The sequence below is a fragment of the Monodelphis domestica genome, chromosome 4 (assembly GCF_027887165.1).
Source record: "Monodelphis domestica isolate mMonDom1 chromosome 4, mMonDom1.pri, whole genome shotgun sequence".
Classification (NCBI taxonomy): domain Eukaryota; kingdom Metazoa; phylum Chordata; class Mammalia; order Didelphimorphia; family Didelphidae; genus Monodelphis; species Monodelphis domestica.
Window position 1 is genome coordinate 428,133,258 of NC_077230.1, and position 288,358 is coordinate 428,421,615.

A 288,358-nucleotide genomic window follows, 5' to 3' on the forward strand; every position below is an offset into this window, starting at 1 on the left:
TGAATTGGATTATTCCTCCCTCTTTAGGTCAGTTTCAAAGCACATAAGCGATGAGTAATTCCTATCTCCACCCTCTTTACCCTTCCAGTGTATCGATGTTCTCTCCCCTCCTGCCATGAGCTTCTTTGTGACATATAAATTTACCCCATTTGTTTCTTTCCTTGTTTCTTTTAGTATTAACCTCTTTTTTTAGGTCTGGTTGTATACACACACACACACACACACACGTATATGTATTTATGCATGCATATATCTATATACCTATTGTGTCTTGTCCTTTCATCCTATACAGTTTGTCACAGTTTCCTCTAAGTGTAATTCTACTAGCTGCCCAGGTGATAGCAACAGTTTTTAAGAGTTACCAATGACCTCTCTTTCTTATAGGGATACATATAATTTTAACTTATTGAGTCTCTTAAACATGTTTTTCTTCTTTTTTTGTTTTTCTTTTCCCCCTCTTTTTAATTAGCTTTTGATGATTCTCTTGAGTTCTATGTTTGGACATAAAATTTTCTGTTCAGGTCTGATCTTTTCTTTACAAATGATTGGAATTCCTCTATTGTGTTGAATGACCATACTTTCTGCTGTTAGAATATAGTCAGTTTTGATGGGTATTTGATTCTTGGTTGTAGACCTAGTTCCAGAGTTCCTTGCTTTCCAGAATATCATATTCCATGCCTTTCAGTCCTTCAGTGTGGATGTAGCCAGATCTTGTGTTATCCACACTGTGTATCCATTGTATCTGAATGGCGTCATCTTGGCAGCTTGTAATATCTTTTCTTTGGTCTGATAGTTTTTAAATTTGGCTATAACATTCCTGGGTGTTATCAGTTGGGGATTAAATACAGGAGGTGATCTGTGGATTCTTTCAGTCTCCACTTTCCCCTCTTGTTCTAGGATATTGTGACAGTTTTCCTGAATAATTTCCTGTAGTATTATGTCCAGGCTTTTTCTTTTGTCATGGTCTTCTGGTAGACCAATGATTCTTAAATTATCTCTTCTCAAACGATTTTCTAAATTGTCTGTTTTGTGAATGAGAGGCTTCATATTTTCCTCAATTTTTTCATTCTTTTTTTTAGTTTTATAGTGTCCTGTTTCCTTGTGAGGTCACTTAATTCCAGTTGTTGTATTCTGATTCTTAAAGACTGAATTTCATCCCTGGCTTTTTGGTCCTCCTTTTCCTTCTGATCTGATTTTCTTTGAAGGTCTTCTTTCATCCTCTTTACCTTGTCTTTCTTCTCCTTTGTCCCATCTTTCATCTTCTTTGCCTCATCTTTCATCTCCTTTGCCTCATTTTCCAGCTGGTTGATTTTGGCTTTCAAGACACTATTTTCTCATTTTAGTTCAAGTGCCTCTGTTTCCAGATGACTTATCTTAATTTTTAAGTTATTTTCCCAGTTGTCTTCAGCTTCTTTTGATTTTGTTTTGAATTCTTCCACAGCCTGTATCCAATTCACTGGGATTTCTGATTTATCGTTTGCTGTTCTCTCCCCCTCTGTTCCATTTGCTGAGTAGAAGCTGTCTATTGTAGTTTCTTTCTTCTTTATCTGTTGTTTACTGAAATTCACCCCTTCTTTACTCCCCATATTTGTCTGTGCTCTTACTCCTCTCATTTTTTTTTTGGTTTTGGGGGCTTCTGTCAGTCTCCCCTCTTGGAGCTTTAATAAGAGATCTCTCAGTGTAGCCTCTGGTGGGGTTTGAGCTTCCCTGACCTCTGGAGGCTTTTGATTGCATTAAAGTCCAGCAGTCAATGAGGATGGATATGGAGCTTGGGTTTCCCTGAACTCTGGAGTCTTTTGATGAGATTAAGTTCAGCTTAGTTGGGCTGGGTGTGCTCTGAGTCCAAAACTTCCTGGAAGGCTGGAGCAAATATGGAGGATCTCCACCTCTCTGACAAGGCTGCCAGGTCTATGCTCCCCCTCTAGCTCCTTCCCCGACACCTGTGTTGGACACTCTGAACTTGGCACAGCTCTGCTTGCAAGTTATGCCTTTCAGACCAGCACCTTTGACCAACCAGAAGTTCCTGCTGCCATTGGAATCTCAGCACTCTGGGTGGGTGGGCGGATGGGTCCTGGGACCTTCCTTCAGTCTTCCCCTTAACCCTGAGTGTTCTCAGAATCTGGCTTTATGGGGGAGGGGGGGTTCCTTTTGAATTAAGTCTAGCAGGATGGTTCCTTGGCTCAGACTTGTTGTTAAGTTTGATTTTCAATCCCCTGGGAGCATTCAGTTTGTGATCCATTAGGAAGGGTATTCAGAGGTCTGAACTTCTGCTCCTTCGAGGCCTCCATATTACATCCCCAACCTTTTTCTTGAGGATAACCTTGTGTGCTACATAAAATAAATGTTAATTATCCCTGCTTTGATAATGTTGCAGTCTTTCTTTCTTACAACTCTTTAGCAGCCCCCTATTGTGACTCAGTAGAAGTCCCAGGCATTTTTCTAATATGTAGTTCCCTCAATTGATCTTCAGAGACTCCAGACTCCTCACCAATCTGGCTGAACATTCCCCAGTTCACTGTTGCCACTTGTAAATAGTCATCTAGAACCAAATACAATAATCCAAGTGCCATCTGATAGTACAGAAGGGCATCTTTCTCCTTATTCTTGGAAATGGACATGCTTCTCTTAAGACTGCATTGGTTGGGGTAGTTGTTTAGCTCAGTGCATTAAGAGCCAGGCCTAGAGATCAGAGGTTCTGGGATGAAATCTGACCTCAAATAATTCAAAGATATATAACCCTAGGCCACTCATTTAACCTCCATTGCACAGTATGGATTCTAAGGCTAAAAGGGAAGGGTTAAAAAAAGTATGCATTATGCTTTTTCAACTACCCTGTTACCTTTCCCACTTATAATAAGTTTGTGGATCTCTCAATAATCCCCAACATCTCTTTATGCAATCCAAATTGGCATTAATAGTCTGTCTCCAATTTCCCCTTTTTTAAATCAACCATACCCCATTACTTCAACTCTTTTCTATGGCATAGGTACCAGTCACTGTCCCATCGAGGCCGATGCTTTTTTGTGTTTTGGACTTTTTCTACTCAAGGATAGGACCTGATATCAATCCCCAATGACATTCATCTTATCACATTATGTCTACTGTGCCAGCATCCTAAACTACTTCTGCATCCTACCTGTTGCAACAATCCCTATCCTGCCAATTTTCTCATTATTTCTTTTTTTCTTTCCAGTTTCAAAATTATGCCTTCTGCTTGTCTGTAGAATTAGTAGAACATTAATGGTCATGATTTACAAAACTCTTTACAGATATTATTTCATTTGATCCAAGTCACTCATAGAAACATTGAACAGAATGAGTTCAAGAAAAGAAACTTCAGAAGATTTATCTGAACTGATACAGAATGAAGTGAGTAGAACCAAGAGATAATATATACAATACCAACATTGTTCTGAAGGCAAACAACTTGGAAACCCATGGGACCTCTCATCACTGCACTGACCAACCAGGACTGCAGAAGACCCATGATGAAATAACTTACTCACTTTCTACAAAAAGCTATAGACTTCCTATGAAATCAGCTGCCTCTCTTCAGAAATGGGATGGACTGAGGGTGGATGTTGCAACACATATTTTTTGAGCTCTGAAATTAGTTTTCCTTGATTGTCCATGCGGCATCATACATGTATTTTAATCTTGAAACAATTATTAATATGTAAATATTGCAACTTATGTGCTCATGTACCGGATTCATAGGCTTATTAGTCTTGATCATTGCATTTAATAGGTACTGTATTAATTCTGACTACTCTCCAAATCTACAGTCCAAAAATAAGAAGAATTCCCGGGTAAGCTGCCATAGGGTCCTAGTTCACACCTTGTCTGACCAGATTCCATACCAGGTCACATGTTTGAATAAACCCCTCCTATTTGATCTTGTGGTAGTCAGTTGAACCAATGTTAAGTCTTGTGCCTTGTAAAATGATCATTAGCTACCTCCATTCCCCATTCCTTGATCCTCCAATAAAAGATTGAGGACATATATAGTTCACTCTCTCTTTCTCTCTACCACCATCAGAGGAGCACACAGGCTGGATCCCAAGCTCTTGAAGCCTTGTCTCTGAGTCTCTCTTCCTTTGTTCTATTTCCTCTTTCTCTATATCCCCTTCACCCATTTTCTCTCAGTTTCTAACTCTCCTTCTCAGGTGTCCACCTAGAAATATATTAATTTGTGGCTACAGGCAGACACAACTCATCTCTGTCCCAAAGATTTTAGTTTTCATTACTGGTAGAAGGCAGAAGGGTGACAGAAAATAGATTTTAGTTAATTGGAAAAAAATAAATTAAGAAAAAGCTCTTTTCAACCACGGGAGTCAAATACATAGCCTGCAACATTCTCAGGTGCTGCATGAACCAGGGGAAAAGGTAATTGGAAAATAGTTAACAAAAGAAAATGACAAACAGATAATTATATGATCATTTAAAATGTGTGCTTTCATCATCCTCATGTACAGATTGAGGCCAATAAAAAATCATTCCACCTCTAAAGTATATCCTGTTGGTGTCTGACTTCCCCAAGGTCACTTCCCCACTTCACAATTCTATCTCTCCCCCCTGCTCTCCATTCAGAACATTCCTAGAGGCAGGGACAGGAAGTTGGGATACCCCTAAGGTTTGTAACAATAAAACTACATGAAATAAAAGGAAACTAAGGCCAGAGATGATCTCTCTATGGTCCTGCTGTACATTAATGTGATTATGGGAATGGAGGGTCTGTCATCTGTACATAGGAAAGTCAGACCAGTGAATTAATTGGGCAGCAGGAATTCTACAGTGGATCCAGCTACTGAATGCTAAAGCCAATAGATCAGAACCAGGCTTCACAAGAGACTTGCTTCCATGTGACATTTAATGCCACAAAGAGGAAAATATATGTCCAATGGTGAATCTCTTTGTGTGAAAGGAGACAAAGTTTATATCTTCCTTTCCATCTCCAGAATTTCCCTACCAAGGGGAATCAAGGCCAGCCCCATTGCATGACCATAGCTTATACTCCAACCAAGACTAGAAATATTCCGTGGTTCCACAGCACCAAGGGAAAGGGATTGAAGGAAAGAGTATTGGGCAGTCATTGAACCTGCGGTCCTAGAATTTGGGAGATGAAGAAGGTTGTATATCACGAGGACAGAAGAGAATAATACAATATCAATAACAAGGATGATGAAGACAACTCACATGCTTTTTATACCTACCATATAAAAAGGACCTTTACTCATAGAATGCTATTATATACAGAGAAAATGTAATTCATTTTTCCAGATAAAGAAACTGAGGCCTCAAAAGGAGGAGTCATTTACTACACAGAGAGTAGACAGAAAAAAAAGGATTCTATCCATGTTTTATGATTCTGAGCTCAGGGCTCTTTCTAACACAATGCACTGTGCCATGGGACCGGGGGGGGGGGGGAGAGAGTCACTTTTGTCTATTTCTGTCATGCCAGGGAAAGAGAGAGCCCCACACAAAGTTGGGGGCCCAATCCAGATACTCACCATAGATTATAATATTCTTGGTTGCAGTACGCGTCAAACCAGTGAATGAGTTAGATGCAGTACAGGTATAAGTGCCAGCATCACTCAGGGATGCAATAATAGAAAATGTGGCTGAGTTGCTGACTGGTTGTCCATTGTGTAACCAAGTGAATTGTGCTGCAGGGTTAGAATCAGCAACACAGCTCAAGGTAATATTTGCCCCAGTAGGGTACTCATCGGGGGAATGTACAATTGTGGCGATATCTGGGCCATCTGGAAGAAAGAGAAGGATTCCATATTGAGATTATGGCAGAAATAAGGGGGCATCTCCTAGTCTGTAACCCATCACCAAGGACCACTGTGTCTCCCTGATCCTCCTTTGAGCTGGGAAATTCACAACTCATCTTCTACTTTTCCAGTGTGGATCTGAACTTGGAAGATCTTAGGGCTTTCTCCAGTTCAGCACCCTGGATGGCCACCCTCCACCAGAACACATGACAAGGCCAATTTGGGCTCCCTAAAGATGAAAGGGGTTGGGAGCCTCAGAGCCTAGCTCTTTAGCTCTCTGAGGAGGGATGGAATTAGCCTGGCCTCTAGGAACACACCACCAAGCTATAAGCAGGCACCATATAGGAAGAACAAATTTACTCACAGGCAACATCCAGTGTGAATGGATCACTCCTATTGCGATAAAATGGGTTCTCGATTTCACACACATAGGGCCCTTTGTTAATGCTTCTTGTGAGACTGCTGAGAGTGAGTGTCCTCCTATCTGGTGACAGCTGTATCCTGCGACCAGCTGGGGCAACTCCGTTTATGAACCACTTGTAAGCGTGAATTTGACCTGTAGCATTGCAGGTCAATGAGACGTCTTTGGTCTCCACTGCAGTATTGTTGGAGGTGAGAATGGTAGGTTTGGACAGTGGTGCTGTGCAGAGAATAGACAGAAAATGACTGTGTTGGTTCTTTTTCTTACCTTATAACCAAATAAGTGGTTTGGAAGTGGCCTGTTTAAGACCTTGGCAAGGCAGGAGGCCAGAGACCAAAAACCTGTGATTTCAATGGCAAGGACACCCCTTTCTCTGGTGCAGATCACAACTCCTCCAGGCCTTAGGAAAAGTTCAGCTTCAGTTCCTGTGGCTGACAAAGACATTCACATGGAGCCCAAGCCCCGGGTGCTCAGTCTTTCTGGGCTGAGGCAAGTAGGACTGGGGATGACAGACCCCAGACAGAAAAATCTGGGGAGATTTAATTGCATCTATCCAGGAATTCACTGAAGCACTATCACTATTAGAACAACTTGAAGAAGAACCTGAAAAGATTCAAGTTGTAACTTCTATGTGTGACATACCCACAGATATACCACAAGGGGTGTTTGCAAAATATCAAAATGATATGAGTTAGATTAAATCTATTACTCCTGTTAGGATTGAGGTCAGGGAAGGAATACCATCTAAGATACCACAATACAAATTGAGTAGAGAAGCGAGAGAAGAGATAACACCTATCATAAATAGTTTGCTTGAGCAAGGTATATTGAGACCTATGGTATCTAAATACATTTACCCAATATTAGCTATTAAAAAGAATAAGCCAAATGAAGATGGAACTCCTGCCTGGAGATTTGTGATGGATTTAAGGGCTGTGAATAATTTTATATGAAAAAAAAACACACTATAACACCATCTCCAGACAATATCACAACTCAAATACCTGCAGAGTCTAGGTGGTACACAGTGTTGGACCTGAGCAACACTTGCTTCACTATACTATTGCACCTTGATTCTCAAAATATTTTTGCTTTCCAATGGAGACAAACCCAGCTGTGCTATGCAAGATTAGTGCAAGGATGTTGCGAGTCTGCTTCAATATTTTGTCAACTGTTGCAGAGAGATCTAGCTACCATAAATTTCAAACATAGCAGATTGATACACTATGTGGATGATTTGTTGCTAGCATCTCCTGACCCTAAAACATGTTTGGAAGATTCAAAGAAATAATTGATAGAACCTTATAAGAGGGGACATAAAGTTTCTAAAAAGAAGATTCAATGGGTCCTACCAACAGTTGAATATTTAGGATTAGTCCTGGAGGGGGACACCAGGAAAATATCTAATAAAAGGAGGGCAGACATACAGAAGCTAGGCACCCCTAGAACTAAGAAAGAACTTAAGAGATTTTCTGGCGGTTGCTGGTTTCTCAAGGCAGTACATAGTAGGATATTCTCATATTTCCAAGTGCTTGATTGATATGACAAAGAAAGATATTAAAGAACCATTGCAATTAAATAAAGAACATTTACATGCTTTGTCACAGTTGAGAGGAGCTATTTTATCAGTTCCAATTTTGGGAATACTTGATTATATGAAAGAATTCCACTTGTATGTCCATGAAGCAAAAGGTGTTGCTTCTGGAATATTAGCACAGTATTTTGGGTTAAATCTGAGGGCTATTGCATTTTACAGTCCTATCCTTGACACGGTTGCACAAGGAATGGTTCATTGCCTCAGGAGCTTAGTAGCTACAGCTCTAATGGTCAAGAAGTCATATGATATAGTACTAGGATGTAAATTGCATGTGTATTCCGCACATCAAATTGAAAAACTGTTATGGTCGCAGAATATGCATTCATTCACCGATGCAAGAATATCCCAGTATGAAGTCATTTTGTTAGGCAATTATAACATCACAATTCATAGATATGCACCATCGAACCCAGAATCTCTGATCCCTGATTTGCCAATGGATGGAGAAGTATTGCATGATTGGGATCAGATAGTGGAACTAATGCATAGGCCAAATGAATGCCTTAAAGATACACCTCTTATGGATCCAGAAATAGAGTTATACATGGATGAATCCTCTTATGTTCATGATGGGAGAAAATTCACAGGGGCAGCAGTTGTTGACAATGACAAAACTCTTTGGCATGCATCACTGCCAAGCCATGTCGGCGCTTAGGGAGGATCATGGCCCTAGAATTAGCTAGAGGGAAAAGAGTTAATATTTTTCTGGATTCACAATATGCTTTCTCCACGGTGCATTGGTCATCATACATATGGTAAAACAGAGGGCATAAAACTTCAGCTGGGAAACCAATTGCATATCGCAATCTGATAGATCATATCATAAGTGCTGTAGACTTTCCTAAAGAGGTGGCCATAATCCATTTTAAGGCACACACTCATGGAAGGACAGAATACCCCTAGGTAATGACTGAGCAGGCACAACATCAAAGTACGCTGCTAGGTTCGATCCTCACCATGTGCTGAATTTCTCTCTGATCAAAAGGCAGGATCTCACTGAAGCCTAGGATGGAGAAGAGATGCAGTCATGGAAAGAGCAGCTAGGTACTAAACTAATCAAGGGTGTCTGGATTGCTCAAGGGGGTAAACCTATTCTCCCTAAAAAGTTATATCAACATCTATGCACTGTAAGTCATGCAGAAGGACATTATGGAGTGCAAGGGATTCCGGATACCATAAAGAGATATTGGACAGCACCAGGAATTACAAAAAATACCATTAGAACTTGTCAGGCATGTGAAACATGCAAGAGATATAATCAAGGACATTTTAAGAGTGCTGCATTGGGAAGCAGACCACTCAGCTATATGCTTTTTCAGTGTATTCAAATTGATTATATCAACATGCCTAGAGACAAGGGAAACAAATATGCATTGGTGATTATGGATAAATTGACTAGATGGGTTGAGGCATGTCCATCCAAGAAAAGTGACACTGCTACGGTAGTGAGATTTCTATTAAAGGAGATTATACCTAGACATGGCATTCCTGATACCATAGATTCGGACAAGGGGTCTCACTTTACTTCCCAGATTCTAAAAGTAATCTACAAGAATTTAGGGATTAAGTGCAATTACCATTCAGTATATTGACCCCAAGGTTCCAGGCAGGTCAAGCGTATGAACAAAGAACTGAAAACATAAATAGGCAAACTCTGTTCAGAAACACATTTAAAATGGACAGATGTTTTGCCTCTTGATTTGTTCAATATTAGAACCAGGCTTAGGACTGACCTGCATTATATCACCTTTTGAAATGCTACATGGTCAGCCACTTTGGCATGGTAGGACAGTAAGACCACCTTACTTGTCCATCTTAAGAGGGGAATGTGTTCTTCATGAATACTTAAAGCAGATACAACGTAGGATTGAAGAACTAAGGAAACTGGGTTTGCTTGGGCAAAGAATACCACTAGATTTTTCATTGCATGAGATAAAACCAGGTGATAAGGTATATGTCAAGAACCTTAATAGAGAATCTCCTACAGAATCAAGATGGATCAGACCAACTAAGGTCATAATGACAATCCCAACATCTATAAAGGTTGATCAAAGAGATCCATAGTTCCATACTTCACATGTGAAATTGCATCACACCCATAATGTTGATTAGCTCTGGGAATATAATCAATAAGCAATGACCGTCCCTACTGACAACACATGAAAGGACATGACTACTTGCCACCAGAATACAGACAAGAGAGTCCTACATATGTTAACATGATTAAGTGATAGCACCCCTGGAGCAAATGCGGCCTGTGTTGCAGCCAAAAGAATAGCATTAGAAGCCTTAGAAAAAGCCTCGATATATTTCTATACAAAGTCTCTGCCAAGAACTAAGTACAGTAAACATTCAATAAATCTTCTAGTGAAAAGTGAAAGAACAAGAATTAGCAAACTTGAAATCACTATTTTTAACAAAATCCTGAGAACCTATGCATAATGGTCACACCCATCTGTGAAAAAACATATGTAGACCTTACTTGCTTTTCACGAAGATATACATATGCAAAGCTTACCTCCATGCACGAAGAGAATACATGTAAATCTTACCTGCAGACATAAAGATTGATAAATTCTGACAAACATTCATGAAGATTTCAACTTACTTCCATGCAAATATACTTTTCACTCTTATTTGCACACACATAAAAATGTCACATGCATACCTGTTTGTGGTTTGTTCGTGTGTTCTGGGTTCCTGATTGATTATTCCAGTGGATCCTGATTTGAAGACCACATCTTCAATCAAGACTGGAAGATGGCAACTGGCATGCAGACCAGACAGAGGACCAGAGAGTAAGAAATATTTTATGCAAACATCGTTAAAGGACATGGTAGGACTTTGGAACTTTGGAATTTTGGAACTTTTGATCATGAGGGTATGTAAGAATGCATAATACATGTTACCTCACATATATGCACATATATGCACACATCCTACATAGAATACACTTTAGTAAGATATCTCATAGAATGGGTAAGTACAAAACATGCATAGTGGCATAACAAAAGACACATTGATACAAATTTCTGTGGAAAATTCAAAGATTTCTTTTCTGTATGAGTTTGCACAGAAATATAGTATGATGTACATATGTCAATGTGTATGGATCCTATGTACACATGTAAATTACTATTGACTAATGAGCTAACTTTATTTGAGTAATTTATTAATATTCTAACTACTAACATTAGTGACAGCCTAGTGAATTTGTTTAAGTCTTAGGAAAGTAGACATAGAAGTTCTGAAGTATAGAATTTACATTGCATTATGATTGTAGGTTAGCATTTGTTAATGATAGTAAACTTTTCTTGGTGACTGTATAGACATTAGGAATTAGGACATTTGCATATTCTTAATGTTAGTGAAATTGTTGGATTGATTTGACAAATGTTACAGGATTTGTTATGTGAAACTATATTCATGTAAATCCCTTACCTAAACCATTTTCCTATACGATTCTTAGCTTAACATCTATGTAGATAGAATAGTTAAGTTAGGATTTTTTTATCTGGGGGTGGCTAAGGGAATGCTTAAGATAGCACAGGGTGAAGAATAGATAGATAGAATTAATAAGTGTAAGTATCATTGAAAAATGCAAGTTGATTTTTTTGGAGAATAAAAGGGGGGATTGTGGAAGAGGCATGAAGAAAGAGAGGATTTGCAGGACAAGCCAAACATGCAGATCAAACTGGGGACATGATCTGCAAAATCAAGGTGAAGATTCCAAAAGGAATGTTCCCAGGAGGAGGCAGTTGGGAGCCTGGACAGAGGAGAGAAACTGGGACTTTGGGGTTCTCTCTGGGAGTGACTGACCAAGAGAGAAATCTCTTCTCTGGATTCCTGATCAAGAGAGCCTGGCTTTTCCTGACAGGCAGAGAGAAAGACCTTTGTGGTTTTTTGAAAGAGTCTGGACTTGAATTACTCAAGCAGAGATTATCTGACTGGAGAAGGAAGATTTAACAGTTATCTTCCATCTCTCTGGCTGTAGCCAGAGTGTCACAATTGTGACTAGACTGACATTTCCTAAACCCTTCTTAATTCTCCTTGTAGGTTAGGGACAAACTTCATCCCTCTCACCTCAATCCACATTCTGTTTGTTACCAATAAACCCTTTACCTGAGAAAAGAAGAGTAAAGAATATTTCTCTGAAATCGCATAGTTCCCCTGGGTTACTTAGAAGGTGGCTGACTAAGACCAGGGGAGTGGAAAGGGTAGCGGGAGGGCTTCAGGTGGAAGACTGGGAGGTGAAGGGTGGAGAGTAGAAAATAGTTTGATTTATTAGCCTTTAGTGATCTTTAGGCAGCTCCAGAGTAATCCCCTCTAGCAGTATCTATCTCTCTAGCCTTATCTCTCATCTATCTCCATTATAACTAGGCAACCTCAGGTGTCCCCTTGTAGCAGCTCTCTAGTCACAAGCCAGAATATCCAGTTACCACAACCAGAAATATTTACACAGATTATCTCTTATATTACAAAATGGACTGGTGGGGAGGGAAGCAGTATAAGGGATGGAGAGGGTTGGGAGGTAGTTTTAAAAGACTTCAAAAAATAAGGAGGGAAATAAGAAGGGATGGGGTAGAAAGGGTAGTGAAATAAGGGTGGAAACTAGGAGGGCTGATTAAAAGTAGATTATAGAAGGAAATAGTGAACGAAGAAAATGCAGAACTACAAGTAGAAAGCAAAATGTTGGGAAATACATATCTGGTAATCATAACTCTGAATGTGAATGGAATGAACAAATCCATAAAACACAAGCAAATAGTAGAGTGGATTAGAATCCAAAACCCTACCATATGCTGTCTACAAGAAACACACATGAGGAAGATAGATACGCATAGGGTGAAAGTAAGAGGATGGAGCCAAATCTATTGGGCATCAACTGATAAAAAGAAGGCAGGAGTCGCAATCATGATATCTGACAAAGCCAAAGCAAAAATAAATCTAGTTAAAAGAGATAGGGAAGGTAATTACATCCAGATGAAAGGCAGTATAGACAACGAGGAAATATCAGTACTCAACATATATGCACCAAATGGCATAGTATCCAAATTTCTAAAGCAGAAACTAGTGGAGCTCAAGGATGAAATAGATAGGAAAACTATACTAGTGGGAGACCTGAACCTTCCTCTATCTGAACTAGATAAATCAAAACAAAAAATAAATGAGAAAGAGGTAAGAAAAGTGAATGAAATCCTAGAAAAATTAGAGTTAGTAGACATGTGGAGAAAAATAAATGGGGGCAAAAAGGAATACACATTCTTTTCAGCAGCACATGATACATTCACAAACATTGACTATGTATTAGGGCACAAAAACATTGCAAACAAGTACAAAAGAGCAGAAATAATAAATGCAACCTTCTCAGATCACAATGCAATGAAAATAATAATTAGTAAGGGTACATGGAGAGGTAAATCAAAAATTAATTGGAAATTAAACAATACGAGTCTCCAAAACTGGTTAGTCAAAGAACAAATCATAGAAACAATTAATTTCATTGAAGAAAATGACAATGATGAGACATCCTTTCAAAACCTATGGGATGCAGCCAAAGCAGTACTCAGGGGGAAATTTATATCCTTGAGTTCATATATTAACAAATTAGGGAGGGCAGAGGTCAATGAATTGGGCATGCAAATTAAAAAAAACTAGAAAGTGAACAAATTAAAAATCCTCAGATGAAGACTAAATTAGAGATCCTAAAAATCAAAGGAGAAATTAGTAAAATTGAAAGTCAAAGAACTGTTGATTTAATAAATAAGACTAGAAGCTGATACTTTGAAAAAACAAAATACACAAAGTACTAGACCATCTAATTTAAAAAAGGAAAGAAGAAAACCAAATTGACAGCATCCAAGATGAAAAGGGAGACCTCACCTCTAATGAAGAGGAAATTAAGGCAATCATTAAAAGAATCATTATGCCCAATTATATGGCAGCAAATGTGGCAATCTAGGTGAAATGGATGAATACTTAGAAAAATATAAATTACCTAGACTAACAGAGGAAGAAATTGGTTACCTAGACAACCCCACATCAGAAAAATATTGAACAAGCCATCAAATAATTTCCTAAGTAAAATCCCCAGGTCCAGAAGGATTCACAAATGAATTCTATCAAACATTCAAAAAACAACGTATCCCAATATTATACAAACTATTTGGCAGAATAAGCAAAGAAGGAGTTCTACCAAATTCATTTTACGACACAAATATGGTACTGATCCCAAAACCAGGCAGGTCAAAAACAGAGAAAGAAACATATAGATGAATCTCGCTAATGAATATAGATGCAAAACTCTTAAATAGGATCCTAGCAAAAATACTCCATCCAGTCATCACAAGGGTTATTCACTATGACCAGGTAGGATTCATACCAGGAATGCAAGAATGGTTCAATATTAGGAAAATATGAATCTTAAAACTGCTCAGACTCTACCTTGGAACATTTGGTTAAGGCTATTCCCCATTTAAAAATGGAGGTACTTGATCAGGAATGTACTGGGAATTTTAACATTACTCCACCCATACTTAGGCATACTTTAGGGGAAGATAAAGTTGTAAAACTCCTTACTGGAACAATGAAAAAGTCCCTAATTCATACTTACAGTGAGTCCAAAACCTTAAGCTAGGTCTATTTTTAGATCTAATACAAAAAGGTACTAAGTTCCTATAAAGGTTAAATTAATCAGTAAAAGGTCAAGCAACTTACAAAAGGAAAGCATAACAAAAGAGGTGTGAAGATTTAGTCTACTCAGAGAAGATGATAACAAAAGAATATGTGAATTAAGAATGGTAAGTCCTGTGGAAAGCATCTACTGTGATTAGTAGATGTGAAAATTTAGGGGAGCTGACATAAGAGAAATTTTTCTTTAAAAGGAGATGGTTCTCTCAACTTAGGAGTTAGTTGGATCTCAGACTCGTTGGAGTAGCTCGGTCTCTGAACTTAGTTGGAATCTTGCTTGGAACAAAATCTTGTGGTGAGTGGATAAAAGACTGACTTAGTTTTCTCTCTAAAAGAGAAAGGCCGAGGCCATTTGGCCTAGGCCCTAGGCCTTTTCCTACTATTTCCTCTTACTCTGTTTCTCCTTTCCCTTAATTCCTTCATTCATTTTAATTAAAATCTCTATAAAACCCAATTGACTTGGGTATTTTATATTTGGGGTTTTTCCCATGGCAACAACTTATTTTTGATATAAAATCAAGACACTAAAATTATTTCTACAGTTTTGGCAATTCACAGTCTTGAACCCACATTTTCATGGTAACAAAAACCATCCACATAACTGACCACGTTAACAAGCAAACCAATAAAAATCACATGGTTATCTCAAAAGATGCAGAAAAAGCCTTTGATAAAATACAGCACCCATTTCTATTGAAAACACTAGAAAGTATAGGATAGAAGGGCCTTTCCTAAAAATAAAAAACATTATAGATCTAAAATCATCAGCAACATCATCTGCAATGGAGATAAACTAGAAGCATTCCCAATAAGATCAGGAGTGAAACATGGATGCCCATTATCACTTCTATTATTTAACATTATACTAGAAACACTAACAGTAGCAATTAGAGAAGAAAAAGAAATTGAAGGTATTAAAATTGGCAATGAGGAGACCAAGCTATCACTCTTTGCAGATGATATGATGGTCTACCTTAAGTATCCTAGAGAATCAACCAAAAACCTAGTTGAAATAATCAACAACTTTACCAAAGTTGCAGGATACAAAATAAACCCACATAAGTCATCAACATTTCTCTATATATCTCCAACACATCTCAGCAGCAAGAATTAGAAAGAGAAATACCATTTAAAATCACCTTAGACAATATAAAATACTTAGGAATCTATCTGCTGAGATAAACACAGGAACTTTATGAACACAACTAAAACACACTCTCCACACAATTAAAAATAGATCTAAACAATTGGAAAATCATTGGTTGCTCATGGGTAGGATAAGCTAACATAATCAAAATGACAATTCTGCCCAAATTAATTTACTTATTTAGTTCCATACCCAAAAAAAATTTTTACTGAGTTAGAAAAAAAAACATAAAATTCATTTGGAAGAACAAAAGATCAAAGATATCCAGGGAAATCATGAAAAAAAAAATGCAAAGAAAGGAGCACTTGCAGTCGTAGATCTAAAACTATATTATAAAGCAGGGGTCATCAAAACAAGTTGGTACTGGCTAAGAGACAGAAAGTAGGATCAATGGAATAGACTAGGGGTAAATGACCTCAGCAAGACAGTCTATGATAAGTCCAAAAGTCCCAGTTTTGGGGACCAAAACCCACTATTTGATAAAAAACTGCTGGCAAAATTGGAAGACTGTATGGGAGAGATTAGGTTTAGATCAACATCTCACAGTCTACACCAAGGTAAACTCAGAATGGGTGAATGACCTGAATATAAAGAAGGAAACTATAAGTAAATTAGGTGCACACAGAATAGTATATTTGTCAGATTTTTGGGAAAGGAAAGACTTTAAAACCAAGTAAGAGCTAGAAAAAAATCACAAAATGTAAAATCAATAATTTTGATTACATCAAGTTAAAAAGTTTTTGTACAAACAAAACTTATGCATCCAAAATTATAATGGAAGCAACAAATTGGGAAAAAATCTTCATTACAAAAACCTCTGACAAAGGACTAATTACTCAAATTTATAAAGAGCTAAATCAATTGTACAAAAAATCAAGCCATTCTCCAATTGATAAATGGGCAAGGAACATGAGTAAGCATCTTCCATATGAAGAAATCAAAACTATTATTAAGCACATGAAAAAGTTTTCTATATCACTTACAATCAGAGAAATGCAAATCAAAACAACTCTGAGTTATCAACTCACACCTAGCAGATTGGCTCATATGACAGCAAAGCAAAGTAATGAATGCTGGTGGGGGTGTGGCAAAGTTGGGGCATTAATGCATTGCTGATGGAGTTGTGAATTGATCCAACCATTCTAGAGGGCAATTTGGAACTATGCCCAAAGGGCATTAAAGAACAGTCAGCAGTGATTCTGAACAACTTGGAGGAATCTACGAGAAAAAAACACTATCCACATTCAGAGGAAACACTATGGGAGTAAAAACACCCAAGAAAAACAACTGCTTGAATACATGGGATGAAGGGATATGGTTGGGGATGTAGACTCTAAATTAACATCCTTGTGCAAACAACAACATGGAAATAGGTTCTGATCAAGGACACAACTAAGACCCAATGAAATTGCACATCAGCTGTGGGAAGGGTAGGTAGAGGGGAGGGAGGGAAATAAAGAGATTATTGTAACCAAAAAAAAATTAAATTAATAAAAAAAGAAACGATAAACAAGGGGCAGCTGGGTAGCTCAGTGCATTGAGAACTAGGACTAGAGATGGGAGGTCCTGGGTTCAAATCTGGAAGAAATATACACAGTAACAGCAATATTGTACAAGGATCATCTGTGAAAACTTGGCTACTCTCAGTAATGTAATAATCTGGGACAATCCTGAAAGATTTATGACAGGGAATGTTATCCACTTCCAGAGAAAAAAACTATTGGAGTTTCCTTTCATATTAGTATATTTGTGGTTTTATTTTGGAATTTGGTTACGTATAAATGTGCTCTTACTACAATGTCCCAAATGGAGTGTTTTGTACAACAATAAAAATACAAAAGAAAAATTAAGGAAAAAAGAATTAGTAGAACATTAATGGTTATGATTTACCAAGCTCTTTACAGATATTATTCCATTTGATCCCAAGTCATTCAAAGAAACACTGAACAGAATGAGTTCAAAAACAGAAACTTCAGATTTCTCTGAATTAATGCAGAATGAAGTGAGTAGAACCAAGAGGGTGATTTATACAATAACTACAGTGTTCCGAAGTCAAAGAACTTTGAAAAACTTGGGACCTCTGATCAATGCAGTGGCTAACAAGGATTGCAGAAAACCCATGATAATGGGTTACTCACTTCCTACAAAAACCTACAGACTTCCTATGAAATCAGCTGCCTCACTTCAGAAATGGGATGCAGTCAGGGTGTATGTTGCAACAGATATTTTTTGAGCATCAGAATTTGTTTTCCTTGATTGTCAATGTGGCATCATAGGTGTATTTTAATCTTGAAACAATTATTAATATATCAATAGTGCAACCTATATTCTTATATACCAGATTCATGGGCAAGTAGTTCTTGATCATTGTATTTAATAGGTACTGGATTAATTCTGACCACTCTCCAAATCTACAGTCCAAAAGTCAGAAGAATTCCTGGGTAGGCTGCCACAGGGTCCTGGTTCCCCCCTTGTCAGACCAGATTCCATACCAGGTCACATGTTTGAATAAACTCCTCCTCCTTGATCTAATGGTTGTCAGTTAAGCCAATATTAACTCTTATGCCATGTTACATGATCATTAGCTACCTCCCATTCCCCATTCCTTGATCCTCCAATAAAAGATTGAGGAAATATGTAGTTTACTCTTTCTCTCTCTCTACTAGAATCAGAGGAGCACACATTAAGGCTTTTTAAGCACTGTCTCTGAGTCTTTCTTCTTTTATTATATTCCCTCTTTCTCTATATCCCCTTCACCCATTTTCCCTCAGTTCCTAACTCTCTTTCTCAGGTGTCCACCTAGGAATAGATTAATTCATGGCTACAGGCAGGCACAACTCATACCTGTCCCAAAGATTTTAGTTTTCATTAGTGGTAGAAGGTAGAAGGGGGACAGAAAATAGATTTTAGTTAATTGGAAAAAAAAATAAATTAAGAAAAAGATCTTTTCAACCACAGGTGTCAAATACATAGCCTGCAACATTCCCAGGTCCTGCATGAACCAGGGGAAAAGGTAATTGGAAAATAGTTAACAAAAGAAAATGACAAACAGATAATTATATGATATTTTAAAATGTGAGCTTTAGGCATCCTCATGTACAGATTGAGGCGAATAAAAAATCATCCCTCCTCTAAAGTATATGCTGTTGGTGTCTGACTTCCCCAAGGTCACTTCCCCACTTCACAATTCTATCTCTCCCCGCTGCTCTCCATTCAGAACATCCCCATAGTCTAGGAGAGGAAGTTGGGATACCCCTAAGGTTTGTAACAATAAAATTGCATGAAATAAAAGGAAACTAAGGCCAGAGATGATCTCTCTATGAACCTGCTGCCCATTAGTGTGATTATGAGACTGAAGGTTTTGTCATCGATACATAGGAAAGTCAGACCAGTGAATTAATTGGGCATCATGAATTCTACTGTGGACCCAGTTACTGGAGGCTAAAGCCAATCATCCCTTTACATGGATAAGAATCAGGTTTCATAGCAGCCATACTTTCATGTGACTTTTTATGCCACAAAGAGGAAAAATATAGGTGCAATGGTGAATCTCTGTGTGTGAAAGGAGACAAAGTTTACATCCTCCTTTCCATCTCCAGAATATCCCTGCCAAACAGGATCAAGGCCAGCCCTGTTGCATGACCATAGCTTATACTCCAACCAAGAATTAAAAACATTCTGTGGGTCCATAGCACCAAGGGAAAGGGATGGAAGGAAAGATTATGGAGCAGTCATTGAACCTGCAGTCCTAGAAGTTGGGAGAAAAAGAAGGTTGTATGCTACTAGGACAGAAGAGAATAATACAATATCAATAACAAGGATGATGATGACAATTCACATGTTTTTGTGCCTAACATGTAAAAAGTACTTTCCCCACATAAAATCCTATTATATACAGAGCAAATATTATGCACTTTTCCAGATGAAGAAGCTGAGGATGTGAAAGGAGGAGACACACTTACCACACAGATAATAGACAGAGGAGGAATGATTAAATCCAAGTTTCATGATTCTGAGTAGAAGGTTCCTTCTACCACAATGCAATGTGCCATGGGACCACGGAGGCAGAATGTCACTTATGTCTATTTCTCTCCATGTCTATTTCTGCCAGGGAAAGAGAGAGCCCAACACAAAGTTGGGGGCCCAATCAAGCTACTCACCATAGATCATAAGAGTCTTGTTTGCAGTGCGCGTCAAGCCAGTAAATGAGTTAGTTGCAATACAGGTATAGTTTCCGATAACATTCAGGGATGTAATAATAGAAAATGAGGCTGAGTTGCTGACAGGTTGTCCATTCTGTAACCAAGTGAATTGTGCTGGTGGGTTAGAATCAGCAACACAGCTCAAGGTAACATTTATCCCCGTTGCAAACTGATCGCTTATATGGTCAATTGTGGCAAAATCTGGGCCATCTGGGGGAAAAAGAAGGATTCCATATTTAGATTATGGCAGAAAAGAAGGGCATCTCCTAGTCTGTAACCCATCACCAGGGACCACTGTGATGCTCCTTTGAGCTGGGAAATTCACAGCTCCTCCTCTACTTTTACAGTTTGGATCTGAACTTGGAAGATCTTAGGGCTTTCTCCAGTTCAGCACCCTGGATGGCCACCCTCCACCAGAACACATGACAAGGCCAATCTGGGCTCCCTAAAGATGAAGGGTTTTGGGAAAATCAGAGCCTAGCTCTTTAGTTCTCAGAGAAGGGACTGAATTAGCCTGGCCTCTGGGAACACACCACCAGTCTATAAGCATGCAACATATAGGAAGAAGCAATATACTTACAGGCAACATCCAGTGTGAATGGATCACTCCTATTGCTATAAAATGGATTCCGGATTTCACACTCATATGGCCCTTTGTTATCTCTTCTTGTGAGCCTGCTGAGAGTGAGTGTCCTCTTATCTGGCGACAGCTGTATCCTGCTACCAGCTGTGGCAACTCTGTTTATTAACCACTGGTAAGTGTGAATTTGACCTGTAGCCTGGCATGTCAATGAGAAGTCCTTGGTCTCCACTGCAGTAATGTTGGAGGTGACAATGGTAGGTTTGGACAGTGGCGCTGCGCAGAGAATAGACAGAAAATGACTGTGTTGGTTCTTTTTCTTACCTTATAACCAAATAAGTGGTTTGGAAGTGGCCTGTCTAAGACCTTGGCAGGCTGGAGGCCAGACACCAAGAACCTGTGATTTCAATAGCAAAGCTCCCCCCTTTCTCTGGTGCAGATCTCATCTCCTCCAGGCCTTAGGAAAAGTTCAGCTTCAGTTCCTGTGACTGACAAAGACATTCACATGGGGTCCAAGCCCCGGGTGCTCAGTCTTTCTGGGCTGAGGCAAGCAGGACTGGGGATGACAGACCCCTTCATCCAGCACCTGGGCTTGGATTTGAGGCCTTTATAGCTTGGCAGAACCACCAAGAGTTTATGATTCCTTGGCCTGGGCTTTCGGAAGCCAGTGTTCCTTACCTTGACAGCTTGATAAGGATATTGGGAGAGGTTGGTGTGGATAGACTAGGGACAGGCCACAGGGAGACTGTGCTCAGAAAGGGAAACATTACTTTAATTCTGAAGAGAAAAGAAAAGGAAAGGCAGAGAGTGGAAATAGATCAGTTAGTATCAGGGAACAAAAGGAAGAGCCTCAGGCTGGGAGTCAGGTCAGACCTGGTTCAAGTCTGGAGATTTCAAACCCACAATAACATCTCTGGTGCCTAGGACATGATTTGTCCACAGGAAGTAGTGCCTACCCTTTACAGAAGATTCTGGAATTCCCTGCTTTGGCCTCTCCCTTTTCCTTAGGTGTTTCCTACCCTATAAGATAAGAATGAGAATGTTGAAGGTGATCTTCAAGCTCAGATATGGTTTTATGCTGGGAATCTAAACTAATGGGGAATAATTTTCCCAGAGTCTTCATGGCCCAAGGAGAGCCCTTTCCTTATCTCTAGTTGGAAGTAAGGCCTTGCCACTGAGAGAGATATGTATGCCAGAGCAATCTCTGGGGCACATGCATGAGGATCGTCAGGCCTCTGTCCTGGGTCATCCATGGCCAGCTGTCTTAAAAATAATTTCCAAATTGATAGTCATAAGTTAGAAATATTTCAGCTTCCTTGACCTTTCTCCTTGTTATTTTGGTAGAGCTTGCACTCCATCCCTGGGTCTCCATTGGGAAGTTTAATGTGAGGAAGAGTGAGCCTCCCATTTGTATCCAGTAAAGCCAAGTGACACTGGCCAGGACAGTGACAAATCTGAGGTCAGCTAGCTACCTTTTGTAGTGGGGGGAGAATATGAAGGAACAGTGAGCATTCTCCTGGGCATGAAGGCCATGGTAGGACTTTTTGGAAGGTGTTTTGGCAGCATCAATGGATACAGTGCCTGACATGACATAGTGACTAGTGGTAGCCTAAGTGGGAGAAAGACCTATGTTCAAATTCTGTCTCAAAATGTTACTGGCTGTGTGTCTTACTAGCAAGTCCCTATCTGTGTCTCAGTCTCCTGATCTGTTAAATGGGTAAAATAATCTCTCAGTCCTAGTGTTATTGGACCAAATGAGAACATATATAGAAGTTCTGTATAAATCCTGAAAATAGCCCAAACAACGGTTCAGAGGAAGGAAAGTACAGAGTGTGAGTCTGAGTACCAAATGTAGACTCATGCTGTCTGAGCACACAATGCATGGCCAGAAGTATCTGAAAGGCCTGATGCCCTTTTGTGAATGGCTAAGGTTTAATGACAGACCAAGAACACTCAAGGATAGTCTGTAGGCAATAGAGAGTCATGAGCAGAGAAGAGACTAGAGCACACACATATTTAATTGAAGGACCAATTGAGGGCACTAGAGATGCTTAGCCCAAAGAAGAGAAGACTTGAGTGGGAGAGGAGACGTGTCTCCATGGATGGTGGAGTTATAATGGGTTCTGTGCCCCTGCCAGGGGATGTTCAGTGGCTTACATTGATCAGGCGGGGACTATTTTCCTTTCTCTTTACAGCAACATTCAGGTACCCTTTTATCTCTTGTCTATCACAGAACAACCCTTTTTTTAACCCTTACCTTCTGCATTAGAATCAATACTATGTATTGTTTCCAGAGCAAAAGGGCCAGGCAATGGGGGTTAAGTAACTAGCTCAAGGTCACAGAGCCAAAGAGGATCCAGTTTTAATGGACTTGACTCCCTGATCATTTCTCTTCCAAAAATGATTTGGGATGCCTTGGGGAACTAACTGAGCAGGATTCCTGGCCTGACTCTGCAACAGTGCTGAGACCCATAAACAGGTCCACATCCAACACAATCCCTTCATGGGTGAGGATGGACTCCAACATTTGCCCCTCTATCATCAGATGCAAATCAGGCTGGCTCAATCATCCCTGGCCTCAGATATTCCTCTCTTGCTATTGGTCTCCTTCTGTCCACTAGGTGGAACTACCAGGTGTGACAAGGAAATCACTTTTAAAAGACTGATATATATTAATTTAAGGTCGCCAAGGAATTCAGCTATGTAATTCCTTAATGAAAACTTGTCAGTTGTCAACCTTTTATGGAGTTTTAATTACAAACAGGAGGAAGAAAGGAATTAGAGATAGAGAGATAGAGGGAGAGAGAAAGGGGAGAGAAGGGAATAGGGCTTGAATACCCCTTCTGTTTAGGCTGGGCCAACAGGCCCAAGCCCTTAGATAGCTGGGGCAATGAAAGGAGATCAGTCCCTATTACTCACGTGACCAAATATGGAGAAACAGTCTCCAGGGCCCCCACCTTCAGCTTCCTTCAGTGCAAGCTTCTCAGAGCACACTGCAACCACTCAGACAAACTCCTCAATCACCCCCAGTCTTCAGATCCTCCTATCCTTCAGGAAAACCCTCCAAGTTCCCTCCCCTCAGTCCCCACATCTCCCAATCACCTGTCCATCAATTTCCCTGTGCCAATGGAGGCTCTAGCTTAACCCAGGACCACCCAGAGGTCTCTGGCCTTTGCACATGTCTGTTGAAGGTCATATTTTCAAATAATTAAATCTTTGATACTTTGCTACAGCCCTTTCTAAATCCTGTTAACCTGAGGAGGATAGAGATTGGAATAATTAAATTTTGATCTAGGCTGCAGCCCTTACTCAATCCTGTTAGGACTGAATAGGGTGGAGATTGATTCCAAGTATCTCCATTGTATCAATTCTAAAATCAATCATGACTCAAAGAAATTCCTGTTCTATGCTTTAAGCATAGGTCAAAGTCCTTTCCATTGTTCAGCAAAAGGTTTCTGTCCTAAAGTAATCTTAAGAAGGGAAGAGGAGGAAACTCCCATGCCAATGGGGTTCACATTCCAATAGCCAAGACCCACTATCAATAGGGAATTTTTCAAGTATGAAATTTCCCAATGGTGAAATTTCCAACATTTATAAGTCTAAGAAATTTTGAGGTTTACACAGGACAGGAAGAACTCTGGCTCAAAAAAAGTTTCAGAGTAGCAGTTGACACCTAATGTGATCTAGGGCATCTTAACCTCTCTAGGGCTGTCTGTGGATACAACTGACTTCAGTTCCCTGGAAAGATCAGGAAATGTCCAATTAAACAGAAAATCCTGAAAATCCAAAGAGAATTTAATAAAATCAAAAGAAAAAATGCAGAATTAAATAAATCTAGGATCTGTTTTTTTCTTTTTTTAATAAAAATACAACTAAATAGATGACCCATTGGTTAATTTCATTAAAGAAAGAGGAAAACATAATTACCAAAAGCAAAAATGAAAAGGATGAATGAGTTAGCAATGAAGTTGAAATTAAGGAAATTCTGAGCAATTATTTTGAGCAATTATGTACCAGCCATAACTCAGAAACAAAGAGTCATTGAAGGGTTACATCTAAAAAGCAAATCGGGAAAGGCTTTACAAAGTTATAATTGTGGATTGTCTTATGGCTCAATTAATATGGAAAGGCATAGAATATGTGGTTTCAGGTTTAGGATGGTATCCTCATGAAATCTGGGTACCCATTGCTAAAGATATACTACAGAAATATTTAGTCTTTACTATTAGCATACCCCATTACTATTACCACCTACACTCCACAAGGTTAATTTTATTTTTTGTCCCAACATCCTGTTGTTTTTCCTAGTGTTCTAAGAGATCTTCCAGTATCAGGACCTAATGTTTATGTTGATGCGAATGCTAGTTATAAGGCAGGAGTATACAAGGAAGGTAGCTACCTGTCATTTTTACCACTCCTTTTTCTTCTACCCAACAAAATGAATTAACAGCTGTTTTGCTAGAATTTTGGTTATTTCAGGAGCCTTTCGACCTCATAATGGACTTTAAATATGTTTTTCAGTCTTTGCAAGGTGTAGAACAAGCTGTCATCAGATCTACTCAAAGCAATGTACAAATGTTATTCTGTAAATTACAAACTGTCATATGACAAAGGACACATCCAGTGTATGCCATGCATGTACGCAGTCATACCAATTTACCTGGACCTATTTTTAAAGGAAATGATATCATAGATCAAGCTTTGATTGCTCAATGTTATCTAACTGATATGCAATTAGCTGAGGAATCCATCATAGATTTCACCAAAATAGTACTGCTTTAGGCCAAATGTTGCAACTCACTAAAGATCAAGCCAGGAGTATTGTGAAAAAGTGTCCTAATTGTGTTCCAAACCATCCCCCAATGTATATTGGTGTGAATCCCAGAGGCTTAAGTAGTACAGATATAAGGCAAATGGATGTGACTCACAAACCGTCCTTTGGACGACTTAAATATATCCATGTCACTGTGGATACTTATTCAGGGTTTTTATGGGCTTACTTTTCAGATGCCTGGTCCCCCCAGAACATTTAAAACAGATAATGGACCTGCTTATACTTCCAAACAACTTTTTCTTTTTTGTAAAACTTGGGATATTCAACACCTCACAGGTATCCCATACATTCCACAAGGACAAGCTATTGTGGTGCATAGTAATCAAATACTAAAAATGTTTCTTTTAAAACAAAAAGGGGGAGACAGCACCCCACATCAACGATCGGCAATAACTGTATATACTATAAATAATTTGATCTTTACTTCCAATAATATATCCAGAGCTGAAAATGTTTTCTCTGCATTTTCTTATGAACGAAATTGAGGTACCACTACTCCTGTATTCCCTGCTACAGAAGAAAAATTTGTCATATGGAAAGATGATGATCAATCCTGGCAAGGACCTCACCCAGTGGTCCTGCAAGGCCAAGGCTTTGTTTGTGGCTCCACAGGTAAAGACAGTGTATGGCTCCCTTCCTGCTGAGTTCAAGAGACTGACTGACCATAAAGAGAAGGACGAGAAGAGGACTCCGGAAGCCTCACAAGGAGACTCGACTACGTCTCAATAAGATACTGACTCTTCTACTTCTATTCCAGAATTTAAGTACAGCTCCTGGAATAAAGAGATGGGTTTTTTGGGAACAACCACCTTGGGTAGAGTATGTCGGCATGGGACACACTTTACCGTAAGTCATCTTATATACAAAAACTAATTCTGATATTCCTGGCATTTACCATTTTGAGAGACAAGCTAAGGACAATAATCAGGCCAATAATTGTTTGTGTCTTTCAATTGGACTGGACTAGTTGAGGCACCCCCAGTGTGCCTCACACGAGACCATCCTGAATGCCTGCCCCTCAGATCTCTGCAGGCGCATTATTATGGTCATCCTGACCTGTCAGACTCTTTCTGGATAGGATCTTATCGTGTAGACAAAGGGGTAAAATATAAAGGGTACAGCCAACTGCAATATTTAGTTTGGCTAGGGGAATCTTGTGATGGTACTTGGGGACAAGAAATACCTATTTGTCCTTCTGTGATGGAATATGAACAAAGAGACACTGTTAATATGTTTCCTCCCTTGCTATTGTGTAGATCTAAAAGGGCGCCATGTATTCATTGGAAAAATATGATTTGCGTATCTTGGCATAACGACACAAGGTGTATTGGAAAGAAACTGGATTCTTATAAATTTCATCATAGTTTTATAGGAGGATACAGCTTGCCTTTGTGGGTGATGCCCCCAGAGCTAATTGGTTACGTTCTGCTAATTTCATACAGATTTTGATTGATTATGGAAAGACAGCCCTGGCATTGGATAAAGTAAATATGTATCACTATGTTAATGTTTCTAATAATGGAAAAGTCCAAAAACCAGTAAATACAAGTGTTACATTAGACATTCAGACTTGCCTAACAGGGGGATATACTTTTATACTTACAGTAAATAATCATCCTGAAGCTGAACATTACTGAAATAACAAGCAAAAGAGTTAGATATTTGAATATTGGAATGTAACCTGTAGCATCTGTAGGGTCAGTTACTGTGTAGGATCACAGGTGGATGGGCCTGTCTTAATCATTAAGTGACCACGCATGGCCCTTTTTGCCACTGAACATAAAGATTCATGGTATGGTAGCCCAGGGGATCAAATTCTTTATGTATTACAACAAAAAATAAGACCACAACATAAACGATGTATTACTTGTATTGCATTAGGCATAGTAGCATTAGTTTCTTCATTGGCTTCTACTATAATAGATTCTGTATCTTTAGCACAATCAGTATCTAACTTACATTCTCTGGAGAATGACGCCAATCATTTGAAAGCATTGGCTACAAATGTAACCTCAGCATTAGAAAGAGAAAAAGAAATTGATACAAGTTTTTACAAAAGTATTATGATGTTACAGAAAAATATGACTGATCTAACAAATGAAGTAGAATGTGTCATTGAAAACACACATGAAATGTGATTATAGATATACTGCATTTTGCTTACTATATAAGAGTAAATAATGACACAAAAACATTGGAAAAAAATTAAATTACAATTACAGGAATTATGGGACCATGAAAACATCACCAAATATATTAACAATCTCAGTATATTAATTCAGAATATTGATTCATTCTTTCAGGAGGATCTCTAACCACAGCATATCGCAGATTCTTTGTATAATTGGATTGAAACATAAAAAGGATTGTTTTCCTCCTTATTTCATGATATGACTCTTCTTGTAGTTGGTGCACTTGTGATTTTGTTTATCTGCTTATGCTTGCCTTGTTTGCTAAAAGCTTTAATTACTAGTTTTGCTGAATTGCAAAAAAAACTATTAATGGGATCCTGTACCAAAAGGAATTTGATGTCTTAAAAATAAATGGGGAATTGCAGTGAACCTTCCAGGAACCCATGAGAAAAAATTCCTCTTCCCAGGTGTTTGACACAAACTATTCCTGCTGAGTACACCAAAACATAGAAATCTCAGTTCAAGGCTGCATAAACAATTCCAAGATCTCCTGAGAACGGGTTAACTCCCCTGTTCACATTCTGGGGAGGATTGGGGAGAATAGATTGTTTCTCTTGAGGAGAACTTTAAATCTTGCGTGCTGCATACAATAAACGTTCATTATCCCTGCTTTGATAATGTTGCAGTCTCTCTTTCTTGAAACTTTTTAGCAGTCCCCTATTGCAACTCCTTAGAAGTCCCAGGCAGTTTTCTAATACGCAGTTCCCTCAATTGATCTTCAGAGACTCCAGACCCCTCACCAATCTGGCTGAACATTCCCCAGTTCACTGTTGCCACTTGTTAATTGTGTCATCTAGAACCAAATACAATAATCCAAGTGCCATCTGATTGTACAGAAGGACAGCTATCTCCTTATTCTTCGAAGTGGACATGCTTCTCTTAAGACTGCATTGGTGGTTGGGGTAGTTGTGTAGCTCAGTGGATTGAGAGCCAGGCCTAGAGAGCAGAAGTTCTGGGATCAAATCTGACCTCAAATAATTCAAAGATATATGACCTTGGGCCACTCATTTAACCTCCATTGCACAGCATGGATTCTAATGCTAATAGGGAAGGATTAAAAAAAGTATACATTATGTTTTTTCAACTACCCTGTTACCTTCCCACTGATAATAAGTTTGTGGATCTCTCAATCATCCCCAACATCTCTTTATGCAATCCAACATGGCATTAATAGTCTGTATCCAATTTCTCTCTTTTTTTTTTTTAGTTTTTAGTTTTTAAACATTACTTTATTTGGTCATTTTCATACATTATTCATTGGAATCAGAGATCATTTTCTTTTCCTCACCTCCCCTTCCACCAACCCTCCCCAAGTCAACGTGTGATTCCACTGGGTATCACATGTGCCCTTGCTCCGAACCCTATTCCTTGCTGTTGGTATTTGCATTAGGGTGCTCATTTAGCATTTCTCCCCAATCATATCCCCTCAACAACTGTAGTCAAGCAGTTGCCTTTCCTCCGTGTTTTTACTCCCACACTTTGTCTTCTGCCTAAGGATACCGTTTTTTCTCATAGATCCCTGCAGATTGTTCAGGGACATTGCATTACCATTAATGGAGAAATCCATTACATTCAATTGTGCCACAGTGTCTCAGTCTCTGTGTACAATGTTCTCCTGGCTCTGCTCCTATCACTCTGCATCACTTCCTGGAGGTCGTTCCAGTCTCCATGGAATTCCTGCACTTTATTATTCCTTTTAGCACAATAGTATTCCATCACTAACATATACCACAATTTGTTTAGCCGTTCCCCAATTGAAGAGCATCCCCTCATTTTCCATTTTTTTTGCCAGCACAAAGAGCACAGCTATGAATATTCTTGTACATGTCTTTTTCCTTATTTGGGGTACAAACCCAGAAGTGCTATAGCGGGATCAAAGGGCAGACAATCTTTTAGTGCCCTTTGGACATAGTTCCAAATTACATTCCAGAATGGTTGGATCAGTTCACAGCCCCACCAGCAATGCATTAATGTCCCAAATTTTGCGACATCCCCTCCAGCATTCATTACTTTCCTTTGCTGTCATGTTGGCCAATCTGCTAGGTGTAAGGTGATACCTCAGAGTTGTTTTGATTTACATCTCTCTGATTATAAGAGATTTAGAACAATTTTTCACGTGCTTATGAATAGTTTTGATTTCTTTAACTGAAAATTGCCGATTCATGTCCCTTGCCCATTTTTCAATTGGATAATGGCTTGACTTTTTCTACAATTGGTTTAGCTCTTTATAAATTTGAGTAATTAGACCTTTGTCAGAGCTTTATGTTATGAAGATTGTTTCCCAATTTGTTGCTTCTCTTCTAATTTTAGTTACATTGGTTTTGTTTGTACAAAATCTTTTTAATTTGATTTAGTCAAAAGTATTTGTTTTACATTTTGTGACTATTTATAAGTCTTGCTTGGTTTTAAAATCTTTCCCTTCTCAAAGATTTGACATGTATACCATTCTGTGTTCACCTAATTTACTAATAGTTTCCTTCTTTATATTCAAGTCATTCACCCATTCTGAATTTATCTTGGTGTAGGGTGTGATTTGTTGATCCAAACCTAATCTTACCCACACTGTCTTCTAATTTCCCCAGCAGTTTTTATCAAATAGTGGATTTTTGTCCCAAAAACAGGGGTCTTTGGGTTTGTCATAGACTGTCTTGCTGAGGTCATTTACCCCAAGTCTATTCCACTGATACTCCTTTCTGTCTCTTAGCCAGTACCAAATTGTTTTGATGACCACTGCTTTGTAATATAGTTTGAGATTGGGGACGGCAAGGCCACTTTCCTATGTATTTTTTTTTCATTATTTCCCTGGATATCCTTGATCCTTTGTTCTTCCAAATGAACTTTGTTATGGTTTTCTCTAATTCGGTAAAAAAAGTTTTTTGGAAGTTCCATGGGTATGGCACTAAATAGATAGATACGTTTGGATAGGATGATCATTTTTATTATGTTAGCCCATCCCACCTATGAGCAATCAATGTTTTTCCAATTGTTTAGATCTAGTTTTAATGGTGTGGAGAGTGTTTCGTAGTTGTGTTCATATAGTTCCCGTGTTTGTCTCGGGAGATAGATTCCTAAGTATTTTATATTGTCTAGAGTGATTTTAAATGAAATTTCTCTTTCTAATTCTTGCTGTTGAGATGTGTTGAAAAGATATAGAAATGCTGATGACTTATGTGGGTTTATTTTGTATCCTGAAACTTTGGTAAAGTTGTTGATTATTTCCACTAGCTTTTTAGTTGATTCTCTAGGATACTTTAAATAGACCGTCATATCATTTGCAAAGAGTGACAGCTTGGTATCCTCATTGCCAATTTTAATACCTTCAATTTCTTTTTCTTCTCTAATTGCTACTGCTAGTGTTTCTAGTACAATATTAAATAATAAAGGTGATAATGGGCATCCTTGTTTGACTCCTGATCTTATTGGGAAGGCTTCGAGTTTATCCCCATTACAGATGACGTTTGCTGAAGGTTTTAGATATGTACAGTTTATTATTTTTATGAAAGGCCCTTCTATTCCTATACTTTCTGGTGTTTTCAATAGGAATGGGTGCTGAATTTTATCAAAGGCTTGTTTTCTGCATCTTTTGAGATAATCATGTGATTTTTGTTGGTTTGCTTCTTAATATGATCAATTATGTAGATGGTTTTCCTAATATTGAACCATTCTTGCATTCCTGGTATGAATTCTACCTGTAGTAGCTAACCCTTGTGATGACTTGCTGGAGTCTTTTTGCTAGTATCCTATTTAATATTTTTGCATCTATATTCATTAGGGAGATTGGCCTATAATTTTCTTTCTCTGTTTTTAACCTGCTTGGCTTTGGGATCAGTACCATGTTTGTGGCGTAAAAAGAACTTGGTAGAACCCCTTCTTGGCTTATTCTGTAAAATACTTTGTATAACATTGGGATTAGTTGTTCTTTGAATGTTTGATAGAATTCATTTGTGAATCCATCTGGACCTGGGGATTTTTTCTTAGGGAGTTCTTTGATGGCTTTTTCAATTTCTTTTTCTGATATGGGGTTGTTTAGGTAATTTATTTCTTCTTCTTTTAGTCTAGGCAATTTATATTTTTCTAAGTATTCATCCATATCACCTAGATTGCCATATTTTTGCCATATAATTGGGCATAGTAGTTTTTCATGATTACCTTAATTTCCTCTTCATTAGAGGTGAGGTCTGCCTTTTCATCTTGGATACTGTCAATTTCTTTTTTTCTTTCCTTTTTTTAATTAGACTGATTAGTACTTTGTCTATTTTATTTGTTTTTTTTTCAATGTACCAGCTTCTAGTCTTATTTATTAAATCAATAGTTCTTTGGCTTTCAATTTTATTGATTTCTCCTTTGATTTTTAGGATCTCTAATTTAGTCTTCTTCTGAGGATTTTTAATTTGTTCAATTTCTAGTTTTTTAATTTGCATGTCCAATTCATTGACCTCTGTCCTTCTTAATTTGTTATATATAAACTCAAGGATATAAATTTCCCCCTGAGTACTGCTTTGGCTGCATCCCATAGGTTTTGAAAGGATGTCTCACCAATGTCTTTTTCTTCAATGAAGTTATTAATTGTTTGTATGATTTGTTCTTTAACTAGCTGGTTTTGGAGAATCATATTGTATAATTTCCAATTAATTTTTGGTTTACATCTCCATGTACCCTTAGTAATTTTTATTTTCATTGCATTGTGGTCTGAGAAGTTTGCATTTATTATTTCTACCCTTTTGCATTTGTTTGCAATGTTTTTGTGCCCTAATACATAGTCAATTTTTGTGAGTGTACGATGTGCTGCTGAAAATAAGGTGTATTCCTTTTTGTCCCTATTTATTTTTCTCCACATGTCTACTAACTCTAATTTTTCTAAGATTTCATTCGCTTCTATCACCTCTTTCTTATTTATTTTTTGGTTTGATTTATCTAGTACAGATAGAGGAAGGTTCAGGTCTCCCACTAATATACTTTTTCTATCTATTTCATCCTTGAGCTCCTCTAGTTCCTCCTTTAGAAATTTGGATACTATGCCATTTGGTGCATACATGTTGAGTACAAATATTTCCTTGTTGTCTATACTGCCTTTTATCAGGATGTAATTACCTTCCCTATCTCTTTTAACTAGATTTATTTTTACTTTGGCTTTGTCAGATATCATGATTGTGACTCCTGCCTTCTTTTTATCAGTAGATGCCCAATAGATTTGGACCATCCTCTAACTTTCACCCTATGCGTATCTATCTTCCTCATGTGTGTTTCTTGCAGACAGCATATGTTAGGGTTTTGGATTCTAATCCACTCTGCTATCCACTTGCATTTTCTGGGTGAATTCATTCCATTCACATTCAGAGTTATGATTACTAGCTGTGTATTTCCCAGTATTTTGATTTCTACTCCTGGTCCTGTCTTTTCTTCTTTCACTATTTCCTTCTACACTAATGTTTATTTATAATCAGTCCCCATAGTTACCACCCTTATTTTACTTCCCTTTCTACCCCCCTTCCCTTTTTATCCCCCCCCTTATTTTCCCCTGTAATCTTTTTATAAATTTCCCCCTCACCCTCTCCCTCCCTTGTATTTCTTTCCCTCACCACCAGTCCACTTTTTACCCTTCTATTTCCATATAGGGTGCAAATCTAGTCTCTGCCTCAATGAATTGGATTATTCTTCCCTCTTTAGGTCAGTTTCAAAGCACATAAGTGGTGAGTAATTCCTATCTCCACCCTCTTTACCCTTCCAGTGTATCGATGTTCTCTCCCCTCCTGCCATGAGCTTCTTTGTGACATATAAATTTACCCCCATTTGTTTCTTTTCCTGTTTCTTTTAGTATTAACCTCTTTTTTTTAGGTCTGGTTGTATACACACACACACACACGTATATGTATTTATGCATGCATATATCTATATACCTATTGTGTCTTGTCCTTTCATCCTATACAGTTTGTCACTGTTCCCTCTAAGTGTAATTCTACTAGCTGCCCAGGTGATAGCAACAGTTTTTAAGAGTTACCAATGACCTCTCTTTCTTATAGGGATACATATAATTTTAACTTATTGAGTCTCTTAAACATGTTTTTCTTCTTTTTTTTGTTTTTCTTTTCCCCCTCTTTTTTAATTACCTTTTGATGATTCTCTTGAGTTCTATGCTTGGACATAAAATTTTCTGTTCAGGTCTGATCTTTTCTTTACAAATGCTTGGAATTCTTCTATTGTGTTGAATGACCATACTTTCCGCTGTAAGAATATAGTCAGTTTTGATGGGTATTTGATTCTTGGTTGTAGACCTAGTTCCAGAGTTCTTTGCTTTCCAGAATATCATATTCCATGCCTTTCAGTCCTTCAGTGTGGATGTAACCAGATCTTGTGTTATCCTCACTGTGTTTCCATTGTACCTGAATGGCATCATCTTTACAGCTTGTAATATCTTTTCTTTAGTCTGATTGATAGTTTTTAAATTTGGCTATAACATTCCTGGGTGTTATCAGTTTGGGATTAAATACAGGAGGTGATCTGTGGATTCTTTCAGTCTCCACTTTCCCCTCTTGTTCTAGGATATTGTGACAGTTTTCCTGAATAATTTCCTGTAGTATTATGTCCAGGCTTTTTCTTTTCTCATGGTCTTCTGGTAGACCAATGATTCTTAAATTATCTCTTCTCAAACGATTTTCTAAATTGTCTGTTTTGTGAATGAGAGGCTTCATATTTTCCTCAATTTTTTCATTCTTTTTGTTTAGTTTTATAGTGTCCTGTTGCCTTGTGAGGTCACTTAAATCCAGTTGTTGTATTCTGATTCTTAAAGACTGAATTTCATCCCTGGCTTTTTGGTCCTCCTTTTCCTTCTGATCTGATTTTCTTTGAAGGTCTTCTTTCATCCTCTTTACCTTGTCTTTCTTCTCCTTTGTCCCATCTTTCATCTTCTTTGCCTCATCTTTCATCTCCTTTGCCTCATTTTCCAGCTGGTTGATTTTGGCTTTCAAGACACTATTTTCTCATTTTAGTTCAAGTGCCTCTGTTTCCAGATGACTTATCTTAATTTTTAAGTTATTTTCCCAGTTGTCTTCAGCTTCTTTTGATTTTGTTTTGAATTCTTCCACAGCCTGTATCCAATTCACTGGGATTTCTGATTTATCGTTTGCTGATCTCTCCCCCTCTGTTCCATTTGCTGAGTAGAAGCTGTCTATTGTAGTTTCTTTCTTCTTTATCTGTTGTTTGCTGAAATTCACCCCTTCTTTACTCCCCATATTTGTCTGTGCTCTTACTCCTCTCATTTTTTTTTTGGTTTTGGGGGCTTCAGTCAGTCTCCCCTCTTGGAGCTTTAATAGGAGATCTCTCAGTGTAGCCTCTGGTGGGGTTTGAGCTTCCCTGACCTCTGGAGGCTTTTGATTGCATTAAAGTCCAGCAGTCAATGAGGATGGATATGGAGCTTGGGTTTCCCTGAACTCTGGAGTCTTTTGATGAGATTAAGTTCAGCTTAGTTGGGATGGGTGTGCTCTGAGTCCAAAACTTCCTGGAGGGCTGGAGCAAATATGGAGGATCTCCACCACTCTGACAAGGCTGCCAGGTCTATGCTCCCTCTCTAGCTCCTTCCCCGACATCTGTGTTGGACACTCTGAACTTGGCACAGCTCTGCTTGCAAGTTATGCCTTTCAGACCAGCACCTTTGACCACCCAGAAGTTCCCACTGCCATTGGAATCTCAGCACTCTGGGTGGGTGGGGGGATGGGTCCTGGGACCTTCCTTCAGTCTTCCCCTTAACCCTGAGTGTTCTCTGATTCTGGCTTTATGGGGGGAGGGGGGTGTACCTTTTGAATTAAGTCCAGCAGGATGGTTCCTTGGCTCAGACTTGTTGTTAAGTTTGATTTTCAATCCCCTGGGAGCATTCAGTTTGTGATCCATTAGGAAGGGTATTCAGAGGTCTGAACTTCTGCTCCTTCGAGGCCTCCATATTACATCCCCAACCTTTTTCTTGAGGATAACCTTGTGTGCTACATAAAATAAATGTTAATTATCCCTGCTTTGATAATGTTGCAGTCTTTCTTTCTTACAACTCTTTAGCAGCCCCCTATTGTGACTCAGTAGAAGTCCCAGGCATTTTTCTAATATGTAGTTCCCTCAATTGATCTTCAGAGACTCCAGACTCCTCACCAATCTGGCTGAACATTCCCCAGTTCACTGTTGCCACTTGTAAATAGTCATCTAGAACCAAATACAATAATCCAAGTGCCATCTGATAGTACAGAAGGGCATCTTTCTCCTTATTCTTGGAAATGGACATGCTTCTCTTAAGACTGCATTGGTGGTTGTGGTAGTTGTGTAGCTCAGTGGATTAAGAGCCAGGCCTAGAGATCAGAGGTTCTGGGATGAAATCTGACCTCAAATAATTCAAAGATATATAACCCTAGGCCACTCATTTAACCTCCATTGCACAGTATGGATTCTAAGGCTAAAAGGGAAGGGTTAAAAAAAGTATGCATTATGCTTTTTCAACTACCCTGTTACCTTTCCCACTTATAATAAGTTTGTGGATCTCTCAATAATCCCCAACATCTCTTTATGCAATCCAAATTGGCATTAATAGTCTGTCTCCAATTTCCCCTTTTTTAAATCAACCATACCCCATTACTTCAACTCTTTTCTATGGCATAGGTACCAGTCACTGTCCCATCGAGGCCGATGCTTTTTTGTGTTTTGGACTTTTTCTACTCAAGGATAGGACCTGATATCAATCCCCAATGACATTCATCTTATCACATTATGTCTACTGTGCCAGCATCCTAAACTACTTCTGCATCCTACCTGTTGCAACAATCCCTATCCTGCCAATTTTCTCATTATTTCTTTTTTTCTTTCCAGTTTCAAAATTATGCCTTCTGCTTGTCTGTAGAATTAGTAGAACATTAATGGTCATGATTTACAAAACTCTTTACAGATATTATTTCATTTGATCCAAGTCACTCATAGAAACATTGAACAGAATGAGTTCAAGAAAAGAAACTTCAGAAGATTTATCTGAACTGATACAGAATGAAGTGAGTAGAACCAAGAGATAATATATACAATACCCACATTGTTCTGAAGGCAAACAACTTGGAAACCCATGGGACCTCTCATCACTGCACTGACCAACCAGGACTGCAGAAGACCCATGATGAAATAAGTTACTCAGTTTCTACAAAAAGCTATAGACTTCCTATGAAATCAGCTGCCTCTCTTCAGAAATGGGATGGACTGAGGGTGTATGTTGCAACACATATTTTTTGAGCTCTGAAATTAGTTTTCCTTGATTGTCCATGCGGCATCATACATGTATTTTAATCTTGAAACAATTATTAATATGTAAATATTGCAACTTATGTGCTCATGTACCGGATTCATAGGCTTATTAGTCTTGATCATTGCATTTAATAGGTACTGTATTAATTCTGACTACTCTCCAAATCTACAGTCCAAAAATAAGAAGAATTCCCAGGTAAGCTGCCATAGGGTCCTAGTTCACACCTTGTCTGACCAGATTCCATACCAGGTCACATGTTTGAATAAACCCCTCCTATTTGATCTTGTGGTAGTCAGTTGAACCAATGTTAAGTCTTGTGCCTTGTAAAATGATCATTAGCTACCTCCATTCCCCATTCCTTGATCCTCCAATAAAAGATTGAGGACATATAGTTCACTCTCTCTTTCTCTCTACCACCATCAGAGGAGCACACAGGCTGGATCCCAAGCTCTTGAAGCCTTGTCTCTGAGTCTCTCTTCCTTTGTTCTATTTCCTCTTTCTCTATATCCCCTTCACCCATTTTCTCTCAGTTTCTAACTCTCCTTCTCAGGTGTCCACCTAGGAATATATTAATTTGTGGCTACAGGCAGGCACAACTCATACCTGTCCCAAAGATTTTAGTTTTCATTACTGGTAGAAGGTAGAAGGGGGACGGAAAATAGATTTTAGTTAATTGGAAAGAAATAAATTAAGAAAAAGCTCTTTTCAACCATGGGTGTCAAATACATAGCCTGCAACATTCTCAGGTGCTGTATGAACCAGGGGAAAAGGTAATTGGAAAATAGTTAACAAAAGAAAATGACAAACAGATAATTATATGATCATTTAAAATGTGTGCTTTCATCATCCCCATGTACAGATTGAGGCCAATAAAAAATCATTCCAGCTCTAAAGTATATCCTGTTGGTGTCTGACTTCCCCAAGGTCACTTCCCCACTTCACAATTCTATCTCTCCCCCCTGCTCTCCATTCAGAACATTCCTAGAGGCAGGGACAGGAAGTTGGGATACCCCTAAGTTTTGTAACAATAAAACTACATGAAATAAAAGGAAACTAAGGCCAGAGATGATCTCTCTCTGGTCCTGCTGTACATTAATGTGATTATGGGAATGGAGGGTCTGTCATCTGTACATAGGAAAGTCAGACCAGTGAATTAATTGGGCAGCAGGAATTCTACAGTGGATCCAGCTACTGAATGCTAAAGGCAATAGATCAGAACCAGGCCTCACAAGAGACATGCTTCCATGTGGCATTTAATGCCACAAAGAGGAAAATATATGTCCAATGGTGAATCTCTTTGTGTGAAAGGAGACAAAGTTTATATCTTCCTTTCCATCTCCAGAATTTCCCTACCAAGGGGAATCAAGGCCAGCCCCATTGCATGACCATAGCTTATACTCAACCAAGACTAGAAATATTCCGTGGTTCCACAGCACCAAGGGAAAGGGATTGAAGGAAAGAGTATTGGGCAGTCATTGAACCTGCGGTCCTAGAATTTGGGAGATGAAGAAGGTTGTATATCACTAGGACAGAAGAGAATAATACAATATCAATAACAAGGATGATGAAGACAACTCACATGCTTTTTATACCTACCATATAAAAAGGACCTTTACTCATAGAATGCTATTATATACAGAGAAAATGTAATTCATTTTTCCAGATAAAGAAACTGAGGCCTCAAAAGGAGGAGTCATTTACTACACAGAGAGTAGACAGAAAAGAAAGGATTCTATCCAAGTTTTATGATTCTGAGCTCAGGGCTCTTTCTACCACAATGCACTGTGCCATGGGACCAGGGGGGGTGGGGAGAGTGTCACTTTTGTCTATTTCTGTCATGCCAGGGAAAGAGAGAGCCCCACACAAAGTTGGGGGCCCAATCCAGATACTCACCATAGATTATAATATTCTTGGTTGCAGTACGCGTCAAACCAGTGAATGAGTTAGATGCAGTACAGGTATAAGTGCCAGCATCACTCAGGGATGCAATAATAGAAAATGTGGCTGAGTTGCTGACTGGTTGTCCATTGTGTAACCAAGTGAATTGTGCTGCTGGGTTAGAATCAGCAACACAGCTCAAGGTAATATTTGCCCCAGGAGGGTACTCATCGGCTGAATGTACAATTGTGGCGATATCTGGGCCATCTGGAAGAAAGAGAAGGATTCCATATTGAGATTATGGCAGAAATAAGGGGGCATCTCCTAGTCTGTAACCCATCACCAAGAACCACTGTGTCTCCCTGATCCTCCTTTGAGCTGGGAAATTCACAACTCATCTTCTACTTTTCCAGTGTGGATCTGAACTTGGAAGATCTTAGGGCTTTCTCCAGTTCAGCACCCTGGCTGGCCACCCTCAACCAGAACACATGGCAAGGCCAATTTGGGCTCCCTAAAGATGAAGGGGGTTAGGAACCTCAGAGCCTACCTCTTTAGCTCTCAGAGAAGGGACTGAATTAGCCTGGGCCTCTGGGAACACACCAGCAGGCTATAAGATGGCACCATATAGGAAGAAGCAATATACTCACAGGTAACATTCAGTGTGAATGGATTACTCCTATTCCGAAACAATGGGTTCTCGATTTCACACACATAGGGCCCTTTGTTTTCCGTTCTTCTGAGACTGCGGATAGTGAGTGTCCTCTTATCCGGCGACAGCTGTATCCTGCTACCAGCTGGGGCAAGTCCATTTATGAACCACCGGTAAGCGTGAATTTGACCCGTAGCATTGCATGTCATTGAGAAGTTCTTGGTCTCCACTGCAGTATTGTTGGAGGTGATGATGGTAGGTTTGGACAGTGGTGCTGTGCAGGGAATAGACAGAAAATGACTGTATTCGTACTTTTTCTTATCTTATAACCATATAAGTGGTTTGGAAGTGGCCTGTCTAAGACCTTGGCAAGGCTGGGGGCCAGAGACTAAAAACCTGTGATTTCAAAGGCAAAGACACCCCTTTCTATGGTGCAGATCTCATCTCCTCCAGTCCTTAAGAAAAGTTCTTCTTCAGTTCTGTGACTGACAAAGACATTCACATGGAGTCCAAGCCCCTGGTGCTCAGTCTTTTTGGTCTGAGGCAAGCTGGTCTGGGGATGATAGACCACTTCATCCAGCACCTGGGCTTGTATTTGAGGCCTTTCTAACTTGGCAGAACCACCAAGAGTTTATGATTCCTTGGCCTGGACTTCCAGAAGCCAGGGTTCCTTACCTTGACAGCTTAATAAGGATATTGGGAGCCGGTGGTGTGGATAGACTAAAGTCAGGCCATGGGGAGATTGTGCTCAGAAAGGGAAACATTACTTTAACTCTGTCGAGGAAAGAAAAGGAAAGGCAGAGAGTGGGAATAGATCAGTTCTTATCAGGATACAAAAGGATGAGCCTCTGGCTGGGAGTCAGGTGAGACCTGTTTCAAGTCTGGATATATTGAACCCACAATAGCATCTCTAGAGCATAGGACATGATTTGCCCCCAGGATGTCCATACCCTTTACAGAAGATTCTAGAATTCCCTACTTTGGGATCTTTACTTTCCTTTGGTGTTTCCTGCCCTACAGGATGAGAATGAGAATGTTGAAGGTGATCTTCAAGCTCAGATGAGGTTTTATGCTGGGAATCTAAGCTAATGGGGACTAAATTTCCCTGAGCCTTTATGGTCCAAGGAGAGACCTTTCCTGATCTCTAGTTGGAAGTTAAAATACCTCACTGAGAGAGGTATGTGTTGTAATAATTAAAGGAGTTTGGCATAAACTGTTACAGATAAAAGAGTGGTTGCCTTAAACTGTGACCTCAAAGATATGTTTTCAAATCAAAAATATAGTGGTCACCCGGGAAAAATTCCCACATATTAAATATAACCAAGTCAGCTGGGTTTTATGGAGATTTTAATTAATACAAATAAGGAATTAATGAAAGAGAGAGAATAAGAGGAAACAATGAGAAAAGAGATAGGCCAGCTTAGGCCAGCCTAGGCTTTTAAGCCTTAAGAGAGAGATCAGTCAGTCTTTTATCACTCATGTAAAAAATAGACTCAAATACAGGACTACAATCCCCACGAGCCTTTGCTCCACTTCCCCAGAATGCCTTGTAATCTCACCTGGGCCGAGATCGAGAAGGGATTTAAGCTGATTCAAAAGCTTTTGAGGGGGGCTTGGGGCTTTTGGACTTCCGTTTTGCAGCAGGAGCGTCTCTTGCGTGATGTGAGGTTATTTTGTCTAGGCTTCTGGCCTAGGCACATGTTTCTTACTTGTATATTCTTTAACCTTTAATCCTTTAATAAACCTCTAAAAAATATAATACTTCTTGCAGAGAGAAACTAATTTCTACCTGCCTCAGTCTCCCCATCTCCCCTAAATTTTAATCTTTACACTCACCACAAGATTTGTCCCAAGCAAGACTCTAGTGTTCAGAGAGATACCAGTTCACCTTTGGCCAGCTCAATCTCCATCTAAGTTCAGCCACCAAGCCTTTCCCATTCATCTTTGGCCATATGAAACCTCTTCAGAGAGAGGTCCTCAGAGAGAGTTTTTCTCTCAGCTTCTGATTTCCTTTTAAAGAGAATTTTCTCCTATGTCACCTCCCCTAAGTTCTCACATCTACCAATCACAGTAGACATTTTCCAAAGGACAAACCATTCTTAATTCACACCTGAGTAGACTAAAACCTCATACCTCTTTTGTTAAGGCTTGTCCCTTACAAGTTGGCAAGTTGCCTGACCTTCATAGGTACTTAGCACCTTCCTAAAAATGGACTTAGCTTAAGGCTTTTGTTTCACTATAAGTATGAGTTAAGTACTTATTTATTGTTCAGTAAAGAGTTTACAACTTTATCTTCCTCTAAAATATGCTTAAGTATGGGTGGAGTAGAGTTCTCACATTCCTGACTAAGTCCCTTCATTGTTAAAATGGGGAATGGTCTTAACCAAGTGTTATGAAGTAGGGTCTGAGAATTTTTAAGATTCACAGTGTGCCAGAGCAATCCCTGGGGCACATCCAGGATCATCAACAGGCTTCCTTCCTGGGTCATCCATGGCCAGCTGTCTTAAAATTAATTTCCAATTTTACAGGTATAAGTGAGAAATATTTCAGCTTCCTTGACCTTTCTCCTTGTTATTTTGGTAGAGCTTGCACTCCATCCCTGGGTCTCCACTGGGAAGTTTAAGGTGAGGTAGAATGAGCCTCCCATTTGTATCCAGTAAAGCCAAGTGAGACTGACCAGGACAGTGACAAATCTGAGGTCAGCTTGCCACCTTTTGTAGTGGGGGGAGAATATGAAGAAACAGTGAGCATGCTCCTGAGCATGAAGGTCATGGTAGGACTTTTTGGAAGGTGTTTTGGCAGCATCAATGGATCCAGTGACTGACATGACATAGTGACTAGTGTTGGACTAAGAGTGAGAAAGACCTGAGTTCAAATTCTGTCTCAAAATGTTACTGGTTGTGCGACTTACTAGCAAGTCCCTATCTGTGTCTCAGTCTCCTGATTTGTTAAATGGGTAAAATAATCTCTCCCTCTTAGTGTTGTTGGATGAAATGAGACCATATATAAAAGCTGTGTATAAATCCCAAGAAGAGCCCAAACAAAGGTTCAGAGGAAGGAAAGTCAGAGTGTGAGACTGGGTACCAAATGTAGACTCAGGCTGTCTGAGCACACAATGCATGGCCAGAAGTATCTGTAATGCCTGCTGCCATTTTGTGAAGGGCTAAGGTTTAATGCCAGAACAAGAACACTCAAGGATAGTCTGTGGGCAATAGAGAGTCATAGAGAAGAGACATGAGCACACACATATTTTATTGAAGGGCCAATTAAGGGCACTAGAGATGCTTAGCCCAAAGAAGAAAAGACTTGAGGAGGAGGGGAGACATGTCTCCAAAGACTGGTCAAGTTATAATGGGTTTGATGCCCCTGCCAGGGGATGCTCAGTGGTTACATTGATCAGGGAGGGACTATTTCCTAATGTGTCAGTATCTTTTCTCCTTACAGCAACATTCTGGTACCCTTTTATCTCTTGTCTATCACAGAACAACTCTTTTTTTTAAAACCCTTACCTCCTGCATTAGAATCAATACTCTGTATTGTTTCCAAGGCAGAAGGGCCAGGCAATGGGGGTTAAGTAACTAGCTCAAGGTCACACAGCTAAGAAGTGTCTGAGGCAAGATTTGAACCCAAGATTTCCTGATCCACAGCCAGGCTCTCAATTCGCTGAGTTACCCAGCTGCCCCTGCAGATCAGCTCTTCAGAGGAGGTAATGGCTTCTTTTTCAGAAGGGGCAGGGATTATCATTGGAATCCTGGTGACTAATTGAGAACTCTACTATATTTTGTTAGAAAGATAGGCGAGTAGGATTGTGTGGCCTCTGACTCTTATTTCTCCTAGTCTGCCTCCAGAAATGTGGGAGAAAAATGAAGATGATTCCTCTATTTCTTGACCTTCTCTAGGCCCCTGGTCTCCCTCCCTTCCCCAAGCTTGCCTTTCACACAATATTTACTGATATGGATCTCATTGTTCTTTTCAGGGTTATTCATTGTACCTCTTTTTTTCCCAACTTCTTTCTCAAGCAAAAAGTCTTTACTTTTCTGTTTTTAGAAGATGTGGTAGACCTAGATTGATGTAGCCCCAAAATTAAGGAAATAAGATTTAAGAAGACAGAGCCGAAAAGAATGGAGAGGCAGCAAAGGGATCAGGGATAGGGTAGTCTAGAGATAAAGAGAGATGGAGGAGAGTTTTCAGCAAGCTGTATCTCAAGGAAACTGGTCTATGGGTTTTCCTTGACTACACAGGCCAAACAGCAAACAGTTTTAATGGACTTGACTCCCTTCTCATTTCTCTTCCAAAAATGATTTGGGATGCTTTGCAAAACTGATCTGAAGAGGATTCCTGGACTGACTCTGCAACAGTTATGAGACGCATAAACAGGCTCACATCCAACCCAATCCTTTCTTGGGTGAGGAAGGGCTCCAACATTTGCCCCTCTATAATCAGATGGAAATCAGGCTGGCTCAATCATCCCTGGCCTCAGATATTCCTCTCTTGCTATTGGTCTCCTTCTGTCCACTAGGTGGAACTACCAGTACAGGAAGGACTCATTAGTACAAAAAGTTTCAGAGTAGCAGTTGACACATAATGTGATCTAGGGCATCTTAAACTCTCTAGGGCTGTCTCTGGATACAACTGACTTCAGTTCCCTGGAAAGATCAGGAAATGTCCAATTAAACAGGAAATCTTGAAAATCAAAAAGAGAGTTTAATAAAATCAAAAGAAAATAAAAAACAGAATTAAATAATACTAGGATCTGGTTTTTAAAATATAAATACAATTAAATAGATGAAGCATTGGTTAATTTGATTAAAGATAGAAGAAAACATTATAACCAATAGCAAAAATGAAAAGGATGAATGAGTTAGCAATGAAGTTGAAATTAAGGAAATTTTGAGCACTTATTTTGAGCAATCATGTGCCAGCAAAATTGAAATGTAAGTAAAATAGATGAATACTTACAAAAAAGATTAATTGCTCAGATTAACAGAATTATAAATAGAATATTTAAACAACTCAATCTTAGAAAAAGACATTGAAGAAACCACAAATGAGTTCTCTATGAAAAAGTCCCCAGGATCAGATTGATATACCAGTGAATTACCACACTGAAGGAACAATGAATCTCAATGCTATTTAAACAATCTTAAAAATCTAGGCAATGAGGGCTATGGGGTGATCAGTAGATAGCAGGGCCTAGATTCAGGAGGACCAGGGTTCACATCTGGCCTCAGATACTTTGGATGTGTGACCACGGGCATGTCATTATCCCCCTTTTTCTAGCCTTTACTTCTCAACTTACTTTGAACCAATACTCAGAATTGATTCCAAGATGGAAGGGAAGAATTTTCAAAAATAGGTAAAGAAAGAATCCCACCAAATTCCTTTTGTGATCCAAATATATTTTTGATACCAAAGCCAGTGAAAGCAAAAACAGAAAAAGAATTGGAATACTTAAATAACCCTGTATTAGAAATAGAAATTGAACAAGGCATCACAAATGTCCCTAAGAAAAAATCCACAGGGCCTGATGGTTCTATAAGTGTGTTATATCAAACATACAACGAACAACTAATCCCAATATTATACAAAATATTTGATGTAATAAACAAACAGGGAGTTGTACCAAATTCCATTTATGACACAATTATGGTACTGATTCCAAAGCCAGGCACATCAAAAACAGAGAAAGAAAACTATAGACTAATCTCCTTCATGGACATAGATGCAAAGGTCTTAAATAGAATACTAGCAAAAAGACTCCAGCAACTGATCCTGAGGGTTATTCATTATGATCAGTTGGGATTCATACCAGATTAATATTAGGAAAATCATCCACATAATTGACCATATCAACAAGCAAACCAACAAAAATCACATGATTATCACAACAGATGCAGAAAAAGCCTTTGACTAAATACAACACTCATTCCAACTGAAAGCACTAGAAAGTATAGGAATAGAAGGGCCTTTCCTAAAAATAATAAACAGTATATATCTAAAACCATTAGCCAACATCATCTGCAATGGAGATAAACTAGATGTATTCCCAATAAGAGCACAAGTGAAATAAGGATGCCCATTATCACCTCTACTATTTAACATTGTACTAGAAACACTAGCAGTAGCAATTAGAGAAGAAAAAGACATTGAAGGCATTAAAATAGGCAATGAGGAGATCAAGCTATCTCTCTTTGCAGATGATATGATGGTCTACTTAAAGTATCATAGAGAATCAATTAAAAGGCTAGTGGGAATAATCAACCATTTTACCCAAGTTACATGATACAAAATAAACCCACATATGTTATCAGCATTTCTATATATTTCCAATACATCTCAACAGCAAGAATAAGAAAGAGAAATTCCATTTAAAATCACCCTACACAATATAAAATATGTAGGAATCTATCTGCCAAAGCAAACACAAGAACTATATGAACACAACTACAAAACAATTACCACAAAATTAAAACTAGATCTAAATAATTGGAAGAACATTAACTGCTCATGAGTAGGATGAGTTAACATAATAAAAATGACAATCCTACCCAAACTTATTTAGTGCCATACCCATGGAACTACCCAAAGTTGCTTATTGAAGTAGAAAAAACATCACAAAGTTCGTTTGGAAGAACCAAAGATCAAGGATATCCAGGGAAATAATGAAAAAAAAAAATGTGGAGGAAGATGTCCTAGAAGTAGCAGATCTCAAACAATACTATAAATCAGGGGTCATCAAAGCAAAATGGTACTGGCTAAGAGACAGAAAGGAGAATCAGTGGAATAGACTTGGGGTAAGGGACCTCAGCAAGACTGTCTATGATAAACCCAAAGATCCCAGCTTTGAGGACCAAAATCCATTTTTTGACAAAAATGGCTGGGAAAATTGGAAGACAATATGGGAGTGATTGGGTGTGGATCAACATCTCAAACCATAAACAAGAAAATTCAGAATGGGTGAATGACATGAATGTTAAAAGAAGGAAAATATAAGTAAATTAGGTGAACACAAAATAGTATGTATATATCAGATCTTTGGGAAAGCAAAGATTTTAAGACAAAGCAAGAGTTAGAAAGAATCACAAATGGAAAGTAAATAATTTTTATTATATTATACTAAAAAGGTTTTGTGCCAACAAAACCAATGTAACCAAAATTAGAATGGAAGCAACAAATTGGGGGAATAAATCTTCATAACAAAATCCTCTGACAAAGATCTAATTACACAAATTTATAAAGAGCTAAATAAGTTGTACAAAAAAACCATGCCATTCTCCAATTGATCAATGGGCAAGGGACATGAATAGGCAATTTTCATATAAAAAATAAAAACTATTAATAAACACAGGAAAAAAAGTGTTCTAAATCTCTTATAATCAGAGAGATGCAAATCAAAACAACTCTGAGGTATCACCTCACACCTAGCAGATTGGCTAACATGCCAGCAAAGGAAAGTAATGAATGTTGCAGGGGATGTGGCAAAATTGGAACATTAATGCCCTGCTGGTGGTGTTGTGAATTGATCCAACTGTTCTGGAGGTCAATTTGGAAATATGCAGAAAGGACACTAAAAAACAGTCAGCCCTTTGATCCAGCCATAACACTGCTGGGTTTATACCCCAAAGAGATAATATGGAAAAAAAAAATTTGTACAAGAATATTCATAGCTGCACTCTTTGTGGTGGCAAAAAATTTGAAAATGAGGGGATGCCCTTCAATTGGGGAATGGCTGAAAAAATTGTGGTATATGTTGATGATGGAATACTATTGTGATCAAAGGAATAATACACTGGAGGAATTCAATGGGAACTGGAATGACCTCCAGGAATTGATGCAGAGTGAAAGGAGCAGAAGCAGGAGAACATTTTACACAGAGACTGATACACTGTGGTACAATCAAATGTAATAGACTTCTCCATTAGTTCCAAATGCAGTGATCCTGATCAACTCGGAGGGATCTATGAGGAAGAAAACTATCCATATTCGAAGGAAAAACTGTGGGAGCAGAAACACAGAAGAAAAAGAATTGTTTCTTTACATTGATGGAAGGGGATATGATTGGGCATGTAGACTCTAAATGATCACCCTAGTGCAAACATCAACAATATGGGAATAGGTTCTGATTAAGAACACATATAAAACACAGTGAAATTGCATTTCAGCTACAGGAAGGGGTGGAGGAAGTAGAAAGAGGGAAAGGATATGATTCTTGTAACCAAGAAATAATGTTCTAAATTGACTATATAAAATTTAAAATATAACTCCATGAAATATTTCAGTAGCTATAAGACTTAAATCCTAAATATTTACATTCGCCACACTCAAGTTATGTTTTACTCCAGAACTGGCTACAAATCATGTTTGTAAATATTATGTAGAAAAATATAAAAACATGTTTGAATGGAAATAATTTCCATATGGTGCTATTTCGTTAAGTTAAATAAAGCAACTTTTTTTAAAAGATAAAAAAAATAGACAAGAGGAGAGTTAATCCTATCTTTCACAAGAGACTGATGACTTAGCTATCCTGATCAATACATTGATCTAAGACATTTTCAAAGGATTTATGATGAAGAAATATACTCTCTACCTCCAGAGAAAGATCTGATGGTGTCTAAATGTTGTATAAACAATACTTCTTTCAATTTCTTTTTTCTTGGCTTTTGTGTTGTTGTTACAAAGTGGATAATATGTACATATGTTTTACATAATTTCATATGTACAAAGGACATCACATTTTTTGTCTTCACAATGGGTCAGGACCAGGTAGGAGGGTGGGAATGCAAAATTTTAAAAAACTGTTATAAGTAAAAATATAAAGAATTTGGAGTTTGGAAGGAAGTTTGAGATTTCCATTCCATTGAGGTCCTGGGATAAATTGGCAAATAGAATCATCTACCTACAATCTTGCAAAAGGTTTAAGATACAGGGTCCTAATTTTTTGTAGTTGCCTTTATTGAATAGTTGGAGGCATTGCCCAGAAGAACAAAAAAGGCAGAAAGTTATAAAAGCCCTTCTTAATGAGGTAATTCCTAAGATTGGATATCCCAGATCACATAATCAAAATGATAATGGTCCTGGCATCACATCACAGATTATTCTCATGATTGCTAATGCTTTGTGCTTAACCAACAACCTTCATTACACCTGGCAAGCTCAGTACACAATCAACCCTGTTTGCTTCAGTTTTCTCATCAGTAAAATAAGCTGAAGAAGGGAATAACAAAACACTTCATAACTTTTGGTAAGAAACACCAAATAGGGTCATGAAGACACAGACATGTCCGAAATAACTGAACAACAATTTTTCCTTTTCTGAAAGGGAAATTTTGTGATTCTGAACAATACTGGCTGTCTCAGTCATTTTCTTCCTTTGGTTCCTCTAGTTTGGGACATACTCCTGGAAGGGGGGCAGGGACTGAGTCATTTTCCTGTATCTCAAGTCCATAGCCTAGGGACTTTTTGCTGAGAAAGTGGGTGAAAAATATTGTGGGATAGAGGTGAATGGCCAGTTGTGGCCCAGGTCAGTTAGATGAATGAATGAATGAATGAATGAATGAATGCATGCATGCATGCATGCATGTACCAGTGGACTGATAAGAATAGGATTAGTAATGTGGGAGATGGGGAAGGAGGGAGGAGGGCTTGGCATTCATCCAGTACTACATATCAGCCTTATCATTCAAATGAAGATAATGCTTGTGCTTTGGAACTGTATTTTAATTTAAAACCAAGATTTTGATTTTTGTTCTAGAAAAGATCTTCAATAAGAAGCTTGCTAACTCCTAAATCCAGGGAATGAACTGTTGCAGAAAGATGCAAAAACATACATTATTACATCAAGAAGATCAAGAATGAACTTTGGATATGGTTGATTGAACTAAAATTTAATTGAACATTTATTGTAAATGTACACATTTATGACAAAAGGGACTGCCCCTAATTTGGCTTTCTGTCATTGTGCCTAGCAAAACATTGGTTTTGCTTTCTTTCTTTCTATTTCCTCCCTTACTACTCTAATTTCCTCTCAGAAAATTGAATATTGTATATATCTATAGTTAGATGTGCATTTAGGACTACAAGATGATTATGTTAAATGATCAATGGGGAGACTAGTCACCCAGTGATCATCAGGGGGGATTGTGAATCTTAAAAATTCTCAGACCCTACTTCAGAACACTTGGTTAAGACCATTCCCCATTTTAAACAATGAAGGGACTTAGATCAGGAAGTGGGAACTCTACTTCACCCATACTTAAGCATGCCTTAGGGGAAGATAAAGTTGTAAACTCCTTGCTGAACAATGAAAAGTACTTAACCCATTCTTATAGTAAGGCAAAAACCCTTAAGCTGTGCCTATTTTTAGATCTAATTCAAAAAGGTGCTAAATACCTATAAAGGTCAAACAACTTGTAAACTTGCAAGGAGCAAAGAGGTGAGAACTTACTCAGGTGTGAATTACTCAAAGTTTAGTCTACTCAGGTGTGAATTAAGAATGGTCTGTCCTTTTTAAATCGTCTACAGTGATTAGTAGTTGTAAGAACATAGGGGAGGTGACATAGAAGAAAATTCGCTTTTAAAAGGAGCTCAGAAAGGGCTCTGGGGAAATTCAGCTGGAAGGAATCAGCTGGAGAGATTGAACTGGGAAAGGCTGAATGGTGGCTGAACTTGATTGAGCTAGCTGAAGCTGAACTGTTGTCTCTCTGAACACTAAAATCTTGCTTTGGACAGATCTTGTGGTGAGTTGATAAAAGACTGACTGATCTCTCTTAAGGTTAGCCTAAGCTGGCCTAGCCTTTTTCTCATTATTTCCTTTCTCTCTCTCTCTCTCTCTCTCTCTCTCTCTCTCTCTCTCTCTCTCTCTCTCTCTCCCTTTCTTTAATTCCTCATTTGTATTAATTAAACTCTCTATAAAACCCAGCTGACTTGGGTATATTTCATATATGGGAATTTTTCCCTGGCGACCACTTTATATTTGATTTAAATCAAGACACTGTAACTGAAACCATATTTTCTGCGGTCACAATTTAAGCCAACCACTCTTTTAACTGCCACAGTTTATACCAGACCACTCTTTTAACTGTTACAGAACACAATGAGATGCTATATTGCTTAGTAGACTTTAAAATGCTGGGCATCTGGAAACTCTTGTAATTAGTATCATTTCATTTCTCTGTGCATAGAAGATTACTCAGTTTAGGTCAATTCCCTGGGGGTAAGGGATAAAGCTGATCTCAATAGGTGAGCCATTGAAGTGGGAATGACCAGGAGAACCAGAGGGGAAGCAGTTAGAAACCAACAGGGGAAGAGCCAAGATGGCAGCATAGCAGGAGCTTCTCTGAATCTCCTTCTAACCAATCATTACAAAGCATCTCAAGGGGGCAGCTGGGTAGCTCAGTGAATTGAGAGCCATGCCTAGAGACGGGAGGTCCTAGGTTCAAATCTGGCCTCAGACACTTCCCAGCTGTGTGACCCTGGGCAAGTCACTTGACCCCCATTGCCTAGCCCTTACCACTCTTCTGCCTTGGAGCCAATACACAGTATTGACTCCAAGACGGAAGGTAAGGGTAAAAAAAAACAAAAAACAAAGCATCTCAAAAGGACAAAAATCAGAACCAGAGAAATAAAGGCACTCTCCCACTGGTCACAGTGTGAAAGGTAGGCAGTGAGTGAGGATTCCTATGCCATAAAGAAAAGAAACTGCTCAAATCAAAGCACTAGTTGACCACACTTTCCCCCACATCAAATACTGAACCACAGTTAATGCCAGGGCCAGGAGAATTTCCAAAGTCTCAGGGGAAGACTGAGAGCACCACAGAATACCCCTGAGGGCTGTGGCTGGCCTTGGCAGTGAGACTCAAAGCTAAATAACACAGTCCTTGCAGCAGGGGAAGCAAAGGGGCAGCCAAAAGGGTAGCCAAAGCAGAGTTGAGGATGATGAACTTAGTGCAAAACCCATGTTGCAGTTGAAAATACATGAAGCAACAGCTGAGGAAGATAGCCTTAGGAAAAAATGCTTTGAAGCAGGAACTACACATAAAAAAAAAAACAACAGAGATCTACCTGCCCTCATTCAATCCTCAGAAAGGGAACGAAAGATACTCACAAGGCAAAGCCCTTGAGACAGAAGCTAAGAAACCAATGACCACCAACATGCAAGAATACCAATCCTAAAGGGGCAAAAGGAGTTAACAAAAAAAACCATCTTGACCCTGGAAAAATTTTTATGGAGAAAAAGAGCAAATGTAGAATATCTGTCTTGTAAAGTGGGTAGAGGAAGTGCACATCATCCTCTTCCTCATTTCTTGCTCTGGGGCCCAGGGGTCTCACATTAAAAAAAATCCCTTAAATTCTGTTTTAGAATATATATTAAATATTGTTTCTAAAGCAGAATAGCATAAGGGCTTGGGATTTGGGGGTAAGTGGAATGCCCAGGGTAACAGAGATACAAAGTGACTAAGGACAGATTTGAAGCTAGGTCCTTCTGACTCCAGGCCTGTCCCCTCTATTCACTGAGCCCTTTCATCTTGTTGTGAGAAAAAGAGAAACCATTAAAAGGAGAAAGCTGTGGGAGAGACCTGAGAACTAGAGAATTACCACCATTCTCGGAAGGAAATGCTTCCTCAGTGTTCCAATTCCTGCATGATCCAGCAACTTTAGCACTAGATGACTGGCATGGAGAGGTGCCTTATTAGTCTATTTCAGACTTCTCCTAATTCATAAACTCTTCATGTGTTTCTGATTTCTCTTTATTGAGATTCCTTAGTAGCAGGAAAACTCACCAAAGGAAGACACCCACATCTCACATACAGTGCCAAAAACAAGGTGGTGAAGTATGGGTGAGAATATGACTCCTGGGAAACAAGTCCTCTTCTGCAAGTCTGACTTGGCCAGATTGGGCTGGATGGCTCTTGCCACTCTGTGGCTCAGAATAGGGCAAGGCTTTCTCTCTAGGACTGGGAGGGAAGAATCTCAGGTGCCTTTCATAAGTTAGGTAAAGGAGGAACCTGGCCCTTGGAAGTCCATGCCTCCAAATTTGGAAAAGATACAGAAATGGAGACTTCCGGTTAAGATGGCGGCTTAGAGAAAGCTCAAGTTCAGATCTCCGGAAAAACCTTCCCAACCGATCTCAAACTATAAGCTCCTAAGGCGCCGAAATTCAAAACGATCAACAGCACAGACCCTGGGAACCCTCCTCCTGGACCTGGACCCGGTTCAAAAGGTACGGCTCCCCTCAAAAGCCAGAACCCGAGATCCCTCGGACCTCAGGGGTAGGAGCGCAGAGTCCAAGGCAGAAGCCGCAGCCCTGCCGGCTGGGCTCAGAGAGCAGAACCCTCAGGGCCTTCTACAGTCCCGGTGAAAGTTACTGCCTGGGGCTTCCGCTGCAGAGAGCTGGTCAAAACAACAGCAACCCTCAGGGCGGGCAAGACAGCCTCACGGGCTGGATCCTGCTATCCAAGTCTCAGTGAAAGTCCTTGCTCTCGGAGCTTGGGTTAGCTGCAGCCCATCCCCCCGCAGGCCGACGAAACAGCCTCACTGCCAGCAATTCTGAAGGCAACTTCCTGAAAGCAACTTGGTCCGACCCTTCCATTCCAGTTCCAGTGAGGCATATTCAGTTTAACCCAGGGAAAGTCATAGAACCATCTGCCCAGGACTAAAGCCTCTGAACACCAGACAGAGACAAGAAAAGCCAATCCTCCACATTCAGAGATGGAAAACTCCACAGAAGCACAGAAGCCCCAAAATACCAAGAAAAATAAGAAGAAAGGGGCGACTTTGGACACATTCTATGGAGCCAAAATACAAAATACAGAGCAGATAGAAGATAATATAAAAGAAAATGCTCCAAAACCTTCCAAAGGAAATGGAAACTCTCCACAAACCTATGAAGAATTTGAATCAGAAATGACCAAAAAGATGGAAGCCTTCTGGGAGGAAAAGTTGGAAATAATGCAAAAGAAATTCACGCATCTACAAAACCAGTTTGACCAAACTGTAAAAGAAAACCAGGCTTTAAAGGCCAGAATCAGGCAGCTGGAAGACAACGATCGTGTAAAAGAGCAAGAATCAATAAAGCAAAGCCAAAATACCAAGAAATTAGAAGAGAACATAAAATATCTCACCGACAAGGTGATAGATCTGGAAAATAGGGGGAGAAGGGATAATTTAAGAATAATTGGACTCCCAGAAAAGCCAGAAATAAACACCAAACTGGACATGGTGATACAAGATATAATCAAAGAAAATTGCCCAGAGATTCTAGAACAAGGGGGCAATACAGCCACTGACAGAGCTCACAGAACACCTTCTACACTAAACCCCCAAAAGACAACTCCCAGGAATGTAATTGCCAAATTCCAAAGCTATCAAACAAAAGAAAAAATCCTACAGGAAACCAGAAAAAGACAATTTAGATATAAAGGAATGCCAATCAGGGTCACACAAGACCTTGCAAGTTGTACTCTGAATGATCGTAAGGCATGGAACATGATCTTCAGAAAGGCAAGAGAGCTGGGTCTCCAACCAAGAATCAGCTACCCAGCAAAACTGACTACATACTTCCAAGGGAAAGTATGGGCATTCAACAAAATAGAAGACTTCCAACTTTTTGCAAAGAAAAGACCAGAGCTCTGTGGAAAGTTTGATACCGAAAATCAAAGAGCAAGGAATACCTGAAAAGGTAAATATTAAGGAAAGGGGAAAATGTTATCTTCTTCTTTTACTCAAACTCTCTTCTATAAGGACTACATTTATATCAACCTATGTATACTAATATGTGGGGAAAATGTAATGTATAAATAGGGAGTAAAGAAAGACCAAATAGAATAATCATTCTCACACAAAGATTCATATGGGAAGGGGAGGGGAAGAAAACTCCTATAAGAAGGAGAGGAAGAGAGGGGGGGGGGGATTTACTTAAACCTCAATCTCAGGGAAATCAACTCTGAGAGGGAAAAATATCCAGATCCATTGGGATCTTGAATTCTATCTTACCCAACAAGGGTAAGGAGAAGGGAAAACCAAGGGGGGGAGGGGGAGAGAGAGAACAAAAAGGGAGGGAAAGAGAGGGGGGAAGGGGAGGGAACAAAAAGGGAGGGACTAAAAAGGGAAACATCAAGGGAGGGGACAAGGGGGACTGTTTCAAAGTAAATCACTGGACTAAAAGGTAGAGCCGAAGAAGAATAGGTTAGAATTAGGGAAGGCAATCAAAATGCCAGGGAGTCCACAAATGACAATCATAACTTTGAACGTGAATGGGATGAACTCACCCATAAAACGTAGACGAATAGCAGAATGGATTAGAATCCAAAACCCTACCATATGTTGTCTTCAAGAAACACACATGAGGCGGGTTGACACCCACAAGGTCAGAATTAAAGGATGGAGTAAGACCTTCTGGGCTTCAACTGATAGAAAGAAGGCAGGAGTGGTAATCATGATATCCGATAAAGCCAATGCAAAAATAGACCTGATCAAAAGGGATAGGGAAGGTAATTATATTTTGTTAAAAGGGACTATAGACAATGAGGAAATATCATTAATCAATATGTATGCACCAAATAATATAGCACCCAAATTTCTAATGGAGAAACTAGGAGAATTGAAGGAAGAAATAGACAATAAAACCATACTAGTGGGAGACTTAAACCAACCATTATCAAATTTAGATAAATCAAATCAAAAAATAAATAAGAAAGAGGTAAAAGAAGTGAATGAAATCTTAGAAAAATTAGAATTAATAGACATATGGAGAAAAATAAATAGGGATAAAGAGGAATACACCTTCTTCTCAGCACCACATGGCACATTCACAAAAATTGACCATACATTAGGTCACAGAAACATAGCACACAAATGCAGAAAAGCAGAAATAATGAATGCAGCCTTCTCAGATCACAAGGCAATAAAAATAATGATTAGTAATGGTACATGGAAAACCAAATCTAAAACCAATTGGAAATTAAACAATATGATACTCCAAAACCATTTAGTTAAAGAAGAAATCAGAGAAACAATTAATAATTTCATCGAGGAAAATGACAATGGCGAAACATCCTTTCAAACCTTTTGGGATGCAGCCAAAGCAGTAATCAGAGGTAAATTCATATCCCTGAATGCTTATATTAACAAACAAGGGAGAGCAGAGATCAATCAATTGGAAATGCAAATGAAAAAACTGGAAAGCGATCAAATTAAAAACCCCCAGCAGAAAACCAAATTAGAAATCCTAAAAATTAAGGGGGAAATTAATAAAATCGAAAGTGATAGAACTATTGATTTAATAAATGAGACAAGAAGCTGGTACTTTGAAAAAACAAACAAAATAGACAAGGTACTGGTCAATCTAATTAAAAAAAGGAAGGAAGAAAAGCAAATTCACAGCATTAAAGATGAAAAGGGGGACAGCACCTCTGATGAAGAGGAAATTAAGGCAATCATTAGAAATTACTTTGCCCAATTATATGGCAATAAATACACCAATTTAGGAGAAATGGATGAATATATACAAAAATACAAACTGCCTAGAATAACAGAAGAGGAAATAGAATTCCTAAATAATCCCATATCAGAAATTGAAATCCAAAAAGCCATCAAAGAACTTCCTAAGAAAAAATCCCCAGGGCCTGATGGATTCACCTGTGAATTCTATCAAACATTCAGAGAACAGTTAATCCCAATACTACACAAACTATTTGACATAATAAGCAAAGAGGGAGTTCTACCAAACTCCTTTTACGACACAAACATGGTACTGATTCCAAAACCAGGCAGGTCAAAAACAGAGAAAGAAAACTATAGGCCAATCTCCCAAATGAATATAGATGCAAAAATCTTAAATAGGATACTAGCAAAAAGACTCCAGCAAGTGATCAGAAGGATCATTCACCATGATCAAGTAGGATTCATACCAGGGATGCAGGGCTGGTTCAACATTAGGAAAACCATCCACATCATTGACCACATCAACAAGCAAACTAGCAAGAACCACATGATTATCTCAATAGATGCAGAAAAAGCCTTTGATAAAATACAACACCCATTCCTATTAAAAACACTAGAAAGCATAGGAATAGAAGGGTCATTCCTAAAAATAATAAACAGTATATATCTAAAACCAACAGCTAATATCATCTGCAATGGGGATAAACTAGATGCATTCCCAATAAGATCAGGAGTGAAACAAGGATGCCCATTATCACCTCTACTATTTGACATTGTACTAGAAACACTAGCAGTAGCAATTAGAGAAGGTAAAGGAATTGAAGGCATCAAAATAGGCAAGGAGGAGACCAAGTTATCACTCTTTGCGGATGACATGATGGTCTACTTAAAGAATCATAGATATTCAACCAAAAAGCTAATTGAAATAATCAACAACTTTAGCAAAGTTGCAGGATACAAAATAAACCCACATAAATCATCAGCTTTTCTATATATCTCCAACACAGCTCAGCAGCAAGAACTAGAAAGAGAAATCCCATTCAAAATCACCTTAGACAAAATAAAATACCTAGGAATCTATCTCCCAAGACAAACACAGGAACTATATGAACACAACTACAAAACACTCACCACACAACTAAAACTAGACTTGAACAAATGGAAAAACATTAACTGCTCATGGATAGGACGAGCCAATATAATAAAAATGACCATCCTACCCAAACTTATTTATCTATTTAGTGCCATACCCATTGAACTACCAAAATACTTCTTCACTGATTTAGAAAAAACTATAACAAAGTTCATTTGGAAGAACAAAAGATCAAGGATATCCAGGGAAATAATGAAAAAAAAACACACATGATGGGGGCCTTGCAGTCCCTGACCTAAAACTATATTACAAAGCAGCAGTCATCAAAACAATTTGGTACTGGCTAAGAAACAGAAAGGAAGATCAGTGGAATAGACTGGGGGAAAGCGACCTCAGCAAGACAGTATACGATAAACCCAAAGATCCCAGCTTTTGGGACAAAAATCCACTATTCGATAAAAACTGCTGGGAAAATTGGAAGACAGTGTGGGAGAGACTAGGAATAGATCAACACCTCACACCCTACACCAAGATAAATTCAAAATGGGTGAGTGACTTAAACATAAAGAAGGAAACCATAAGTAAATTGGGTAAACATAGAATAGTATACATGTCAGACCTTTGGGAGGGGAAAGGCTTTAAAACCAAGCAAGATATAGAAAGAATCACAAAATGTAAAATAAATAATTTTGACTACATCAAACTAAAAAAGCTTTTGTACAAACAAAACCAATATAACTAAAATCAGAAGGGAAACAACAAATTGGGAAAAAATCTTCATAGAAACCTCTGACAAAGGTTTAATTACTCATATTTATAATGAGCTAAATCAATTGTACAAAAAATCAAGCCATTCTCCAATTGATAAATGGGCAAGGGAAATGGATAGGCAGTTCTCAGATAAAGAAATCAAAACTATTAACAAGCACATGAAGAAGTGTTCTACATCTCTTATAATCAGAGAGATGCAAATCAAAACAACTCTGAGGTATCACCTCACACCTAGCAGATTGGCTAACATAACAGCAAAGGAAAGTAATGAATGCTGGAGGGGATGTGGCAAAATAGGGACATTAATTCATTGCTGGTGGAGCTGTGAAATGATCCAACCATTCTGGAGGGCAATTTGGAACTATGCCCAAATGGTGCTAAAAGAATATCTACCCTTTGACCCAGCCATAGCACTGCTGGGTCTGTACCCCAAAGAGATAATGGACACAAAGACTTGTACAAAAATATTCATAGCTGCGCTCTTTGTGGTGGCCCAAAACTGGAAAACGAGGGGATGCCCATCAATTGGGGAATGGCTGAACAAACTGTGGTATATGTTGGTGATGGAATACTATTGTGCTAAAAGGAATAATAAAGTGGAGAAGTTCCATGGAGAATGGAACAACCTCCAGGAAGTGATGCAGAGCGAGAGGAGCAGAACCAGGAGAACATTGTACACAGAGACTAATACACTGTGGTATAATCGAACGTAATGGACTTCTCCATTAGTGGCGGTGTAATGTCCCTGAACAACTTGAAGGGATCCAGGAGAAAAAAACACCATTCATAAGGAAAGGATAAACTATGGGAGTGGAAACGCCGAGAAAAAGCAACTGCCTGAATACAGAGGTTGAGGGGACATGACAGAGGATGGACTCTAAATGAACACTCTAATGCAAATACTATCAACAAAGCAATGGGTTCAAATCAAGAAAACATCTAATGCCCAGTGGACTTACGCGTTGGCTATGGGGGGTGGGGGGGGGGAGGAAAAGAAAATTATCTATGTCTTTAACGAATAAGGCTTGGAAATGATCAAATAAAATATATTTAAAAAAAAAAAAGATACAGAAATGGAGATTGGAGAAGTCTTTCAGAACAAAGGGGCCACTAGGAGAACCCACTGGTGGCTAACTCTGTTGGTTCTTAAATTTATTTGCAGGGATTGGATACTAACGATTTGTACTTTGTAAGGACATGGTAGTTGTCCCTGAATAAGTATCAGATATGATTTGACTAAGGTCTCAATCAGAGCAATTGAGTTACTTGAGAAAGAAGGGATACTTAGAGAAGAGTTGTCTTTGGAGCTTCTTAAAATATAAGATTACTTCCCAGGCACCAGGGTTTCTTTCCCCCTCCCTCATCAAGCCTCATCACTGACATGCAACTACCTCAAAGTTAGTCCTTCAGCCATATACACTATTATTCTCCTACTCAGCTAGCCTATGGAGTGTTGGATCTTTCTCAGTAGTCTTTTTCCTACACTAGGTTATGTAATATTTTAATTTGAGAAATTGTTTGGAGCTGTAGTAGTAGTAGTAGTAGTAGTAGTAGTAGTAGTAGTAGTAGTAGTAGTAGTAGTAGTAGTAGTAGTAGTAGTTGTTGTTGTTGTTGTTGTAGTTGTAGTAGTAGTAGTAGTATTGGTAAAGAGAGGGGAAAATGGAAGAAAGGTCAAGAGATATTAGTGTTAAAAGGAATTTCCCTCCAGATTATGTGTTTTTGTTTGATATCATCAATCACTGACCTGTAGGTCATTTATCATTGAGATTGACTGGTATTGAGAAACCCTCAGAGAAAGGAAGTTGAAACCAAGGAGAAGGGAAACTGATCCGACAGAAACTGCCCCCTTGTTAATCCAAGGAATTGCTCCTGCTCTTCTCTCTCTCTCTCTCTCTCTCTCTCTCTCTCTCTCTCTCTCTCTCTCTCTCTCTCTCTCTCTCTCTCTCTCTCTCTCTCTCTCTCTTTCCAGTTTGACATGTACTATCATTTTGTTCAGTCTCTTTACATTTAACTCTTCCTAAACTATTCTTAAGTAAGTTATTATAGTTTATTTAGATTGGCTAAAATACACCAAGATGTTGACCAGAACCAGTAATCAAGACTGATCAAAGCTACAACCGCACTGCAGAAAACTTTGGATTGGTGAGAAATGGTTAAGTATTGGGGGAGGGAAGCAAGCTGAACTTTTGCTTTTTTCCCCAAATAGAGCCAGGTTTGGGGATTAAGCTCTAATTAATGATTAAATTACAGCTAGGAAATATTGTGGATGGAGTCTGGAGTCAAAAAACTCATCTTTCTGAGTTCAAATCTGGTCTCAGACACTCAATAGATGTGTGACCCTGGGAAAGTCACTTCACCATCTTTGCCTCAGTTTTCTCATCTGTAAAATGAGCTAGACAAGGAGTGCAAACCCCTCCAGCATCTCTGCTAAGAAATGGAGTCAGGAAGAGTTGTACATGACTCTATAATTACTTGTTAACAATTTCTCCTCACACATAAGGGTTTTGCTTTCCATCATCATTTGCCTCTATGATTCTAGTTCAGCCCTCTGTGGCCACACAGAACACTTCTAAATCCTCTTCCACGTAAGAGTCCAGAATATTGCTATCAGGCCTCTCCCCAAAGCTTTCTATTCCTTTTTCTAATATGTAGTTCCTCAATTGATCTTCAGAGACTCCCAAACCCTCAGCAATCTGGCTGAACACTCCCCAGTTCACTGTTGCCCCTTGTAAAATGTGTCATCTAGAACCAAATACAATAGTAAAAGTGCCATCTGATAGTAAAGAAGGGCAGCTATCTCCTTATTCTTGGAAATGGACATGCTTCTCTTAAGACGGCATTAGTGGTTGGGATAGTTGTGTAGCTCAGTGGATTGAGAGCCAGGCCTAGAGATCAGAGGTTCTGGGATCAAATCTGACCTCAAATAATTCCTAGCTATATGACCCTGGGCCACTCACTTAACTTCCATTGCATAGTATTGATCCTACGTCTGATAGGTAAGGGTTAAAATAAAGTTTGCATTATGTTTTTTCAACTACTCTATTACCTTTCCTACAGATAATAACTTTGTGGTTCTCTCAATCATCCCCAAGATCTCTTTATGAAATCTAACTTGGCATTAATGATCTGTATCCAATTTCCCCTTTTTTTAAATCAACCATGCCCCATTAATTTAACTTTTTTCTATGACATGTATACTAGTAACTGCCCATCGAGGTCGATTTTTTTTTTGTGATTTTGACATTTTGTATTCCAGGATAGGACCTGATATCAATTCCCAATAATATTCATATTATCACATTCCACCTACTGTACCAGCTTCCTGAACTACTTCTACATCCTATCTGTTTTTACCATCCCTATCATGCCAATTTTTTCTTTCTCTATATTTTCCTTCCAGGTCCAAAATTATGCTTTCTGCTTGTCTACAGAATTACTAGAACATTAATGGTCACCATTTACTAAGGTCTTTAAAGATATTATTTCATTTGAGCCAAGTCACTCATAGGAACATTGAACAGAATGAGTTCAAGAACAGAAACTTCAGAAGATTTGTCTGAACTGATGCAGAATGAAGTGAGTAGAACAAGAAGGTAATTTATACAATAACGATAGTGTTGTGAAGTCAAAGAACTTTGAAAAACTTGGGACCTCTGATCAATGCAGTGGCTGACAAGGACTGCAGAAGACCCATGATAATAAGTTACTCACTTCCTACAAAAAGCTACAGACTTGCTATGAAATCAGCTGCCTCAATTCAGAAATAGGATGGACTCAGGCTGTAAGTTGCAACAGATATTTATTGAGATTGAGAATTACTTTACCTTGATATGTCCACATGAGTATTTTAATCTTGAAAGAATTACTAATATATTAATATTGCAACCTATGTGCTCAGGTATCATATTCACAGATATATTAGTTCTTGATCATTGTATTTAATAGGTACTCTATTAATTTTGACTACTCTTCAAATCTACATCCCAAAGGTCAGAAGAATTCCTGGGTAGGCTGCCACATTGTCCTAGTTCCCACCTTGCCAGACCAGATTCCATACAAGGTCATATGCTGAGTTAATCTACTCCTCTTTGATCTTGTAGTTGTCAGGTGAGCCGATATTAAGTCTTATGCCATGTCACATGAACATTAGCTACCTCCCATTCCCCATTGCTTGATCCTCCAGTAAAAGATTGAGGAAATATGTAGTTCACTCTCTCTCTCTCTCTCTCTCCCATCATCAGAGGAGCACACAGGCTGGATCCCAAGCTCTTTAATTCCTGGCTCTGAGTCTTTCTTCCTTTATTATATTCCCTCTTTCTCTATATCCCCTTTACCCATTTTTCCTCAGTTTCTAACTCTCCTTTTCAGGTGTCCAACTAAGAATATATTAATTTGTGGCTATAGGCAGACACAACCCATACATGTCCCAAACATATTCTTTTTCATTAGTGGTAGAAGGTAGAAGGGGAACAGAAAATAGATTGTGATTAATTGGAAAAAGTAAATTAAGAAAAAGTTCCTTTCAAACACAGGTGTCAAATACATAGACTGCAACATTGCCAGGTGCTGCCTGAACCAGGTCAAAAGGTAATTGGGAAATAGTTGTAGCAGTCCACCCCTAGCTATGGGCAAGGGGAACAGTCGGTATGTACAGATTGCCTTAGAAGAGAGCATGCTCAGTCTTGAGCATGCTAAGTATTGCACATGGCTGGGAAAGCCTCTGACCCTTGACCCCAGCTTCCCCCAGGTTAAGTGGGAACACAGGTTTATTTGTGCTCACCTGGTTAAGAGAAACCACACCTATACCTTGTCATTACCAATGATCATCATCCCTGTGTACTGTGTATATTTGCATATCAAAGATTATATATAGCCCAGCAAGCTCTGCCTCTCTCTCTCTCTTTCAAGCTAGCTGATGGCTGTCCTGGCAGGACTTGGCCTCTGGCCAAGCTCCATCTTTAAATCTTCTCTATCTCTCTTTCATCTCTCTGACCTGTGTGGGATTAAATGTGGATCTCTGGACTGGTAAAAGCCTTTGGAAGGGTCCTTTGATCAGAGCTTAGCTGTGGCTCATGGAAAATTAATAAAGACTCATTCCTGCCACCTCATATCTCTAATTTGACTCCGTCATCCCCCTTGTGGTATCTAAAACTTCTATCCTATCTCTATCTTCCTACCTTAAAGCTTCTCTCCCCTCTGAGGAAGCTTTAATAGTTAACCAAAAAAAAAAGATACACAGATAATTATATGCTAAATTAAAATGTGTGCTTTAAGCATCCTTATGTACAGATTTAGCCCAATAAAAAGTCATCCCTCCTGTAAAGTATATGCTGTTGGTATCTGACTTTCCAGAGGTCACTTCCACACATCAATATTCCATTTCTCCCCCTGCTCTCCATTCAGAATATACCCAGAGTCAGGGACAGGAAGCTGGGATACCCCTAAGAATTATAACAATAAAGCTGCATGAAATAAAAGGAAACTAAGGCCAGAGATGACCTCTCTATGGTCCTGCTGCCATTAGTGTGATTATGGGAATGGAGGGTCTGTCATCTGTACATAGGAAAGTCAGACCAGTGAATTAATTGGGCAGCAGGAATTCTACAGTGGAAACAGTTACTGGAGGCTAAAGTCAATAGATCAGAATCAGGTTAAATAACTGACATGCTTCCATGTGGCATTTTATGCTACAAAAAGGAAAAATATAGAAGCAATGGTGAATCCCTATGTGTGAAAGCAGACAAAGTTTACATTCTCCTTTCCATCTCCAGAATTTCCCTGCCAAAGAGGACCAAGACCAGCCCCATTGCATGACCAGAGCTTATACTCCAACCAAGACTAGAAATATTCTGTGGTTTCACAGCACCAAGGGAAAGGGACTGAAGGAAAGAGTATGGGGCAGTCATTGAAACTGCAGTCCTAGAAGGTGGGACACAAAGAAGGTTGTATGTCACTGGGACAGAAGAGAATAATACAATATCAATAACAAAGATGATGACGACAATTAACGTTTTTATTTTGTGTCTACCATGTAAAAAGGACTTTCTCCACCTAAAATCCTATTATACACAGAACAAATATTATTCATTTTTCCAGATGAAGAAACTTAGGCTATGAAAGGAGGAGTCATTTACTGCACAGATAGTAGACAGAAAAGAAAGAATTCAATCTACGTTTCATGATTCTGAGCTCAGGGCTCTTTCTACCACAATGCACTGTGTCATGGGACCAGGCAGAATATCTTATGTCTATTTTTCTCATACCAGGGAAAGAGAAAGCCCAACACAAAGTTGGTGGCCCAATCCAGATACTCACCATAGATTATAATATTCTTGGTTGCGGTGCGCGTCATGCCAGTGAATGAGTTAGATGCAGTACAGGTATAGGTTCCAGCATGATTCAGGGATGCAATAACAGAAAATGTGGCTAAGTTGCTGACAGATTGTCCATTCTGTAACCAAGTGAATTGTGCTGGTGGGTTAGAATCAGCTACACAGCTCAAGGTAATATTTGCCCCAGTAGGGTACACATCAGGTGAACGGACAATTGTGGCGATATCTGGGCCATCTGGAGGAAAGAGGAGGATTCCATATTGAGATTAAGGTAGAAAGAAGGGCATCTCCTAGTCTGTAACCCATCACCAGGGACCACTATGTCTCCCTGATCGTCCCTTGAGCTGAGAAATTCACAGCTGGTCCTATTTGAGTTTGGATCTGAACTTGGAAGATCTTAGGGCTTTCTCCAGTTCAGCACCCTGGCTGTCCACCCTCAACCAGAACACATGGCAAGGCCAATCTGGGCTCCCTAAAGATGAAGGGGGTTGGGAACCTCAGAGCCTACCTCTTTAGCTCTCTGAGAAGGGACTGAATTAGCCTGGCCTCTGGGAACACACCACCAGACTATAAGCAGGCACCATATAGGAAGAAGCAATATACTCACAGGTAACATTCAGTGGGAATGGATCACTCCTATTCTGAAACAATGGGTTCTCGATTTCACACACATAGGGCCCTTTGTTTTCCCTTCTTGTGAGCCTGCGGAGAGTGAGTATCCTCTTATCCGGGGACAGCTGTATCCTGCTACCAACTGGGGCAAGTCCATTTATGAACCACCGGTAAGCATGAATTTGACCCATAGCATTGCATGTCATTGAGAAGTCCTTGGTCTCCACTGCAGTATTGTTGGAGGTGATGATGGTAGGTTTGGACAGTGGCGCTGTGCAGGGAATAGACAGAAAATGACTGTATTCGTACTTTTTCTTATCTTATAACCAAATAAGTGGTTTGGAAGTGGCCTGTCTAAGACCTTGGCAAGGCTGAGGGCCAGAGACCAAGAACCTGTGATTTCAAAGGCAAAGACAAAGACCCCCCTTTCTCTGGTGCAGATCTCAACTCCTCCAGGCCTTAGGAAAGTTCAGCTTCAGTTCCTGTGGCTGACAAAGACATTCACATGGAGCCCAAGCCCTGGGTTCTCAGTCTTGCTGGGCTGAGGCAAGCTGGATGTAAACCTTAAAATTTCCCAGACCCTACATTATAAGATTGGATTAAGACCATTCCCCATTTGGGCAGTGAACTCTACTTAAAGCAGGAATGTGAGAATTCTACTATACCTACTTGGGTCTGCCCTAGGGGAAGATAAAGTTGTAAACTCTTTTCTGAACAATGATAAGTACTTAAACCCATACTTTTCTTAAGCTAAGTACCTATAAAGGTCAAGCAACTTGTGAATTTACAAGGAACAAAGAACTGGAAAACTTACTCAGAGCTTTCCTGATGTTAATTACTCAAAAATCCACACCTTCTTAGGTGTGGACTAAGAATGGGTGGTCCTTTAGAAACATCTACAGTGATTGGTAGATGTAAGGACTTAGGGGAGGTGACAGAGGAGATTTTGTCCTTAAAAATATGAGCTCAGAGAAGAACAAGAGGAGGAGGATCTGGTTTCTGATTCTCATTCTGAAGGAGAGCTCCTTGAGGAGCTCCTCTGAGGGGCTCTGTCCCTCTGGGGTAGGAGCTCTGGAGGCTCTTGAGAGAGGCCCTTTGAAACAATCTCTGTCTGGAACACTCTTTGAGAAAGCAGCTGAGATGCTGCTGGCCTGGTGTCATTAGAAATACTTACTTAGACAGATCTTATGGGGAGTTATAAAAAACTGCCTGATTTCTCTTTTAAGACTCAGGTCTAGGCCATATTGGCTTTGAGACCCTTCATACTTATTCCTTTTTTACTCTCTCTCTCTTTCTTTGATTACAAATTGTATTGTTAATTAAAATCTTTATAAAACCCAATTGACTTGGGTATTTGAATAATTGGGAATATTTCCCTGGCAACCACCTTATATTTGATTTTAAAACCCAAGACACTGTAGTGAAACATATTTCTCCGGTCAAATTTACTCACCCTCTCTTATATCTATCACAATTTATATCTTCCACTATTTTAATCACTACAATTTAAAACCTCAACCATTTTAAATCTCACATGGACTGGGGATGACAGACTACTTCATCCAACACCTGTACTTGGATTTGAGGCCTTTCTAGTTTGGCAGAACTACCAAGAGTTTATGATTCCTTAGCCTGGACTTCCAGAAGCCAGGATTCCTTACCTTGACATCTTCTTAAGAATATTGGGAGAAACTGGAGAAGATAGACTAGGGACAGGCCATGGGGAAATTGTGCTCAGAAAGGGAAACTTACTTTAACTCTTAAGAGGAAAGAAGAGGAAAGGAAGAGAGAGGGAATAGATCAGTTCTTATCAGGATACGAAAGGATGAGTCTCTGGCTGGGAGTCAGGTGAGACCTGGTTCAAGGCTGGAGATTTCAAACCCACAATAACATCTCTCCTGCCTAGGACTGTGTTTTGCCACCCCAGGAGGCAGTTCATACCCATTTACTGGATTCTGGAATTCCCTGCTTTGGGCTCTTCTCTTTCCTTAGGTGTTTCCTACCCTACAAGATGAGAATGAGAATGTTGAAGGTGATCTTCAAGCTCAGATGAGGTTTTATGCTGGGAATCTAAGCTAATGGGGACTAATCTTCCCTGAGCCTTCATGACCCAAGGGGAGCCCTTTCCTTATCTCTAGTTAGCAGGTAGGCCTTGCCACTGAGAGAGGTGTGTGTACCAGAGTAAAGCCTGGGGCACATCCAGGAGCATTGACAGGCTTCTGTCCTGTGTCATCCATGGCCAGCTGTCTTAAAATTAATTTCCAAATTGACATTCATAAGTTAAAAATATTTCAGCTTCCTTGACCTTTCACCTTGTTATTTTGTTAGAGCTTGCACTCCATCCCAGGGTCTTGGTTGGGAAGTTTAAGGAGAGGAAGAATGAGCCTCCCATTTGTATCCAGTAAAGCCAAGTGAGACTGGCCGGGAAGGTGACAAATCTGAGGTCAGCTAGCCACCTTTTGTAGTGGGGGGAGAATATGAAGAAACAGTGAGCATGTTCCTGGGCATGAAGGTCATGGTAGGACTTTTTGGAAGGTGTTTTGGCAGCATCAATGGATCCAGTGACTGACATGACATAGTGACTAGTGTTGGACTAAGAGTGAGAAAGATCTATATTCAAATTCTGTCTCAAAATGTTACTGGCTGTGTGTGTTACTAGCAAGTCCCTATCTGTGTCTCAGTCTCCTGATTTGTTAAATGGGTAAAATAATTTCTCCCTCCTGGTGTTGTTGGATGAAATGAGACCATATATAAAAGCTCTGTATAAATCCTGAGAATAGGCCAAACAAATGTTCAGAGGAAGGAAAGTACATAGTGTGAGTCTGGGTACCAAAGGCAGACCCAGGCTGTCTGAGCACACAATGCATGGCCAGAAGTATCTGAAAGGTCTGATGCCCTTTTGTGAAGGGAGCCAGACCAAGAACACTCAAGGATAGTCTGTAGGCAGTAGGGAGTCATGAGCAGAGAAGAGACATGAGCACACACATGTGTATTTGAAAGACCAATTGAGGGCACTAGAGATGCTTAGCCCAAAGAAGAAAAGACTTGAGGGGGAGGGGAGACATGTCTCCAAAGACTGGTCAAGTTATAATGAGTTTGATGGCCCTGCCAGGGGATGCTCAGTGGTTACATTGATCAGGGAGGGACTATTTCCTAATGTGTCAGTATCTTTTCTCCTTACAGCAACATTCTGGTACCCTTTTATCTCTTGTCTATCACAGAACAACTCTTTTTTTTTAAACCCTTACCTCCTGCATTAGAATCAATACTATGTATTGTTTCCAAGGCAGAAGGGCCAAGCAATGGGGGTTAAGTAACTAGCTCAAGGTCACACAGCTAAGAAATGTCTGAGGCAAGATTTGAACCCAAGACTTCCTGTTCCACGGCCATGCTCTCAATCCACTGAGATACCCAGCTGCCCCCACAGATCAACTCTTCAGAGGAGGTAATGGCTTCTTTTTCAGAAGGGGCAGGGATTATGATTGGAATCTTGGTGATTCTGATTGGGAACTCTACTATTTTTTTGTTAGAAAGATGGGAGAGTAGGATTCTGTGGCCCCGGACTCTCCTCTCTCGTAGTCTCCCTCCCATAATGTGGGAGAGAAATCAAGATGATTCCTCAATTTCTTGACCTTCTCTAAGGCCCTAGTCTCCCCTCCCTGGCCCAAACATGCCTTTCACACAGTATTTACTGCTGTGGATCTCATTGTTCTTTTCAGAGTTATTAATTGTTCCTCCTTTTTTTTTCAACTTCTTTCTCTAGGAAACAGTTTTTACTTCTCTGTTTTTAGAAGAGTTGCTAGACCTAGAGTATGTAACCCACAAAATTAAGGAAATAAGATCTAAGAAGACAGAGCAAGAAAAAATGGAGAGGCAGCAAAGGGAACAGGGAGAGGGTAGGCTAGAGAAAAAGAGAGATGGAGGAGAGCTGTCAGCAGGCTGCATCTCAAGGTAATAGCTCCAGAGGCTTTCCTTGACTACACAGACCAAACAGGATTCAGTTTTAATGGACTTGACTCCCTGCTCATTTCATTCCAAAAATTATTTGGGATGCCTTGGAGAACTGAACTGAACAGGATTTCTGGACTGACTCTGCAACAATGCCAAGACCTATAAACAGGCTTGCTGGGAGCCATCAGGCCAGGACTCCTTGACAGAGGCACGTGTGTTACTAAGGAGGCCACAGTGTGGCCCTTGGGAAGATGTGATTGTCCCCTCAGCCCCCATTTGCATGACCTCTTAATTGACATGATTTTTATTTCCCCTGGTCTGAAAAGGAATAATGCCAGAGCAAAACACCTGTACTCTAATTCTCTAAAACATCACTGAAAGATCAGACCCTCAAACCCAATCCCAAAAGACTATCATGTGTTAAACTTTACTTAGGTACATAATCCCCAGTAAAACCACAGCTACAGGCCAAGCCCAAAAACTTTTCACTCACAGAAACCTATTCTCATGAAGCCAGCACACAAATCAATCATAGAGACCCATACAATAAGTACAAGTTCATCAAGCTTCAATATGCCTCAGTGACTGGATTACACAAACCAGTAAGTCACCAGTGGGAAACTCCCTAGTAAGAACCCTGAGAAATGACCAGTCTGATATGAAATCTGAATTATGTTTCCAGTACCCCTCAACCTCAATGATATGATTGTTGAATTGTCTTTTAAGAACTGTTGATAATTATCGTATTTCGTTAAAAGCAATAAGTAATTTTCCTTGATTGTTTGTAAGCTTAAAACTTCTCACAGGGTAATGAGAAAATTAAGCCACCTGTGATGAAATCATTTATCTTGTATGCTGTCTGTAATCACAATATATGAATATAGAATGTTAATCAAGTGATTTGTTAAAAGTTAATGTATCACTTTTCCAATTATCTCTCTTTGAACATGTGTGTTAGCTAATGTATCTATGTGCAAAGAAAATGGGCATAAAAATAAACACCAAGCCTGGGGATGGCAGAGCAGCTATCAGATGCAAAGCAATCCCATGGCCGCAATGATTAAGCTGTCTTCCATTTGTTATTTTGACTGATCCTTTGCCACCTGTCGGGAACCCCTGGAGTCTCGAGTGAGGCTGGACCTTGCCTGTGGCATTTCTGGTGCTGGAACAGGACCATTCCTGTCAAGTTAAATCCCCTTCCCCAAACCCTAAAAGTTTTGAATGGATCAGGTTCCCCGCCCCGAAGAGGTCCCAGGCCCCCCATGGACAGAGCAAGGTTTGTGGGGGGGATTAATCCAGGGCTCCCAATATAAGAGGAGCCGTTCATAACAGGTTAAGGTAGGAGAAGAAAAGGGCTGCCATGGGACACAGTGAATTGAAAGAAAGAAAATTTTTCACTGAAATAATTAAACACAGTTTTCAGAAAAGTGGAATAAAGGAGAGAAAAATAAGCAAGTCACAGCTGATTAATTCTTGGAGTTTATTCAAAATTGCGGTCTGTGGTTCCGTAATGTAAGGATGGTAGATTTAGACACAGAAGAAAAAGTTAGCCCAGAATTAAAATCTTATAACATCCCCATCGGCTAGACAACCACCAGTAACCCCTCCATCTGAGGAAAGGAGGAGTGGATGGTCAGGAATGAGGGGTCCCCCTCATCCTCCAACTCCATGACCCCCAGATTCTCGACTCTAGCAGAGAAAAGCCCATTTTTCAATCCCTTGTCACCTGCCTTTTCAAATGTTTACACTTAAGGCTCATAGAGCCAAAACCTTTTTTCACCTCTAACAGTTTTAAAGGGACAGTACTTTGGAAACAACAAGATGGACTTTTTCATTTCTTCTTCCTTTTTCTTTCTTCCTCAAGATCTTGAGTAAACACCTTAACTCTTAAAAGCATGCTTCCCTAATATGTGTTTAATGTTTATTATGTGTGACTTGATGCGTGTCTGCATCCTAAGTTTTGTGTTCGCATTTTCCCTAATTGGCCATTTACAAAAAAGTACTTCAAAGTCCTCCGCCGAAAAGAAATAATTTATGTTCCATAAATCTTCTTTCATTTTGTTTTAGAAAGGGCCCATTCAGAAAAAAAAGAGAGAAAGAATGATTTGTAACCTACAAAGGGGACTTTTATCCCCCAAACTGGCTCTTCTCTTAGATTTGATATTAAAGATCTATATAGGCAACCTTGGAAAACTGCTAATTAGTCTGAAAATGTACTGTGATGAGTGGAATTTTATGGTGATGATTGTGTCTCAGTTAGAAGTGAAATGTTAGCTAAATTCAATTCTGTTCAAGCCAGAGGTCTGTTTATCAACACTAGAACCAATAAGAGATAGTGATTGAAATAAGTTCAGAACTGGTTGAAGGTAATTAATAGACAGCTTGACACCAAGAGGAATTTTCCTTTCTAAAAGACAAAAAACCATAATGGATGCTTACTAAAACATAAGATATTTATATGTCAAATTCAGTCACTCAACAGTTATAGTGGAGAACTTTTTTCTAAGAATTAAATGTTGAATTTCAAAATGAGATATCCTTCAAAGACAGCAACATGTTAGCATTGAGATTGTAGAAGTTCAGAACTGGTAATTAGCATATGTGAATTTGCATAGTTGATAAGTATGTGATGTATGGCTAATGTTAGAAGATGTAAACAATGTTATACTTGATAGGGAATATATGTGCTATGAATAAGAAGAAACATATCTATTCAAATGTAATTTGTTATGATGTCATAATAGATGAATACAAAATATGTATGAAATTGTGCTGTGAAGAAAATTAATTTTTATGCAGATTATGTATAGTGCAATTGGCAAAAGAAATTTGACCAGTTCGGAAATCAAATAAGATTCATTATTAGGCTATTAAGTCTAGGTAAAAGGTAGTCGCCTCTCCCATACTTATAGTAAGAGTAATAGGGACAAAAACTAAATGTTTTATTCTGCATGGAGCAAAAGTATGAAAGGAAAACTGGAATCTTAAGGAAACATTGTTAGAGAACTTTAAACAAAGTCAATTTGGAAGTTGTTAAGTTTTTCATTAATATACTGAGAGAGATTTAATATCAAGGTTTTAAAAACATGTAACTAAAGCGTTAAAAAAGGATTGGAAAGAAAGGAAAAATCTTCACAGACTACAAGTGCAGTCAAGCAGTTACTGTCCTAAAACATTCCAAAAGTAATTTATCCCCTTCCTCAGGTACAGAAAGGAGAACAAAAGTGCTTGTAATCATTTTATATTTATATTAAGGGACCAATAAAACAAAATATTTTAAACAGATACAAGTTTTCAGCTACCTTATTTAAACTACAGAGATATAATTTGAAAAACTTGAGAGGTTGGCTGATAGCTGGAATAAATCTTGATCTGATAATAAGATATATTACAACTAAGACTTAAAGAAGCAACAGGTGTTTTAAGAGTTTATTTGAGTTGCCTAAATATTATAATCTCTATAAACTACTATTAAGTAAAAATATGAGTTTTTCTAGAAGCAGACAGAAATAAAAGGTTTTTTTAATTCAAACTGCACAATGCTGGCTAGGTAATACAACTGCAAATGTCCAAACTACAAATCCAGAATCCTAAAGAAGCTCAGATTAGAAAACATAACTTCCTTTTAATAATGAAAATTGATATATTACAGTTAGCTAAACAAAAATAAAAATGCAATGATTTATGAATAGTTGGATTAACTGGATCCCAGCACAGGCACACATCCAACCCAATCCCTTCATGGGTGAGGATGAGTTCCAACATTTGCCCCTCTATAATCAGATGTAAATCAGGCTGGCTCAATCATCCCTGGCCTCAGATTTTCCTCTCTTGCTGTCTCCTTCTGTCCACTAAGTGGAACTACCAGGACAGGAAGGACTCTGGATCATTACTACAAAATGTTTCAGAGTAGCAGTCTATGTTTCTGTAGCAGTCAGAGAGAGAGAGGGAGAGAGAGAGAGAAGGGAATGGGGCTTAAATACCCCCTCTGTTTAGGCTGGGCCAAAAGGCCCAAGCCCTTAGTTAGCTGAGGCAAAGAAAAGAGATCAGTCCCTATCACTCATGTGACCAAAATGGAGAAACAGTCTCAGGGGCCTCCACCTCCAGCTTCCTTCAGAGCAACCTTCTCAGAGCACAACCTCTCAGAGCAAAACCTCTCCAACCACCCTAGTTCTCAGACCCCGCTATCTTTAAGGAAACCATCCAAGTTCCCTCCCCTCAGTTCTCACATCTACCAATCACTGTCCATGTCTTCCCTGTGCCAATGGTGGCTCTAGCTTAACCCAGGACTGCCCAGAGGTCTGCGGCTTTGCACATGTCTGTTGAAGGTCATAATCTCAAATAATTAAATCTTGATCCTTTGCTGCAGCCCTTCCTAAATCCTGTTACCCTGAGTAGGGTGGAGATTGGAAGTTCCAAGACCTGGTTTTGTCATTCCAAGTATCTCTATTGTATAAATTCTAAAATCAATCATGACTCAAAGAACTTCCTGTTCTATGCTTAAGCATAGATCAAAGCCCTTTCCATTGTTTAGCAAAAGGTTTCTGTCCTAAGGTAGTCTTAAGTAGGGAGGAGAAGGATCCTCCCTACCTAAAGTTGGAAATGGGGAAATTTCCAACATTCATAAGTCTAAGAAATTTTAAGGTTTACAATCCTCAGTTTTTGTAGATACCTTTATTGAGTAGGTAGAAGCTCTGCCCAGAAGAACAGAAAAAGGCGGGAAGTAACAAAAGCTCTTCTTAATGAAGTAATTCCTAGGGTGGGCCATCCCACATCACATCATCAAAACGATAATGGTCCTGGCTTCACATCACTATTATTGTCATGATTGTTAATGCTTTGGGCATAACCTACAAGCTTCATTGCACCTGGCATCCCTAGAACTCAATCAACCCTGTTTGCTTCAGTATTCTCATCTATAAAATAAGCTGGAGAAAGAAATAACAAAGCACTTCAGAACTTTTGTCAAGAAACACCAAATAGGGTCATGAAAACACAGACACATCTGAAATAACTGAACAAATTTTCCTTTTCTGAAAGGGAAATTTAGTGATTCTGAACCATACTGTCTGTCTCAGTCAAATTTGCCTCCTCTTGTTTGGAACATACTCCTGGAGGGGGGCAGGGACTGAGTCATTTTTCTGTATCTCTAGTCCAGAGCCTAGGGACTTTGTCCTGAGCAAGTGGGTAAAAAATATTGTGGAGAGGTGAATGGCCTCTGTGGCCCAGGTCAGTTAGATGAATGAATGAATGCAAAATAAGAATAGGATCAATAATGTGAGAGGTGGGGAAAGGAGGAGGCTTGGTGTTTGTCTAGTGCTACTTATCAGCATCAGTTTCCTTACCATTCAAATAAAGATGCTTGTGCTTTGGAACACAATGAGATGCTATATTGCTTAGTAGACTTTAAAGTGCTGGGTATCTGGAAACTCTTGTAATTAGTATCATCTCATTTATCTATGTCTAGAAGATTACTCAGTTTGGATCAATAGATTCCCTGGGGGTAAGGGATAAAGCTGATCTCAATAGGTGAGCCATTGAAGTGGGAATGACCAGGGGAACCATAGGGGGGAGCAGTTAGAAACCAACAGGGGAAGAGCCAAGATGGCAGCATAGCAGGAGCTTCTCTCAATATCCTTCTAACCAATCATTACAAAGCATCTCAAAAGGACAGAAATCAGAACCAAAGGAGTAAAGGGCCTCGCCTACTGGACACAGTGTGAAAGGTAGGCAGTGAGTGTGGATTCCTATGCCATAAGGGAGAGAAACTGCTCAAATCAAAGCACTAGTTGACCACATCTTCTCCCACAACAACTACTGATCCACAGTCAATGCCAGGGCCAGGAAAATCTCCAAAGTCTCAGGGGATGACTGAAAGCACCACAGAATACCCCTGAGGGCTGTGCCTGGCCTTGGCAGTGAGACTCAAAGCTGAATAACACAGTCCTTGCAGCAGGGGCAGCAAAAGGGCAGCCAAAAGGGCAGCCAAAGCAGAGTTGAGGATGATGAACTTAGTGCAAAACCCATGTTGCAGTTGAAAATCCAAGAGGCAACCACTGAGGAGGATAACCTTAGGACAAAATGCTTTGAAGCAGGAACTACACATAAAAAAAACCATCAGAGATTTACCTACCCTCACTCAGTCCTCTGAAAGGGAAGGACAGATAGTCCCAAGGCAAAGCCCTTGAGGCAGGAGCTTAGAGAACAATGACCACCAACATGCAAGAATCCTAATCCTCCAAGGGCAAAAGGTGTAAAGAACATCCAAAAAAAAACCCTCTTGACCCTGGAAATTTTTGAAGGAGTAAAAGAGCAAATGTAGAATGTCTGTCTTGTAAAGTGGGTACAGGGAGTGCACATCATTGTCTTCCTCATTTCTTGCTCTGGGGCCCAGGATTCTCATATTAAAAAGAAACAAACAATCCCTTAAATTCTGATATAGAATATATATTAAATATTGGTTCTAAAGTAGAAGAGTATATAAGGGCTTGGGAATTGGTGGTAAGTGACATGACCAGGGTAACATATATAGGTAGTGAATTAGGACAGATTTGAAGCCAGGACCTCCTCACTTCAGTCCTGGCCCTTCTATTCACTGAGCCCTTTCATCTTGTTGCTAAGAAAAGAGAAAGCAGGAAAAGGAGAAAGCTGTGGGAGAGACCTGAGAACTGGAGAGTTACCAGCATCCTCAGAAGGAAATGCTTCCTCAGTGTTCCAATTCCTGCTTGATCCAGCAACTTTAGCACTAGATGACTGGCATGAGAGGTGCCTTATTAATCTATTTCAGATTTCCCCCAATTCATAAAGTCTTCCTGTGTTTCTGATTTCTCTTTAACAAGATTCCTTAGTAGCTGTTTCTAGTCAAGGAAAAGGGAATGAGGATTCCAGAACTTCCACAGGAAAGCTCACCAAGGGAAGACACCCACATCTCACAAACAATGCCAAAAACAAGAGGGGGGGAAGTATGGGTGAGAATATGACTCCTGGGAAACAAATCCTCTTCTGCGAGTCTGAATTGGCCAGGTTGGGATGGATGGCTCTTGCCACTCTGTGGCTCAGAATAGGGCAAGGCTTTCTCTCTTTCTAGGACTGGGAAGGAAGACTCCCAGGTCCCTTTAGTAAGTTAGGTAAAGGGGGAACCTGACCCTTGGAGGTCCATGGCTCCAAAGGGGAAAAGGCACAGAAATGGAGACTGAAGGAGTCTTTTAGAGCAATGAGGCCACTAGGAGAACCCACTGGTGGATAACTCTGTTGGTCCCTGAATTTATTTGCAGGGATTGGATACTGAGGATGTGTGCTCTGTAAGATTATGGTAGTTGACCCTGAATAAATATCAGACATGATTTGACAGAGGTCTCAATCAGAGCAACTGAGCTCCTTGAGAAAGAAGGGATACTTAAGAGAACAGTTAAAAGTCTTGTCTTTAGAGCTTCTTAAATTTCAAGATTTCTTCGCAGGCACCAGGGTTTCTTTCCCCCTCCCTTATTATCAAGCCTCATCACTGACATGCAACTACCTCAAAGTTAGTCCTTCAGCCATATACACTATTATTCTTCTACTCAGCTAGCCTATGGAGTGGTGGATCTTTCTCAGGAGTCTTTTTCCACACTTAGTTTATCATTAGGTTGTGCAACATTTTAAATTATGAGATTGTTTGGAGTTTGATAATTTCATTAAATGACTGTAGAAGCAATAGTAGTAGTAGTAAGTAGTAGTAGTAGTAGTAGTAGTAGTAGTAGTAGTAGTAGTAGTAGTAGTAGTATTGGTAAAGAGAAGGGAAAATGGGAGAAAGGTAAAGAGACACTTAGTGTTAAAAGGAATTTTCCCTCCAGATTATGTGTGTTTCTTGGATATCATCAATCAATGACCTGTAAGTTATTTACCATTGAAATGTCCAGGTATTGACAAACCCTCAGAGAAAGGAAGTTGAAACCAAGGAGAGGGGAAACTGATCCCACAGAAACTGCCCACTTGGGTGTTGCCAGGCAAACTGAGGAACTATTATTGGTTCTTTAGATGTGATTGGGGAGAGCTAGTGGGTGGAGAAAGCTACTTATAAGGTTAGACCGAGGAACTGCTGCTGCTCTTCTTTCTCTCTCTCACTCTCTCTTTATTTCTTTCTCTCTCTCTCTCTCTTACTCCCTACCCACCCATCCCCCTCTCCCTCTCTCCCTCTCTCTACATTTCCCTACCTTTCCTATCACTACTCTGATATAATAAAGCTACTCAAGATACTACCAGCATCATAATTTAATTTTAATTGTTGCCCTCTGGTGACCATAAAATTTTGACATGTAGTTTCATTTTGTTCAGTTTCTTTACATTTTACTCTCCCTAAACTATTCTTAAGTGTTAGTAGTTGATTTAGACAGGCTAAATACACCAAGATGTTGACCAGAACCTGTAATCAAGACTGATCAAAGTTACAACCTCACTGCAGAAAACTTTGGATTGGTGAGAAATGATTAAGTATTTGGGGAAGGAAGCAAGCTTACTTTTTGCTTTTTCTCCCAAATAGAGCCAGGTTTGGGGATTAAGTGCTAATTAATGATTAAATGACAGCTAGGAGATATTGTGGATGGAGACTGGAGTCAGGAAACTCATCTTTCTGAGTTCAAATCTGGTCTCAGACACTCAATAGATGTGTGACCCTGGGAAAGTCACTTCACCCTGTTTGCCTCAGTTTCCTCATCTGTGAAATGAGTTGGACATTGAACTGGCAAAACCCTCCAGGATCTCTGCTAAGAAATGGAGTCAGGAAGAGTTGTACATGACTCTATAATTACTTGTTAACAATTTCTCCTCACACATAAGGGTTTTGCTTTCCATCATCATTTGCCTCTATGATTCTAGTTCAGCCCTCTGAGGCCACACAGAACACTTCTAAATCCTCTTCCACATAAGAGTCTAGAATATTGCTATCAGGCCTCTCCCCAAAGCTTTCTATTCCTTTTTCAAATATGTAGTTCCCTCAATTGATCTTCAGAGACTCCAGATCCCTCACCAATCTGGATGAACTTTCCCCAGTTCACTGTAGCCCCTTCTAAATTGTGTCTTCTAGAACCAAATACAATAATCCAAGTGCCATCTGATAGTACAGAAGGACAGTTATCTCCTTATTCTTGGAAGTGGACATGCTTCTCTTAAGACTGCATTAGTGGTTGGGTAGTTGTGTAGCTCAGTGGATTGAGAGCCAGCCCTAGAGATCAGAGGTTCTGGGATCAAATCTGACCTCAAATAATTCCCAGCTATATGACCCTGGGCCACTCACTTAACATCCATTGCACAGTATGAATTCTATGGCTAATAAGTAAGGGTTAAAAAAAGTTTGCATGATGTTTTTTCAACTGCCCTGTTACCTTTCCAAATGATAATGAGTTTGTGGATCTCTCAATCATCCCCAAGGTCTCTTTATGCAATCCAACATGGCATTAATAGTTTGTCTCCAATTTCCCCTTTTTTAAATCAACCATCCCCCATTAATTTAACTTTTTTCTGTGGCATTTGTACCAGTCACTGCCCCATGGAGGCCAGTGATTTTTTCTGATTTGGACTTTTTTATTCCAGGATAAGACCTGATATCAATCCCCAATAGTATTCATCTTATCACATTCCATCTTCTGTGCCAGCTTCCTGAGCTACTTCTGCATCCTATCTGCTTTTGCCATCCCTATCTTTCCAATTTTTCTTTTTCTCTTTTCCTTCCAGTTACAAAATTATGCTTTCTGCTTGTCTGTATAATCAGTCGAACAATAATGGTCACCATTTACAAAGCTCTTTTCATATGTTATTTCATTTGATCCAAGTCACTCATAGGGACAGTTCTGTTTCACGAACAGAAACTTCAGAAGATTTGTATGAACTGATGCAAAATGAAGTGAGTAGAACCAAGAGAGTAATTTATTCAATAACAACAATGTTGTAAAGGCAAACAACTTTGAAAAATTTGGATCTTCTGATCAATGCAGTGGCTAACAAGGATTGCAGAAGACCCATGATAATAAGTTACTCACTTTCTACAAAAAACTACGGACTCCCTATGAAATCAGCTGCCTCCCTTCAGAAATAGGATGCAACAGGGTGTAAGTTGCAACAGATATTTTTTAAGCTTGGGAAATAGATTTCCTTGATTGTCCATGTGACATTATAGGTGTATTTTAATCTTGAAACAGTTACTAATGTATTAATATTGCAACATATGAGCTCATGTACGGGATTCATAGGCATAGTAGTTCTTGATCATTGTATTTAATAGGTACTCTATTAATTCTGACCACTCTTCAAATCTACAGTCCAAAGGTCAGAAGAATTCCTGGATAGGCTGCCACAGGGTCCTAGTTTCCACCTTGTCAGACCAGATTCTATACCAGTTCACATGCTTAATTAACCTCTTCCTCTTTGATCTTGTGGTTGTCAGATGAGCCAATGTTAAGTCTTATGCCTTGTCACATGAACATTAGCCACCTCCCATTCCCCATTGCTTAATCCTCCAATAAAAGATTGAGGAAATATGTAGTTCACTGTCTCTCTCTCTCTACCACCATCAGAGGAGCACACAGGCTGGATCCCATTAAGGCTCTTTAAGCTGTTTCTCTGAGTCTTTCTTCCTTTATTATATTCCCTCTTTCTCTATATCCCCTTCACCCATTTTCCCTCACTTTCTAACTCTCCTTCTCAGGTGTCCAACTAAGAATATATTAATTTGTGGCTTCAGGCATGCACAACCCATACTTATCCCAAACATATTCTTTTTCATTAGTGGTAGACGGTAGAAGGGGAACAGAAAATAGATTTTGGCTAATTGGAAAAAATTAAATTTACAAAAGCTCTTTTCAATCACAGGTGTCAAATACATAGCCTGCAACATTGCCAGGTGCTGCCTGAACCAAGTGAAAAGGCAATTGGGAAATAGTTAACAAAAGAAAATAACACACAGATAATTATTTGCTAAATTAAAATATGTGCTTTAAGCATCCTCATGTACAGATTGAGGTCAATAAAAAGTCATCCCTCCTCTTAAGTATATGCTTTTGGTGTCTGACTTTCCCAAGGTCACTTCCCCACTTCACAATTCAATCTCTCCCCCTGCTCTCCATTCAGAACATCCCCAGAGTCAGCACAGGAAGTTGAGATACCTCTAAGATTTGTAACAATAAAATTGCATGAAATAAAAGGAAACTAAGGCCAGAGATGATCTCTCTATGGATCTCTATGGATCTCTCTATTGCCCATTAGTGTGATTATGGGAGTGGATGGTCTGTCATCTGGACATAGGAAAGTCAGACCAGTGAATTAATTGGGCAGCAGGAATTCTACTGTGGACCCAATTACTGGATGCTAAAGCCAATAGATGAGAACCATGTTTCATAACAGACATGCTTCCATGTGGCATTTTATGCCACAAAGAGGAAAAATATGGGTGCAATAGTGAATCTCAGTGTGTGAAAGGAGACAAAGTTTATATCCTCCTTTCCATCTCCAAAATTTCCCTGCCAAAGTGGATCAAGGCCAGCCCCATTGCATAATCAGATCTTATACTCCAACCAAGACTGGAAACAGTCTGTGGGTCCACAGCACCAAGAGAAAGGGACTGAAGGAAAGAGTATGGGGCAGTCACTGAACCTGAATTCCTAGAAGATGGGAGACAAAGAAGGTTGTATGTCACTGGGACAGAAGAGAATAGTACAATATCAATAACAAGGATGATGATGGCAACTCCCATGTTTTTTGTGCCTATGATTTAAAATGGAATTTCTCCACATAGAATCCTATTATATACAGATCAAATATTATTTAATTTTCCAGATGAAGAAACTGAGGCTAGGAAAGGAGGAGACACACTTATTAAACAGATAGTAGACAGAAAAGGAAGGATTTGAAGGAGGTCAGAACAACCTCCCTCTGGGGGCCAGGAATAAACTTTTGCCCAAGTCAGCACAACTGTTCCATCGGCTAAGCAGACACTCCCTGTATTGTGAACCACCCCCCCCCCAGCCAGCTGCAACTGCCAAATCACGACATCCTCTTGTTCAACATTTCATGCTAGCCCCCTGTACTATTAAAGGTGTTACCCTAGCCAAGCCAGCATGGCTCTTTCTTTGGAGCAGCCCTAATGGGTTAGTTTCATTAAAGATGTACCCTTGCTTACTTTCATTATCTCCATGTCTCCATTCTTGGGGGATTTTCTCGAACCCAATATTTGGTGCATTAGCTGAGAATCCTTCACGAATAGACTACCAGAACAGGGACACTAGTGTTGTGGGACTGTGACTGATGGGTAACTGATCATGGAAATAGGACATATGACTAAGTGGCCCAGATAGTCTCACTCCCTCTGGCTATATAGAGGGGGACTAAACCAAGCCCAATTCCATTAAATTGTCAGGTTCCACCTTTGTGTGAGTGTGGACTGGCTTAGTATGCAGTTCCTGTGTCCTGTGAAGGACTAGGCCAGAAAGGCTGGGAAGCAATTGGGTGATGAATGTTTGAGTTTGTATTACTGACAGGAATTTTTGTCTGTGATGCCCGGATGATTTCTGCCTGAAATACCAGGGAGCCAGAAAATCCTTGTTTGTTGTTTTTGCCCAGAATACAGAGGGTTAGACTCCCTCTGCCAAGTATGGAACTAGGGCACCAAGGTGGGACCTCCATTACAGGGGTTGAAGTCCCCTGGGTTTTCGAGCCCATCTGTGAAAATGGCAATCACACAAAGATTAGGTTTATAGTTTGACTCAAACCTCCCTGAACTGCCAAACTGGGTCTATTTGGTCAGACAATTGGCTATAGACAAATCTGAAAACCTCATCATTTCTTTTTCAAGGCATTACTCTGTTACTTTGTTCTTTGTCTCATTATTTTTGTCTTATGTGTTTTCATGCCCCCAGAAATGGTGGTCCAGGTTCCCTCTCCTCCCCTATCCCTAGTTTTAACTCATTGGCCTGATTTTAAAGTCAAGGCTCACAGTTTCTATGTGGGGGTAAAAAGGACTAGACTCCAAACCTTTTGTAAATCAGAGTAGCCCTCTTTCAGTGTCAGATGGCCCAAAGGAAGAATCTGGAATAAAGAAGTTGTGAGTGCTGTCCGCTCCCAGGTCTTGGATCCGAGTCCTAATGGCCACCTCAATCAAATGCCCGATATCCCGACCTGGCAGGACCTGGTCTTGTATCTCCGTGCTTAGATATGTCCCCTGGAGTTGGCCACCAACCCCTCTAACATCATGGTGGCCAAGGCACTGACACCAATACCTCCTCTGTCGCCCCTTTCAGGATCACAACCCCCAGACCCCCATTACCCCCACCCCCATACGTCCCTGGGTTTTCTCTCTTCTTCGTCCCACTCTCCAGCTATTGGCGTAGAACTCTTGGTCAGCAGGAAAGGAGTTAAGCCAAAAACCCAGTGGAGCAATGGGCTGGCCCCCTGCCATGTCCTTTCTGCTCCACTGACACTCAGAGGAGCCCTTCCCCAGCCCCAGGTGTAACCCACTCAGAGCCAGATGGGCTAGAAGGTGGGGCCTGGGTTGGGTGGGCTGGAATGGAAGGACAAGTCCATGACCTGTGTGGTTTTTAGGACAATCAATGGGGGTTTGGGGTTTCTGCCTGGGAAAATACTTGCTATTCCTAGGGGTTGGTGAGCCCAGAGAGGAAGGGTAACAAGTTTGACCTGTGTGTGTTGCTGTAGATCCCCGGGCTTTCCCCTCCCCTTCCTCCCAATACCAATGAGGCCAGGGCTGTGCAGTGGGAGGCATCTCCACCGCCTGCACCACCTACCCCCCCCTCCTGCACATCAGACAAGGGGATGAGGCAGGCCCATTTCCCCTAACCCCCCTTCTTCCACAATGGCCCTCCCCATCCAAACGGTCGGGCCAATGGTTCCGGGGTTTTTTTGGTTTTTTGTTTTGTTTTGTTTTGTTTTATCTGTATTGGCTCATGTTAAATAGCTGAGCGCCATCAGGAAAAAAATGAGGAAATTTGCTTCTTGATACCCTAAATTCTAACACCAGGTAGCAATTGGACATACTTTACAAGAAAGAGGGCATAATATGGATAGAAGTCCCTTACTCTTTGCTTGGATTTTAAGGCAAGGGCCCACCGAGAAATCCAGACAGAGATGATAGGGAAAACAGACTACCTGGAAGCTATCAGTTCACTGATCAGATCTGCCTCCTTCCTCTGTATTGTGGTAACTGTATGTCAGTTAAATGTGAAATGTTAGCCAGATTTTCTTGAGCACAAAAACATTCATGGTTAGAGGTTTGTTTTGTTAGATCTTGCAATGCATAATGGTTTCAATGAATTTGAGAATTCTCTAAATGTGTTTGATAGCCAGCCCATCACAGAGAGGGAATGTTTTATTCTATAAGGACAGAAATTGTACTGGCTACTTTATATATGTAAAAGTCATCCAGAAAAAAAAGTTGATATGTTACTCTAGAATTTAAACTTGGGATTTTTCATTTTTAATGTATGTCCTGTCAGAACTAGGAAGAAGAAATCATATGACACACAAGAAGTTTTTTAAGTGGTTAATCTGTGCATAGGATTTAATAATACAAGTACTAAGAATTTGGTATTTTGCAAAAGAGGGAATTTCTAAACAGTGTTGTCTTTGACTAAGGTTTGTTAATTGTTTTTTTTTTAACATTATTTTATTTGGTCATTTTCAGACATTATTAATTAATTAGATACAAAGATCATTTTCTTATTTTCTTTACTTCCCCACCACCACCACCCCTCCCATTGGCGATGCGTGATTCCTCTGGGTATCACATGTATCCTTGATCCGAGCTCATTTCCATGTTATTGGTTTTTGCATTAGGGTGTTCATTTAGAGTCTTTCCTCAATCATATCCCCTCCATCCCTGTGGTCAAGTTGGTACCTTTCCTCAATGTTTTTACTCCCACCATTTGTCCTCTGCTAGAGGGTAGTGTTTTTTCTCCTTGATCCCTGCAGGTTGTTCAGGGACATTGCATTGACACTAATGGAAAAGTCCATTACATTCCATTGTACCACAGTGTATCAGTCTCTGTGTACAATGTTCTGGTTCTTCTCTTCTCACTCTGCATCACTTCCTGGAGGTTATTCCAATCTCCATGGAATTCCTCCACTTTATTATTCCTTTTAGCACAATAGTATTCTATCACCAACATATACCATAATTTGTTCAGCCATTCCCCAATTGAAGGGCATCCCCACATTTTCCAATTTTTTGTGACCATAAAGAGTGCAGCTATGAATATTCTTGTACAAGTCTTTTTACTTATTATCTCTTTGGGATACAAACCCAATAGTGCTATGGCTGAATCAAAGGGCAGACAGTCTTTTATCACCCTTTGGACATAGTTCCAAATTTCACTCCAGAATGGTTGGATCAATTCACAACTCCACCAGCAATGAATTAGTGTCCCCACTTTGCCACATCCCCTCCAACATTCATTACTTTCCTTTGCTGTCATGTTAGCCAATCTGCTAGGTGTGAGGTGATACCTCAGAGTTGTTTTGATTTGCATCTCTCTGATTATCAGAGATTTAGAATGCTTTTTCATGTGCTTATTAATAGTTTTGATATTTTTGGCTGAAAACTGCCTATTCATGTCACTAGCCCATTTATCAATTGGAGTATGGCTTGAGTTTTTGTAAAATTGATTTAGCTCCTTATATATTTGAAGAATTAGACCTTTGTCAGAGGTTTTTGCTATGAACATTGTTTCCCAACTTGTTGCTTCTCTTCTAATTTTGTTTACATTGGTTTTGTTTGTACAAAAACTTTTTAATTTGATGTAATCAAAGTTATTTTACAATTTGTGGCTCTTTCTATGTTTTGCTTGGTTTTAAAATCTTTCCCTTCCCAAAGGTCTGACATGTATACTATTCTGTGTTCACCTAATTTACTTATAGTTTCCTTCTTTATGTTCAGGTCATTCACCCATTCTGAGTTTATCTTGGTGTAGGGTGTGAGGTGTTGATCCAAACCAAATCTCTCCCACACTGTCTTCCAGTTTTCCCAGCAGTCTTTATCAAATAGTGGATTTTGGTCCCAAAAGCTGGGGTCTTTGGGTTTGTCATAGACTGTCTTGCTGAGGTCACTTACACCAAGTCTATTACACTGATCCTCCTTTCTGCCTCTTAGCCAGTACCAAATTGTTTTGATGACCACTGCTTTATAGTATACTTTGAAATCTGGGACTGCAAGGCCACTTTCTTTTGTTTTTTTTTTTTCATTATTTTCCTGGATATCCTTGATCCTTTGTTCTTCCAAATGAACTTTGTTAAGGTTTTTTCTAATTCAGTAAAAAAAAATTTTTGGAAGTTCAATGGTTATGGAACTAAATAGATAGGTTTGGGAAAGATGTTCATTTTTATTATATCGGTTCGTTCTACCCATGAGCAGTTAATGTTTTTTCCAATTGCTCAAGTCTAGTTTTAGTTGTGTGGAGAGTGTTTTGTAGTTGTGTTCAGATAGTTCCTGTATTTGTCTCAGCAGATAGATTCCTAAGTATTTTATTTTGTCTAAAGTGATTTTGAATGGAATTTCTCTTTCTAATTCTTGCTGTTGAGATGTGTTGGAAATATATAGAAATGTTGATGACTTATGCAGGATTCTTTTATATCCTGAAACTTTGCTAAAGTTGTTGATTATTTTGACTAGCTTTTTTGTTGATTCACTAGGATTCTATCATCATATCATCCGCAAAGAGTGATAAATTGCTCTCCTCATTGCCTATGTTAATGCCTTCAATTTCTTTTTCTTCTCTAATTGCTATTGCTAGTGTTTCTAGAACAATGTTAAATAATAGAGGTAATAATGGGCATCCTAGTTTTACTCCTGATCTTCTTGGGAATGCATCTAGTTTATCCCCATTGCAGATGATGTTAGCTGATGGTTTTAGATATATGCTGTTTATTATTTTAAGAAAGACCCTTCTATGCCTATGCTTTCTAATGTTTTTAATAGGAATGGGTATTGTATTTTGTCAAAGGATTTTTCTATGTTTAATGTGATAATCATGTGATTTTTGTTGGTTTGCTTGTTGACATGGTCAATTATGTGTATGGTTTTCCTAATATTTAACCAGTCCTGCATTCATGGTATAAATCCTACTTGATCATAGTGAATGACCCTCCTGATCACTTGCTGAAGTTTTTTGCTAGTATCCCATTTAAGATTTTTACATCTATGTGCAATAGGGAGATTGGTCTATAGTTTTCTTTCTCTGTTTTTGACCTGCCTGGCTTTGGAATCAGTACCATGTTTGTGTAATGAAAGGAATTTGGTAGACTTCCCTCTTTGCTTATTATGTCAAATAGTTTGTATAGTATTGGGATTAGTTGTTCTTTGAATGTTTGATAGAATTCACCAGTGAATCCATCAGGCCCTGGGGATTTTTTCTTAGGGAATTCTTTGATGGCCTGTTGGATTTCTTTTTCTGATATGGGATTACTTAAGAATTCTATTTCTTCTTCTGTTAGTCTAGGCAATTTATATTTTTGTAAATATTCGTCCATATCACCTAGATTGGCATATTTATTGCCATATAATTGAGCAAAGCAGTTTTTAATTATTGCCTTCATTTCCTTTTCTTTGGAGGTAAAGTCCCCCTTTTCATCTATGATACAGTAAATTTGCTTTTCTTCTCCCCTTTTTTAAATTAGATTGACCAGTACTTTGTCTATTTTGTTTGTTTTTTCAAAGTACCAGCTTCTTGTCTTATTAATTAGTTCAATAGTTCTATCACTTTCAATTTTATTAATTTCTCCCTTAATTTTTAGAATTTCTCATTTGGTTTTCTTCTGAGGGTTTTTAATTTGTTCAATTTCAAGTTTTTTGATTTGCATGTTCAATTCATTGATGTCTGCCCTCCCTAATTTGTTAATATATGCACTGAGGTTTATGAATTTTCCTCTGAGTACTGCTTTGGCTGCATCCCATAAGGTTTGAAAGGATGTCTCACCATTGTCATTTTCTTCAATGGAATTATTGTTTTTATGATTTGTTCTCTAACTAACCGATTCTGGAGCATCATATTATTTAATTTCCAATTGATTTTTTATTTTTCTCTCCATGTGCCCTTGCTGATCATTATTTTTATTGCCTTATGATCTGAAAAGTTGCATTAATTATTTCTGCTTTTCTGCATGTGTATGCTATGTTTTTATGACCTAGTGTATGGTCAATCTTTGTGAATGTGCCATGTGCTGCTGAAAAGAAAGTGTATTCCTTTTTGTCCCTATTTATTTTTCTCCATATGTCTATCAATTCTGATTTTCCTAAGATTTCATTTGCCTCTTTTACCTCTTTTTTGTTTATTTTTTATTTGATTTATCTAAATTTGTTAGTGGTTGTTTCAGATCTCCCACTAGTATAGTTTTTATCTATTTCCTCCTTCAATTCTACTAGTTTATCCATTAGAAATTTGGGTGTTTTACCATTTGGTGCATACATGTTGATTAGTGATATTTCCTCATTGTCTATACTCCCTTTTATCAGGATGTATTTACCTTCCCTATCCCTTTTAATCAGGTCTATTTTTGCTTTGACTTTGCCAGATATCATAATTGCTACACCTGCCTATTTTCTGTCAGGTGAGGCCCAACAGGTCTTATTCCAACCTTTAATTCTGACATCGTGAGTATCTACCCACATCATGTATGTTTTCTGAAGACAACATATGGTAGGGTTTTGGATTCTAATCAATTCTGCTATTTGTCTACATTTTATGGGTGAGTTCATCACATTCACGTTCAATGTTATGATTGTCATTTGTGAATTCCCCAGCATGTTGATATCCTCCCCTAATTCTGACCTTTCTTCTTTTGCTATAACCTTTTAAACCAGTGGTTTACTTCAAATCAGTCCCCCTAGTCCCCTCCCTTGTTATGCTTCCCTTTCTGGCCCCTTCCTTTTTGTTCCCTTCACCTCCCCCCTCTCCTTCCCTCCCTTTTTGTGTTCCCTCTCCCCCAGCCCCCCTTAGTTTTCCCTTCTTCCTTGCCCTGTTGGATGAGATAGAATTCTAGATCCCAATTGATTTAGATACTCTTCCCTCTCAGAGTTGATTTCACTGAGAGTAAGGCTTAAGTAATACCAATTAGGACTCTTTTCCTCTCATTCTTATAAGAGAATTCCTCCCGTCCCCTTCCCGAGTATATCTTTTTTTGACAAAGATTGTTCTATTTAATTTATTTCTATTTCTTCAAGTATATCTTAGTACCATTATTGATTCCCCCCTCCCTTTTTCTTTCTTTTTGTTTTTCCCCTCCAAATCTTGTTAATGCTCCGATCGTTCCCTATGAGTGATTCTTTTGATTACTCTATTAATGCATACAATTTTTGAAAGCTACACATAACATTTCCCCCATAAGTTAGTATATATAAGTTGATCTAATTGTGGCACTTATAGAAGAGAGTTTGAATAAAAGAAAAAAAGCACTTTTCTCCTTTTCCCTTTCTTTCATATTTACCTTTTCATGTTTCTCTTGATCTTTGTGCTTGGATGTCAAACTTTCCACTGAGTTCTGGTTTTTTCTTTACAAATATTTGGAAATCTTCTATTTTGTCAAATGCCCATACTTTTCTCTGGAAGTATAGAGTCAGTTTTTATGGGTAGCTGATTCTTGGATGAAAGGCCCAGTTCTCTTGCCTTTCTGAATATCATGTTCCAGGCTTTCTGGTCTTTTAGTGTGGCCACTGCTAGGTCTTGTGTGAACCTTATTGGCTCTCCTCTGAATTTGAAGTTTCTCTTCTTAGCTTCTTGTAAGATTTTCTCCTTAGCTTGGAAGCTCTTGAATTTGGAGATTACATTCCTGGAGGTTGTCTTTTGGGGATTTAGTATAGAGGGTGTTCTATGAACTCTTTTGATTTCTATTTTGCCCCCTTGTTTGAGAATGTCAGGGCAATTCTCTTTGATGATATCTTGTAGTGTGGCATTGAGATTTTTGTTAATCTCTGGTTTTTCAGGTAGACCAATAATTCTCAAAATGTCTCTCCTTCCTCTGTTTTCCTGGTCTGTCAATTTGTCAGTGAGATATTTTATGTTTTCTTCTAATTCATTAATTTTTTTTTACTTTGCTTTATTAATTCTTGCTGTTTTGCAAGATCATTGTCTTCCAGTTGCTTTATTCTGGTCTTTAAGGACTGGTTTTGCTTTTCAGTTTGGTCTGCCCTTCTGTTTGAGGCTTCCACTGTTTCTCCAATTGGGAGTTCTTGTCTGTCAGGCTGCTGACCTCTTTCTGAATTTGTTCCCATTTTTTTTTTTTGCCAAAAGGTTTCCTTCTTTTGGATAAGCTCCATTTTGAGTTCTTTCAGAGCTTGTGGATAATATCCAATTTTGGGGGGCATGTTTTGATTTTGCTTGAATTTGATCCTCTTTAGCCTGGGTTTTCCCTCCATAAAAGTTTTCAATAGTCACTTGTTTCCCTTTCTTCTTGGTGGGTTGATCTTGGGCAATGTGAGCCATCCCTTTGGTGGTTTTCCCTTTCCTTTTTAGTCAGAGGTCTGAGTGAGATGAGCAGGTTTTCTGTGGATTTAAGTGGTGGTGCTTTTGCCTCAGACTGGTTCTTCCTAGCCTCCGCAATTTGTTAGTGTGCCTGCTGGCTTGGTCTGTGGTCTTTTCTCTCCTGTGTGCAGTAGTCTCTTGTAAAACCACTCTGAGGGGTAGTTCCCTGGTAGCCCTTGTCAGTTCCCAAGGACCCTGGTGTGCCCCCCCTCACTGCAGTGAGGAGCAGAGATTTTGCCTCAGGCAGTTTCTAGAGTCTCCACAGTATACAAAGTTTGCAAGAGCCCCTGCGGTCTGCTCACTCTCCAGTGCGCAGGAGTCTCCAGTGAAATCGCTCTGAGGGGTAGTTCCCTGAAAGTCCTTGTTATATCCCAAGGACCCTGGTGTGCCCCCCCAGTCCCCACAGAGACATTCCTCACTCAGTCGCTATCTCCGGTGAGCTCGCTGGTCCCTACTCTGTTTTGGTAGGTGAGGTGGGGGAGGATAGGTCAGCTCATGTTTGTGTGCAAGCTTTTTCTCCTTCTTAGAATGTGGAAATGCTCAAACCCCACGTTCCTCCATTGCTGTGTCCTACTAGAGAATCCCTCCATTCTTCCAAGGATGATTTTTTGTTCTTTTGAGGTAATCTATTTCATTCAGTGCTGGAGGAGAGGAAGCTATTCGTATCTAGATTGCAGCCATGTTTACCCGGAAGTCCCATATGAATTGTTTTTTAAAATGTGCACAATGTATAGGAAGGAACTTGTGATCTAGAGATGTCTGCACTTATACTAAAGAGAGAATTAAGTTTTCCACCTAAAAAGGTTAAGGGCTTATGATATGCAAACTGTATGTCCTTAAAAAGACAAATTTGAGTACAGGTAAATGCTTTGCACTTCTGTCTGGTTACACACTGAAAGATTGCTAAAAGACTTAAAGTTATTTGGAAGTTGTACAGTTGAAACTATAATCCACTGAGAGTAAACTATTATGAAAGGGGTTTGATACATTCAAAATTTTAAATTGTGGTAAACTAAGCTCACTTGTTAAAGAAGAATGGGACAAGGTTAAAACCTAATTCCAGCCAAGCAATCTTAGGACAAATTGCTCACAAGCTATTAACCCCTTCCTTACACACAGAAAGGAGAAAGAAGTGGTTATGATTGTTCCACACTGATACTTAGGGACTGAAATAGGGACCTCACAGAGTTGACAACCACTGTGTGATAGAACTTAAAGATGAGGAGGGAGGTGAAAGAGAACAGATAGATGTTCTACTCTTATAATTGAATTCCTGTCTAGGGATAATTTCTAAAATTAATGTATGTGTTGTGGGAAAATCACCTATGATTCTATAATTTCTCTGGACAGTTACCCTGAAGTGATTTCTATGTGGTCTTGTCTTAGTCTTTCAGATGGTGTAGGTCCAAGAGATTATACAGCTCTGAATTATATTACTATGGAGCTACTTAATTCAGCATGCATGTTCATTATGTGTGATATGTAAATTATTGCCAAGATACATGAGAATAATTGAGTGATCAGCCTTGTAGGGATATAAAAGGCCTGTTTGAGAGTATGGAAATTTGTTTCTGGACTGCTGGTAAGCAGAATTTCTCTGAGCTGTAATGTACGAGACATGTCTTGCAGAGAATGTCCTGGGATGGTTACAAAGGCATATTCTGGGATCACCTGGGAATGTACCTTTTCTGACCATCTAGGCTATTAATTCTTGAGTGATACAATGATGACATGAGCCAGTGATAGCTTTGGCCCATATGTGAATCCCTCACTATGTGTCCCTTGGGACTTGAGGAAATATTTGCCCTCTTGGCCTTTTTCCTTTGTGACAAATTCCCATAATCAGCACATAATGCAAATTGTAAAATTAAAGTTTCCATTTCCTCAAACAACCTATTAGGTTAATAATTGAATTGTTAGGGAACATACTTTGAGAAGTATGTGAGTTTATTAATAGATGGCTTGTATTTGTAGCCTTAATTTACCACAGTTGAAGTTTGGATCTTGAGCTTGGAAATATAGCTCAAAACTTTCTGGAATTTCCCCCAGAATTTGGGATAAAGAAATACATCTGTAAACTGTTGTTACTCAAGTATTTATAGTTGTTTATAGTTAATGTGTACTTTGCAAAAGGATATTCTTTAACAGAAACATCACATACCAACTCTGCAGACAACTCAGGAATCTGATTTCCTAAAGGAATCTATTCCTGTCAGAAGATTATTTCTGAAGATGGAGTCTATTGGCTTCTCTGTTTCTATCTAGTGTTTTAGTTTTTGACCCAGTCCTGGTTTCTACATTTCTATCCTAGGGGCTGGCTCTACCCCCTTATGACCTGTTTGCCAATCAGGGGAAACAGTTCCTGGACATTCTTCAGATGTCCAAGCAGGTTCCCACCTTCCTAGGACCCAGGCATTCACAGAGGACACTCACCTAAAGACCCTGTGTCCACAAACTTTTCCTCCCTGTTCATGTTTTGGCTACTCCCCTGTGGGATATGTGGACCTTGCATTTGTAACCTTGTCACTTCTCTAGTTACTTCTAGGATAAAAGTACTCATGGGAGTCACCCAGATTCCACTGTAACCTCATCAACTATTCCAGCCTGAAGCCCTGGACATTGCCTAGAGTCAATACCTCTCTCCTAACAATAGGCAGGAACAGCTCTACAACCATTCTCAGCTCTGAAGAAGCTATAGAATACTGAGACCATCACCCCTTTCCCCTAGATATTTGGAGAGGGGGGAGATGACATGGGCATTGGACCAACAGAAACTCGGGCAGACTATTGACAGGGAAATTCTTCTGCTCCCTTGTATTCTTGTAGCCTAAGGATTCTTTGCTTTTATGCTGATCATTTGGGGCTAGTTCCATGCATTCTTAATCGCCTAGTACCCTAGTAGCCTTTGTCAAGAAGCATATTAATACTGTCCAGTTATGGTCTTTCACCAGCAATATCAAACTCTGACTCACACTGAATCCCTTTATGAAGATATGGTCGCAAGAGTAAGATTCCTCATGTATAGTAGAAGAAGTGGAGAATGAAGGAGGTCAGAACAACCTCCCTCTGGGGGCCAGGAATAAACTTTTTGCCCAAGTCAGCACAACTGTTCACTCCCTGTATTGTGAACCCCGCCCCCCAGTCAGCTGCAACTGCCAAATCACAATATCCTCTTGTTCAACATGTCATGCTAGCCCCCATACTATAAAAGGTGTTCCCCTAGCCAAGTCAGCACAGATCTTTCTTTGGAGCAGCCCTAATGCATTAGTTTCATTAAAGGTGTACCCTTGCTTACTTGCATTGTCTCCGTGTCTCCATTCTTAGGGGGTTTTCTCGGACCCAACAGATTCAATCCAAGTTTCTTATTCTCAGCTCAGGGAGCTTTCTACCACAATGCATTGTGCCATGGGACCAGGGGGACAGAATGTCACTTAGGTCAATTTCTCTCATGCCAGGGAAAGAGAGAGCCCAACACAAAGTTGGTGGCCCAATCCAGATACTCACCATAGATTGTAATATTCTTGGTTGCAGTACGAGTCAAACCAGTGAATAAGTTAGATGCAGTACAGGTATAGGTGCCAGCATCACTCAGGGATGCAATAATAGAAAATGTGGCTGAGTTGCTGATCCTTTGTCCATTCTGTAACCAAGTGAATTGTGCTGGTGGGTTAGAATCAACAAAACAGCTAAAGGTAATATTTGCCCCAGTAGGGTACACATCCGGTGTACGGACAATCGTGGCGATATCTGGGCCATCTGGAGGAAAGAGGAGGATTCCATATTGAGATTATGGCAGAAAGAAGGTGCATCTCCTAGTCTGTAACCCATCAGCAGGGAACACTGTGTCTCCCTAATCCTCCTTAGACCTGGGAAATTCACAACTCATCTTCTACTTTTCCAATTTAGATCTGAACTTTGGAGATCTTAGGGCTTCATCCAGTTCAGCACCCTGGCTGGCCACCCTCCACCAGAAAACATGACAAGGCCAATCTGGGCTCCCTAAAGATGAAGGGGGTTGGGAACCTCAGAGCCTACATCTTTAGCTCTCTGAGAAGGGACTGAATTAGCCTGGCCTCTGGGAACACCCCACCAGACTATAAGCAGGCACCATATAGGAAGAAGCAATATACTCACAGGTAACATTCAGTGGGAATGGATCACTCCTATTCCGAAACAATGGGTTCTCGATTTCACACACATATGGCCCTTTGTTATCCCTTCTTGTGAGCCTGGGGAGAGTGAGTGTCCTCTTATCCGGGGACAGTTGTATCCTGCTACCAGCTGCGACAAGTCCGTTTATGAACCACTGGTAAGTGTGAATTTGACCTGTAGCCTGGCATGTGAATGAGAAGTCCTTGGTCTCCACTGCAGTAATGTTGGAGGTGACAATGGTAGGTTTGGACAGTGGAGCTGCGCAGAGAATAGACAGAAAATGACTATGTTGGTTCTTTTTCTTACCTTATAACCAACTAACTGGTTTTCAAGTGGCCTCTCTAAGACCTTGGCAAGGCTAGAGGCCAGAGACCAAGAACCTGTGATTGCAATGGCAAAGTCACCCCTTTCTCTTGTGCAGATCCCAACTCCTCCAGGCCTTAGGAAAATTTCATCTTCAGTTCCTGTGGCTGACAAAGACATTCACATAGAGCCCAAGCCCATGATGCTCAATCTTTCTGGACTGAGACAAACTGGACCAGGGATGACATAGCCCTTCATATAGCACCTTTACTTGGATTTGAGGCCTTTCTAGATTGGCAGAACCACCAAGAGTTTATGATTCCTAAGCCTGGACTTCAAGAAGCCAGGGTTCCTTACTAACTAACCTCCAGGCCACCCTATCTATGTCATTCATCTCCATCTCTGTTTGTAGCAACAATGTTTCATTGACCTCAGGTTTCATGTCAGTTGTTAGGTTCTATGGAAATGTATGTTGAAAAATGATTGTGTGCCAGAAAATCATATACTCACTAAACCCATAAATAAACCAAACTCTGTGCCATGACAGAACACTGGGTGATACCTACATAAGGATTGATCATTCAGTGTATCTCATTCGTAATTGACTGGACTGTCCCACCTAGACAGAAGGACTCTCCCCTGTGAGAGAACACTGGCTTGGCTCTCAAAGTATTGATGCCTTGAACTGTACCAGGACTGAGGAATTCTGCCTAGGTAAGCCCCTTACCCCAAAAACAAATCAAATGGCCCCCAGAACCAAGAGTACTCCCAAATTAGGATGACTCAGCATCTTTTCCAAGAGGGCTCCAAGCCTCACTGCCAGAAAGGACAATTAGGAGGGACAAGTAATACAGAACTTTTTTTAGAGGATCATGGGCCATAATGAATCAAAAGAAAGAAAGCTATTTTTTGGAAAATTAAGCACACTCCTCAGAAAAGGGGTGCAAAAGTAAGAAAATCAAGCAAGCCACAGTTAGCTAACTTCTTGGATCTAACTCAAATTTGTAGTCAGTGGTTCCCTGATGATGAAGGGAAAGTAGATTTAGACAAAGAAAAGAAAATTAGCCTTGACTTCAAATCTTATAGGAATCCCCATTTGGTCTTTCCCTTTCAGGTTAGGCAGCCACCAGCAATTCCTCTCCCCAAGAATTATCCTGAACTTAGGGGAAGATGAAGAAAATGAATGGAAATGAGGGGTCCTCCATTTCTACCTTCACAACCGCCAGATCCTTGGTTCTAGCAAAGAGGTGCCCATTTGTCGATCCTTGTCACCTGGCTTTCAAACATTTAAGCCTAAGACTCCTAGAACAAAAGTTTCTCTCTACTCCTCACATTTTTAAAAAGCCAGTACCTTGAGCATGCCCAAACACCATAATTTATCTATACTACTATTAAGTAAAAATATGAGGTTTTCTAGAAACAGACAAAAAAAGGGTTTTTTAGTTGAAACTGCACAATTTGGCTAAGTGATAAAACTGCAAAAGTCAAAACTACAAATTCGGAATTCTAAAGAAGCTCAGGTTAAAGAACAGACCTCCCCCTTAATCACAAGAATTGATATGCTAAAGTTAGTTAAACTAAATTAGTAATGCGATGATTCATGAATAATTGGATCACCTGGTTAAGATGCTCATGTGAAGATATCATAATTGAAAGATTCTTGATTCAGATGGTTAGGATAAATTCTTTAGAAAATATCTAGATTACCTTTTTACCTCCACATGTCAGTCTTTCCTGTAGATGCTTCTGTGTGAACCATACATTCATGATTTAAGTTTAGGATTGCATTTTGAAAAGTTAAGTATATTGACCACTTAAAGGAAATTGTTTAGAATTGCTAGGATACAAACTTGATGAAATCATTCCTTCTATCCCCTTCCTTTTCTTTTTCCTCCCAGCTAGTTAAACATACACTGCCTAACAACCAGAAGCAGGTTTTTTTTTTTTAATCACAAATAATTTCATTAGTTACTGGAAAAAGGACTCCATTATCCACCTTTATTATGGGAATCCACATATATTTTTGAAAACCAGGATCCTATGAATTTAAAACACTACTATTAAAAATTTTAATTTGTTTTTTGAGTTAGCCATACACCCTTTTTCCTATTAGAACAAGTTACCAGTTACCCCTCCCTTTTCCTACTGCAGTATAAAGGATATTTAGAGAGCACTAAAAATTCTATCATAAATAGGATTATACTAAATTTAAACATACTTTAAGATACGATAGGATAGTTTTTCACCACTACAGTGATATGCATATAAATAAAGATTCGATTCAGCAAAGTTACTGAGAACATTACATTTATTTGAGGTAAATATTTTAGCAATTGCTAGGTTATGTGAACATGCAAGCAACCTGTTCCCAAATTATGATAATGATTGAAAATGGAGTATTATTGATTAAGAGTGAAAATTTTTGTCCTTTGAGAAGTAAGTAACCACATCTATTATACTTTGCCTTTATTGATAATTGCTGCTTAGTTTATATATGTATAGTTCTAAACAAGATCTTTTTTCCTGCATTTCTGAGATTCTGATTGGCCTACAATTAAATGTCACAAGTATAATTTAGTTACTTATAAGGGAAATATAATCTAAACTTTTAAGTTAAAGATTAAGACCTTTAGGACATGTCCACACCATGATTCCCACCCCAACAACAAGCCACATGACACATCCAAGCAGGAAGGCGATTAAGAGAATGTAGATACAGAGAGACTGTGTTAAGAGAACAGCCCAGAATGCTCTACAAACTTGGGGACAAATCAAGACATCTGCAGCTCAAGGACAAGAAGGGATTTTCACCTCCTGATTGCACTGCTGCCTTCAAATGACTCTGACTTTCTCAGTGGTCCTACAGATGATTGTTATCCCCCATGACTTAGAATTTCTTGTTCAGGAAGTATTTTAACCAATAGTCCTAATCCCTTCACTGTATTTGTTTTTGAACAAGATTTAGACATTTATACCCTACAATTGCTTTCCCAAAGTTAAGCTGCTTTAAGTTTACATGCCTAGCAACTTCCACTGCAGCCATTGTTCAGAGAGTCCACACTGCACAACAGTAATCACCCATAATTAGGTACTACCCTATCTCAAGCTCAAGATGAATTGAAGTCACTCTATTTAAAAAACAAAAAAAAGGCATTGTACTAGAAACATTAGCTGTAGCAATTAGAGAAGAAAAAGAAATCGAAGGTATTAAAATAGGCAATGAGGAGACCAAGCTATCACTCTTTGAAGATAATATGATGAAAGAATCTTAGAGAATCAACCAAAAGCTAGTTGAAATAATCAACAACTTTAGCAAAGTTGCAGGATACAAAATAAACCCAAATAAATCATCAGCTTTTCTATATATCTTCAACACATCTCAGCAGCAAGAATTAGAAAGAGAAATCACTTAAAATCACCCTAGAAAATATGAAATACTTAGGAATCTCTGCCAAGACGAACACAGGAACTATATGAACACAACTACAAAACAATTTCTGCACAATTAAAACAAGATCTAAACAGTTGGAAAAGCATTGATTGCTCATGGGTAGGATGAGCTAATATAATAAAAATGACAATACTTCCCAAATTAATTTACTTATTTAGTGCCATGCCCATTGAACTAACAAAAAACTATTTTTACTGAATTAGAAAAAAAATATATAACAAAGTTCATTTGGAAGAACAAAAGATCAAAAATATCAAGGGAAATCATGAAAAAAATGTGAAGGAAGAAGGGCTTGCAGTCCCAGATCTCAAACTACACTATAAAGCAGTAGTCATCAAATCAGTTTGGTACTGGCTATGAGACAGAAAGGGGGACCAGTGGAATAGACTTGGGGTAAGTGACCTCAACAAGACAGTCTATGATAAGCCCCAAGATCCCAGCTTTTGGGACCAAAATCCACTATTTAATAAAAACTGCTGGGAAAATTAGAAGACATTATGGGAGAGATTCGTTTTGGATCAACATCTCACACCCTACACCAAGATAAACTCAGAATGGGTGAATGACCTGAATATAAAGAAGGAAACTCTAAGGAAATTAGGTGAACATAGAATAGTATACATGTCAGACCTTTGAGAAGGGAAAGATTTTAAAACCAAGCAAAACATAGAAAGAACCACAAAATGTAAAATAAATAATTTTGATTACATCAAATTAAAAAGTTTTTGTACAAACAAAACCAATGCAACCAAAATTAGAAGGGAAGCAACAAGTTAGGAAACAATCTTCATAACAAAAACCTCTGAGAAAGGATTAATTACTCAAATATATAAAGAGCTAAAACAATTGTACAAAAAAATCAAGCCATTCTTCAACTGATAAATGGGCAAGGGACATGAATAGGTAATTTTTTCAGTTAAAGAAATCAAAAGTATTCATAAGCACATGAAAAGGTGTTCTAAATCTCTTATAATCAGAGAGATGCAAATCAAAACAACTCTGAGGTATCACTTCACACCTAGCAGATTGACTAACATGACAGCAAAGGAAAGTAATGAATGTTGGAGTGAATGTGGCAAAAGTGGGACATTAATGCACTGCTGGTGGAGGTGTGAATTGATCCAACAGTTCTGGTGGGCAATTTGGAATTATGCCCAAAGGGCACTAAAAAACAGTTGGCCTTTTGATCCAGCCATGGCACTGTTCGGTTTATACACCAAAGAGATAAGAAGGAAAAAGATTTTTACAAGAATATTCATAGCTGCACTCTTTGTGGTGGCAAAAAATTTGATAATGCCCTTCAATTGGGGAATGGCTAAAAAAATTGTGGCATATGTTGATGATGGAATACTATTGTGCTCAAAGGAATAATAAACTGGAGGATTTCCATGTGAACTGGAATGACCTCCAGGAATTGATGCAGAGGGAAAGGAGCAGAACCAGAAGAACATTGTACACAGAAACTGATACACTGTGGTACAATCAAATGTAATGGACTTCTCCATTAGTTGCAATGCAGTGATCCTGATCAACTCGGAGGGATCTATGAGGAAGAAAACTATCCACATTCAGAGGAAAAACTGTGGGAGCAGAAACACAGAAGAAAAAGAACTGCTTCATTACATGGATTGAGAGGGATATGATTGGGGATGTAGACTCTAAATGAACATCCTAATGCAAACACCAGCAACATGGAAATGGGTTTTGATCAAGGATGCATGTAATACCCAGTGTAATTGTGTGTCAGCTATGGAAAGGGTGGGGGGAGAAGAGGAAGGTACATAATATGATTCTTTTAACTAAGGAATGAAATTCTAAATTGACTAAATAAATTTAAATTTAAAAAATTAAAAATAAATAAACAAAAAACAAAAAAGGAGGAGATGTTGGAAGCCATCACTCCCTTGCTATCTGACAGAGTCACAGTATGGGAAATGGATACTACAAAGCAGTCCCCAGAAAATAAGGAACCCACTGAACCCTCCTCCATGTGACTTCTCCCACTACCTTCCCTTACTACTGACTAGGATTGTTATTCTTCCCCTCCCCCATTACAAAGGAAGTTATATGAGGACAATATTCATAGGATGTATACACATGCCCTACTATAATCCCCCCAGAATATCACCCTTAAGATCCACTCTAAAGATCTTATTCACAGAATTATAACCTAAAGAATTCCAGGCACCCATTACCCCACCCTTTTCCCTCTCTGCAGAGTTACATTCACTCCCATTACAAGCCAGGCAAGCCAGGACCATCAATACATTTTAAGCCCAGGTTGACAGGACACACTTCTCTGGTTTGTTATGTTACAATAGCCAGAGCAACATCTCCAAGTACCCAAGTGAAATACAAGAAGAATGCAACTTGGAAATTGAGGAAAATTCCAATTCTAGTGTGTCTTTAATTATCCTCTAACCCCATACCTAGCTATGAAATGCTTTGTTACCCATCTCCTAAGTAATTGTGATTTAGTGTGAAAGTTGATCAAAAGTAAAAATGATTCTCCTAACTGGTCATCTCACAGGTCAGGAGGAACTAACCTCTAGATTACCCTATCCATGTCAGTCATCTCCATCTCTGTTGTAGCAACAATGTTTCATTGACTGTCTCTTTAGTCTGTGTCTGTTGATAGTTTCTATGGAAACATGTATGTTGAAAAATGATTGTGTGCCAGAAAATCATGTACTCACTGAGCCTATAAAATAAACCAAACTCTATATCATGACAGAACACTGGTTGATGCCTAAATATGGACTGAGCATTCAGTGTCTCGTGTTCTTATTCAGCTGGACCATCACACCTAAACTGAAGGACCCTCCTCTCTGAGAGACCTCTGGCTCAGCTCTCAAGTATCTGGCACATTCAAGAGTGAAGGAAATAGTCATTTTTTCACATCTATTTTCCAATATTAGTCAGTATTGTAATAGAAATGCTTTTGTGATTGTTATTATTCAGTGGTGTCTATCTCTTCATAACCCCATTTTTAAGGTTTACTCCTCACATATGCTGGATACTTAATGAAAGAGAGAACTTTTATGCATCCCTGATGAAAAGACCAGATGTGCATAGAAACTTTGACTCTCAAATATAAGACTGAAGTAAAGCATAAAAAGGTAAATAGAAAAAGGAATCAAAAGGAGATCTCTAAGTTTAAAGTATATCTATTCTTATATGAGAAGATGATACTTATAATTCCTAAGAACCTTGTCATTGTTCAAAGGAGGATACAAGAGCAGCTGGATTGCACAGTAGTTTGAGAGGAAGACCTGGAGTTGGGAGATTCTGGGTTCAAATCTGGCCTCAGATACTTCCTAGCTTTGAGGCCCTGGGAAAGTCACTTAATCCCCTTTGCCTAGTTTTTATCACTTTTCTGTCTCAGAACCACTACATAGTATCGATTTTTAAATAAAAGGCAAGGATTTTTTTTTAAAGAAGGATACATAGACAGAGAGCATGGGTGTGAATCAAATATATGCGATAATTAAAAATAAATAAAATTAAGCAGTGAGAAAGAATGATGAACTGGGAGAAGGGGGAAAGGAGAAAGAGAATCAGGGAAATTATATCTCACATAAGAGGAATCTGTGAGGAAGACATTTTATGATGAAGGGGATATGGGGAGTGGCAGGCAAAGCTTGAACCTTACAGTCATCAGAATTGGCTCAAAGAGGTACTAACACACATTAGGTTGGGTATAGAAATCTAGTTTATCCAACAGGGCAGAAAGAGGGGAAAGGTAGAAGAGAAAGGAGGAGGCTGATACAAAGGAGGGAAGAAGGAAAACCAACTTTTGAGGAGGAGGAGGGTAAAAAGAGACAGAGAAGGATAAAGGGGGGGCTGGAATAGGGTAGAAGGAAATACAGAGCTAGTAATCATAACTCTAAATGGAAATGGCATGCATATAATGGAAACAGATAACTTAGAATGGATTATAAAACAGCATCTAACAAGAAGTTATTTATAAGAGTTACACTTGAAAAAGAGTAACCCTGAGTGAAAATAAGTGGCTACAGAAGCATCTATTACACTGCCTCAGAGGTTAAAAAGCACCAGGGTAGCAATCATGATCTCAAACAAAGCAAAAGGCAAAACAGATCTAATTAAAAGAGAGACACTGGGAAAAATATGTTGCTCAAAGATACAGTTTTGATTAAAATTATCTGAAGACAATATCTTAATTTTAAAACATAATTATTTCTAAATATTAAAATTATAATCATAACAGCAGGTCAGAGAAAGAAAAAGTGCATGCTGCCTGTGGCCTGCTGACTAGTTCTCCTGGCTACCTCCTCTGTGAGCAGGCTACTCCAGACTAGAGCCAGATCAGGTGCCTCTTCAGTTGTTGGTTCCAAATGTGTGGAATAAATATGAGTTCTCGCCCACACAAATTAAAACCCCAGAGTCCCAAAGGGAGGGTAGAAGAGACAGAAGTTTCTTTCTTCTTTCTCATGAGAGAGGGCATCTGCCTAGGTTGGGCAAATGCAATGCATGGGCATAAATACAAACATTATGGAGGTTTCTAATGAGGGGACCCGCCCACCATCATCTACCTGACTCCTTTGGTGCAGAGGAGGGCCTAGGCTTGCAGGCTAGGTGTGAAGTTCACCCCAATCAGGAAATAAGAAGATATATAGCATGAGCTCTCCACTAACCCCTACTTAGGAGGGTTGAGGTTATTGGGAGGAAACCATGTCCACAAAAGTGACTCTTAGGTTCTACAGATCTGAAGAGTGAGCTGCGTCTGCCTTCCTTGTTTCTTGAGCTGTCAGGATGTCCTTAGACAGGGAGTACAGGGGGCCTCCAATCTCCAGGACTAGCCAGGCTTGCCTCCTAAATCTACTAAGCAAAGGATCACAATGTCCTTGAAACTAAAGCAGACTTGCTAACACATTACATTCTTAACTGGGGGTGCAGGCTGGATGCTTTACCTTGAGAAGAACACACTAATTTTATTTCCCTTACAGTGGAATAGTCTGACTTTCTGTCCCCTCTACCATTTTGTGCTCATCATAACATCCCTTTCCCAATTCTCTTTGATTGCCAGACTCAGACTTCTGGCCTGACAAGAGGCAGATCTACTGGACTCCAACAGTAACCACGCCATGGTTCGAATGGCCACACAATGCTTCTACACCATCTCCTAGTAGGGAAGACAAGAGAAGAGAGGCCTCCACCAATGGCCTCAAAGATCAGTCAGAGGTTCAGATATAAGATTTTTTGCAGTAAAATCAAAAGGTTGCTTTTGGATTCCAAAAAAAGAGGTTCAATTTTCACAGTCCCATATACAATGAAGTAATATCAATACTAAATATACATGCACCAAACAGTAAGCCATTTAAATTGTACTTATTTTGTCATATTCATTGAATTATTATAATGCAAAAGAGTTTCTAATAATTACTTTTATATCTCTTCATTGCTGATCACTTCATTCTAATCATTTGAGATGCTAGTAGTTCAGTTTTCTTCCTTCTTTCCTTAAAAAATTAACAACCGGTGATTTATCTATTTTATTGTTATCTCATGAAATAGCCCTTTTTCTTAGTTATTAGTTCAATGATTATCTTACTTTCAACTTTATTAATTTTTCCTTTGACTTTTAGAATTCCCTATTTGGTATTTAATTGATTTTAAAATTTTTGTTCTTTTGAAATTCTTTTTAGTTGCATGCCTCATTCATTGATGTCCTTTTTTCTTTATTTTATTGATGTAAGTATTTAGAGAGGTAAAATTTCCCTAAGAACTGTTGGAGCTATATCTCAGAAATTTTGGTATATTCTCTCCTTTTTGGTCATTCTTTTTCTTTAATTTTTTTTCAAGCCCTTATCTTCAACCATAGAATCAATACTATGTATTGGGTACATGGCAGAAGAACAGTAAGGGCTAGGCAATAGACGTTAAGTGGCTTGCCCAGATTCCCAGTTAAGAAATATCTGAAGCCAAATTTGAACTTAGGATACCTCCTGTCTACAGGCCTGGCTCTCAATCCACTAAGCCACCCAACTTCCCCTGGGTCCTTCTCTTTAATGAAATTATTGATTGTTCTTTGACCTATTCATCCTTTAGAATTAAATTATTAAGTTTCCAGTTAAATTTTAAACTTTTTTTTTTTCTGCAGCACTTCATTGAATGTAATTCTTATTATGTATATAATAATTCCCTTTTTCTGCATTTGTTGGTGAGACTTGTATGGCCTAATACATGACCACTTTTTTGTGTAGGTGCTATGTGTTATTGAGAGAAAATATATTCATTTCTATTCCTCTTGAGTCTTTTCCAGAGGTCTATCATATCTAACTTTTCTGAAATTCACTTCCTTAATTTCTTTTTTTTTGTTAGATGTATCTAATTCTGAAATGGTAAATTTGAGGTTCCCCACTAGTATAGTTTTCTTTCTTCCCAAAATTCATGTAACTTCTCCTTTAGGCATTTGGATGTTATGACATTTGGTACATATATGTTTGACACCTATTTTGCTTCATTGTCTAAGATACCTTTTATCAATATGTAGTTTCCTTCCTTTATTTTTTTTAGTCTTAGTCTCAACACTGCATAGTGGTTCCAAGGCAGAAGAACTCTAAGGGCTAAGCAATGGAGATTAAGTGACTTGCTCAGGGTCACACATCTAAGAAGTCTTTACCCTTATTTGAACCCTCCTGACTCTAAGTCTCACTATCAATCCATAGAACCAAATTAGCTGTCTCCTTTTTATCTTTTTAAAATTAAGTCTATTTTTACTTTTACTTAGCTTGAGGTCATGATTGGTACCCTCATGCTCTTTTTTTTTCACCTGAAGCAAAATAAGATTTTGCACCAACCTTTTACCTTTGTTCTTAGTGTTTCTCCCTACTTTAAGTGTATTGCTTATTTAAAAAAAAAAGATTATTGGATTCTGGTTTTTAATTCCACTCTGCTATTCATTTCTGTTTTATGGACAATTTCATTCCATTCCATTCACAGTTATGATGATTAATTATGTGTTTCTCTCCATCTCATTTCCAATGTTTATCTTCCTATCTTTACAGGCTTTCCCTGCCCACAAATGTTTTGCTTCTGACCATCACCTTCCCCAATTTCCCCTCTCCTCTCTCAAGTCCCTCTGTCCCTACCCCATTCCTCCTATCCTCCACCTTCCCTGGAGGGCAAGATAGATTTCCAAAGTCAATTGAGTATGGGTATTATTCCTCTTTGAATCAATTCCAATGAGAATAAGGTTTGAGCATTGCCCATCTTGCCCCTACCTTCCACTTCATTATTAACTCTTTCATGACTCCACTTGAGGAGTAATTCATCTTGATCTTCATTCCCTCTTTTCCCATACAGTCCTCTTTCTCATACCTTAATATTTTTATATTATCCCATTCTATTTGAATTAGTCTTGTGCTCTCTGAGTATACTTCTTCAAACTGTCCCAATAGTGATGAAATTTTTAAGATTTACTAGCATCATGGTCAGATAGGAGACTCAGTGGGTAGGCTTCAGACACTTGGTAACTGGGTGACCCTGGGTAAGTGACTTAGCCCCATATTGCCTAGCCCTTAGTGCTCTTCTGACTTGGAATTGATACTTCATACCAATTCTAAAGGAGAAGGTAAGAGTTTTTATTAAAAAATAAAAGTTTTATGGACTTTCAGGTTAAGATGTCTCCAGAGTAGAAGCAAGGCTCTTCTTCTCCTCTCCACTTATGGTGACCTACTCAGATATCAAAGAGCACCAGTCAGAATTTCAAAGGATCTGGCAGCCTCCACACTAAAAGACCTTAAGGTTTGGAATATGATATTAATAAAGGCAAGAGAATTGGGTCTACAACCACGGATCACCTACCTATCAAAATTGACTACATACTTCCAGAGAAAAGTATGGACATTCAATAAAATAGAAGACTTCCAAATATTTGTAATGAAAAGACCAGATCCAAACAGAAAATTTGACATCAAAAATAAAAAACCAAGAGAAACATGAAAAGGCAAATAAGATAGAGGGGGGGTCTTATTTTTTGCTTTCCTTTAAGGGCCTCAATAAGTCCAAATTGTTTATATTCCTGTATGGGAAAATGTTATTTGTAATTCTCAAAAATTATGTTCACTATCATAGTAGTTAGAAGAATTATTCATAGGTAGAGATTGAGGTAACAAGTGGTTTAAAATCATATGCAAAAAAAAGAAGGAAAGAAAAGGGGGGAAGAGAAGATGGCACCAAGAGAAACTTCAAGGAATAAGAAAATTAGGATAATCTATACTACACAAAAAGGCACATGGGGGGGTGGGGGGCAAGAATACAATTAAAAGAAAGAGAGGAAGAGATGGCTAAAAAGTAAAACAAATCTTACTCTCAGTGGAATCAATTCCAAGAGGGAAGAGCATCTAAATCCACTGGGGTATCAAATTCTATCTTACCCTATAGGGAAGTTGAGAAGGAAAAACAAAGGAGGGGAGTAGGGTGGGGAGTTTAAAAAAAGGGAGGAGAAGAAAAGGGGAAGGGAATTTAATAGACCCCCAAAATGTGAATAAAAAGGGAGGGACTGGAAAGAGAGGGTGGTGAGCAAAGCAATACTAGGGAGGTGAGTGTATAGGGTAGCTTAAAAAGAACACAAAAGAAAAATAAGAGGGGAATAAGAAGGGAGACACAAATTTCTTCAATATTATTGTGGAAGGCAATGGGAGAAGGTTTTTAAAAAGTAAGCTAGTATAAGGAACTAATTAATTGTTACACAGCAATAGTATCAATAATGAATGTGTATTTATTATAATTATTGTTGTTATTAATAATTAGTAATAGTAAATAATCACAAACAACAAGTATCAATTTACAATAAAAATTATTAATAATAGTTAATTGTGACTAATAGGGAAATTAATAATTATTATTATTGATAGTATTAATAATGTGTTCTAAAAGTATCAATATTTTATTGCATTTAATTATTTTGAATTATGTTTGTCTTTGTTCAATTTTAGAAATTTGGTTTTGATTTTAATTCAATATTAGTAATATTTAACTATTAATAATCCTTGTATTTAAATATAATCAATTCAATACCATTATTATAGATTACTAGTAGTTGTAGAAAAGGAATTTTCTTTTAATTTTCCTGCAGTTTTAGTTCTCTCCACAGGGTGATGCTCTAACAGAGTGTAGAGGGTTACACACTTGAGGGTTTAGGTCATATCTAAAAGCAACTGGAGAGATGTTAAGACCCAGAAGAAATGTTCGAGGAAGAAGAAAAAGGAATCTTTAAAAAACAAACAGACAAACACAGTCCTAAGGAATATTTGGGGCAGGGGAAGGGGAAAGGGAGAAAGAACAGCCTAATCCTTCCCCTCCTCAAGAGATAAAAACTATGTGTTTCTTTTAAAAGTTGCGGTAGCTGTAGGGACATTAATTCATTGCTGGTGGAGTTGTGAATGGATCCAACCATTCTGGAGGGCAATTTGGAACTATGCCCAAAGGGCAACAAAAGAATATCTGCCCGTTGACCCAGCCATAGCACTGCTGGGTCTGTACCCCAAAGAGATAATGTACACAAAGACTTGTACAAAAATATTCATAGCTGCGCTCTTTGTGGTGGCCCAAAACTGGAAAACGAGGGGATGCCCATCAATTGGGGAATGGCTGAACAAACTGTGGTATATGTTGGTGATGGAATACTATTGTGCTAAAAGGAATAATAAAGTGGAGAAGTTCCATGGAGACTGGAACAACCTCCAGGAAGTGATGCAGAGCGAGAGGAGCAGAACCAGGAGAACATTGTACACAGAGACTAATACACTGTGGTACAATCGAACGTAATGGACTTCTCCATTAGTGGCAGTGTAATGTCCCTGAACAATCTGCAGGGATCTAGGAGAAAAAACACTATGCATAAGCAAAGGATAAACTATGGGAGTGGAAACACTGAGGAAAAGCAACTGCCTGAATACAGCGGCTGAGGGGACATGACAGAGGAGAGACTCTAAATGAACACTCTAATGCAAATATTATCAACATAGCAATGGGTTCAAATCAAGAAAATATGTAATGCCCAGTGGATTTACCCATCGGCTATGGGGGGTGGAAGGGAGGAAAAGAAAATGATCTATGTCTTTAATGAATAATGCTTGGAAATGATCAAATAAAATATTAAAAAAAAAAAAGTTGGGGTAGCTGGTAACTGCCAGTGACCTGCTCAATCAATGCCAGAATTTTAACCCAGGAACTCTTCTCTCTAGGTCTGGCTCTCAAACTACCAAGCTAGGGAGTTCCCTGCTCCAGCCCCTCACTGCCATATTCTAAAGCTGCAGTAGTGGTGGGGCCCTGGGTCCTCAACCATTTCCTAGGGGGCCACCCCTGTGCATTGTTCCACCAATCTTCAAGGACCATGCTGTGCTGAGCTCAACTGGAGCAGGTAGGGCTTTGCTTCAAAGTCCTAGTGGCTAGTTTCACTCACAGCAGCTAAATGTCTGCATTTTCATAAGCCTGGGGAAAACAAGGCTGCTTCTGTTTGTGCAAAAGGCTTCTACCCCATTCTTTACTGCTAACTCCAATCCACAGCCTGGAAGGACCCCCAGGATTAATTTAAGGTGTGTCTCCACACTCAGATCAGCATATGGCTGAGCAAAGCAGCACTAGGAGCTGGCAGTTTCAAGAGCCCAGGGAAGTCAGGGGCTGGGCTGGGCCTTAAAACCCTCTTGGTTCTGTGTAGAAAGGCTTTGGGCCCCAGAATGAGGGGGCTCACTCCCACATGCTGCACTCAGCCCCCAGACTGAAAAAGCAGGACCAAGAAAGTACCCTGCAGGTGTAGGGTGGGAAACACCATGTTTTGTTTTGTTTTTTTAAGGTGTGTGTGCTGGGTCTTAGGAGCAGGGACTTTTTTTCCCTCTCTCACCCCACCCTGGGCCAAGCTAAAGGAATGGAGGTTAAGGGGGAAACTCCAAATGCAAAGGTCTCACCAATCAGATCCAATCCTGGGTGCTAGGCCCTTTCTCCATCTCCACCAAGGTGAGTTTTGCATATGAAGGCAGGCAAGCAAACTGAAACCCCTTTAATCTATCCTAAACACTTTTAAGTCTCAGAAGAAAAGTAAAGGTCCTAAAAAATCAATGTTGATTGCCAAACTGTTATAATTAAATTAATATATCCACCCAGTTATAAAGTTTATTAGAAAGGGTAGACAATCATAGTTTTAAATCTCATTCTTACTCTAAGTTCAGACCATGTTCAGACTTCTACCTGCCTCTCCAGCCTCGTGTCCTCCCAAAAACCCGCTCTGCCTCACCTACCTTCTTTTATTGACATAAACTGATATGTGGGGAATGTTGATGAACTGGACTGGCCCTCCGAGGGGGAGGAGATAAAATCCCCTCAACAGAAAAGGAACTCTGTGTGTGTGTGTTTCTCTCTCTCTCTCTCTCTCTCTCTCTCTCTCTCTCTCTCTCTCTCTCTCTCTCTCTCTCTCTCTCTCTCTCTCTCTCTTCTCTCTCTCTCTCTCTCTCTCTCTCTCTCTCTCTCTCTCTCTCTCTTTCTCTCTCTCTTTCTCTCTCTCTCTCTTGCTCTCTCCCTCTCTCTATCTCTTTGACTTTCTTAATCTCTGTCTATCTCTCTGACTCTGTCTCTCACTTTATTTATTAATAAACACTTATAACTCTGACAAGAGCACCCTTTTTATTTGCTTCATTGCCATGTATGCTTGGGGATAGTGTGGCTGACTTGCTTTGGGGAGGCTTACAGCTTTTCTTCTGGATGCTACCTATGATGGATTGAGCTGGATTCTATTCCACCTGTTTTTGGTTTGACCAGACATCCTTCTTCTTGCCTCCCACTCCAATCCCACCTTCAGATACCTCCTGCACTTAGTTGTTTTCTCTTCTTAATTTGTCTTAATTCACTTTTTGATTAAGGGGAAGAGGCCAGCCAACTCTCCCATTAATCACTCACCTATATGTCAAACCAAGAAGGTCTATCATACCTTCATAATCAGAATAAAAACTTCATAACAAGTAAAAGCCATTAGGTGAACTTCTCACCCAGTTAAGAGGAAGAGTTAATGCAAAGGATAAAAAATTAAAAGCATACATGAAGCTGAAGAGCCCATTTGCAAACCTGACAACTAATCCATTAGCCTATAACCAAGAAGACAAGAGGAGGTATTCTTCCAAGGGGCCTCGGGTTCTGGTACTTGTATTTCTGATATAACTTTTCAAACAGTTGAAATAAAATCAAGATGAGGAACAAAATGCATTTAGTTTGTTGTGAGAATCAGAAGGACCAATCAGATTTTTTGTTGTAAACAGACTCTGCCTTGTGCTCTCCCACTTTGTTGTTTTTCTGTTAGCCAGTCATGGGAAACTAGATTATATCAATCATCTACTGTTGCATATATAAGGGGGGATAGAATTAATCAGCATTCTTTTCTTTTTTTGTTTTCAAACCATTACCACTCTCTCTTAGAATTGGTTCTAAGTGGTAAGGGCTAGGCAATGGGGGTTAAATAACTTTCCCAGGGTTGCATAGCTAGGAAGTGTCTGAAACCAGACTTGAATTCAGGACATTCTATATCCAGACCTGACTCTATAATTTGTTCTATAAGTCATAATAGATGTACACAAAATATGTATGAATTTGTGCTGTGAAGAAAATTAATTTTTATACAGATTGTGTACAGTGCAATTGGCAAAGGAAATTTGACCAGTCCAGAAATCAAATAAGATTCATGATTAGACTATTAAATATAGGTAAAAGGTAATCACCTTCCCCTATTTATAGTAAGAATAATAGAGACAAAAACTGAAGGTTTTATTCTGCTTGGAGTAGAAGTTTGAAAGGAAAATTGGAATATTAAGGAAACAATGTGAAGGGTTGTTTGCTATGGGATGGGCCAGCCTCCCATAGGGGATGGGGTCTTAGAGGTGGAACAGTATCAGTGGAATGATAAACGGGACAGCTTTTGCATTCAACCCGCAACACAGGTTTCACAGGATAAACTGCTACACTTTGGCTGAGGCCTGGCTTTATTTTATACCCTCAAGATCACATATCTACTTGGCACAGAGTTTCATTCTCAACACACATGTTTCCATGGAATCTAACAACAGATAGGAAGCCTAGGGAGATAGTCAATGAAACATTGTTGCTAAGGGCAGGATCAGAGGGTAGAATCAACATGATACAGATATAGGTTGGGGAATTCAGAGCACAGACTTGCCAGAAGTTTTTATGCCTAGAAAAGAGAGTCCTATCTAAATGGGTATATAAGAATCCTTAGGTTTAATTTTGCAAGTGGGCTCTCCTGGTAATATCCTGGGGGAACAGAGTGGGACATCTGTATTAAATTGCTCTCATCTATTTTTCCTGGAGCTAAGTAGGAATAATAATCATAGCAATTTCAATAATAAGGGAATGTTAATAATGAAATTCAGTTAGGGAGGTTTCAGGGTATGTTTCCATCCTTCCTAGGGGCTGCTTTGCAGTCCCTGGTTTCCATGAGGACCGTGTCAAATAGAGTAGTCTTTGATGGCTTCCAGCAGTCGTTAAACAAAGTCAAATTGGAAGTTGTTCAGTTTTGGGGTTTTTTAAAGCTTGTAACAACAGAACTTTATTAAATGGCTTGCTTAGGCATAGCTTTATATTTGACTAGCAAGGGTCTTCATATAAATTTTCTCCTGAGGAATTATATGCCAAGCCTATAATTGACTTCTCTCTACAGGATTGTTTTTTGGGGAAAAAAAACTTGCTTCTTTTGCTTGCATTTTGGTTCAGTTACAAATTCTGTGTCTAATTGGAAAGTAAAGTCTTGAACTACTTCCCAAGAAATACAAAGATAATAATGGAAATGAAATAAAAGAAAAAGATATTTCCTTGAACCTTATTAAAAAATCAGTAAACTTATGCAGCTAAACACATAGAGGACCTGGAACATAGGCCAAAATTATAGCCAAACTAATCCAGGAGGGAATGAATGTCTGAGTTTTTTTTTTCCTTTTAAGTGTAATTTTCACATGACAGGTGGCTCTATTCTACATGGGATAGTAGACTTCATTTGCACAAGAAAGTCAAATATTGGTCTCTGGCACAAGAAAATGTCTCTTATGGCTTAGTAATATATAATCTGATAGAAGAAAATTGCCTTCAAAAATTTTTCACAAGTTTTTCTAAACATTTCAAGCATCTCGCAGCTTTCATATATTTTTTAAAAAAAAGGTTTCCTTCCAGATATTTAGCTCATTTACAACTAAAATCTAATCGCTATCATTGGAACCTAGCTATGAGGCCTCATTGTTAGAGGCTTCTAGTTCTGAGTCATTCCCAGAGCCCCTTGCAGAAGCCTCATTATCAGAAGCTCTTTCAGACTCCCTGTCAGAATCAGCCCTCAGTGAAGCTGGAGGAGACTCATTGTCGGAACCTGCAGAGTGACTCCTTCCTGACTGGATGAACTCATTGTCAGATTGTTCAGATACTGAGTGCCTTCTCTTTGGAGCTGATCAGTTACTATCAGAGTCTTCTTCTGACTGCTGCATGCTGGATCTCCGGGGGCTGCCGACTTCACTCCCAGACTGGTTTGGATTCTCATCAGGATCACACTAAGACTGACACGTTTCTTGCGCAGATCACCATCATCTGAATCACTATTGCTATTCCTAGAATGTCCCTCATCAGCAATTTTAAGTTTCTCTTCATCTGAAGAATCATCACTTGATGAGATTATGACTTTTGACTTCATTTTTACCTTCATTGAAGGAGGCAATCGTTCTGACTTAGGGGCCTACTTTTTTTCTGCTCTAGGTGGGCGAAGCTTTTTTGGCCTGGGGCCATTTTCAGTTTTTTCCTCATCAGATCCATTATCTCCCTTTGGTGGTCTCCTCTGCTTTTTCTTCTTTCTCTCGCCTTCTTCTTCTTCTTGTTCACTGCCACTGCCCTTGCTCTTCTTGGACACAGGCATATGTTCATCTGTGTCATCATTAACAAATTCATCAAGCTCACCTCCTTCTTAGATCACCTGTGCCCACCACCGCCGCCACCTCTCTTTTTTTTTCTTTGTCCCTTTGGCTTCTCTTGTGATCATGAGGATGTTCTTGGTCTTCTCCACATACTGGGCTCGCTGTTCAAGGAGTTTCTTCTGCTCTTCTTTCTCTCAAAGGCATTTCTCTTCCTGTTCCTTCAGCAGTTTCTGCCATAATAGTTCCTTCTCTTGCTCCTGTTTGGCCCGGAGCTCTCTCTCCTCTTCATCCTGTTTGTGTGCTTGGGCTACATGGTACTGAGCCTGGCTCAGTAATTCAGAGCATTGCCTGGCTTCTGTAGCAGCAAGGGTGAAGTCAAATCTCATTTTGTCTCCTACTTTGCTCAAATAACTAAAATACCTGTGGGCAAGTTCCAGTTCTTTAACTGCATTAAACACTTCCTTGAGATTACTCTTCATCCTTAAGGACCGAAGTTGCTAACCTCTGAAGTACCAGAGCTACACTGAACATGAGAACTGTATCACTGGGAGCCATATGTCTAGCCTTCAGCAATGTCTGTTTGCACTCCTGCAGCTTGCCACACTTGAAGAGGGCACGGGCCAAATACAGAACAGCCTCTGTTCTGGTGTTTGTAGAACTTCCAGAGGCAGTTTTCATACATTAGAACAGCACTGATATATTGCTTCTGCTCTACATATATGTGTGCTAAATTTAGCCACACATCCATCACTGATATCTGCTGTTGCCTCTCTTACTTGGGCAAAACATCACGAGCCTCGCGGAAATGTCCTTTGTGGGCCAGCACAGCACCTAAGCCATTGGTAGCATAGAGGATCATTTCTGAGGATTTGCTTGTAGATGGTTAGTGCACGATCCTGAGGTCCTTCTCTCAGTCTCTGATGCAAAGTCTTTGGTCAAATGCTGCCAAGGGCCAGCATGGAATATGTGTCATTTTGAATTTTTCTGTTATATATATATATATATATATATATATATATATATATATATATATATATATATATATATATATACTTTATACTTTAATATTCTTTCAAATTTCTTCTGACCTGGACCCCATTCTTGCTTGGTCAAATGAAGATTGCCAATCAGAGTCCAAGCATCTGGATGATCCTGGTTGATGCCATGGGCTTCCTTAAACCAATTTGAAGCCTCATAAAAGTTTCCTTTATCTCTAGCCATTGCTCCTAAACGCAAATAGCAGGCAACGTAATTAGGATGCTCTTGTAGTATATTTTTTAAGCAGCTTTTCTGCTTCATGGAATTCATACATTGCCTCATAAAGCCTGGCCAGATTGTATGATGTTGTAACTGAGATAGCATTATAGTAATGTTCATCATGTTCAGCTTCTGCCTTGGCACGATCCAAAGATGCCAAAAAATATTTCTTTGCCTCCCCTAAGATTCCAAGCCTAATATAAAGGGCACCCACATTATTCAGAATCTCTGGCAGGTACATCAGCCTGTACCTTCTCTGGTAGGCTTCATGTTGCTGTTCCATATGCTGAGAGGGCACCTTGTGTGTTGGTCTGCTCTAGGACTTGTGCCAGTTCAATCAAAGTCTCCACATCATCTGGTTATTGCTCTGTGACTTTCTTCAAGTGGCCCTTGGCAGTGCCTCATTTGTCTTAATCTTCAGAGGCAGCATAGAGAGAGCCAAGAATTTTCATCATCTCATAATTATTGGGATAGGCTTTCAAAACTTTCTCAAAGCACTGAGGTGCATTCTCCTTGTTACCTCAGTAAATATACATCTGACCTAAACCAAGAAAGGATAGTACAAAAGAGGAGAGGCAAGCTGAGTGGCTTGATAGTAGTACAGGAAAGCTTGATCGTTGTCTTCTTGAACATGGAAGGACCTGGCCAGCTGATAACGCTTTCTGCCTGTGTAGCTTCCAACTCTGTGTTATGGGAAGCATGGAGACCCAAGTTCTGGACTTTGCTATAATCCTTTCTGAAGAAAAAGTGATTTGCCAAATGGTTTAGTACCATAGAATTGCTAGGATCTATTGTGTAAGCTCAGGAAAGAAGATGGACGCCATTTTTTTTAGAGTCAGCCTCTTTATTATTAGATTCTAGGACAGCCAATCCAACTAATGTTCCCACACATTTGGAGTTGAGTGCCAGGGCCCTGCTGAATTCCAGGTGAGCTTTCTCCACTTTGTACAATCTGGCCAGGCTTTATGAGGCAATGTATGAATTCCACGAAGCAGAAAAGCTGTATAAAAAAATATACTACAGGAGCATCCTAATTATGTTAAACAGACACTAGCTGGGAAACAGAAGCAGTTTTGATTACAAATAATTCCATTGGTTATTGGAAAAGGGATTCCATTATCCACTTTTATGTATGGGAATCCACATATAATTTTGAAAACAAAATCCTATGATTTAAAAACTACTATTAAAGATTTTATTTTAAGTTTTGAGGAAACCTGTTTCATCACACTCACCCCCTCCCTCTTTCTCCTGCTACAACAAGTTACTTGTTACCCTCCCTTTTCCTACAGCAGTAAAGAGAATTCTTAGAGAGCACTAAAAAGCTCTGTCATAAATAGGAACTTTAAATAGATAGGATAGCATCACTATAGTGACATGTACATAAATAAAGCTTCTATGCAGCAAAGTTAGTGAGAACCTTACACTTATTTGAGGTAAATATTTTAACAATTTCTAGGTTATGTAAATATGCAAGCAACCTGTTTCCAAATTATGACAATGATTGGAATTGAAGTATTATTGACTTTGGGTGAAATTTTTGCCCTTTAAGAAGTAAATAACCACACATATTATATACTAGCTTTCATTGACATCTGATGCTTAGTCTGTGTATGTATATTTCAAAACAAAATATTTTCCCCCGCATTAGTGAGATTCTGATTGGCCTACAATTAAGTGTCTCAAATACAATTTAGTTATTTATCAGAGAAATATAATCAAAATTTTTAAATTAAAGGTTAGGACTTCAGGAAATTCTATACCTCCTGAAATAAAAGAATTTATTTTACAATATGTTAGTTCTACCAAAATTTTTTAATGAAAGTACATATTCTAAACAACATGGACCACACAGATCAGAGAGTCCAGACAAACAAGATCCATGGAAATGAAAATAAAAGAAAATTCAGCTAAAGGTTTATCAACGTAATTACCTGTTATTTGAAATAGATGTTAAATCCTGCCCATCTGTGTACCGTTGGCTACATTTCCTAATCTAATTTTTACTTTTATCCATACTACTGAAGCAGTATGTCCTCTGCATCTCCCAAACCTTCAAAACAGATAACAGCCCAACACATACATCCAAAGCTCTTGCTAATTTCAAATTAATCTTTAAAAAAGGAATCCCATATACTCCTCAGACAAAAGTTCATTTGGAAAAATTCATTATTAATCATTGGTAGCCCCCCCCCCCGGGGGCAAGGATTTATTTGTATTTCTCCCTCCCAGGTACTCCCATATACATTTGGATTCCAGAAGGATTCACCCATGCCTGCCATGATTCCTATTCCAACAACAAGCCTGGGAGAATACAGATACAGAGACTGTGCTAAAGCAACAAAATGCTCTACCAATTTGGGGACAAATTGGGGCACTTGCAGGCCAAGCAAAACTAACAATGGACAAACAAACATTTACATCTGCTGATTGTACTACTGTCTTACTTCTTGCCATGCTAGCTCTTTTTTCTGTTCCCCCTGTTATTTCTGACATTGAAAGTCCCTTATCTCCCATTACTCATTTTCTTTGTGGAAACTCATTGATTCTCTCTCTCTCTCTCTCTCACACACACACACACATACACACACACACACACACACATACACACACACACACACACACTATATTACTGCACCCCAGTGGCAAGAAAAATTCCAAATTCAAGCCTATGCACTGATTGTACAATATGTTTCCCCCACGAATTATAGAATTTCGTGTCCAGAATGTATTTACCAAATTGCCTTAACCCCTCCATTCTTGCTACCACAGTATATGTTGTAAAATGTAATAATTAAATAATAATATTTCCTTCTACCCAGAGATATATATTTTATAAAGTTTATTAGGAATGGTAGACACTCATCCATAAATAACCTGACCGCATGCTGCCTAGCCTGCATGTATCCTCCTCAATCTCCCCTCATCTCCTGCACTCTCTCTTCTCCTCATGGTTCCCTCATGGTCCTCTTGTTAATAATCCCCCTGGTCTTCTTGTCGGTCTCCCTGCTCTCTCAAACCTTAACTTTTATTGACTTACAGAACTTACACCAATGCAACCCTGTGTAAACCTTAAAATTTCCCAGACTCTACTTTATAAGATTGGATTAAGACCATTCCCCATTTGGGAAGTGAACTCTACTTAAAGCCGGAATGTGAGAATTCTACTATACCTACTTAAGTCTGCCCTAGGGGAAGATAAAGTTGTAAACTCTTTTCTGAACAATGAACAGTACTTAAACCCATACTTTTCTTAAGCTAAGTACCTATAAAGGTCAAGCAACTTGTGAATTTACAAGGAACAAAGAACTGGAAAACTTACTCAGAGCTTTCCTGGTGTGAATTACTCAAAAATCCACACCTTCTTAGGTGTGGACTAAGAATGGGTAGTCCTTTAGAAACATCTACAGTGATTGGTAGATGTAAGGACTTACGGGAGGTGACAGAGGAGATTTTTCCCTTAAAAATAAGAGCTCAGGGAAGAGCTCAGAGGTCATTCTGAAACATTCAGATTGGAGACACTCATTCTGAGGAGACTGATTCTGAAACATTCAGATGGAGGAGGGAGCTGGTGAAAGCAGCTGAGATGCTGCTGGCCTGGTGTCATTAGAAATACTTACTTAGACAGATCTTGTGGTGAGTTATAAAAAACTGACTGATTTCTCTCTTAAGATTCAGGTCTAGGCCATATTGACTTGAGGCCCTTCATACTTATTCCTTTCTTACTCTCTCTCTCTTTCTTTGATTACTCATTGTATTGTTAATTAAAATCTCTATAAAACCCAATTGACTTGGGTATTTGAATGATTGGGAATATTTCCCTGGCGACCACCTTATATTTGATTTTAAAACCCAAGACACTGTAGTGAAACATATTTCTGTGGTCAAATTTACTCACCCTCTCTTATATCTATCACAATTAATATCTTCCACTATTTTAATCACTACAGTTTAAGACCACAACCACTTTAAATCTCACAGCTGGCACAACTGTGGTATGTCAAGAATGTTTGAAGGACAGGTAAAGTTACTCAGGAAGGGGGAGGGGATGAGCTTCCTTCACAGAAATCCCCCTGTGATCCTTTGGGAGACACATCTCCCCAATGGTTCATTTAAATATAACTATCTTATAACTCTAAAAACCTTCTAGCTAAAAGTACATACAACATTGCATTTTTCTAAGAGAGAGTTACAATAGTTAGAGATGGGAGGAAAATACAAAAACTGATTGAATGACACATTGACAAAATGCCAACTAGGGGGCAGTCTCCTTTGGCATAAGAGTTTACATTCAGAATAAGTATGTTCAATCCCCTTCAATTCAGTTCATTATATCCCAAAGTTCATTCTGGATCTTTTGATGTAATGTGCAGCTTTTTCAGGAATCTTTACAGCACCTTCTCCAAAAGGATCCATTTCCTTGATTTCTGGTGTTGGCAAGTTTATTTTCCTTAAATTTCTCCAAAAAATTTTAAATCTTGCATTTTAGGATAATTACACAATCCCCCCTGAGGACGGTGTTGACCAACACCAGAATCACACTGGGATACATGACTGAGTTATGAGGTATATGAAAATATTGTCAAAAGAAAAACAAAACAAAAACAAATCACCCCCCCAAAAAAATCCCAAATAAAAGATTAAAAATTTCAATTCTGTATAAAAATAAGAAATACAGAAATGATACAAATAAGGACCCTCAGAATTAATTTAACGTCTCTGCAGCAACGGCATGCAGGGAAATTGAGGCATACATTAGGCTGGTAAAGGTCCGTTGGGTCCTAATGCCCCTTGGTTTAAAACAGGTTGGGCTAGGTGGGGTGGGGAAGGGCCATGTGAGGAGAGTACAGATGCCAGGAAGAAACAGGAGTTTGCATTTTTTGGCACCCACGGGATCCTGCCCTTTAATATAAAGCAGCCACTCCCCTGCCTGGGTCCCCAATTCTGTGTAGGGACTGCCCCAGGGAGCCCCTAACTCTACTCCACAGCCCCTAGGATCCATTCAAAGGGTCCCCCCCCCCTGCTCTGCACTGAACTAGGCTGAAAGGAGGAACTCTAGGACCTTTCCTGCTGTGGAAAATAAAAGAGCAGGAGTTCCTGTTGGGTCCTAAAACCCACCTGATTCCCTATGGGCAAAAAGGGCCCTTCACCCCTATTAAAGCTGAAAGAAAAAAATGGGGTGTGTTGGAGAGTGGGAGGGAATGCCACCAGGGAAGGAGTTTTTCTCACTATCCAATGTGATCTGATCCAGGAAAAACAGCAGCCTGTTTCCTCTTTCCACCAAGTTCCTTTTGCATATGAAGGCAGCCTAGCTAACTGAAGCAGCTTCTATCTTACTTAACCTTTATCTAAGACTCAAAACTTCTCTCAGAAGAAAATTAAGGGTTAGTCTTAGATACATGTGGTTGCCAACTGTAATAAATAAAAAATAATGATATTTCTTCCTGCCCAGAGATACAAATTTTATAAGGTTTATTAGAAAGGGTAGACAATCATTCCTAAGTAACCTGACCGCATGCTGCCTAGCCTACCATTTTCTTCCTGATTCCCCCTCATCTCCTGCACTGTCTCTTCTCCTCATGGTTCCCTCATGGTCCTCTCGTTGGTCTTCCCCTGGTCTTCTTGTCAGTCTCCCTGCTCTCTCTCAAACCTTAACTTTTATTGACGTATAGAACATACACCGACACAACCCTGATGCAACTGTGGTATGTCAGGAATGTTTGATAGGCAGGTAAAGTTAATCAGGAAGGGGGAGGGGATGAGCTTCCTTGACACAAAAACAACCACCTTTTATCATGATCCCCATCAACATGACCACTGACTGGTATGAAGACCCAGGTATTTATGCCTTAAAATTAATCTGCATTAGTTTAACCTAACCCAAATGCTTCATTGCATCCCTAATTCTAGGTATAACTGCTTTAATATACACTATGTCATTATTAACAGCATCGACCACTGCTGTTGTTCAGACAGTACATACTGCAAAACATGTAAATAATATATCCAGGAATGTTTCCTCTCCTCACCACCTACCGATATAGACTACCTCAAAAGGCCAAAAAACCCAAATTCATATGAATGAAGAAACTTTATAGTAGGGCACCACATTGAAGGTACAAGGGATTTGTGCATTTCCACACTATATGGGGGTGAAATAGCTTGCACCAAAATGTGATATGATCAAAACTCCCCCTCCCCACCTATGGAGCCAGAGTCAGAGACAGTGCGCTAAAATCAGTGAATGAGCAAGGAGCACCTCTAGGTCCTTGGCAGATGACTAAGACCACCAAACACTGTGGCATTTAAAAGTGGAAACCATAAAATGTAAGAGTTAAAATAGTTGGTTGTCATAAACTGTAGTGATTAAATAGTGGAAGACTTAAAGTGTAGTAGATATAAGAGTAGATGAGTAAGTTGTGACCACAGGAAATATGTTTTCACTACAGTGTCTTGTTTTAAAATCAAATATAAGGTGGTCGCCAGGGAAATATTCCCAATTATTCAAATATACCCAAGTCAGCTGGGTTTTATAGAGATTTTAATTAATAATACAATGAGGAATTAAAGAGAGAGAGAAAGAGTAAGAAAGGAATAAGTTTGAAGGGCCTTAAGCCAACATGGCCTAGACCTGAGTCTAGAGAGAGATCAGTCAGTCCTTAATCACTCACCACAAGATCTGTCCAAGCAAGAATATAGACACCAGTTCAGCCAGCCATCCTTCACCAGAGAGAGATTCTTCTGACTGTGTCCTGAGACTCAGCCTTTCTCTCCTTATAAAGGGAATTTTCTCCTATGTCACCTCCCCTAAGTTCTCTCATCTACCAATCACAGTAGATGTTTTCCAAAGGACAGCCCATTCTGAATTCACACCTGAGTAGACTAAACTTTTGAGTAATCCACACCTGAGTAGACCTGGATCTCTGAGTACATTTTTTCCTCTTTGCTCCTTGTTAGTTCACAAGTTGCCTGACCTTTATAGGTACTTAGCACCCCTTTGTATTAATTCTAAAAATAGGTATGGCTTAAGTATGGGTTTAAGTATTTTTCATTGTTCAGCAAGGAGTTTTCTCCCCTAAAGCAGCCTTAAGTACAGGTGGAGTAGAGGTCTTCACATTTTTTATCTAAGTAGAGTTTTCGCTGTCCAAATGGAGAATGGTCCCAATAGGGAATTGTCCCAATGGAGAATTCACCAATGGGAAATTTTTTAACATTCACAAGTCTGAAAAATTTCAAGATTCACAAGACCTATGAGAGTTTCTAGACCTGAGACACCATTAGGCTGAAGAACATAGACCTTGGGTGCCTAATCAGAGATAGCACAGAGAAGTGCAGCAGATAGTAGAAGCTGCAGAGATTTGAGAGGTGGTCTGTAGTAAGGAATTTTAGCAGGGCAATCTAACAGCATGAGATGCTACAAACCAATATTCCACTAAGAACTCCCAGGAACTGGGACTGAAGACAGAGGCAGTTGCTGGAAACAGTTGGTAGACTCTGGAGGAGAGAGAGAGGCTGCTTTCTATAGCAGGCAAGAGAACCCAGAGTTGTATCTGTCTGGTATTTCTGGGGTGGACCAGAGATCCAGTTGTTCCCACTTCTTTGGCTTTCCTGATATTCTGTCTGTTCCTACTACTGCTCCTACAGAGAAGTGCATTTCATCGGTTGCTGGTGAAATCTTACTGGGACTGCTGTTTGAAACAAAGAGGACTCCTGTGTTGTGACATCCTTTAGACCCATGGTCATTGTCCCTACCTAACCCTCCCTTCATTAGTTAGTTTAGAATTATTATAGAAAGTGTTAGGATTTTAATATCTGTTGTTTAGAAGTAAGTTATTCCCTGATCCTTTTAGCTAAATTAACCGTGTGTGTGTGTGTGTGTGTGTGTGTGTGTGTGTGTGTGTGTGTGTGTGTGTGTGTGAGTATTGCTAGTGTGAAACCTTCTTTAACCCACATTATTACAGGGATGCCTCAGGCAAAAACCATACTCCTACTCCATACACAGAGAGCCTGCCCTCCTTATTCAGACTTCTGACTGGAAAGGGAAAGAAAAACCACTATAATGATGGCAACAGTGCCCAGGAAAGACTTCTCAACACCAAGAAAAACAAAAAACAAAAAACATTGACCCTTGATAATTTTTATGGAGGAAAAATCCAGACTACAGAGGAAAAAGCAGAAGAGGAAATACAAATAAATGCACCCAAACCTTCCAAAAAATGGAAATTGGCCACAAGCTCTTGAAGAATTTAAATTGAAGCTTATCAAAAAGATGGAAATATGTGGGCAAGAAAAGTAGGAAATAATTCAAAAAGAAAATAACAGTTTAATGGACAGGAACTCCCAATTGGAGAAATAGCTGGAAGCCATGAAAAGCAGAACAGACCATACCAAAAAGGAAAATCAAAAGATTATGTCAGAAAATTAGTCCTTAAAATTCAGAATTAGGCAATTGGAAGCCAATGATCTTGCAAAATAGCAAAAATTAATGAAGCAAAGTCAAAAGGCTGACAAAATAGAAGAAACTGTAAAATATCTCACTGAAAAGATGATAGCTCAGGAAAACCAGTCTCGAAGAGACAATTTGAGAATCATTGGTCTATCTGAAAACCCAGAAGTAAACAGAAATATTAACATCATACTGCGAGAAATTATCCAAGAAAACTATCCTGATGTTCTTGAACAAGAGGGAAAGATAAACATTGAAAGAGTTCATAGAACTCTACACTAAATACTCAAAAGACAACCCCCAGGAATGTAATTGCCAAATTCAAGAGCTTCCAAGCTAAGGCTAAAATTTTACAAAAAGCAAAAAAGAGATGATTCAGATATCAAGGACCACTAATCAGGATTGCACAAGATCTGGCAGCTTTCACACTAAATGACTGCAAGGCTTGGAATATGATATTCAGAAGGGCAAGAGAATTTAGTCTTCAACAAGAATCACCTAGCCATCAAAACTGACTCTATACTTCCAGGGGAAAGTATGGGCATTCAACAAAATAGAATTTTTCCAAGTGTTTGTAAAGAAAATACAAGAACTAAGTGGATAGTGATATCCAAACACAAAAATCAAGAGAAACATGAAAAGGTAAATAAAAAAGAGAGGGGAAAGGGGAAAATATTTTTATTGAAATTTTCTTCTTTAAGGACTTCAATGAAATAAAATTGTTTATGTTAATATATGGAAAAATATTATATGTAACTCTCAATACTTATATTCAATATTATAGTAATTAGAAGAACCATCCACAGGTAAATATTAGGGTAATAAGTGGTATAAGATGATATGCAAAAAAAAAAGGAGGAGGGAATAGAAGATGGCACCAAGAGAAACTTGAAGGAATAAGATAAATAGAATAATCTATACCACCCAAAGAGGCACATGGGAAGGGAAAGGGAAGAATACTATTATAAGTAGGAGAGGAAGAGAGTGCTAATAGGTAATACTTAAACTTTCCTCTCAGTGAAATCAGTTCTGAGAGGGAAGAGCATCTAGAACCATTGGGGTATCAAATTCTATGTTACCCTATAGGGGAAATGAGAAGGGAAAACCAAGAGGGGGAATGGGACAGGGAGTACAAAAGGGGAGGTAAAGAGAGGGGGAAGGACTTTAACAGACCCTAAAAAATTAAGGGAATAAAAATGGAGGGGGCAGAAAGGGAAGCATAATAAGGTTGGGGATTAGGGGAACTGATTAAAAGTAAACCACCGCTTTAAAAGGATATAGCAAAAGAAAAAAGAGCAGAAGTAGGAGAGGATATCAAAATGGTGGGGAATACACAAGTGTCAATCATAACACTGAACATGAATGGGATGAATCCACCCATAAAAAATGAAAGCAAATAGCAGAGTGGATTAGAAACCAAAATCCTACCATATGTTGTTAATGGGAAACACACATGAGGCAAGTAGACACTCACAGTGTAAGAATTAAAGGTTGGAGCAAAATCTATTGGTCCTCAACTGAGAAAAAGAAGACAGGAGTTGTAATCATGATATCTGAGAAAGCTAAACTAAAAATAGATCTGATTAAAAGAGATAGGGAAGGTAATTACATCCTGATAAAAGGCAGTATAGACAATAAGGAAATATCAGTATACAACATGTATGCATCAAATGGTATAGTATCCAAATTTCTAAAGGAGAAACTAGTGGAGTTGAAGGAGGAAATAGGTAGCAAAACTATAAGAGTGAGACACCTGAACTTTCCTTTATCAAATCTAGATAAATCAAACCATAAAATAAATAAGAAAGAGGTAAGAGATGTGATTGAAATATTGAAAAAAATTAAAGTTAATAGACATATGAAAAAAAATAAAAAGGGACCAAAAAGAATACATCTTCTTTTCAGCAGCACATGGTATATTCACAAAGATTGGCCATGTATTAGATCATAAAAACAAGGCAAAAAAGTTAAAAAATAGTAAATGCAAACTTTTCATATCATAATGCAATTAAAATAATAATTAGTAATGGTACATGGAAAGTCAAATCAAAAAATAATTGGAAATTAAATAATTTGATTCTATAAAATTGGATAATTAAAGAACAAATCATAGAAACAATAATTTCATTGAAGAAAAGGACAATGATGAGACATTTTTTCAAACTCTATGGGATGCAGCCAAAGCAGTACTCAGTGTGAAATACATATCCTTGAGTGCATATATCAACAAATTAGAGAGGGCAGAGATGAATGAATTGGGAATGCAAATTAAAAAACTCTAAAGTGACCAAATTAAAAAGCCTCAGATGAAAACTAAATTATAGATCCTAAAAATTAAAGGAGAAATTAATAAAATTGAAAGTCAAAAAACTATTGAATAAATAAGAATAAAGCTGGTACTTTGATAAAACAAATAAAATAGACAAAGCCCTTGTCAATCTAATAAAAAGAAAGGAAAGGAAAAAAACAAATTAACAGTGTCAAAGATGAAAAGGGAGACGTCACTTGTAATGAAGAGGAAATTAAGGTAGTCATTAAAAATTATTCTGCCCAATGATATGACAATAAATATAGCAACCTAGGTGATATGGATGAATATTTACAAAAATATAAATTGCCTAGATGAACAGAAGAAGAAATTGAAGAAGTCATCAAAGAACTTACTTAGAAAAAATCCCCAGGGCCTAATTGATTCAAAAGTGAATTCTATGAAACATTCAAAGAACAACTAATCCCAATACTTTACAAACTATTTGACAGAATAAGAAAAGGAGTTCTACCAAGTTCCTTTTGTGACACAAATAACTTACTGTTTACAAGGGTTATTCATTATGATTAGGTGGGATTTATACCATGAATGCAAAGATTGTTGAATATTAGGAAAACCATCCACATAATTCACCATATCAACAAATAAAAAAACACTTGATTATCTCAATAGATGTAGAAAAAGCCTTTGACAACATACAACACTCATTCCTATTGAAAACACTAGAAAGTGTAGGAATAAAAGGGCCTTTCTGAAAAAATAATAAACAGTATATATCTAAAACCACAAGCAAGCATCATCTGCAATGGGAATAAATTAGAAGCATTCCCAATGAGATCAGGAGGGAAACAAGGATGCCCATTATCACCTCTATTATTTAACATTGTGCTAGAAACACTAGTGGTAACAATTACAGAAGAAAAAGGAATTGAAGATATTAACATAGGTAATGAGGAGACCAAGCTATCAAAAAAGCTAGTGGAAATAATCAACAACTTTAGCAAAGTTGCAGGATGCAAAATAAACTCACATAAGTCATCAGCATTTTATATATTGCCAATAAACCTCAGCAGCCAGAATTAGAAAGAGAAATTCCATTTAAATTCACCCTAGACAATATAAAATTCTAAGAAATCTCTCTACCAAGACAAACACAAGAACTATATGAACACAACTACAAAACACTTTCCTCACAATTAAAACTAGATCTAAATAATTGGAAAAACATTAACTGCTCATGGGTAGTATGAGCTAACACAATAAAAATTACAATCCTACCCAACTTGTTTACTTATTTAGTTCCATACCCATCAATCTACTAAGAAACTTTTTTACTCAATAAGAAAAAAAAAACAACAAAGTTCATTTGGAAGAACAAAAGATCAAGGATTTCCAGGGAAATAATGAAAAAAATGTAGAGGAAGATGTCCTATGTGCAGATTGGATTTGGCTCTCCCCTGATTATAACAATGAAGGTGCTTAGGTCTTCCTTGATTGTGAAGATTAAATTGTGATCTCCTGTCTCTTTTTAGATTTTAAGCACCAAAGTATAAACACAGTACTTAAATTTGATCTAAACATTTTGGATTTTAACCACAAAAATAAACACCCATTTCATACGTTGAGTGGGAGGTCTGTGACCCATGTGTGAAAAAGTAGGCAGTCCTGGAGTGGAGTATCAGCTATGATTGGTAGCTGTAAAATTTAGGGGAAGTGACACAAGACAAAAACGTCTTTAAATGTGGAAACAGAGACACACAGCTGACAGACACTCAGACTTGGAGTGAAGAGGGACACTTGGAGTTTGACAGAGACACACTTGGAGTGGAGTCTGCTGGAGTTGAGGCTGATAAAGAATCTGCTGATTGAACTGACAACATGGTGGAGTGTAAAGGCTGACTTTTCTCTCTCTTTCTCTCTCTCTCTCTCTCTCTCTCTCTCTCTCTCTCTCTCTCTCTCTCCCTACCCTCCTCCCTCTCTCTCCCACTCTCTCCTTTTCTCTCTTCCTTAATATCTTCCTTCTATTGTAAAATAAACTATAATAAATTCCATTTTACTATAGCAATTCATTTTTAAGATTTATAAATTAAATCCCTGTCAATCAATTAAATATATTCAGTACACCCAAATTAACACCTCACAGTACTATATCTCAAACAATACTATGAATCAGTGGTCATCAAAACAATATGGTACTGGATAGGAGATAGAAAGGAGGATCAGTGGAATAGACTTGGGGTAAGTGACCTCAGCAAGACTGTCTATGGTAAACCCAAAGATCCCAGGTTTGGGGACAAAAATCCATCATTTGAAAAAAAACTGCTGGGAAAAATTAGAAGGCAATATGGGAAAGATTGGGTTTGGATCAACATCTCACACCTTATACTAAGATAAATTCAGAATATGTGAATCACTTGAATATAAAAAGAAAACTATAAGTAAATTAGGTGAACACAGAATAGAATACTTGCCAGATCTTTGGAAAAGGAAAGCTTTTAAGACCAAGAAAGAGTTAGAAAAAAATTACAAAATTTAAAATACATAATTTTAATTACATTAAATTAAAAAGGGGTTGTACAAACAAAACCAATGCAAACAAAATAAGAAGGGAAGTAACAAATTGGGGAAAATCTTCTTAACAAAAACCTTTGACAAAGGTCTAATTACTCAAATTTATAAAGAGCTAAATCAATTGCACAAAAAATCAGCATATTCCCTAATTGATAAATGGGCAAGGGACAAGAATAGGCAATTTTAAAGTAAAGAAATGAATACTATTAATAAACACATGAAAAAATGTTCTACATCTCTTGTAATCAGAGAAAAGTAAATCAAAACAACTCTGAGGACCACCTCACACCTAGCAGATTGGTTAACATGCCAGCAAAGGGAAGTATTGAATTCAGGAGAGGATGTGATAAAATTGGAGTATTAATGCATTATTTGTGGAATTGTGAATTGATCCAACCACTCTGGAGGGCAATTTGGAACTATACCCAAAGGGCACTAAAAGACTGTCTGCCCTTTGATTCAGCCATAGCACTGCTGGTTTGTACCCCAAAGAGATAAAAAGGAAAAAAAAAAAGACTTGTACAAGAATATTCATAGCCTCAGTGTTTGTGGTGGCAAAAAATTGGAAAATGAGGGATTGTCTTTTGATTGGGGAATGCCTTAACAAACTGTGGTATATGTTCTTGAAGAAATACTATAGTGCTCAAAGGAATAATGAACTGGAGGAATTCCATGTAAACTGGAATGATCTCCAGGAATTGATGCAGAGTGGAAGGAGCAGAACCAGGAGAACAATGTACATAGAGACTGATACACTGTGGTACAATCGAATGTAATGGACTTCTCTACTATCAGGAATACAACAATCCAGAACAATTCAGAGGGGTTTATGAGAAAGAATACCATCCACATCCAAAAGAAGAACTGGGGGGGGGGGTGAAGAAACACGGAAGAAAAACAACTTCTTGATCACATGGGTCGATGGGGATATGATTGGGTATATAGTCTCTGAATGATCACCCTAGTGCAAACCTCAACAATATGGATATAGATTTTAATCAAGGACACAAATAAAACCCAGTGGAATTGCATGTCAGCTACAGGAAGGGGGTGCAAGAAGGGGAGGGAAAGAATATGATTCTTGTAACTAAGGGAAAAAATGTTCTAAATTAACTAAATAAAATTTTCCAAAAAAGGAATCCCTGGAATGACGCCCATGAATTGATGGAAAGTGAGTGGAACTAGGAGAACATTGTACACAGAAAGAGAAACATTGTATGAAGAGCAACTGTGAATTACTTATGTATTCTCTTTTTTTTTTAATTTTTCCACTATCCACTTGTTATAATTAAAATCATCTCAAGAGTGTAAAAATTTAAATTTAGGTTTCATTCTAAACATGAGGATTCTAAATTTATATTTTGGTCACCAATTTAAAAATATTACAGCTTAAGTCAAAATACCTTTTAGCAGCTTCACTTACAAAGAGGTCTAAAGAGTGAAAGTGGGAAAATGTACATAAAGAGATAGAAAGTATTGCCTAGCTACCAATACCCTAAGTTTAATCCTAATGTCTCCAGACCACAGGTGAAAATTCAAAAGTGAATCTCAACAGAATCCAAAGTCCTAATTAGGAAGCCAAAATGCAAAGAATCAAGAAATGCTAAAGAATCCCCCAAGAATCTTCTGTACACACTAGGCTAAGACTGCCAAGAATCTCACCAGAACTCTTGCTGAAGGGAGTGTTCCACTAAAGAGCCAAAGAGGAGAGAGGGTCTCCTGACCAAAGAACCAAGGAAGGAATCACTCCGCTCACCACCACAAGCCCAACTCAGGATCTAGGGAAAAGGTTTCCTCAGAAAATGTATCTTCCTCCAGTCTGGCTCATCCACACAGAGAGAATGACTGATTCCTCCAGCTTGCCTTTTTAAAGAAGTTTTATTGATTTCACTTCCTGTCACCCCCTCACTTTAAGGGAACTAATAGCAGTCACTCAATTTGCCTAGCACTGCCCACGTGCTTGGGGGGTGGGAGGGCGGACATGCCATTACCTTTGGGGGTGTGAGCTTACTCTAGTAAGTGACTTGCTTAACTCTCTTCCTTAATGTCAAGTAGAGGTACCTTAAGGGCTTGATTTGTTTAGCTAAAATTAGACAAGGGGAGAGTTAATCCTATCTTCACAAGACTGGCTTAGCTCTTCTGATCAATACAGTGATCTATGACAATTCCAAGAGACTTATGATGAAGAAAAATACTCTACCTCCAGAGAAAGATCTGATGGAGTCTGATTGTTGTACAAAGAATACTTTTTTCCATTTCTTTTTTATTGCCTTTTTTGTTGTTGTTTCAAAGTGGCTAATATGGAAATATGTTTTACATAATTTCATATGTACACAGGACATCACATTTCTTGCTTTCATGATGGGTAGGAAATACGTAGGAGTGTAAGAACTCAAACTTCTTTTTAAAAGATTGTTAAAAGTAAACAATAAAGAATTTGGAGTTTTGTAAGGTGGCTTGAGATTTCCATTTCTTTGAGGTACTGGGGAAAACTGTCAAATGGATTTTATCCACCTACTATCTTGAAAAAGGTATAAGGTATAGAGTCCTCAGTTTTTGTAGATGCCTTTACTGGATGGGTAGAGGCATTCCCCAGCAGAACAGAAAAAGACAGGTTGTAACAAAAGCCCTTCTTAATGAGGTAATTCCTAGGGTTGGCCTTCCCAGATCACATTATCAAAGTGATAATGGTCCTGACTTCACCTCACAGGTTATTCCCATGATAGTTAATGCTTTGGGCATAACCTATTACTTTCATTCCACCTAGCATCCTCAGTACTAAGGAAAGATAAATGCAGAACCAGACCCTGAAAAAAGACCTTTAACCTACTCTTTGAAGAAGAAAATATTGAATCCATGCACTCCCTCTTTGGTCCACTGTAATTAAAATATACCCTGGAGCTCATTTGGGGCTGAGTCCCTCTGAGCTCCTTTATTGCAGACATTGACTTCCTCTTGGACCCTAAAACACATACTCTTACACAGTTCTCTAAATATGTTGGGCCTATTATTCGATAGAAAGCCTTCCTGTGTACTCACATTTGGTTTTTGTTTTTTTTCTCACATTTTGGTTCAGTTTCCTAAAAATGGAAACATTTCCATTATTCTTTTTATAACATTATTTTATTTGGTCATTTCCAAACATTATTCATTGGAAACAAAGATCATTTTCTTTTCTTCCCACCTCCTACCACCTCTCCCATAGCCAACACCCAATTTCACTGGGTATCACGTGTCCTTGATTCGAACCTATTGCCATGTTGTTGGTATCTGCATTAGAGTGTTCATTTATAGTCTCTCCTCAGTCATATCCCCTCCACCCCTGCAGTCAATCAGTTGCTTTTCATCAGTGTTTTTACTCCCACAGTTTATCCTCTGCTTGTGGATAGTGTTTTTAGATCACTGCAGATTGTTCAGGGACATTGCATTGACGCCAATGGAGAAGTCCATTACCTTCAATTGTACCACAGTGTATCAGTCTCTGTGTATAATGTTTTCCTGGTTCTGTTCTTCTCACTCTGCATCACTTCCTGGAGGTCATTCCAGTCTCCATGTAATTCCTCCACTTTATTATTCCTTTTAGCACAATAGTATTCCATCACCAACAGATACCACAATTTGTTCAGCCATTCCCCAATTGAAGGGCATCCCCTCATTTTCCAATTTTTGGCCACCACAAAGAGCGCAGCCATGAATATTCTTGTACAAGTCTTTTTCCTTATTATCTCTTTGGGGTACAAACCCAGCAGTGCTATGGCTGGATCAAAGGACAGACAGTCTTTTTATCGCCCTTTGGGCATAGTTCCAAATTTCACTCCAGAATGGTTGGATCAATTCACAACTCCACCAGAAATGAATTAGTGTCCCTACTTTGCCACATCCCCTCCAGCATTCATTACTTTCCATAGCTGTCATGTTAGCCAATCTGCTAGGTGTGAGGTGATACCTCAGAGTTGTTTTGATTTGCATGTCTCTGATTATCAGAGATGTAGAACATTTTTTCATGTGCTTATTAATAGTTTTAATTTCTGTGGCTGAGAACTGCCTGTTCATGTCCCTTGCCCATTTATCAATTGGAGAATGGCTTGATTTTTTGTACAATTGATTTAGCTCTTTGTAAATTTGCATTTCCATTATTCTTTTATCCATTATGATGATCAGTGATCAGATATCTTTGATGTTACTATTGAAGGTTGTTTTTGGATCTGTGTACTATGCCATAAGAGACAGTAGATTGAATCAATAAATGTTGTGGGGGTTTTGACTTCTCCATCAACTGGCATTTTCCTCATCTCTCTCTCCCTCTCCTTAGGATCCTATTTCCTGGATCACAACAATATTGAAGAATATTATGTAAACTTAAACAGCAGAGGGTTTGTCAGGATTGAATCCAATTTTAAGAAAAGCTCTAGTGTGAGGTAAATGCTATCAAAGACAATTGAATGTTACAGAGAAATATTAGAAGGCACAAAGAGTCAATCCATGCAGAAAACTGTAAAGGTTAAAATTATTATTGAGACTGAAAAATCTAAATTTAAGTGGTCACCAGGGGAAATTCCAAATAATAAAATACCCAAGTCAGCTGGAAATTTTTATGGTGATTTAATTGATAGTGGAGGAGATTAAGTAGAAGGAAGAAGGAAAAGGAATAGGTTTTTTCTCTCCCTCTCCCCCCCCCCATCTGAGTAGTATTGGGTGGAGAGATCAGGAGATAAGGAAGTAAGGGATTGGAGTATTAAGGAGGAAGGAGTCAGCCAGAACTCCAGAAAAAGAAGGGCTAAACTCTGATGCCCGAAACTGAATCAGCTCAAGGCAAACTCACCACCAACACTCCAAGATGTCGAAATGCCTAGCACACTCTCAGTCAGAGTCACCTCTCCAGGGAAAGAGGAAGAGAGAGGAAGTGACATGCCTTATATGGATGGTTTTCGTCACTTTCCTGCATCTCATCTGTACCAGTGATCACTTAGCTTGACTTGGGACAGAGCAGGGTTCTATCCATTTTTTCTGCACATGTCTGTTGAAGGCCATTTACTCAGATAATTCAATCTTGAGTTTGATGCAAACCTTCCTAATCTTGTTAAACTAAGAAGGGTAGAGAAATGTAGAATTTCCAAGACCTGATTCTGTTATTCCAAGTATCTCCATTGTTACTGATCAGGAAATAGCTAAATCAGATCTTCTAAAGTACAGTTTGATTAGGGTAGAATAGTTTTAAAATTCACAAAACTTCACCATCATCTTATTTTGAAAAATTGCCATAGCAGCCATTACCCTGAGCAGTGATCAGCCTGTAGCCTTGAGGCAAGACCCTCCACCAGAAAAAAGATGACAACTGGCTTAAGGCTCAGATCTTAGTTAGCATTTGGAAATTAAGGCACATACATTGATTTTTAGATATAATGCTAGACTAGAGTATGGTGTAAACATGACTTTCACATGCACTGGGAAACTTGCTACATTGGCTTTGTTTTGGTGATCTGGAACCAAACCTGCAATATCTCAGAGGTCTTCTTGCACATATGTATGCAGGGCAGAGAACGAGATGGACCAGATCATTTCATTTTGATTTCACAGTAAATGGTACCTGAGATCATTGAGGACTTAAGATTTGCAGATTGTTTCTGGGCATTGAAGTTCAGAGAAACATTGGATTCTTCTTCAATCTGCCAGAGACAATGTGGGATCGGTGGAAGGCACATTGCACAGAGAAAGAAGGTATGATCCTCTGGGGCCCCTCCAACTTGGGGAATATGTCAAGACTGCAAACTACTACATTGTCTAACTTATATCTGAACCCTACATGTCCTCTAAGCTTCTCCCTGGCCAGTGGCCATCCAGCCTATTCCTGAAGACCTTCAGTAACAGGAAGCTCACTACTCCTGGGAGAGTCCACTCAACTTTTGAAAAATTCTTGGTTTTCAAAGGAGGTAGGTCAATGAACCCAGTTTGCCTCAGTTTTCTCATTTGTAAAAGAAGCTGGAGAAGGGAATAACAAAGAACTTCACTACTTTTGTCAAGAAACATCAAATAGAGTCGTGATGAATCAGACCTGACAGAAATAACTAAACAACAAGTTTTGCTTTTCTGAAAGGAAATTTTGTGATTCTGAACCATACTGTCTGTTTCAGTTATATTCTCCCTTTGACTCCTTTACTTTGGGACATACTCCTGGAGGGGAGAAGGGACTGAGTCATTTTTCTGTATCTCTACTCCAGAACCTAGGGACCTTGTACTGAGCAAGTGGGTGATAAATATCGTGGGATAGATGTGAATGTCATGTGTGGCCCAGGTCAGTTAGATGAGCACCATTTCAATGAATGCATCTGTGGACTAATAAGAAGAGGATCAATGATTGTTGGGAGTCATCAGGCCAGGATGTCTTGACAAAGTCACTTGTGGTGTAAACCTCAAAATTTCTTAGACTTCTAAATGTTGGAAATTTCACCATTTGGAAATTTCATACTTGAAAAATTCCCTATTGATAGTGGGTCTTGGCTATTGGAATGTGAACCCCATTGGCATGAGAGTTTCCTCCTCCTCCCTTCTTAAGATTACTTTAGGACAGAAACCTTTTGCTGAACAATGGAAAGGACTTTGACCTATGCTTAAGCATAGAACAGGAATTTCTTTGAGTCATGATTGATTTTAGAATTGATACAGTGGAGATACTTGGAATCAATCTCCACCCTACTCAGTCCTAACAGGATTGAGGAAGGGCTGCAGCATAGATCAAAATTTAATTATTCCAATCTCTACCCTACTCAGGTTAACAGGATTTAGGAAGGGCTGTAGCAAAGGATCAAAGATTTAATTATTTGAAAATATGACCTTCAACAGACATGTGCAAAGCCAGAGACCTCTGGGCGGTCCTGGGTTAAGCTAGAGCCTCCATTGGCACAGGGAAATTGATGGAGAGTGATTGGTAGATGTGAGAACTGAGGGGAGGGAACTTGGATGGTTTCCTTAAAGAGAGAGGGGTCTGAAGACTCAGGGGTGATGGTTGAGGAGTTTGTCTGAGTGGTTGGAGTGTGCTCTGAGAAGCTTGCTCTGAAGGAAGCTGAAGGTGGGGGCCTCTGAGACTGTTTCTCCATTTTGGTCACGTGAGTAATAGGGACTGATCTCTTTTCTTTGCCCCAGCTATGTAAGGGCTTGGGCCTTTTGGCCCAGCCTAAACAGAAGGGGTATTTAAGCCCTATTCCCTTCTCTCCCTTTTCTCTCTCTCTATCTCTAATTCCTTTCTTCCTCCTGTTGTAATTAAACTCCATAAAAGATTGACTGCTGACTTGAGTTTTCATTAAGGAATTACATAGCTGAATTCCTTGGCGACCTTAAATTAATATATATCAGTCTTTTAAAGTGATTTCCTTGTCACAGTGGTAGCTAAGGAGGCCACAGAGTGGCCCCTGGCAAGATGTGACTGCCTACTCAGTCCCCCTTGTATGAACTTTCTCATTAATATCCCTTACCTATGGAATTGACATGATTGTAATTCCCATTAACCTCAGAAGGAATAATTCAAGAGCAAAATACCTGTACTCTATTTCTCCAAAACACCACCAAAATATCAGACCCTCAAACCCAATCCCAAAAGACTACCATGGGTTAACTTTTACTTAGGTGCATAATTCCCAGTAAAACCATAGCTACAAGCCATGCCAGAACTTTCCCACTCCCTGAAACTTACTTACATAAAGCAAGCATACAAATCAATCATAAAGGCCCATACAAAACATTCAGGTACACCAAGCTTCATCTTCCCCTTGAGAAACTCCCTAGTAAACCCTGAAAAATGATCAGTTTAATATTAAATCTGAATTGTGTTCCCAGTACCTCTCAACCTCAATGTTATGATTGTTGAATTATCTTTAAGAATCTCTGATTGATTATTTCTTTTTACTAAAAATAATAAGTAAATTTCCTTATTTCTAAGCTCAAGCTCCTCACAGGGTAATGAGAAAATTAAGCCACCTGTGATGAAATCATTTATCTTGTGTGAAACCTTTATTCTGTCAAGAATCTATAATCACAATGCAAGAATATAGAATGTTAATCAAGTGATTTGTTAAAATCACTTTTCCAATTATCTTTATTTAGACATGTGAGCTAGGTAATGTATCTGTGTTCCAAAAAAAAATAGGTCTTAGTATAAACACCAGGCCTGTGGATGGTGGAGCAACTATCAGATGCAAAGCATGCCCATGGCTATAAAATATACAGCTGTTTTCAGTTTCTTATTTTCTTGACTGACCGACCGTTCACTACCTGTGGGGAACACCTGAAGTCTCAAGAGAGGCTGGACCTTGCCTGTGGCAAGTGATGGGGGAAGCTGGGGAATGGAGGAGGTTTGGTGTTAATCCAGTGTTACTTATTAGCCTTAGTTTCCTTACCATTCAAATGAAGATAATACTTGTGCTTTGGAACCCAATGAGATGCTATATTGCTTAGTAGACTTTAAAGTGTTGGGTATCTTGAAACTCTTGTAATTATTTTCATCTTATTTCTCTGTGCCTAAAAGATTACTCAGTTTGGGCCAATAGATTCCCAGGGAGTAAGGGATAAAGTTGACCTCATTAAGTGAGTCATCAAAGTGGGAATGACCTGGGGAAACAGAGGGGCAGCAGTTAGAAAACAATAGGGGCAGAGTCAAGATGGCAGCATAGTAGCAGGAGCTTCTCTGAATCTCCTTCTAACCAATCATTACAAAGCATCTCAAAAGGACAGAAATCAGAACCAGAGGAGTAAAAGGGCTCTCCCACTGGACACAGTGTGAAAGGTAGGCAGTGAATTAGGATTCCTAGGTCTTAAGGGGGAGAAACTGCTCAAATCAAAGTACTAGTTGACCACGTTCCCCCCTTACCCCCCCCCACACATAACTACCTACTGAGCCATAGTTAATGCCAGGGACAGGAAAATCTCCAAAGTCTCAGGGGCTGACTGAAAGCACCAAAGACATACCCCTGAGGACTGTGCCTGGCCTGGGCAGTGAGACTCAAGGCTGAATAATACTGTCTTTGCAGCAGGGGTAGCCAAAGCAGAGAGGAGGATGATAAACTTAGGGCAGAATACATGGTGGACCTGCAGCTTGGCCAGAGGGGTCGGCTCACAGCAAAACAGCACAAAGACCCTAAAAATAGCCTGTGGATAAAAACCTCTCTAGTGCTCAATACAGACACTTGCCTACATAAGACACAACCAGACCTCTGCCAAAGCAGTACATGGAGAAATTAATATCCTTGAGTGCATATATCAACAAATTAGGGAAGACCGAGGTCAATGAATTGAGCATGCAAATTAAAAAACTCTAAAGTAAAAAAAATAAAAAATCCCCAAATGAAAACTAAATTTGAGGTCCTAAAAATTAAAGGAAAAATTAATAAAATCAAAAGTCAAAGAACTATTGAATTAATACATGAGACTATAAGCTGATACTTTGAAAAAAACAAATAAAATAAATGAAGTACTGGTCAATCTAATATAAAAAAAAAGAAAGAAGAAAACCCAAATAATAATATCAAAGATGAAAAGGGAGACCTAACCTCTAATGAAGAGGAAATTAAGGCAATCATTAAAAACAATTTTGCCCAATGATATGGCAATAAATACAGCAACCTAATTGATATGAATGGATATTTACAAAAAATGTAAATTGCTTAGATGAACAGAAGAAGAAATCGAATACTTAAATAACCCCATATCAGAAAAAGAAATTGAAAAAGCCATCAAAGAAATCACTAAGAAAAAAAATTGCCAGGACCAGATATATTCACAAGTGAATTCTATCAAATATTCAAAGAACAACTAATCCCAATATTGAAACAAACTATTTGACAAAATAAGCAAAGAAGAAGTTCTACCAAATTCCTTTTATGACACAAATTTGGTACTGATTCCAAAGTCAGGCAGGTCAGAAAAAGAAAAAGAAAACTATAGGCCAATCTCCTTAATGAACATAGATTCAAAAATCTTAAATAGAATAATAGCAAAAAATAATCCAGCAAGAGATCAGAAGAGTTATTCACTATAACCAGGTGGGATTTATACCAGGAATGCAAGGATGATTCAATATTAGGAAAACCATGCACATAATTGACCATATTAACAAGCAAACCAACAAAAACACGATTATCTCAATAGATGCAGAAAAAAGCCTTTGACAAAATACAACACTCATTCCTATTGAAAAAACTAGAAAGTATAGGAATAGAAGGGTCTTTCCTAAAAATAATAACCACCATATATCTAAAACCATCAGCAAGCATCATCTGCAATGGGAATAAATTAGAAGCATTCCCAATAAGATCAGGAGTGAAACAAGGATACCCATTATCACCTCTATTATTTAACATAGTGCTAGAAACACTGGCAGTAACAATTACATAAGAAAAAGAAATTGAAGATATTAACATAGGCAATAAGGAGACCAAGCTATCACTCTTTGCAGATATGATGGTCTACTTAAATAATCCTAGAAAATCAACTAAAAAGCTAGTGGAAATAGTCAACAACTTTAGCAAAGTTGCAGGATACAAAATAAATCCACAAAAGTCAGCAGCATTTCTATATATTTCCAACACATCGAGACTTCCGGTTAAGATGGCGGCTTAGAGAAAGCTGAAGTTCAGATCTCCGGAAAACCCTTCCCGACCGATCTCAAACTAGAAGCTCCTAAGGCGCCGAAATTCAAAACGATCAACAGCACAGACCCTGGGAACCCTCCTCCTGGACCTGGACCCGGTTCAAAAGGTACGGCTCCCCTTAAAAGCCAGAACCCGAGATCCCTCGGACCTCAGGGGTAGGAGCGCAGAGTCCAAGGCTCCCGGAAGCGGCAGCCGCACCAGGCTCAGAGAGCAGGGTCTGAGGAACAACAACCCTCAGGGTCTTCTACCCAAGTCCCAGTCCGGGTGAAAGTTACTGCCTGGGGCTTCTGCTGCAAAGAGCTGGTCGGTCCGGGTGAAAGTTACTGCCTAGGGCCTCCGCTGCAGAGAGCTGGTCAAAACAACAGCAACCCTCAGGGCGGGCAAGACAGCCTCACGGGCTGGATCCTGCTATCCAAGTCTCAGTGAAAGTCTGTGCTCTCCGAGCTTGGGGAAGCGGCAGCCCATCCCCCCGCAGGCCGAGGAAACAGCCTCACGGCCAGGGATTCTGAAGGCAACTTCCGGAAATCGAGCCAGGGGGAGAGTGTGGCCTCGTGGTCCGACCCTTCCATTCCAGTTCCAGTGAGGCATATTCAGTTTAACCCAGGGAACGCTCATAGAACCAACATCTGCCCAGGACTAAAGCCACTGATCACCAGACAAAGACAAGAAAAGCCAATCCTCCACGTTCAGAGATGACAAATTCCACAGAAGCACAGAAGCCCCAAAATACCAAGAAAAATAAGAAGAAAGGGGCGACTCTGAACACATTCTATGGAGCCAAAATACAAAATACAGAGCAGATAGAAGAAGATATACAAGAAAATTCTCCAAAATCTTCCAAAGGAAATAGAAACTCTCCACAAACCCATGAAGAATTTGAATCAGAAAGGACCAAAAAGATGGAAGCCCTCTGGGAGGAAAAGTCGGAAATGATGCAAAAGAAATTCACGCATCTACAAAACCAGTTTGACCAAACTGTAAAAGAAAACCAGGCTTTAAAGCAAGAACTAATAAAGCAAAGCCAAAACACCAAGAAATTAGAAGAGAACATAAAATATCTCACCGACAAGGTGATAGATCTGGAAAACAGGGGGAGAAGAGAAAATTTAAGAATAATTGGACTCCCAGAAAAGCCAGAAATAAACACCAAACTGGACATGGTGATACAAGATATAATCAAAGAAAATTGCCCAGAGATTCTAGAACAAGGGGGCAATACATCCACTGACAGAGCTCACAGAACACCTTCTACACTAAACCCCCAAAAGACAACTCCCAGGAATGTAATTGCCAAATTCCAAAGCTATCAAACAAAAGAAAAAATCCTACAGGAAGCCAGAAAAAGACAATTTAGATATAAAGGAATGCCAATCAGGATCACACAAGACCTTGCAAGTTCTACGCTGAATGATCGTAAGGCATGGAACATGATCTTCAGAAAGGCAAGAGAGCTGGGTCTCCAACCAAGAATCAGCTACCCAGCAAAACTGACTATATACTTCCAAGGGAGAGTATGGGCATTCAACAAAATAGAAGACTTCCAACTTTTTGCAAAGAAAAGACCAGAGCTCTGTGGAAAGTTTGATACCGAAAATCAAAGAGCAAGGAATACCTGAAAAGGTAAATATTAAGGAAAGGGGAAAAATGTTATCTTCTTTTACTCAAACTCTCTTCTATAAGGACTACATTTATATCAACCTATGTATACTAATATGTGGGGAAAATGTAATGTATAAATAGGGGGTAAAGAAAGACCAAATAGAATAATGGTTCTCACACAAAGATTCACAGGGGAAGGGGAGGGGAAGAAAACTCCTATAAGAAGGAGAGGAAGAGAGGGGGGGGGGTTACTTAAACCTCAATCTCAGGGAAATCAACTCTGAGAGGGAAAAACATCCAGATCCATTGGGATCTTGAATTCTATCTTACCCAACAAGGGTAAGGAGAAGGGAAAACCAAGGGGGGGAGGGGGAGAGGGAGAACAAAAAGGGAGGGAAAGAGAGGGGGGAGGGGGAGGGAACAAAAAGGGAGGGACTAAAAAGGGAAACATCAAGGGAGGGGACAAGGGGGACTGATTCAAAGTAAATCACTGGACTAAAAGGTAGAGCCGAAGAAGAAAAGGTTAGAATTAGGGAAGGCAATCAAAATGCCAGGGAGTCCACAAATGACAATCATAACTTTGAACGTGAATGGGATGAACTCACCCATAAAACGTAGACGAATAGCTGAATGGATTAGAATCCAAAACCCTACCATATGTTGTCTTCAAGAAACACACATGAGGCGGGTTGACACCCACAAGGTCAGAATTAAAGGATGGAGTAAGACCTTCTGGGCCTCAACTGATAGAAAGAAGGCAGGAGTGGTAATCATGATATCTGATAAAGCCAATGCAAAAATAGACCTGATCAAAAGGGATAGGGAAGGTAATTATATTTTGTTAAAAGGGACTCTAGACAATGAGGAAATATCATTAATCAACATGTATGCACCAAATAATATAGCACCCAAATTTCTAATGGAGAAACTAGGAGAATTGAAGGAAGAAATAGACAATAAAACCATACTAGTGGGAGACTTAAACCAACCATTATCAAATTTAGATAAATCAAATCAAAAAATAAATAAGAAAGAGGTAAAAGAAGTGAATGAAATCTTAGAAAAATTAGAATTAATAGACATATGGAGAAAAATAAATAGGGATAAAAAGGAATACACCTTCTTCTCAGCACCACATGGCACATTCACAAAAATTGACCATACATTAGGTCACAGAAACATAGCACACAAATGCAAAAAAGCAGAAATAATGAATGCAGCCTTCTCAGATCACAAGGCAATAAAAATAATGATTAGTAATGGTACATGGAAAACCAAATCTAAAACCAATTGGAAATTAAACAATATGATACTCCAAAACCGTTTAGCTAAAGAAGAAATCATAGAAACAATTAATAATTTCATCAAGGAAAATGACAATGGCGAAACATCCTTTCAAACCTTTTGGGATGCAGCCAAAGCGGTAATCAGAGGCAAATTCATATCCCTGAAAGCTCATATTAACAAACAAGGGAGAGCAGAGATCAATCAATTGGAAATGCAATTGAAAAAACTCGAAAGCGATCAAATTAAAAACCCCCAGCAGAAAACCAAATTAGAAATCCTAAAAATTAAGGGAGAAATTAATAAAATCGAAAGTGATAGAACTATTGATTTAATAAATAAGACAAGAAGCTGGTACTTTGAAAAAACAAACAAAATAGACAAAGTACTGGTCAATCTAATTAAAAAAAGGAAGGAAGAAAAGCAAATTCACAGCATTAAAGATGAAAAGGGGGACAGCACCTCCAATAAGGAGGAAATTAAGGCAATCATTAGAAATTACTTTGCCCAATTATATGGCAATAAATACACCAATTTAGGAGAAATGGATGAATATATACAAAAATACAAACTGCCTAGACTAACAGAAGAGGAAATAGAATTCTTAAATAATCCCATATCAGAAATTGAAATCCATCAAGCCATCAAAGAACTTCCTAAGAAAAAATCCCCAGGGCCTGATGGATTCACCTGTGAATTCTATCAAACATTCAGAGAACAGTTAACCCGAATACTATACAAACTATTTGACATAATAAGCAAAGAGGGAGTTCTACCAAACTCCTTTTACGACACAAACATGGTACTGATTCCAAAACCAGGCAGGTCAAAAACAGAGAAAGAAAACTATAGACCAATCTCCCTAATGAATATAGATGCAAAAATTTTAAATAGGATACTAGCAAAAAGACTCCAGCAAGTGATCAGAAGGATCATTCACCATGATCAAGTAGGATTCATACCAGGGATGCAGGGCTGGTTCAACATTAGGAAAACCATCCACATAATTGACCACATCAACAAGCAAACTAGCAAAAACCACATGATTATCTCAATAGATGCAGAAAAAGCCTTTGATAAAATACAACACCCATTCCTATTAAAAACACTAGAAAGCATAGGAATAGAAGGGTCATTCCTAAAAATAATAAACAGTATATATCTAAAACCAACAGCTAATATCATCTGCAATGGGGATAAACTAGATGCATTCCCAATAAGATCAGGAGTGAAACAAGGATGCCCATTATCACCTCTACTATTTGACATTGTACTAGAAACACTAGCAGTAGCAATTAGAGAAGATAAAGAAATTGAAGGTATCAGAATAGGCAAGGAGGAGACCAAGTTATCACTCTTTGCGGATGACATGATGGTCTACTTAAAGAATCCTAGAGATTCAACCAAAAAGCTAATTGAAATAATCAACAACTTTAGCAAAGTTGCAGGATACAAAATAAACCCACATAAATCATCAGCTTTTCTATATATCTCCAACACAGCTCAGCAGCAAGAACTAGAAAGAGAAATCCCATTCAAAATCACCTTAGACAAAATAAAATACCTAGGAATCTATCTCCCAAGACAAACACAGGAACTATATGAACACAACTACAAAACACTCGCCACACAACTAAAACTAGACTTGAACAACTGGAAAAACATTAACTGCTCATGGATAGGACGAGCCAATATAATAAAAATGACCATCCTACCCAAACTTATTTATCTATTTAGTGCCATACCCATTGAACTACCAAAATACTTCTTCACTGATTTAGAAAAAACCATAACAAAGTTCATTTGGAAGAACAAAAGATCAAGGATATCCAGGGAAATAATGAAAAAAAACACATATGATGGGGGCCTTGCAGTCCCAGACCTCAAACTATATTACAAAGCAGCAGTCATCAAAACAATTTGGTACTGGCTAAGAAACAGAAAGGAAGATCAGTGGAATAGACTGGCGGAAAACGACCTCAGCAAGACAGTATACGATAAACCCAAAGATCCCAGCTTTTGGGACAAAAATCCACTATTCGATAAAAACTGCTGGGAAAATTGGAAGACAGTGTGGGAGAGACTAGGAATAGATCAACACCTCACACCCTACACCAAGATAAATTCAAAATGGGTGAGTGACTTAAACATAAAGAAGGAAACCATGAGTAAATTGGGTAAACACAGAATAGTATACATGTCAGACCTTTGGGAGGGGAAAGGCTTTAAAACCAAGCAAGATATAGAAAGAATCACAAAATGTAAAATAAATAATTTTGACTACATCAAACTAAAAAGCTTTTGTACAAACAAAACCAATATAACTAAAATCAGAAGGGAAACAACAAATTGGGAAAAAATCTTCATAGAAACCTCTGACAAAGGTTTAATTACTCATATTTATAATGAGCTAAATCAATTGTACAAAAAATCAAGCCATTCTCCAATTGATAAATGGGCAAGGGAAATGGATAGGCAGTTCTCAGATAAAGAAATCAAAACTATTAACAAGCACATGAAGAAGTGTTCTACATCTCTTATAATCAGAGAGATGCAAATCAAAACAACTCTGAGGTATCACCTCACACCTAGCAGATTGGCTAACATAACAGCAGAGGAAAGTAATGAATGCTGGAGGGGATGTGGCAAAGTAGGGACATTAATTCATTGCTGGTGGAGTTGTGAACTGATCCAACCATTCTGGAGGGCAATTTGGAACTATGCCCAAAGGGCGACAAAAGAATATCTACCCTTTGACCCAGCCATAGCACTGCTGGGTCTGTATCCCAAAGAGATAATGGACACAAAGACTTGTACAAAAATATTCATAGCTGCGCTCTTTGTGGTGGCCCAAAACTGGAAAACGAGGGGATGCCCATCAATTGGGGAATGGCTGAACAAACTGTGGTATATGTTGGTGATGGAATACTATTGTGCTCAAAGGAATAATAAAGTGGAGAAGTTCCATGGAGACTGGAACAACCTCCAGGAAGTGATGCAGAGCGAGAGGAGCAGAACCAGGAGAACATTGTACACAGAGACTAATACACTGTGGTATAATCGAACGTAATGGACTTCTCCATTAGGGGCGGTGTAATGTCCCTGAACAACTTTCAGGGATCCAGGAGAAAAAAAAAAAACACCATTCATAAGCAAAGGATAAACTATGGGAGTGGAAACACCGAGAAAAAGCAACTGCCTGAATACAGAGGTTGAGGGGACATGACAGAGGATAGACTTTAAATGAACACTCTAATGCAAATACTATCAACAAAGCAATGGGTTCAAATCAAGAAAACATCTAATGCCCAGTGGACTTACGCGTCGGCTATGGGGGGTGGGGGGTAGGAAAAGAAAATGATCTATGTCTTTAACGAATAATGCTTGGAAATGATCAAATAAAATATATATAAAAAAAAATATTTCCAACACATCTCAGCAGCAAGCGTTAGAAAGAGAAATTCCATTTAAAATCACCTTAGACAAAATAAAATACCTAGGAATCTATCTGCTGAGACAAGCACAGGAATTATATGAACACAACTACAAAACACTCTCCACACAATTAAAACTAGATCTAAATAATTGGAAAAATATTAACTGCTCATGTGTAAGATGAGCTATCATAATAAAAATGACAATCCTACCCAAACTAATTTACTTATTTACTAATATATCCATAAAATTACCAAGAAACTTTTTTACTGAATTAGAAAAAAATAACAAAGTTCATTTGGAAGAACAAAATATCAAAAATATCAAGGGAAATAATGAAAAAATGCAAGCATATGAAGTATACTAGCAATACTAGATCTTAAACTGTACTATAAAGCAGTGGACATCAAAATTATATTGTACTGGCTAAGATGCAGAAGGGAGGATCAGTGGAATAGACTTGGGGTAAGTGATCTTAGCAAGACTATCTATGATAAACCCCAAAATCCCAACTTCTGGGAGAAAAAGAAGCTAGTTGAAAAAAAATTGCTGGGAAAATTGGAAAACAGTATGGGAGAGATTAGGTTTAGATCAATATCTCACACCCTACACCAAGATAAACTCAGAATGGGTGAATGGCATGATTATAAAGAAAGAAATTCAGTGAACACAGAATAATATACTTGTCAGATCTCTGGGAAAGGAAAGGTTTTAAGACCAAGAATGAACTAGAAAAAATTACAAAATGTAAAATGAATAATTTTTATTACATTAAATTAAAAAGGAACAAATGGAAAAATTCTTTATAACAAAAATCTCTGACAAAGGTCTAATCACTCAAACTTATCAGGAGCTAAATGAATTTTACAAAAAAAAAATCAAGCCATTCCTCAATTGATAAATGGGCAAGGGACCTGAATAGGCAGTTTTCAGATAAAGAAATAAAAAATATCAATAAACACATGAAAATGTGTTCTAAATCTATTTTATGCAGAGAAATGCAAATCAAAACAACTCTGAGGTATCACCTCACATCTAACAGATTGGCTAACATGATAGCAAAGGAAAGTAATAAATGTTGGAGGGGATGTGGCAAAATTGGGACATTAATGCATTGCTGGAGTTGTGAACTGATCCAACCATTCTGAAAGGGAATTTGGAACTATGCCCAAATGGTGCTAAAAAACTGTCTACCCTTTGATCCAGTCATAGCACTGCTGGCTTTGTACCCCCAAAGAGATAATAAGGGAAAAGACTGGTACAAAAATATTCATAGCTGTGCTCTTTGTGGTGGAAAAAAATTGGAAAATGACAGGATGCCCTTCAATTGGGGAATGGCTGAAGAAATTGTGGTATATGTTGGTGATGGAATACTATTGTGTTCAAAGGAATAATGAACTGGAGGGATTCCATGTGAACTGGAATGACCTCCAGAAATTGATGCAGAGTGAAAGGAGTAAAGCCTGGAGAACATTATATACAGAGACTGATACACTATATTGTATAATTGAATGTAATGGACTTCTCTACTAGTAGCAATGCAGTGATTCAGAACTATCCTGAGGGACCTATGAGAAAGAACACTATCTACATTCAGAGGAAGAATTGTGGGAGTAGAAACATAGAAGAAAAACTACCACTTGATCTGATGGGCCAATGGGGATATTATTGGGGATGTAGACTCTAAATGTCCACCTTAATGCAAATATTAATAATATGGAAATAGGTTCTGATCAATGGCAAGTCTAAAACCCAGTGGAATTGCTTGTCAGCTATGGGAGGGGGTTGGAGAAGAGAAAGGAAAGAACATGAATCTTTTAACCATGGAAAAATATTCTAAATCTACTAATTAAAGAAAATTCTCAAATAAAAAAAAGTTACACATATCATCTTCCTATGTAGAACTATAAACTGTTTCATCTTATCGGATCCCTTAAGTTTTCTCTTACATGTTTACCATTTTTATGCTTCTCTCAAGTCTTGTATTTGAACATCAAATATTCTGTTAAGCTCTGGTCTTTTCCTCAGGAATGCTTGTAAGTCCTCTACTCTGTCTTTCAATGTATTTTTCCCCTGAAATATTATGTTCAGTTTTACTGGGTAGATAATTCTGCATTGCAATTGTTGTAAGGATGAGCTCTTTGCTACAAACCAGGAGCAGAAGATCCCCAAGGACAGAAGCAGGGCCAAGATTCCGGAGCTCTGAAGAAGAGAGTTCCTGCCTGACAGTTGCTCCTCTGGAGGAGAGAGGGAGGCTTTGAAGCTGCCAGGAGACTGGGACTTTCCTACAAGCAAGTTTTCATCTTCAGGAAGTGGTGATTAAGGCTTGATAAGATTAAGTCAGGTTGGGGCTGTTCTTGCTGGATTGCCCTGACACCAAAACCTTGGGAAGGGGGGCCAATATGGAGTGTCTCAGCTGCAACTAGGCTGCCTGCTCTGTGCTTCTTCTCCAGCTGCTTCCCCACTGCCTGTGTTCAAAGCCTTGAGCCTGGCACAGCTTTGCCTTCAAGGCATTCACTAGAGACTAGCGCCCTTGCCTGCCCAGAGATTCCAGCCACTGTAGGTGGGGGAGGGGTCCTGGAACCTTCCTTCTTTCCCCTTAAATCTAAGTATTCTCAAATTCAGGCTTTTGGGGGGAGTGCCTTTTAAATTGAGTCCAGCAGGAGGGTTCATTTGCTCTGTCCTGTTGTTACTTTTGATTATATGGGTCGAGGGGGATATGATTAGGGATATGGACTCTAAATGAACATCCTAGTGCAAACATCAACAATATGGAAATATGTTCTGATCAAGGGCACATATAATACCCAGTGGAATTGCATATTGGCTATGGGAATGATGGGGGGAGGGGAGGGAGGAAAAGACTTTTATTCTTGTAACCAAGGAATAATGTTCTGGATTGAATAAATAAAATTAAAAATAAAAACTACATTACCCAATTTTGTGTCCTGAGTTGTATCCTAGTTATTTATTTTTTTGGATATAATTTGGTTTTTTAACAACATATTTGATTGTTTTTTGTTTTTTGTTTTTTTTACTATAAGACTTTGAGGTCATTGGATTAAATGGTGGGGGTTCATTCACCATTGCTTTGTAACTGCCTAGTGTATAATTGAAAAATCTGTTACCTTAAAAAAAGAACTATATTTCCCAGGAGCCCCCTGACTTCCTGTCCTTACATACTCCCTGTAGACAAGGGATATTATTACGTAAGGACATAAAGGGTCCCAGCTCTTTACTTCCTGTCCCAAGGTTGGTGGTGGTAAGGCAGGTGTTTGAACTAACTGATCAGCCTTGGGAACGTGGTCTTTATTTTGTATCTTCTTTATTCCTTGGTTTCTAATGATCATTAATAAATCTCCTAAAATATATTTTTATTATTGAGATTTAATGTTAATTTTTACATTAGCCAATACTAATGTATTATAATAAATGATGAACAAGATGCTTTTAGAAATCCCTGGAATGACGTCCAGTCACTAATGGAAAGTGAGGTGAGTGGAACCAGGAGAACATTGTACACAGAAAGAGCAACATTGTATAAATATTAACTGTGAACAACTTAGCTATTCATTTTTACTGTACCACTATCCACTAAAAGTGAAGAAAATCATCTTAAGAGTGTAAGAATTTAAATTTAGGTTTCATTCTAAACATGAGAATTCTAAAGTAATATTGTGGTCATCAATTTAAAAATATTACAGCTTAAGTCGAATGACTTTTAGCAGCTTCATTTACAAAGAGGTCAAAAGAGTGAAAGTGGGAAAATATACATAAAGAGATAGAAAGAACTGCCCAAGTTTTCAGATGAAGAAATCAAAACTATTAACAAGCACATGAAGAAGTGTTCTACATCTCTTATAATCAGAGAGATGCAAATCAAAACAACTCTGAGGTATCACCTCACACCTAGCAGATTGGCTAACATGACAGTTATGGAAAGTAGTGAATGCTGGAGGGGATGTGGCAAAGTAGGGACATTAATTCATTGCTGGTGGAGTTGTGAACTGATCCAGCCATTCTGGAGGGCAATTTGGAACTATGCCCAAAGGGCAATAAGAGAATGTCTGCCCTTTGATCCAGCCATAGCACTGCTGGGTCTGTATCCCAAAGAGATAATGGACAAAAAGACTTGTACAAAAATATTCATAGCTGCGCTCTTTGTGGTGGCCAAAAATTGGAAAACGCGCGAATGCCCATCAATTGGGGAATGGCTGAACAAATTGTGGTATCTATTGGTGATGGAATATTATTGTGCAAAAAGGAATAAGAAAGTGGAGGAGTTCCATGGAGACTGGAACGACCTCCAGGAAGTGATGCAGAGCGAGAGGAGCAGAACCAGGAGAACATTGTACACAGAGACAAACACACTGTGGTATCATCGAACATAATGGACTTCTCCATTAGTGGCAGTGTAATGTCCCTGAACAATCTGCAGGGATCAAGGAGAAAAAAACACTATCCATAAGCAGAGGACAAACTGAGGGAGTAGAAACACTGAGGAAAAGCAACTGCCTGACTACAATGGCTGAGGGGACATGACAGAGGAGAGACTCTAAACGAACACTCTAATGCAAATACTAACAGCATGGCAATGGGTTCGAATCAAGAACACATGTGATACCAGTGGAATCACGCGTCGGCCGCGGGGGGTGGAAGGGAGGAAAAGAAAATTATCTTTGTCTTTAATGAAAAATGCATGGAAATGATCAAATAAAATAGTATAAAATTAAAAAAAAAGTACTGCCCAGTTACAAATACTGTAAGCTTAATACTAAAGCCTCCAGGCCACAGGTGAAAATCCAAAAGTGAATCTCACCAGAATCCAAAGTTCTGATTAAGGAGCCAAAATGCAAAGAACCAGGAAATGCTGAAGAATTCATCAAGAATTTGCTATACACCCTAGGCTAAGACTGCCAAGAATCACACCAGAACTCACACTGAAGGGAGTGTTCCAATGAAGAGCTAAAGCAGAAAGGGTCTCCTGACCAAAGAACTAAGTAAGGAATCACTCCACTCACTACCACAGGATGTAACAAAAAAGACAGAATGTAAGAAAAGCCCTTCTTAGTGAGGCAATTCCTGGGATTGGCCTTCCCAAATCATATTATCAAAGTGATAGTTGTCCTACCTACACTTCACACATTATTCCCATGATTGCTAATGCTTTGGGCATAACATTACTTTCATTGCTCCTGGCATCTTCAGTACTCAAGAAAGGTAAACTCAGAACCAGACCTTGAAAGATATCCTTATGGAATTCATTGAGGAAGCAAAGATTGATTGGGTCCATGCATTCTTCATTGGGCCCACTGTAATTAAAATATTCCCTGGAGCTCATTTGGGGCTGAGTCCCTTTGAACTCCTTCATGGCAGACCTTTCCTCACTACTGACTTCTTCTTGGACCCTGAAACACAGACTCTTCCACAGTTCTCTAAATATTTTGGGCCTATTCACCAAGACCTTCCCTAAGTCTTCACTGGGGGTGGGCAGAAAACCCAACACCTAGCCTAGCCAGGGGACCTCGTGTATCTGACAACTGGGAAAACTGAGAGAAGGAACCAACTAGCATCTCTATGGGAGAGTCCCCATGGAGTTATTCTATCCACACCCACAGCCATAAAACTGAAAGGGCAGAATATGTGGACTCATGTCTCTCCTATTCAAGTCTTTGTTTAGTCTCCCCATCCCCACCCCCCACCCTGCTTTGACAGGAAAAAAGAGGATGCAGATTGCAGAGGAAGATCTCAGATAGGTAAGTACAGAAGAGTTCAACAAATATGAAATGAATTCTATTAAAAATAGTAATGTTGATTATCATGAGTTTTATTTAGCTATTTGGTCTCCTTAGGAGCAGGGGTCTAAGTCAGAGAAAGGGTTTTTCCCTTTTCCGCTGTCTCCTTTGAGAAACCAGAGGAAGTAGATCTGAACCCCATTACTTTCAGAGGTCTAGATAAAGAGAGGCAGTTCGAAAGTTCTGGGTACAGTCTCTGACTTCCTCAGGGGTCCTGTCTCTCTCTGACTCACTTGGGAGCAATTGGCTGGATCTTTGTCTGACAGCCAAAGAATCTTTTAGAGACTTTAGATACTGTTTATTTTAGAGTGGAGAAGTACAGACAGTTAGATCCTGATTTACAGAGAGCTTTTCCCTTCAGAACCACAGGAGAGGCTAAAGAGCAGTTTGGAGCAACTGTCAGAGAAGCCTTGTCTTCTCTGACTGAGGGAAGCAGAGGAACTGAATTCAGTATCTGCACAGAGAAACTGACCTTCTGAGGTTCATAAATTGCTTTAAGGAGCTTTATGAATGAGAGTAGTGTAGAAAGTAAGAGGTTAAATCTTTAGTCAGTGAGTATAGATTAAGTCAGGCCTGTTTGCAGGCAAGAAGAAAACTCTGTGAGGAGTTAGTTTGGGGGGATGTATTTAGATATTGAATATAATCTATTTCCCATCACATTCCTAACTCCTAATTTCTATCCTTCTATTCCTCTCCCTGCCTCTAGAAGGAGTGAATAGATGTTGGATTAAACTGCCTCCATGTACTGCCTGCAAATCAGATTAACCACTGACAGCTTTAGCTGATTATACTAACTGACTATTACCATTTTGTTACTCATATTCAATACTATACCAGCTTAATTATACTAATTACAGCTTTTTTAATGTGAGTCAAATGTCCCGTCCATTTGAGCAAGGTTTTGGTCAATAAATAAGCAGTTAAAGTGAACTAAAGATGCTTTTAGATCCTCATAATCTCATTCTCCAGAAGGGGGAAATGACAATGTTGAATTAGTATTTCATTCTCCACAGGGGAAGTGAGCAGTATACATTTTCATTCTGAGAATTTTTGAATTTTATTTAAACAATTTTTGAAACGGAAATTTTTTGAAAGAACTTTTAACATCTAAATTTATCAATGGTGATCTAATATGTGCCTGAAAAGCATTTTTTTGGTAGGAATTCTACCAAATTCATTTTACGACACACACATGGCCAGGCAGGTTAAAAGCAGAGAAAGAAAACTATAGGCCAATCTCCCTAATGAACATAGATGTAAAAATCTTAAATAGGATACTACAAAAGGACTCCAGCAAGTCATCATAAGGGTCATTCACTATGACCAGGTAGGATTCATACCAGAAATGTAAGGATGGTTCAACATTGGGAAAACTATCCACATAATTGACCATATCAACAAACAAACCAACAAAAATCACATGATTCTCTCAATAGACTCAAAAAAAGCTTTTGACAAAATACAACACCCAGTCCTATTGAAAATACTAGAAAGTATAGGAATAGAAGGGTCATTCTGAAAAAATAATAAACAGTATATATCTAAAACCACAAGCAAGCATCATCTGCAATGGGAATAAATTAGAAGCATTCCCAATGAAATCAGGAGTGAAACAAGGATACCCATTATCACCCCCATTATTTAACATTTTACTAGAAACACTAGCAGTAGCAATTAGAGAAGAAAAAGAAATTGAATGTATAAAATGGGCAATGAGGAGAACAAGCTATCACTCTTTGCAGATAATATGATGGTCCACTTAATGAATCCTAGAAAATCAACCAAAAATCTAGTTGAAATAATCAACAAATTTAGCAAAGTTGCAGGATACAAAATGAACCCACATAAGTCATCAGCATTTCTATATATCTCCAATCCATCTCAGTAGCAAGAATTAGAAAGAGAAATTCCATTTAAAATCACACTAGACAATATAAAATACTTAGGGATCTATCTGCCGAGACAAACAGAGGAACTGTATGAACACAACTACAAAACACTTTCCACACAGTGAAAACAAGATCTAAACAATTGGAAAAACATTGATTTGCTTATGGGTGGGACAAGCTAACATAATAAAAATGACAATCCTACACAAATTAATTTACTTATTTAGTGCCATACCCATTGAACTACCAAAAAAATTCTTTACAGAATTAGAAAAAAAAAAAATAAAACTTAACGAAGTTCATTTGGAAGACCAAAAGATCATGGATAACCAGGGAAATCATGAAAAAAAAAATGCAAAGGAAGGAGGACTTGCAATCCCAGATCTCATACTATACTATAAAGCAGTGGTTATCAAAACAATTTGGTACTGGCTAAGGGACAGAAAGGAGGATCAGTGGAATAGACTTGGGGTAAATGACTTCAGCAGGACAGTCTCTGATGAACCCAAAGATCCCAGTTTGGGGGACCAAAACCCACTTTTTGATAAAAACTGCTGGGAAAATTGGAAGACAGTATGGAAGAGATTAGGTTTGTATCAACATCTCACACCCTATACCAAGATAAACTCAGAATGGTTGAATGATCTGAATATAAAGAAGGAAACTGTAATCAAATTAGGTGAACACAGAATAGTATACTTGTCAGACCTTTGGGAAAGGAAAGACTTTAAAACCAAGCAAGAGCTAGAAAAAAATCACAAAATGTAAAATCAATAATTTTGATTACATCAAATTAAAAAGTATTTGTACAAACAAAACTAATTTATTGAAAATTAGAAGGGAAGCAACAAATTGGGAAACAATCTCCATTAGAAAAACGTCTGACAAAGGTCTGATTACTCAAATTTATAAAGAACTAAACCAATTGTACAAAAAATCAAGCCGTTCTCTAATTGATAAATGGGCAAGGGACATGAATAGGCAATTTTCAGTTAAAGAAATCAAAACTCTTAATAAGCACATGAAAAATTGCACTGAATATCTTATAATCAGTGAAATGCAAATCAAAACAACTCTGAGGTATCACCTCACACCTAGCAGATTGGCTAACATGATAGCTATGGAAAGTAATGAATGCTGGAGGGGATGTGGCAAAGTTGGGACATTAATGCATTGCTGGTGGAATTGTGAATTGATCCAACCATTCTGGAGGACAATTTGGAACTATGCCCAAAGGGTGATAAAAGAGTGTCTGCCCTTTGATCCAGCCATAGCACTGCTGGGTTTGTACCCCAAAGAGATAATAAGGAAAAAGACATGTACAAGAATATTCATAGCTGCGCTCTTTGTGATCACAAAAAAATTGGAAAATGAGGGGATGCCCTTCAATTGGACAATGGCTGAACAAATTGTGGTATCTGTTGGTGATGGAATACTATTGTGCTAAAAGGAATAATAAAAGACATGGGAACTTGAACAACCTCCAGGAAGTGATGCAGAGTGAAAGGAGCAGAACCAGAACATTATACACAGAAACTGATACACTGTGGTACAATCGAATGTAATGGACTTCTCCATAAGTGGCAATGCAATGACCCTGAATAACTCGGAGGAACCTAAGGGAAAAACCACTATCCACAAGCAGAGGAAACACTGGGAGTAAAAACACCAAGGAAAGGCAACTGCTTGACTACAGGTGTGGAGGGGATATGATTGGGGATCTAGACTCTAAATGAACACCCTAGTGCAAATACCAACAACTTGGAAATGGGTACCGATCAAGGACACATGTGATACCCAGTGGAATTGCGCATCATCTATGGAAGGGGTGGAGGGAGGAGAGGGAGGAAAAGAAAATGATTTTTGTATCCAATGAATAATGTTTGAAATCGACCAAATAAAATAATGTTTAAAAGTTAAAAAAATAAGAAATACCAAATAGGGTCATGAAGATATAGGCATGTGTGAAACAACTGAATAAGTTTTCCTTTTCTGAAAGGGAAATTTTGTAATTCTGAACCATATTTTCTGTCTCAGTCATGTTCTCCCTTTGACTCCTCTTATTTGAGAAATAATCCTTGTATTAGAGGGTTGGTTTGGGTATAATGGAGGAAAAGTAGATAATAAATATGCAGAAGGTAGGAGGGTGAGATGGATTCCCCCCTTCAGTTATCCTCAAACATGTCTCCCCACCAACCCTTCCTTTTCTCTCCTCTAATAACTGATTTTAATGGGTGAACCTCTTCCCTTGGGGAAAGAGAGAGAAATCAGCTCTCTCCCTCTTCCCATATGACAAGGAAGACAATTTAGGACAACTGACAACTTCATTCTTACAAATTGTGGTTAGGGGTAAGATAAGCAAGATGTGTGAAGGCTGGATTTTATAGGAAAGAGGGTAAAGGAAGTCCCTGCCTGTCTAAAATATCTTTTTTCCTCCCTCCAAAGTTGAGAGACTCAAGCTTGCCAGCCTGGTCTCTAAGAGGTTCAGGGTTTGTGACCCCTGGTCTATCACAGCAGCGCCATTGGCCAGACCCATGGTGTCACAGGAGCTGTGTGAGATCTTCTTATGGTGTTCTTATTCTTTTCAGGTTCTGCCACAATTCTTGGTATCTTTGGGGGAGATGGTGATTGGATTCATTGAGGGATTTAATATGGCCAGGAGCCAAATCTCTGATCATCCTGTCACCCTTGCTGTCTCAAGATAGAGATTAACTGTCTCCCACCTGGAATTTCTCTTCCCTCAAGGTTCCAAGTCACCGCAACCATCCTCCACTGTGGATGCAAACCTTTGCCTGCCTCCAGGCTCTGCCCTTCAGAGTCTCTGGATCATATCTAGATATATGCTCTCCACTATCTTTTACAGTATAATATATTCTATCTCTGTGCTAACTCTCTAGTTACAGAATTCCCTTTTCCTCCCTAAACTACTCTATCCCTGTCTTGTGAATAAGGGGATGACCAAGAGCAAAGAGAAATCTGACGTTTGAAGAGATACTGAGAAGAGGGGCAAATGGAACCTTCACAAGACCTGCAGGGATGGGAGAGTTCCATCCTCGTTCAAAAGCAGTTGGAGTCAAAGAGAAAAATCTTCTTATCATCTGGAACTCTGTGGAGCTGGGTGGAAGAAGTACCAATCTCAAAATCTTTTGCTTGAATTGAATGAAGATCTCAATTATCTACTGAAGCTAAAGTTTGGATAAAGACTCTTTTTCCCTTAGGGGAACCCAGAGCTTAGCCCTAAAGAAATTCCCTTGGTCAAATGCTCAAGAGTTATATTAGGAAAGAAATCTTAGGCACCTTCCTCTTTTCCTCTGCCCTTTCTCTTCTTTTCCTCTTCTTTCGACAACCCTATACTCCAATAAATTAGACATCCTGAGTTATACCAGAGATTGATTCAGAATTTATGTAGTAGGAGGGGAATTTTAATCTATCAGTTAAGAAGGAGACTGTGGGAGAATAGACTTATCCTGTCCTCTAGACTGCCTGACTCCATTGATAACAACCCAGCTCAGGGAAGGAAAGAGGAAGGGCCAGGTAGAATTCAATCCCCTAACAGCTGTTCAGTGGTTCCTTTCCCTTTCTCAGTCCCCTCATTATTACAATTTGGCACCCTAGGAAAAAGCCAGAATCCATCCCAGGCAATTGAAATTGAAAGGAGGGTTGTCAGTTGCAGAGTAGCCATTTTTGAAGGGTAAAGGACAGAGGAGTTTTGAAAAGAAAACATGATGCTACAATTTATTTTCTGGGCATCTATGCTCATAGCACTAGTGATATATTGGGCATATTATATAATCTACAATACTGTTACAAGTGTCATGATGGATACAGTAGAATTACTGTATCCATAACACTACTTTGTTCATCACCATGATACCATTCTCTAATTCCATAGTTTGGCAGGTGGTGAACCAAATCTATATGATTCTCATGGCCACCATACAAACCCTCTCTTACTTAAGATCTGTTTTGAGGATGTTATCACCCAAGAAGTCTGCACAGATACTTGTATTAGACAGAAAATTAGAAAACTTGGTACAGAAAATGTGTATTGAATATTTGGCAAAAAAGGAAAAGGATAATGCTAGGGAAATGGCTGAAACATCTAAGGATATGATTGGGGACAAATCTGATTTAGGAAATGATAAAGACAAGACAAATGACACCATGGTTAAGGAAAAGGTTTATGACAATGTAAAGGACAAAAGCAGACAGGAAAACACAAATGAGGTCATAGGGGCTCATAAAATCCAACTCTTCGTGGCATGACACAAATCATTGATGGAGCTGACATTTTACACTCAAAAGTGCACAAGTCTTTCACCACCAAAGACTTGAAGTTGCTGAAAAAAATGATTCCCAAAATTTGTATCTGAGACTTACAAATTTCTCAAAGAGCTGAAACTGGTGTTCAAAGTTTATGAGTCCAATTTTGATAATATTAATCTTATTAGGGGAGAGGTATTCAGCTCCCATGAACAGAGACAGCTTGTAGAAAAGACTAGACAAGATGGGAGCTTGACAGATTGGCCTAGGGCACATGAATGTGAGGATTTCGATTTTGCTAGACGGACTAATTTCCCACATCTTAAGAGATGCAGAGAAGACATCCTACAAGCAATAAAGTCATTTTGCTCTAGACCAAATACTTGGAGCAAATTTGACAGGATGGTACAGGAAAAGAATGAGCACCCTGCCACTTACATTGAGAGACTAACAGAAAACATAGGATCAAGTATGGGAATTAGCCAGGACTCACAAGAATCAGTGGCCCATATCAGAAGGCAGTTTTTGAAGGGATGGAACATGCAATTAAGAAATTTCTTTAGGAATTTCTTCCCTAAGTATGACACCATCTCAATTTCTGAACTAAGAAACACAGCAACTGCTGGGGGCCATCAGTCCATGATGCCTTGACAGAGTCATGCGTGGTATCTGGGGAGACCACAAAGTGGTCCTTGGTGAGATGTGACTGCCCACTCTATCCCCCTTGCATGACTTCTTTCATCAATGCCCCTTACCTATGATTGACATGATTATTATTCCTCCTAGTCTCAAAAGAAATAATGCAAGAGCAAAACTCATGTACCCTAATTCCCCAAAAACATCACCAAAAAATCAGACCATTAAACACAATCCCAAAAGACTATAATAGTTAAGTTTTACTTATGTACATAATTCCCAGCAAAACCGTAGCTGCAGGCCAAGCCCAAAACTTTCTCATGAAGCCAGTACACAAATCAATCATAGAGACCCAAGAGATAAGTACAAATACATCAAGCTTCAGTATGCCTCAGTGAATCAGAACTCCCTAGAAGCCACCAGTCTAAATTTGAATTGTGTTCCCAGACCCCTCGGCCCCTATGGTATGATTGGTAATTGTCTTCTAAGAACTGCTGATTAATTATTCAATTTTATTAAGAGCAATATGTAATTTTGATTGTTTGTAAGCTCAAAACTTCTCACAGTGTGATGAAAAAATTAAGCCACCTGTTATGAAATCATTTATCTTGTGTGCAACCTTTATTCTGTCTGTAATCACAATACAAGAATATAGAATGTTAATCAAGTGATTTGTTAAAAGTTAATGTATCACTTTTCCAATTATCTCTCTTAGATTCCGTGAACCTGCGTGTCAAGAATATGGATACAAAAATAAATCTCAAGCCTGGGAATGTCAGAGCAGCTGAGATGCAAAGCAATCCCATGGCCGTTATGATTAAGCTGTCTTCTGTTTGTTATTTATTTTATTTTATTTATTTTTACTGATCATTCGCCACCTCTATGAAAATCAAATTACAAAAATTCATATCAAATCTTTAAAACCACAGGATACACTTATAACAGATTAGAAAAATATATTGCATACACACATGAATGATCCTGTATTTTAAAATCATCAGAAAACACAGGACTTCAGTCAAGGTGAGACTACAAGCAAATATGAATGCTGTACAGAGGAATACATAGGACCTGTTAGGGGTTAATGTGTTAATTCTTTTTCTCACTTTAACTTAGTAGATTAGATTATTAGTCTTTACATGTGTACATGTATGATTTCTCTACAAATATGATACTATATATATATTGTATATATATATATATATATATACACACTCTCATAAAAGATAACAAAGGCATCAGCAACAGGTGGAAAGAACACTTCAATCAGCTTCTCAACCGACCCTCTTCAGTCGACCAAAGCGCCCTTGACCAGATCCCCCAAAACCGCTCCATTGAACAACTTGACGTCCCTCCTTCAATAGAGGAAGTCCAAAAAGCCATTCAACAAATGAGTGCAGGCAAGGCACCTGGTAAAGATGGGATCCCAACCGAGGTGTACAAGGTCTTAAATGGAAAGGCACTTCAGGCATTCCACATAGTGCTGACCAGCATATGGGAAGAGGAAGACATGCCCCCAGAACTCAGAGATGCCTCCATCGTAGCCCTATACAAGAACAAAGGCTCACGAGCAGCCTGTGACAACTACAGAGGCATCTCACTACTCTCCACTGCTGGAAAGATCCTCGCCCGTGTTATACTCAACAGACGCCTGTCATCTGTCTCAGAGCAGAACCTACCTGAATCACAATGTGGCTTCCGACCAGATCGCAGCACCATCGACATGGTCTTCACAGTGAGACAAATGCAGGAAAAATGCCTTGAGCAGAACCTGAGTCTCTACATTGTCTTCATAGACCTGACAAAGGCATTCGACACAGTGAACAGGAAAGCATTGTGGGTGATCCTCAGCAAGCTTTGTTGCCCAGCAAAATTCGTCAAACTGATCCAGCTCTTTCATGTCAACATGACAGGGGAAGTCCTATCTGGTGGAGAGACTTCCAATCACTTCAACATCTCCAATGGTGTGAAACAAGGCTGTGTCCTCACTCCAGTACTATTCAACCTATACTTCACCCAAGTATTACGACATGCTGTGATGGATCTAGACCTGGGCATCTACATCAAATACCGACTGGATGGCTCACTATTCGACCTTCGCCGCCTGACTGCAAAAACAAAGACAACAGAGAGACTCATCCTGGAAGCTCTCTTCACAGATGAGTGTGCTCTCATGGCCCACCAAGAAAATCATCTCCAAACCATTGTGGACAGGTTCTCTACCGCAACAAAACTGTTTGGCCTGACTATCAGCCTCAGCAAAACAGAGGGGCTGTTCCAACCTGCACCAGGGAGGCCAACTAACCAGCTGTGCATTACAATCGACAGCACTCAGCTTTCTAACGTCAACACTTTCAAGTACCTGGGCAGCACCATCGCCAATGACGGGTCCCTAGACCATGAGATTAATGCCAGGATCCAAAAGGCCAGCCAGGCACTTGGGCGGCTGCGCTGCAAAGTCCTCCAACACAGAGGTGTAAGCACTGTGACAAAGCTCAAAGTGAACAATGCAGTGGTCCTCAGCTCGCTCCTGTAAGGTTGTGAGATATGGACACTGTACTGGAAGCACATGAAACAGCTGGAGCAATTCCACCAACGCTCCCTCCGGTCAATTATGAGGATCGATGGCAGGACCGAATCACCAACCAGGAAGTCCTCGACAGAGCCAACTCCACCAGCATCGAAGTCCTGGTCCTCCAAACCTAGCTACGATGGTCTGGACACATCATCTGCATGGACCCACAGCAAATACCAAGACAGGTATTCTATGGTGAACTGTCAGCTGGACTCAGGAAACAAGGCCGACCAAAGAAAAGATTCAAGGATCAGCTAAAGTCAAAGTTGAAGTGGGCTGGCATTACACCAAAGCAACTAGAACTCGCTGCCTCTGACAGAAGCAGCTGGCGAACCCACATTAACCATGCCGCCACCACCTTTGAAGATGAGCGACGTTGACGTCTTGCTGCTGCGCGTGAACGCCGGCACCAGGCCACAGCCGCACCTCCTGTAACAACTGGCATCCCATGCCCCATGTGCCACAAACTCTGTGCCTCAGCCTTTGGACTCCAAAGCCACATGAGGGTACATCAATAGATGATAATGCACAAAGACAATGGTCATTCTTGGTCACCGAGAGACTACCACTATATATATACACCTATACATACATTCCAGTTTGAAGTCATTCAGACAAGAAAGTCTTTTCCTTCCTATCTGCAAGAGTTCTACCAGAGAGTTATTTACAAATGTTCAATTTTGCGGGCTGCCCTTATTTAAGAATCAACCCCTAAGGTCAGTGTGAATTCATGGTTTGTGTGCTAAATATGTGGTGATGAATGCATATACTCACATTATCCCCTGGATTTCTAATTCTTGTGTTTCCTGATGGATTGATCACCTTCTTTCTTCTTATGCAGATTTATATGTGCATGTGAATGTAATTCCCTAAATGTGATGTTAATGTGTACAGTGATTCAATCTTACATATCCCTTTAATGGAAGTTCATTTCCTACAATGTCTTTGATTTAAAGTTCTTCCCGGTTGTCCAGTTGTGTCTCTGCCAGCCTCTGGTGTTGATTGAAGTTAACACAGGTCTAGATGTCTTCGTCTTTACTTGACTGTTGTCTCACCTTCATCATCGATCTCTGGATCTCTGTCATCTGGTTACCAGAACATACAGGATGTGTGTAAGATTGTTTTGCCATGGTGCGTGTGTGTCAGAGTGATTTTTGTATTGGGTGAGTTCAAGTGAGATTTTTTTGTGAACATTGTATGTATCTTCCTCTGTGTGTGTGTGGAAGTGTTTATCATGAAGTGCTTTCTGCAGAGGTTTGTTTTTTTTTTACTTGATGGAGAGGTTTACTTATATAATGGATCATTCTAATTCACATTCTTCATATTCCTGTGCGTCTTGTCTCAGAGTATGGGCTAGTTGATCATATTTTAAAAGTGATTTCTGTTGTGCTTGGGGCATTTGGATCTGTATTTCTTCTAGGGCTTTTTCTGTACTGTTTTCAGGCATTACATTTTGGGCATAATGGTGTTTTACATGGGACACATGAAACCATGCATTTTTCCCCATTATCTTGATGGATGTAGGAGTAGTGAGGGCTACTTCGAAGGGACCGTTCCACCTGGGTTCTGTAGGTTTGTCTTTGGTGAAATTTTCACATACACTTTGTCTCCTGGCTTGATGTTATGTAGTGAGAAATCTGGTGGAACCCTCTGCACTAATAATCCTAGTCTTCTTAGTTCTTCCAGCCTGTCTTGTATCTTTGTTAGACAGGTGTGCCACTGGCATTCCTCTCCCAGCATGGACACATAATATGGCTTAGAAGTCCCTCCATGCCATACTGGTTGTCTGAAAAGTATCTCAGATGGGCAAATGTGTAAATCTCCTCTGGGTTTGATCCTATCTGAGGCAGTACAAGTGGAAGGGCTTCTGCCCTCTTGAGTTTGTGCACAGAGTTTTGCTATTGTAGTTTTTAATTCCTTATTCAATCTTTCCACCTGTCCTTAACTTTCTGATCTGTAAATATTGTGAAAATTCCCTTTTATTTCCAGAGATGTATAGATTTGTTGTAACATGTGTGATGGAAAGAAATGGGAAAAGACAGAAGACAAGAGATGAAATACAAAGATGAGCTCAGGAAGAATGGATGGAATTCTCCAGATGCAGTGGGGGAAGAGAGAATTCCAATGGAAGGTTCAAGAAGAGGAGCAGTTCCAGAACTGTGGTCTGGTCTGGTCACTTCATCACTTGACTTCTCTTCTTCTCTGGCCAACCCCTCTGAAGGAGAAAGGCTGAAGAAGTGCTTGGCTTTTACCCTCCTTTACCTGGCTGAACTGAAAAGAGTCTTGCCCAGTGAAGATCCCAGCTGATATATAACTGTTTTTCCCTCAGGAGAAGTCAACCTTATTTTCTTTGAAGAGACTTTGAATTGAAGCCTTCAACTAGAGATAAGGGTTATAGCTAGGGAAACTCTTGTCCGTCTCTCCTTTTATTTCCTTATTCCCTTTCCCCAAAAGATAATAAATTAGACCTTCAACTATAAGAGAAAAGTCTTCAAACATTGTAATAGGAGGGAGAATTTAAAATATTCCAAGAAAGAAGATTTGGGGAGGGGTGACTCACCATCTATTAAGTACAGACTCCATTAGGGCTGTCCAGCAGAGAGAGAGAACAAGAAGGAAGATACTCCTTTGAATTCAGTCCCCTACCTCAACCTTCTTCCTGAGGTCAACATCCATTTAGTCCCCCTCTCTCAATAACCCTCACTACTACATTTGCCAGCTGTAAAATTACTTTCCCAGTCAGATTCAATGGCATCTGGAATGCCATACCTAGGAATTATTTTTTTAAGCAGTGTTCTCTCTACCATGCCAGTGTTGTTCTTTTTTGGTGGGTATGCTTCTGTCCACCACATGAGTATGTCAACTGTAACTAAAGCATATTTGTATCCTCTATCACTAGGCATGTTGATGTAATCAACTTGCAAGGAATTGCAAATTGCAATTGGAAGGGTGTATAAGCTAATGTTCTTCATCCCAATGCCTTGCACTTAAAAAGAACTTGATTGAACTTCTTACATAGGTCATATGCCTGAAACACTCTTATAGCATTAGTTGATATCCCTGGTGCTGCCCAAAAATGTCGGACCTCATCTAGCAAGGATTGCACTCCATATTGACCTCTGGAGTGAATCACATTGCATAGATGTTAGTACAGCTTTTTGAGCAAAATGGGCTTTCCTCTCTCTGCTATCCAGATTCCTTTGACTAATCTGGCTCCTAGGTGTTCTTGCCATGACTGAACTTCCTCTTGGCTGTAAGCTTATTTGATATCATGCTTGTCAGTCAGAGAGAAATTCAGAACATGGATAGGACCAAATCTTGTGGTGAATCTTGCTGTCATGTCTGCTCTGTGATTTCCTAGTGATATCTCATTCTTGTCAGAGGAATGTGCCTTGCATTGGATCACTGCAACTTCCTTTGGCAAGTCTACTGCTTCTAAGAGTTGTGAAATGAGATTTTCATATGCTATCTTTCTTCCAGCTATTGTTCTTCCATATTTGTCCATTAGCAAATAAAATTCCAAATGCATAAGCAGAATCTGGTTATATGTTAACTCTTTTTCTTTTTGACAGCTCAAGTGATTTTATAAGCCCTTTTAACTCCGTGCCTTGAGTGCTGACATGACTTGGCAGTGAAGCATGCCAGAGTGTTTTGTCTAGTGTCACTACCATTGCCCCAGTCAACCTCCTCCCTTTGAAAACATACAAAGAACCATCTGAAAATATCTGAAGGTTGGGATCATTGAGTGGTGTACCCCTCAGATCTTCTCTGGTTTTATGTACTGTCTCTACCATTTGGGTACAATCATGTAGGGATTTTTCTCCCAATGGTAGGTCAGGGACTAATGTAGCTGGCTTCAATGGTGCACTTCTATATAAATCAAGTTGTCATTTTCCAGCAAAATGATTTCATACTGGAATAGCCTTGCTGATGTAAATGCTTGTCTACTTTGGAACTTCATCCATTTTTCTAGCTGGTGGGCAGAGTAAACATGTTGCCTTTATCACAGCACTAATTCATTAGCTTTTTTTTTTTAACCATGAGGGTGGCAGCAGCAATGCTGTGCAAACAATGCACCATGCCTCTTGCAACATGATCTAAAATTGTGCTGACATATGCAATAGGTCTTAAATTCAATCCTAGATATTGGGTTAAAACTCCAGAAGCTATCCCTTGTGCCTCATGGACATATAAATGAAAATCTTTGTTGCAATTTGGTATGCCAAGGGCTGGAGCTGTTAGGGTAGCTTGCTTCAAGGTGGACAGGACATTTAGATGTACTTTTGTGAGCTTCAATGGTTCTTCAACATCATTCTTGGTTAGATCTGTGAGGCACTTGGAGATATGTGAATACCCTGAGATGTATTGATATGAGAACCCTGTCCTGCCCAGAAATGCCCTGAGTGCTTCTTTGTCCTTGGAATACCTGGCTTTTGTATATCCACTATTCTTTTATCAGATATTTTCCTGGTGCCCTTTTCCAGAATAAAGCTTAGGTACTCGACTTTCAGGAGAACCCACTGTAACTTTCTCTTGGAGACTTTGTGTCCTCTCTTATATAACTCTATTAATAATCTCTTTAAATCCTCCAGGCATGTTTTAGCATCGGGAGATGCAAGGAGCAGGTCATCTACATAATGTACTAGCTTGATTGCTTAAATCTTATATTTTCTAGGTCTCTTTTTAGCAGTTGACAGAAAATTGATGCACTCTCGCAACAGCCCTGAACTAAACGAGTCCATCAGAGCTTGATTTTTTTCCCCAGGAGAATGCACAAATATTCTGGATGTCAGGATGGAGTGGAATGGTAAAATTGGCATTAGACAGATCAATCACAGTATACCAGCAGGCATCGCTAGGGATCTCTGATATGATATAATTTGGGATGGAGTGATGCTATATTTCTTCCTTATTATCTTATTGGTTGCTCTGAGATCCTGAACAAATTGCCAGTTCACAGACTCATCTTGGTTTGACTTGCTCTTTTTGATGGCTAATATTGGGTTATTATGTTCTGATATTGTAGGTCTTAATATGCCCTGCTCCAGCAAGCTGTTGATTAGGGCTAATGCCCTCCATAGTTTCGTTACTGAGCTAGTATTGAGGTATTTTGGGAGGTATGCAGTCATGGACTTCTAGTGTTACTGATTTTATCATGCCTACATTATTCTTGTGTACAGTCCATACACCCTGTAGAATGTCTGTAGGAATGTCATGAAGTGATATTATAGCCTACTGTTGGTTACTCATCTCATTAAGCTGTCCCAGAAATAAGAGTGGGTAATGCTTCAGAGATTCTTTAGGTAAATAGAGGTATATATTCCCTGATTGCTCACACTGCAATGTTGCTCCAATTTTACAAAGAATGTCTCATCCAAGAAGGTTGTCTGGGCAATTGGCACCCTAGGAAAAAGATCCACCACTTTCAACTGTCACAAACACTCAGTTGGAACTCAGAGGGGAAGATAACCATATGAAGGAGCAGGACAAGAACACTCAGTATATAGGATGAGACATTTTAATACCTAAAAAGAACAAACACTCTAAGACAAACCCAGAAGTCTGACAGCAGACATTTTAAACTGTCAACAATTAGAGCCCTTTGGTAGAGTAGCCATGGTCAATAAACATCTATAAAGAAATAAGAACTTAGTATCTAACATATTGGTAACTAAGTGAGGCAAGTCAAGTAGAAACAACAGAAGGGATTTTGTGGAAAAGATGTTGCAGTTCTTATTCTGGACAACTTTAATTTGGGTTTTGATGGTTTACTGGGGATATTGTATAATATATAATACAATATCAGAAATAGTTGAGAATACTATAGGTACTGATACTTCCAGTTAAGATGGAGGCTTAGAGAAAGCTAAAGTTCAGATCTCCGGAAAACCCTTCCCGACCAATCTCAAACTATAAGCTCCTAAGGCGCTGAAATTCATAATGATCAACAGCATAGACCCTGGGAACCCTCCTCCTGGACCTGGACCTGGATCAAAAGGTACGGCCCCACTCAAAAGCCAGAACCCGAGATCACTTGGACCTAAGGGGTAGGAGCACAGAGTCCAAGGCTCTGGGAAGCCGCAGCCCGGCCCGGCTCAGAGAGCAGGGTCCTCGGAACAACAACCCTCAGGGCCTTCTATCCGAGTCCCAGTGAAAGTCACTGCCCTCTGAGCTCCCCCGACAGAGAGCAGGGTCGAAACAACAGCAACCCTCAGGGCGGGCAAGACAGCCTCACAGGCTGGATCCTGCTATCCAAGTCTCAGTGAAAGTCCCTGCCCTCGGAGCTCCAGGAAGCCGCAGTCCATCCCCCCGCAGGCTGATGAAACAGCCTCATGGCCAGCTATTCTGAAGGCAACTTCCAGAAAGCAACCCGACCCAGAGAGCCAGGGGAGAGTGTGGCCTCGTGGTCCGACCCTTCCATTCCAGTTCCATTGAGGCATATTTAGTTTAACCCAGGGAAAGCTCATAGAACCGACAATCTGCCCAGGACTAAAGCCTCTGAACACCAGACAGAGATAAGAAAAGCTAATCCTCCACATTCAGAGATGGCAAACTCCACAGAAGCATAGAAGCCACAAAATACCAAGAAAAATAAGAAGAAAGGGGCAACTTTGGACACATTCTATGGAGCCAAAATACAAAATACAGAGCAGATAGAAGATGATATACAAGAAAATGCTCCAAAACCTTCCAAAGGAAATGGAAACTCTCCACAAACCTATGAAGAATTTGAATCAGAAATGACCAAAAAGATGGAAGCCTTCTGGGAGGAAAAGTTGGAAATAATGCAAAAGAAATTCACGCATCTACAAAACCTGTATGATGAAACTGAAAAGGAAAACCAGGCTTTAAAGGCCAGAATCAGGCAGCTAGAAGACAACGATCGTGTAAAAGAGCAAGAATTAATAAAGCAAAGCCAAAATACCAAGAAATTAGAAAAGAACATAAAATATCTCACCGACAAGATGACAGATCTGGAAAATAGAGGGAGAAGAGATAATTTAAGAATAATTGGACTCCCAGAAAAGCCAGAAATAAACACCAAACTGGACATGGTGATACAAGATATAATCAAAGAAAATTGCCCAGAGATTCTAGAACAAGGGGGCAATACAGCCACTGACAGAGCTCACAGAACACCTTCTACACTAAACTCCCAAAAGACAACTCCCAGGAATGTAATTGCCAAATTCCAAAGCTATCAAACAAAAGAAAAAATCCTACAGGAAGCCAGAAAAAGACAATTTAGATATAAAGGAATGCCAATCATGGGTCACACAAGACCTTGCAAGTTCTACTCTGAATGATCGTAAGGCATGGAACATGATCTTCAGAAAGGCAAGAGAGCTGGGTCTCCAACCAAGAATCAGCTACCCAGCAAAACTGACTATATACTTCCAAGGGAAAGTATGGGCATTCAACAAAAGAGAAGACTTCCAACTTTTTGCAAAGAAAAGACCAGAGCTCTGTGGAAAGTTTGATACGAAAAATCAAAGAGCAAGGAATACCTGAAAAGGTAAATATTAAGGAAAGGGGAAAAATGTTATCTTCTTCTTTTACTCAAACTCTCTTCTATAAGGACTACATCTCTATCAATCTATGTATACTAACATGTGGGGAAAATGTAATGTATAAATAGGGGGTAAAGAAAGACCAAATAGAATAATCGTTCTCACACAAAGATTCACATGGGAAGGGGAGGGGAAGAAAACTCCTATAAGAAGGAGAGGAAGAGGGGGGGGGGGTTACTTAAACCTCAATCTCAGGGAAATCAACTCTGAGAGAGAAAAACATCCAGATCCATTGGGATATTGAATTCTATCTTACCCAACAAGGGTAGGGAGAAGGGAAAACCAAGGGGGGGAGGGGGAGAGGGAGAACAAAAAGGGAGGGAAAGAGAGGGGGGAGGGGGAGGGAAGAAAAAGGGAATGACTAAAAAGTGAAACATCAAGGGAGGGCACAAGTGGGATTGATTCAAAGTAAATCACTGGACTAAAAGGTAGAGCCGAAGAAGAAAAGGTCAGAATTAGGGAAGGCTATCAAAATGCCAGGGAGTCCACAAATGACAATCATAACTTTGAATGTGAATGGGATGAACTCACCCATAAAACGTAGACAAATAGCAGAATGGATTAGAATCCAAAACCCTACCATATGTTGTCTTCAAGAAACACACATGAGGCGGGTTGACACCCACAAGGTCAGAATTAAAGGATGGAGTAAGACCTTCTGGGCCTCAACTGATAGAAAGAAGGCAGGAGTGGTAATCATGATATCTGATGAAGCCAATGCAAAAATAGACCTGATCAAAAGGGATAGGGAAGGTAATTATATTTTGTTAAAAGGGACTCTAGATAATGAGGAAATAGCATTAATCAACATGTATGCACCAAATAATATAGCACCCAAATTTCTAATGGAGAAACTAGGAGAATTGAAGGAAGAAATAGACAATGAAACCATACTAGTGGGAGACTTAAACCAACCATTATCAAATTTAGATAAATCAAATCAAAAAATAAATAAGAAAGAGGTAAAAGAAGTGAATGAAATCTTAGAAAAATTAGAATTAATAGACATATGGAGAAAAATAAATAGGGATAAAAAGGAATACACCTTCTTCTCAGCACCACATGGCACATTCACAAAAATTGACCATACATTAGGTCACAGAAACATAGCAAACAAATGCAGAAAAGCAGAAATAATGAATGCAGCCTTCTCAGATCACAAGGCAATAAAAATAATGATTAGTAATGGTACATGGAAAACCAAATCTAAAACCAATTGGAAATTAAACAATATGATACTCCAAAACCGTTTAGTTAAAGAAGAAATCATAGAAACAATTATTTCATCGAGGAAAATGACAATGGCGAGACATCTTTTCAAACCTTTTGGGATGCAGCCAAAGCGGTAATCAGAGGTAAATTCATATCCCTGAATGTTTATATTAACAAACAAGGGAGGGAAGAGATCAATCAAATGGAAATGCAAATGAAAAAACTCGAAAGCAATCAAATTAAAACCCACCAGCAGAAAACCAAACTAGAAATCCTAAAAATTAAGGGAGAAATTAATAAAATTGAAAGTGATAGAACTATTGATTTAATAAATAAGACAAGAAGCTGGTACTTTGAAAAAACAGACAAAATAGACAAAGTACTGGTCAATCTAATTTTAAAAAGGAAGGAAGAAAAGCAAATTCACAGCATTAAAGATGAAAAGGGGGACAGCACCTCCGATGAAGAGGAAATTAAGGCAATCATTAGAAATTACTTTGCCCAATTATATGGCAATAAATACACCAATTTAGGAGAAATGGATGAATATATATAAAAATACAAACTGCCTAGACTAACAGAAGAGGAAATAGAATTCTTAAATAATCCCATATCAGAAATTGAAATCCAACAAGCCATCAAAGAACTTCCTAAGAAAAAATCCCCAGGGCCTGATGGATTCACCTGTGAATTCTATCAAACATTCAGAGAACAGTTAATCCCAACACTATACAAACTATTTGACATAATAAGCAAAGAGGGAGTTCTACCAAACTCCTTTTACGACACAAACATGGTACTGATTCCAAAACCAGGCAGGTCAAAAACAGAGAAAGAAAACTATAGGCCAATCTCCCAAATGAATATAGATGCAAAAATCTTAAATAGGATACTAGCAAAAAGACTCCAGCAAGTGATCAGAAGGATCATTCACCATGATCAAGTAGGATTCATACCAGGGATGCAGGACTGGTTCAAAATTAGGAAAACCATCCACATAATTGACCACATCAACAAGCAAACTAGCAAGAACCACATGATTATCTCAATAGATGCAGAAAAATCCTTTGATAAAATACAACACCCATTCCTATTAAAAACACTAGAAAGCATAGGAATAGAAGGGTCATTCCTAAAAATGATAAACAGTATATATCTAAAACCAACAGCTAATATTATCTGCAATGGGGATAAACTAGATGCATTCCCAATAAGATCAGGAGTGAAACAAGGATGCCCATTATCACCTCTACTACTTGACATTGTACTAGAAACACTAGCAGTAGCAATTAAAGAAGATAAAGGAATTGAAGGCATCAAAATAGGCAAGGAGGAGACCAAGTTATCACTCTTTGCGGATGACATGATGGTCTACTTAAAGAATCCTAGAGATTCAACCAAAAAGCTAATTGAAATAATCAACAACTTTAGCAAAGTTGCAGGATACAAAATAAACCCACATAAATCATCAGCTTTTCTATATATCTCCAACACAGCTCAGCAGCAAGAACTAGAAAGAGAAATCCCATTCAAAATCACCTTAGACAAAATAAAATACCTAGGAATCTACCTCCCAAGACAAACACGGGAACTATATGAACACAACTACAAAACACTCGCCACACAACTAAAACTAGACTTGAGCAAATGGAAAAACATTAACTGCTCATGGATAGGACGAGCCAATATAATAAAAATGCCCATCCTACCCAAACTTATTTATCTATTTAGTGCCATACCCATTGAACTGCCAAAATACTTCTTCACTGATTTAGAAAAAAACCATAACAAAGTTCATTTGGAAGAACAAAAGATCAAGGATATCCAGGGAAATAATGAAAAAAAAAACACATATGATGGGGGCCTTGCAGTCCCTGACCTAAAACTATATTACAAAGCAGCAGTCATCAAAACAATTTGGTACTGGCTAAGAAACAGAAAGGAAGATCAGTGGAATAGACTGGGGGAAAGTGACCTCAGCAAGACAGTATACGATAAACCCAAAGATCCCAGCTTTTGGGAGAAAAATTCACTATTCGATAAAAACTGTTGGGAAAATTGGAAGACAGTGTGGGAGAGACTAGGAATAGATCAACACCTCACACCCTACACCAAGATAAATTCAAAATGGGTGAGTGACTTAAACATAAAGAAGGAAACCATAAGTAAACTGGGTAAACACAGAATAGTATACATGTCAGACCTTTGGGAGGGGAAAGGCTTTAAAACCAAGCAAGATATAGAAAGAATCACAAAATGTAAAATAAATAATTTTGACTACATCAAACTAAAAAGCTTTTGTACAAACAAAACCAATGTAACTAAAATCAGAAGGGAAACAACAAATTGGGAAAAAATCTTCATAGAAACCTCTGACAAAGGTTTAATTACTCATATTTATAATGAGCTAAATCAATTGTACAAAAAATCAAGCCATTCTCCAATTGATAAATGGGCAAGGGAAATGGATAGGCAGTTCTCAGATAAAGAAATCAAAACTATTAACAAGCACATGAAGAAGTGTTCTACATCTCTTATAATCAGAGAGATGCAAATCAAAACAACTCTGAGGTATCACCTCATACCTAGCAGATTGGCTAACATAACAGCAAAGGAAAGTAATGAATGCTGGAGGGGATGTGGCAAAGTAGGGACATTAATTCATTGCTGGTGGAGTTGTGAACTGATCCAACCATTCTGGAGGGCAATTTGGAACTATGCCCAAAGGGCGACAAAAGAATATCTACCCTTTGACCCAGCCATAGCACTGCTGGGTCTGTACCCCAAAGAGATAATGGACACAAAGACTTGTACAAAAATATTCATAGCTGAGCTCTTTGTGGTGGCCAAAAACTGGAAAACGAGGGGATGCCCTTCAATTGGTGAATGGCTGAGCAAATTGTGGTATATGTTGGTGATGGAATACTATTGTGCTAAAAGGAATAATAAAGTGGAGGAATTCCATGGAGACTGGAACAACCTCCAGGAAGTGATGCAGAGCGAAAGGAGCAGAACCAGGAGAACATTGTACACAGAGACTAATACACTGTGGTATAATCGAACATAATGGACTTCTCCATTAGTGGCAGTGTAATGTCCCTGAACAACTTGCAGGGATCCAGGAGAAAAAAACACCATTCATAAGCAAAGGATAAACTATGGGAGTGGAAACACCGAGGAAAAACAACTGCCTGAATACAGAGGTTGAGGGGACATGACAGAGGAGAGACTCTAAATGAACACTCTAATGCAAATACTATCAACAAAGCAATGGGTTCAAATCAAGAAAACATCTAATGCCCAGTGGACTTACGCGTCGGCTATGGGGGGTGGGGGGGAGGAAAAGAAAATGATCTATGTCTCTAACGAATAATGCTTGGAAATGATCAAATAAAATATATTTTTAAAAAAAGAATACTATAGGTACTGTGGTAAACATAACAAACTCTTGGACCCAGATACCTTTGGATACATCCTTTCTCTAGAACACTCTGCCTCAAGTATATGTAGTTTTCATGGCAATGGTTAAGACATTAAATTGCATCAAGGTTGGAGCTGATATCATCATGCAGAAGAAAGCTGTTAAAACAAGGTCCTTGACAACATATTGGAGGCATTATTTAAACTGATACCCATTATAACTAAAATTTGTCAGGAATATATGATTACAAAACAAGAAAACATGGAGGGGGCAGGGACTGAGTCATTTTTCTGTATCTCTACTCCAAAGCCTATGTACCTTCTGCTGAGAAAGTGGTTATAAATATTGTGGGATAGAGGTGAAAGACCTGTGGGTCCCAGTTCAGTTGGATGAGCAACCATTTAATGAATGAATGAATGCACCTGTGGATTGACAAGAAGAGGATTGATGATGTGGGAGGTGGGGAATGGGGGAGGCTTGGTGTTAGTCCAGTGCTAAGTAGCCTCAGTTTCCTTACCATCCAAATGAATATAATGCTTGTGCTTTGGAACCCAATGAGATGCTATATTGCTTAGTAGACTTTAAAGTGCTGGGTGTATGGAAACTCTTATAATTAGTATCATCTAATTTCTCTGTGCCTAGAGGATTACCCAGTTTGGGCCAATAGATACCCCAGTAGGAAAGAATAAAGCGGACCTCATTAGGTGAGCCATCATGACCTGGGGAAGCAGAGGGGCAGCAGTTAGAATCCAACAGGGGCAGAGCCAAGATATCAGCATCATAGCAGGAGCTGCTCTGAATCTCCTTCCAACCAATCATTACAAAGACTGAGCAAAGCTACTACCTCACTGCGGAAAACTTTGAATTGGTGAAAAAGGGTTAAGTATTGCGGGAGGGAAGCAAGCTTCTCCTTTGGGGGTTTTCCCAAACAGAGCCTGGTTTTTGGAATTGAGCTCTGAGTTCCTGACACTAAAACCAGGTGTAACCCAAATCTCCAGTTTCTAGCCCTTTAAAGAAGGGTATCTTGCTCCTGGGAGTCTGTTATTTTATTTTTCTTTTTTTAAGGCCCTTTCTGAGCCCCCACATGCCTTCAGCAATTAGCATTAATGGGAGGTGGGGTATTGGGGAGAGCAGCAATAAGATCTCTAAAGCTGCTCCCTTAGCTCTGAGAAGCATTTCAGGGCCTAATAAGGGAAAAACCCGAGGAGGAGATCCTGCCTACAGCCTGCACTCTTCAGAGCAATACTTGGCAACTGAGGATGGTGCTGGAGAGAGTGGCCCACATTGTAAAAGTGCAGCTTCCCACCTATCTAAAACAGCACCAAGTCCCAGAGAGCATTACTGGCTTCACACAACTCACAGTTTCACAGTGGCTTCATTTAGGACCTTTCCTGGGTGTATTTACACTGCTATGATGCCTCACGATTTGTTGAGTCCTCCCCAAGTAAGAACAACAGAAAGATAGCTTGGTTAATCTCAAGAATCATTACAGCTCTCCAGTAATGTGGGGGCTCACAGACAGTTTGAATTTACCTTCTAGGCAATCAAAGTCAGAAAAGGTTCTCCATCACTGACCTAGGCCCTTGGAGTCTAACAATGCTTTCTAGTCCAGATCCTGCAGTTATCCATGGGGCAGGAGGTCAGAGACCCTTCTCTGGACCTTAATTTCCTATCTGCACACTAGAGGACTACCGAAGTGAGTTCCAGCTCTGAATTCTGTGGAATGGGTGTGCTTTCTCGATCCCTTCCTCCTCCAATCTAGTCCAGCTTTATATTTTTTCTTTGGCCAGCTGAGAACATGGTAGTAAATAGCCTTACTCCGTTGCAGGAGAGATTTTGCTGCATCCTCTAAGGGCTAAGTGGTCTGGGCTGAGATGGGACCCAGGTGGGCCAACAGCCTAGCACTGTCTCAGCAACAAAGTACCAGAGCCGGCAGAGGGCATCTGGTCCAAGAACCACAGCATGTCTGATCAGTGGTCATTCAGCCTCTGCTTATCCATGACTGTCAGTTGTGTGGCCTCTTTCCCCCTCTGGACAGCTCTGCTTCTGAGGGCTCCCCTAGGCTGTGCTGACATTGTCTTCCCTCCAACCTCCCCACTTCAGTCTTAGCTCTGCCCACTGGGGCCATATAGAGCAGCACTGACCTGCTTCTACCCAAGGCCCTGTAGGTTCTTCAAAAGGCTTCTTTCCTGTTCCATCTCAATCCTCCCTCTATGAGTTCCTTCAGTCCAAACTGTGGGTTGCCACAGAATACTCAAATGTTTCAATAGCTGTGATTTGTAGGTTTTCCTCCCCCCCTCTATTCTCTGCCCTTCTGCCTTGCCCAAATGGACATAGTGAATGTGTGAGCCTGAAAAAAAAATCTCATCTCCTTGTGGCCAAGCTTGGGGTGATGAGCCTCTGCTCACTTGGCAAAACGCATCCCTTTGGTAATGAATACATGCTTCGAGCTCAGGGCCTGCCTGGCTCACTGCTGCAGGATTCTAAGCCCGGTATGATGGCAAGGAGGGAATGAATGATGGAAGATAACTATCGGTGTGTCCTCCTAGGGCTGAGTTTTGCATAGAGCTGCCTTGCCATGCCCAGGATGAGCCTTTATTTTTATACCCATTTTCTTGGCATACAACTACATTATTCAATATATGTGTTCAAATAAAGTTAATTGGATAAGTGATACATCACCTTTTAACAAATCATTTGATTAACATTCTGAGATTATTCTATACACTTGTTTTATAACTATTGATTCTGACAGGATACACAAAGGTTTTGCACAAGATACAATTTTCATCACAGGTGGCTTAGTTTTCTCATTAACATTTACGGAACTTGAGCTTACAGATAATCAATGAAAATCACTCATTAAAAATCTTTAGGACATTCAATGTGACAGATGGTCATTTGGCCTCCATAGATGAGTAGGACAGGGAAGGGGAAAAAATAAGTCTTTTAGGGCCTTCTATGTGTGCCAAGCACTTTATTTTGTTATAGAAAATTTTAATGTAATTAATTAAATTAGAATGTCTGTTACATGATTCATGTTTTTTCCCTCCCCTCCTACCCTTCTCGCCCTGAGAAAACCAGCACCTAATTCCACTGGGTTTTGTGCTAAGTATTTTACAGATAGAAGAGCTCCAAGTGTTAGGGAGTTTTCATTGAAGTTCAGACTTTACAGGTGTAGGGGACCTCAGAAGCCATCTTGTCCAACACAACCACTGAAGGAATCCCCACAAGGACGTCTTCAACAATTGGTCATTTGCCATGGATTTGGAATGCATCTCATGATGGTTGGAGATTCTCCCACTTTTTATTACAGCCCAGTCTACCTTGAACTGCTCTAATTAATGATTAAATGACAGCTTGGAGATATAGGGGATGGAGACTGAAGTCAGGAAACTCATAATTCTGAGTTCAAATCTGGTCTCAGACACTTACTAGCTGTCTGACCCTGGGAAAGTCACTTCACCCTGTTTGCCTCAGTTTCCTCATCTGTAAAATAAGCTGGACAAGGAAATGGCAAACCCCTCCTTGATGTCTGCTAAGAAATGGAGTCAGGAAGAGTTGGATATGACTTAATAATGACTTGATAAAGAATTTCTCCTCACACACAAGGGTTGTGTTTCCAATCACCATTTGCCTCTATGATTCTAGTTCAGCCTTCTGAGGCCACACAGAACAGTTCTAATTCCTCTCCCACATAAGAGTCCAGGAAATTGTTATCAGGCCTCTTCCCAAAGCTTTCTATTCCTTGGCTAATATACAGAGTTCCCTCAATTGATCTTCAGATATTTCAGACCCCTCAACAATCGGGCTGAACACTCTCCAGTTCACTGATGCCCCTTGTAAATTGTGTCATCTAGAACCAAATACAATACTCCAAGTACCATCAGATAGTACAGAAGGATGGCTAGCTCCTTATTCTTGGAAGTAGACATGCTTCTCTTAAGACTGTATTAGTGGGTGGGGTAGCTAAGTAGCTCAGTGTATTTAGAGCCAGGCCTAGAGATGGAAGGGCCTCAAATACTTCCTAGCTATTGTTAGATTTAAATTAGTTTTGAGGGTTAAATAGTTGTAGATAAGAGAGTGGGAGCCATAAACGGTGATAATTAAAATGTTTGGGAGAAAGGGAAATATATATATCAATTATGACCGCTGAAATATGTTTTCTACTGTGTCTTGGGTTGATATAAATATAAGATGGTCACCAGGGAATATATTCCCAATTTATGAATATGCCCAAGCCAACTGGGTTTTATAGAGAAATTTCTAAGGAATTTTAAGGTTTACACTATATGACCCTGAGCAAGTCATTTAACCCCTGTTGAATAGTAATGATTCTAAGTCTGAGAGGTAAGGGTTAAAAAAAATTTTGCATTATATTTTTTCAAGTGCCCTGTTACCTTACCAATTGATAATAAGTTGGTGGGTTCTCTCAATCATCCCCAAAGTCTCTTTATGAAATCTAACTTAGCATTAAAAGCCAATTTCTTCTTTTCTAAATCAATCATCCCCCATTACTTCAACTCTTTTCTAAGGCAGGATACCAGTCACTGCCCCATCAAGGTTGATGCTTTTTTGTGCTTTGGACTTTTTATATTCAAGGATAGGACCTGGTATCAATCCCCAGTGACATTCATCTTATCACATTCAATTTACTGTGCCAGCTTCCTGAGCTACTTCTGCATCATATCTGCTTCTACCATCCCTATCCTCCCAATTTTTTCTTTCTCATTTTCTTCCAGTTTCAAAACATTTCTGTCTGTCTATAGAATCAGTAAAATTATAATGATCACCATTTACAAAGCTCTTTACACATTATTTCATTTGATCCAAGTCACTCATAGGAACACTGAACAGAATGAGTTCAAGAACAGAAACTTCAGAAGATTTGTATGAACTGATGCAGAATGAAGTGAGTAGAACAAGAAGGTAATTTATACAATAACAACAGTGTTCTGAAGTCAAACAACTTTGAAAAACTTAAGACTTCTAATCAATGCAATCATTAACAAGAATTGCAGAAGACCCATGATAATAGTTACTCACTTCCTACAAAAACCTACAGACTTCCTATGAAACAAGCTGTCTCACTTAAGAAATGGGATGGACTCAGGGGGTATGTTGCAACATATATTTTTTGAGCATGGGAATTAGTTTTCATTGATTGTCCCTATGGCATCCCAGGTATATTCTATTCTTGAAAGTATTATTAATTTATTAATATCATTACCTATGTGCTCATGTACTGGATTCATTGGCATAATATTCTAGATCACTGTATTTAATTGATACTCTATTAATTCTGACCACCCTCCAAATCTTCAGTCCAAAGGTCAGAAGAATTCCTGGGTAGGCTGCAACAGAATCCTAGTTCCCACCTTGTCAGACCATATTCCATACCAGGTCACATGCTTAATTAAACTCCTCCTCTTTGATCTTGTAGTTGTCAGGTGATCCAATGTTAAGCCTTATGCCTTGTCACATAAACATTAGCTACCTCCCATTCCCCATTCTTTGATCCTCCAATAAAAGATTGAGGACATATGTAGTTCACTCTCTCTCTACCACCATCAGAAGAACACACAGGATGGATCCCAAGCTCTTTAAGCCGTGTCTCTGAGTCTTTCTTCCTTTATTATATTCCCTCTTTCTCTATATCCCCTTCACCCATTTTCCCTCACTTTCTAACTCTCCTTTTCAGGTATCCACCTAAGAATATATTAATTTGTGGCTTCATGCAGTCACAACCCATACTTTTCCTACTTAGTGGTAGAAGGTAGAAGAGGGAGAGAAAATAGATTTTGATTAATTGGAAAAAATTAAATTAATAAAAAGCTCTTTTAGACCACAGGTGTCAAATACATAGCCTGCAACATTCCCAGGTGCTGCCTGAACCAGGTGGAAAGGAAATTAATAAATAGTTAACAAAAGAAAATAACACACAGATAATTTAAATGCTAAATTAAAATGTGTGCTTTAAGCAACCTCATGTACACATTTAGTCCAATAAAAAATCATCCCTCCCCTAAAGCATACACTGTTGGTGTCTGACTTTCCCAAGGTAACTTCCACACTTCACAATTCTATCTCCCCCACCCACTCTCCATACAGAACATAACCAGAGGCAGAGACAGGAAGTTGGGATACCCCTAAGGTTTGTAACAATAAAACTGCATGAAATAAAAGGAAACTAAGGCCAGAGATGATCTCTCTAGGGTCCTTCTGCCAAATAGTGTGATTATGAACGTGGAGGGGCTGTCATCTGTACATATGAAAGTCAGACCGGTGCATTAATTGGGCAGCAGGAATTCTACTGTGGACCCAGCTACTGGATGCTAAAACCAATAGATGAGGACCAGGTTTCATAACTGACATGCTTCCATGTGGCATTTTATGCCACAAAGAGGAAAACTGTAGGTGCAATAGTGAATCTCAGTGTGTGAAAGGGGACAAAGTTTACACCCTCCTTTCCATCACCAGAATTTCCCTGCCAAAGGGGATCAAGGCCAGCCCCATAACATGACCAGAGCTTATACTCCAACCAAGATTAGAAACTCTCTGTGAATCCGCAGCCCCAAGGGAAATGGGCTGAAGGAAAGAGTATGGGGCAGTCATTGAACCTGCAGCCCTAGAAGGTGGAAGACAAAGAAGGTTGCATGTCACTGGGACAGAAGAGAATAATACAATATCAATAACAAGGATGATGATGACAATTCACATGCTTTTTGTAACTTTCACGTAAAAAGAACTTTCTCCACATAGAATCCTATTATATACTGAGCAAAAGATTATCCATTTTTCCAGATGAAGAAACTGAGGCTGTGAAAGGAGGAGACACACTTACTACACAGATAGTAGACATAAAAGGAAGGATTCAATCCAAGTTTCATGATTCTGAGCTCAGGCTCATTCTACCACAATGCACTGTGTCATGGGACCAGGGGAGCAGAATCTCTTATGTCCATTTCTCTCATGTCAGGGAAAAAGAGAGCCCAACACAAAGTTGGTGGCCCAATCCAGATACTCACCATAGATTGTAATATTCTTGGTTGCAGTACGAGTCAAACCAGTTAATGAGTTGGATGCAGTACAGGTATAGGTGCCAGCATCACTCAGGGATGCAATAATAGAAAATGTGGCTGAGTTGCTGACCCTTTGTCCATTCTGTAGCCAAATGAATTGGGCTGGTGGGTTAGAATCAGCAGAACAGTTAAAGATAATATTTGCCCCAGTAGGGTACACATCCGGTGTATGGACAATCGTGGCAATATCTGGGCCATCTGGAGGAAAGAGAAGGATTCCATACTGAGATTATGGAAGAAAGAAGGGCATCTCCTGTTTTATACCACATCACCTGGAACCAATATGTTTCCCTAATCCTCCTTTGAGCTGGGAAATTCACAGCTCCTCCTCTCCTTTTCTAGTTTGGATCTGAACTTGGAAGATCTTAGGACATCCTCCAGCTCAGCACCCTGGATGGCCACCCTCCACCAGAAAGCATGACAAGGCCAATTTGGGCTCCCTAAAGACTAAGGGGGTTGGGAACCTCAGAGCCTACCTCTTTAGCTCTCAGAGAAGGGACTGAATTAGCCTGGCCTCTGGGAACACCCCACCAGGCTATAAGCAGGCACTATATAGGAAGAGGCAATATACTCACAGGTAACATCCAGTATGAATGGATCACTCATACTGCTAAACAATGCGTTCTCAATTCCACACACATAAGGCCCTTGGTTATCCCTTCTTGTGAGCCTGGGGAGAGTGAGTATCCTATTATCCCGGGACAGCTGTATCCTGCTACCAACTGGGGCAAGTCCATTTATGAACCACTGGTAAGCTTCAATTTGACCCGTAGCCTGGCATGTCATTGAGAAGTCCTTGGTCTCCACTGCAGTCTTGTTGGAGATGAGAATTGTTGGTTTGGACAGTGGAGCTGTGCAGAGAATAGACAGAAAATGACTGTGTTGGTTCTTTTTCTTACCTTATAACCAAATAAGTGGTTTGGAAGTGGGCTCTCAGACCTTGGCAAGGCTGGAGGCCAGACACCAAGAATCTGTGATTTCAATGGCAAAGACACCTCTTTCTCTTGTGTAGATCACAAATCCTTCATCTTCAGTTCCTGTGGCTAACAAAAATCATTCACATGTAGCTCAAGACCCGGGTGCTCAATCTTTCTGGGAGGAGGCAAACTGGTCCAGGGATGACAGACCCCTTCATCCAGTATCTGGGCTTGGATTTGAATCCTTGCCAGCTTGGCAGAGCCATGTGAAGATTAAATTTGATTCTCCCCTGATTATATCAATGAAATTACTTAACTCTTATAGCATTTAAAAATATGATTTCTCTGCTAGAATATTATATTTTATGAAGTTTATTAAAGATTAAGAATTTAAGAAAATACAAGTAAGAAAGCACATTCCAAGGAGAACGGAAAGGCCCATTCAATTCCACTTACATCATGAGAGACGCGTCTGCTTGGAAGCGGAAGTAGAAAGAGGGAACGAGAAGAAGGAGGAGTCCGTTTTAAAAACCCCTCTCTCCTCTCGGCTCAGGTGATGACCTCACCCAAGATTATGGGGAACTGTGGGAGCTTCCAAGGATTCCTGGGAATTGAATCCAGGGTTCAAATCTCCATTTTTACATTCTCCCCTGATTGTGAAGAATAAATTGTAACCCATTTCTATTTATAGATTTTAATCACCAAAAGTATAAACACCCTACTTCAAAGTTAAGTATGGAGATCTGCCCATTTTAGATCTAATCACCAAAAGTGCAAATATCCCACTTAATTATGAAGTGTGAAGTCTGTGACCCATGTGTGTGGTAGTGGGTGACAAATCAGAATTGACTGACTGCCTGCTGGGCAGTCCTAGAGCAGGAATTCAACTATGCTTGGTAGATGTGGAATTAGGGGAAAGCACAGGAAGTGACACAAGAGAAAGTGTCTTTAAAAGTAGCTGTTACTTCTTGTAAAAGTCAATACTTCATTCTTTGATCTGCTGACTGGACCTGAGACCCTGTTTCTGAGTGGACTGAGTGAAAAGTTGACTCAACTGCTGGTTTTTTTCTGAAGACACCAGCCTCAGGAAAGACCTATCCTCTTGAGACAGGCTCCCTGGGCATTGGCTACAAGGGCCAAGGTCCCTCAGGCTAGGAAATAATTCTTTCTGCCCACGGACCAGCAGCAGATTAGGGTTTAGGCTAGAAAGCCTTCCTTATCCCCTGTGATTTCTTACTTCACTCTTTCTACATTCTGTAAGTAAATTGTAAATAAATCTCTCTGGAATGAATTAAATTCCTGGTGACCACATTCTATTAAATATAACGTCCAACCCTCTTTTATATATAAACCCCTTGCCCCCCTTACAATTTATTGGCTGAACATGTCAGTTGTGATGAAATGTGCTCCATCTTCCTAACTTTCCTAAACTTTTCCTTTACTTTGGTGACTATCCCTAAGTCAGCATTTAATAGCTTATTTTGAATCTACACAAATCAGCTGTGCAGGTAAATGCAATTCTTTTCTTTTCCCCACTTAAAAACAAATATAGCACAGCTGCTTTTAATCTTTCCTTCTGTACACTGAGGCTCCACCTGGAGAAAGAGTCTATCCTTTAACTACTGTTGCCTTGTCTCTTAATTAGCTGTGAGGGCAAAAACCTGTGAGGAAAAAGCTTTCACACCCTGACTTTAACTCTTAGCTAGTAGTTCCATCTACTGACCAAAACTAATGATTTCATGGAGACAATTGGAAAAGAATTGAAATATTTAACAAATAGGATTGATAAACAGAAAAAAAAGGCATGATTCTCAACCAATGGCACTTGACCCTCTCCAAGAATCTAACTATGGATCCATTTCCTGCCACTTCTGTGAGAAGAAGGGCCACAAAATGATAGACTGTAGAAATGTATTCATGGCAATCAGAAATAATAACTATAGAAATAACTAAAATAATGATCATAGAAACCACAACTTTAGGAATGAAAACAATAGGAATGGATATTGGGGAAATGATAACTCAAACCCACTAAACCCTCAACCATATAACTTAAGTGGAACTCGTCCAAAAATACTCAGGGTGCTACTTCCTCGCCATGTGGGGCAGAAGGAGGTACCTCTTAGACTCTATTGTTTGGTTGATATTAATTAACACTTTTCAGTTCTGTGTCCCCTCCAAATAGTAGCAAAGAAGAAGAAATGGGTTTCTGAATACAGTACCTCTGTGACTGTAAAATATACACATATTTAATATTTTTGTTTTTCTTCCTACGTGTGCCATAGGGTCTGCGTTTTTTCTCTCATTTTGTTTCCATTGGAAGCATATGTCACCAGGATGGAGAAGATTTTCTTTTAACTATTTTTGATTTTTTCAATGGAATAAGCTAACGTATCCATTTGTTTAGCACGTAAATGCATATCCCAAAGCTTTAAGACTATGGAAACCAGCCATTAATTGATAAATGCTATGGTACTTCTGATTAATGTTTGTGTCTGATTCAAGGAAATGGAATTTTAAAAAAAAAGAGCACAGACTTTATCTACATAGTTCTGTAGAAGCTCAGATTTACCCTGAATGGTGACAAAAGAGCACATAGGTCAATAGAAAAAGAAACCAATCTAGGTGGGATTGATGAACTTCTATGCCAATATGAAAGGACTTGAACCTAGTGTGAGATTCAGGGTTCTAGTGCTTGACATATATTAAGATGCAGGACTCCTTGAAACACTCTTCTTGTAAAAAATTATTATTAAAGTACCTAACAATTGGCTGTTCTGTCTTCCTTATCCTTGAGAAATGATGAAAGATCAAACCAGAGAATGTCATTTCCCTTGTACACAAAATTCTAGTCCTTTTTTCTCTCTTATATTATGACAATTTTGTGTAGTCATAACTTATAATGGGTAAATACAATATTACTTTGTTTTTTCCCCTACAGATTTCTGGGACAGAAATCTACTTTAATTAGATCCTAATACAAGGCCTGTTATGAATTTATTCTTGTTTTATTCAGAAATTATATATGTATATATATAATGTTTGCTAATTTTAATCTCACTTTGAATTTTTATTTCTCCCAAAATTTAATTTTCTATTTCTTTTTCATTTTATGTTTTTAGCTTTTCTTTTGATAATTGACTCATAAACCCCATAACTCAACTATATATTTGAAGATGATCAGGATGTTGGTGAACACCCTTTTCAGGGAGGATTGTATTATATTTTTATAAAAATTTCCAAGACTTAAAATTTTGTTTTAGAAGAATTTCAGAAAAGAAGCTTGCTAACTCCTTGAAGTCAGAGAATGAACTCTTTGAAGAAAGATGCCTGCAGAAACCTACCCTGCATCATAAAGATACAGAATGAACTTTTGAGTGCAAATGATTGAACTGAATTTACATTTATTGTAAATGTACACTTTTATGCCAAAGGGGACTACCCTCTAATTGGCTTTTGTCAATGTGCTTAGCAAAATATTGGTTTTGCTTTCTCTCTCTTCTATTTCCTTCTTATGTCTATTTTAGTTTCCCTCTTAGAAGGTGAAATATTGTATACATCTATACTTGGAAATTTTTAGGGGTACCAGATGATTAATATTAAATGATCAATGGAGAGACTAGTCTCCCAATGATCATCGGGGGAAGATTCTACCATGATAATAACAATAAAAATACTTAACTCTCCCCGGATTTTGAAGATTAAATTATAACCCATTTCTATTTTTAGATTTCAATTGCCAAAAGTATAAACATGCTACTTATAATTTAAGTATGGAGATCAGCCCATTTTAGGTCTAATCACCAAAAGTGCAAACATCCCACTTAATCATGAATTGTGAGGTCTGTGACCCACATCTGAGTAATGAATCAGAACTGATTGACTGCCTCCTGGGCAGTCCTAGAACATGAATTCAACTATGATTGATTGATGTGTAAGAAGGGGAAGGTACAGGAAGTGACTCAAGAGAAAATGTCTTTAAAAGTAGCTGTTACATCCTATGAAATTCAATTCTTCATTCTTTGATCTGTTGACTGGACCTGAGACCCAGTTTCTGACTGGACTGACTTTTGGTGAGTGAAAAGCTGACTCTTAACTGCTGGCTTTTCTCTGAAGACACCAGCTTCAGGAAAGACTTATCCTCTTGAGAAAAGCTCCCTGGGCCTTGGCTACGAGGGCCGAGGTCCCTCAGACTAGGAACTAATTCTCTCTGCTCAGGGGCCAGCCGCAAATTAATTAATGTTTACTACATATAGCTTAACTTATCCTCTCATATTTCTTACTTCACTCTTTCTACATTTTGTAAATAAATTGTAAATAAATCTCTTTGGAATGAATTAAATTCCTGGTGACCACACTCTTAAATATAAGGTCCAACCTTTTTTTAGAAATAACCCTTTTTCCCCCCTTACAACCACCAAGAATTTATATTTCCTTGTCCTGGACTTCAAGAAGCCAGGGTTACTTAACTTCACACCTTGTTGAGGATAGTGGGGGAGGCTGAAGAGGATGAACTAGGGACAGACCAGAAGGAGATTGTATTCAGAAAGGGAAACATTACTTTAACTCTGAAGTGGAAAGGAAAGGCAGAGAGTGGGAATAGATCACTTAGTAGCAGGGTACAAAGAGAAAAGCCTCAAACTTGAAGTCAGGAGAGACTTGGTTCAAGTCTAGAGATTTTGAATGCACAATAACATCTCGTGCCTAGGACTGTGTTTTGCCCCCAGGAGGCAGTTAATACCCTTTACAGAAGATTCTGGAATTCCCTACTTTAGGTTCTCCCCTTTCCTTAGGAGTTTTCTGCCCTGCAAGATGAGAATGAAAATGTTAAATGTGATCTTCTTCAAGATCAGATACAGTCCTATGCTAGGAAGTTAAACCAATGGGGACTAATTTTCTCTGAGCCTTCATGGTCCAAGGAGACCTCATTCCTTATCTCTATTTGGCAAGTAGGTCTTTTCACTGAGAGGGTTGTATGTACAAGAACAATCTCTGGAACACATTCAGTAAGTAAGCTTGCCTGACTTCCTTCCTGGGTGATCCTTGTCCAGCTGTCTTAGGATTAATTTCCAAAATGGTAGGAATAAGAAAGAAATATTTCTGCATCCTAGACATTTCCTCTTGTTATTTTGGTAGAGTTTACACTCCCTCCCTGGGTCTCGGTTGGGAAGTTGAAGGTGAGGAAGAGTGGGCCTCCCACTTGTATCCTGTAAAGCCAAGTAGGACTGGCCAGGAAGGTGACAAATCTGAGGTCAGCTAGCCACATCTTGAAGTGGAGTAAGAAAATGATGGAAAAGTGAGCATGCTCCTGGGCAAAAGGGCCACAGTAAGATATTTTGGAAGATTCCTGGGCAAACCCAATGGATCCAATGCCTAGCTTGGCATAGTGAAAAATGTTGGATTAAAGTGAGAAAGACCTGAATTCCAATCTTGTCTTGGAATGTTATTGGCTGTGTGACTTTTAGCAAGTGCCTATTTTGTCTCACTCTGCTGATCAGTTAAATGAGTATAATAATCTCTCCCTCGTAGTATTTTTGGATCAAATGAAATCATCTATAAAAACTCTTTATGAACGCTAAACAAAGACTGAACAATGGTTCAGAGGAGGGAAAGTACAGAGTGGAGTCTGAATGGCAATGTAGACCCAGGCTATCTGAGCAGACAATGCTTGCCCAGAACTATCTGAAAAGCCTGATACCCTTTTGTGAAGAGCTGAGGTTTAATACCAGAGTAAGAACACTCAAGGATAGTCTATAATCAATAGGGAGTCATGAGCAGAGAAGAGACATGAGCACACACATATTTAATTAACAGACCAATTGAGGGCACTAGAGATACTTAGCCCAAAGAAGAGAAGACTTGAGGGGGAGAGGAGACATGTCTCCAAGGACTGATATAGTTATCATGGGCCCCCTGCCCCTGCCAATGGATGCTCAGTGAATTACAGTGATCAGATAAGAACTCTTTCCTGATATGTCAATCTCTTATTTTGGACCAGCAACATTCAGGCTCCCTTTTTTTTTCTTGACTATTCATCACAAATCCACTCATTTTTAAAACCCTCACTTTCTGCATTAGAATCAATACTCCACAGGCCAAACATGATCCAGTTTTAATGAACTTGACTCCCTGCTCATTTCTGTTCCAAAAATGATTTGGGATGCCTTGGAGAACTGAAATGAACAGAATTACTGGACTGACTCTGCAACAGTGCTAAGACCCTTAATCAGGCACACTTCCAACGTAATCCCTTCATGGGTGAGGATGGACTCCAACATTTGCCCCACTGTGATTAGATGCAAATCAGGCTGCCTCAATCATCTCTGGCCTCAGATCTTCCTCTATTGTTGTTTCCTTCTGTCCACTAGGTGGTATTACCAGGACAGGAAGGACTGTGGTTCATTACACCAAAAAGTTGCAAAGAGTAGCAGCAGTTGACACCTAGTGTGATATTGGGCATCTCAGCCTCTCTAGGGTTGTCTATGGATACAAATTACTTCAGGTTCCTGGAAAGATCAGGAAATGTCCAATTAAACACAAACCTGGAAATCCTGAAAATCAAAACGGAATTTAATAAAATCAAAAGGAGAATAAATAAATAAATGAATGAATGAATGAATGAATGAATGAATGAATAAACAAACAAACAAATAAATAAATAAATAAGTGAATGAATAAATAAATAAATGAATGGATGGATGGATGGATGGATGGATGGATGGATGGATAAATGAATAAATAAATAAATATAACTAAGATTTGTTTTTTAAATAAAAATTTTAAATAATTACACTATTCATTAATTTGATTTAAAAAGGAATACTATTGTGCTAAAAGGAATACTAAAGTAGAGGAATTCCATAGAGACTGGAACAACCTCCAGGAAGTGATGCAGAGGGAAAGGAGCAGAACCAAAAAAACATTGTACATAGAGACTGATACAGTTTGGTACAATTGAAGGTGATGGACTTCTCCATGAGTATCAATGCAATGTCCCTGAACAATCTGCAGGGATCTAAAAAATACTACCCACAAGCAGAGGATAAACTGTGGGAGTAAAAACACCGATGAAAAGCAACTGCTTGACTACAGGGTTGGAGGGGATATGACTGAGGAGAGACTCTAAATGAACACTCTAATGCAAATACCAACAACATGGAAATGGGTTTGAGTCAAGAACACATGTGATAACCAGTAGAATCGTGCGTCGGCTATTGGAGAGGGAAAGGTGGGGGTGGGGGGGAGGGAGGGGAAGAAAAGAAAATGATCTTTGTTTCCAGTGAATAATGTATGGAAACAACCAAATAAAATAATGTTTAAAAATTTAAAAAAAAATGAGATTGTGCCAGCAAAATCAAAATGTAAGTGAAATAGATGAATCCTTACAAAAAGAGGGAATTGCTCAGCTTGGCAGTATTATAAATAGTATATTTAAAAAACTCAATCTTAGGAAAAGAAATTTAAGAAAACAAAAATGAGCTCCCGATGAAAATGTCCCCTGGATCATATCAATTTGCCAGTGAATTACAATGAAGGAACAATGAATCTCAATGCTATATAAACGACCTTAAAAATATAGGCAATGAAGGGCAGTGAAGTGCTCAGTAGATAGCAGGGGCTAGATTCAGGAGGATCAAGGTTCACATCTGGCCTCTGACAGATCCTGACTGTGTGACCCTGGGCAAGTCATTAACACCAATTGTCTAGCCTTTACTTCTCATCATGGTCCTTTACTTCTCTTTCATGGTCCTGGCATTGGCCAGGACCATGAAAGATGGAAAGGAGTGCTCAGAAAACATGGCATAGGCAAAATGCACAACAAAGGCCCACTGCTACTCAGCAAATGCTCAGAGTTAGAACTCACCATCACGAACACTGTGTTCAGAATGGCGAACAAATATAAAACAACGTGGATGCACCCACGATCAAAACAGAGGCATCTCATTGACTACATCATTGTAAACCAGCGAGACATCCAGGATGTACAGATCACCAGAGCCATGAGAGGAGCTGAATGCTGGACAGACCACCAATTGGTTAGAGTGACTCTTCAAATGCGCATTGTGCCTCACCATCCAAAACAGGCCTAGATAGTTAGCGCATTTTACATCTTAGAGATCCATCTTATTTGCAAACATTCCAGTCCTGCCTGGATGACAAGCTGTCTGCCAAGGAACCACTCACTTGGAAGCTCAACTGAGAAATGGAACCAGTTCAGAGGCGCAGTGAAGGAAACATCAAAGGCAGTCCTAGGCCCCAAACAACGCAACCACCAGGACTGGTTCGATGAGAACAACACTGCTATTGAAGACCTATTGAGCAAAAAGAACAAAGCCTTTATGGAGTGGCAAAATAACCCAAACTCTGCTCCTAAAAAGGACAGATTCAAGTCTCTCCAAGCCATGGCACAGTGTGAGATCAGGAAAATGCAAAACCAATGGTGGGGAAAAAAGGCAGAAGAAATCCAGCACTTTGCTGATACGAAAAACTACAAACAATTTTTCAGTGCCCTCAAGATTGTCTATGGGCCATTAAAACCCACCACCACTCCCTTACTATCCTCTGATGGTGACACTCTCATAAATGTAATAATTAAACTAGTGGAAGACATTATAAATTGTAGTAGATATAAGAGTGGTTGTTAAAATTGTGACCACAGAAAATATGTTTTCAAGACAGTGTCTTGTTTTAAATCAATATATAGGGTGGTCACCAGGGAAAAATTCCCAATTATTAAATATATCCAAGTCAGCTGGGTTTTATAGAGATTTTAATTAAAACAAATGAGGAATTAATGAAAGTGAGAGAGAATAAAAGAGGAAGTATGAAGGGCCTTAGCCAACATGGTTTAGACCTGAGTCTTAAGAGAGAGATTAGTCAGTCATTAATCACTCACCACAAGATCTGTCCCAAGCAAGAATATAAACACCAGTTCAGCCAGCCAGCCATCTCCAGAGAGAGAATCTTCTGAATGTCCTGAGACTCAGCTTTTCCTCTCCTTATAAAGGGAATTTTCTCCTATGTCACCTCCCCTAAGTTCTCCCATTTACCAATCACAGTAGACGTTTTCCAAAGGACAGACCATTCTTAGTTCACACCTAAGAAGGCTTAAATGTTTGATTAAGTTCACACCAGAAAACCTCTGAGTAAGTTCTCACCTATTTGTTCCTTGTAAATTCACAAGTTGCCTGACCTTTATAGGGACTTAACACCCTTTTGTATTAGATCTAAAAATAGGCACAGCTTAAGAACTTTTGTATTACTATAAGTATGGGTTTAAGTATTTTTCATTGTTCAGCAAGGAGTTTCTTCCCCTAAAGCAGGCTTAAGTAGGGGTGGAGTAGGAGTCTTCATATTCCTGTTCTAAGTTCCCTCATTGTTTAAAGTGGGGAATGGTCTTAACCAAAACTTATGAAGTAGAGTCTGAGAAATTTTAAGGTTTACATAAAAGACAAAAAAGGCATCAGCAATAGGTGGAAAGAACACTTCAGTCAGCTTCTCAACCGACCCTCTTCAGTCGACCAAAGCGCCCTTGACCAGATCCCCCAAAACCCCTCCATTGAACAACTTGACGTCCCTCCTTCAATAGAGGAAGTCCAAAAAGCCATTCAACAAATGAGTGCAGGCAAGGCACCCGGTAAAGAAGGGATCCCAACTGAGGTGTACAACACCTTAAATAGAAAGGCATTCCAGGCATTCCACATAGTGCTGACCAGCATATGGGAAGAGGAAGACATGCCCCCAGAACTCAGAGACGCCTCCATCATAGCCCTATACAAGAACAAAGGCTCATGAGCAGCCTGTGACAACTACAGAGGCATCTCACTACTCTCCACTGCTGGAAAGATCCTCGCCCGTGTTATACTCAATAGACGCCTGTCATCTGTCTCAGAGCAGAACCTACCTGAATCACATCATCTGCATGGACCCACAGTGAATACCAAGACAGGTATTCTATGGTGAACTGTCAGCTGGACTCAGGAAACAAGGCCGACCAAAGAAAAGATTCAAGGATCAGCTAAAGTCAAACATGAAGTGGGCAGGCATTATACCAAAGCAACTAGAACTCACTGCCTCTGACAGAAACAGCTGACGAACCCACATTAACCATGCCGCCACCACCTTTGAAGACAAATGACGTCAATGTCTTGCCGCTGCGCGTGAACACCGACACCAGGCCACAACCGCACCTCCCGTAACAACTGGCATCCCATGCCCCATGTGCCACAATGAGCCTCAGCCTTTGGACTCCAAAGCCACTTGAGGGTTCATCAATAGATGAAAACGCACAAAGACAATTGTCATTCTTGGTCAATGAGAGACTACTACTACTTCTCATCTAACTTTGAACCAATACTTAATTTTGATTCTAAGATGGAAGAATGGCTTTTAAAAATAGGTAATGAAAGAATCCCACCAAATTCCTTTTGACACAAATATGGTTTTGATCCATAAACCAGGGAAATAAAAAACAGAAGAAGAAAGGGAATACTTAAATAATCCCATATCAGAAAAAGAAATTGTTCAGAAGCCACCGCAGAACTCCCTAAGAGAAAATCACCAGGACTTAATGGATTCACAAATGAGTTCTATCAAACATTCAAAGAACAACTAATCCCTATACTGTACAAACTCTTTGATAAAATAATCAAAAAAGGAGTTCTATCAAATTCCTTATATGAAACAAACATGGTACTGATTCCAAAGCCAGGCAGGTCAAAAACAGAGAAAGAAAACTACAGACCAATCTCCCTAATGAATATAGATGCAAAAAATCTTGAATAGAATACTAGCAAAAGATTCTAGCAAGTGATCCTGAGGGTTATTCATTATGATCAGGTGGGATTTATACCAGAAATATGAGGATGGTTAATGTTAGGAAAATCATTCACATATTTGACTATATCAACATGCAAACCAACAAAAATCACATGATTAGGTCAACACATGCAGAAAAAGCCTTTGACAAAATACAACACTCATTCCTATTGACAACAATAGAGGAGCCAGAGTCAAGATTGTGGCGTAGAGGCAGTGAAAGTTCAGACCTCTGAAAACCCTTCCTTACCAATTACAAACTAAATGCTCCTAAGGGACTGAAAATCAAACCTAACCACAAGATAGAGCCAAGGAACCCTCCTGCTGGACTCAACTTAAAAGTTATGTCCTCCCTCCCCATTCCAAAGCCTGAATTTGAGAACACAGATTTAAGAGGAAGAAAGAAGGAAGGTTCCAGGACCCCTACCCCATTGAGAGCACTAAGCCTCCAATGGCAGCCAGAACTTCTGGGGAGGCAAGGGTGCTGGTCTGGAAAGACTACCATACGGGCAAATCTGTGCCAGGCTCAGAGCATTGAGCATGAGTGTTGGGGAATCAGTTGGAAAGGAAGCTCAGAGCTCAGAACCTAGAGCAGGCAGACTAGTTGCAGAGGCTGAGACACTCCATATTGCCCCCCATTCCCGAGGTTTTGGCCTCAGGGCCCATCCAGCTCAACCCAGCTAAACTTAATATCATCAAAGCTTTCAGAGGGCAGGAAAGTTCAATCTCCAACACCCCTCCCCCAGAGACTGAGCTGAGAGCTCCAAGGGTGAAGACTGACAGAAAAGCACAAAACCAAAGATCCAACAAAACAACAAGAGGAGCAAGAGCCTAGGCAACTGCACAGAATAAAGAAGGGGTAAATATGAGCAAAGAACAGAAAAAGAAAAAAGAAATTACAATTGACAGCTTCTATTCAGACAATGAACAGTAAATGGAACAGAGAAGGAGGAGGGAACACCAAGCAAAAAACAGGAACCCCAGCAAATTGGATACAGGCTGTGGAATGACTCAAAATACAATTCAAAGCACAATTAAGAGAGGCTAAAGACTACTGTGAAAAGAACTTAAAATTCAAGATAAGTCATCTGGAAACAGAAAACAGTGTCTTGAATGCCAAAATTGATCAGCTTGAAAATGAGGCAAAGGAGATGAATGATGAGAAAAAGAAGATGAAAGATGAGGCAAAGAAAATGTAAGATGAGGCAGAGAAGATGAAAGATGACCTCCAAAGAAAATCAGACCATAAGGAGGATGACCAAAAAGCCAGAGATGAAATCTAGTCTTTAAAAACTAGAATACAACAACTAGAAACAAATGACATCACAAGGCAGCAAGACACTATAAAACAAAATCAAAATAATGAAAAAATTGAGTAATATATCAAGCATTTCATTCACAAAACAGAAGATTTAGAAAATCATTCCAGGAAAGACAACTTAAGAATCATTGGTCTACCAGAAGACCATGACAAAAGAAAAAGCCTGGACATCACTTTCAGGAAATTATCCAAGAAAACTGCCCCAACATTCTAGAACAAGAGGGAAAAGTGGAGATGGAAAGAATCCACAGATCATCTCCTGTACTTAATCTACAACTGACAACACCTAGAAATGTTATAGCCAAATTCAAGAACTATCAGACCAAGGAAAAAATATTACAAGCTGCTAAGAAGAAGTCATTCAAATTCCAAGGAACTGCAGTGAGGATAACACAGGATCTGGCTGCATCAACACTGAAGGACAAAAATGCATGGACTATGATATTCTGGAAAGCAAGGGAACTAGGTGTGATAAAGAATGAAAATGTTTGCAATTTGCAAAACTGTGCAAGAACTGAAAAATTCAAACCTAGGAATGATTGACAGTGGCATGTGACCAAGGGTTACATGTGAGCCGGAGTTGGAGGGATCTAGGTGAAGAGTCCAACTTCCCAACTGATGTTCTGCTGGTCTCCTGAAGTTGAGGTGAAGGCTTGAAGAGATTTTCCCTGTGATCAAACTGAGGAAGGAGTTTTCCTGTATCTTGCTGCTTGCAGCATCAGTCTTGGACATCAGGACTTGGACATCTAACAACAAAGGATCCTGGCTGTCTTTGATTTTGGACTCCCTACTGTGAGATTGGGGTATTTGGTTAAGTTTTTAGTTTACTGACATAGTTAATATAGTTTACTTAGTTTTAAGAATAAGAATAAATATATCCCTAAGCCCTTATTCCTTTTCTTTTCCAAACAAATAAAGCAGATTTTTAATATGTTTTCCTCTTGTGTTTCCCTTATCCCAAATCCTACCCTAACAGTTTGGCTGGGTCAGCTATGTCAAAGAGTCAATTTGCTGTATGTTTGTTTGTTTTTTTAATTATATAAGGCAATGTTTTACTGTGTATTTTAGGTAGCTAGAATCTTAGGGGGTTATATAGAATTCTGAGGGTTGGCTTGCTGGAGGGGTTACTGACACTGCACCACAGACCCCAGCAGCCATCTTGGGGTATGTAAACCTCAAAATTTCTCAGACTTATGAATGTTGGAAATTTCCCCATTGGGGAATCTTCTACTTAAAAAAATTCCCTAGCAGATAGTGAGAATTCTACTTAAGTGTGAAAACTCCTTGCCTTGGGAATATCCCTACTCCACCCTACTTAAGACTGCTTTAGGACAGAAAAATCCTTCAGAACAATGAAAGTGCTTTGATCCATGCTTATGGAAGGGACAGGAAGTTCTTTGAGTCATGACTGTTTTAGAATTGATACAATGGGATACTAAGTACCTATAAAGGTGGGGCAACTTGTAAACTACTTACACCAAAAAAAGAGTGATAACTTATTCAGAGGTTTTTTCTAATGAAATTTGTCGACACAGCAGCATTTTTTCCTGACTTACTAAAGAGATTAAAACTACTCAGCTGTGAATTCAAAATGGACGGTCCTTTAGAAACATCTACAGTGATTGGTAGATGTAAGGACTTAGGGGCGGTGACAGAGGAAATTTTGCCCATAAAAATAAGAGCTTGGATCTCATTCTGGAGAATCTCGATTTCTGACTCTCATCCTGAAGGAGAGTTCTTTGAGGAGCTCCTCTGAGGGGCTCTGTCCCTCTGGGGTAGGAGCTCTGGAGGCTCTTGAGAGAGGCTCTTTGAAACAATCTCTGGCTGGAAGACTCTTTGAGGAAGGATGCTGGCCTGGTGTCACTAGTATCCTTGTTTAGTCAGACCTTGTGGTGAGTATTAAAAAAACTGACTGATTTCTCTTTTAAGACTCAGGTCTAAGCCATATTGGCTTGAGGCCCTTCATACTTATTCCTTTCTTACTCTCCCTCTCTTTCTTTGATTACTCATTGTATTGTTAATTAAAATCTCTATAAAATCCAATTGACTTGGGTAATTGAATAATTGGGAATATTTCCCTGGTGACCACCTTATATTTGATTTTAAAACCCAAGACACTGTAGTGAAACATATTTCTGTGGTCAAATTTACTCACCCTCTCTTATATCTATCACAATTTATATCTTCCACTATTTTAATCACTACCATTTTAAATTTTAAACCATTTTAAATCTCACAGGTAGCCATCTTGAGGGGAAAAACTGTTTTGACTTATTGTCATCTATTTTTGTTGTTTTGGTATATGTACAAGTTACATTGTAACAATAATATTACAATGCATGCTGGCATGTCTATAGACATGTTTACCAATGTACTGTCCATGTTCTCCATTATTTACTATGTATTCTATATTTTATATTTGTAGTATTCCCGAATTACTGTCATTCTGTTTCATGATGTATTGTTTGAAATCAGTAATGGATTTGAAGCTATGTGACATTGTGTCATATGTACCCCTGGCTGTAATCTGTGGTTGTATTGTTTATAAGTCTCATGCCTCTGTGTGCATTTGTGTTAAGGGTCTAAAAGATCTGGTGGACCTGGTTCAGAAAGTATGACATGAAGATGATGGCTATACAAATGAAAACTCAATTTGATACCCCCTCAAGCACTTTATAAACATGAATATGAATCATTACTTTGCAGAATATAACAGCAGATTAAACACTACTGGGAAACACTTAAGTAGGCTACAAAAAGAGGAAGCAACAGGAATAATTTCTTTATGCCCACTTAGAGATATGCTAGTGGTAAAACAAAATGAAGCCCATAAAGTAAAAATGCATAAGAGATTTTCCCCAGAAGACCTTGAGTCCATCAAGAAGAGGACCACTATTTTTAATGAGGAACCAAATAGGGTAATTAAGGAGATGTGTAGGGCAATTGATTTTTATGATCTTGACTTCAATGATTTTGCCCTTCTGATGAAAGAGGTCTTGACAAAGAGAGAGAGAGAGAACCAAATTTATACTGGAGACAAGAACTGATCTCTTATTGTAATCTTGGCCAGAGGACTTAAAGTTTGATACATCTAATGAGGGGCCTTATGAAACATTAGTAGAGGCAAGAGATGCAATTCTGGAGGTAATGGGGAGGTATACCAAAAGGCCCAATTAGTGGTCAAAATTTGAGACTATCAAACAGGAGATCTCTGAGTTTCCTGCGGTTTTCCTGGAAAGGATAACTGAGGCAGCTGAAACTTTATTGAGGATGGATCCACTGTAAGAAAATTCAAATGAACATATTAAGAGGGTCTTTGTTAAAAATGTTGTCCCAAAGATCAGACAATTTTTTAAAACAAATTACCCTGACTAGGAAGAGTTAGACCTCAATGATTTATGGAGAAAAGCCACATATTTGATTACTGATTTGGAGGATAAAAATGATGAGAGGGATACTGTTGTTGAGGACTTAAAATGGAAATTGCAGGAAGCTGAAATGAAGGCCAGAGACAGTGAAACCAAAGAAATAAAAGCTGTGGCTACATTGAGATCTGTACAGCCAAGGTATACCAATAATAATTATAAACCAAATGAGAGGAGATCCTGCCCCAGACAGTGTTTCCTGTGTGATCGTATTGGACATCTGTAAGGGGACTGCAAATTTAAGAGTCAGGTTAGGAGACAATTAAATAATGGCTATAATAGAAATAATAATTGGAGTAGTAGTAATAATAATAATAATAATAATATATAGAATACTAATAATAACAACAATACTCAAAATAGGTATACCACTCAATGTCAGAATGCCTGTTTCCAGGGGTAGCAAGAGTCTGATTTAAATACTATGCAGTCTTGGGTAAATGCTGGAGCTAGGCCTAATTATAGCCAAGTTGTAAAAGGTGATCAGAGTAAGAATGCTAGTGCCTTATGAATGTTTCTCATTGGAATACATGAGAATGAATCAAGAAATGAGTTTGATATATTTGAAAATGAGTTGAGGATAAATAAAAGTGGGAGTAATGAAAAATAAAATGCATGGTGATACAAATGAATTAATTGAATCACAGAGGATATAATTGGTGTAAATAATTGTACAGAAAAAGAACATTGTTATTGTTCTTGAAATGTTTCATTCATTGAATTGTTCATGAATTAAATATAAATTTAATAGCAAATCCTAATGAATGTATAAGAAAAATTAATGTAAATAAAAACTAAATAATAATAATGAAATTGTAAATGGGAACAATGATACTAAGATGGAGAATTTAAGGACCAATGAGAGTAATATAAAAGCTGATAATGTGAAATCCTGGGAAAGTTATGTGATTCATTCAGATGTAGATTTGGATGGACAGAAAATGACTGATCTTACTGTGCTCGTACCAATTCTTGAAACCTTCCAACCTCCAAATAGTACTAAGTCCTATGCTTCTGTAACTATAGGAGATCAGATATATGATCTTCTGGTGGATACTGGAGCCAGTAAATCAGTTTTACAAAGTCTTCCTAAAGATTGTAAAGCTGTTGGTACTATGGAGTGATTGGAGTTACTGGAAAACCAGAGAGAGTAGCAGAATTACAACTTAAAATGATTACCCTAGATCCATTAAACATAGAGCACATGTTTCCATGTATGCCAGGATGTCCAATGAACCTTCTTGGGAGGGACTTGCTCTGTAAATTATGATTCAATGTTCTGACACTGGGGATATATCATTACAACTCCCAGAAGAATTTCTGAAAGTTTTTCCATTGCTGTTCTTATATTCAGTCAAGTACAGAGAATGAGTTGAACTCCATCTAATCTATTCCTGAGGATATACCAGAAAATTTATGCAAAGTCTTCCACAGATGTTGACCTATTAAAATCAGTTGATCCAGTGATAGTGAGAACCAAGGAAGGACCAGTTATTTGTGTTCCTCAATATCTTTTGAGTAAAGAAGCTATAGACAGAATAAGACCAATTATTGAGTCCCTAATTCAACAAGGGATCATAATACCATGATTTTCAAATTACATTTCTCCCATATTGCCAATAAAGAAACAAAAGCCTGATCAAGGTGGCAGAATTGTCTATAGATTCATACTGGATGTGAGAACTGTAAATGATCATGTAAGAAAGACTCAAGTACCAAGTCCAGCTGCTATAATCTCATTCATTTCAAGTCAAGCAAGATATTTCACCATGGTTGATTTATAACATTTTTCTCGATACCAATTCACAAGGATTCTAAAAAGATCTTTGCTTTCATATGGGACAGTGCCCAGTGGACTTTCACTAGTCTTCCACAAGGTTTCTGTGATAGCCTGAGCCAATTCTCTCAATTTTTGGACAGAGATCTTAAAACAATATCATTCAAGGAAAGTAAAATAGTACATTTTGTAGATGATATCCTCCTAGCATCTCCATCTGCTAAAGTGTGTTTAAAGAGATAGCAAGATTCTTTTGATTTAATTATATAAATGTGGACATCAAATCACTAAAGCAAAAATTCAATGGGTTTTGCCTCACATTGAATATCTTGGTTTTGTATTGTCAGAGGGTTCCAGAAGTATCACTAAGAAAAGAATAGCTGATATCCAGAAACTGAGTGTACCTAAGACCAAGAGGCAACTCAGACCTGTTCTTGGGACAACTAGTTTTTGTAGACAGTGGATACCTGCATAGTGTGAAATTAATAGTAGTAGTCTCTCAGAAGCCAAGAATGATGATTGTCTTTGTGCATTATCATCTATTGATGTACCCTCATGTGGCTTTGAAGTCCAAAGACTGAGGCACATGAGGCATGGAACACCAGTTGTTACGGGAGGTGCGGTTGTGACCTGGTGTCAGCTTTCACGTGCAGTGGCAAGACGTCAACGTTGTTCATATTCAAAGGTGGCGGCGGCATGGTGAATGTGGGTTCGCCAGCTGCTTCTGTCAGAGGAGGCAAGTTCTAGTTGCTTTGATGTAATGCCAGCCCACTTCAACTTTGACTTTAGCTGATCCTTGAATCTTTTCTTTGGTCGGCCTTGTTTCCTGAGTCCAGCTGACAGTTCACCATAGAATACCTGTCTTGGTATTCACTGTGGGTCCATGCGGATGATGTGTCCAGACCATCATAGCTGGGTTTTGAGGACCATGACTTCGATGCTGGTGGAGTTGGCTCTGTCGAGGACTTCCTGATTGGTGATTCGGTCCTGCCATCGGATCCTCATGAGTGACCGGAGGGAGCATTGGTGGAATTGCTCCAACTGCTTCATGTGCTTCCGGTACAGTGTCCATGTCTCACAACCGTACAGGAGCGAGCTGAGGACCACTGCATTGTACACTCTGAGCTCTGTCGCAGTGCTTACACCGCTGTGTTGGAGGACTTCAGAGCGCAGCCACCTGAGTGCCTGGATGGCCTTTTGGATCCTGGCATTGAACTCATGGTCTAGGGACCCATCATTGGCGATGGTGCTGCCCAGGTACTTGAAAGTACTGATGTTAGAAAGCTGCCTGCCGTCAATTGTAATGCATGGCTGGTTAGTTGGCCTCCCTGGTGCTGGTTGGAACAGCACCTCTGATTTGCTGAGGCTGATAGTCAGGCCAAACAGTTTTGTTGTGGTGGAGAACCTGTCCACAATGGTTTGGAGATGATTTTCATGGTGGGCCATGAGAGCACAGTCATCTGCGAAGAGAGCTTCCAGGATGAGTCTCTCTGTTGTCTTTGTTTTTGCGGTCAGGCGGCGAAGGTCAAATAGTGAGCCATCCAGTCAGTATTTGATGTAGACGCCCAGGTCTACATCCATCACAGCATGTCGTAATACTTGGGTGAAGTATAGGTTGGATAGCACGAGAGCAAGGACACAGCCTTGTTTCATGCCATTGGAGATGTTGAAGCGATCAGAAGTCTCTCCACCAGATAGGACTTCCCCTGTCATGTCGACATGAAAATGCTAGATCAGTTTGACGAATTTTGCTGGGCAACCGAGCTTGCTAAGGATCACCCACAATGTGTCCCTGTTTACTGTGTCAAACGCCTTTGTCATATCTATGAAGACAATGTAGAGACTCAGGTTCTGCTCAAGGCATTTTTCCTGCATTTGCCTCACTGTGAAGACCATGTCGATGGTGCTGCGATCTGGTCAGAAGCTGCATTGTGATTCAGGTAGGTTCTGCTCTGAGACAGATGACAGGAGTCTGTTGAATATAACACGGGCGAGGATCTTTCCAGCAGTGGAGAGTAGTGAGATGCCTCTGTAGTTGTCACAGGCTGCTCATGAGCCTTTGTTCCTATATAGGGCTATGATGGAGGCAGCTCTGAGTTCTGGGGGCATATCTTCCTCTTCCCATATGTTGGTCAGCCCTATGTGGAATGCCTGTAGCACCTTTCCCTTTAAGGCCTTGTACACCTCGGTTGGGATCCTGTATTTACCAGGTGCCTTGCCTGCACTCATTTGTTTAATGGAAATTACTAAATGTTTAACAGATCTAACCAGGAATACAGAACCAGAACCTCTGAAACTCAAATCTGAATATCTACAAGCCTTAAGTAAGCTTAAGAAAGCAATTTCATTCACAGCAGCTCTTGGAATCCCAGACTATACTAAATCTTTTCAATTATTTGTGAATGAGACCAAAGGTATTGAATTATTGCATCTGGTGTACTGACACAGACTTTAGGATAAAGTTATCATCCAATTGGATTCTATAGTTGTCATCTAGATTTAATTGCTGCAGGTACAGTTCCTTTTTTAAGGGGTGTAGCTGCTGTAGCTGTGTTAGTTCAAAAGTCATCTGACTTAGTTTTGGGATGTCCATTGACAGTATTTTGTTCACATCAAATAGAAGCACTGATGAGGAAACTTCTTACTCAAGCATATTCAGACCAATGAATATCTAAGTATGAAATTATACTTCTAGGTAGTGAAAACTTCATGTTGATAAGGTATAATGTATTAAATATGGCTATACTTCTTCCTGATTTGCCAGGAATGGTGAACCATTACATGAATGTGTAGAAGTAGTAGATCTAGTGAATGTGCCATGGATAGATTTAAAAGATACTCCAATCGAAAATCCAGATTTGGTTTTATTCACAGATGGATCTTCATATTTGTGTAATGGAATTAGATGTACAGGTGCTGCAGTTGATAAAGAATTTGAGACACTGTGGTATGGATCATTACCTAGTAACCTTAGTGCTCAAAGTGCAGAGTTGATTGCTTTAAAGCAAGCATTTTTCTGGCAGCTGGTAATGGTGCAAACATTTACACAGACTCTCATTATGCTTTTTCTGTTTGTCAAGCTACAGGAAAGATCTGGAAACAATGAGGTTTTATTACTGCATCAAGAAAACCAATTGCTCATGCAGAAATAATAACTAAGTTGTTGGATGCTATCCAGAAGCCTAAATAGCTAGCAGTAATCCATTGTAGAAGTCATACTAATAGAAGAGATTCGGTTTCTAAAGGAAATCATAGAGCTGACATAGTGGCAAAATTTGTGGCCAGAAATGCTCCAGTGTATATTATGAACTTATCAACTATAGAATCTGATGATATAGAAAAATCTTATGTAGACTCAGAAATACAAAAATGGAAAGAGAAGTTTGGAGCAAGGAAAGACCATGGTATATGGTTAACAGATACAGGAAAGCCACTGTTACCAAAAGACCTGTATACCTATTTGTATCAAGCCAGTCACACAAAAGGTCATTTTGGTACTCAGGCTGTAACTGACACCATAAAGAGGCAATGGGTTGCTGCTGGAATAAGTACTGTAGCAAATAAGATCTGCTCAAGCTGTTATGTATGCCAAAAACAAAATCAATGAGCATTCAGACAGAAAGGTTTAGGTGGTAGGCCTTTAATATATTGTCCATTTGAAACAGACTGCAGATTGATTACATCAGCATGCCAAAAGCTGGAAGATACTAGTTTTGCTTGGTAATTGTTGATAGATTAACCAAATGGCTTGAAGCTTTTCCATCAAATACAAATACAGCTACCTTTGTGGTGAGAGTATTGATTAAGGAAATTATACCTAGATTTGGAGTGCCATTAAAAATTGACTTTGATTATATGGCAATAAATATGGCAATCTAGGTGATATAGATGAATATTTCAAAAACATAAATTGCCTAGACTAACAAAAGAAGAAATAGACTACCTAAACAACCCCATATCAGAAAAAGAAATCAAACAATCCATCAAAGAACTCCCTAAGAAAAAATCCCCAGGTCCAGATGGATTCACAAATGAATACTATCAAACATTCAAAGAACAACTAATATATATATTATACAAAATATTTGACAGAATAAACAAAGAAGGAGTTTTACCAAATTCCTTTTATGACACAAATACGGTACTGATTCCAAAGCCAGGCAAATCAAAAACAGAGAAAGAAAACTACAGACCAATCTCCTTAATGAATATAGATGCAAAATATTAAATACGATACTAGCAAAAAGACTCCAGCAAGTGATCATGAGGTATATTCACTATGACCAGGTAGGATTCATACCAGGAATGCTAGAATGGTTCAATATTAGGAAAACCATCCACATAAATGACCATATTAACAAGCAAACCAACAAAAAACACATGATTATCTCAATAGATGCAGAAAAAGCCTTTGACAGAATACAACACTCATTCTTTTTGAAAACACTAGAAAGCATAGGAATAGGAGGGTCATTCCTAAAAATAATAAACAGTATATATCTAAAACCATCAGCAAACATTATCCACAATGGTGATAAACTAGAAGCATTCCCAATAAGATCAGGTGTGAAACAAGGATGCCTATTATCACCTCTATTATCATAACAATGTACTAGAAACCCTAGCAGTAGCAAGTACAGAAGAAAAAGAAATTGAAGGTATTAAAATAGGCACTGAGGAGACCAAGCTATCACTCTTTGCAGATGATATGCTGGTCTACTTAAAGAAACCTAGAGATAGTGCAAATACCAACAACATGGAAATGGGTTCGAATCAAGAACACATGTGATACCCAGTGGAATTGTGCATCAGCTATGGGAGAGGTGGTGGGAGGGAGGGGAGGAGGAAAAGAAAATGATCTTTGTTTCCAATGAATAATGTTTGGAAATGACCAAATAAAATAATGTTTAAAAAAATACTTTCTGGTTACAAAAAGGATACCACTGTCTTACTAAAAGTTTGTTTAGCAAGTCAGGTGGTTTATAAAAACAAAAACATTTGCCAAGAATGTCCTTGTTCTTTGTACTTTACTCTGAACTGTATAGGGTCAAGATATATATATATATCCATCCATATCTTTGTTATTATTTTATTTAAGATTTTGCATCAATGTTCATTAACAAAATTGATCTGTAATTTTCTTTAAAAAAAAAAGAATCCTAGAGAATCAACCAAAAAGCTAGTCAAAATAATCAACAACTTTAGCAAAGTTTCAGGATACAAAATAAAGCCATATAAGTCTTCAGCATTTCTATATATTTCCAACACATCTCAGCAGCAAGAATCAGAAAGAGAAAGTCCATTTAAAATCACCCTGGACAATATAAAATACTTAGGAATCTATCTGCGAGACAAACACAGGAACTATATGAACAAAACTACAAAACACTCTCCACACAATTAAAACTAGATCTAACCAATTGGAAAAACATTGATTGCTCATGGGTAGGAAAAACTAACATAATAAAAATGACAATCCTTCCCAAATTAATTTACTTATTTAGTGCCATACACATTGAACTATCAAAAAGCATTTTTACTGAATTAGAAAAAAAAACTATAAAAAACTTCATTTGGAAGAACAAAAGATCAAGAATATCCAGGGAAATCATGAAAAAAAAAAAAACATGAAGGAAGGAGGCCTTGCAGTCCCAGATCTCAAACTCTACTAAAAAGTCGTGGTTATCAAAACAATTTGATACTGGATAAGAGACAAAAAGGAGGATCAGTGGAATAGACTAGGGGTAAGTGACCTCAGCAAAACAGTCTATGATAAGCCCAAATATCCCAGATGTGGGGACAAAAATCCACTATTTGATAAAATCTGCTGTGAAAATTGGAAGACAGTGTGGGAGAGATTAGGTTTAGATCAACACCTCACACCCTACACGAAGATAAACTCAGAATGGGTGAATGACTTGAATATAAAAAAGGAAACTATGAGCAAATTAGGTGAACACAGAATAGTATACATGTCATATCTTCGGGAAAGGAAATATTTTAAAACCAAGCAAGAGCTATAAAAAAATCACAAAATGTAAAATAAATAATTTTGATTGCATCAAATTAAAAAGGTTTCCTTTTCGTACAAACAAAACCAATGCAATCAAAATTAGAAGGGAAGCAACAAATTGGGAAACAATCTTCATAACAAAAACCTCTGACAAAGGTCTAATTACTCAAATTTACAAAGAGCTAAATCAATTGTACAAAACATCAAGCCATTCTCCAACTGATAAATGGGCAAGGGACATGAATAGGCAATTTTCAGTTAAAGAAAACAAAACTATTAATAAGCACATGGAAAAGTGCTCTAGATCTCTAATAATCAGAGAGATGCAAATCAAAACAACTCTGAGGTATCACCTCACACCTAGCAGTTTGACTAACATGACAGCAAAGGAAAGTAATGAATGCTGGAGGGAATGTGGCAAAGTCTCAATGAATTACTGATGGAGTTGTGAATTGATCCAATTGTTCTGGAGGGCAATTTGGAACTATGCCCAAAGGGCACTAAAAGACTGTCTTCCCTTTGCTCCAGCCATAGAACTGCTGGGTTTGTACCCCAAATAGATAATAAGGAAAAAGATATGTACAATAATATTCATAGCTGCGCTCTTTGTGGTCACAAAAAAATTGGAAAATGAGGGGATGCCCTTCAATTGGGGAATGGCTGAACAAATTGTGGTATATTTTGGTGATGGAATACTATTTTTCTCAAAGGAATAATAAAGTGGAGGAATTCCATGGACTGGAATGACCTCCAGGAATTGATGCAGAGTGCAAGGAGCAGAACCAGGAGAGCATTGTACACAAAGACTGATACACTGTGGTACAATCAAATGTAATGGAGTTCTCCACTAGTGGCAATGTAATGATTCAGAATAATTCAGAGGAATTTATGAGAAAAAACAACATCCACATCTGGAGGAAGAACTGTGGGAGCAGAAACACAGAAGAAAAACAATTGCTTGATCACATGGGTTGATGGTGATATGATTGGGGATGTAGACTCTAAATGATCACCCTAGTGCAAGCATCAACAGTATGGAAATATAATTTGATGAAGGACTCATTTAAAACCCAGTTGAATTGCATGTTGGCTATGGGAGGTGGTGTTGGAAGGGGAGGAAAAGAACATGACTCTTGTAACCAAGGAAAATTTTTCTAAATTGACCAATTAAATTAAATTTAAAAAAAAAAAGAAATCCTTCAAATGACTCCCTTGAACTGATGGAAAGTGAGGTGAGTTGAACCAGGAAAACATTGTAAACAGTATACATCATTGTATGTAGATCAACTTTGAATGACATAGCTATTTGCTCTTTTTTTTTTACTGTACCACTATCCACTTGTTATTACAATTATCTCAAGAGTGTAGGAATTTAAATTTAGGTTTAATGCTAAACATGAGAATTCTAAAGTAATATTATGGTCACCAATTTAAAAATAATACAGCTTAAGTCAAAATGACTTTTAGTAGCTTCATTTACAAAGAGGTGGAAATAGTGAAAGTGGGGAAATGTACATAAAGAGATAGAAAGTATTGCCTAGCTACCAATACCCTAAGTTTAAACCTAATATCTCCATACTGCAGATGCAAATCCAAAAGTGAATCTCATCAGATTCTTAATTAATAGTCTTAATTAGGAAGCCAAAAATCAAAGAACCAGGAAATGCAGAAGAATCCACAAAAAATCTCCTGTATACACTAAGCTAAGACTGCCAAGAGTCTCAACAGAACTCACGCTGAAGGTAGTATTCCAATGTAAAGCCAAATTGCAGAGAGGGTCTCCCGACCAAAGAACCAAGGAAGGAATCATTCCACTCACCACCACAAGCCCAACTCAGGATCCAGGGAAAAGGTCTCCTCCTCCAGTCTGGCTCACCGACACAGAGAGAATGACTGAATCCTTCAGCTGGCCTTTTGAAAATTTTCTCAATGTCACTTTCTGTCACTCACCCACTTTATGGAAACCAATAACAGTCTTTCAATTTGCCTAGCACTGCCCAAGTGCTTGGAGGTGGGGGGCGGGGAGGGGGGGAGATACAGTGACCTTTGGAAGTATGAGATTACTCCAGTACGTGACTTGGGAACTCTCTTCCTTAGGGTCAAATAGGGGTACTTTCAACTCTCCATTTCTTTACTTAAAAATATCAAGGAGAGTTAATCCTATATTCACAAGAAACTGATGATTTGGCTATTCTGATCAATACAGTGATCTAAGACAATTCCAAATGACTTATGATGAAAAAAAATACTTTCAGCTTCCAGAGAAACATCTGACAGTGTCTGAATGTAGACCAAAGAATATTTTTTCATTTACTCTTTTTCTTGCCTTTTTTGTTGTTGTTTCAAAGTGGCTAATATGGAAATTACATAATTTTTACATAATTTTTTACATAATTTCATATGTACATAGGACATCACATTTCTTGCCTTCACAATGGGTGGGGAATGGGTAGGAGGGTGGGAACTCAAAATTCTTTTTAAAAGACTGTTATAAGGAAAAATATGAAGAATTTGGAGTTTTGTAGGAGTTTTGAGATTTCCATTCCATTGAGGTACTGGGGGAAATTGGCAAATAGATTTTATTCACCTACTATCTTGCAAAAGGTATAAAATACAGGGTCCTCATTTTTTGTAGATGCCTTTACTGGATGGGTAGAGGCATTGTCCAACAGAACAGAAAAAGATAGGATGTAACAAAAGCCCTTCTTAATGAGGTAATTCCTAGGGGTGGCTTTCCCAGATCACATTATCAAAGTGATAATGGTCTTGCCTTCATCTCACAGATTATTCCTGATTGCTAATGCTTTAGGCATAACCTACTACCCTTCATTCCACCTGGCATCCTCAGTACTAAGGAAAGGTAAATACAGAATCATATCCTGAAAAAGACCCTTACCCAACTCTTTGAGGATGAGGAAGAAAGCCTGATTGTTTCCATGTACTCCCCATTGGGCTTACTTGAATTAGAATAACCCCTTGAGTTAATTTGGGGCTTAGTCCCTTTGAACTTCATGGCAGATCTTTCCTCACCACTGACTTCCTCTTGGACCCAGAAACACATACTCTTACACAGTTTTCTAAATACTTTGGGCTTATTCACCAAGACCTTCCCTAAGCCTTCATTTGGCTTGTGGGTGTGCAGGGGTGTGCAGGAAACCCAACACCCGATCCAACCAGGGGGCCTTATGTATCTGAAAACATGGAAAACTGAGAGACTAAACCAAGTAGCACCTCTATAGGGAGTTAACCCCGTGGAGTTATTCTATTGCTATAAAGGGGATTTAGGAAAGTAAAGGTTTAAGGAAGGGAACACACAAGTATATAAATAATTTTATTAACAAAAGGGAAGGGGATGGCAGGAGATGATGGACCAACTGACTATTACCCACCCAGAACTCAATAAGATTTGTACTGGAAGCTTAACCTAACTAAATTAAAACTAAACTAAAAGGTAATTAAAAGATAAAGTCCAAAGAAGGGCCCAGATTCTCACACACTTCCAGAGTCCTTGGTAGGGTCACACTGAAGAAATTCAGTTGTATGGTCCTTACAAGATCCAAGGGAGGGAGAAGGTTCACACCCAAATCACTTCTGTCTACCAGAATCAATGGGGAACTCAACTCAGCCTTTTTTCTTGAGGATAATCCAAGGCAGGCAGCAGCTTCAAAGATGATTCATTGAGGGAACCTCCCAGACTCACAGCCTCTGGGTCTGAAATCCCAGCTTTAGAGAGAGGCAGTTGTAAGCTACCCAACCCATAGAATCTTGACCTAGCCAGCTCTGAAGAATCTTGGTTTGAGGGCAGTCAATCAACTTTGCAAATTCTTTAGCTGCAATATCCACACCCACAGCCATAAAACTGAAGAGGCAGAATATGAGGACTCGGGTCTCTCCCATTCAAATCTTTGTTTCCTCCCCCCCCCCATCCCTACCCCCACCCTGCTTGGACAGAAAAAAAGAGGATGCAGATTGTTGTGACCAGAGGAAGATCTCAGGTAAGTGCAGAAGAGGTCAATAAAAAGGAAATGAATTCTATTAAAACTAGCAATGTTGATGATCATGAGTTTTACTTAGCTATTTAGTCTCCTTAGGAGCAGGGGTCTAGGTCAGAGAAAGGGTTTTTCCCTTTTCCACTATCTCCTTTGAGAGACCCGAGGAAGTAGATCTGAACCCCTTTACTTTCAGAGCTCTAGATAAAGAGAGGCAGTTGGAAAGTTCTGGGTCCAGTCTCTGACTTCCTCAGGGGTCCTTGCCTCTATCTCTGGCTTGCATGGGAGCAGTTGGCTGGATCTTTGTCTGACAGCCAAAGAAGCTTTTAGAGACTTTAGATACTGTTTACTTTAGAGTGGAGAAATACAGACAGTTTAGAATGATTCTGATTTACAGAGAGCTTTTCCCTTCAGACCCACAGGGGAGGCTAAAGAGCAGTTAAAGAGCAGTTTGGAGCAACTGTCAGAAGCCTTTTCTTCTCTGACTGAGGGAGGCAGAGGAGCTGCATTCAGCATCTCTACACAGAGAACCTGACCTTTTGAGTTTCATAAATTGCGTTAAGGAAATAGGCTAGAAAGTTAGAGGTTAAATCTTTAGTCAGTGAGAGTAGATTAAATCAAGCCTGCTTGCAGGCCAGAAGAAAACTGTGAGGACTCAGTTTTGGGGGTGGGGGGGTATTTAGATTTTTGAGTATAAGGATTAATAGATTTCCCATCATATTCCTAACTCCTGGTTTCTATCCTTCTATTCCTCTCCCTCCCTCTACAAGGAATGAATAGATGTTGGATTAAACTGCCTCCATCGTCCATCTACCACCTGCAAATCAGATTAACCTCTGACAGCTTCAGCTGATTATACTAACCGGCCATTACCATTTTCTTACTAATATTGAATACTCTATGTGCTTAATTATACTTATTACAGCTTCTAATGTGAGTGAAATATCCAGTCCATATGAGCAAGGTTTTGATCAATAAATAAGCAGTTATAGTGAACCAAAAGTGCTTTTAGATCCTCAGAATCTCATTCCCCAAAAGAGGGAAATGACAATGTTGAATTATTTCATAGTCCACAAAGGAAGTGAGAAGTACAATTTTTAATTTTGAGAATTTTTGAATTTTATTTAAACAAAATTTGAAACTGGAATTTTCATGAATGAATTTTTAACATCTAAATTTATCAATGGTGATCTAATATGTGCCTGGCAAGCATTTTTTAAAATGTTGTTTTGGTTTTACACTAGGATACTCACTTGGAATTTTTATTTAATATTCACTGATATTTCTTTTTAATTTATTTCCACAAATGGTGAATGGGGTCATTTCTAGGTTTGTAAACCTTCATAACCTGTGTTGTGTTTTTTACTTTTATGTGTATTTCTATATAGCCTATATCCTTTTTTTCTTATTTTAACAGCACAACACAATTACTTTGTTATTGTTAGGCGTACTGTATTAGCTTAACAGATATGGCTTATCAATTTCTAGTTGCTACAAATGGATTTTAATACAAACAATAAGATGTCAGAGGCGAGCAAATGAGGTTACCTTTGCATAGTGTTCAGAGCACCAGTATCGAGTAATTTCTAAGGACCAAAAGAACATTTCAATCAGTCCAAAATAACTGAATGTCTAGTGTGGCTGGCAGCAGAATTTAGCCCTCTAAATGCTTATGAGTAAGTATCTGAAGAGTCAATCAGTTCCTGTTGGAGAATTTGGTTACAGGTTTCCACGTTCTCTTTTCCAGCCAAGAAAACTGTTGGAGAACCTGTCTATTGCCAGGGAGACTTCTGCAAAAGGAGAAGGTTGCTGAGGTCTACATCAGAGCCATAGGGCTTGAAAGACTCAATAAACTGTGGGAAACGGGGGATATAAAGTCAATGTTTATCAGGAGCATGCTGGGAGAAGCCTATCTATGATCATCAAGAATGAAGGGAGAAAAAAAACTGCTGAGCAAATTGGAAAACAGTAAGGGAGAGATTAGATTTCAATCAACTTCCCTTACTCCACACCAAGATAAATTCAGAATGGGTAAATGACTTAAATATAAAGAAATAAACTATAAGTAAATTAGGTGAACATAGGATATTATACCTGTCAGATCTATGGGAAAGGAAAGAATTTAAGACCAAGTAAGAGAAAGCATTACAAAATATAAAATGATTAATTTTGATTACATTAAATTAAAAAGGGTTTGTACAAACAAAACCAATGCAACCAAAATAAGGGAAGCAACAAATGGGGAGGGAGGGGAATCTTTATAACAGAAGCCTCTGACAAATTTAAAATAATTCCTCAAATTTGTATGGAGATAAACCAATTGTACAAAAAATCAGGCCATTCCCCAATTGATGAATAGGTCAAATAAGTTTTACAAATAAACATCAATAAAGGAGAGGAAGAAGTCTCTTTGAGCAGAATGGAATTAATTCCCCTGGGTGAGAGGAGGTATAGGATTTAGGTCTTGGTGAGTGAAGCTGAGAAGAGGGATTTCAGTACTGACTGTTCCCTAAGGGGCTCTGAAAAAAGGTCCCTCAGTTTTGGTGTGAGATCAAGTATTGGACAGGAAAATCTTCCTATGTACACACATTTGTTTTGTATCACATTTTGGTTCCGTCTCCTAATACTGTAACCATTTACATTATTCTTATATCCATTATGGTGATAGGTGAACAGGGATCTTTCATGTTACTATTGCAGTTGTTTTGGGGGCTTTGAACTGTGCCATAGGAGACAGCAGACTGCATCAATAAATGTTGTGTGGGTGATGACTGCTCCATTGACTTGCCTTTCCCCCATTTCTCTCTCCCTCTCCTTACCCCTCTCTATTCCCTGAATCACAACAATTTTGAAGAATATTATGAATATTGAAGCAGCAGAGGGTTTGACAGGATTGAATCCAATTCTGAGAAAAGCTCTAGTGTGAGGTAAATGCTATCAAAGAGCATTGAATGTTACAAAGAAAGCTTAGAAGCCATGAAGAGTCAATCCATGCAGCAAACTTCACCATGATCATATTTTGAGAAATTGCCACAGCAGCCATCACCCTGAGCAGTGAGCAGCCAGCAGCCTTGAGGCAAGACCCTCCACCAGCCAAAAGATGACAACTGGCTTAAGGCTCAGGTGATAGTTAGCATTTGTAAATTAAGGCACATACATTGGTGTTTAGATATAATGCTACTGCACATTTAATAGACTAGAGAATGGTGTAAACATGACTTTCACATGCGCTGGGAAACTTGCTACATTGGCTTTATTTGGTGATCTGGAACCAAACCTGTAGCATCTCAGAGGTCTGCTTGCACATACATGTGCAGTGCAGAGAACGAGAAGGACCAGGTCATTTCCTTTGGATTTCATAGTAAATGGGGTCTAATGTCATTGAGGATTTAGACTTGCAGATGATTTCTGGGCTTTGAAGTTCAGAGAAACATTGGCTTCTTCTTCAATCTGCCAGGCACAGTGGGGGATCAGTGGAGGGTATATTGCACAGAGAAGGAAAGTATCATCCCCTGGGGCCCTTCCCACTTGGTAATTGTCAACACTGTCAAGGCTGTAAAAGGCTGTACACATCTAGTATAAATGATATCTGAAGTCTAGATGTCCTCTAAGCTTCTCCCTGGCTAGTGGCCATCCAACCTATTCCTGAAGACCTTCAGTAACAGGGAGCTCACTACTCCTGAGAGAGCCACCAAACTTTTGAATAATTGTTTACTTTTAAAGGAGGTAGTCAATGAATGCTGTTTGCCTCAGTTTTCTCATCTGTAAAAGAAGCTGGAGAAGGGAATAACAAAACACTTCCGTACTTTTGTAAAGAAACACCAAATAGGGTCTTGAAGACACAGACCCGTCTGAAATAACTGAACAATAAGTTTTCCTTTTCTGAAAGGGAAATTTTGTGATTCTGAACCATACTGTCTATCTCAGTCACATTCTTCCTTTGGCTCCTCTTGTTTGGGACATACTCCTGGAGGGGGGCAGGGACTGAGTCATTTTTCTGTAGCTCTAGTCCAGAGCCTAGGGACTTTATATTGAGGAAATGGGTGAAAACTATTGTGGGATAGAGGTGAATGGCCTGGTGTGGCCCAGGTCAGTTAGATGAATGAATGAATGCACCTGTGGACTGATAAGAAGAGGATCAGTGACGTGGGAAGTAGGGAAGGGAGGAAGCTTCCTGTTAGCCCAGTGATACTTATCAGTTTCCTGGCCAGTCAAATGAAGATAATGCTTATGCTTTGGAACCCAATAAGATGTTATATTGCTTAGTAGACTTTAAAGTGCTGGGTGTATGGAAACTCTTCTAGTGAGTATCATCTCATTTCTGTGTCTAGAGGATTACCCAGTTTGGGCTAATAGATTCCCTTGGAGTAAGGGATAAAGCTGACCTCATTTGGTGAGCCATTGATGTGGAATGACCTGGGGAAGCAGAAGGGCTGCAGTTGGAAACCAACAGGGGCAGAGCCAAGATGGCAGCATAGCAGGAGCTTTTCTCAATATCCTTCTAACCAATCATTACAAAGCATCTCAAAAGGACAGAAATCAGAACGAGAGGAGTAAGGGCTTCTCCCACTGGACACAGTGTGAAAGGTAGGCAGTAAGTGAGGATTCCTATGCTGTAAGGGGGAGAAACTGCTCAAATCAAACTACTAGTTGACCATGTCTCCCCCTTCCCCCACCTACCTGCTGAGCCATAGTTAAAGCCAGGGCTAGGAAAATTTCCAAATTATCAAAGGCTGATTAAAAACACCACAGAATACCCCTGAGGGCTATGCCTGGCCTTGGCAGTGAGACTCAAAGCTGAATAACACTCAGCCAAAGGAGAGGTGAAGATCATAAATTTGGGGGAAAACCCATGTTGCATTTGACAATCCAGCAGGCAACAACTGAGGAAGATAGACTTAGGACAAAATGCCTTGAAGCATGAACTACACACACACACACAAATCACAGATCTACCTGACACCACTCAGGCCTCTGAAAGGGAAGGAAAGATAGTCCAAGGCAAAGTCCTTGAGAGAGAAGCTAGGAAAGCAATGACAACCGACAGGCAAGAATCCCAATCCTCCAGGAGAAAAAGGAGTAAACAACAGCAAAAACAGCTCTTGACACTGGAAAAAATTTTATGGAGAAAAATAGCAAACTAAGAATATCTGTCCTATACAGTGGATAGAAGGAGTCCACATCTTCCTCATCCTCATTTCTTGTCCTGGGGCCCAGGATTCTCACATTAAAAAAATCCTTAACTTCTGTTTTAGAATATATATTAAATGTTGGTTCTAAAGCAGAAGAGTAGTAAGGGCTTGAGAATTGGGGGTAAGTGGAATGCCCAGGGTAACATAGATAGCAAGTGTCTAAGAATATATTTGAAGCCAGGACCTCCTGTCTCCAGACCTGGCCCCTCTATCCACTGAGCCTTTTCACCTAGTTGCTAAGAAAAGAGAAATCAGGAAAAGGAGAAAGCTGTGGGAGAGACCTGAGAACTGGAGAGTTACCACAATCCTCAGAAGGAAATGCTTCCTCAGTGTTCCCATTCCTGCACAGTCCAGCAACCTTAGCACCAGATGACTGGCATGGAGAGGTGCTTTATTAGCCTATTTCAGATGTCCTACACTACATAAACTCTTCATGTGTTTCTGATTTCCCTTTAGAGAGATTCCTTAGTAGCAGTTTCCAGTCAAGGAACAGGGAATGAAGATCCCAGAACTTCCATAGGAAAATTCATTAAAGGAAGACCTTCCCATCTCACATACAGTGACAAAAACAAGGGAGGGAAAGTAAGGGTGAGAATATGGTTCCTCTACTGCAAGTCTCACTTGGCCAGGTTGAGATGGACGGCTCTTGCCACTCTGGGACTCAGAATAGGGAGGATCTTTTGCTCTTTCTAGGGCTGGGAGGGAACAAGCCCAAGTCCCTTTTGTAAGTTAGGTAAAGGGTTAACCTGACCCTTGGAAATCAAAGGCTCCCAAGGGAGAAAGGCACAGAAATGGAGACTGGAGGAGTCTTTCACAGATTTTCAGAGAAGATGTCATTTACCATTGAGATGTGCATGTATAGACAAACCCTCAGAGAAAGGAAGTTGAAACCAAAGAGGGGGGAAACTAATCCCACAGGAACTGCCCCCCTGGGAGTTTCCAGGCAAACTGAGGTACTATGATTGGTTCCTGAGATGTGATGGGGAGACCTAGTGGGTGGAGAAAACTGCTTATAAGATTACCCAAGGAGCTTCTCCTGCTCTTCTCTCTCTCTCTCTCTCTCTCTCTCTCTCTCTCTCTCTCTCTCTCTCTCTCTCTCTCTCTCTCTCTCTCTCTCTCTCTCTCTCTCTCGTAGGTGGTTAGCTACAATACATCAAATAGTAAATAGGGTATTCAGCTAATCAACTCACGACCTTCTTTCCTACATTTCCCTTTCTTTCCTATCACTACTTTTATGTAATAAATCTATTCAAGCTACTACCAGCCTCATAATTTAATTTTAATTATTGCCATGTGACGACCACAAAAGTTTGACATGTACTTTCATTTGTTCAGTATTTTTACATTTTACTCTCACTAAACTATTATTAATTAAGTGTTAGTAGTTAATTTAGATTGGCTAAAAAACATGAAGATGCTGACCAGACCCAGTAATCAAGACTGATCAAAGTTACAACCTCACTACAGAAAACATTGGATTGGTGAGAAATGGTTAAGTATTGGGGAAGGGAAGCAAGCTTAACTTTTGCTTTTTTCCCCAAATAGAGCCAGGTTTGGGGATTAAGCTCTAATTAATGATTAAATGACAGCTAGGAGGTATAGTGGATGGAAATTGGAGTCAGGAAACTCATCATTCTGAGTTCAAATCTGGCCTCAGACATTGACTAGCTGTTTGATGCTAGGAAAGTCACATCATCCTGTTTGCCTCAATTTCATCATCTGTAAAATAAGCTGGACAAGGAAATGGCAAACCCCTCCAGGATCTCTGCTAAGAAATGGAGTCAGGAAAAGTTGGACATATGACTTAATAATGACTTCATGAAGATAGTCTCCTCACACACAAGGGTTTTGCTTTCCATCACCATTTGCCTCTATGATTCTAGTTCAGCCCTCTGAGGTCATACAGAACACTTCTAATTCCTCTTCCATATAAGAGTCCAGAAAATTGCTATCAGGCCCCTCCCCAAAGGTTTCTATTCCTTTTTCTAATATGTAGTTCCCTCAATCGATCTTCAGAGACCCCAGACCCCTCAACAAACTGGCTGAACACTCTCAAGTTCACTGATGCCACTTGTAAATTGTGTCATCTAGAACTAAATACAAAACTCCAAGTGCCATCTGATAGTACAGAAGGATGGCTATCTCCTTGTTCTTGGAAGTGGACATCCTTAAGACTGCATTGGTGGGTGAGGTAACTGTGTAGCTCCATGCATTGAGAACCAGGCCTATATATCAAAGGTTCTGGGATCAAATCTGACCTCAAATACTTTCTAGCTATATGACCCTGGGTCAGTCACTTAACCTCTATTGCATAGTATTGATTTTAAGGCTAATAGGTAAGGGTTAAAAAAAGTTTGCATGATGTTTTTTTCAAGTGCCCTGTTACCTTTCCAATTGATAATATGTTGGTGGTTCTCTCAATCATCCCCACGGTCTCTTTATGCAATCTAACATGGTATTAAAAGTCTGTTTCCAATTTCTTCTTTTTAAAATCAACCATCCCGCATTACTTCAACTTTTTTCTATGACATGGGTACCAGTCACTGCCCCATCAAGGCCGATGCTTTTTGGTGATTTGGACTTTTTGTACTCAAGGATAGGACCTGGTATCAATCCCCAATATCATTCATCTTATCACATTCCATCTACTGTGCCAGCTTCCTGAGCTACTTCTGCATCATATCTGCTTCTACCATCCCTATCCTCCCAATTTTTTCTTTATTTCCTTTCCTTCCAGTTTCAAAATAATGCTTTCTGCTTGTCTCTAGAATCAGTAGAACATTTGTGAATTTGAAAACTCTTACCCCCTAATCAGACCATTCTTTAGAAGATCTGATTTAGCTATTTCCTGATCAATAACAATGGAGATACTTGGAATAACAGAATCAGGTCTTGAAAACTCTACATTCTCCACTCTTTTTAGTTTAACATGATTAGGAAGGTCTGCATCAAACCCAAGATTTAATTATCTGAGGAAATGGCCTTCAACAGACATGTACAAAAAAAAATGACAGACCTTTGGGCTGTCCTAAGTCAAGCTAAGTGATCACTGGTACAGATGAGATGCAGGAAAGTGATGTAAAACTGACTATATAAGGCACGTCACTTCCTCTTTCCTCCATTTTCCCTGAAGAGACAACTCAGGATGGCAGTGTGCTAGGCGTTCCTACATCTTGGTGTGGTGATGGCTATTGTCTGAGTTCAGTGGTGAGTTTTCTCTGAAGCTGATTTCAGGTTCAGGCATCTTGGCTTAGCCCTTTCAATTTGCAATTCAAGCCTGACTCTTTCCTTCATACTCCAAAACCTTATCTCCTCATCTCCCCCCTCACACTAGCCAAGGGGAAGGGAAGGGGAGAGAAAGCCGATTCCTTTCCTTCTTCCTTCTCCTTAATTTCCTCCACTATCAATTAAAACAACATAAAATTTCCAGCTGACTTGGGTTTTTCACTACATTTTATAAATAAAATCCTTGATGACAAAAATAATATTACATTCAGTCTCAGCCATAATTTTACCCTTTACACATTAATGGTAAATGTTTACAAAGTGCTTTACAGATATTCTTTCATTTGATCCAAGTCACTCATAGAAACACGAAACAGAATGAGTTCAAGAACAGAAACTTCAGAACATTTGTCTGAACTGAGACAGAAGGAAATGAGTAGGACCTAGAGGGTAATTTATACAATAATAACAGTGTTCTGAAGGCAAATAACTTGGAAAGCCTTGGGACCTCTGATCACTTCAGTGACCATTGTATTTAATAGGTACTCTATTAAGTCTGACCACTCTCCAAATCTACAGTCCAAAGGTCAGAAGAATTCCTAGGTAGGCTGATACAGGGTCCTAGTTCCAACCTTGTCAGACCAGATTCCATACCAGGTCACATGTTTAATTAAACTCATCCTCTTTGATCTTGTAGTTGTCAGATGAGCCAATGTTAACTTTTTTGCCATGTCACATGATGATTAGCTACCTCCAATTCCCCATTCCTTGATCCCCCAATAAAAAATAGATGAAATAAGGTAATTCACTCTCTCTCTCTCTCTACCACCATCAGAGGAGCACACAGGCTGGATCCCAAGCTCTTTAAGCTGTGTCTCTGAGTCTTTCTTCCTTTATTATATTCCCTCTTTCTCAATATTCCCTTTGCCCATTTTCCCTCACTTTCTAACTATCCTCAGGTATCCACCTAAGAATATATTAATTTGTGGCTTCATGCAGTCACAACCCATACTTTTCCTACTTAGTGGTAGAAGGTAGAAGGGGGACAGAAAATAGATTTTGATTAATTGGAAAAAATTAAATTAACAAAAAGCTCTTTTAGACCACAGGTGTCAAATACATAGCCTGCAACATTCCCAGGTGCTGCCTGAACAAGGTGAAAAGGTAATTGGGAAATAGTTAACAAAAGCAAAATAACACACAGATAATTTCATTACTAAATTGAAATGTGTGCTTTAAGCATCCTTATGTACAGATTTAGGCCAACAAAAAAATAATCCCTCCTCTAAAGTATATGCTGTTGGTGTCTGACTTTCCCAAGGTCACTTCCCCATTTCACAATTATATCTCTCCCCCCTGCTCTCCATTCAGAATATCCCCAGAGTCAGGCACAGGAAGTTGGGATACCCCTAAGGTTTGTAACAATAAAACTGCATGAAATAAAAGGAAACTAAGGCCAAATATGATCTCTCTGTGGTCCTGCTCCCCATTAATGTGATTATGGAAGTGGAGGGTCTGTCATCTCTACACAAGAGAGTCAGAGCAGTGAATTACTTGGGTACCAGGACTTTTACTGTGGACCCAATTACTGGATGCTAAAGCCAATAGATGAGGACCAGGTTTCATAGTAGCATGCTTCCATGTGACATTTTATGCCACAAAGAGGAAAAATATAAGTGCAATGGTGAATCTCTGTGTGGGGAAGGAGACAAAGTTTAAATTCTCCTTTCCATCTCAAGAATTTCCCTGCCAAGGGGGATCAAGGCCAGCCCCATTGCATGACCATAGCTTATACTCCAACCAAGAATAGAAACTCTCTGTGAATCCGCAGCCCCAAGGGAAAGGGACTGAAGGAAAGAGTATGTGGCAGTCATTGAACCTACAGCCCTAGAAGGTGGAAGACAAAGAAGGTTGTATGTTACTGGGATAGAAGAGAATAATACAATATCAATAACAAGAATGATGAAGTCAACTCACATGCTTTTTGTAACTTTCATGAAAAAAGTATTTTCTCCACATAGAATCCTATTATATAGAGAGCAAATGATTATCCATTTTTCCAGATAAAGAAACTGAGGCTGTGAAAGGAGGAGACACACTTACTACACAGATAGTAGACAGAAAAGGAAGGATTTTATCCAAGTTTCATGATTCTGAGCACAGAACTCCTTTTACCACAATGCATTGTGCCATGGGACCAGGGGAGAAGAATGACACATGTGTATTTCTCTCATCCAGGGAAAGAGAAAGCCCAACAAGAAGGTGGGGGCCCAAAGCAGTTACTCACCATAGATTCTAATAGTCTTGTTTGAAGTGCGCGTCAAGCCAGTGAGTGAGTTGGATGCACTACAGGTATAGGTGCCAGCATCACTCAGGGATGCAATAATAGAAAATATGGATGAATTTCTGATCTGTTGTCCATTCCGTAACCAAATTAATTGGGCTGGTGGGTTAGAATCAGCAGAACAGTTAAAGATAATATTTGCCCCAGTAGGGTACACTTCTGGTGTTCGGACAATTGTGGCATTATCTGGGCCATCTGGAGGAAAGAGAAGGATACCATATTGAGATTATGGAAGAAAGAAGGGGCATCTCCTGTTTTGTAACACATCACCCAGAACCACTGTTTCCCTGATCCTCCTTTGAGCTGGGAAATTCACAGCTCCTCCTCTCCTTTTCTAGTTTGGATCTGAACTTGGAAGATCTTAGGACATCCTCCAGCTCAGCACCCTGGATGGCCACCCTCCACCAGAAAGCATGACAAGGCCAATTTGGGCTCCCTAAAGACTAAGGGGGTTGGGAACCTCAGAGCCTACCTCTTTAGCTCTCAGAGAAGGGACTGAATTAGCCTGGCCTCTGGGAACACCCCACCAGGCTATAAGCAGGCACTATATAGGAAGAGGCAATATACTCACAGGTAACATCCAGTATGAATGGATCACTCATACTGCTAAACAATGCGTTCTCAATTCCACACACATAAGGCCCTTGGTTATCCCTTCTTGTGAGCCTGGGGAGAGTGAGTATCCTATTATCCCGGGACAGCTGTATCCTGCTACCAACTGGAGCAAGTCCATTTATGAACCACTGGTAAGCTTCAATTTGACCCGTAGCCTGGCATGTCATTGAGAAGTCCTTGGTCTCCACTGCAGTATTGTTGGAGATGAGAATTGTTGGTTTGGACAGTGGAGCTGTGCAGAGAATAGACAGAAAATGACTGTGTTGGTTCTTTTTCTTACCTTATAACCAAATAAGTGGTTTGGAAGTGGGCTCTCTAAGACCTTGGCAAGGCTGGAGGCCAGACACCAAGAATCTGTGATTTCAATGGCAAAGACACCTCTTTCTCTTGTGTAGATCACAAATCCTTCATCTTCAGTTCCTGTGGCTAACAAAAATCATTCACATGTAGCTCAAGACCCGGGTGCTCAATCTTCCTGGGAGGAGGCAAACTGGTCCAGGGATGACAGACCCCTTCATCCAGTATCTGGGCTTGGATTTGAATCCTTGCCAGCTTGGCAGAGCCATGTGAAGATTAAATTTGATTCTCCCCTGATTATATCAATGAAATTACTTAACTCTTATAGCATTTAAAAATATGATTTCTCTGCTAGAATATTATATTTTATGAAGTTTATTAAAGATTAAGAATTTAAGAAAATACAAGTAAGAAAGCACATGCCAAGGAGAACGGAAAGGCCCATTCAATTCCACTTACATCATGAGAGACGCGTCTGCTTGGAAGCGGAAGTAGAAAGAGGGAACGAGAAGAAGGAGGAGTCCGTTTTAAAAACCCCTCTCTCCTCTCGGCTCAGGTGATGACCTCACCCAAGATTATGGGGAACTGTGGGAGCTTCCAAGGATTCCTGGGAATTGAATCCAGGGTTCAAATCTCCATTTTTACATTCTCCCCTGATTGTGAAGAATAAATTGTAACCCATTTCTATTTATAGATTTTAATCACCAAAAGTATAAACACCCTACTTCAAAGTTAAGTATGGAGATCTGCCCATTTTAGATCTAATCACCAAAAGTGCAAATATCCCACTTAATTATGAAGTGTGAAGTCTGTGACCCATGTGTGTGGTAGTGGGTGACAAATCAGAATTGACTGACTGCCTGCTGGGCAGTCCTAGAGCAGGAATTCAACTATGCTTGGTAGATGTGGAATTAGGGGAAAGCACAGGAAGTGACACAAGAGAAAGTGTCTTTAAAAGTAGCTGTTACTTCTTGTAAAAGTCAATACTTCATTCTTTGATCTGCTGACTGGACCTGAGACCCTGTTTCTGAGTGGACTGAGTGAAAAGTTGACTCAACTGCTGGTTTTTTTCTGAAGACACCAGCCTCAGGAAAGACCTATCCTCTTGAGACAGGCTCCCTGGGCATTGGCTACAAGGGCCAAGGTCCCTCAGGCTAGGAAATAATTCTTTCTGCCCACGGACCAGCAGCAGATTAGGGTTTAGGCTAGAAAGCCTTCCTTATCCCCTGTGATTTCTTACTTCACTCTTTCTACATTCTGTAAGTAAATTGTAAATAAATCTCTCTGGAATGAATTAAATTCCTGGTGACCACATTCTATTAAATATAACGTCCAACCCTCTTTTATATATAAACCCCTTGCCCCCCTTACAATTTATTGGCTGAACATGTCAGTTGTGATGAAATGCGCTCCATCTTCCTAACTTTCCTAAACTTTTCCTTTACTTTGGTGACTATCCCTAAGTCAGCATTTAATAGCTTATTTTGAATCTACACAAATCAGCTGTGCAGGTAAATGCAATTCTTTTCTTTTCCCCACTTAAAAACAAATATAGCACAGCTGCTTTTAATCTTTCCTTCTGTACACTGAGGCTCCACCTGGAGAAAGAGTCTATCCTTTAACTACTGTTGCCTTGTCTCTTAATTAGCTGTGAGGGCAAAAACCTGTGAGGAAAAAGCTTTCACACCCTGACTTTAACTCTTAGCTAGTAGTTCCATCTACTGACTAAAACTAATGATTTCATGGAGACAATTGGAAAAGAATTGAAATATTTAACAAATAGGATTGATAAACAGAAAAAAAAGGCATGATTCTCAACCAATGGCACTTGACCCTCTCCAAGAATCTAACTATGGATCCATTTCCTGCCACTTCTGTGAGAAGAAGGGCCACAAAATGATAGACTGTAGAAATGTATTCAAGGCAATCAGAAATAATAACTATAGAAATAACTAAAATGTGTCTATCATTCAGTTTTACTATTTTACTGTCATCTCTAACAATTGTAACTTCCTCTTAGAAAAATACAATATTGTATGTACTTTTAGCTAGAAGATATTAAGATAGTTATATTTAAATGATAAATTGGGGAAGTGGGTCTCCCAAAGGATCACAGGGGGAAATTGTGTCAAGGAAGTTCATCCCCTCCACCTCCTGTGTAGCTTGACCTGTCCATAAAATATTCCTGACATTACACAGTTGCACAAGGTTTTGCATCTGTGAACCTGCCGTATATCAATAAAAGCCAAGGCTTTGGGTTTGAGGGGAGAGAGAAGCAAGAAGAGAACAAAGAAGGAAGAAGCAGGAACAGAGTAGGCAGGTAACAGGGGAAGAAGGAAGGGACTTCCAGAGTAGGAACCATGTGGTCAGATTACTTAGAGGAATAATTGTCTACCCTTTCTAATAAACTTTATAAAATATATATCTGGGTAGAAATATTATTTCAACTCTTACATTGTGAAATAGGGAAAATGCTAAATTAAAATGTGAGCTTTAGAGATCCTTATGTACAGATTTAGGCCAATGAAAAATCATCCCTCCTGTAAAGTACATACTGTTGGTGTCTGACATTCCCAAGGTCACTTCCCCACCTCAAGATTCTATCTCTTCCCACTGCTATCTACTCAGAATATCCCCAGAGACAGGGACAGGAAGTTGGGATAACCCTAAGGTTTGTAACAATAAAGCTGAATGAAATAAAAGTAAACTAAGGCCAGAGATGATTTCTCTATGGTTCTGCTACACACTAGTGTGATTAGGGGAATGGAGAGTCAGACCAGTGAATTAATTGGGGAGCATGGATTATACTGTGGACCAAGAACCAGGTTTCATAGCAGCCATGCTTCCATGTGATATTTTATGCCACAAAGAGGAAAAAAATAGGTGCAATGGTGAATCTCTATGTGGGAAAAGAGACAAAGTTTAAATTTTCCTTTCCAACTCCAGAATTTCCCTGCCAAAGGGGATCAAGGCCTGACCCATTGCATGAACGTAGCTTATACTCCAACCAGGACTAGAAACACTCTTTGGGTCCATAGCACCAAGGGAAATGGACTGAAAGAGTATGGGGGCAGTCATTGAAGCTGCAGTCCTAGAAGTTAGGAATCAAATAATGTTGCATGTCACCAAGCCAGAAGAGAATAATACAATATCAATAACAAGGATGACAACAACTCAAATGCTTTTTGTACCTACCATGTAAAAAGGACTTTCTTCACATAGAATCCTATTATATACAGAGAAAAATATTATCCATTTTTCCAGGTGAAGAAACTGAGGCTGTGAAAGGAGGAGACACACGTACTACACAGATAGTATACAGAAAAGGAAGAATTCTATCCAAGTTTCATGATTCTGAGCTCAGGGCTCTTTCAATCACAATGCATTGTGCCATGGAACCAGGGGGGCAGAATATCTTATGTCTATTTTTCTCATGCCAGGGAAAGAGAGAGCCTAATGGGTCCCAGTCCAGATACTCACCATAGATTCTAAGAGTCTTGCTTGCGGTGCGCGTCAAGCCAGTTAATGAGTTGGATGCAGTACAGGTATAGGTGCCAGCATCACCCACAGATGCAATAATAGAAAATATGGGTGAATTTCTGATCTGTTGTCCATTCCGTAACCAAATTAATTGGGCTGGTGGGTTAGAATCAGCAGAACAGTTAAAGATAATATTTGCCCCAGTAGGGTACACATTGCTTAAATGGGCAATCGTGGCATTATCTGGGCCATCTGTAGGAAAGAGAAGGATTCCATATTGAGATTATGGAAGAAAGAAGGGGCATCTCCTATTCTGTAACCCATCACCAGGGACCACTGTGTCTCCCTGTTGCTCCTTTGAGCTGGGAAATTCACAGTTCATTCTCTACTTTTCCACTTTGGATCTGAACTTGGAAGATATTAGGGCTTTCTCCAGTTCAGCACCCTGGCTGGCCACCCTCCACCAGAAAACATGACAAGGCCAATCTGGGCTCCCTAAAGATGAAGGGGGTGGGAACCTCAGAGCCTACCACTTTAGCACTCAGAGAAGGGACTGAATTAGACTGACCTCTGGGAACACACCCCAGGCCATAAGCATGCACCATGTAGGAAGAAGCAATATACTCACAGGTAACATCCAGTGTGAATGGATCACTCTTATTGACACTAACTGTATTTTCAGTTTCACACTCATAGGGTCCTTTGTTTTCTGTTCTTCTGAGATTGCGGATAGTGAGTATACTCTTATCCGGGGACAGCTGTATCCTGTTACCACCTGCAGGAAGTCCATTTATGAACCACCGGGTTGTGACAATTGCACCTGAAGGCTGGCATGTCATTGAGAAGTCCTTGGTCTCCACTGCAGTATTGTTGGAGGTAAGAATGATAGGCTTGGATAGTGGCCCTGTGAAGAAAATAGACAGAAAATGACTGTGTTAGTACTTTTTCTTACCTTATAACCAAATAAGTGGTTTGGAAGTGGTCTGTCTAAGATGTTGGCAAGGCTGGAGGCCAGAGACCAAGAACCTGTGATTTCAATGGCAAAGACACCCCTTTCTCTGGTGCAGATCTCATCTCCTCCAGGCCTTAGGAAAAGTTCATCTTCAGTTCCTGTGTCTGACAAAGACATTCATATGGAGCCCAAGCCCCTGGTGCTCAGTATTTCTGGGCTGAGGTAAGTTGATCCGGGGGTGACATAGCCCTTCATCCAGCATCTGTACTTGGATTTGAGGCCTTTTTAGCTTGGCAGAACCACCAAGAATTTGTTTTCTTGGCCTGGACTTCAAGAAGCCAAGGTTAGTTACCTGCATGCCTTGGTGAGGATATTGGTTGGAGAGGATAGACTAGGGACACACCATGGGGAGATTGTGCTCAGAAAGATAAAAATTACTTTAACTCTGAAGAGGAAAGAAGAGCAAATGCAAAGAGTGGGAATAGATCAGTTAGTAGCAGGGTACTACTACCCTTCAGTTTTTTGGGGGGGAGGTATCTCAAGAGACTAATCCATGCATCAATATATGGGATTTGATCTGGGTGCCTAGGATCCCCATAAATGATTCTCTTAACAACAAAACAGACCTGGAGATTAGTGGTTCCCTTTGGTGGCCAATCCATCTCAGATGTTAGACATTCCAACCAACATAAGCAATGAAGTGTGGCAGTCTACCTTTTCCCCATATCTTGAAGCCACTTTCTTGAAGGCTTTAAAATTAGTCAACATACAATCAAGGGGGTTTGAGCCAGATGTCAAAGTAGTGTTACCCATTTTTAGCAGTGGTATGAGTATAGACAGACAAATAACACCTCCAAGACAGACAAGACACACAAAAGACAGCAAGCAGTCACTATAATACACATGTAGGGCCTGAGGACATTTCCTGAAGTCCCTAGATAGGAGTCGTATAGTCTACTGCCATCCTACCCCAAATGGATCTAGCCTGATTCAGAACAGAGCAGGAAAAAATCCTTAGACATCAGAGATGTCCAAATATCCAATTTATGAGATGGCAAGGTACAGAAACAAACTTCTTATCCCCTTTATGATGACTTCCCACACCATTCACTTCCAGGAATTTCCTGCCCAGGTCCTCAAGGACTAAGGGAAACATATTATCTTCCCATCCACTCTCAGAAGCACCTCCACCTTGGAGTATTAACCTTTTATCCACACAATCACACACAGTCACAGGTAAGTGGGTCAAAATGCAAGGATCAGAAGTCACAACTCCAGGGCATCTCGCTGGGGCCTCCAAATGGACACTTGGACTGTAACCACACGGACCCAGGAAAAGTTGGTTGGAGATTCCTTTATTACTGGGCACTGAGGCATACTCAAAGAGAGAGTGAACCTTTTCCCTCAGAAGAACAAAATATATATACCTTTTCAAAGTAGAACAGGGGTTGTTTATATGGTAAACAGATTGAGTAAGTCCTTGATTCTGCCTAGAGATGGGGGAGGGAGATTCATGGAAGCAGTTGAGGTTACAGAAGGCAAAGCGATGCAGTTATGCAGGTGTTGTATTCCTGATGCTAGGGTTGTGGCAGATACGGTTATTTCTCAGAACGGGAGATTTCTAAAATAAGCGTGCACAGACAGTCTTCTGGGAATTAAGGTTGGGGCAAAACAACTTCAGGATATGGCACATAGCACCTTGGTGCCTCTGTCATAACAGCTTTAGCTGATTATAATAGTTTACCATTGCCATTTTATTACTAATATTCAAAATTATACATTCTTAATTATACTTATTACAGCTTTGAATTTTGAGTGAAATGTCTAGTCCACTTGAGCAAGGTTATGGCCAATAAATCAATCAATCAATAAATAAATATGCATTTAGATCCTCAGAATCTTATTCTCTAGAAGGAAGAAAAGACAATGATGAATTAGTATTTCATTCTCCACAAGGGAAGTGAGAAATACAATTTTTAACTTTTAGAATTTTAGAATTTTATTTAAACAATTTTTGAGACTGGAATTTTCATGAAAGAACTTTTGATATCTAAATTTATTAAGGCTGATCTAATATGTGCCTGGAAAGCATTTTTAAATGTTGTTTTGGTTTTATACTTGGACACTCAATTGGAATTTTTATTTAATAATCACTGGACTTTCTTTTTAAATTCTTTCCACAAAAGGTGAATGGGGTCATTTCCAGGTTTGCAAACTTTCATAATCTGTTGTGTATTTTTTCTTTTATATTTATTTCTATATACTCTGTATCTTTTTTTCTTACTTTAACAATACAATTACTTTGGTATTGTTAGGCACACCATATTAGCTTGAAAAATATGGCTTATAAATTTCTAATTGCTACAAATAGATTTTAATAGAAACAATAAGATGTCAAAGGTGAGGACTTGAGGTTACCTTTGCATTAGTGTTCAGAACACCAGTATCAAGTCATTTCTAAGGACCAACAGAATATTTCAATCAGGCTAAAATAAATGAATGTCTAATATGGCTGGCAGCAGAATTTAGTCCTCTATGTGCTTATGAGAAAATATCCGAAGAGTCAATCAGTTCCTGTTGGAGAATGTGGTTATAGATTTCCCATATTGTCTTTTCCAGCCAAGAAAACAGTTGGAGAACCTGTCTATTGCCTTCTGAAAAAGGAGAAGAAGGTTGCCAAGGCCTACATCAGAGCCACAGGACTTGAAAGACATGATAGACTGTGGGGAATAGGGTAAGCCACTTTTTCTTGTTAAGATTTTGCCAAAGTGGAGTGCCTGTCTTCTGGCTAACTGTGAATGCTTCTCTGCACATGGCCAGTGCTCCAGAAGCCAATTATGCTATGTGTTAGCCCCTCATCTCCTTTCCACCATGGGAAGGGTCAGACCCTCCTGGGCATACTGCCCTTTGTCCCTTTCTATGGCCAATGGCAGAATCACTCTGAGCAGAATGGGGAAATGACAACCTTGTTTAGGAAACCCCAGAGTTGCCTCTGTCCCATGGGGACTTGTCCTCCAGGAATCCCCACACTGACCCTTGTCTCAGACTGAACAATAAGCCATCAAATAAATACCCAATGAGCACTTTGAGTAGAAGTGATAGAGATGCTCAAAGAAGACATTTAGTCAGTATTACCTTCTGTCATCTTGTACTGAATCCTGACCTTTTCCCTTATTTCCCTCCCAGAATAATTATTTAGACCACAGAAGGAGCACCTAGAGAATGGACAAAGGCAATGATCTTGGATCCCTATTGGCAGTTTCTAGGCCCCAGACTAGTGGTCAGTCTAACATAACAACAAATCCTTTTTAGGGTGGGAGGAGGGTCCCTGCAGATTTTCACCTGGTGGCCCATCTGATTTATGCCTTGGACAATCCTACCCAAATTAATTTACTGATTTAATGCCATACCCATTAAACTACCAAAAAACATTTTTACTGAATTATAAAAAAAAAACTATAAGAAAGTTCATTTGGAAAAATAAAAGATAAAGGATATCCAGGGAAATTATGGGAAAAATGCAAAGGAAGGAGGCCTTGTAGTCTCAGATCTCAAACTATACTATAATGCAGGGGTCATCAAAACAATTTGGTACTCGTTAAGAGACAGAAAGGAGAATCAGTGGAATAGACTTGGAGTAAGTGACCTCAGCAAGACAGTTTATGATAAGCCCAAAGATCCCACCTGTTGGGACCAAAATCCACTATTTGATAAAAACTGCTGGGAAAATTGGAAGACAGATGGGAGAGATTAAGTTTGGATCATCATCTCACAACCTACACCAAGATGAACTCAGAATGGGTGAATGACTTGAATATAAAGAAGGAAACTATAGTTAATTAGGTGAACACAGAATAGTATAAATGTCAGATCTTTGGGAAAAGAAAGATATTGGAACCAAGAAAGAGCTAGAAAAAAAATCACAAAATGTAAAATCAATAATTTTGATTCCATCAAATTAAAAAGCTTTTGTACAAACAAAACCAATGCAACCAAAATTAGAAGGGAAGCAACAAATTGGGAAACAATCTTCATTACAAAAACCTCTGACAAAGGTCTAATTACTCAAATTTATAAAGAGCTAAATCAATTGTACAAAAAATCAAGTCATTCTCCAATTGATAAATGGGCAAGGTATGTGAATTGGCAATTTTCAGTTAAAGAAATCAAAACTATTAACTATTAACACATGAAAAAGTGTTTTAAAATCAGAGAGATGAAAATCAAAACAAGTCTGAGGTATCACCTCACACCTATCAGATTGGCTAACATGATAGCAAAGGAAAGTAATGAATGCTTGAGGGGATGTGGCAAAGTTGGGACATTAATGCACTGCTGGTGGAGTTGTGAATTGATCCAACCATTCTGGAGGGCAGTTTGGAACTATGCCCAAAGGGCGATAAAAGGCTGTCTGCCCTTTGATCCAGCCATAGCACTGCTGGTTTGTACCCCAAAGAGCTAATAAGGAAAAAGACTTCTACAAGAATATTCATAGCTGCATTCTTTGTGCTAGCAAAAAAATGGAAAATGAGGGGATGCCCTTCAATTGGGGAATGGCTGAACAAATTGTGGTATATGTTGGTGATGGAATACTATTGTGCTCAAAGGAATAATGAACTGGAGGAATTCCACATGAACTGGAATGACCTCCAGGAAGTGATGCAGAGGGAGAGGAGCAGAACCAGGAGAACATTGTACACAGAGACCAATACACTGTGGTACAATCGAATATAATTAACTTCTCCATTAATGATCATGAACAAGCCAGAGGGATCTATGAGAAAGAACACTATCCACACTCAGAGGAAAAACTGTGGGAGTAGAAACAGCAAAGAAAAACAACTGCTTGATTACATGGGCCGAGGGGATACAGTTGGGGATGTAGATTCTAAATGATCATCCTAGTGCAAACACCAACAACATGAAAATAGTTTTTGTTCAGGGACACTTGTGATACCCAGTGGAATTGTGTGTCAGCTACGGGAAGGGTAGGGGGAGGGAAGGGAAGGAAAGAATATGATTCTTGTAACCAAGGAATAATGTTCAAAATTGACTAAATAAATTAATTTTTTTTAAAAAATATGAAATCAGCTGCCTCACTTCAGAAATCGGATGGACTCAGTCTGTATGTTGCAACAGATATTTTTTGAGCTTGGGAATTAGATTTCCTTGATTGTTTATACTTGTCACAAGGATTTTCTTTTTCTTTAGTGGGATGGGTGAGAAGTACAGAAAGTAAATGTTGGTTAATTGGAAAAATTAAATTAAGAAAAAGCCCCTTTAGAGCATGGGGTCAAATACATAGCCTGCTACACTCCCAGGTGCAGTCTGAACCAGATGAAAAAGTAATTTGGAAATAGTTAACAAATGAAAATACAGTAACACACAGATAATTTAAATGCTAAATTAAAATGTAGGTTTGGGGGATCCTTAAATACAGATTTAGGCCATCAAAAAGTCTTCCATCCCCTAGAGTATATACTGTTGGAGTCTGACTTTCCCAAGGTCACTTTCCCCTTTCATAATTCTATCTCTTTCCCCTGCTCTCCACTCAGAAAGTCCCCAAAGGGAAGGACAGGAAGTTGGGATGCCCCTAAGGTTTGTAACAATAAAGCTGAACAAAATAAAAGGAAACTAAGGCCAGAGATTGTCTCTCTATGGTCTTGCTGCACACTAGTGTGATTAGGAGAGTGGATGGTCTGTCATCTGTACATAGGAGAGCCAGAGCAGTGAATTAATTGGGCAGCAGGGATTCTACTGTGGACCCAGTCACGGGATGCTAAAGCCAATCTTCCCTTCACATGAATAATAACCAGGTTTCATAGCAGCCATGCTTCCATGTGGCATTTTATGCCACAAAGAGGAAAAATATAGGTGCAATGGTGAATCTCTGAGTGTGAAAGGAGACAAAGTTTATATCCTCCTTTCCATCTCCAGAATTTCCCTGGCAAAGAGGATCAAGGCCTGACCCATTGCAAGACCATAGCTTATGCTCCAACCAAGACTACAAACATTCTGTAGGTTCACAGCACCAAGTGAAATAGACCACAGGAAAGAGTATGGGGCAGTCATTGAAGCTGCAGTCCTATAAGTTGGGAGACAAAAAAGGTTGTATGTCACTGGGACAGAAGAGAATAATACAATATTAATAACAAGGATGACAAAGACAACTCAAAAGCTTTTTGCATCTATCATGTAAAAAGGACTTTCTCCACATAGAATCCAATTATATACAGAGCAAAAGATTATCCATTTTTCCAGATGAAGAAATTAAGACTGAGAAAGGGGGCAACACACTTACTACACAGATAGTAAATAGGAAAGAAAGGATTCTACCCAAGTTTCATGATTCTGAGCTCACAACTCCTACCACAACAAATCGTGCCATGGGATCAGGAGGGCAGAATGTCACTTATCTCTGTTTCTCTCATGCCAGGGAAGGAGAAAGCCCAATACAAAGTTAAGGGTCCAATCCAGCTACTCACCATAGATTATAATATTCATGCTTTGGCTGTGTCTTATGCCAGTCAATGAGTTGTATGCAACACAGGTATAGTTTCCAGCATGATTTAGGGCCGCAGTAGCAGAGAATGTGCCTGAGTTGCTGACCAGTTGTCCATTTTGTAACCAAGTCAATTGGGCAGGTGGGTTACATGATTGAGCAGAACAGGTCAACTGAATATGCTCCCCTACATTGTAACGATCGGCTGCAGGGAGAATCGTCATGCTATCTGGACCATCTGGAGGAAAGAAAAGGATTCCATATTGAGATTGTGGCAGAAAGAAGGGCATCTCTTATTCTGTAACCTGTCACCAGGGAACACTGTGCCTCCCTGATCCTCCTTTGAGCTGGGAAATTCACAGCTTCTCCTCTACGAGTTTGGATCTGAACTTGGAAGATCTTAGGGTTTTCTCCAGTTCAGCACCCTGAATGTCCACCCTCCACCAGAAAGTATGACAAGACCAATCTGGGCTCCATAAAGATGAAGGGGGTTGGGAACCTCAGAGTCTACTTCTTTAGCTCTCAGAGAAGGAACTGAATTAACCTGGCCTCTAGGAACACCCCACCAGGCTATAAGCATGCACCATGTAGGAAGAAGCAATATGCTACTCACAGGCAACATCCAGAATGAATCCATCGCTATAAACATGACTAACTATGTTCACCATTTCACACATATAGGGTCCTTTGTTTTCACTTCTTGTGATTTTGGGGAGAGTGAGTGTCTTGTTATCCGGGCTCAGCCGTATCCTACCAGTACCATGTTGGACACGTTGGTTTATGTACCACGTTGTTGAGGGAAGGTAACCCGTAGCATTGCAGGTCAATGTGAAGTCATTGTTCTCCACTGCAGTATTGTTGGAGGTGACAATGTTAGGTTTGGATAATCCCACTGCGAAGAAAACAGATAGAAAATGACTTTGTTGGTTCTTTTTCTTACCTTATAACCAAGCAACTGGTTTTGAAGTGGCCTCTTTAAGACGTTGGCAAGGCTGGAGGCTGGAGACCAAGAACCTGTAATTTCAATGGCAAAGACAAAGACACCCCTTTCTCTAGAGCAGATCTCATCTCCTCCAGTCCTTAAGAAAAGTTCATCTTCAGTTCTGTGACTGACAGACATTCACATGGAGCCCAAGCCCTGGTGTTCAATCTTTCTGGGCTGAGGCAAGCTGGTCTGGGGATGACAGACCCCTTAATTAAGCACCTGGCCTTGGATTTGTGTCCTTTCTAGCTTGGCAGAACCACCAAGAGTTTGTTTCCTTGGCCTGGACTTCAAGAAGACAGGCTTCTTGCTCCATGGCTTGCTGTGGATATTGGTGGAGGCTGGGGAGGATGGACCTGAGACAGTCCATGGGGAGATTGTGCTCAGAAAGGTAAAAATTAATTTTAACTCTGAAGAGGAAAGAAAAGTAAATGCAGAGAGTGGGAATAGATCAGTTCGTATCAGGGTACAAAAAGAAAAGCCTTAGACTGGGAGTCAGGAGAGACTTGGGTTCAGGTCTACAGATTTTGAACCCACAATAACATTTCTTGTGCATAGGACTGTGTTTTGCCCCCCAAAAGTAGGTCATACCCTTTACAGAAATTTCTGGAATTCCTGCTTTGGGCTCTCCCCTTTCCTTAGGAGTTTCCTGCCCTACAAGATGAGAATGATAATATTGAAGGTAATCTTCTCCAAACTCAGATATAGTGTTAGGGTGAGAAGCTAAGCCAATGGGGACTAATTTTCCCTGAGACTTCATGGCCCAAGGGCCCATGGCCCTTTCCTTATCTCTAGTTGGCAGGGAGGCCTTGTCACTGAGTGAGATATGGGTCCCAAAATAATCTCTGGGGCATATCCAGTAGGCTTTCCAGACTTCCTTCTTGGGTCATCCTTGGCCAACTGTCTTAGGATTAATTTCCAAAGTGGAAGGAATAAGTTAGAAATATTTCACCTTCCTTGACCCTTCCTCTTGCTATTTTGGTAGAGCTTATAACTCTGTCACTTGGTCCCTATTGGGAAGTTGAGGACGAGGAAGAGTGAGCCTCCCACTTGTGTCCAGTAAAGCCAAGTGAGACTGGCCAGGAAGGTGACAAATATGATGTCAGCTAGCCACCTTTTGAAGTGTGTGAGTGTGTGTGTGTGTGTGTGTGTGTGTGTGTGTGCGTGAGAGAGAGAGAGAGAGAGAGAGAGAGAGAGAGAGAGAGAGAGAGAGAGAGAGAGAGAGAGAATATGAAGGAACAGTGACCATGCTCCTGGGCAAGAAGGCCTTGGTAGAACATTTAGGAAGGTGTCTTGATAACCCCAATGGATCTGGTGACAGGCATGACATAGTGGCATAATTCCAGACTTAAGAGTGAGAAAGGGCAGAATTCAAATCCTATCTCAGAATGTTACTGCCTGTGTGACTTAATTGCAAGTCCCTATCTATATCTCCATTTCCTCCTCTATAAAATTAAAATAATAATCTCTCCCTCATAGTGTTGTTGGATCAAATGAGACCATGTACAAAAGCTCTTTATAAATCCTCAAGTATTGCATACATGTGAGCCATTACAGTTTTAGAAGGAGGTAGGTCCCCCTTAAGTGCCTTCAAATGGAGGAAGAGAGTGATGACAAGACCCTTGGGTAATGCTCTGCTGCCCTGAGCAGGGATGAAAGGAGCAATGGAGAATGGATCAAAGAGAGTGGAGCAAGAACCAGGTCACCTGTAGAAAAGACACAACACATTATGCACTCTTGGAAACACTGGAAAGAGCCCTGGATATGAGGTCAGAAGACTCTGAGATCAAATTCCAGCTCTGCCACTTCCTACCTATGTGACCTTGGCCACATTTCTTTCCTTCTCTAGGTCTCAATCCTCATCTGTAAAGTGAAGACTATGAATTCCAGAATATCTAAGGTCCTTTTCCAGGCTAAATCAAGAATTCCATCATCACAGAATGGCAAGCACTTTTGAGACCCTCCAAACTTCCCATCATACCCTTGTGAAACTAATCAGAACTGTGGGTAGAGCTGGCCATTCTACTCCTTGAAGACATTAAGGGGCTCACTGTTATCACCCATCTCAGTCAAAGTCTGAGTCTTTTAAATGATGTTCAAAGCCGCTCCACCACCCCCCTTGAGCCATTCCACCCGTGAAGCATTCCCATGAGGAAGACTACTCCTTCCCTTTGTGAATCTTGAAATTTCTCAGACTTGTGAATGTTAAAAAATTTGGGAATTTTTATTGGGACAATTCCCTATTGGAACTATTCCCCATTTTTAAACAGTGAAGCTACTTAGATCTAAAATGTGAGAACTCTACTTGGATCAGAAATGGGAGGACCTCTACTCCAAAGGTACTTAGGACTGCTGTAGGGGAGAAAACTCCTTGCTAAACAATGAAAGTACTTAAACCCATACTTATAATGAGGCAAAAAGTTCTTTAAGCCATGCCTAGTTTTAGAAGTTATACAATAGGGTGCTAAGTACCTATAAAGGTCAGGCAACTTGTGAATTTACAAGGAGCAAAGAGGTGAAAACTTATTCAGAAGTTTTTTTCTGTTTCAAACTTACTAAAGGGATTAGTCGACTCAGTTGTGAATTCAGAATGGGCTGTCCTTTGGAAAACATCTACTGTGATTGGTAGATGTAAGAATTTAAGGGAGGTGACAAAGGAAAAAATTCCCTATATAAGGAAAAGAAAGAGTCTCTTAAAGAACAGTCAGCTGGGAACGGCTCCCTTGAAGGGTCTCTCTCGAGACTCTCTCGGGGACATTTCAGATTAAGGATTGAGTTGGTGAAGGCAGCTGAGATGGAGCTGGCCTGGTGTCACTAGAATCCTTGCTTGGACAGATATTGTGGTGAGTGATTAAGGACTGACTGATCTTTTCTCTTAGGGCTTAGGCCTGGGGTGGCCAGGACTGACCAGGGCCAGCTTATCCCTTTCTCATTATTCCCTCTTTTTCTTTCTTTCTTTCTTTAATTCCTCATTGTATTAATTAATTAAAATCTCTATAAAACCCAGTTGACTTGGGTATATTTGAATAATTGGGAATATTTCCCTGGTGACCACTTTATATATTGATTTTAAAACAAGATACTGTAGTGAAAACATATTTTCTGTGGTCACAATTTACTCACCCACTTTTATATCTACTACAATTTATATCTTCCACTATTTTAATCACTACAGTTTATAGCTTTCAACCATTTTAACTCTCACAGTTTATGGCATCCACTCTTTTAAATCTGACACCATCCATGTCATGTACTCTGACCAAAGTATATGTTATATAAGTATATATATATATATATATATATATATATATATATATATATATATACACATATATATATATAAACACATATATATATATATATATACTAAGTATATAGAGACACCAAAAGACTATCTGCCTCTGAGTCATGCCCCTTGTCCATCCCCTTCAGGTCTTGGATCATGGCTCCTAGGATCAGAGGGTAACAGACTCAGAGCTGACAGGGACCATCTAGAATGCTGGCTCTTCACCTTTTTGGTCTCATAGACCCCTTGGGCAGTCAGTGCCCATGGACTAAGCCTTCTCTGAATCATGATTTTTAAATTCCCAAAATGAAACACAAAGAATTCCAGAGGAAACCAGAAGTTGATGCAAATAAAGGTAAGTTTCCCCATTTCCATTTCTGGATTCCCCAAATCTGAGAAGTCCTGATCTAGCCTAATGCCCTTGTCATAGGGGAAAACCAAGGCCTGGGCTTGTAACCTGTCTGTGATCAGATGACAAAGCACAGCTGGCTTTGCACTCAGGGCCCCTGACTCCAAGATGGCTCTCTTCCCCCTCTCAGAAAGTTGCTCCAAGTTCAGACTTTAAGTGAGTAGCCCAATGCTATGCATCTGATGTCTTAGATGGGACTTGATCTCTGGACTCCGTATGCCTGAATTCCTTGGTCTTTCACTATATAAGCGGCCTTTCTAAAGCCTCAATTGCATATGATCAAATGACAGAAATGTGTATTTTTAAAAAGAAGAAATCCCAGAAATATCCAGGCAAAAAGTACAGTGTGGCCTTCTGTAACTCAGGCCTTTCCTGGAAGGTCTCTGAGGCTCCTTCCCACTCTTGCTGAATTCAGTGGTCAAAATGCCAGCCAAAAGGGAGCACCAAGTTAAAGAAGAGGCAGGAGAGAAGATGGCGGCAAGATTTCCCTGGGAGTTCACTCATCATGGATCCTCTTCCCGACCTCTTGACTCAGACCTGTGAATGTTCCTAGGTCCTTCCTCCCCCAGTCTCATCTGCTCAGGAGGTGAAGGACAGAAGAGGGCTGGAGATGAGCAGCAGGGCCCTCCTCAAACACTGGCTCCTGCCACAGATGATTCCCAGGACAATTCCCATGGGCAAACCATGGAAGAAGCCTGGATGTACCAGACAGCCAGTCACCACCCCACTAAGCCACCCAGATCATGCCCCCTTCAGGGCTGGAAGTCTCATCATGGGGACTCTGAGATTCTTTGCTTCTTTGTCCCACCCAGATCTGGTTAGAGATCCCCACTGGATCATTCTGGGTCAATGGCCAGCTAGTCTCTGCTTAAAGATTCCCAATGCTGAGTAGTCACTATCTCCTGAGATAATCCTCAGTGGTGGGAAGAACCTAGGTGATGCGTGAATGGAATGTTGGACTTGGAGGTCAGGAAGGCCCAAATTCGAATTCTGCCTCAGCTATTTCCTAGCTCTGGGCCTCTGGCCAAGTCCCTTAATCCCTTTTGGTCTCCTTTTCCTCCATGATAAAAAATGGTCCCTACAGCACAGAGTCTTTGGGAGAATCAAATGAAATCTGCTTCACAGGGCCCTTTGCTCACCTTCAGGCACTCCAGAAATGTTAGCTAGTGTGGCCAGCTTTCCGAATTAGAAAAGCCACCCCCCCTCTGGAGCCTTAAGTGACCTCTTTGCTCCCCTCATTGCATGGCATTTGTCTCTTCCTCCAGCTGAGACCTCAGTGGGAGCAGCTGTGACCCTCTGCCCAGTCTGTCCCTTCAGAGAAGCCTGGGCCCCCCAGCTTGGCCTTTCCTCTAGAACCTGCAGGGAATACAGGTGTTCTCCCTCGGGGGTCCCTCTCACAGCACTGGGAGCCTGAGGGTGGGGACTGGCCTCTAGAAGGTCCCAGAAACCAAAGCAGCCCCTCCTCTGGCCCCTGTGGAGTAGGTGGTCTGGCCCTGCCCTCTGAGCCCTGCAGGGCAGGCCTGGAGTGTCTGGCCTCTCCCTGCCCCACCAAGCTGCCCCAGCCTCCTGGGCTTTTAGAGGTCTGAGTGCAGAGAACTTCAGGAAGAGGTTGTTGTCCCCAGGCCCAACAGGAGGGGACCAGGGGCCTTCCTAGGCCCTCGGGGCCTCACCCAAGCTTCCTAGCATGGACTGGGGGAGGCAGGAGCAAGAAAGCAGTTAGCTCTGCAGCCAGGGCCCTCTGAGCTCTCTGGGGCTCTCTGGGGCTGCCAGGCAGGAAGCCAGGAGTTCGGGAGTCTCCCCTCCTCAGGCTCCTTCCTGTGGGAGGGGGTCAGGCTGGGGCTTCTTCCTGCTCCCTGGAAAAGGAGGGTGGGGAGGAGTCGGAACCCAGACAGGGAGAGGCTGTTAGAACAACTGCAGGGCCCGTGGGTAGGGCAGCACTTACCATACACCTTCAGTGGGGCTCCTGCTTCAGGTCTGTCCAGAGTCCACCTATCTTTGATGATCTGTACTTCATAGTAACCAGAGTCATTGACGAGGAGGTTGGGGAAAAACATGGTGCCATTATGGTATACCCTCTGCCGAATGTTGGTCTCTAACTGTCTTCTATTATAAGTACTGTATGTCACGATATGTTTCCTGCTGGGTTGCTGAGCTGATGTCTTATAGTACCAATTATACATAACAGGAGTCCCCGAGTACCCCAGGATACGAAAGGTGACGCTTAAGCCTTGTGTCCCAAGGGGTGGCTCTACTTCAACTGTGATATCTTGAGCAGACGTTGGCTGGATCCAGCAGCTGAGGATGGTGGCTGAGGGGAGGAAGGGGGCAGAGAGAGGTCAGCACATCCCCTGCCCTCCTGGCAGACCCCGATCCCAGAGCTGTCCCCAGGCTCAGGGGTGCTGCCAAGCCGACCCCAGAGTCTGTCTGGGCATTCCTGTGCCCACACGTCCGTCTGTCTGGCCCGGCCTCCACAGGGGATCTCAGAGGTCGGCCTGGGACCCCTCTGAGGCTCGCTCTGAGCACCTGATTCAGAAAGGGCCTGCCAGGGTGGTGGGCGAGACACCGAAGGGAGAAACGAATCACTTAACAGGTGCTTCCCAGTTGGGGAATCGAGTCTCAGAGCTGGATAGTGTATGATTGAAAATCTTCTTCCCTAAAAAAAGAACTACATATCCTAGAGCCCACTGACTTCCTGTCATTATGTACTTACTGTAGACAGAGGATAAAGGGCCTGGGATTTGGAGGCTCCTTCTCTCTGATGTAGAATCAACATTGATGGTGGTTGAGTGGGGTTGACTAAAAAATGGCTCGCCATCAATGTAAAAGTTAAAATTAAATCTCAATAATAATATTATATTTTAAGAGATTTATTAATAATCATTAGAAATCAAGGAATAAAGAAGTTACAAAATAAAGACCACGTGCCCATGGCTGGTTAGCCAGTTTTTAGTCAATCTCACTCACCACCATCAATGCTTATTCTAAATCAAAGAGAGGGAGCCTCCAAAGCCCAGGCCCTTTATCCTCTGTCTATAGGAAGTACTAATGACAGGAAGTCAGTGGGCTCTTAGGACATGTAATTCTTTTTTTTTTTTTAAATATATTTTATTTTATCATTTCCAAGCATTATTCGTTAAAGACATAGATCATTTTCTTTTCCTCCCCCCCCCACCCCCCATAGCCGACGCGTAAGTCCACTGGGCATTAGATGTTTTCTTGATTTGAACCCATTGCTTTGTTGATAGTATTTGCATTAGAGTGTTCATTTAGAGTCTATCCTCTGTCATGTCCCCTCAACCTCTGTATTCAGGCAGTTGCTTTTTCTCGGTGTTTCCACTCCCATAGTTTATCCTTTGCTTATGAATGGTGTTTTTTTCTCCTGGATCCCTGTAAGTTGTTCAGGGACATTACACCGCCACTAATGGAGAAGTCCATTACGTTCGATTATACCACAGTGTATTAGTCTCTGTGTACAATGTTCTCCTGGTTCTGCTCCTCTCGCTCTGCATCACTTCCTGGAGGTTGTTCCAGTCTCCATGGAACTTCTCCACTTTATTATTCCTTTTAGCACAATAGTACTCCATCACCAACATATACCACAGTTTGTTCAGCCATTCCCCAATTGAGGGGCATCCCCTCGTTTTCCAGTTTTGGGCCACCACAAAGAGCGCAGCTATGAATATTTTTGTACAAGTCTTTGTGTCCATTATCTCTTTGGGGTACAGACCCAGCAGTGCTATGGCTGGGTCAAAGGGTAGATATTCTTTTAGCACCCTTTGGGCATAGTTCCAAATTGCCCTCCAGAATGGTTGGATCAGTTCACAGCTCCACCAGCAATGAATTAATGTCCCTATTTTGCCACACCCCCTCCAGCATTCATTACTTTCCTTTGCTGTTATGTTAGCCAATCTGCTAGGTGTGAGGTGATACCTCAGAGTTGTTTTGATTTGCATCTCTCTGATTATAAGAGATGTAGAACACTTCTTCATGTGCTTGTTAATAGTTTTGATTTCTTTATCTGAGAACTGCCTATCCATTTCCCTTGCCCATTTATCAATTGGAGAATGGCTTGATTTTTTCTACAATTGATTTAGCTCATTATAAATATGAGTAATTAAACCTTTGTCAGAGGTTTCTATGAAGATTTTTTCCCAATTTGTTGTTTCCCTTCTGATTTTAGTTATATTGGTTTTGTTTGTACAAAAGCTTTTTAGTTTGATGTAGTCAAAATTATTTATTTTACATTTTGTGATTCTTTCTATATCTTGCTTGGTTTTAAAGCCTTTCCCCTCCCAAAGGTCTGACATGTATACTATTCTGTGTTTACCCAATTTACTTATGGTTTCCTTCTTTATGTTTAAGTCACTCACCCATTTTGAATTTATCTTGGTGTAGGGTGTGAGGTGTTGATCTATTCCTAGTCTCTCCCACACTGTCTTCCAATTTTCCCAGCAGTTTTTATCGAATAGTGGATTTTTGTCCCAAAAGCTGGGATCTTTGGGTTTATCATATACTGTCTTGCTGAGGTCGCTTTCCCCCAGTCTATTCCACTGATCTTCCTTTCTGTTTCTTAGCCAGTACGAAATTGTTTTGATGACTGCTGCTTTGTAATATAGTTTTAGGTCAGGGACTGCAAGGCCCCCATCATATGTGTTTTTTTTCATTATTTCCCTGGATATCCTTGATCTTTTGTTCTTCCAAATGAACTTTGTTATGGTTTTTTCTAAATCAGTGAAGAAGTATTTTGGTAGTTCAATGGGTATGGCACTAAATAGATAAATAAGTTTGGGTAGGATGGTCATTTTTATTATATTGGCTCGTCCTATCCATGAGCAGTTAATGTTTTTCCATTTGTTCAAGTCTAGTTTTAGTTGTGTGGCGAGTGTTTTGTAGTTGTGTTCATATAGTTCCCGTGTTTGTCTTGGGAGGTAGATTCCTAGGTATTTTATTTTGTCTAAGGTGATTTTGAATGGGATTTCTCTTTCTAGTTCTTGCTGCTGAGCTGTGTTGGAGATATATAGAAAAGCTGATGATTTATGTGGGTTTATTTTGTATCCTGCAACTTGGCTAAATTTGTTGATTATTTCAATTAGCTTTTTGGTTGAATCTCTAGGATTCTTTAAGTAGACCATCATGTCATCCGCAAAGAGTGATAACTTGGTCTCCTCCTTGCCTATTTTGATGCCTTCAATTCCTTTATCTTCTCTAATTGCTACTGCTAGTGTTTCTAGTACAATGTCAAATAGTAGAGGTGATAATGGGCATCCTTGTTTCACTCCTGATCTTATTGGGAATGCATCTAGTTTATCCCCATTGCAGATGATATTAGCTGTTGGTTTTAGATATATACTGTTTATCATTTTTAGGAATGACCCTTCTATTCCTATGCTTTCTAGTGTTTTTAATAGGAATGGGTGTTGTATTTTATCAAAGGCTTTTTCTGCATCTATTGAAATAATCATGTGATTCTTGCTAGTTTGCTTGTTGATGTGGTCAATTATGTGGATGGTTTTCCTAATGTTGAACCAGCCCTGCATCCCTGGTATGAATCCTACTTGATCATGGTGAATGATCCTTCTGATCACTTGCTGGAGTCTTTTTGCTAGTATCCTATTTAAGATTTTTGCATCTATATTCATTAGGGAGATTGGCCTATAGTTTTCTTTCTCTGTTTTTGACCTCCCTGGTTTTGGAATCAGTACCATGTTTGTGTCGTAAAAGGAGTTTGGTAGAACTCCCTCTTTGCTTATTATGTCAAATAGTTTGTATAGTATTGGGGTTAACTGTTCTCTGAATGTTTGATAGAATTCACAGGTGAATCCATCAGGCCCTGGGGACTTTTTCTTAGGAAGTTCTTTGATGGCTTGTTGGATTTCAATTTCTGATATGGGATTATTTAGGAATTCTATTTCCTCTTCTGTTAGTCTAGGCAGTTTGTATTTTTGTATATATTCATCCATTTCTCCTAAATTGGTGTATTTATTGCCATATAATTGGGCAAAGTAATTTCTAATCATTGCCTTAATTTCCTCCTCATTGGAGGTGCTGTCCCCCTTTTCATCTTTAATGCTGTGAGTAATTCTTTTTTTTAAGGTAACAGATTTTCAATCATACAACAGGACCTTCCAGATCAATGAATCCAATATGGCCAATTCACAGACTAAGACTTGAGGTCCAAACAAATAACAGCTGGGGCAGGTATTAAGCAGCAAATAGCAAGGGCAGCCTCAGACCCAGATCTTCTGGCTCCAGCCCAGGGAGGGCATTTCCCACTAAACCCCAGGGCATTGGAAGGCCCACAGTTGTGATCCCCAGCCTGGCTAGGAGGAAGGTGATGCTCAATGGCAAACATTAGCTAAGAGAGGTAAGGGACCTGTCCAGGGTCACTCAGGTAATTGAAAGGAGAGCTGCCTTCTCTAGATACAACACAGCCTTGGCCTCTTCAGTTTACCTGGCTCTGGGGCAGGGCTCTGGGGCTTCTTACTTTCTCCCCTGCCCCTGCAGGGTGTCACACATCTGCAGAGTGTCTCCTGGGACTGGCCTCCCTGCTGGGCCTTGGGTGGCTCCCCTTGTCTCTAGGTGGGCCAGAATCCCCCAGGCTCCCCCTCCTCCTCCTCCTCCTCTGGGCCCCAGCAGAGCAGGCATCTCACCTGTGATGATCAGGAGCCCCTTCCAGGAGCTGCCCCTACTCTGTGAGGCTTTTGAGGGCCTCTCCATTGGTCTGCACTGCTCATCAGGTGTCACTGCCTCTCTCCTTCTCAGGAATCTCTGTTCTCCTACCCAGTAAGGTGTCTCATCCTTGGGTGTCTCCCTGGAGCTGTCTCTGCTGCTCTCCAGGCTAACGACTGTGTGGCTGCTCCAGAGCCTGTCTCTGTCTCTGTGGAGGCTGCTTCCCCTGCTCCAGAGGACTGGGAACTTTCTCTTCAGGACTGGAGCTCTTCTATCTGCCAGGATCACAGGGGCCCCACAGGGCACAGACTTGGCCTCTCACTTTCCCCTCCTCCCCTCTCCCCTCCTCTTTCTTCCCCTCCCAGAGGCTCTGGCCTCCTGCCTCTCCTGGGGAGCCCCTCCCACTGTCCCTGGAGTGCTTTTGTGCCCAGGGGGAGCCTGGTCACTCAGGATGACCCACAGTCCTCTTTGCTGACCTCCTGCCTTCTTTCCCTCCCAGAGTACTGATTCTTTGCATCCCACAAAGAGCCCAGAGATCAGGACCAGAGGCAGTGTGCTTGGACCCTGTCTGGGGCTTCCAGGATGCTGACTGCTGAGCCTCCCTGCCATCCCCTATCAGGCCAGGCCAGTGCCCTGTCCTTTGCTCAGCCATTCACTGTGGCTTCTGGGGATGCCCTGGCACTGGAGAGTGGGAGCAGGGAAGGAGGGAGACTAAAGTAGACAGAAGACGGCCCCCTCTTCCTGTCCCCACTTTCTCTCTCCCCAATGCCTCCTTCTGGGGACTCAGCCAATGGGGGTGGGGCTGGGGCTGGAGCCTAGGAGGTGGGAGATCAACTCTAGCCTTTGGGACCTTGGACAGCACTTAACATCTCTGTCCTTCAGTTGCATTTGTCTATTCCTGCCTCCATGTTGAGTTTCTGGGCAAAGATCCTAGAGTGTCTGCTGTGTCCTTCTCCAGCTCATTTTATAGATGAGGAAACTGAGGCCAGCTGGGTGAAGTGACTTGCTCAGGGTCCCACAGCTAGGAAGTGTCTGAGGTCACCTTTGAAGTCTTGAAGTGAGTCTTCCTGACTCTCCAGGCCTGGTACTCTCTCCAGGGAGCCACAGAGATGCCCACTTAAACTCTCTGCCTCAGTTTCTCTGACTATAAGGTTGGCCAGACAACAACAGTATCTGCCTCCCATATGGGTGTGAGGAGCAAAGGAGACAGTAGTTGTCAGTCATTTAGCACAGTCAAGGGGGGTCCCTAGTCAGGCCCCTTTGGGAGGAGGGAGTGCTGTGGGCCAGGAGGTGGAGGCCACCCAGAGAGCCAGGGATGGGCGTAGGCTGAGATTGAGAGAGTCGGGAAGGTCTGAGGCAACTTTGATTAGCTTAGTGAGCCCCCAAACCTCCTTGTAAGGGCCCACTAAGGGCTGGGCCACAAGGACAGGGAGCTTCCCTGCTCTCCAGGAGCTCCCGTCCAATGAAGGAGCCAGAAGGCAGCCAGCTCTGTACAAGGAGCTGAGCGGAGGACAAGCTGCAGAAAATGGCAGAGGGGAGGCAGCAGTAGGAGGGAGAGCAGGAGAGGCTCAGGCTGGAAGGTGGGATCTGAGCTGGGCCTTGATGGAAGGCAGGAGGCAAAGAGGAAGAGGGAGGCACCAGCTCAGTGGATTCCACAGGCATGGAGCCAGGCACTGAACAGAGGAGCAACGGAGGAAAAGTCTACTAAAAAGGATGAGTTTCTGCCACCAGCCAGCCCTGAGCCTGCCAGGCCAGCCAGCATCTTCCAGGAAAAGGAGGAACCTGACCCTCAGAGTGGACAAGTGACCATTCACATTTCCAGAGATACCCAGCTATTACCTGTTTTAGGAGAGTTTTGAACCCAATGCTTTTAACTCCAAGTCTGGAGATTTCGCTATTGGGTCCTGCTGTCTCACCCAATAAAATCCAGCTTTCAAGGCTCTCCTTCAGTCTGGCCCCAGCTGATCTTCCCTGCCTCATCTTCCCTTACTGTCCTCCAAAAACTCTAAGCCCCAGGAAAGGTGGGTTATTGTCCATCTGCTCCTTTACATTCTTTACATCCCATTAGAGAGAAGGATCCCCCTTTGACATGGGGTGAAGGGGTGGGAGACAAAGAGGGGGATATAAGGAGGGGCAGTCTGGTCAGTACCTGCTCGTTTTTCCCTTCCATATGGTGACCGACCTTTCTTGGCCTTTCTTTTTGCTAGCCCTGTTGCCTTCCTTCTTGTAGGACAAGTGTTGGAGGGATGATGGTTGGTGTTATGCAAATGGTGGGAGTGAGTGTGGGGTTGGGCATGGGATGAGGAGTGATGGCTACTGCAGTGTGCTGTCCTGTTACCAGTCCTGGGTGGACTAGGGCTGGGACTGGCGCTGTGACTGCAGCTCCAGCTTCGGCTTTGGCTTCCACTGCGGCTTGGACATGGATTCTGTTGCCTATTTATGTTTTGCTTCTGGGTCTGAGCAGCAAGGAGCCCCTGCATCATTGGCAGCCATGAAGGCACATGGAGCTCAAAGTCCACCTTCCTCCTCTCCTTGTCTGATCTGGTCTGGCTTTCCCAGAACCATGTCTACAGACCCTGAGTTATACAGGTAGGGGCCACTGTTAGCCAGGACAGAGGGCTCGATTGTGATGTCAATGGCACAGTGGAGGTAGGGAACAGGCAGGTGGTGTGATGGCAGAGGGAAAGTGCTATGGCTCAGAGGATGGGAAATAATGGAGAGAAAAAGACGCCTGTCCCAAAGGTTGTGATTTGAACAAAGGAGTAAGTGAAGGGGCTGCTTTTTCTGGTACTGAGAACTACCAGACCGTTTTGTCTTGCTGATGCCTCCTAAGACTCTCCAGGTTGATGTCTCTCCCCTCTTGCCTCACTGAAAGTCACCTGCTTGTGGACCCCACTGCATATCCTGGGACCCTGCCATCCATGTTTTTCCCGCACCCTTGGGGGATATTTGAGCCTTTCCATTTGACCTTATAGCAGAGTGTGGCTTCTCTGAGTGTATGGACTTCTGCCTTCTTTGTAGCCTTTCACATTAACCTCTCTCTGAACCTTAGTTTCTCATATTAAAGGAATCTAAAAGTTTCTTATGACTTTTAAGCTCCATGGTGCCTAGCGTCATTTGCCTCAGTTTCTCCACCATTAAAATATCATGAAGTTTGTTCTTTCTTCCCTCCCTGGCAAAAACAATTTCAATGTTTCCCTTTATTAGGCAAAAGAATGAGTAATTGTTATAATAAATTCCTGGTTAAGAGTCAGGAAGACCTACATGCAAGTCTCAGACATTTACTGTATATCCCAGGGAGTCCATCACTTCCCCCTGTTTACTTTCAGTTTCCTCATGTGCTAAATGAGCTGGAGAAGGAAATGGCAAATACACTACAGTGTCTTTGCCCAGAAAATCCCAAATGTGGTCATGTTTTAAAAGAGTTGGGCATGACAAAACTGAGGATCCCCTGCAATCTGACACCAGCTGATCTTCCCTGCCTCATCTTATCCTACTCTCCTCCAAATACTCTAAGCCCCAGTCAAGGTGGTTTATTGTCTATCTGCCCCTCTATATTCTCTAAAACCTACTAGAAAACATCACTGGATCCTCTGGCCTCCAAGATTTTGTTTAGACTATTCCCTATTGCTAGAATGCCTTCTTAATTTCCTCCTTACCTCCTGAATTCTCATTCATCTGTAGAACCTAAATCAAATTGATACCTGGGATCTATATCTGTATTTATTTGTTTTATAAAAAATCTTTTGTGAATTTTAAATTTACTCCACCCTGCTTAGTCTTTAGAAATCTAGCAACCAGGAATGTATACATCCCCACTTAAGGATTGACTGTTGGAGAGGATGACCTATGACCAGCATGTGCTAGCAAGTGACAAATCAGAAACAACTGACTGATCCCCTGGACTATCCTAATCCAAGCTTAAGTTACCATTGGTACATGTGAGACACAGGAAGTGATGTAAAGAACTGCCTATATATTTTGTGGCACTTCCTATGAGTGGTCACTTGGCAGGGTTGGAAGCTTTGGGCAGCATTTTGGCATACTTGCAGCGTTTGGATCTGTAGTGTGGTTTAGGTGAGGTGTCTTCTCTGAGCAACCTTGGTGAGTTATAAGGCTGATTCCTCTTTTCCTTTACCTCCTGAAGGCACTCTCCTCTGAGGGACCCTTCATCTTGGAGGAGATCTTGTGGCTGGAAGCCAAACTAGATTTATTCTTCTGAGAAGGTCGCTTGGTTGGCTTAGGCTAGACCAGAGAAAATCTTATACCCTTACCCTCTTCTCCTTATTAATTTCTTCCTTCTATTGTAATTAAACCACCATAAAATCCAAAACTGACAAATATTCTCATGGAATTGAATTTAAATCCCTGGTGACCACTAATAAAATATATTCAGTCAAGAACCCTAAATTTTACCCTTAACACTATACCTTCTCTCTTAGTATCAGTTCTAAGACATGAGTGGCAATGGCTAGGCAACTGGGGTTAAATGACTTGTCCAGGGTCACATAGCTAGAAAGTTTCTGAAGTCAGATTTGAACCCAGATTCTCCTGACTCCAGGTCTGGCACTCTACAGTACACTGTGCTACTTAGCTGCCTCTATACAGTTTTTTGCATAGCTCTTTTGATACAATCGGTTTCCTTTATAATCCTATATTTTTAATGCCTTTTCATACACAATAAATATTACCTTGGGAAGGGGTTCATAGGCTTCTGGAGTCTGACAAGCAAAGGAGTCCAGGACACCAAACAAGTTAAGGCTTCTTGTTTCCTTATCAGTAATGACTTTATCATTTTTTCTCTTCCCAACTTGCCCATTTCTGGTGAAAGCACCATCATCCATCCAGTCACCCAACTTCATGAAGGCCTTGGTGTAGTCCTAGACTCTTCCTCTCCCTTGACATTCATCTTCCCTTAGCTTCTAAATTTTTTTTCATCCCAGATCTCCACAATGCCTTTCAAATTCAGACCCTTCTCTGTACTCATCCTGCCTCTCTTACATTCAGGCTCTCATCACCTCTTGCCTGGACTATTACAATTGTCTTCTAATCCTGCCTGCCTGCTGTTTGGTCTCCCTGCCTCCCTCTCTCTCCCTCTCCCCATCACCCAGCTACCTGTAAGAGTAAAATTAGGGGTTATTGACTGAATATATTATACTAGTGGTCACCAGAGATTAATTCAATTCCAAAAAAAAAATACTCAAGGCAGTTTGGGATTTCTATGTTGGTTTAATTACAATAGAGGGAAGAAATTAAGAAGAGAGAGAGAAAAGGAATTTGGACTGCTCTGGCAAGCCAGATAGGAGTTCAGAGGCCTAGGCCAAGGGACCTTCTCAATCTAGCTTGTTACAGACAAAAGAGTGGTTGCTATAAACTGTGACCGCGGAAATATTGGTTCAAGACTTTGAATTGCCAAAAGCATAAAGATAATTTTTAGTGTCTTGATTTAAATCAAAAATAAGTGGTTGCCATGGGAAAAAATCCCAAATATGAAATACCCAAGTCAGCTGGGTTTTATGGAGATTTTAAATTAATACAAATGAAGGAATTAAAGAAAGGGAGAGAGACAGAGTAAGAGGAAATAATAGGAAAGGGCCTCGTCCATTGGCCTAGGCCTGAGCTTTAAGAGAGACTAGTCAGTCCTTAATCACTCACCACAATATTTTTGTCCCAGGCAAAACTCTAGTGTTCAGAGAGACCCTCCAGTTCAGCTCCTGAGCTCAACTAAGTTCAGCCACCAAGAGACAGACTTCCTCTGACTCCTGACCTCTATTCAGCTTTGGCAAGCTGAACTAAGTTCAGAGGCCTTCTGACCTCCTTTAAAAGAGAATTTTCTCCTATGTCACCTCCCCTAAGTTTTCACATCTACCAATCACAGTAGATGCTTTCACAGGACTGACCATTCTTAATTCATATCTTCTTTAGTTCTCAACTTCTCTGGGTAGACTAAAACTTCACACCTCTTTTGTTAAGGTTTCCCCTTGAATGTTGCCTGATATTTTAGTGATTAATTTGACCTTCATAGGTACTTAGCACACTTTTGTATTAGATTTTAAAATACACCTAGATTAAGGGCTTTTGCCTCACACTAAGTATGATCTTCCCCTAAAGTATGCCTAAGTATGAGTGGAGTAATGTAAAGTTCTCAATACATTCCTGATCAAGTACCTCCATTGTTTAAATGGGGGATAACCTTAACCAAATGTTCTAAGGTAGAATCTGAGAAATTTTAAGATTCACAAGCTTGGCTTCCAGCCACGAGGCCTCCTCCAAGATGAGGGGTCTTCTAGGAGGATAGCATTTTAGTAGGTAAAGGAAAAAAGGAATCAGCCTAAACCACTCACCAAGCACACTAAGGATGCTGCCATGAGCTCCCAATGCTGAAAGAACCCAACCTCTCCGCAAGAGAGACCAGGAAAGGAAATGACATGAAATACATAGACCTTTCTTTACATCACTTCTTTCATCTCACATGTATCAACAATAGCTTAAGCTTGGCTTAGGACAGCCCAGAGGGTTTGTCAGTTGTTTCTGATTTGTCACTTGCTAGCTCATGTGGTCATAGGCCATCATCCTCAACACTTAATCCTTAAGTAGGGGTGTATACATTCCTGGTTGGTAGGATTTTAACGACTAATCAGGCTGGAGGAAAATCTGAAATTCACATACCATAGGGATATTGCAGGGAGTCAACAGACCCACACTGGTTGACACGGTCACAGTGGGAAGTGTGGAAACTGCAAAGCAGCCTCCCCCCTCCTGAGAACAAAAACCCCCTGATAACCACTTTCTGTGATTTCTCTCCAACTTTCCCTACTAATGGATTCATTGTGATTATTAGTCTTTCCCCAAAATAGAAGAAATAATGAGATCAAATACTTATAGGATCAATACACATATATCCCACTTTAATCATCCTAGATTATTACCCCCAAATGATTTCAATTAAAGGATTAAATCCCAAAGATTATTGTCCATAACCCCTCCTTTCTCAAGCACAGATACACTCCAGGGAACTATAATAAATACTCCCCAAATGCTTGAGCACTACAATAAATCTTTCCTTACAGTTATCACACTCCAATGAATTTGTTGATGAACAGAAACCAGGCAGCATTGCTAGGCACTTCAAAGTAACACAAGAAAAACAGAACTTGTAAATTGAGAAAAACCCCAAAACTGGTCTGCTTTAAATTACCTTTTAACTTTTAACCTAGATATGAAGATGTTTTATTATTCATCTCCTAAGCAATTGTGATTGATAGTGAAAGCTGATCAAAAGCACAGTAATCATCTCAGCAGATCAAGGGGTACTAACCTACGAACAACTTCATTCATGTTACTCATATACATCACAGAGTATTGTAGAAACATAGTAAATGATCATAGAATTCTTTGTTGTAGTAACATCACAAGAACATTGTTTAGGTGATTTAATAATATCCAGGCAGAATGTAGAATGTCATATATGTAGAAAAATGATTGTGTGTCAAAGAAGTATGTACCTGTGTATATCTTGAAATTTCTCAGACTTGTGAATGTTAAAAAATTCCCACATTGAGGAATCCTCCATTTGGAACAAATTCCCTACTGGAAACATTCCCCATTTTCATGTGAGAACTCGCCAGGATCAGAAATAGGAGGACCTCTACTCCACCCGTACTTAAGACTGCTTTAGGGGAGAAAGGGGTATATGGGGTGCTCAGAGAGGGGTAGTATCTCAGGTATGGAGGGCTTGTCATGCCCCCTTAGGGCAGCTCTCCAGCCTCTGATCCTCACCTGACACCCAGCTCTCACTTGTGGCTTCTAGTAGCTGCTAGCATGAGGCAGCGGCCACACCCTGGGCAATGGCTTTGACAGGCCGGCTAAACCTTGTGAGGGTAGTCATTAGGTTGTAGACCCCTGGTGAACTAGGGCTTTGCTCATGAAGCATGTGAAGACTGCTTTGGCTGAATAGACGGAAGAAACCAATAAGAAGGTTCAATGACTGAGATGGCGACGCAGCAAAGCACTGTGGAGTGCTTAGGGTGTGTTGGAGCACAAAGGACAACACAGCTATCCAATGCAGCTGAGGAAGTCTCCAGGCGTAACGACTTTTCATGCCACTGGACCCAGGCTTCCAACGCCGAGAGAGTGGGACTGTTTCTGTGCAATGACTTTTCCACTTAAATCTCCATGCACAAGTGTCTTTGTGCACACTCATCTATACACTATAGATGAAAACGCACTAAGACAATCATCATCCTTGGTTACCAAGAGACTACTACTATTACTAGGGGAGAAAACTCCTTGCTAAACAATGAAAGTACTTGGACCCATGCTTATAATGAGGCAGGGAGTTCTTTGAGCCACGCCTGTTTTTAGAATTGATACAATGGGATGCTAGGTACCTATAAAGGTTGGGCAGGTTTTCTCTTGATGGGATTAGTCGACTCAGCTGTGTTTTCTCTGGTTCAGACTTACTGAGAAGATTAGTCGAATTAGCTGGAATTCAGATGGGCTGTCTTTTAGAAAATATCTATGGTGATTGGTAGATGGAAGAACTTAGGAGAGGTGACATACGAAAAAACCCTGTTTATAAGAAAAGGAATCTCTTGAGCAAGGGAGGCTTGGAGATAGGATCCTTAGAGATAGATCCTTTTGGAGGAGGCCCTTTGAAGATCTCTTGAGAAGAAGTCCCTTGGGAGGCTGACTCTGGCTGGAACTCCCTCTGGGGAGACTCTGTTCCCCAGACATCCTTACTTAAGACAAATCTTGTGGTGAGTGATAACTGACTGGTTTCTCTCTTAAGGCTTAGGCCTGGGTTGGCCAGGCCTGCCCTTGGCCGACCTATTCTTTTCTCATTAATTCCTTTTCTCTCTCCTTCTCCTTTTCTTTAATTGCTCATTGTATTATTAATTAATTTCTCTATAAAACCCAGTTGACTTGTGCATATTCATAATTTGGGAATATATTCCCTGGCGACCACCTTATATTTGATTTAAAACCAAGACACTGTAGTGAAACATATTTTCTGTGGTCACAATTTACTCACCCACTCTTATATCTTCTACCATTTTAACTCACTACAGTTTACAACATCAACCATTTTGAATCTTACACCTGAAAACCTATATAATAAGCAAACCACTGAATTATGGCAGAGCACTGTGTGTGATGCTGGCATACATGGGTTTGAACACATAGTGTTTGTCATCTCCATAATTCAACTGGATCGCCACACTTAGACAGAGAAAGACCTTGGACACTCAGAGAGACTGCTGGACAGATCTCAATATACTGGCACCCGAAAGAGCTTTTGGACCAAAAGACTCCACATAGGTGCCTTCCCATTTTTCTCCCAAGCAAAAAAGGCCCCCAGAAAAGAGTACACACCCCTCAAACCTGGACAATCTCAGTAATCCCCCTCAGAGGACTGCAGCCTCCTATTAGCAGAAGAAGAGTTGAGGAGGGTGGGAAATCCAGAACAAAGAACTTTTGAGAAGCTTAAAAAGAATCATGGGCCATAGTGAATCAAAGGAAAGAAAGCTATTTATGGGAATAATAAACTACACTCCTCTTAAAAGCGATGTAAAAGTGAGCAAAACTCAGTTAACTAAGTTCTTAGATTTTATCCAGGTTTGTAGTCAGTGGTTCCCAGACAAAGGTACCATTGACTTACACACCTGGGAAAAATTGGACTTGATTTAAAAGCATACCATAATGACAATGGACCAGAAGAAGTCCATGTAGAAATCGTTTCCCTTTGGTCTCTTTTTAGAAATGCTTTAGAAACCACCCATGAGGCTATATGCCTTGGGCAGACACTCCCCAACCTGTCTGCCACAGAAAAAAACACCTCTATTGTCTGGAAAAAAATACAAGGCAGAAGTCTTTAGAATTACAGAATCAGGACACAGCTCAGGAGAGGGAGAGAGTGGAGACACCAATAAGGAAATCTCCTCAGAAGAGGAGGACATGTTAGAAAGTCAGGCTGCCAAATGCAAAAACCCTGACTGGGAATTTCCCCTTAAGAGCAGGCCACCTCTAACAGCCCCTCTTCCTTGTAAGAATTCCTTTTCACCCAAAAGAGGAAGGAGTAGGTAGAGAGGAATGTGAGTGCCCTAGACTTCTCCCCAAAGCATGGGTTTTGGGGGAGCAAAGTCCCTCATAAAGAAGGGGACTTCTCTTTCTGTCTCCCTGTAATCTACTAAGGAGAGGAGTCAGAGAACAAGGAACTTAGATGGGAACTACTCCCATAAAAAATGCTAAGGAAACTAAAGCTGCCTGTACCCCATATGGTCCCACTTCAACATTTACCTTAACTTTGGCAGAGACTCTAGCAGGGAAGTGGATGACTCCAGGGGATTGGACACATGTGGCTAAGGCATGCCTATCTGAAGGGAACTATCTTTCATGGAAAGCTGAGTAAAATGAATTGGCAAAGAAAGAGGTGGCCCAAAACAAGAAAAAGGGTAACATAATCACTAAAGAGATGCTAACGGGGGAGGAGGAGTGGATTAACTACTCTGACCAGGTCAAATTACCAAAGAAAGCTCTGTAACAGGTTACCACCTGTGCTTTTGAAGCCTGGAGAAAAATTCTAGTCTAAAGGACAGACTTCTGGGCTAGCCAACATTAAGCAAGGCTCTGAGGAAAAATATGCAGAATTTATGGACAGATTAATTCAACAAGTAAAATATGCAATTTTATAAGATGATGCCCTGGAATTAATAAACCATCAATTAGCATATGAAAATGCCAATTCTACCTGTCAGGGCATGTTTCAAAGTGTAAAAAGAATAGGAAGCATCAGTGACTTTGTAAAAGCCTGTGAAGATTTCAATTTGTCTTACGTTCAGGGCATGGCTATTGCCACTGCCCTGCAAGGCAAGACATACACTGAAATGATAAGAAATCCAAGAATAGGGAAAGAATGCTTTAAATGTGGGAAACTTGGACACTTGAGCAAAGATTGCCCTGAAAATAACAACAAAAATCCACAGCTGGCAACTGGCCTTTCCAGAACTCAGTGTGGGTGGTGCCTTAAGGGATTTCATTGATCTAAGGAGTGTCAGTCAAAATATCACCAGAATGGTCACCTCCTCCCTAGCAGGACCCTTCAAAATGGGCAGCAGGGAAACTGGAGAAGGGGCCCAGCTCAGGCCCCACAAAACAAAGAGGCAGCTATAGGATTCAGTCAGAAAAATCTGTTTTACCCACAACAATCAGCTCTTTATACCAAGCAAGTCCCAGGAGCATGGGACTGAATCTCTGATCAAGTGCCAATCTCATATTAACCCCTGATTCTCCCCCTGTATTCATTCCCATGGGAGTGAAGGGCCCCCTACCCAAAAGGACAATGGATTTTATTATGGGTAGGAGCTCTCTCTCTCTTCAGGGAGTGTTAGTGATTCCAGGGATTATAGACTCAGACTCTTTATGTGAGATTCAGGTGATAATGCAACCCCCACCTAAGACCATAAAATATAGTGAAAGGACAAAGAATTGCACAATTAATTCCTCCCTATGCACAAACTGGGAATGCCATCCTTTAGCCAATCAGAGGACAGGGAGGATTTGGATCCTCCAATTAGACATTTTTGGTTCAGGAAATAGAAAATTCCAGTCCTATGAAAGTTATTAAAGTTAATCATAAAACTATCAAAGGATTGCTGATACAGGAGCAGACTCCAGTAGTATTACAGGGAAAGATTGGCACTGAGCTTGGCCCACCAAAGACACCCCCTCCCACCTTATAGGTATTGGACAGGCCACTAATGTTTCTCAGAGCTCTCAGATTTTAACCTAGTCTGATGGAAAACTGTCAGGACAATTCTGCCTATATGTGGTTCCTTCTCTCCCTTTAACCATATGGGGAAGAGACATCTGGTCGCAAATGAAAGTCTCTCTAGTCACATCAAATGAAGAGAACCAACCCCCCCCCCCTTGACGAAGGACCTTTGGTTTTTTTCATAGGGACTGAAGTATCCCCCATTTTTACAGAACAGAGATGGTTTTTTCTTCCCTCCAGAAGGAAAAAGATGTTTGGGCAGATAACAAAATTCTTTCTGGGTGGTAAGAGACAAAAGAGAAATTTTAGGAATATCAAAGGGCCAGTGAACTAACATTTGACTAAGTGAAGATAAACACTCCTTGGTTAACAGCCCCATCGTAAATATAAGAATTGTCCCCCCATCTCAGACCCCACATTCCTGTGTTAAGGTTTGTTTGTTAGATCAGAACTCTGCAATGTATATAATCTGGTCTTTAATGTCAACCCAATGCAGTTTCCATTAGGGACTTCTGCCCCAGATGGTAGATTCTTTATTTCCCTCTTTTATTAATAAATGATGGTTCCAATAATCAGTATTCTAGGTGTTTGAACTCATTTATGAAGTGTCCTACTTCAGTTGGAGCCCCGCAGGGAGATCTTAAGCCCCGGGATCAGGAGGTAAGGACTTTGGAGAGGGCTGATGTAAGAGTGTGTGTGTGTGACTTGCTTGGGGGAAGAGTTCTCTAGGCTGCGGCTGGGGTTCAGCTTTTGCTAAGCCAGGGCCTGTGAAGGAGACTTGCACCCTTATCCCCTTCAGGGGTGTTTCTGAGTGCAAACTTGTGTAGTATGCAATTCTTAACTCCAGTGAGGGATCAGGTCAGAAATCCGAGGAAGTGAATGGTGTCCTCCCAGAGCCTGCGCCTGGTTCTGGTATTTGAGATTTTGACCAAAATTTAGGCTGCTTTTGGAACCATCTGTCCTGTCCTGTTCTGTTCTGTTCTGTTCTGCTCTGGTAAGTTAGCTCTGTTTCTCTAGAATTCTGTTTTGTTTTGCACCAGGGCCTGTTTTACTCTAGGAGTTTGCCTGCTTGAAGGTTCAGTCCTGAAGTTCTGTTTGGGCCCTAGAGTCCTGTTGGCCATGGAGTTCTGCTCTGTTCTGTAAATCTGAATTCAGTAGAGGCTGTTGGGTTGCTCAACACAGCTTAGTCCCACAGTCAGGTCACTAAAGAGGCATCTTTCAGTGACTTTGGGGAACCTTCCAGTTAGAAGGTGTATGAATGTGTGAGAGAGTGTGTCCTATAGGCTTCTGTTGAGTCTTTGTTGTTTTTGTGTGGCTAAATGAAACAAAGAAAGAGGCAAAAAGAGTTTAAGATGCAAAAGAGAATTTCTTTTGTAGTGGCTATTCCCCACTCCCTCCAAATGCATACCAATGGGGCAGACTCTGGGGGAAGGGCTGGGCTGTGTCTCACAGAAAGCTCCTAAGCAGGAGAGAGAGTCTGAATAGGAGGGGATTTATAAGTCTGTTCCTTGAGAAAACCAGCCAGATTCAGGAAAGCTCACCTCCAACCGTATTAGGAGCAGATAGTTTTGTCCAGACACTACAAGAGCATTTTGTTAGAAATCAGTCAAAAAGAGAATCAGTTTTTGATAGATCAGTTCAGAGAGAGCTGGGGAACAAGATTCTCAGCTCAGCCAATAAGATGGCTTAGCTCATCACAGCTTCCCCGAGTAGGCTGAAACTGTTTTAATGAATTTTCTCCCTGTAAATATTTTTTCTTATGAATTGATCCTAAAAACACCTATTTTTTCCTCTCAAAGCATGCTTGTCACAGCATTGTATGTTACTGTTTTGAAATGGAAATCACTTTAAAAGACTGATATATATTAATTTAATGGCGCCAAGGAATTCAGCTATGTAATTCCTAAATGAAAACTCAAGTCAGCAGTCAACCTTTTATGGAGTTTTTAATTACTAACAGGAGGAAGAAAGGTACGAGAGAGAGAGAGAGAGAGAGAGAGAGAGAGAGAGAGAGAGGGGGGGGGGGAGAGAGAGAGAGGGAGAGAGGGAGAGAGAGAGAGAGAGAGAGAGAGAGAAATAGAGAGAGAGAGAGAGAGAGAGAGAGAGAGAGAGAAAGTGGAGAGAAGGGAATAGGGCTTAAATACGCCCTCTGCTTAGGTTGGGCCAAAGGCCCAAGGCCTTGGATAGCTGAGGCAAAGAAAAGAGATCAGTCCCTATCACTCACGTGACCAAAATGGAGAAACAGTCTCAGGGCCTCCACTTCAAGGACCAGGCTCCAACTCCCTCCTTTCCTCCATACAGGAAGTCTCAGAATCCTCAGCTGTCCTCTACCTCACTTCCTGTGTCTCCCCTGTGCCAATGGTGGCTCTACCTTAACCCAGGACCACCCAGAGGTCTGTCCCCTTTGCACATGTCTGTTGAAGGTCATATTCTCAAATAATTAAATCTCCAGCTTTGCTGCAGCCCTTCCTAAATCCTGTTACCCTGAGTAGGGTGGAGATTGTAGTTTCCAAGACCTGATTCTGTCATTCCAAGTATCTCCATTGTTATTGATCAGGAAATAGCCAAATCCCATCCTCTAAAGAATGGTTTTAAAAGGGTTGAGTAGTTTTGGAATTCACACTGTTTATCTCTGGGCTTAAATACGCCCTCTGCTTAGGTTGGGCCAAAGGCCCAAGGCCTTGGATAGCTGAGGCAAAGAAAAGAGATCAGTCCCTATCACTCACGTGACCAAAATGGAGAAACAGTCTCTGGGCCTCCACTTCAAGGACCAGGCTCCAACTCCCTCCTTTCCTCCATACAGGAAGTCTCAGAATCCTCAGCTGTCCTCTACCTCACTTCCTGTGTCTCCCCTGTGCCAATGGTGGCTCTACCTTAACCCTGGACCACCCAGAGGTCTGTCCCTTTTGCACATGTCTGTTGAAGGTCATATTCTCAAATAATTAAATCTCCAGCTTTGCTGCAGCCCTTCCTAAATCCTGTTACCCTGAGTAGGGTGGAGATTGTAGTTTCCAAGACCTGATTCTGTCATTCCAAGTATCTCCATTGTTATTGATCAAGAAATAGTCAAATCCCATCCTCTAAAGAATGGTTTGAAAAGGGTTGAGTAGTTTTGGAATTCACACTGTTTATCTCTGTCTTTGTCACAGTCTCCTCTCTATGTAAAATGGGGGAGTTACAAGCTTGAACTTTCTACTCTCAAAAATCCTCAGCAGAGGACAAAAGCAAATACCTGTTCAATGATTTTTCCCTCTTTCTCCCTTTGGATGGGCCCCCAAAGGAGCAAAAGAGAGAAATTCAGAGCAGAAAAGGGAGAGATTTTCACTCTATAGTTAGCAATTTTCACTTTAAATTAATTCTCAACTTGGGAGGATTGCTAATGATTTTGATATGGTACAAATGTAATGTATTGTGTTTACTGTTTGACCGTTAAATGTGAAATGTTAGCCAAATCTTATTGAGCACAAAAACTCATGGTTAGAAGTTTGGTTTTTTAAACCTTGCAATGCATAATAGTTTCAGTGAATTTGAGAATTGTCAAAATGTGATTGATAGTCAGCCTGACACAGAGAGGAATGTTTATTCTATATGGACAGAAATTGTACTGGCTACTTTATAGAGGTAAAGGTCATTCAGAAAAAGTTGTTATGTTGTTGAGAAGAACTTATTCTAGAATTTAAAATTGGGAATCCTTCAAATCAGATTTTATTTTAATGTATGTACTGTCAGAACTAGCAGCAAGAAATCATATGACACTCTCAACATGGAATCTAGGAATCCCAAACTTGTTATCTAGCGAGATCTGATGAACCTCAATTTTCAGGACTAGCTTGTAGATTGGAGACCCCAAAGCTTGTACTTGTTCGCTGTTCCCTGTTCCCATGGGAATCTACCCTGAAGGGAATCCTAAATTAGAAGTTTCAGACTGAGTGGGGGATCCTCAGGGAAATGACAATCCTGGTTGGGTGAGATAAGCATATGCTATGGACCCTCTTTGTTTTAGGTAGTCTCCCCTACTGTATTAGAACCTTTCCCAGGAAGATCCACACCTGAGCAGGAACCATCCTTTAGTATCTATTGTAAGCAGCCCCTTCTCTTACACCCTAGCCTCTAGCTATGATTCTTTCCCCAAGGTTGATTGTATCCTGTCAGTGTAGTTTGAACACTCCCATTTTCCTTGTAGCCATAGTGATGTCAATCATCTTTCCCTGCCCCTGGATTTCCCAAATGGTATATAGGTTCCCCAAGTTCTTTTGTTCCCTGGAGTCCATCCTGAGTCTGTGGCACTCCCAGGGGCTAGTGACCAGGGTATCCAGACTCTGTGCAGTCTCGGGGAGCAGCTCTGTTGTCGCACTTAGTAGCGCTAACCCCTTTTCCCTTGATTAAAGAGTGATTTTGACTATTTAATAGTTCTGTGTTTTTTCTAGTTGACAACACATAAGAAGTTTTTAAAGTGGTTAATCTGTGCATGGGATTTAATAATGTAAGTGTTAGGAATTTTGGTATTTTGCAAAAGAGAATTTCTAAATGGTATTGTCTTTGACTAAGGTTATATGGATTGTTTAAAAAAATTGTGCACAATGTATAGGAGGGAATTTGTGACCTAGAGATGAACATATATTCAGATACAAATTCCTGGAAAGTAATGAAGTGAATACAAATTATGTGTGCATTCGTACTATAGAGAGAATTAAGTTTTACACCTAAATAGTTTAGGAGTATATGATATGTAAACTGTATGTCCTTAACAAGACAAATTTAACTAGCCGTGAAATCAAGAGGGCTTGTCATGAGGATTAAATACAATTCAGTATAGTACCTTTCCTCTACTTACAATAATGGTAAAGAGGAGAAGCCAGAAGAAATAGGAGCAATGGATAGAGTTACTAGTAGACACTATGAATACTAGTGTGAAATAGACACAACAAATTATAAATTGGAATAATGTTGATGGGATTTAATCAGTTATGTGGCAATGTTTTGAGCTAAAAGAAAACTAAACTGGAGGTTCTATTCTACTTTAGACAGGCTTGAGAGAAGTACAGGTAAATACTTTGCAATTCAGTTTGGTTACACTGAAACATTGCTAAAGGACTTAGAGTTACTTGGAAGTGTGGAGTTCAAACTGAAATCCACTGAGAGTAAATTATTATGAAAGGGGTTTGATGAATTCAACATTTTAAATTATAGTGAGCTCACTGGTTAAAGAAGGATGGGCCAAGGTTGCTAAGTAATAAAATCTAAATCAAGCCACACAGCCTTAGGATAAGTTGCTCAGAAGCTATTAACCCCCTTTCCTTGCACACAGGGATGAGAAAGAAGTGCTTATAATTGTTCCACACAGAAACTTAGGGACTGAAATAGGGATCTCAAAAAGTTGACAATCACTGGGTGATAGAACTTAAAGATGAGTATATTTTAATTGTATATTTTGGAGGTTTTAAGGTGCTCAAGCAAGCAAATATTACCAGCTCTGTCTGACCAAAAAGCTTGTTTGGAGCTGTCAACTAGAAAAAACACAGAGCTATTAAATAGTCAAAAATCACTCTTTAATCAAGGGAAATGGGGTTAGCACTACTAATGCGACAACAGAGCTGCTTCCTGAGACTGCACAGAGTCAAGATGCCCTGGTCACTAGCCCCTGAGAGTGCCACCGACTCAGGGTGGACTCTGGGGAACAAAAGAATTTGGGGAACCTATATACCACTCTAGATGACCTGGGGGCTTTAAGATTAGAGGGACAGTTGATTGACTTTACAATGGTGAGAAAGGAAAATGAGGAGTTCCAGACAGGAATAATAGTGAGGGGCTGGTGCCCTACAAAGGACACAAAAGGGAAAGACTCAGTCCAGGGCTAGGTCACCTTGGTCATGGACCTTAGCCTAGGGGGAGAAACCATTGGGTCAAAAGGGATGCTTAATATTGGATGGGATTAGCTGTTCCCACCCAGACTACCAGGAAGTTCACTGTCTGGTGAAGAGGGACCTTCCCTCAGAGGAAACCTCTCCTGTGACAAGGTCAAAACCTGGGGTTTCTATACTCAAACTAAATAAACTGGGGATCTCTATATTTCCATGTTGACAGAGCTGTGGAATCTTAATGCAAACATTCCATGTCCAGAGTGATAAAATGAGTTGAGTGATATGTAATTGATAAGTTACCTCACACGTGTTTTGGGAATTTGTTGGTTGATATTTTGATTACATTTTTGATCTGTATAAATATATTTGTGCCAACAGTAGCCAAAGAGTGGATAGGATGTTAAAAATAGCATATATGTGAAAAATGTTTGCTCAGAATTTTACGATTGGTATGTGAGTTGCTGCTAAAATATGTGTTTTAAGTATTGTTTGAATGTGAACAAAAGCTCATTGTAAATCTGTGCCAAAGATTTTGTTCAATACTCACTGGTTACCTCAGTTTACCAATTTGTACTATGAACTGAATTTTTTAATGGTTGAGCACTATGCTGAAGATAGTGTTTCAATGATGTAATCCTTTAAATCAGAATTCCTTTGGGTTACCGATTAGCAATTGAAGTGATACCATCTGAATGTGACTTAAGTTAGTCAGAGAAGGTGGGATGGTGTGTTGGATTTGAATTTGGAAGGAAGGGACTTTGATCTAAAGTCCATAAAGTTTTAGTATGTGGGTTTGTAAAGGAAGAATGGAAGTTGTGTTCTGCTTTTTAAGCAGAGGAGCTTTGAAGGAAGAAAGAGAGAGAGACAGAGACAAAGAGAGAGAGAAAGAGAAAGAGAGACAGAGAGAGAGAGAGAGAGAGAGAGAGAGAAAGAGAAAGAGAGAGACAGACAGAGAGAGAGAGAGGGAGAGAGAGAGACAGAGAGAGAGAGACAAAGAGGGAGACAGAGAGGGAGAGAGAAGGTGAAAGAAAATGGAGGGATGTTCTACTCTTATAACTGGATCTCTGACCTAGGGATAATCTCAAAATTAATGTATGTATTGTGGGAAAATCACACATGATTCTTTAATTTCTCTGGACAGTTGCCCTGAAGTGATTCCTGTATGGCCTTGTCTTAGTCTTTCAGAGGACCTAGGTCCAAGAGATAATATAGCTCTGATTTATATTACTATGGAGCTACTCAATTCAGCATTCATATTCTTTATTCTGGGTTTTGTGGTTAAAGTGTGATATGTAAATTATTGACAAAATACATAAGAATAATTTAGTGATCAGTTTTGTAGGGATATAAAAGGCTTGTTTGGGGGCATGGAGATTTTTTTCTGGACTGCTGATGAGCAAAATTTCTCCCAGATGAAATGGGTGAGACTTGTCTTTTAAAGCAAACAAAGGCTTCTGAGATTTAATGGTGACAAAGTACACCAAGGACAGAGAATGTCATGGAATGGTTACAGAGGCATGTTCTGGTCTCACCTGGGAATGGACCTCTTCTGACCATCTAGGCTGCTACATCAAACGACTCACTGTGTCCTTTGGGACATGATGAAATATTTTCCCTGCCTTTTCCTATAATCAGCACATAATGCAAATTGTGATATTAAAGTTTCCATTTCCTCAAACAACCCTAATAATTGGGAATTCTCAAATTGTTAGGAACATACTTTGAGAAGAAGGTGAAGTTTATTTATAGATGGCTTGTATTTGCAACCTTAATTTACCACAGTTGAAGTTGGATTTTGAGCTTGGAAATATAGCTCAAAGCTTTCTTGAATTTTCCCCAGAATCTGGGGTAAAGGAATACATCTGTAAAATATTGTTACTCAAGTGTTTATAGATGTTTCTAGTTAATGTGTAATTTGAAAAGGGGTATTCTTTAACAGAAACATCACATTCCAGCTCTGCAAACAACTCAGGAATCTGATTTCCTAAAAGGATCTATTCCTGACAGAAGATGATTGCTGAAGAGAAAGTCTGTTGGCTAAGATATCCAAATGTAATGCCAGTTACTGTTTTTCTAATGTTCTGTTTCTATCTGGTGTTCTAGTGTTTGCCCCAGTCCTGGTTTCTACACTTCTATCTTAGGGGCTGACTCTCCCCCTTGTGACCCAACAGCCAATCAGGGGAACCAGTGCCTGGACACCCTTTGGATCTCCAAGCAGGTCTCCACCAACCTGGGACCCAGGCAGTCACTCTTGAGGACATGTCCCTAAATATTCAGTGTCTGAGGCCTTTCCCTCCCTGTTCAGGTTTTGGCTACTCCCCTGTGGGAGATGTATTTGTATGCATTTGTAAACTTGACAACCATTCGAGCCTGAAAGCCCTGGACATTGCTTATAGCCAATACCTCTCTCCTGACCATAGACAAGAACAGTTCTACACCCATTCTCAGCTCTGAAGAAGCTATAAAATACTTGGACCTTCGTCCTTTTTCCCTTAGATATTTGGAGAGGGGACGGGATAGGATGGCAGGGCACTGTACCAGGAGGCGTTCCTCACTGCTGGTGCAAAGATATCCAGAGTGGGCCTGAGACTCTGGCCCTCCTGGAGGCTCCCCTATGTGTGGCTCCCCTATGGATGGCTGGGCCTGCCAGATGGCAGGACTCACTTACCAGAATCAGTGGGGAGACAGCTAGCAAAAAGAATACAGGACACCACACATAGGAGAGGCACAAAACTGAGTGATATGCTGGTCAGAGACTTTTTCTTTCATACTATGCACAGAATCTGCAAAGACGTCACTTAGAGATGTGAAACATGTCCACGGGTTAATCAAAAGGGGGGACTGAAGGAACCAGGGGGCACCCGGTGAAGAGGGCTGGAGCCAGGAGACAGTGGGAGGCAGACTTTACAGAAATCAAGCCAGGGAAATATGGGTACAGGTGCCTTTTAGTCCTGGTAGACACCTTTTCAGGTTGGGTAGAAGCCTATCCAAAAAAACATGAAACTGCCTCAGTAGCAGTTAAGAAATTAATGTCAGAGATCATTCCTGGTTTTGGACTCCCACTGGGAATAGGGTCAGATAATGGGCCTTCTTTGGTAGCCAGGGTGACTCAGCAATTGGAAGGAGACCCTGACAAGATTGGTCCTAGAGTCTGGCAAGAACTGGATAAGCCTCCTCCCCTTTGCCCTCCCTTAGGAGTGCCCGATGCACCCCATATGTACAAGGTATTACCCATTTGAAATTTTGTTTGGTAAAACCCCCAGTTTCCTGCAGGGGCTCTTGAGACACGGTGGACTGGACCTTCCGTGATAATATTGACCACCCCCAGAGCTGTAAGTTTGCAGGAAAGAAATGCTGGATCCACGTGTCTCAACTGAAACCTGTTAAACCAAGAGCAGCAGTGCAAGGAGCAGAGCAGTGGAAGGTCACCAAAACTTCGGATCCCTTAAAGATCAAGATTCATAAACATTGAACACTATGGGAAAGGGAGGATGGGGTGGAGCTATGCTTTAACTTGGACTTTTGGGATTTTTGGAAATTGGTCTACCCTTCCAGGTAATTTGTGACAAGGAAATCACTTTTAAGGTTTACAAATTCAATACCGATGGGTAATCAGTAGGACAAGGGATGGGAAGGAATTAATTAGTAACAGACCAACCCGGGAGGAGAAAACCCCCAAAATCCTTTTTGATTTGTGTGATTTATTTGGGAGTGAGTGGACAGATCGCTCACAAACTCTCTCTTGTGCAACCCCATCGGGGACTCTGTATCATGTGAACCTTAAAATTTCTTAGACTTATGAATGTTAATTTCCCCATTGGGAAATTTCATACATGAAATTATTTCCTACTGATAGTAAGAACTCTATTGGAATATGAAACTCCTTGGCATAGGAGGATCCTTCTCCTCCCTACTTAAGACTACTTTAGGACAGAAACCTTTTGCTAAACAATGGAAAGGACTTTGACCTATGCTTAAGCATAGAACAGGAAGTTCTTTGAGTCATGATTGATTTTAGAATTGATACAATAGAGATACTTGGAATGACAGAACCAGGTCTTGGAAACTACAATATCCACCCTACTCAGAGTAACAGGATTTAGGAAGGGCTGCAGCAAAGATCAAGATTTAATTATTTGAGAATATGACCTTCAATAGACATGTGCAAAGGGGACAGACCTCTGGGCGGTCCTGGGATAAGCTAGAGCCACCATTGGCACAGGGGAGACATGGACACTGATTGGTAGATGTGAGAACTGAGGGGAGGGGACTTAGATTTTTGGCTTAAAGATAGCGAAGTTGATGCTCTGAAGGAGGTCTGAGAGGAGAGAGGTCCTGGAGGGAGAGCTCCTGGAGAGGTCTTGAAGGAGGCTGTGGAAGGAGAACTCAGGAGGAGTCAGGAGGAGAATTCTCTGGAAACATTTCTTGAAAGGAGGCTCTCTTGAAGGCAGAGCCTGAGGTTGGCATGAGAAGCCTTACCTAGAGAGATCTTGGGTGAGTGATAAAGCCAACTGACTGATTTATCTCTTAGGACTGAGGTCTAGGCCTTATTGGCTTGAGGCCCTTCATTCTTATTCCTTTCTTACTTTCTCTCTTTTTCTATTGATTAATCAGTGTATTATAAATTAAATTTCTCTATAAAACCCAGTTGGCTTGGGCATATTCATAAATTGGGAATATATTCCCTGGCGACCATCTTATATTTATATAAAACCAAGACACAGTAGAAAACATATTACAGCGATCATAATTTTTATATATTTCCCTTGCTCCCAAACATTTTAATTATCACAGTTTATGGCTCCCACTCTCTTATCTACAACTATTTAATGCTCAAAACTAATTTAATTCTAACAATCAGAAGCCCCTGACTATGCTTGCTCATCTACAGGGCCTCCGTCATGCAATAAAGGGGGAGAATTCTATTGTGCAGCCTGGGGATGTGAAACTGTTGCCCCATGGCTGCAGGAGGACCCCAATATCATACTACAAAGGGAGTGAGGCAGGATCTGGGATGTCCCCCCAGATTTCAGGAATCCCCTGTCCCTGACTATTAAAAACCCAGAGGATAAAGGATGGTTACTAGGCCAGATGTGGGGACTTAGGCTGGAGGTGAGAGGCCAGGACCCAGGGAGAGAATTTACAGAGTAGCAAATAGCTGACAAAATGCAACCCTCACCAGTCGGCCAGAGCTGAGAGATCATTATAGGATTTGCCCGAGAACCCACCCGCACTCTCTCCATACCTGGGCAACTAGTTAAGACTGCCATAAAGCTTCTTTACAGGGAGCAATCCCTCCTCACCATGCTTACAACTGTCTTTTCCTTCTTAAATGCCAATGTCCCCCAGACAACATCGGACTGTTGGCTCTGTTTGAACCTTCAACCTCCATATTATGTTGGTATTGGGGCCCAGGGGGTCCTGTCTCCCTCAGTCTTCCCAAATGCTTTGTATATGACCACAATCACTGATGCTGAGGCCAAAGTCCAATGCAAGTGGGGACATGAACCAATTCTTACCTTAGGGGACTTGCAAGGGAATGGCAGTTGTTTCATGAAGTCTGGAGTAGATCTAAGTCATTCGTTTCTTGCTCCCCACTGCATCAGCCGTGTCACAGCACCTGATGCTGACTCTTCTGAGAGTTGGTACTGTAAAGCTCCCCCTGGAATATGGTTTTTCTGTACTTCAGGTATCATGCCTTGTTTATCTCCTCATACCTTAAGAACAAAGGATGCTGCAGGGAACCCTGTAATTTGCATCCTGGTTCATATTATTTCCCATGTTTACTATTATTCAGGGGAGGGAGGTAGAGAGCACTTTGAAGGGATACAGACCAGTGAATACCTGACTGGCCTTGTTAGATACCATAGAGTGCCAATTCTCATCCCTATCCTAGTAGGGCTTGGGGTAGGGGGAACTGCAGCCTTAAGCACTGCTGCTCTGATTCAGGGAAGCCAGAATTTTTTGCCTCTCTCTAACCAGATTGATTCAGACCTTAGTGGATTAGAAACTTCTATTAATTTCCTGGAAAAATCACTGTCCTCTCTGGAAGAAATGGTTCTCCAAAATAGACAGGGACTAGATCTCCTTTTCTTCAAGCAGGTGGGGGGAGGGAGGGCTATGCATGGCATTGGAAGAATCCTGTTGTTTTTATGCTAATCATTCTGGGATTATACAGGAATCTCTGGCCTTGCTCTGGGGAAGGATCCAAGAGAGGACCCCTCTAATGCTCAATTCAACAATTGGTACTCCAATCTTTTCTTGTGGTCTCCTTGGCTAACTACTTTGATCACAGCTGTGGCAGGACCACTTATATTAGTAATAGTGGACCTCTTGATTGGACCCTGTCTGATCAACCATCTTATGACCTATATCCATCAGCGTCTTCAGGCTATTAAGCTTTTGGCCTTAAGATCACATTATTCTACTCTGTCTGATGAGTCAAGGGTTTGACTCACCCCCCAACAGAAAAAGGAGGGAATGAAGTAGCCCCAAATAGATGAAAAGATGGAAAATTAAAGAGTGTCAACTAGAAAAAACGCAGAACTATTAAATAGTCAAAAATCACTCTTTAATCAAGGGAAAAGGGGTTAGCGCTACTAATACGACAACAGAGCTGCTTCCCAAGACTGCACAGAGTAAAGACGCCCTGGTCACTAGCCCCTGGGAGTGCCACTGACTCAATATGGACTCCAGGGAACAAAAGAACTTGGGGAATCAATCTAGATGACCTGGGGGCTTTAGGATTAGAGGGACAGTTGATTGACTTTACAATGGTGAGAAAGGAAAATGAGGAGTTCCAGACAGGAATAATAGTGAGGGGCTGATGCCCTACAATGGTAGTAGTGGTAGTCTCTAGATGACCGAGAATGACAATTGTCTTTGTGCATTATCATCTATTGATGTACCCTCATGTGGCTTTGAAGTCCAAAGGCTGAGGCACAGAGTTTGTGGCACATGGGGCATGGGACGCCAGTTGTTACAGGAGGTGCGGTTGTGGCCTGGTGTCGGCGTTCACGCACAGCGGCGAGATGTCGATGTCGCTCATCTTCAAAGGTTGTGGCGGCATGGTGAATGTGGGTATGCCAGCTGCTTTTGTCAGAGGCAGCAGGTTCTAGTTGCTTTGGTGTAATGCCAGCCCACTTCAAGTTTGACTTTAGCTGATCCTTGAATCTTTTCTTTGGTCAACCTTATTTCCTGAGTCCAGCTGACAGTTCACCATAGAATACCTGTCTTGGTATTCGTTGTGGGTCCATGCGGATGACGTGTCCAGACCATCGTAGCTGGGTTTTGAAGACCATTACTTTGATGAAAAAGATGAATCTTCCTGACTCTAGACCTGACACTATCCACTGCACCACAGAGGACACAAAAGGGAAAGACTCAGTCCAGGGCTGGGTCACCTTGGTCATGGACCTTAGCCTAGGGGGAGAAATGATAGGGACAAAAGGGATACTTAATATTGGATGGGATTAGCTGTTCCCACCCAAACTACCAGGATGTCCATTGTCTGGTGAAGTGGGACCTTCCCTCAGGGGGAAACCTCTCCTGTGACAATGTCAAAACCTGGGATTTCTACACTCTAAATAACCTGGGGATCTCTATATCTCCATGTTGACCCCCCTCCCTTTTGGTCAAGACCAAACATTGCTGACCAAACATATGGACAAATGAGTAATGTTATATGGGGTTGGACTCCATCCCCTACTGGTGGGAAAGTCTAGGGACACAGGTATTGTTGATTGGCATTTGGGGACATTCCCCAATGCCACAGGTGCATTGACATTTGAGCCAGAAAGGCAGGCAGTCTGCCTTTGGCCAAAAACTAACAATCAAAGCACTACCCCAATTCCCAAAGTCTTAAGTCGTTCACATCTGGTGGGTCCTGATGATGCCTTCAGCCTCCTCTCGCAGACTTCTGTCCTCTGGCAGACTCCTCCTTTGGTATCAGCCAGCTTCCTTGCTGCTGCAAGAGAAAATTAAGAGAAATCCATAAACACATTCGTTAACAGGTCTTGATCAATTCCATATATGCTTATTCACTACAAGGATTATCTATGCTGCTGTAAACCTCAAAATTTCTCAGACTTATGAATGTTATGGGTTTCCCCCATTGGGGAATCTTCTACTTAAAAAAAGTTCCCTAGCAGATGGTGAGAACTCTACTTGAGTGTGGGGGCTCCTTGCCTTGGGAATATCCCTACTCCACCCTACTTAGGACTGCTTTAGGACAGAGAGCTCCTTGAGAACAATGAAAAGTACTTTGATCCATGCTTATGGAAGGGACAGGAAGTTCTTTGAGTCATGACTGTTTTAGAATTGATACAATGGGATACTAAGTACCTATAAAGGTGGGGCAACTTGTAAACTACTTAAACCTAAAAGGCTGATAACTTATTCAGAGGTTTTTTTCTAATGAAATTATTCGACACAGCAGCATTTTTTCCTGACTTACGAAAGAGATTAAAACTACTCAGCTGTGAATTCAAAATAGGCAGTCCTTTAGAACCATCTACAGTGATTGGTAGATGTAAGGACTTAGGGGAGGTGACAGAGAAGATTTTGCCCTTAAAAATAAGAGCTCAGGGAAGAGCTGAGAAAGTCATTCTGAAACATTCAGATTGGAGAGACTCATTCTGAGGAGACTGATTCTGAAACATTCAGATGGAGGAGGGAGCTGGTGAAAGTAGCTGAGACGCTGATGGCCTGGCATCATTAGAAATCCTTACTTAGACAGATCTTATGGTAAGTTATAAAAAACTGACTGATTTCTCTCTTAAGGCTCAGGTCTAGGCCATATTGGCTTGAGGCCCTTCATACTTATTCCTTTCTTACTCTCTCTCTCTCTCTTTCTTTGATTACTCATTGTATTGTTAATTAAAAATCTCTATAAAACCCAATTGACTTGGGTATTTGAATAATTGGGAATATTTCCCTGGCAACGACCTTATATTTGATTTTAAACCCAAGACACTGTAGTGAAACATATTTCTGTGGTCAAATTTACTCACCCTCTCTTATATCTATCACAATTTATATCTTCCACTATTTTAATCACTACAGTTTAAGAAATAAACCATTTTAAATCTCACAGTTTATGGCGTCCTTACGAAGTTGTTGAGAAACCCTCAAAAGGCTTCTGTGAAATCTCTTTTCTTTATCTCTTTGCCTTACAACTTGCATATCAGTCAGTTTTGTTTTCTTTTTTAACTTGACTTCAAATTACAGCTGCAAGAATGGGTGAGTAAAAAGCCTTTTTGATTCTTCTTAATTTAAGCTGTTTTAGATCTTAACAACAGGGCCCTAAGATCCTGGCTAGCAATTGCCTAATTTAGGATTAGAAAAACCTGGGAAAACCTTTTGGCCTTGTCCTACTTCCCATGTTTTTACTTTAGAAATATGGAGTCACAGACAGTTCAGACACAGACAGTTCAGAACTTAATTAATAACTGGAGTTTCAGTAAATACTTTGTTCTTTTCTTAGTACAAGCATTGGTCTGCAGCTTACTTAGCAGCTGGCTTATCAGCCCCATGACCAATCTTATAAATACAGAATTCCTTGTCTCTCTGAAAGGGCTCATCACATGGAACTTATGGCAAAATCTAATCAACATACTACTTTCCCTTGGGTTTTTGATTGTTATAATTTTAATATTGTATTTCCTTGAAGAACTCAATTCTCAGTCAAACCAACCAATTGCTCCCTCTCATATTCAACAAATTGAAAAACTAAATACTAGACAGGATCTTATAGAGGAAGGTCAGGGAGAGATTGTAACTTTTATAAGAAGCATTAACAGAGAGTTAAGAACAATATCAGAATCTCTGTCCCACCCTGCTATGGACAATAACCCTCTTAACGAACCCCACCCCCACCCCCTTGGCCTCAGAAAACTCTAACTCTAATCAACCAACTCTGAATTCACACCCCACCCACGCTTCTGACCCAACACAATCAACTCTAAATTCACACCCTACCGGTACTTCTGATCTTAATCCCTCTACTTCACACCTTACTGATTCCTCCAATCCAAACACCTCTGTATCCTTTCACACTTCTTCCTTGGCCCCTCCTTCTCATCCTACACAATCTCCTTTAAGTTCACATTCCAACCTAAATTCACATCCTACCTCTGAATTTTCTGACACAATGGGACAACAACAAACCCTTCCTTTTAATGTGCCCAACTTTTCTATTTCTCAGACTTACCCAATTGAAAATGGAGCAAGAAGCCTAGAAACAAGAGTACCAAATAATTTAGAAAGCTTATTTCCTTTAAGGGAAGTACCCACTTTAAAAAAAATGGAAACTTGATATCTGTAAGACATCATACACCTTTTACCCCTGAGGATTTAAAAAAATTGAAGGAAGATATGCCATCATTTGAGGATGAACCAATATTAATTATAAAAAAATTAGAGAACATATTCAGAAATTTTGGCCCCACTTGGTTGGATGTTGAGAATATATTAGAAGAATTATTAACAAAGAGAGAGAAAAAATAAAATCGTCTCTCTGGCTAATCAAAAATGAGGTAGAAGAGGATATTTTTGGCCAACTGAAGATCCACATTGGAACCCCAATGTTGAATTAGATTACACAAAACTAAACCAGGCCAGAGAAGCATTATTGACAGCCATGAGAGCTTGCTCTGATAGACCTGAAAAATGGTCAAAATTTGAAAAAACCCGACAACATATCGATGAAACACCCTCCCAGTTTATGGACAGACTTATTGACATAGGGAATACATATATGGACCTTGATTTATCCAGAGAAAGAGACATTAGACAAATACGTAGGCAATTTGTTAAGAATTGTTGTTCAGTGGTAAAAGACTACTTTAGAACTAGCTGTCCTAATTGGGACTCTATGGACCTTGATGAACTAAGGAGAGTAGCAACCTATGTTTATAAAGGTCATGTAAAAAGACCTGAGGAAGACGATACATCAGTGGAAGATTTAAAGAAAGAAATTGAAATGTTAAACTTTTCCTATTTCAACTAAGTTTGGGGAATAGCTCTGTCCTTTCTAGGTTCTCTACATAAAGGGACTTTGCTCAGGGTAAATAGAATTCTCAGGGGAAATAAAATGGCCAGTTTTATGTATGCTACAGAAACATTTCTAGTCGATGAAAATGATGAGAAACAATACTTATCCAGATCCAATATCTTGGGGCTCCTTTGGATTTCTCATAGAGAGGTCTTCTTCAGGAATCCTTCGGATTCTAGGCTACAGGAAAATCTGGTCCAGGCTTTGGGCTCCTAAGAAGCATCTTGAAATAAAACTTTAATAGGTTTTAATCACTTCGCCCACACTTCAGAACAGGGGTGGTAAAATACAGGACATTCCTAAAAAATTTCGTTTCCCAGGTGATAAATTCCTTTATTAGTGGTCATATGCCAAAGATCCATCAGAAATAATGCTCACAAAACCATTAGTTCTCTCCACTTAAAAAGTAAAATTAGTTAACAGTAATCACTGGACTTTAAACAACTTTTCTATTGTAATGGCTGCAATCTGGAAATTTACCTTAAAAGTTCAAAAATCAGGTTGTAGTCCATGACTCTTTTTACCTTTAAAAAAATCAAAACCCATCCCATTTTTCTCCAAACACAAAACTTAGGATTATTAAGAAAACGTAAAAGTCACCTTTAACTCTGAATACTTCTACAATTCCTTTTTTTTTTTTGCTCTAATTTACTTTTGGCTCCAAGTTTGCCTTTCTCTTATCCTTGCCTCAAACCACTTTGGCCTAAGGCTAAAGCCACTCCTAAAGAGGAAATTTGTTGGGTCAGTTTAAAATATTCAGGATTTCCTTGCCCTTTAAAGCAATACGTTTTCACCAATATTTCTCGTCATTTACACCAATTCAGTGACCAGTTAGGTCTGCAGTTGACCATCCTAAAATGAAATTTCTTTACTCCAGAACTCACACACATCTTGCTATTTGAAAATAATTAACAGCTTAAAAAATGGGAAATGATAGCACTCAAATAACCAGGTTAGTACCTAGAATAAAATGCACCTTGTTACCAATATTAACTGCACTTGATACACAATATTTCACACATTAACCAAACCAAAACTTTGGGAAGAAAAATTAGACCTTAAAGTTAAGAATTTCTGGACCTCCCTTTGCCTCCTGTGGGATATTCACATATCCAGATCACAGCTCCAGGCTCGCCTCTTCAACTTTTGGGAGGAATTCATTGTTAACAACTTACAGATATTATTGGCTAACATTTAAATCACAAGCATTTGAAGTTATTAGCAAAGTCTCTGCCTAAGAAATCCATTAGACATATAATACAAGCAAAAACCCACAGAAAAATTTTGAGAAGAAATCCAGAACTTAAGTTCTTAAGCTTCTATGAGAAGCTTTTTTTTTTTTTATTTGCAAAACTTTATAACCATTTAAACCTTAAGCCATGGCATCTCAATTCATGAAGAAAATTTCTCTATTTTAGTCAATTTAAAGCAGTTACTCAGACCCTCAATTGAACACTCAGGCTCTCACACTCCAGCTCAAGCTTCCCATTCAAAGCTTTCAGCCAACCATTTGTGCTTCTGACCAGCTCTCCTTGCCCTCACCTCTAGCATAGACACTGTTGCACTCACACAGGCACCAACACACACACACACAAAATCTAATTAAACTCAGATATTGAAGCCAAGTTGAATTAGATTCCATGTTGTCCAATACGTGTTGGGGCCAAACTCTGCCATCTTCTCATCTTCTCAAACCTTAAAATGGCCATATCATTAGGTGGTTCTTTGACCTGCTGACCACCCCCACCAATATTTGGGACAACAGACAAGCTGTTATCCATGTCCAATAGCGCCCAGGTGGCTATGGACCATGCGGCTGTGTACCCCACAGGCGCTCAACTAAGAATCACTTAATTAAAATCTCCCAAACACGAGATGCGAGTCCTACCTCTGAGAGAGCCCCTTACCTGGCCCTTGCTAACCAGACTCCTGACCCAACCCTAAATGGGTTATGTGAGGTACCTCAAGTCTGGGGTTCTCATTAGCTGGAGGGCTCAGGCAGCGGGGACTTCGGATCTTGGTGGAATCTCCATTAATGTCAACTAGAAAAAACGCAGAACTATTAAAAAGTCAAAATCACTCTTTAATCAAGGGAAAAGGGGTTAGCGCTACTAATACGACAACAGAGCTGCTTCCCATGACTGCACAGAGTCAAGACGCCCTGGTCACTAGCCCCTGGGAGTGCCACCGACTCAGGATGGACTCCAGGGAACAAAAGAATTTGGGGAACCTATATACCCTTTGGAAATCCAGGGGCAGGGAAAGATGATTGACATCACTATGGCTACAAGGAAAATGGGAGTGTTCAAACTACACTGACAAGACAATCATAGCTAGAAGCTAGGATGCAAGAGAAGGGGGCTGCTTACAATGGTTACTAAAGGATGGTTCATGCCCAGGTCTGACCTTCCTGAGAAAGGTTCTAATACAATAGGGGATGCTACCTAAAACAAACAATTCCTTAGCATATGCTTATCTCACCCAACCAGGATTATCATTTCCCTTCAGGGTAGATTCCCATGGTAACAGGGAACAAGTACAATCTTTGGGGTCTCCAATCTACAAACTAAATCTAAAATTGGGGTTCATCAGATCCCACTAGGCCACAAGTTTGGGATTCCTAAATTCCATGCTGACAAGCGATAGCCCCTTGACCACATTTTTAGGACACAGACCTGGCTGACTTAAATTACAACTTGCCTTGGTCATTAATTCCAACTTCCAACTATATACACTCCCACTGAATGTTTGTGGTGAAATGCCCCTCTCGAGTAGCTACATTTACCAAATTCTACTCAGAAAGTTATCTCCTCATATGTTAGGCTAATAGTTGAACTTATTTTAAAAGGCCATAGAAGAAGCAGAGAACTTTTTTGGTGCAGATCCCTCCTCCATCATTATACCTCTAAATGCTACACAGATAAATGATCTTTATTGCTGTTCAACTGATTGGCACGTTTCTGTAGCAAGATATTCTGGAAACATTGGTTATCACATCCCTTCTAATCATCTTTTACAATTCTTAAAGAGACAGGCAATAATTCTTCCTTTCTAGTCATCCCCAGTCCCACTCCCTAACCCTCCTGCCCATATGGTCTTTACAGATGGATCTTCTAATGGAAGAGCCATTATGGTCATCAATAAACAACCCTCCTTCTGGGTAAGGTGGTGGTAGTCTAAATGTGGGTCACTTCCTCTCCCCAGCACACACCAACAAAGACTACCCCCAAAAGATTTTAAAAAATATTTTCAGAATGGAGGAACTATACAGTAGGGTGCAGAATTGAAGGTATGTGGGATTGGGGTTTTTCCAATCTATAAGAGGGTGAAAAAGCTTCCACCCAAACACGAGCCTATCCACCATCCCCCACCTCTCCTATGGAGCCCAAGTCAGAGACTGCACCCACCAGAACAAGTGAGAAAAGGAACACCTCTAGAGTGAGCAAGGGGAACCGCTAGGTCCTTGGGAGCTGACTAGAACTGCTGGGGACCTACCCCTGAAAGCAGCTAGACTGGAAACTCAGGAAGACAGAAGAGCACAGAACTTGAATGCCCCTGGGAAGGTAGCACAGAGAAGAGCTGCAAAGGAGTGTGAAGATTCGAGAGCTTGCCTCAGGCAAAATCCTTGCTTCTCAATTCCATACACAGAAAACCTGCCCAGTTCACTCAGATTTCTGACTAAAGAAGGAAGGAAAAATATCCATGAAAATGACTAATTGTGCATAGGAACCTCAAAATCCTTAAAAAAAAAAAGACAGCAACGTTCAAGGATTTTTATGGAGGAAAAAACCAGGCTACAGAGAAAATACTGGAAGAAATTCAAACAGAGGCAAAACCTAAAAAAACAGAAATTATCCACAACCTGGAAGAATTTCAATTGGACCTTATCAAAAAGATGGAAGCGTTTTGGTTACAAAAGTGGTAAATGGTTAAAAAATGAAGAAATCAAAGCTGAATACCAAAAGGTTAAAGCAGAAAACCAAAAGATTATAACAGAAAACCAGGACTTAAGGACCAGAATTGAACAACTGGAAACCAGTGATCTTGGAAAACATCAAGAATTAATAAAGCAAAGTCCAAAGACTGACAAAATAGAAGAAAACATAAAATATCTCACTGACAAGGTGACAGATCAGGAAAACAGAGGAAGGAGAGACAATTTGAGAATCATTGGTATACCTGAAAAGCCAGAAATAAACAGAAACCATGACACCATACTACAAGTGATCATCCAAGAAAACTGCCCTGAAGTTCTTGAACAAGGAGGTAAAATAGACATTGTTCATAGAACACCCTCTATACTGCACTCCCAAAAATCAACTCCCAGAAATGTAATTGCCAAATTCCAGAGCTTTCAAACTAAGAAGAAAATCCTACAAGAAGCCAAAAAGAGGAAATTCAGATACCAAAGAGGACGAATCAGGATCACACAAGATCTGGCAGCTTCCACACTAAAGGACTGCAAGGCCTGGAAGACGATATTCAGAAAGGCAAGAGAACTGGGTCTTCAACCAAGAATCACATATCCATCAAAACTGACTGTATACTTCCAGGGGAAAGTATGGGTATTCAACAAAATAGAAGATTTCCAAGTATTTGTAAGGAAAAGACCAGAAATAAATGAAAGCTTGATATCCAAACACAAAGATTAAGAGAATCATGAAAAGGCAAATATGAAGAAGGAGAAAAGAGAAAAATGTTTTTTTCTATTCAAAATCTCTTCTTTAAGGGCTACAATGAGATTAAATTATATATATATATATATATATATATATATATTAATATATGGGGAAATGTTATTTGTAATTCTCCAAAATGTTTTCATTATTATAGTAAATAAAAAGAATCATTCAAAGGAAAAGATTGGTGCATTAAGGGCCATAAAATGATATGCAAAAAAAGGATGGGGGCGGGGATTGATGAATGTACCAAGAGGTACTTGAAGAAATAAAATGAATAGAATGATCTTTGTCACACAAAGATATACATGGGAAGGGGAGGGGAAGGATATTCTTATAAGGGGGAGAAGAAGAGAGTGCTAACAGGTAATAATAAAAAAATTACTCTCAGTGAAATCAATTCTGAGAGATTAGAGCATCTAGATCCATTGGGATCTTGAAGTCTATTTTATTATACAGGGTAAGGAAGAAAAGAAAACAAAGGGGTGTTAAGGGGGAGGGAACACAAAAAGGAGGGAAGGAGAGGGGGCAGGGAACTTAACAGAACCTAAAAAAAAAAACAAGAAGGGAAGAAATGGGAGGGGCCAGAAAAGGAAGAATATCAAGGGAGGAGAATATGGGGATTGACTAAAAGTAAACTGGGTTAAAAGGATATAGGAGAAGAAGAAAGGATTGAACTAGGAGAGGATATCAAAATGTTAGGGAATTCAAAAGTGACAATAATAACTTTGAACGTGAATAGAATGAACTCACCAATAAAATGTAGACGAATGGACAAGTGGACAATAATCCAGAAACCTACCATATGTTGTCTTCTGGAAACACACATGAGGTGGGTAGATAATCACAAGGTCAGAATTGAAGGGTGGAATAAGACCTATTGGGCCTCAACTGACAAATAGAGGGCAGGAGTTGCAATCATGATATCTGACAAAGCCAAAGTAAAAATAGACCTGATTAAAAAGGATAGGGAAGTTAAATGCATCCTAATAAAAGGGAGTATACACAATAAGGAAATATCACTAATCAACATGTATGCACCAAATGGTATAGCACCCAAATTTCTAATGGAGAAACTAGTAGAATTGAAGGAGGAATTAGAGAGTAAAAATATAGTAATGGGAGATATAAACCCACCACTACCAAATTTAGATAAATCAAATCAAAAAATAAATAAGAAAGAGGTAAAAGAGGTGAATGAAATCTTGGAAAAATTAGAGTTTATATATATATATATATATATATATATATATATATATAGAGAGAGAGAGAGAGAGAGAGAGAGAGAGAGAGAAAGAGAGAGAGAGAGAGAAATGAATAGGGACAAAAAGGAATATACCTTGTTTATAGCAGCACATGGCACATTCACAAAGATTGACCATATACTAGGTCATAAAAACATGGCACACAACTGCAGAAAAGCAGAAATAATAAATGCAACCTTTTCAGATCATAGGGCAATAAAAATAATGATCAGTAAGGGTACATGAATCCAAAATCAAAATCAAAAATTAATTGGAAATTGAATACTATGATTCTCCAAAATCAGCTATTGAAATCATAGAAACAATTAATAATTTCATTGAAGAAAATTATAATGATGAGACATCCTATCAAACTCTATGGGATGCAGACAAAGCAGTACTCAGAGGAAAATTTATATCCTTGAGTTCATATATCAATAAATTATGGAGGGAAGAGGTCAATGAAATAGACATGCAAATCAAAAACTTTAAAGCAACAAATTTAACCCCCCCCAGGAAAAAAACCAAATTAGAGTTCCTAAAAACTAAGGGAGAAATTAATAAAATCAAAAGTTATAGAACTATTGAACTAATAAATAGGACTAGAAGCTGGTATTTGGAAAAAAACAAACAAAATAGAAAAACTATTGGTCATTCTAATAAAAAAGAGGAAAGAAGAAAACCATATTAACAGTATGATGGATGGAAAGGGAGAACTCACCTCCAATGAAGAGGAAATGAAGGCAATCATTAAAATCTACTTTGCCCAACTATATGGCCATAAATATACCAACCTAGGTGATATGGATGAATATTTACAAAAATTTAAATTGCCTAGACTAACATAAGAAGAAATATAATTCTTAAATAATCCCATAGCAGAAAAAGAAATTAAACAGGTCATCAAAGAACACCCAAGAAAAAAATCCTCAGGGACTGATGGATTCACAAGTGAATTCTATCAAACATTCAAAGAACAGCTAATCCCAATACTAGACAAACTATTTGACATAATAAGCAAAGAGGGAGTTCTACCAGATTCATTTTATGACACAAATATGCTACTGATCCCAAAGTCAGGCAGACCAAAAGCAGAGAAAGAAAACTACAGACCTATCTCCTTAATGAACATAGATGTAAAAATCTTAAAACAGGATAGTAGTAAAAAGATTCCAGCAAGTCATCATGAGGGTTATTCACTATGATCAGGAAGGATTTATACCAGGAATGCATGGATGGTTCTATATAAGGAAATCCATCCACATAATTGACCATATCAACAAGCAAACCAACAAAAATCACATGATTATCCCAATAGATGCAGAAAAAGCTTTTGACAAAATACAACACTCACTCCTATTGAAAAAAACTAGAAAGTATAGGAATAGAAGGGTCTTTATTTTTTTTTTTTACAAAGATTTACTCATTTATTTATTTTCCTTTCTTAGGCCTGTGTTTATGTGTTCAGATTTTCTATTTGCTTTATGTCTTTTTTTAACATTATTTTATTTGGTCATTTCCAAGCATTATTCATTGAAGACAAAAATCATTTTCTTCCCCCCACCTATCCCATTACCGATGCGTGATTCCACTGGGTATCACAAGTGTTTTTGATTTTGAACCCTATTCCATGTTGTTGGTATTTGCACCAGAGTGTTCATTTAGAGTCTATCCTCAGTTATATCCCCTCAACCCCTGTAGTGTAGCAGTTGGTTTTCCTCAGTGTTTTTACTTCCACAGTTTGTCCTCTGCTTGTGGATAGTGTTTATTCTCCTAGATCCCTGCAGATTGTTCAGGGACATTGCATTGACACTAATAGAGAAGTCCATTACGGTCAATTGAACCACAGTGTGTCAGTCTCTGTGTACAATGTTTTCCTGGTTCTTCTCCTTTTGCTCTGCATCACTTCCTGGAGGTAGTTCCAGTCTCCATGGAATTCCTCCACTTTATTATTCCTTTTAGCACAATACTATTCCATCACCAACATATATCACAATTTGTTCAGCCATTCCCCAATTGAAGAGCATGCCTTCATTTTCCAATATGTGGCCACCACAAAGAGTGTAGCTATGAATATTCTTGTACAAGTCTTTTTCCTTAATATCTCTTTGGGGTACAAGCCCATCAGTGCGATGGCTTGATCATAGGGCAGACAGTCTTTTATCGCCCTTTGAGCATAGTTCCAAATTGCCCTCCAGAATGGTTGGATCAGTTCACAACCCCACCAGTAGCGGATTAGTGTCCCTACTTTGCCACATCCACTCTAGCATTCACTACTTTTCTTTGCTGTCATGTTAGCCAATCTGCTAGGTATGAGGTGATACTTCAGAGTTCTTTTAATTTGCATCTCTCTGATTATAAGAGATTGAGAACATTTTCTCATGTGCCTATTAATAGTTTTGATTTCTTTATCTGAAAACTGCCTATTCATGACCCTTGCCCATTTATCAACTGGAGAATGGCTTGATTTTTTATACAATTGATATAGCTCCTTGTAAATTTGAATACGTAAACCTTTGTCTGAGGTATTTATGAGGATTGTTTCCCAATTTGTTGCTTTCCATCTGATTTTCGTTATCTTGGTTTTGTTTGTATAAAAACTTTTAATTTGATGGAGTCCAACTTATTTATTTTGAATTTTGTGACTCTCTAACACTTGCTTGGTTTTAAAATCTTTCCCTTCCCAAATGTCTGACATGTATACTATTCAGTGTTCACCTAATTTTCTTATAGTTTCCTTCTTTATGTTCAAGTCATTCACCCATTTTGAATTTATCTTGGTGTAGGGTGTGAGGTGTTGATCAAAACCTAATCTCTCCCACACTGTCTTCTAATTTTCCCAGCAGTTTTTATAAAATAGTGGATTTTTGTCCAAAAATCTGGGATCTTGGGATCTTACTGAGGTCACTTACCCCAAGTCTATTCCATTGATCCTCCTTTCTGTCTCTTAGTCAGCACCAAATTGTTTTGATGACTGCTGCTTTATAATATAGTCTGAGATCTGGGATTGCAAGGCCCCCTTCCTTTGTATTTTTTTCATTATTTCTTTGGATATCCTTGATCATTTGTTCTTACAAATGAAATTTGTTATGTTTTTTTCAAAATCAGTAAAAAAAAATTTTTGGAAGTTCAATGGGTATGGTACTAAATAGATAAATAAGTTTGGGTAGGATGTTCATTTTTATTGTATTGGCTCATCCTACCCATGAACAATTAATGTTTTTCCAATTGTTCAAGTCTAGTTTTAGTTGTGTGGAGAGTGTTTTGTAGTTGTGTTCATATAGTTCCTGTGTTTGTCTCGTGAGATATATTCCTAGGTATTTTATTTTGTCTAAGGTGATTTTGAATGGGATTTCTCTTTCTAGTTCTTGCTCCTGAGCTGTGTTGGAAATATATAGAAATGCTGATGACTTATGTGGGTTTATTTTGTATCCTGCAACTTTGCTAAAGTTGTTGATTATTTTGATTAGCTTTTTGGTTGAATCTCTAGGAAGTAGACCATCATGTCATCCGCAAAGAGTGATAACGTGGTCTCCTCCTTGCCTCTTTTAATTCCTTCAATTACTTTTTCTTCTCTAATTGCTACTGCTAATGTTTCTAGTACAATGTCAAATAATAGAGGTGATAATGGGCATCCTTGTTTCACTCCTGATCTTATTGGGAATGCATTTAGTTTATCCCCATTGCAGATAATATTAGCTATTGGTTTTAGATATATACTGTTTATTATTTTTCAGAATGACCTTTCTATTCCTATGTTTTCTAGTGTTTTTAATAGGAATGGGTTTTGTATTTTATCAAAGTCTTTTTCTGCGTCTATTAAAATAATCATGTGATTCTTGTTGGTTTGTTTGTTGATGTGGTCAATTATTTGTGGATGGTTTTCCTAATATTGAACCAGCCCTGCATCCGTGGTATAAATCCTACTTGATCATGATGGATGACCCTTCTGATCACTTGCTGGAGTCTTTTTGCTAGTATCCTATTTAAGATTTTTGCATCAATATTCATTAGGGAGATTGGTCTATAGTTTTCTTTCTCTGTTTTTGACCTGCCTGGTTTTGGAATCAGTACCATGTTTGTGTCATAAAAGGAGTTTGGTAGAACTCCCTCTTTGCTTATTATGTCAAATAGTTTGTATAGTATTGGGATTAACTGTTCTTTGAATGTTTGATAGAATTCATTTGTGAATTGTAAAAAATATTATTTTAAATTGCAAAGTTTAAATTCCTTTTGAGAAGAATTTTAGGTAAAGAAGATGCTACCTCTCTGAATTCAGAACTGAACTGTTGGAGAAACCACCATGAAGAAGCCTCCAGACCACAAGTTGCACAAAATTGAACTTTGGGTGTGGTAGATTGAACATGTTTTTGTATGTATACTTTCATGCCAAAGGGGACTCTGGCTTTTTGTCAATGTGTCCAGCAATTATTGGTTTTGTTCTTTTTTTTCTCTTATCCTCAAATTATTGTAATCTTTAAATTGATAATATTTTTATGATCCTTTTGGGAAGGACTTCTTCCCAGAGGATCAAATGGGGGGAATGTAAAATTGAGATTTAAACTCTGGACTTCAATCTCCACAAGCCCTTGCTTCACTTCCCCAGAATGCTTTGTAATCTCATGCAATTCTGAGGTGGGCCAAGATCAAGGAAGGATTGAAGCTGGTGGCAAAGGTTTTTGATGCTCTTTCTCTCTTTTTGGACTTCTGTTTTGGAGCAGACATGCCTCTTTCCATAATGTAGGTGAGGTCTTGTCTAGGCCTCTGGCCTAGGCACGTTTTCCTTATCCTGTACTTTCTTTAATCCTTAATTCTTAATAAACCTCTAAAAATATATAATACTCCTTGCAGAGAGAAACTAATTTCTACCTGCCTCAGTCTCCCCTAAATTTTAACTGTTACAGAATCCATCAGGTCGTGAGGATTTTTTCTTAGGAAGTTCTTTGATGGCCTGTTGGATTTCATTTTCTGATATGGGATTTTTTATGAAATCTATGTCTTCTACTGTTAGTCTAGGCAATTTATATTTTTGTAAATATTCATCCAAATCACTTAGGTTGGTATATTTATTGCCATATAATTGGGCAAAGTTGCTTTTAATGATTGCCTTAATTTCCTCTTCATTGGAGGTGAGGTCCCACTTTTCATCCTTGATGCTTTTAATTTGCCTTTCTTCTTTCCTTTTTTTAATTAGATTAACCAGTACTTTGTCTGTTTTTTCTGATTTTTCAAAGTACCAGCTCCTAGTCTTGTCTATTAGTTGAATAGTTCTATCACTTTTGACTTTATTAATTTCTCCCTTAATTTTTAGGATCTCTAGTTTGGCTTTATTTTGGGGGTTTTTAATTTGTTCTCTCTCAAGTTTTTTGATTTGCATTTCCAATTCATTGATCTCTGCCCTCCCTAATTTGTTAATATATGCACTCAAGGATAGGAATTTTCCTCTAAGTACTGCATTGACTGCATCCCATAAGGTTTGAAAGGATGGCTCACCATTGTCATTTTCCTAAATGAAATTATTAATTTTTTCTATGATTTCTTCTCAAACTAATCAATTTTGGAGTATCATATTATATAATTTCCAATTAATTTTTGATTTGGCTCTCCATATACCCTTACTGATCATTATTTTTATTGCCTAATGATCTGAAAAGGTTGCATTTATTATTTCTACTTTTCTGCATTTGAATGCCATGTTTCTATGATGTAGTGTATGAGCTATTTTTTGAATGTGCCATGTGGTGCTGAGAAGAAAGTGTATTCCTTTTTGTCCCTATTTATTTTTCTCCTATATCTATTAACTCTAATTTTTCTAGGATTTCATTTACCTCTTTTACCTCTTTCTTTTTTATTTTTTTGGTTTGATTCATCTAAATTTGATAGTGGTTGGTTCAAGTCTCCCACTAATATTCTTTTACTGTCTATTTCCTCCTTCAATTCTATTATTTTCTCCATTAGAATTTTGGATGCTATACCATTTGCTGTATACATGTTGATTAATTATATTTCCTCATGGTCTATACTCCCTTTTAATAGAATATATTTACCTTCCCTATTCTTTTTGATTAGGTCTATTTTTGCTTTGTCTTTGTCAGATATCATGATTGCAACTCCTTCCTTCTTTCTATTAGTTGATGCCCAAAAGGTCTTACTCCATCATTTAATTCTAATCTTGTGCATATCAACCCACCTCATATGTGTTTCTTGAACACAAAATATGTTATGGTTTTGGGTTCTAATCCAATTTGCTATTTGTCTACTTTTTATGGGTGAGTTTATCCCATTCATGTTCAAAGTTGTGATTGCCTCTTGTGGATTCCCTGGCATTTTGATATCTTTCCCTAGTTCTGACCTTTCTTCTTCAGCTATAACCTTTTGAACCAGTGATTTACTTTAGGCCAACCCCCCTAGTCCCCTCCCTTGATATGTTTCCCTTTCTAGCCCTTCCCTTTTATTGCTCCCTTCCCCTCCCCCCTCTCCTTCCCTCTCTTTTTATACTACCTCCCTCCTCCCCCTCCTTGATTTTCCTTTCACTCTTACCCTGTTGGGCAATATAGACTAATTCAGGATCCCAATGGATCTACATGTTTTTCCCTCTCAGAGTTGATTTCACTGAGAGTAAGGTTTAAGTAATACCACTTTGTGATCTCTTCCTCTCCTTCTCATATGAGAGTTCTTCCCCTCTCGTCCCCATGTGTATCTTTGTATGGGAAAGATTATTCTATTTAGTCCCCCCTTGCCATTTCTTGAAGTAAATCTTAGTATTGTCAATGATTTCCCCCCTCCCTTTTTCTTTCTTTGCCCCTCTTTCACCAATTCTTCTTGATGCCCCAATCTTTCCCTTTACATGATTCTTCTAACTACTCTTATGATGCATACAATTTTTGAGAGTTACACAATACATTTTGCCCACATATTGATATATATAATTTGATGTAAATGTAGTCCTTATATGAGAGGGTTTGACTTAAAGAAAAAGATAAGATTTTTCTCCTTTTCCCTTCCTTCCCTATTTACCTTTTCATGTTTCTCTTGCTTTCTGTGATTAGATATCAAATTTTCAACTAAGTTCTGGTCTTTTCTTAGTAAATACTTGGGAATCTTCTATTTTGTTGAATGTCCATACTTCCCCCAGAACTATATAGTCAGTTTTGATGGGTAGTTGATTCTTGGTTGGAGACCCAGCTCTCTTCTCTTTCTAATATTGTGTTCCATCCTTTGAGGTCTCTTAGCATGTTAGCCTCTAAGTCATGTGTGATCCTTATGGGGGCCCCTCTATATCTGAAGCTCCTCTTCTTGACTTCTTACAGGATTTTCTCCTTTGCTTGGAAGCTCTTGAATTTGGCGATTACATTCCTGGAAGTTGTCTTTTGGGGATTTAGTATAGAGGGTGTTCTATGAACCCTTTCTATTTCTATTTTGACCCTTTCTCCAGAACATGTGGGCAATTTTCTTCTATAATCTCCTGTAGTATAGCATTTAGGTTTTTGTTTATCTCTGGTTTTTCAGGCAGACCAATACTTCTCAAGTTGTCTCTTCCTCCTCTGTTTTCCTGGTCTGTCACCTTGTTAGTGAGATATGTTATGTTTTCTTCTAATTCATTAATTTTTTGGCTTTGCTTTATTAATTCTTGCTGTTTTGCAACTTCACTGTTTTCCAGTTGTTTATTTCTGGTCTTTAGGGACTGGATTTGTTTTGCAGCTTGTTCTAACCTTTTGTTAGAGACTTCCAGCTCTTTCAACAAGTGTGAAGTCTTGTTTATCAGACTTCTGATCTCTTTCTCCCATTTTTCTTTTCAGAAGTTTTCCATCTTTTGGATAAGCTCCAATTTAAGTTCTTCCAGAGCTTATGGATGATTTCCATTTGGGGAGGCATGTTTTGATTTTGTTTGGATTTCATCCTCTTTCTCTTCTTTTCCTTGGGTACTCCAGCCATAAAAGTTTTCAATAGTCACTTTTTTCCCTTTCTTCTTGGAGGCTTGATTTTGGGCCGTGTGAGCCATTCCTTTGGTGGTTTTATTCCCCTTTCATTTTTGGTCTGAGGTCTAGGTGATATGGATGGGTTTTTTGTGAATGTAGGTTGCCTCAGACTAGTTCTTCCCAGGCTCCAAGATTTCTTAGCACACCCTCCCCTGTGCTCAGCGTGGCTGCCCCTTTGTTCAGTGCGCCCACCCCTGGGCTTTGTGATCTCTTCTCACCTGTGCTCAGGAATCTCCTGTAAAACTTCTCTGAGGGGGTGGCACTCTGGTATTCCCTGTCAGTTTCCAGGGAGTCTGGCTTCCCCCCCCCCACTACAGCAGGGGGGAAAGCTTTGGCCTTTGAAAGTTTTTACAGACTCTGGAGACTCCTCACTGTTCCCAGTTTTCAGGGGACCCGCAGTCTGTGCTCTCTCCAGTGCACAGGGTTCTCCTGTGAAACCGCACTGAGAGGTCATTTCCTAGCAGTCTTTAGATCCCAAGGACCCTGGTGTGTACCCCCCCCCCCCAGACAGAGAAGTTCTTCACTCACTCACTGTCCCAGTGAGTGCTCTGATACCCTACTCTGGTTGTGTGGAGGAGGTGGGGGGGGAAGGGTGGTTCAATTCATGTTTTTGTGCAAGCTTTTCCTCCTTCTCATAGTGTGGAAATGTTCAAACCCCATGTACCTTCATTTCTATGGGGTACTAGAGAGTTCCTCTGTTCTTCCAAAGGTGATTTTAATGCTCTTTTGAGGTAGTCTATTTTGCTTGGTGCCGGGGAGAGGAAGCAATTTGCGTCTAGTTTGCAGCCATGTTTACCCTGAAGTCTGCAGCTATTGAAGGGTCTATCTTAAGAATAATAAATAGTATCTATCTAAAACCATCAGCCAACATCATCTGCAATGGGAATGAACTAGATGCATTCCCAATACAATCAGGAGTGAAACAAGGATGCCCATTTTCACCTTTATTATTCAACATTGTTCTAGAAATACTAGCAGTAACAATTAGAGAAGAAAAAGAAATTGATGATATTGAAATTGACAATGAGGAGACCAAGCTATCACTATTTGCTGATGATATGATTGTTTGCTTAAAGAATCCTAGAGAATCAACTAAAAAGCTAGTGGAAATAATCAACAACTTTATCAAAATTTCACGATACAAAATAAACCCACATAAGTCATCAACATTTCTATATATTTCCAACACATCTCAGCAGCAGGAATTAGAAGGAGAAATTCCATTCAAAATCACCATAGACAATATAAAATACTTAGGAATCTATCTACCAAGACAAACACAGTATCTATATGAACACAACTACAAAACACTCTCCACACAATTGAAACTAGGTTTGAGCAATTGGAAAAACATTAACTGCTCATGGATAGGATGGGCTAACAATAAAAATGACAATCCTACCCAAACTTATCTATCTATTTAGTTGCCTTGTCCATTGAATTTCCAAAAACATTTCTTTGCTGAATTAGAAAAATCCATAACAAAGTTCATTTTGAAGAACAAATGATTAATTATATCCAGGGAAATCATGAAAAAAAAAATACAAGGGAAGGTGGTCTTGCAGTCCCAGATCTCAAACTATGTTATAAAGTAGAGGTCATAAAAATAATTTGGTACAGGCTAAGAGACAGAAAGAATGATAACTGGAATAGACTTGGGGTAAGTCACCTCAGCAAGACAGTCTATGACAAACCCAAAGTCCCCAGATTTTGGGACAAAACCCACTATTTGTTTAAAACTGCTGGGAAATTTTGAAGATAGTGTGGGAGAGATTAGGTTTGGATCAACACCTCAAACCCTCCACCAAGATAAACTCAAAATGGGTGAATGACTTGAACAGAAAGAAGAAAACTATAAGTAAATTTTTTGAACATGGAATAGTATACATGTCAGACCTTTGGGAAGGGAAAGATTTTAAAACCAAACAAGACATAGAAATAAGAATAACAAAATGTAAAATAAATAATTTCGACTACATCAAATTAAAAAGTTCAGTGCAAACAAAAACAAGGTAACCAAAATCAGAAGGGAAATAAAAAACTGGGAAACAATCTTCATAACAAAAACCTCTGACAAAGGTTTAATTATTCAAATTTACAAAGAGCTAAACCAATTGTATAAACAATCAATTCATTCTCCAAATGATAAATGGGCAAGGGACATGAATAGGCAGTTTTCAGTTAAAGAAATCAAAACTATCAATAAGCATATGAAAAAGTGCTCTAAATCTCTAATAATCAGAGAGATGCAAATCAAAACAATTCTGAGGTATCACCTCACACCTAGCAGATTGGCTAACATGACAGCTATGGAAAGTAACGACTGCTGGAGGGGATGTGGCAAAGTTGGAACATTAATTCATTTCTGGTGGATTTGTGAATTGATACAACCATTCTGGAGGGTATCTTGGAACTATGCCCAAAGGGTGATAAAAGACTGCCTACCTTTTGACCAAGCCATAAGACTGCTGGGTTTGTATCCCAAAGAGATAAGAAAAAAGACATTTACAAAATATTCATAGCTACACTCCTTTTGGTGGCAAAAAACTGGAAAATGAGGGGATGCCCTTCAATTGGGGATAGGCTGAACAAATTGTGGTATATGTTGGTGATGGAATACTATTGAGCTCAAAGGAATAATAAAGTGGAAGATTTCCATGGGGATTGGAGCAACCTCCAGGAAGTGATGCAGAGCTAAAGGAGCAGAACCATGAGAACATTGCACACAGAGACTGATACACTGTGGTACAATTAAATGTAATGGACTTCTCCATTAATTTCAGTGCAATATCCCTGAACAGTCTGCAGAGATCTATGAGAAAAAAACACAATTCACATGCAGAGGAAAAACTGTGGGAGTAAAAGCACTGAGGAAAGGCAAGTGCTTGATTATAGGGCCTGAGGAGATATGGTTAGGAATGTAGACTGTAAATGAACATCCTAATGCAAACACCAACAGCATGGAAATGGGTTCGAATCAAGGACACATGTGATACCCAGTGGAATTGCATGTTGGCTATGGGAGGGGTGTTGGGAGGGGGGGAGGAAAAGAAATTTATCTTTGTATCCAAGGAATAATGTTTGAAATTGACCAAATCAACAATGAAGAGCTTGATCCTAAAAAATATAATAATAAAAATGAATAATCAACCTTTTTATAGCAAACAAAGGAGGATTCCGCCTAACATACTGTAAAAAATAGACTCGAATACAGGACTACAATCCCCATGAGCCTTTGCTCCACTTCCCCAGAATGCCTTGTAATCTCACCTGGGCCGAGATCGAGAAGGTATTTACGTGGATTCAAAGGCTTTTGAAGAGGTTTGGTTTTTTTTGGACTTCCGTTTTGGAGCAGAGGCGTCTCTTCCATGATGTGAGGTGATTTTGTCTAGGCCTCTGGCCTAGGCACATGTTTCTTACTTGTATATTCTTAATCTTTAACCTTTAATAAACCTCTAAAAAATATAATACTCCTTGCAGAGAGAAACTAATTTCTACCTGCCTCAGTCTCCCCATATTCCATAAATTTTAATCTTTACAATACAGAGATTGTAGTAGCTACTTTTGCCTTTCAAAAACTAGCTAATGTACCTTTTAACCTGTATTCTGATTTAATGTGGTCAAACTTTTTCCTTACATTGAAACAGCTAATTTATCTTCATCCAAAAGTTCTATTTTTCCATTTCTGTCAGAGCTCCAGAAGTTCATTCAAGCCTGTGATACCCCTTTCTACATTGGTTATGTCAGGGCTGATTCATCATTGCTAGGCCCTATTCATGAGGGCAATCATCTTGCTGATAACCTAACCGGTGCAAACTTTACAGTTATAGGGGATGCTGAGGCCAGCCCCAAAATACATCACCAGAATGCCTCTTCACTACATCACCAATGTCATATAACCAGAGAAGCTGCTAGAACCATCGTTTGTAATTGCTTCATTGTCCTTTAGACCTTCATTCTCCTAGCTACAGTGTTAATCCCAGAGGCCTCCAACCAAACTACCTTTGGCAGATGGATGTGGCACACATCCCCTCCTTTAGACATTTATCTTATGTACATGTCTCAATAGATACATTTTCTCATGTAATTATAGCTACAGCACACACAGGTGAAACATACAAGGATGTTTCTCAGCATTTATTTTCATGTTTCTCATATCTAGGTATGCCAAAAACAATACAAACAGACAATGGACCTGCATACACCTCCAAAGCCTTTGCAAAACTTTGTGCCACTTTTCCAATTTATCTCTTACACTAAACACTCAAAGCACAAATTGCTAAATTACAGGATGGTGATTTATCACATTTCTCTCCCCACCATATTGTAACTCATGCTATATTTGTTATTAATCAATTGAACCTTAACAGTGATGAATTGTCTTTTATAGATAGATGTTGGAATTTGGATAAAACTTCTCCAAAACCTTTAATAAAATGCAAAGATGTATTATCAGGTGTGTGGAAAGGTCCAAATCCGCTGCTAACAAGCAGATCAGGCTTTGCTTGAGTTTTTCCACAGGATTTGAACTCACCTATCTGGATCCCTGATTTGATCAATCAACCAGCAGCCAAAGCCTCCCAGCCTGCCTCCCTGCCCACCCCCACCACCTCCTAGCAGCGCATCTTCATTATCTATGACCCCACCTCCACCTGACCCTGTTGACAAGCTGATACAACCTGTGGGCTGACTATCTCTACATCCTTATGCATTGCCTCAGCTCCAGTCTCCTTGCTGACAACTTGCTGCTTCAACCTGTACCACAGGTCCCCCGTCATGGGGACAACTGAAAGCCCTCTCACAAAAAGCTATAGATATAGTTAGGAAACACAACCAGGAGCCAACCCCAGTCATGGTTTTTGTTGCTATGCTTGCAATTTCTGCCTTTCAGGTAAAGACAGTTTTTGCTACCGCTCACTGGTCTTACTTCCCAGAACCTCCTATTTTTCCTTCTGCCACATGGCTCAATGATTTCCAAGTATATACCAATGATTATGAATTTCTCGGTGGTTCCACAGACAATTATATACTGCACACATCCTTTCTTAATTTTACATGATCAAACTTGCCTCACATGTCACCTTTATATTTTACCATTGGGCCTGACCCAACTTCAGGCTGTTTATCAGTAGATTTTCACTCATTTCTTACTGACTTTCCTAGCAAAGACAACAAGAGACTTGTGTGACTACTTCAAATGCTATCCCCTGTTTTCTCACTAGATGCATTTTCAGTTTAGTTAACTCATAAACATCCCCCTGAAAATATCCCTGAGTATAAACAACTCTCATACAAATATTGGCAACAAATTGATGATGAACATAGTTTTTCTCCTTGGAGATAATGTGGATTCCCCCATAAGGGTGTCCAATATCCTATAATTAATAACTCATTCCACATCTTCAATTGGCCTATTTTTAGCCCAGGTTTTCATTTTAGAACATTTCATGATCTTATTGCTGAATTCACCAAAGTCAATTGGACCAAAGTCAATCAGGTTTTCCCCTCTGAGGAGCCAATGTCCTGTTGGTATGATCCTGGGTGGCTTTCACACCTTTTGGTCTTTTTTGAAAACCCCCAGTCTTCCATTACTCACTTCTCTTTATAGAGATTGATTGCCTTACTTCATCCTGCTGTTTTGTTATGTCCCAACAACAAGAAAGATTTCAGATATGCCCATGCATGTGTTAGATCTCCTCAATAAGTCAATTATCAGATGAAAAACCAAAAACATAAAAAGAAAAATAAATAGAAGGAAAATTAAACTTTGGGAGAAATAAGATAAATTTAAAATCAGAATCAAAGTATAAAAAACTATGTAAATAAAATTCTGAAAAAAACAGGATTAAATGCATAACAGGCCCTTG

General features: G+C 39.6%; 1 protein-coding gene and 1 pseudogene across 3 annotated transcripts; both read right to left on the minus strand.

Moving 5' to 3' along the window:
* Positions 1–39,123: 39,123 nt before the first annotated feature.
* On the minus strand, positions 39,124–242,476 carry LOC103099392 (carcinoembryonic antigen-related cell adhesion molecule 5-like). 3 transcript variants are annotated; one of them, XM_056825354.1, is made up of 16 exons: positions 242,052–242,476; positions 239,884–240,177; positions 235,176–235,541; positions 229,170–229,448; positions 228,540–228,794; positions 221,731–222,006; positions 221,103–221,354; positions 217,282–217,557; positions 216,654–216,905; positions 178,265–178,540; positions 177,636–177,887; positions 93,055–93,330; positions 92,425–92,676; positions 64,476–64,751; positions 63,852–64,103; positions 39,124–39,503 (listed from the first exon to the last, which is right to left on the minus strand). In XM_056825354.1, exons 1-16 carry the CDS (start codon positions 242,383–242,385, stop codon positions 39,139–39,141), a joined length of 4,533 nt encoding a protein of 1,510 aa, XP_056681332.1. In that variant the 5' UTR covers positions 242,386–242,476; the 3' UTR covers positions 39,124–39,138. The 3 variants fall into 3 exon arrangements, with proteins under 3 accessions (XP_056681332.1, XP_056681334.1, XP_056681333.1); XM_056825356.1 differs by lacking the exon at positions 242,052–242,476 and adding an exon at positions 241,742–242,032; XM_056825355.1 differs by lacking the exons at positions 64,476–64,751; positions 92,425–92,676 and having other exon boundaries at positions 242,052–242,474.
* On the minus strand, positions 108,331–112,733 carry LOC100029565 (RNA polymerase-associated protein CTR9 homolog; annotated as a pseudogene).
* Positions 242,477–288,358: the final 45,882 nt, after the last annotated feature.

What these genes read in the sequence shown, in the direction of transcription:
- LOC103099392 (XM_056825354.1), bottom strand. Translation starts at nt 242,385, where the DNA reads ATGATGCAGGGGCTCCTTGCTGCTCAGACCCAGAAGCAAAACATAAAT. An exon ending in ATTCACACTGGATGTTACCT is followed by an intron (nt 221,355 to 221,730) that starts GTGAGTATATTG and finishes TCTTTCCTACAG; the next exon opens with ATGGCCCAGATAATGCCACG. An exon ending in ATTCCCACTGAATGTTACCT is followed by an intron (nt 92,677 to 93,054) that starts GTGAGTATATTG and finishes TCTTTCCTCCAG; the next exon opens with ATGGCCCAGATATCGCCACG.